Source organism: Pseudopipra pipra, chromosome 1 (assembly GCF_036250125.1).
Source record: "Pseudopipra pipra isolate bDixPip1 chromosome 1, bDixPip1.hap1, whole genome shotgun sequence".
Taxonomy (NCBI): Eukaryota; Metazoa; Chordata; class Aves; order Passeriformes; family Pipridae; genus Pseudopipra; species Pseudopipra pipra.
This window is the reverse complement of record NC_087549.1, coordinates 139,068,292-139,343,027: the sequence shown is the minus strand read 5'-3', so window position 1 is coordinate 139,343,027 and position 274,736 is coordinate 139,068,292. Positions and strand designations below refer to the sequence as shown.

At 41.4% G+C, this 274,736-nt stretch overlaps 8 protein-coding genes and 1 non-coding gene across 23 annotated transcripts; 4 read left to right on the top strand and 5 right to left on the bottom strand.

Moving 5' to 3' along the window:
* Positions 1-45,716: 45,716 nt before the first annotated feature.
* TRNAN-GUU (transfer RNA asparagine (anticodon GUU)) lies at positions 45,717-45,790 on the top strand. Its single transcript has one exon. It is a non-coding gene; the product is annotated as a tRNA-Asn (tRNA).
* Positions 45,791-48,680: 2,890 nt separating this feature from the next.
* Positions 48,681-65,838, bottom strand: RAB18 (RAB18, member RAS oncogene family). 2 transcript variants are annotated; one of them, XM_064636260.1, is made up of 7 exons: positions 65,682-65,837; positions 63,210-63,265; positions 55,399-55,460; positions 53,414-53,486; positions 51,572-51,690; positions 51,428-51,494; positions 48,681-49,938 (listed from the first exon to the last, which is right to left on the bottom strand). In XM_064636260.1, exons 1-7 carry the CDS (start codon positions 65,747-65,749, stop codon positions 49,760-49,762), a joined length of 624 nt encoding a protein of 207 aa, XP_064492330.1. In that variant the 5' UTR covers positions 65,750-65,837; the 3' UTR covers positions 48,681-49,759. The 2 variants fall into 2 exon arrangements, with proteins under 2 accessions (XP_064492330.1, XP_064492337.1); XM_064636267.1 differs by lacking the exon at positions 51,428-51,494 and having other exon boundaries at positions 65,682-65,838.
* Positions 65,839-105,831: 39,993 nt separating this feature from the next.
* On the bottom strand, positions 105,832-127,454 carry LOC135402686 (uncharacterized). 3 transcript variants are annotated; one of them, XM_064636073.1, is made up of 10 exons: positions 125,847-127,454; positions 123,512-123,634; positions 121,082-123,421; positions 118,950-119,066; positions 117,273-117,341; positions 116,395-116,548; positions 115,338-115,498; positions 112,400-112,603; positions 112,115-112,296; positions 105,832-111,826 (listed from the first exon to the last, which is right to left on the bottom strand). In XM_064636073.1, the coding sequence occupies exons 5-10, from the start codon at positions 117,331-117,333 to the stop codon at positions 106,271-106,273; spliced, it is 6,318 nt and encodes a 2,105-aa protein (XP_064492143.1). In that variant the 5' UTR covers positions 117,334-117,341; positions 118,950-119,066; positions 121,082-123,421; positions 123,512-123,634; positions 125,847-127,454; the 3' UTR covers positions 105,832-106,270. The 3 variants fall into 3 exon arrangements, with proteins under 3 accessions (XP_064492143.1, XP_064492135.1, XP_064492151.1); XM_064636065.1 differs by having other exon boundaries at positions 121,082-121,164; XM_064636081.1 differs by having other exon boundaries at positions 121,082-123,634; positions 125,847-125,929; positions 127,258-127,454.
* An 80-nt stretch (positions 127,455-127,534) lies between these two features.
* On the top strand, positions 127,535-132,505 carry LOC135402744 (patched domain-containing protein 3-like). The gene is made up of 4 exons (XM_064636197.1): positions 127,535-128,382; positions 128,619-128,740; positions 129,736-129,881; positions 130,593-132,505. The coding sequence occupies exons 1-4, from the start codon at positions 127,651-127,653 to the stop codon at positions 132,221-132,223; spliced, it is 2,631 nt and encodes an 876-aa protein (XP_064492267.1). The 5' UTR covers positions 127,535-127,650; the 3' UTR covers positions 132,224-132,505.
* On the bottom strand, positions 131,052-268,931 carry ACBD5 (acyl-CoA binding domain containing 5). 4 transcript variants are annotated; one of them, XM_064636229.1, is made up of 13 exons: positions 268,684-268,928; positions 267,353-267,473; positions 265,808-265,880; positions 261,975-262,086; positions 261,814-261,846; positions 245,910-246,047; positions 244,953-245,153; positions 244,127-244,233; positions 241,846-242,122; positions 240,397-240,596; positions 238,771-238,821; positions 238,379-238,488; positions 233,160-235,153 (listed from the first exon to the last, which is right to left on the bottom strand). In XM_064636229.1, the coding sequence occupies exons 1-13, from the start codon at positions 268,757-268,759 to the stop codon at positions 235,141-235,143; spliced, it is 1,512 nt and encodes a 503-aa protein (XP_064492299.1). In that variant the 5' UTR covers positions 268,760-268,928; the 3' UTR covers positions 233,160-235,140. The 4 variants fall into 4 exon arrangements, with proteins under 4 accessions (XP_064492322.1, XP_064492314.1, XP_064492299.1 ...); XM_064636236.1 differs by lacking the exon at positions 261,814-261,846 and having other exon boundaries at positions 268,684-268,925; XM_064636252.1 differs by lacking the exons at positions 233,160-235,153; positions 238,379-238,488; positions 238,771-238,821 and adding an exon at positions 131,052-131,088 and having other exon boundaries at positions 240,389-240,596; positions 268,684-268,931.
* LOC135402704 (uncharacterized) lies at positions 146,640-183,037 on the bottom strand. Of its 4 annotated transcripts, none has more exons than XM_064636111.1 (12): positions 182,938-183,037; positions 178,677-178,852; positions 177,346-177,479; positions 176,167-176,240; positions 172,825-175,144; positions 159,357-159,463; positions 157,738-157,806; positions 157,091-157,244; positions 156,033-156,193; positions 153,402-153,605; positions 153,117-153,298; positions 146,640-152,824 (listed from the first exon to the last, which is right to left on the bottom strand). In XM_064636111.1, the coding sequence occupies exons 7-12, from the start codon at positions 157,796-157,798 to the stop codon at positions 147,269-147,271; spliced, it is 6,318 nt and encodes a 2,105-aa protein (XP_064492181.1). In that variant the 5' UTR covers positions 157,799-157,806; positions 159,357-159,463; positions 172,825-175,144; positions 176,167-176,240; positions 177,346-177,479; positions 178,677-178,852; positions 182,938-183,037; the 3' UTR covers positions 146,640-147,268. The 4 variants fall into 4 exon arrangements, with proteins under 4 accessions (XP_064492181.1, XP_064492173.1, XP_064492164.1 ...); XM_064636103.1 differs by having other exon boundaries at positions 172,825-172,955; positions 174,889-175,144; positions 178,677-183,016; XM_064636094.1 differs by having other exon boundaries at positions 178,677-183,016.
* Positions 183,258-188,633, top strand: LOC135402717 (patched domain-containing protein 3-like). The gene is made up of 5 exons (XM_064636137.1): positions 183,258-183,466; positions 183,585-184,398; positions 184,635-184,756; positions 185,754-185,899; positions 186,611-188,633. Exons 1-5 carry the CDS (start codon positions 183,273-183,275, stop codon positions 188,209-188,211), a joined length of 2,877 nt encoding a protein of 958 aa, XP_064492207.1. The 5' UTR covers positions 183,258-183,272; the 3' UTR covers positions 188,212-188,633.
* On the bottom strand, positions 193,853-212,482 carry YME1L1 (YME1 like 1 ATPase). 2 transcript variants are annotated; one of them, XM_064636216.1, is made up of 19 exons: positions 212,368-212,482; positions 210,042-210,173; positions 209,062-209,227; positions 208,049-208,147; positions 206,883-206,992; positions 205,735-205,885; positions 205,533-205,640; positions 204,646-204,728; positions 203,734-203,824; positions 202,824-202,976; positions 201,363-201,495; positions 200,837-200,899; positions 200,252-200,364; positions 199,750-199,905; positions 198,500-198,651; positions 197,474-197,600; positions 197,301-197,374; positions 196,751-196,837; positions 193,853-195,638 (listed from the first exon to the last, which is right to left on the bottom strand). In XM_064636216.1, the coding sequence occupies exons 1-19, from the start codon at positions 212,380-212,382 to the stop codon at positions 195,495-195,497; spliced, it is 2,157 nt and encodes a 718-aa protein (XP_064492286.1). In that variant the 5' UTR covers positions 212,383-212,482; the 3' UTR covers positions 193,853-195,494. The 2 variants fall into 2 exon arrangements, with proteins under 2 accessions (XP_064492286.1, XP_064492278.1); XM_064636208.1 differs by lacking the exon at positions 212,368-212,482 and adding an exon at positions 211,685-211,851.
* MASTL (microtubule associated serine/threonine kinase like) lies at positions 213,983-232,203 on the top strand. 5 transcript variants are annotated; one of them, XM_064636161.1, is made up of 13 exons: positions 213,984-214,197; positions 216,109-216,246; positions 217,690-217,829; positions 218,535-218,623; positions 219,958-220,064; positions 220,402-220,534; positions 221,097-221,263; positions 222,410-223,639; positions 224,447-224,585; positions 225,041-225,055; positions 226,862-226,975; positions 227,066-227,167; positions 229,485-232,203. In XM_064636161.1, exons 1-13 carry the CDS (start codon positions 214,015-214,017, stop codon positions 229,640-229,642), a joined length of 2,715 nt encoding a protein of 904 aa, XP_064492231.1. In that variant the 5' UTR covers positions 213,984-214,014; the 3' UTR covers positions 229,643-232,203. The 5 variants fall into 5 exon arrangements, with proteins under 5 accessions (XP_064492256.1, XP_064492231.1, XP_064492222.1 ...); XM_064636152.1 differs by having other exon boundaries at positions 221,097-221,269; XM_064636169.1 differs by lacking the exon at positions 225,041-225,055 and having other exon boundaries at positions 213,985-214,197; positions 221,097-221,269.
* Positions 268,932-274,736: the final 5,805 nt, after the last annotated feature.

The window sequence follows — 274,736 nt, the reverse complement described above, 5'->3', positions numbered from 1 at the left end:
CATGAACCAGCCCAGAGCTGGATGAGCATCTCCTGCTGAGAGCAGATTCTGCTGAGCCCTGCAGATGTGATTCAGTTCAAGACGTAAAATCTGTGAGTAAAGATGCAGGTTTTTGTGTGAACCAGGCAGCTAAACTCCATTGATGTGATGGAGATCTCACCAAAATTGCCAGCAGAGCCCACAGAGAGATTCTACCCCCTCTAAAGCAAAATTTCCTTGTCAAACTGCTTACACCTCCCCTTTACCTCAGACATTTCTGGACATCTACCTTCAGAAAACCCCACTTAGTTGTCAGTCACCAGTAAAACCCTGCCCCTAGAGATGCATAACAGGTAAAGCACAGCAGCACTGGACCATTTCCAACACCTCTGTTATCACAGCTGTTAGCTGGCTGCTCTGCTCAGACCTCTGCTGTTGCTTGGATGGGACATGCCCATCACACTGTGGTAGCGAATTGCCACCACTGCCCAGCTCTATCTGACAAGCAGAAGTCCTCTGAGTGCTGCTGGATGCAGAAGCAAGGGATAATATTAACACCCAGGGCAGGGCAGGAAGAAGCAGTCAGCCTTCCTCCTGGTACTAGCACACCTTCCTCAAAATTTTTGTTCAGAGCTACAAAGTGTTTTCAGTTCAGCCATTTCAGGTCACCCTGGCTGAGAAATAAGTTAAGAAGATGCATCATAATCCATATTTAGTGGTTGTGCCCAGAGATTGTCTTTAGGTTATAGCTTGAGGTATGTTGCAGAGAGAGAGAAGGGGAAAGATGTGCAGACCTATTTTGGCTTTGATCTTAAAGGTGTGTGAGGGACAAATGCAAGGCACCCGCACAGAGGTGCAGTAAGTGGAAAGTTAAGGAGGGCAGCACAGCTCCTCTCATCAGTGCTCACAGTCTCCAAATCCAGCATTTGTCTTTGTCTGTGCATCATTAAATGTTGACCACTGCCGTGGTTTATAAACAAATATAGACCATGCATCGATCCCTACAAAAATGAATCACAAATGTGAAACCCAGAAGAGGCTATGGCCCCCAGCTACTTAAGCTCTGAGTCCATCTGAAACGGCTTATGTTGGCACGTACCCCAGGCAATGAGAAAATCTGCGTGGCTGGTACCCAAACACTGGTGGCTTTCTAGTTTTCAGTGGAGATTTCAGCATCCTCTCCAGCCTGCCTGATCCTGGGGAGTGCCAGAGTATGAACACACAGGGCAGAGAGAGGCAGCAAAGAGTGGAGAGGAGTCAGTGAGAGGTGACCACTGACAACGCCCAGAGATGTCAGAAGTTCTGGGGTATGTGATACCCTATGGATCCCTAAGGTCTTGCACCTGGGTCAAGGCAATCCCAAGCACAAATACAGGCTGAGCAGAGAATGGGGAGAGGACTTGGGGGTGCCAGTGAATGAGAGGCTGGACTGAGCTGTCAGTGGGTGTTTGCAGCCCAGAAAGTTGTTCGTGTCCTGGGCTGCATCAAAACAATCACAGCTAACAGGTCGAGGGAGGTGATTCTGCCACTCTACACCACTCTTGTGAGACCCCACCTGGAGTGCCTTATCCAGCTCTGGGGCCCCTGATGTAAGATGGACCTGGACCTGTTGGAACGAGTCCAGAGGAGGTGATTAGAGGGATGGAACACCTCTCCTATGAGGAAAGGCTGAGAGATTTGGATTTGTTCGGTCTGGAGAAGAAAAGGCTGTGGGGAGACTTTATAGCAGCCTTCTAGTACCTAAAGGGGGTCCTGCAAGAAGGGCATAGAGGGACTTTTTACAAGGTCATGTAGTGATAAGACAAGGGAGAATGTCCTTAAGCTGAAGGAGAATAGGTTTAGATTAGGTATTAAGAAGAAATTCTTTACTATGAGGGTAGTGAGGCACTGGAACAGGTTGCCCAGAGAAGCTGAGGATGCCCCATCCCTGGAAGTGTCCAAGGCCAAGCTGGATGGAGCATTGAGCAACCTGGTCTAGTGGAAGGTGTTCCTGACCATGGCAGGAGGCTTCAAGCTAAATGAACTTTAAGGTCCCTTCCAACCCAAACCATTCTATGATTCTGTGAAACCCTGGACACTGTTGCTGTGATGCAAGAACTGAGCCACAAGAGAGCCATGGCCAAGGACAATCTGCTGTCTTTGTCCCTCCACATGGAAGTAGAAGACCTAACACAGCAGTGCTGGTGTGTGTTCTTTATACAGTTTATTTGACTGTGTAAATACTTAACCCTTTCCTAAGACTCTACTCCGTTGACCACTCACCTGTCTGCAACCCTGTAAGAAGAACAGAATTAGGACTTAATTCTGCAATTATTTGCTGTCTCCAAGAAAGAGCAATCATTGCTGGGAAAGGGCTTTTGAGTCTCTCCCATGACAGTCTGCTGGAGGCAGTAGATAATCACAGAAGCAAACCCCAGTTCTTGCTGTGCTGGAGGACAGGAAGCAGTCCTTTCCGAGCAAGAGGAAAGACCTGGCTTCAGCCACTGCTTCTTAATTAGCTGCTGCAGGTGGAGAGCTGTGCAAGTTCTTCACATTGCTTTTATAACTATCACATCTTTATGTGGCTGAACTGGTTTTTTCCGCTGTAACTTGGACATTTTTGGAAAAGAAATATTTTGGGTCACATTATCAATTTTCCCCCCATGGAAAGCTTATGAAAATGAATCTATAAGCAAATTGATGTGAGGAAAAAGTTAGCAGAGATGTTTTCAAATGGGTAACTTTCAAAAGATTTGAGCTCATTCAGTTTGAATTACAAAGTCAGAGCTTTGATCCAGCCACTCTTTGGTTCTCTACCCCTCTTTCCCCCTCCATGCTACTTTGCATCACACTTGAACAGGTCTCCAGTGAGTACATTTTGCTAGTGATTGAATTTATCATTGGCAGAAGTACCTTGACAGACTGGTCTTGAGGTTGAAGGTACCATTTGCTGCCTACAGCAGGCACAAGAAGTCTCTGAGCTGCCTTTTGGATGGTGATATGCTAGTCCATCTCAGACAGGCAGAGGAGAATACTCCTTCTCCAAGACCTACACATTATTGTGACTTTTTGTTAATGGTCCCAAAACAGTTCTCAGCTAGGGCAGAAGTTTGTCTGCAGACAGCAAACTGACTGGGCTAGGCTAAGGCCACCATGAAAACACCTGACTGTGCAGTAATCTTGTGCCCTTTTAATTAGTGATAAAGCAAATTAGTGACACTGAGGCTAAATGGCTGTAATCTACAATAACACAAACCTAACTAACCCTGCTGTTTCTTTAAAGTGAGATGCCAATTGCACAGCCAGGCAAGCACTGAGATTATCCTCATGGGAGTCAAGGGGGCCTGTAGGAGCCACCACTACCTTGGGATAAATACAAGAGACAAAAGCCTTCAAGATGCTTTGTGTAATCACAAAAAGCAAAGTGGCCTCGATGCAGAGACATGCATTCTTGCAAAAATAATATAAAGAAATAACATCTACTTACAAGTGTCTCGTATCTCACTAGTTATTAGTTTTGTGTGTCTATGGAAAAGAAGGCAGAGCAGTTGAGAGAAGCTAAGGACACAGCCTAAAGAGACATCAAGATTATGGCTTCAAGAACAGAGGCAGGGTGGGGGAAGAGAGAGATTTTGGCTAAACTGATTAAAAGACAATTGTAACCTGAAAAAAGCAGCTCCTAATTCCTCCCACACCTGGGGACACTGCACACTGCACATTCCTTGTAGTCAGAGTATCATAATAAAAGAAGCCTGATTCTAATCATCACCTCCACCTCCTAAGCAACACAGCCTATAGCACTATGAATTTTGGTGAGCGACCTGGGGTGCGAAGCATTACTGTGCATATCAGGAGCAAGACTCAGGCTCCAGGAAGAGAAACTGAGAGGTATGTGCACAGGCTCAAGAGAGAGAGGGCAATGGAGACGCCTTCAAAATCAGCCATGGCAGAAGCAAATCTGAAAGCCAAGTGGGAATCATGGGGCTCACAGGCTACATCTGGTCTGCACCTGCATCCTGCAGAGTCTGAGGGCAACCAAAGTCCTTGCTCTACCTCTGTCCCTCCATCTCACCCTCCATGGTGTTTCCACCTCCTCCTCTCCCCAGTGCTCTTCTCTCCCTCCACTCTTATGGCAGTGAGACAGAGATGTTGCGTGTCAGCATGTCATTGTTACCTGTGTTGCTGGCATGGTGCTGGGAAAGGACTGGGACAACCCTCAGCATGTTTGAACTCATTCAACTTCCCCCAGGAAAAAGGACTCCATTGACCTGCAGCCAGCAGCATGAGGCATTTGTAATGGAGAATGCATCACATAAAAAAGGAAGAAGCATCCAGAAATCTCTTGATAACAGTGGAGAGATGACTTGTAGGTAAAGATGGAATTGCTTTTGGAGCAACAACTGCACAGTGTCTAGCCAGACTGGGAAGCCCCATAGCTGGAAGCAGAGACCTGTCTGCTCTGAATGAGGAGGATTTCCACAGAGCCAGGGAGACTCAAGGGTGCCTTGACAACCCAAAACCTGCTAATAGACATGAGCAGCAGTAAGGAATGACAGATCTCAGAAAGTGTGTCGAGAAAGCAATGAAAGAGGCAGAGGTTGGAGCAGACCTCACTCAGCCACCTGGCTGCACAAGTGGGTTAGCCAAATGGCCTCAGTAAAACTATTTTCTACTCCATTTGTAACCCTCAAAGGCCAATCAGGAAGAAGAGAGATTGTCCAGTTCGAATAATGCAAAAGCTGATTTCTTTGAGAGAAAACTTCTTAACAGGCTTCTTGGCTCTGCTCAGTGTCTCACCCAAGTGAGTGGCTAGCAGGAGGAATGGGAGAAGTTTCCAGCAGGCAGCCTGCACAAGCCAGCTCTGTCTGTCCTACAGAGCAGCCCACGACAGACAACCAAGTGCTCCAAGTTTGCAGGAGCTGTTGAGATGTGGTGCACAGACAGCCATCAGACAGAAAGAGCCAGATAAAAAATTAGCATCAAGGGCAAAGCTGAATCCTCTGGCCTGGCTGAGGACCAGACAAGACCTGTTCTTGGCATAATCTGGTGCAAGCAAGGACTCCCAGGATAAATGGGCAGTGGAACAACTTATACACATTTAGCTAGACTTCGACTTGCAGGGCCAGATCAGCAAAAGGAAATCAGACACCCCAAGGACTTGGGGAATTTGCCCCATCATTTGAGTTTTTCTGTGCAGCAGCCAATCAGGAAAGGAAGCAGCTGCTAGCAAGATGGACGTTAATTGCCAGGAACCCCACAAGCACAGATATGTCACATGGAAAAGGTGACTCTAGTCTGGTCTGTGGCATTTTGGAACAATTAGAAAAAGTGATAGATTTGGTTTGTAAAACAAGAGAAGTTGGCAATAATGCAAAAACTAAAGAGAGCAGTTAAGTGCTGGTACAGTGAAAAAGTTTGCTATAAAATGTCAACTTGTTATAACAGGAGTCTGGGCCAGAACAAAACATTACCAGAGCCTAGTAAAAAGCCTCTTTCCCAGTTGTAGAGTTGTGAGGACACCCCATTATGTCGCTGAAGCCCAGAGGTACACAAACGAGGCCCCAGGTTTTTGTTCAGATCCTACAGCTCAACAACAGAAGAAGGAGACTGGTTACAAATCATCTGCTGGTATCTGTGAAATGCATGGAAAAAGTGGACACTGCCTAAAGGATAACCATTAATAGACCAGACATGCTAAAAACAGTAAGGGGTAGACTGTCCAAAAGTGAACCAACTAATTGGTCTCAAATGGAGACAGTGGCAGGGAAACATGCATTTGCCCAACAGTTGGGAAATTTGGGTTTGCAAATTGGACATCTGGAATTTGAGCTATGTTTCTGGGTAATCAGGATAGTGGATGAGCTAATAAACAGTTTGGATTTCATTATGCCTAATAGCTGAGTAAGTGCCAGGAAACCATGTCTTACAAACCTTGCTTGTGAAAATTCTTTCAAAATATGGGTCACAGGTGAGTAAAATGACATGTAGACAACTGGTTTGCAGAGAGCAGAGAATGGCACCATTATAAGTGACATACCATGGGAGCTTTTCAGACAAAGAAATAACTTCCCACAGGCTGAAACTGGTTTTGAGACCTAGGATCTCAAAGGGATTTTACCTGCTCAAGTGTTGATATATGGGAATCAGGAATCTGTTCCCCCTTGTGTGCTAGACATTTCTGATGAGGAGCAAATAAAAGAGGGAAAGAAGAATGAGGGCCAGGTAGCACAACAAAGTAAAGAGATGTAGCAAATATATAGATGAAAACTAGCAGGGAAAGAAGAGTGGAGACAAAGGCAGGGAGCTTGGTGTTTGGTGCTGGGGATGGTATACAAACCTCTGTTACTAAGGCTTCTGAAGTTGTCCTTCCCCTCACTGCCAAAGCAGCACGGAACTAAAGTATAGAGAGGTGGCCACAGAGCCACTTCTTAACTGAAGCCAAGTACAAGAGATATTCTGGGCAACTGGGAATTTCAGGAAGGTGAGACTGAGTTCTCACATCACCTTGGGCATCACTGATCGTTCAGAGGAAGAAGGGCAGCCCCACATCCTGTTAAAGGCTGCAAGGACCTCTGCAGCCTAGTTTTCCTCTCTGGATCTGATAAACAGCTGTGGACCTCAGTAGAAAGCTCTGTTTCACAGTGGCAGAATGAAGCCCTCAGTGGCTACTAAATGAGGCTGCTTCACTGCTGTCATGGGGCAAGGGGTTATGCCTTGAGCACAGCCCTGCAGAGACACAGTCAAACTGCTTTTAAGCATCTCAATATGACAGCGGTGCATTGGTCTTGTGGTGATGTGCCCTGAGGGAACTGTCCCCCCCTCCCCCGACTCCTTGGTGGGGCAGTTCTGCTGCACACATCAAAAGCCATGGTCTCTACCTGGTGGCTTTACAGATGGCCTGAGACCAGTCTAAGTCTATCAGGCTGCAATAAAACTCCCAGGAAAGGGAGTATTTCCTGATGAAGAAGCAGTTTGTTTGGGGCAATTGGTAGTGAAGGAGGAGTTTCTGCTGGCACAGTGACAGTGGAGCTGTCCTGAAACAGCTGCTCCTCCTAGATGTCCAGGATCAGGAAGGACTTTGGTTCCTAACAAGAAGTTTACTTTTAAGCTTGCAGATACTGCACAACATCAGATAGCTTTGGTGACATTGAGGCAGAAAACCATTGCAATTCTCACCAGAACATAATTTAGCATTTGTGGAGTTACAAAGGCCCTTATGACCATTCACAGTTTGCTTTTCTGGATTTTAAAATGCTTTCCACAGAGGAAAGAGATGTTAAGAGATACTGAACTTCTAGTTTAGAGACAGTATTGCTACAGCAATGTAAGGGATCTGAAAGTTTCCTTATTGCAACAAAAGTTTCAGGCCTCTGAGATGATTTATTGTATTATGGAAGCACTCGGTGGGGTAAAAGTTTTATTTGTATATTTTCAAGTCTGCTTGGATGGGAATAAAATAACTGTGGAAGAGCAAAATGAAAATACTCTGAAAAGAGGGAATTTCATAATTATGTAATAATTCAGTATTTAATTATACTTAAAATATGATTGTGGTAGATGCCATTTTTCTGTATGTGTAGGAATTACACTTTAGACTACCACCATTTTAGCAGACATTCTCATGATGGTGAGAATGATGCCAAGGTGCTTTTAATGGATTAAATATAGCTAATATAACTGCTGCCTTTTAACCGGCAGGAACTGTGTTTTCATAGAACTCAACTTCAACAGCCTCAATACGAACCATGAACAACACTACACATGTGTCTATGGAAAGATGTGTCTCTCTTGGTCTTATTTTGTAAAACTTGAGTGTCTGAAGTAGGGACAGCATATAGCAGAAGAACAAGAAATTCAGTATCTTGACTCAAAAAGCTTGGTGGAAAGCTCAAAAATAGACAAATTCTTCGACCAAATGTCCTGCAAAAAGGACAAGGAACTAAGAGCAGAATGATGACCCCTTGCTGTTTAATTCTTCCTGTGTTGAGGAGAAAAAACTTTGGATGATCAGTATGAATAAAGAGGCTGTAGCCTAAATCCCATATTATTTAGTGAGCAATTTCTCTTCCTAACAAATCACACCTGCAGGACTGTGAGTTGCAACCACTCAGATTAAAAATTAATAGTCCTATTTTTTTCTTAAAACTTTTGAGAGTATCATTAACATACATGAACCTTGCATGTAAGTATTCAGCAGACTTATGTATAACATTGTCTTTAAAAGATGCTCTTCACCTATATAACTCAATGTCAAATTCCCTCAAACCAATTAATCTCTGTTATACAATGAACTGGTTGCTGACAGAACTACCACTCTTTTTTTTTTTCCCATCAAAAAGAACTGCCAAACCCTGTTTTTCTGTAGCACTAACAGACACAAGGCAGGAACCTGTCCTTGTCCAAAAGGAGTTGATGCACATCTGTGTGCTAGCAGTAACTGTGTTATCTAGAAATTCTTTCAAGCCACTGAAATTCTTTCAGTAAGCTCTTTTATTTCCAGCTTCACCTCTCTTCCCCTGTAACAAAACACCATGTCAGATTTGCTTTTAAAAAATCAAATACAAACTTACATATTACCTTTGTGCCTCTGAGAACTATTGTGTGCTGTAAGATGTGGCAAGCTCATGCTAAAACAAAAGGATACTCTCTCCATGGCATATTCATTATTCTCCCCTACTGAGTAACTGTATCACCTGCCCTCTACAGATTCTTTATGCTTCAACAGAGATGACATTTCTGGCCAGAGCAGCTTCAATATAGAGTCTTAGCTTCCATGGATGTGTAATCATTTACACCTGTGCAAAGTAGATGTAAACTCATTTTGCACTCACTCTACACAGGTGCAAATGACTGCACAAGGTGAGAAGGAGTGGAGAATAAAGCCCATAATGACTGCAAAGTGCTTAAGCAGGATATGATGGAGACCAGCAGAGGTACATGGGATACAGTGAGATCAGTAGGCAACAGCAGTTTTGGGAGTCTATTCTCCCTCATAGTGCCAGCAGTGTCTGTTATTTGCAGTGGAAGTCGTGTGTGTGCCCAGCAGATAATAAATTAGCTGCTGTGTGAATACCACAGGCTTGCCTGCTCCAGCTCCCTCTGGCACTGCTGTTAGGCCCTGGCTGCAGCAGGAAACCTGTGCTGCCACCCGGGTTGGAAGATGCCGGGTGGCTGTCTGGTTGTGTGATCAGTTTACATGGAGAATCAGGCTAAGCCTAGGGACTTTGGCTTGGTTTAGGGCATGTTTCTGGTTGTGAGTTAAACAGCTTATCCAAAAACCTTTCTCAATCACTGCTCGCAGCCCTTTTTATTATATTGCCTCCTAAAGCTGCCTGAGAGCTGGGGAGTGCAAGAGTTTTCAAAGGAAATTTTACTTTTTATGAGCTGTTGGATAGGACAGAGTAGACAGATCTAAAATTAATCTGCTGCCCAGTGTCAGAGCTCTCTGACCATAAGGCTAAAGACAGTAATTATCACACTGGGCTATTTGGGAGATATTGGAGGAGAAGGGAGAGAAATTTTTTTGTGCTGCCTGTTTTAGCCTGAAGATTAGGGTTTATATATCAACTTTGCTTGGTAGTCTGAAAAAGACTTTCTGAAATGTGTTCCTCTTAACCTTACACCTGCCAGCTTTCTTCACTCTTCTTTCCCTAGCCTACTAATAGTGATGGTAAATGCATCCAGAGAAATACGGTTGCTATAAAGTACCAAAGTTTCTGTGTAGCATGACATTAAATTACTGAGTCTGAAATAAAGTATGTGTGTCATTTTTCCAATGGACTTTTAAAGTGTGCCTCTGGATATATGTCAAAATATAAAATACTGCTCACAAAAAATTAAAGCAGAAAGCATACGTTCGTGAAGGAAAAGTACTTCATTTGTTTCAGGTATCTTTTCAAGGCAAAGTAGTCACACCCTGTGCATGGCAGGCTGGAAATCTACGTGTCCCCACTGATTTTGCTATGTTTGCAGCACCTGGTGTGAGAGAGGGCTGGCCATCCGTGCAGAAGTGTTTTCTCATGGCTACAAAGTTCTGCAGAGCTGGCACTGCCGTCAAGCCCAACATTCACTCACATCCCATGACAGTCAGGCTAAATGGTTCACAAGCAAGATGATGACAGCTAGGACAAGGGATCATTTTTAGTTCTAAAACAAGCAATTTTGAGCACGTGATTGTGGCAAATAATCCAAACAGTTTCTTATTTAATGAAAGCACTTACCAATGACAGCATCAAAGATGTGGTGTCAAGGGAGGGTGGGTAAAGGGAGGGTGCTGACCCATGACAGGCCCCTATGGGCTGGGAAAACCAGACTCTAGAAAGAGAAGGCTGTTTCAATACTTACATTAACAATAGAATGAAAGAAGTCTTTATTTTCAGGAACAGGCTTGAGAAAAGGACTTTTACCCTCTATTCCTGTTTTTCTAATAAGTTATGGAAGGTTTATTTACCCCACATCAGGTACCCCCAGTGACTTCCTTTGTAATCGACTTCCAGGTGTCTTTTCAGCATGAGCTAAAATTAACAGAAAGAACATGTTCTCTTTAGGTAGAGCGGGAGCATAAGGGCTGTTCTGGGACCTCCTTCCCTCGAGTGACAGCAGTGCCAAGCAGTGCTGCCTGAGCTGGTTTTCCAATGAGGTAGCACACATGGATCCAAAAGCAAGCCCTGACCCTGCCCTGGTACTGGGGTCCCAGAGCCTGCCAGCAGCACCCCACCACGTTACCTCACCCACGGGAGTTGCACATGCTGCAGCCAAAGTCACAGATAGGCCGCAGCTCTGGGAGGATGGAGGGGAGCAGACTCAGCTCCTCATGGCTGTATCACTGTGCTATGGGATGTGGCTGGAACCTGTGGTACAGTGCAAGGCCACCACTCAAGGGTAAAAGCAGCTGCTCAGAAAGGAGCTGCAAGGGCCTGAGGTTCTTTCAGCCACTCTACTCGCTTCATCTTTTCCTGCAGTCGCAGAAGAAGCACATTAAAAGTTGCTAAAAACATGTGGTTCTCTGTAGTATGGGAACAACTCTGAAGCTTCTGTACCTGTTGTGTTGAAATTCCTGGAGGCAGCTGACATAGGATGTGGGCTACTTCACCATACTCGTGCACTTGTTGTAGGATCCTTCCATCACGTTCTTAGCGGCAGTTGGCTTCTGGTACCTACTGCAGTGTCCTACTAGTCATGGTCCATGGTGTGCACAGTTTTCAGCTTCTGTGAAGGACAGTGAAATACCATGACTAGAATCTTGTAGATTTATTTATTTATCTCATAGGTCTACTCAAATGCCATAAATTGTAAAGGTAGGCTGACACCAGCATTATCTTCTACTGCTGATGCTATGAAACTATTTTCTTCTTCTTCTACCCAGCTGCCATTGATATTTGCTGAAGATGTATTTAAGGTATTAAAATATCCTTCCTTTTAAGTGTTTGGTTATTTTTTCACTAAAACACTTACCTAAATCTGTGGTGAATTTTTTTATTACCTTATGATTTTAAAGTCTAAAGCCAAAGAAGATTTAAATAGCTAAGTCTAAAACAGATTATCTTAAAAATGCTTCCTTATTAAGAGGAGACCCCATAATGCCTGTCTCCTCTTCAGTTCCCACACGTTTTTTTTTGGTACTCCAAGGAACATGTGTTTGGAACCAACTTAGGCCAGTCCTATCTTATACATAAAACCACTTGGGATCCTGGATTTGAGTTTTTTCTTTTTCAAGGTCCCCAGAGGATTGAGTTTGCTCACAAAGCATATATGCATCCTAGATAATGCTTTAGTACAAAATCATGAAAATTCCTTTCCTTAAAATGTGTCCTGTGATATGACCCTTAATACTCCTACCTAGTCCAGTGGTTAGAGCATTTTGCTCTAACTAGAGAAACAGACTTCAATGCTCTCACATTCTCTTCTGTGAGTATACAGGCCACCAAGAGTGCTGTGTGGTCACCTTGCTGGGAGGGTTGCTCTGTTCATTTTGCTGAAATGGAACATTTCTTGTGAAAGGGAGGTATGGATGGAGGTCTGTGAAGGAGAGATGCAGGAAGGTAGGAGGGAATTGGAGCAGAAGACAGCGAGCAGCTCTGGGAGAAGAAGGGTCAGGTCCTGTCCCTGGAAGTTCTTTGTAAGGGAAGGGTGGGAGCCCATGTGCCCTTCTCCCAGCAAAGTGTCCCAACCAGTGCTAGTAGCCTGCACCTTCCCTATGGGACAGCAAATGCCTCAGAGAAGATGCTCCAGACTCAGAGCCCCATGCTCTTTCTCATGCCTGGACTGTCTGACAGCCTCTTCAGAGCTCCCCACACCACTGGGAAGCTGCTCACTGCAACTGCCTTCTGCAATGCAACATTGTTATCTACTTTAGCATTCATGCATTTGTGTACATTCCTCAGATTTTAACTATGGAAGCAGAACAAATTGAGCATGTCAACCTTTCTTCCCTCCTTTCTGTCATCCAGTTTGCTTTTACAGGTTTTCTTTCCCCATTCTTGAAGGCTGCTATAGCGTATTAACAGATCTGTCTTCAAGTGTTTCCATTCAGAATTTTTTCCCCGGTTACAGACTATAGGGGAAACATCCAGCATGCCCATAAAGCACATTAAAGTGGAGAGTATTGCTTCTGTGACCAGCTCCTCTGTAAGAACAGATCTACTTAGTTTGGAATCATCAGCTTGCTGCACCCAGCGCACACAGGCTACCACATACCTTTGTTGTCTACATCTGCAAAAATCAAGGGGTGCCTGTCTAAAACTGTGTATTGCTCTGTTGTGCCTCCTGCCTTCCTTCACTCTGCTCTGAGAGTCACTCAGCATGAACAAATGGCCTTTTCTTTCTCGATGGGTTCCTTGTTTCTATGTGCCAATGCCACGTTTTCAGATTACAACTTCTGAAAAGCTTTCATAAACCTGAAGCTGAGCAGATCAAATGAAGACCCTTAAGCTCTAACATGCCTATCAGCCCAAAGAGCACCTCTTTTTTCACCAGTCTCCCAGCTGTCTTAAAATATGTTTTTACAAACGAGTGCATACTCATGTGTGGGTGCAAAGGCAAGAATGCAGCCTGAGACAAACCAGCTCCTCCGGTCCTCAGCTTGGCTGCCCCATCATTTGGTTGCACTTGTACTGCCTGGTTCTGATCCTGTTTGGCTCAGACAGGTCTGAAAATGTTGTCCTTTATGTTTTTTTAATCAAATTCACTGCTAAAGTCCAGCAATCACTGACATCCAGTGGCAGCCGAGGATAATTACAAACGTTTGTTTTCTGAGAGGCTTGTTTGCCACCTGGGGAAAACCCAGTAACAGTGAAGGTTTACTTTGGAGCTCTACAAAAGGAGGACGAGTCAATTGAAATACAATATTGCTTTTGTTAGGTGGGAGAGGGCAGGTACCTGAGAACCAGTTTCGAAAAGCATCTGTGTGTTCCCTTCACAAAGGGGCTCCAAGTCCAGCTGTGCTGCTGTACAGTTTGGGAGTAGCCTCAAATGGCAAATCGAGTTCTGCCTTTCAGAAACTGCAGTGAGACCTGACCTGAAGTTTCCTGCCCCAAGCAGTTTTGAATGGACTAAAATTAAGACTTGAACAACTATATTGGTCTAATAAAAACACTGTGACGCAGGGTGAGCCCTTCAGTCTCTCCTCAGTAAGGCTCAAACATCAATTAAATCCTCTGGTGGGGCATCCTGCCTGAGTAAAACAACATCAGAGTTACAATTCTTGCTTAATTCCATTCAGCACAGATAAGTAACAATTTCCTTACGCTTGCAGGGTGGTGGGAGGGCATCATGTACTTCTTTTATCATGGTACAAATACTACTCGTGCATATATACTCTTATCTTCTTTTTTGTATAAAACTGTATAGGCTATGGGTGGCACAGCCTGTCCTAATTACTACAGGAAATGTCAATTCATCAGTGAAAGCAAAACTATGAAACTGAACTCCTTTACAGGACCTCTTTGATGTGGTTTTGTTTTCTCTTTTTTTTTTGGGGGGGGGGTGGGCAGGGGAATAAAACCAAAAGAATACAGTCATCTTACTTTTATTGTTATTTCTATAATTCTTTCAAGTGTATTGGAGCGGAGGTGAATTTTGACAAGCATAAAATACTTCCAGTGCAGCAAACTTCAATGGTTGCTGACACTACCATAATTTAAACTTGGGCCTTTGTAAACAGTTTGCACAGGATGCCTTGTAAGCAATCTGAGCTCACTGCAAGGGCTCCAGCACTTTCTGAATACACGTCTTCATCTGTCTCTTCCCCTTCAGCCTCCAGTCCTTTCTTTACTGTTTCCATCCTTTCTGATACCCCTTGCAGATAGAATATTCTTACAACTTTTTTGGCAGCCACCACAGGCCCCTTCTCATTGACGTGTATTACAGTAGTGTCTCATGGAGCTTTGGCCATAAACAACACCCCATCACAGGGCATTAGCTTTAAAACAGATGCTCTCTGCTGCAAGGGGTTCAGAGGTGAAGGATGTACTCAAAAAAGGGCTACATTAACTCCGGCTAAGTTCTGGGTGGGATTTGAGTCCACTTTCACTTGTGTGTCCTGCTCTAGGTGAGATGCTGCCCTTAGGAGCAGTAGAGAAAGCTGGGAGGGGAGAAGCAGCAGCACATCTTAAAAGTGACAGGTTCAAATGTAATGAAAAAGGGGAATTTCACTTCCTTCAGTTTCATAGATTCTTTTTTGTACCCTCTGCCCATGTGGGGAGGGAAAGTTTTCTCTCTTGCATTGTATGGAGGGCCAAACTGAAGAGCCATGGATGAAAAAGTGGGAGAAAGGAGTGACGACACCTTTCTTGCAATGCACAAGACCACCTTTCCTGGACCATCTTGGATGGCAGTGCTGGGATGTGAGCAGGGGCTCTCATCTTCCCCTGCTGTGTCTCACTAACAGTGAGAGCTATTTCATGCTCATGGAGAGCATTAACAGAAAACTACAATGATCCAGGACATGCTCAAGAAGCTGAAGGAGCTGAGCTTGCTCCAAGGCTGATACAGGTCTCCACACAGTGTCACTAATGAAGTATTGCTCTGCCCGTAACTGGGGAGAAAGCCAGAATTTCTTTCCTGATACTGAAATAAAGCAGTCCCCTTTCAGACCAGTCAGGAAAGTAATTGTTCATTCCTCAGGTCGAGCCACACATATGCAATCTCTTTGTTAACTAGCTTTCTGAATTTTTGCTCCTTGGCTCTTGCAGTCACAGCCTGTGTGATTGCCAGCCTCGAGCGCCGGCCAGGAAACCCCACTCCCAGCCCAGAAGGGGCTTACAGCACAGACAGAGCTATAAATGGTCCGCTGGTTACAGCCCCTGGAGAAGCAGGGGGGAAAAGTCCATGCTTCCCAAATACAGCTTCTAAAATTCAATACAGGTCCTCTGGTTATAAAGCACACAGAAAACTTAATTCTAAGAGAAGACTACTGAGTGGAAAAGGAAGGGAAGCCTTGGTGGCTGCTGCTGGCAAAGGCAGAGGTGAGATGGACAAGCTGAACACCTTTTCTTACAAAATAACTATCAGCCTCAATGTCATCATTCTTTAGGTATACATGCCCAGGCAGAAAGCCCAGCAGTGAGAAAGAACAGGGTAACTAGTTCAGATATAAGGGAATTAAATTTGTGGCAAGTTAAAACTGAAGCCAGATCTCTTTGCGGTATTGAAATAACTTTGCTACTGCCTTGAACACCAGCCTTCAGAGTGGAGGGGTTGGAATGTGCTGTGGGGGAGACTAGGTGACAGATGTCTTTCAGATAACTGTCCCTATTCTGCATGGCCAGACCTGGAGAGTGGCAGTCTGTTTCTAGGATCTTGAAATGTTGTTTAGGTAACCAAAAATCTGATTCCCATCTAGCTTACAGCTTGCAAAATCACCATATATCTGTGTAGTTTAGATATAAAACACCACCACGCCGGCAAAATGAAATTTTATACAGGCATAAGGGCTTCATGGACTTAGACTGAGAAGAAATGAAGGGTAAGAAGTCCTTCTCCCATATCATTATCAGTGTGTTGAGAGTCCTGGACTGGAAGCAGGCAAACAGCATTGCTCAATTCATTTCCATCAGACATTGAATGTGCTTCCACATTCTTGGACAGCACATGACAGGAGGTATTGGCTCGTAAGGAGCTAGTTTGCAATTTAACCATGACTGGCTGAAGGACTTGGAAATAAGAAGTGTTTTTCCGCATGGGCCCTATTGAAACGTGAGCCTGAAAGCTTGTCCAGCCAACAGCTGGGATTCACACCTTTCTTTCTGTACCTTTATTTCTTGGTCCTGCCAAGGGTGGGTATTATCTGCCTGTTTGATAGCTTTAAGACTGTAGAAAGCCTTGGCTGAGAAGAAGGGATCTGTCTGAAAGCACATGATAGTATCAGGGTTAAGAAACAGGCAAACTTTGTTGCTGGTGCTGTACTCTGCAAGAGTGATCTCACTATTGTGTGCTGAGCATCCCAGGCCAGTGGTTTAGGTACCAGGCTGATAAACATCACATAAGGGACTGGCAGAAGCAGCCAGAGATAACTTTTCTTCTTCCTAACATAATGTGTGACTGGTTCTTGTCTTCTATGGCCACAAAAAGTCCTGTTCAGGTTCCCAGCATCTACTACTTCACAGAGATCTAAAAATGTCTTTCTCAGAATGAGAAAATAGTTATTATACATTTTATAGGGAAACAGAAAAAATGAGCCTGCAAGATGTCTGATGCATAACACCAGTATTGAGGCTCTTTTACCTGCTTTGAGGAAGACATATCTAAGTCCCTGTTCTTTGTCAAACAAAAGGTTCTGAAATCTGCCTCCTTCTACTGAGCAAGAGAATGGTTGCTTGCTGGCTAGTGTCTCTTGTGAACAGATACACAGACAGACACTCATCTTGCAGCTTAGCACTTGGGTTTTCACCCTTACTCTGGTTAATCCTTACACAAAGCAGAACAGCTTTAATTGCAGATGATGAGTATGGGAGTGAGCGAATCCCAGCATTTCTGGCAGCCAAGTACTTGTTTGGGATTTGCCACACAGACAAGCAATCTGAACTTTCCTCCTCCATATGTTCAACAACTATTATGCCCTGCTGGGCTCTTCTGAAATACAGCTGCCTGCCTCTGACAAGAAATTTCCTTGTGGATCTGGGAAGATATCCCATGTGGTGAGTATTTTACTCTTGCTTTGTCCCAGTGCTGCTGCTCTGGGCGAGTGCTTTTAGCACTTGGGACTTGGTAGCAGAGAACATTCCATTCCTGCTGTCCTCACCAGGACTGCAAAACCGGGATGATAATTAAAAAAAGAATTGCTTTGGCTCGGACCTGGAGTTTCAATATTTCTTGAATTTTCAGCAAACCAAGAACCCTACACTGATTGAATGGGTCATCCAAGTTCCCTGTGTGTTTCTTAAGAGAGAACCATTGATTTGCCCACAGATCCACGCACCTTTCACAGTATATGGGATGATATCTCTCCTGCATCAGCCTCCAGAGCAGAAGCCGGGGGATTTGTATGGGGAGGGGAGGGGGATTTTACATCCCCGTGTCTAACTCAGAACAGGGTTTCCAACCAAAGCAGGTCTGTGTGCAGCACACCCTAGCCATGTGCTGTAGGATCAGGGCAGGTAGAACACTTCCAGATTCCCCCCTCTGCTTGTATTTGACATATACCATTACATATCTGTGGAAGGAGGAAGAAGTTGAGTTTGCCATTCCCACGCTCTTGGGTTGTTGTTTGGTGGGACAAACCAGCACACACAAACTAGCTGGCATGTCTCTGATGTTCTCAGTTCCCTCTGAATGAAATTTTCCTTGGAAAGGTTAAAAATTATCTTACCACTTCATATTGCTAGTGCTTTGGGTTGATAAAGACTGCTGTGCTGTTTTTTCTCTCTGTTTTTTTCTTCTTTTTTGTCAAATAAATGAGGTGTGTGGGGGGAATCCTCCAGCCTACTACTTATGACTGTACACACAAGGCTGGGGTAAATTTTGGAGGACAAGCAGTGGGAAAGACCATCTCTACTGACACACATTAATGGAAAAGTGGATACATGTGGCAGAAGGCAAGCTTTCTGTTTTGTTATTTTCCTTCTGACTATACTCAGTGGCTTATACTAAGCTGTGCCTGGAGGGAGGGAAAGAAATCAAAAGGATCCTTCATCTCCTTTGGGTTGGGGATTCTGTGGGCTTGAGCTCTGTGGGATGACTGGGGCAGCATTCAAAAGGTCTTGGTGGCTTTGCATGATCAACTTCCTCAGCATACTAGCTTGCGTCCACTGGCTAGTCTTTATGAAGCATTTAATTCTGTAGTTTTAGAGCTGTTGAAAAAGCAAAGGGAAGATTTATAACAACATTTGCTAACTCTAGGCCAACTGGTTTGGCACAGGAAAGAACTATGTTTTTCAGAACAGCTTTTCAACATTCCACTGTTAGCTAAAACGTATGAAAATTACAGTTTTTAAATGACCAGATGTTTTTGCCGAGAAAGAAATAGATGGCCTGAAAGGGGAAGATGAGGCCTGAACTCAGGCTTCTATGCTACAACTGTCAACTTTTCAGCTAATGGATGACCTACTACCATCTAAAACTACTAAATTTGTGTGATTAATGCTGTTAAATTGCAGACACAGTATATTTATAATTTTCTCTGTCAGCTTGATACCATTTGTGCAGCATCACTATAAAAGGTGAAGGAGAGAAAAGGCAATTAATCTGATGTCCTTGTACAGAACAATATGGCATAGCTCTCCTCAGAGCAGAAGCTTTCAAGTGAATTAAACTAATGGTTTCATCTGTTTCATTTCCAGCTCGATTTTTTTTTTAAATTGAGAGCAGGAGATCCTTTCCATGTCATCTGCTTCTCTAGACAGAAACTGAGACTAGAAATGTTCTTGCTTTCAGCTTCAAATTGCTCACTACATCATGACCATCCAGTATTTTATTCTTGTGACTTATCAAGAGCATGGGGATCTTATTTTGGCCACCCATAATAGTCTAATTGGACTGGCCTGTGTTAAAAATCTGTGTTGGATTGATGGGATTCTTCAAATGCTTTTCTTATTGCTCTGTTGAGCCGTTACCAGCCAAACAAGATTAAGAACAAAGAGACGGACTCTGGAGAGAGATGTGATGGCGTTGGCTTGCGATCCTCCTCCTCTACTTTATAGGCATTGCTTAAGATGCCCAAAAGAAATCCCATAATAGAACAGTTCTTTTCGCCTCTTCTCCTTCAAAGCAGACATTTGTTAAGAGGGGAATTAAATAAAGCTGAAGAAGATGGAGGAATTATTGAAACTACAGTTACTGCTGTGCAATGTCATTCTCCCTTAAAAAGGAGCCAGTTCATTTGCAAGGCCCAGCTGGCTGACTCCATGCCCAATTACCACTTTCTTCTGTTGCTACCACTGCACTACAGGTGAGAGTAAGAGCACCCTGGAACTCCCTTACCAACCCCTGAGAGGTCCTGATCCCACAAGGTGTAGTTCAGTCCATGGCAGGAGAAGCCAGGGGCAGTCAGTACCATAGGGATCAAGCCCAGAAAGCCTCCGATTCTGCTCCTAAAAAAGTATTGTCAGCTGGCTCTGCTCCTCTTCTAAGAGAGTTGACAAAAAACTGTTTAAAAATCTGTTTAAAATTACGTATTCTCTGCTTGAGGGTTTGCTAAGCTTATTATAGAAGTGGAATGAAATTCCACAGCACATTTAACATTTTTCTTGTTCTTATTTTCTGAGCTTTTCCAACCTAATAGAGAATGACTGATCCCACTGGTGATCTGAGAGGGACACAGTGGAGGAATCACAGCAGGCTGAGCACCATAGCAATACTGTGACTACCAGTTTGGCTACTTCATTGTGCAGGCTGATCCAAGGACGGATTAAGAGGATTTTGTTTTCCATTTTTTAAGTTGAATGGGCTGGGATGAAAGCCTTTTACTGCATTTCTGAACAAGTCAGGATATTCAGAAAAGCAGTAACAATGGACTGCACCAGACTTGGACTTTGAGCCATATAAAATCATTTACCATGAGAGACTGACTGTATGAAACCACCCAGCTTCCCTGACTTTGATCCTTTAGTGGTCGCTGATGACCTCCCATCTTTCTCTGTTCCTTAGAGCCTTCTGCAAGGAGCCACCCAGCCACTGTCTGGCAAGTAATGGGAAAAACGCAGCCCTGGAATGTCTGATTGCCAGGATGTATTAAAGTCTGAGGGATGTGTGGTGGTTCAGATCAAATACAAATCAACCATAAGCCATGGATTAAAATTAAGGTGACCTTCACCTTCTGACAGGTTTGAAAATGATTGTCTTTCATTTTTTCCTTCCTACCCCACCCCACACACCCCCACCCTCAATTCCTAATTAAGGACAGAAGAAAAGGGAACAACTAATTAATTGTTGTCCCCAGTTTGGATTTCCAGACTAAGAAACGTAAGTTCAGGGATATGTTGTCCAAATGTTTTGCTAAACTGACCCACAGCCAGGAATTTTCAACACTGCACTCGTTGCTAATCTGTATGCATCAAATCAAGCACATTTTTCTCTTTTAGCACCTACCACTTGTGCCTGAGGACCTTTCTGGTCTTGACAAAAGCTTCTGCTGAAAAGGCATTGTTTGCTTTTTCCACTAGCAAAGGGAGTGCAGGTGAGGAGGGAGTAAGCCTCATGTTTAATGACCAGTACCTCGTTGTGGATTGCTGATTTTTCGTCCTTGCCAGCACAGCCAGCTGCAGACTTTGTTGACATTTTTGCAAAACCGAGGCCTCAGTACCTCAAATATATTAGCTTTTGTGACCCTTTGAAGACTACTGCTATTTAGATAACTTCACCCATATACCTGCTGCTTGATATGTACTTGTATGCAATTAAGAGCTTTGCAGTTACAACACTTAAACTGGGCACAGAATAACAAAGACTGTTACCAAGGATGCACAAATGGCTAAGCAGGTGCTCAGTTCAGCAGATCACAAAGGAAAAATGAGCCCCGTGATTTGGAGCAAGCAAAACAGTGCCAAATTTGTGATTAAACATCTACTGCAACTCCTGGGTAGATGTGGAAGAGAAGGTTCATCATCTGGCTCCCAGAAGGGAGGAGAAGATAGGTTTGTCTTCTTTTCCTCCCTTCCCCTGTCTGTAGACTAGCAATCATCTCAACTTCAAATCTTGACTGTCTGATTTGGAGGGCTCCGGAGGCTTACCTGGAATTTTAGCTTCTCTCACAAGAATACCAGACATCTATACCAAGCAATTATTTTATACAGCTTCCCTTTAGGTCATCTTGCAGCAGGAGGCCCACCCTGGGAATCACTCCAGTCCTAGCACATGGGGACTCTCAACAGGCCAACACACTGAAGCACTATTTCTGGTTTAGGCACTAGCAGCAACAACCTGGGCCAATAAATCTTCAGTCCTTCACAGATGGAAAATAGTCCAGAAAAACCTGAATAAAATCTTATCTCAAAGTAGGTCACCACTAGGTTGATTATCAGATATATTAAAGTCTATTTTTGTGCTTAATTGTACTCATCAAAAATCTACCAGATTAAAAAAAAAATGGAAAGTTCTATTTTAATATGTAGGTGGAAAAGGTGTCAGAAAGACAACTGATACTGCCAGCAATCACATGTAATAGTTTGGAAGCACATTACACCTCTAAATGAAGCATGTCTGTTAGTATTCACACATGTAACAGTCTCTGAGTTTATATTTAAAGATCATAAATAATTACATAGCCAAAGTAATAAAGTACATGCAAGCTACTAACCTAGAGACAGCATGACTATACCAGTCCAAACTGTCAGGTATAGTTTACAACTTTGCAAGATTTTGGAAACAACAACTGTGAAAACAACTATCCACAAGTAGCAGAAATTTCTTCTGCTGACTGAGATCAAGAATAGAGCTGAATCCTATATGTGCATTTGTGTGTGTATCCACACTACAGATACACATGTATGTGTATCTAAGACCACCAATGATATTTTTTAATTTTGATGCTTTCTGAAGTTAATTTAGATTTTTCTCTCACTGAGATAATGAGGTAATGAATAACAAACAAAGTAGTTTAAATCATAGCAGGATAATCCATTACCATTTTGAATAATATTCATAGTTTTAGAACACATTTAGCAAATTATGACTGATACACTTAAACTCAGTTTATTTCTCAGTACATCTGGAAGGTAACATTTATTGATAGTGATATCATACAAATGAATTGAAAAGGAAGACTTAGTGTAGTTGGATTCCTCTGTGTGAATGAGATTATATTTATAAAAACACATACATATATATAGTTAAAAGGCTACATACAAATAAATCTCAATAAATTCTGTCAAAATCTAAATCTTTTTTATGTATTCTTTGGAACAATCCATATAAACTTCAGCTTGATCTCAGCCAATGGAAGAGATTTGTCGATAATATAGGGTAGATATTTTTCACAATTCTCATTTCCAAACTTCTGCAAAGTAATAAATCACACCTGACAATTACTAGTCATTTACTGTATTTCAACATTACTTTGTTTGAAAATCAAATTAAGTTTGTGAAGTGACAACTGCACCTTATCAGTACAGAATATCAGTCCAGATTACAATTTTCAGGTAGGGTATTTCTATTTGAGTATTTTGAGTGATCACTGTTTTTTAATTGTATGTGTAATAAGTAAAATCAACCAGATCCACAACTGACTGTGATTCTTCTGCAGACAGAAGAGCTTTCTCCACCAGCCAGTGGAAGGTCAAGAATATTTCCGGACAGATAGTGTAAAGTTAATTATAATCTTAGAGGTAATTCCCTAACATTTTATTGGTTTGGTTCTGTAAGACATGCAATAATAATGCCTGTTCTGAGTATTAATTTTAACACTTTAGAATATTTTTAAATACATATATGTGTGTTTGCTGTTTTCAGTTTCCCTTGTTTTGTACTTGAAGCCCCCAGCTGACATTTTAAGGGGAAAGAGTAATTCCCATCAGTGACTGTTTTTTTTTTTCTAACAAAAGGACAAATTCCCCATCCCTCTCAAATCACTGATGGTTCAGCTTCTAGGCCAGAATCTCACAAATAGTGTGTTTGATGTTAATAACTTCCTCTGCTGATCTATTTCTGTTGTAGACAAGAGGACAGTCATAAATCAGAGGCTTGCCTGGTGCTGTCCAAGGTAACGGTGCCCTGCCATGCTCGACTGCTCTGGGGGCTGTTCCATGACATACCACAACACGACACAACTGTGTGCTACACTGCTGATACAGCCAGGAAGAGCATTGCTTCATTAGCAAGACCCTTCCATGTTTTGGAGACTTAAATATTAAAGTCATGACTGGAACTTTTTCCTCAGTTCTAAAGGCAAGACAACATGCGTAGATCAAAGTAGCACCTTCTCAACCTTTCTGAATCCTAACAATCCAATCTCAGAACAACCCAAACCAAGCAAAGGTTGAAAAGCCTGTACAATTTTGGCCAATGCCTAATCACAGTAAGTTAAAATACATTCTATACTATTTTAAGTTTCTTTAAACTTCTCAGAAAAGACCTCTTTGCTGCCTCAGTAAATCCTGCAAGTTTGAAAGCAAAGTCAAAATTTCAGGGACACAAAAGTCACATTTTTAACAGAGACTGCATGTAACCACAGAGATCTACTTGGCAGGGAAGGAGAAAAAGAGATCTGTGTGTATACTTACATACACCTTCACTGTTTCAGGCAACATATAATAATTTCCCTTGTGAATAGCTATAAAGTTATTGTAGCATTAAAGCTGGATAGACCTACAGTAATGGTATTTCCTGACATTTCCAAATGTTAAAAGGTCAACAAAAACAGTACGTATGGAAACAATCTCTTGTCATTACATTCTATAGCATGAATTAAATAAACATTTCCTATTTTTTCTCCCTTCTCCTGTCATTGAACGTAAAAACCTAAACTATGCCATCAAAACAGCATGAAGCCAGTAAAAGCTTTAATTAAAGAATTCAATAAAAGCAATCTATTCTGCTTCAGTCAGATCCACTTTTTCTTCACTTACTGAGGAGTTAATGAAATTACAGCAGTAACCGCTGACATAAACATGAATCTGTCCAGAGAAAGTCTTCCTCAAAAGGAAACTTCTAGTAGCAAGAGCCACCCATCCCTAACCAGTACACAGACTGGTGTCCACCAGTGTTTACTGCCTTTGCTTTACACATTGTGCAAGAGTACAGATCCCAGCAAAGCAGTTAAGTTCAGACATTGCCCTGTATGTGCTGACAAGCCCATAACTTTTCAACTGTTTTTGAAATCAGACTAGCTTCCAGCTGCTCCTAATATCAGCCTTAATCTGTATAGGTAACACATTAATAGGCAGCTCAGCGTTGGGATGCTCATTGCATCTGGGCACTGCCCATAAAATCACAGAATCATTAAGGTTAGAAAAGACCTCCAAGATCACCAAGTCCCCCCTTTGATTGAACACTACCTTTTCAACTAAACCATAGCACAAAGTGCCATGTCCAGTCGTTTATTGGACAGTTCCAGTGACTTCCCCACTTCCATGGGTAACCTGTTCCAGAGCTTAACCACCCTTTCAGTGAAGAAATTCTTCCTGATGTCCAACATCCCCTGAAGCAGCTTGAGGTCATTTCCTCTTGTCTCTATTTACCTGGGAGAAAAGGTTGACCCCCACCTTGATACAACCTCCTGTCAGGTAGTTGTAGAGAGCAATAAGGTCACCCTGAGCCTCCTTTTCTCCAGGCTAAACAACCCCAGCTCCCTCAGTTGCTCCTTGTATGCTCCTCATATGACTTACTCTCTAGAACCTTCACCATCCTAGTTACCACTCTCTGGACATGCTCCAGCACCTCAATGTCCTTCCTGAATTGAGGGGCCCAGAACTGGACAGAGTACTTGAGGGGCAGACTCACCAGTGCCAAGTGCACAGGGAGCAATGTCACAGCCTGCTCATCTGGCCCAGGACAGAACTGCAGCTGTTTTTGCAGCCTGGATCTGAGACATCAGCTCTGCACAGCAGTTGCCCTTTCTTAATAGCTTTTTGTATTGCCAGACAGCATGGATAATGTCTTCAGTGTGTTAAGTTCTAAATATTATTTCATGTAAAATCTTGGTGGGCACAGTGATGATCAGCCAGAGCACGACTGGGCTAAACCAGCAAAGTTGTGACTTATCTGACCTGATATTGTGGTTCTCAGTCATCTGGAACAAGATGGAACAAGAACAGTAGGCTGGAACAAGAACAACTAACATGACAGATTCCATGAAGAGCTGTCAATAAAGTTTGAATCAGGCTGCTGGCAGCAAAGCTCATCATAAAAGCAATAGCACTGCAAAGTTCCCTTAAGCTGGGTAAGAAAAGAATTGTTCTGCATCATGAGACTGAAGGACTTTGGACAGAAAACAACCACTTCATCTGCAAGAGGATCGGAGATGTGTACTGACCAGAGAGAATGAGAGACTGACCTGGTGTAACACCCTGGAGACTCTGCTGTGTTCAGAAGCATACAGATATAATGTGCAGCCTGTGTGAAGAACTCCAGTAACTAGAGAGGATGAGGTAGGACATACTTTTATGAAAGCCCCTCATCTTGGGCCACCAATATCACTATTTCTTGTGTTTGCTGAAGTTCGGGGTGTCTTTTTTTGGACTTCTATCAACAGTCCTTTAATATTCTATTTTGGTTGTCCCTATCCCAGTTTTCCATTTTTCACTCTTGTTTGGCCTTGATTCATCTGAAAATGATGACAATATTCAGGCAAATACATCAGGAAAACTTGCATTAAGTGCAGGTACTAAGTCATCTGGATGAGATCACCAACAGAGAAGTGTTTTGTGTTGCAACAGTGGGGCAAGTGTCCTGGGACCAACAATCCCATGTTGCAATGGTACCTGAAGATAACAACCACCCAGAGGGATGTGATTTCCTGACAGAGGCAAAGAGACAAAAACTGAACTTCTGGTCCCAGAATCAGTGCTATGAGAGCCCTAAAAAAGTATGTCTGAGAGAGTAGGCAGTTCTGTCAAAGTCAGTAAGTGAGAGAGAGATGTCTTCTTCTGCCAATTCCCTAAAGAGTTTCATGTGCTTTCTTTGAATTCAAATACATAAATGAATAAATAAAATAAGTTGGTCTGTACCAAGGATTCTCCTCACCCCATTACCAATTACTTTCTTCTGCAGGGAATAACCTGGTGCATCCCAAGTCAAAAGGAAGATTTCTAAAATGGCACCACCACCTCTGTGATGTCCATAGTGTGCCCCCCTCAGGCAGTACAAAGACATCAATAAGTCACATACCCCCCAAAAATAATCAGCTCTGTCTGTTAGGGAATGCCACGTGTTGTTGCTCGGCTCTGATTCTGTTGAGAGGCCAGTTTACTATAGGCATCCTCAGTGCTTTTGGTGCAGCTCACCAGCTACATTCAGAGAACAGCCTATTTAATACTGAAATTCTACTTTGTTCTTGTGTTTCATGTGGGTGTGACAATAACTCCTCTTGTGCCTGTGCTCTTTCACGATTAGTGCTGCTTCTCTTGTCCCACATCTGAAATAAGGCCTGAAAACTTTACTTGCCTTAAAAAAGAGGCTATTTGTCACATTGGCTTTGGCACTTCTTGGCCTTCAGACATCTGCTAAGTTATCTTCAAATGTTTTTCCATAGACAGAAAATGCACAAACACGTACAGTGGTTGCACTCTGCAGTGTTATCTCTTTTGCTCTCTCTATCTTAGGGTAAATTTTTTTTCTAGAGGACAAATTACCCTTGCAAACATCTGGAATAAGGCACTTCTACTATTTAGACCCACAACTTTCAGCTGCACAGTAGCACACACCTAATCTGTGTACAAAGGATGACACTTCTCCACCTTTCACCAGACATGTAGCCTCACTTACAAAATGGAAAAGGGCAAGGGCCTGGTAATGTAACATGCAGAGCATAAACTGCTAGTTAGATCTTCAAACACACCCCATACTCCTCAGTTTAGAGGAAGATGCATGAGGCTCTGAGGACAGATTAGGGTCAACTACAGGAAGTTCCATCCCAAACTTTCTTTCCAGGACCTGGACCAGAATGAATACGGTAGGAAAAGCCTCGCTAATCAGTCAAACTCTTTCTTCTTTCACTAAGTAAACCAAACATTTTTCTAACCTGTATTGTTTCTGGCTCTGCTCACTGCTCAGCCCCTTCTTACAGCTTACTCCAAAATTCCTGACTGGGTGTTTGGCAGAGCGAGTATGATCTATAGCGTGACCTTGCAATTCAGTGCACCGCTGTCATTCCATATAATGCACTGTAAAGCAGAGCTTTTATTGGAAATGAAGCTGCATAAATAAACACTCTTACTTTAATGTGAAGTAAAACATTTTGCATTACCAATGTGCAGATCCAGGTTGGGAGAAATTAGTTACTAGAGAGCAAAAAATCAAGCAGAGATGTGCCTATATCATTTTGATCCTTTAAAGATGTAGCCCAGGTCTAATAATTCTATTTCAGTTTTGTAGTCTTTCATTAGGGAGAAGATTTGTTTGCATACCGTAGAGAGCTGAATGGCAGTAAACCCTTCTCTGTGGCTCTTTTTGCCTTCATGAGCTCCAACCACAGTGTCTGTGGACAGACTCTGATTGCATGAAGCAAATCCAGTTTTGCAAACCTGATCAAAGATGAGTTGAGCTTTAGTTATCTAAGCAGAACCTCTTTGTCTCTACTATAGTAGCTTTACTTTTCTTACATATGCTGGTTGACAGCTTGTTGAAAAACCACCTTGCTAATGCATGCACTCTAACGTGCTTTAATTTTGTGCTTTTTCAGTCCATTATTAGTTAAGCCATCACTATTTGTTCAGAATTTAAGGCTGACTGCGTCCACTGCACTTAAAAAACATATGGGCAAAATTCATAGACATCAGCTTTGCATACCATACAGCATGAGAGGTGACAGTACCAATTATGTGTCTGGGAGGAGGCACCCCAGCCAGGCTACAGACAGTTAGCTAATATTATTCCAATGTGTCATTTTGAGAGGGGATAAACCTGTCCTGGTCATCAGCTATGTAAAGTGTTCATTGGATCATTAGGCTAACTCTGGCAGTATCTTGCTGGTTGGTTTGGTTTTTCAGTAATAATACTCACAGTCAGTCAGTCAGATACTTGTGCCAGAACTTTCACCCACAGAAAATGCTGCTCCTCCTTTATGAGCACATTGGTGCTTCGTTTAACAGGTTGCAGTGACACATCTGACACCCCTTGGAGAGCCAGCACCAGGAATTCAACCTAGCCTCTGCAGCAGCCCATTCCCAGGGAAGTTGTTTGCTCCAGAAAATATACCCCAAAACAAAAAAAAGGGAGAGCGTAATGAAAAACACAGAGCTGCAGGATACAGCTGCTTTTTCCTTCCTCCATTACTTCAAGGCCATCCCTGCAATATGGATTTCATTAATGGCTCAGGGACAACACTACAATTACAAGTTCAAGATGTTATTGGAAAAGCTGCCCCACAACTTTTTATACGGTTTTGTAGGGGGGAGGATTTTTACTTTTTCTTTTTCTTTTTTTTTTTTGTTTTGTTTTTAATATCATTTTTAAAAGCAATTTTTAAAAAAGTGATTTTTTGGTGCGTTGTAACACTGCCAGCAGTTGGGCTGGAAGTGAATAAATGCACACACACATAACCAACAGCAAAGACTTTCTGTGCAATTTTCCTCAAAATAGAAAAAAAAAAGGCATATGTATGAAAGGATCAGGGTCCATCACTTCACCTGTGCTTAGATACAGATAGATGGAGCCTCTATCCTCTATTCATAGCTTTCTACTAAGTCACACAAACAATTATTTCACAGTGGCATCACATTTGAAAGTCAGCTACTGTATAACAACAAAGCATAATGATGTCAGACTGATGTTAGGGAACTATTAAAACATGATCTTTTCATTGAGAAACATATAGATTTCACCTTAAAGTGGGCTTTCAACTTGGCCAGTTATCAAAATTTCAGATATGTAAAACAATTATACGAAACCAGAGTGGAAGCAAGACATTGGAGTTCTGAAACTAGGTCTAAGACACTAATTAGTATTTGAGGCTGCTGTACAGCCAGCCTCAGCACTGGCCTTGCAGCCCAAATAACTGCTGCACTCATTGCAGCTGAGGCTGGCTGTGGTGGCAGCATGGTGGCAGGGCTCAACCCCTTTGATCACCCAGCCTTAGCCATCACTGCGCCCCACCACACACCCAGTGCTCCAGGACAACCAGATCTCCACCATTCAAACAGATGGGTTTTTTTCATGGCTGCCAAAATAGAATAATTTTACAAAGCCTGAATTTGCTAGTCACAAGGAAAACAGCAAATTTAGTTTGCTATTTTGAAGTGGCAGCAAACCTGCTACTCCCCCGTGTGCAGCAGGAAACCATGGCCTCAGCTGGGCACATCCTGCCTCAGCCCAGCCACCTTCAGTCTTGCTGAGGATACCCAGCTTCCCTCATGGAGCATACAGGAAACCACAGTGGGGCTGCCTGCACCTCACAACCCCCTAAAGAGCTGTTCATAGAACAATGGTACTGGACACATGACCTGAAACGGAGAACAAGAAATGTTTCTATTTATGTACTGCACTGCTGCTGTCCAGGACAAATGACATCCCTGCTGAGACAGGAAAGGACCTGTCTGATAAATGTCTAATCTCTTGCATTGCATCTACAAAGCTAAAAACGTCAATTCATAGGCCTCTACTCTAGAGTATATTTATGTATAAATACTCTAGAGTATAATTATGTATAAATACTCTAGACTAGGCATGCTCTATATATACATGCCGTAACAGGTTTTCTTGGGCATTTATGGTGAGCTGTCCTGGTACTACTTATTAAAGAAAATACTGGATATTGAAAGTCTGTTTATGCCTTCTCACACACTACTTGTATTAGAATATTAAATTCATCCCTTCAGTCTTCCATTATGTATTCTTTGCCAGATTATTTTTTAATTGTTTTTGTGAGTGTGCACAAATCCCAAGGCATATGTGCAAATTAGGAGTCCTGTCCAATGCCAGTTTGGGCACGTCTTGTTTACATGCTCATTTAAAAATGTGAGTCTTGTCATTTCAATCTGCTACAGCAATTTAGCTCTAATGTGAAACTGGTCCCATGGGTCTGAAGGGTTATTTTTCCTCTCTGTGGACAAACTGCTATACTGGAGTTTTTACATTCATACTTAATGGCATGAAGCCACTTAAAAGAGTTAACCTGCTCTATAGAAATGTTAACAATAACAATTTTCTGGTAATACCATTGTGTTTAAAATAGAAAATCAACTGCTGCTTTTACAGAAATATGCAGGTATTCCAAACTGTGACATGATGGTAGAGAGTGCTCGCACCTATGTCACAGAAAAAAGCTAGACATGAGCTCTGAAATAACTAGATTGCTCCGGATATGTTTGTAAGTAAAATGAGCTTACTGTTAGCTCCATGTAATTGTCTCTCACAGCATTTCCCATTCTTTTCCCTTTCTGTAGTATCACATAGAGCAACACAGGAATCCAGTATTAAGCACCACGGCTAAAAGAGCATCAGCAGCAGAATTGGAGACAGGTAAACAGCTCTGAGGTCAAAGCAGAGGCCCAAAGCACACCAAAGGGTAAGAAAATGCTGGCAACTGGGTGCCACATCTGGAAGATGTAGGACTTCATCTTGCAGATGCTGAGTGGCCAGAGCAGTTGTCTTCAATTACGGTGAGAGCCAAAGGGTGGAGGGAAACAGAGGGTAATGAGAACTCGATGCTGTTCTGCCAGCTCCTGAAAGATTATATGTTTATTCATTTAGTTAGTTACCAAAACACCAAGCATTTTCAAGAGAAATCTAAACTTTGTATATGTCTGGGTGCAATACAAGTGCACAAACTAATCTGCATCCAAGACAGTAGTCGGCTACAGTGGATGGCAATGATACTGATGTTTATTATTTATAATACCCTCTTGGACAAAATCCAGGAATCTGGCACATTTGCTGAGACATTCTGAAATTCTCAAAAGTTTTCATCATGAGTAACTCAGAGTTTATTATCTGCAGAGCACCCAAGAATGTGCTTTGTAGCACACACTGTCCTTGTCCTAAATGCTAATATTCCTGTTTGAAAAGTCACTTGACAGGAGAGAGGACATTTGGGCAGGGAAGGTTTAAGGTCAGTAACGGTATGGTTTATTGCAGAAAGATCATAACTCTGCTCAGGAGACATTGGCAACTCTTCAGGAAATACTTAGGCGGTGAAAACCTTAACTTTCTTCTTCATGGAACAATTCACTCTAACTGGGTTCTTCATACCAAAACACATTGTATATGAAGCAAATGACAGACAGAGAACATTGACACAGGCGTAGAGGAGACAGCTCATATCCTCACCATCTCCTGATTTCAGCATTGCTTTAAGCCATGCAAAGCATCCTTTTGAGGCACAGGCAGTACAGTTACAAATAAAAAATCAGACCATTTTTAGTTCTGTCCCTGGTAGTCTCCACAGCCAATGCCATTCACAGCTCCCCTTTCTGCACCACCTCAGGTTTAAGTGTAACTTACTCCCAGGACTGTGCCTCTCCCCACTGTTAGATCTTCTGCCACAGGGCCTCATCCCTCCCTTCCTCCTGTCCATTGCCAGGTTTGGGTCAGAGCCACCCTTCCAGGGATGCTCTGCCACCGCTTTCCTCAGTGCAGCATTACCAGATGGCCAGCTGCTGCTCAAGGCATTCCAAGGAGTCAGACCTGAGCAAAGCTCTATCAGCCTGTACAATTTGTCTTACCATGCAAGGACAAGTTCCACTGCTGGCACATGAGCATCTTGTGATTAATGTTTTTCCCTTTACTGTATCAGGTCTGGTTTAAGTTGTAGATGTTAACAGTTGACACTGCTCTTTTACTTATAATGTAAGCCACCTTGAAAACTCTGGGTGGCATTAAATAACAAAGTATGTACAATGAAATAAATGGATTGTATATACTAGTAGGATAACGTTCTTTAAATGGCTGGAATCTCAAATGAAGCATGAATAAGGAGCAGCATAACACCTTTGGAGAGAACAAATCTGAACCAGCCAGGCTATGGTGGTACTTGGCTTTTCAGAGGTAAGAAATCAGGAATTTTATTTGTCATAACCTAGAGTAGGCTTTGAATGTTTTTCTTCTTCTTTGACAAAAAGAATAAATCAAAGAAATTCATGATGTCATATGCAAATAGAGATACTACCAGTTCAAAACAGAGGGAATACAGCTTAAGGCCTGGTTCCCTGAAATCTTAACCTTCTAAATATTAAAAAAAAAAAAAAAAAAAAAAAAAAAAGGACTGGTATGCTTAATTTTGCTACCAGTTTCAGCAAAACATGGACCTAATATATTACAGAGAAGAGAGAACTATGATGCTTATATCTGCATATCCATCAAATAGGTAGCAACAGTGCAAACTGTGCCCATAAGATCCATTCTTCTGGTGGATTGAGGGTCTTTTGTTAAGCCTTCAAAGTTTCAAAACATACTGTCCTGAGCTCCACAGCCTTTTGAATCAATGGTTTGTGAAAATAATTCACCAACACACACAATGGTTCAAACACTATGGTATATAACACAGAGTACTGGCTGTATCAATCATAGCCTTAGTGTTGAGGACACTGTGAGTTTAATACAAATTGTTTGCCAAGGAGAACATTACCTGGAAAGAAGAGAGGTTACATAAAGTTTTTCTTCCAAATCAATGAATGCCTTACTTTTGAAGGTTACGAGTACCACCAAGTTTTTCATATGTGCAGGGCTGTAAAAATTCCACCATTGGAGTTCAAGAGGTATTAAAAAAGCAACAGGCAAAATCCCAGCCAAAGACATATTTTATCTTTGTAGACAGAACTTGGTAAACTAAGATCCACATTTTCCTCAATCAATTTCTGCTCCTGATGGAATACACAGAAGATAAACACATCATGCTGTTTAAAAGACGGCTGTCAAAGATTCTTACTTTTCTGCAAACATAAATATGGCCTGTGATTTAGCAAATGAACACAACTTCTTATGGTCTTGTGGCTAATTTTTCTAACTCCAACCATGATGAAAACCTTGAACAACTAATTCATAATTTGTACGTGCTTCATGTACGGGCAATTTGCTGAACTAGAACTGCTAACTAGAGAAAGTATTTATTTCTCCCTCTAGCTCCATCCTATCCTATTTACAATCTGATAATCTGGTTTAAAACAGTTAGCTTATAGATTTATAGGAGTCATATGTGGTCAAACAAAGAACACACCCTTTAAAATGTATATTTGAAGTATTGTCCCAAAATAATAAGTTATGTTTATTTACCTAAAATCTGTCTCACACATGCAAAGTATCAAGAGTCATTTGAAACTTAAAGATCCATAATAAAGTTCTGAACAAGAAAAATAAAGGCTATGAACATACGCTTACAACCACTCTATAATTATCAACAAGGCTTTCTTTATGAAACTCTTGTTTCTCTTCATTGCTGCTTTAGTTAAATCCACATAGGAACACAGAAAGGGAAACATCTCAGTTCCTGTATAAAATACAATCTTTTCCCTCGATGGCAAGAGGCAAATCATGATGCATAAGAATTCTTTAATATATTTGCCTTTAGAGTTTATTGACTTTACTTCTACTGGTATTCTACCATGTAGGAATAACATTTAGTTACCAAAACTGAATCCTTGCTGGCTTAAAAAACCATCCATTCAACTACATTTTTGAATGAGTTGTATTAATTTTAGCAGCACGAAGCTAGCTGGACAGAGAGCACTGGGTCAACTAATTATATTTTTAATTTTTTTTCTTAAAAGGGGGGAAAAATCAAGCCTAAAAACATGTACCATAAATCAGGATTCAGTGACTGAAAGGTGGAGCAAACATCCCTCTGGGATAATAAATCAAGTTAGTACTTGAATTTGTATCATCTTAGAACATCTTTCAAATTTATTTATTAGGTAGCTGAATGACTTTATCTTATCCATGTGTAGTCATCTAGTTCTGCCTGTATCAAGCTGTTCCAGACAGCATCTCTCTGAGCAGTAGCCTGTACTGTGTTGGAAAGAGGCTACCATTGATGAATATGGTTTTGATTTTGGAAAAGTGAGCTGTCTGTCTTTATCATGGATTAAGGTATCATTCGAAGGTACAGAGTACACTCGGCTCGGAGCGGGCCAAGGTAGTCTCCATCCCCGCCAGCCAAGCTTTCCATCTGGTTCTCATAACACTCCCCAGCTACATTTCAACTTGTAAGCTGAAGAGATGATGCTAGATTAAAAGCAGGCCCAGCAGCGATAGGTTTCAGAAGTTGCGACAGGTATTCTAATTATGTAACACATGTAGTCATTTCTGGTACATAAATTGGCTTCTTACTGGTACGTATTTTATTGGTACCAGTTTCTACAAGAAACAGAATGACATCAGATTGTACCAACCCACAGGGCAAAGAAAACTTCTGTTCCTTTTGCCTCCTTAGTCCACTTTTAGCTATCTTTTAACTAAATAGTAGAAGAGTAGTAAATAGCAACCTGTTTAAACCCTTGCAGCCATAAAAATGTCATTCCCCTGGGCAGGAGATGCTACAAGAGGACTCATGTTTTCTGAACTCCATCTTGTCACTCCATTTTCAACATCACAGCCTCCACTTTGCAACAAAGTTCATCCCGGTGCAGATCCTCAAGCTCACACAAAGCTCCCCAGAGCTCTACGGGATTCAAGGGTTGTGAGCTTCCTAACAAGTAGATCCTATTGCAGCACTGGAGACAATAGTACCAAAAGAATCTGATTTAGAGTTGCCATATTTCAAGAGCAGCATACAAATCCATGTAGCAAGCATTACACTTGCTCAGCGATATCTTTCTGTGTATTGGTTGAAGTTACTTCCATTGTTTTTGAAATAAAAATTATTTATTTAGGCCGATGTTCAGGAAAGTATTCAAGTATAATTTTATATAAAACTAGCTAGAAATAGAAAAAAATAAATCATCTAAAGTACACTGAAATATCTGACATGGAAGTTTTCTGAGCCCTTTTTAGTAGGTTTCTGACATAGTTAAAACAGAGCAGAATTAATGAACATCCTAATGCAAAGAATCACATGGTTTCTCCAGCAAATAAAAGGTAAATAGCCTCTGTGAATTGAATATTGACAATTTTAAAACACAACTTCTCCAAAATCAAAACAAAGTCAGTTTGCTGAGAGTGGTGCAAGCCAGAGATGACTGCATAAGCTATTTCTCTAATGAAACAAGCATCAATCCTTTATGTGTTCCACGGATAATTGGTCTTATCAAGCAAAACACTGAATTTCTATTGGTTTTGCTGTTACACAAGTCAGCACCTAGTGCTGGTGTCCTGTCAGAATCCGGCCACAGGAATAGGTATATTTGTACCAAGTGCCAGCCCTGGCATATGCCACTGCAGGTCAACTTATTTTAAAGCTATTGATCAGCTCCATGACTTTTTTTTCACTCAGCCCATGAATGGCCAGTGAACTAGCAAACTGCTTTGATACACAGCAGGCTTGAAAACTGCCAAAGTTACCTCCATCTAGTAGGAAGATTTTAGTAGATTTATTGGATTTCTCACTCTTACTTAAACCATTGTGCCAATAAACAAAATACCTTCATGCTTAGTATGCATTTTGCATTTTTCCTGGACTGTATTGGAATCCTGAACTTCCATCTGTCTGACATGAAAGAAGCATTTCACGGAATTTACTGTTTAGTGGAATTTACTTCAGTGGATGCCTTTTTTTTCTTATCCCACAGGAGGGGAGGGCTTCAAGACTGTTGAAAAAGTTCAGCAGGTGATAGCACTATACATTCTCTGTGTGCATTGTATCCCTATATTTAAGAACACATTTAGTTACAATTTATATCCATGGCCTGCTTTCTTTTGCAGCAGCCTGTGTAAATTCTTCCAGGATGACATTAAATCACTCAGCTGCACCCATTGTGCTGAATTCAATATAGAATAGACCAAAGAACATATAGGCCAAATGCCACTCTGTCTCCTAGGAATTACATGCTTGCTAGCAGTAAATTATGGTGTATTATAACACAAAAATATTGTCATGAGTTATTTGTGGCTAAACACCAAAACAAAGCAATATGTGGCAACACCTGATACTCCATTGACTGAAAACTATTTGCTCCAAGGAATTAGTTACTAACCAAATTATTGCCACTAACTTGTTCTGGAACAAAACTTTACAGGAAAGAAACTCAAAAGCACTTTATGAGGCCATGGAAAGCCCCATCCTTAGGCTAACACTCAGCTACATGTTGGGCCATCTCTCTCAACCTCATTCACTCCACCTAAACTGAATAAACCAGGCACATCTCACTTTGAACTTGGTCTTCCCCATCCACGCTCCAGCTCTGCATTGATTTGTTCCTGTGCTCAGTGCCACAAGCCAACTCTGCAGTTGTTCCCCATACACTCCAAAGTGCTCTCATTACTTTTCATTTCACCCATTTTTTCTCCCCAGGCCCTCTGGAGCCATCGTGACCGGAGTCTCTGGATGCTATCACAATGCAAATAATTTGAGGTGAAAAAGACTCCATTCTGAAAGTGAAAGAAAGTGGACTATTGGAAAGAATGTGAACCTTTCTAGAATAAATACATTTCAAATATTATTCAAATAACTTGCTTTCATCTGTCTTTTTATTTCTTTAAAGTTAATTGGAAAGAAAGAAAGAAGTCACCAGGACACACATTCCAGGAGTCTCCTTGGTATAAATCAGGCAACGCACACACTGCACACTAGTAACAATGAAATGACCCCTTAAAATACTGCATTTCTTGCCAAGCATAACTTCTTTGAAGACTTGAAACTTAGCCACTGGCCAAAATTTGTGCGCTCAAAGTCCTTCTTTTCCTAGTTCAACTTGGGGCACAGTTCAGAGAAAGAAGAAAAGGCTAAAGCAACTCATCTCAGTTGATGGTTTCAGTAGAAAAGCAGATCCAACAGTTAAGAAAGAGATGATCTTGGCCTCTAAACACCCAAGTTGTCCTCCAGGACTAAAACTATCAGACTCCTGTTGGTAATTTTGGTGTATCTCTTTCCCAGTATGTCTGTGGAAACCACTCACACTTGCTGTGTTTGGTCCATATATTTCCAGACAAGATCCAGCCCTGGGGTCCTCACCAAGCCACAGTACGAACTAGAGGACAGGGGAGCAATGTCAGAACTGGCTCATGTTGGACCCCATTTAGGCTGTATTGCAACACAGTAACACAGAGAAATCAGAATCACTGAACTTCAACAGTTTAATTTAATAATTAATGAAAGGCAAATACCACAGAGTCTTATTCCTTCCACTCTTCAAGTTTACAACTTTGTTACTGTGACTCCTGCACATTTGATAGATTGGATCCTAATGGGCCACAGGAAACCAAAATAGATGACTAACATTAACTAGTAAGTATAAGCACCAGGGAAAGCAAAAACAGGCTGCTTTTCACTCCTCCCATGTTATCCAGCTATTCAGAATATGCACAAACACTGAGAAAATTATTCAAAATTTGCACTTAAACAGAATCTTCTATTAGTGGGTATCACAGCAACTTATGACTGTTAAGTACTTGGTACTAGTGGGATAAGTGTCTGACGCTCATCTGCAGAGAAAAATGCGTGAAAGAACAGGAGGCAGTCAAACTGCACAAATGTATTGCACATACCACTGTGGGTGTCACTGAAAATGTGGAAAACATTTAGAAAGGAAAGTGAAAATAGCTGAAGTAAAAAATCCTTTATGTCATAAGACTTCAGAAAATAGTTCTTCCCAAATGTTTTTCCTTCCACTGTTTTCTGTTAGGGAAAAAAAAAATCTCCCCCTTTCCACAATCTCCTTCTTCAAAAGAAAAACGTGTGCCTGATTCCATTGAAACAGTTCAGTGTCATGAAACTGATCTCCATTTCCTTGAGCTGTTTTTCTACCTCTTCTGTTCACAGAATTCAAGTTGCTTTGGGCAGTTACTAGCAAAATAATTGCACAAAGTGAAACACTTAAAAAACATCAAAATATGTCAAACAACCCTGTCACTCTCCCCACATCCTGCACACTAAACCCTTACAAATGCAGAAGTGTCATTTGATACTAACAACTCCCTTGGTGAGTTTGCCTCTTAGAATCTGTGTCTGCATTTAGAAAAAAAAAAATAACATAAAATCACCACTGCACCAAACAACTGAAAATAGATTTGCACATAGAGTAAGGTTCACAACTGATCTATACTGGGACAATTATAAGGGATGTGGACCAATCAAATAGAGTTAAAGCTTAAGACTGAATGAATGTCTGTTTTGTAGAGCTTCCAGCAGATACCCTTTCACAGCAGTCTCCCATTCCAGTTCACAAAATAAGCTGCTGCCATCTTATGGAAGAGACCTCGAAAAGCACTTTGTCCAAAACCAATTCTGCTCTTCCTCCCTTCCTGCATTTCTTCACCTCCCTTGGTTTACTCTGTGATAAATACCTTTTTTTTAAAGAATTTCCTTGCCTTGCAAAAGTCTGCCTATTGTAGTGAGCTATTCTGTGGAAGTTACTTTTTCACCTATGAGCATATAGTAATTTTCAGAGCATCCTGGAAGTCAGAGAGAGGGAGTAGCATTCTGAGAAAGGGAACAAACCAGGCAGGCTGTTAATCCTGACACTGCCTCAGACAGATGCAACAAAAGCCAGCTGGAACCATTCAGCCACTATAGGATAAAGTCATCATTTTTGCCCAGTTTTAAGGCAGTTATTCAGTGTGCTCCACCTCTGGCCTTCTCTACGTTGCAGCTTGAACCAATTTAATTAAAGGTGTGATTTTTAACATGCTAAGATAAATGAAAATATGCCATCTTAAGCCTGAAGCCAACACACTCACAAAGATTCAATTTTTCCATCTGTAAGGCAAAAAAATAGAGATGTTTGCAGAATGCCAGGGAGTTTTGCTGAGAGATTTTGCTTTTGTTCTGAAAGGGAAATCCTTCCACAAGTTTTCCCACTATGCTTGATAGAAAAGCAAGATTTCAGATAAGGACTGCCTGTGAAAAGAGAACAATCAGCAAGGCCAAGACACTGTATTTGTGTGAACACAGGACTCCTGCAAGTTCACAACTCTTGTCATGACCTAGGACACAATATTTAACTTGAACACCTAAATAATTAGATTTCAAAAATCATAAACATTTTTGGAAGGAGAATGATCAGCACAAGAGAAGCCAAGTGTCCTTCGAGTCCCCCTCACAGCAGCTGACACTGACACTCTACCAGTAAGCCTCAGTGCCCCAGCCCTTCTGGGGCTTGCGCTGAGAGGTAAAATACAATCACTGGTCAAACACTTACTTCCTTTTACCTGACCTGAGCTCTTCTTTTTCCTCCTCCTCATGAAGGAGTTTTCAATCCACTAGTAATGAGGGAGAATGTTAAAAAATTCCTACTAGCAGTGAACAGCTACAATGTTTTAAACCTACATTTTTAAGCTATATATTGAGTTAACTTGCATCCAAGGATCCTACAAGAGTTAGCTGAGTTGATGTCTGGTCATTTGATAGCTATGTCTAATAAATACTGAATTCCACTGAAATTCCACAAAAGAGAGAAGTTATAGTCCTGTATCAGTATTCAAAAAGGAAAGTATAAGATCTGGAGCTATACAGACATTAATCCCAGACAATGCAGTAGAAAGATGATACAATATGCCATTAATAAAGAATGAAAACATATTTTAATCACTGTGCTGATACGAAGCATGAACTGGAAAGCAGAACTATGCCAGGGTCTGAAAGGACCAATGAAGACTTTTATAGCCTCCAGAGTTGCAGGTAACTGCACAAAATGTTTGGGGTGAGGGACAAATGGCAACCTGAGATGAATCAATAGCATAAGTCTTTAAATGAGATTGGCCAGAAGATAGAATAGCTGGCAGAATTAAACATTTTTAAGCACTATTCATTAGAAATGGGTCACATGAGGAAAATCTACCTTCCTTTTTTGGGGCAAACACAAAGTAACTGGAGGGGGAAATGGTGCATAAGCACCACACTCCATGAATTAAACTGACATTGCTTACCACATAAATGTCAGCGAGGAACTCAGACAGTAGCACAACTCTGCAAGATGAGTCCATTGAAAGCACACATACATCCAGCATATGCTCTCTAGATCATTCTTTCCAGGAGCAAAACTGTAACTGAAATCTGCTCTAATCCAGGGGAAGCATTCCCAAAGACAACAGTGCTAGAACAACAGTGCACAGCCAGCCCTGGGTCCACAAACTGATTACTCCTGGGTCAGGCCATAATCCCTATTTCCTCATATGCCCATCTAAATGAAGCTTACGTAGAGCATCAGTGAGCTATCAAAGGGGAGCTACAACCACTGAACTAGGGGGAAAGAGCTGGCTGGCATCAAGGACACTAAGTGGGAACTCAGGTATGTTAGTTCAAGTTCTGTGTCCTTGAGACTTTACACAAATAATTTGTGCCCAAATACTCCAAGGGAGTTTGCCATCTAAATGCTTCCACAGCAATCAAGACCCATCTTGCAGTGCCTCTGCAAGCTGATCACTAAGCACTGTAGAGGGCTAATGAGAACTCACAGGCTATGGTAGCAGACAGCTGCAGGTGCCCAAGACAAATATACTATCTTCTTTCTCTCATATCAGCTTAGGAAGTCTCATTTAGCAGCATTTCTTAGTTATGTCTGAAAAGATCATATTATAATGTTCACATTGGCTTTTAAATAAAAATTCCAGCACGTTCATGGTCCCTTATTAGCTGAGAGATATAAAATTTCAATAACAAGAGAGGTTGTGGTTTCAAGGGTCCACTTAGTCTCTAATCAGAGCATAAAGGAAAGATTTCTTTTAACATATATATAAGATATGAAAAACACATTGCCTTTTTTTTCTTTTCTTTTACTTTTTTACTTTCCAAACAGGCTCCTCCAAACAGCTTAATTTAAAATGGTCTTTCTATAGTGCCCAGTGTTTTCTTTGGCAAATCTGGAGAGCTGGGTTTGGGGATAAAAGTAAATTGCATCGTAAGATGAAAACAGGATTAGGAGATTTGATAGGACTTCATAAAAATCGGTTGTGTACAGGCAAAGGAGGACTTTTTCAATAGGTCATTTAAAAGATAAAAGCTCTGGAGAAAAGAGTTCTGCTCAGTGGCAAACTCATCTAACCCTTGAAAGCCTACAGTAGAGACTGCAAGGGAGGAGGAAGTTACAAAGTATGAGAACACACGCAAACTCACATCTTAAAGTTATTTTACACATGATTAGGTATAATTTGTCATATAATGCACACATGCACTTTAGCAAAGACATAGTGCAGAAGAGGGACCTTTATGTCCATTTGACTTGCAAGCAGCTTGATGGTAGAGGAAGCAAAAAGGATCAGATTCTCCTCTCTTTAACATTCATAGGCCTACTTTTTAATTCCAGAGTCTGTCCCACTCCGAATTTGCTCCCTCACTTCCCCATATTGGTTATGCTGTAAAAATATTTAGAGATCAAAGGGGATGAAAATGCATTCTACTACTTGCAAGGATGGACTTGCAAGACTGTTCCTGCTCTACAGATGTAGGTCAAGCTGCAGAGCACTTTTCCAGTCCCTCTACCATCACTGATAGCTCTGACACTGTGGGATGGATTTCTGCCTCTTCTGTGGGAGAAGATAGCACTCTCCTTCAACATGGTACATGTTTCCTACAGTGTTATTTGAACAGCAAAATATTCAGAAGGTCCATAAGCCCTCACTAGGAGATAGCAACTGCTTTATGCAGTAGAACCCCTAATAGAGATAGCAAAGTAATCCTTGCAATGCAGACAGTGAGGTTTGCAAGTAGTTACAAAATATCATGGTATACTTTAGGGCCAGCTGCTATTAAACTAGGTTGCTGCTAGCACCACGTCTCTTCCCTTCACATTTTCAGCCATGCTCGAAAGACTAAACATCCCTAAATATTTCCAATCTAATCTCCTTTTATTACTAAATTAACATTAGATCCAGAACGTTCCACTCAGTGTAGGGAAACCACACCAATGTTAATCACTTACATGCAGTCACTAGCATTTTAATAATAGCCACTCTGGACGATTTCAACTGCACTGCACTGCACTGCCAGGGCTTAAACACAGCAGGAAAACACACTGGAGACAGCAAATACAAGCCTGGATCAAGACGGAAGTGTAAGCATGGAGCAAATGAGAAAACATGAATTTAAATAACTGAACTGAAACATTATTATGATTACATGACTTAATTAGAGATAGCAAAAACACTCAAACACCATCTGCCAAAAAATTAGGGTCTCTTCAGCATTTGTTTTGCCTTAACATGCTTTCATACACTTCCAAGTCCACTGACTTGATTCCTGTTGCGCTGCAGCAGGGCACAACTGGGGCTGATCATCCGCAAGGATTTTCCTCAGCTCAGAAGCGGCTACTAACAATATCACAGCCTTTTAGGACTCAGCTAGGAGAGAAACTTTCAAGCAGACATTCTGAGATACGTGGACAACCAGAGGGTCATTAAACTAAAATCTCATGTTTTAGTGAACAAAAAAAACCTTGAGGCGTTTTCCTGTATAATAAAATAGAGAGAGACACAGAGCAGCAAAGCTGCTGTCCTCAGAGCCACACCGAGAACTGAGTCTATTACTAGGTTTAAGCTTTTGCTTCTTGGTTCACTTCCACAGACTATGCATTAGAGGTTCAGGCTCAGAGAGAGTCTCTTGCTATATTACTAATTCTGTATTTATTACTCAAAAAGAAAAAAAAATTAATAAATATCACTTGACAACAAGCAGCTATCCTGTTCAATGGGAAATGCAACTGCTTCTTTATTTTCCATCATAAATTAAACCAACTTCAGCTCAGCTCCACTGGGCATGCAGGCACCACCTGGTAAACACAGGCTTCAGTAAAAGCACCAGGTAAGGGAACATGCTCTCATTACAGCAAAGGAATTAAAGGTTAAACAGAAGGACAAGTTTTACATTATTAAGATTCCAAAAACAGTGGAAGAGGTTGGGCAATAAAATCCTCATTGTTGGATTTCTTGTAAGAATGTTTTAAATACATGAATGTTTTGAGCATATTTGATCCTTTCTTAGGGTAGAGAGAACTACTACTGTGGTATCTTAGTCCCTTCTTGCTCTGTTTTCCAAGACTAAATCTACAAACAAAAATGTGTTCAGACTTCAAGTTAGCACGATAAAATGTTCCAATCCGTACACTGTCAATTAATTTTTACTTATCCGGAGGACATGGCACACGCATTTCAATGCTTTTATTACTTCTGACTACCACAGTGAAATATATAGCAAATAATTGCCCCTATGCTGAGAAAACTGCTACTCAGATTTTGAGTGTAAGAGAAAGGAAGCATATCCTTGCACGCCTTCAGGTATCATTGCCATCAATCTGCAACATACAGAGAAAACTTCATTGCACTTCTTTTTCATTGCTGCTGCCTTACACAGTTTGCCTCTCCTTTCTAGACAAAAGGAAATTACAAGATCAACAGATAGCTTTTTCTTACAGTTTAAAGAGAGAAGGAAAGCAGACAGGATATTCCCAGCTCACCTGCTGGCTCAGTCCATAGAAATCTGTTAGCCAGTCCATCATATTTCACCACATTTCCCTGGGAAAAAACAGAAGTTTCCTTCATTCCATTTGCCAGCTAGCACACAATCTTAGGAGAAAGAAATAGCATGGTAGGAACGTGCTCCTGCTCCCAAGAGTAAGGTCAAACAACCAAACCTCACAGTTACAGCAGGTCTATTCCCAAATACACTCTGCAGCATCAAATTCGGAGAAGACCCAGGAAACAGGCTCCTTCCCGGAGGAGTACAGTCAGCCATCAAGATCTGCATTGCCTCAACCAGACTGACACTGGTACCTGACCTGTAACACAGTAACTGCACCACAGTAACAGTCTGTTGATGCTTTCCATGCCCTTCCTCATTTACCACCTTTCTACCCAGACTGGTATACACGTAGAGGGAGGCACAGGCATTCAGATCTGACAAAAAAGTTGCTGTTATATCTTCTGGTTCGCATCAAGAAACAGCAAAATGCTGCAATAGCAGTATTACTGCAGCCATTTCACAGACTTGAAAAAGGATCCTTGTGTCTTAACACTTTTTTAACCACATCTGCTAATTTGGTAAGTCTTCTTTCCCTCTCCTACAAGCCTTTACTCAAACACAGCAAGTTACAGAAATGCCTGTATCAGTAATGGCTGCAGTCCTTAAAACCAACAATTTGTTAATTCAAACATTCTTGACAAAGCTTGAATGCTGTCAGTGCTCCAACAGATCATGGTTGGAAACTTAGAGGCCATTATTAACACTTCACTAAAAAGCTCAAGGTCCAGCACTGAGTGAGTTTGGCTCTGCAACTTTCTGGACTCCTCCCTATGTTCCCTATGACAACGTTTAAAGTTTTCTACTCATGAGGACATTTTAGCTCCCAGGTCCATACAGCCCAGCGACCCTCCAAATTCAGCTCAGGACGAAACCTGGATCTCTACCTTTGCCTCATACCAGGGATCTTGGCAGGACACCAGGATGTGCAGGCCAGACAGCAGCCAAGTACCACCCCATTTAGCTGCTGAGGGAAGCAGCTGGAGGAACAAAACCCCAGTGTGCACTATGGGACAGACCTTCCCCACAGCTTTGAGGCCCATGGCAAATGTTCCCTCACAGTACTGCTTAAAACAGCAGAGGAAAGGAAGCAGCTCACTGTCAAAATCCACACTAGGAGAAGCCACCTGCTGCTGCTACTGGAAGTAAATTTTTCTCCACTTACTAGTTCTTATCTCTCCAAAAGAAAATTGCTCCAGCTCCTTCTAAAGTTCACACATCTTCTACACTTGCACAGCTCAATGACAAGAGCACTTAACCAAAAATGCTGTCAGCAGCACTTCAAAGCACAGCCTTGCAGAGATTAAGTTTCCTAACTTTTAAAAGCAATTTCAAACCAACATTTTGTTCATCCTTCACCAAATGAACAACAACAACAACAAGAAGCTAGGATATTAAAACAGTTTCCTTCTGTCAGGAAACTAGATATCAATCAAGCACAGATTCACTAGCTGAACAGAACTCAGCCCCTGTCATGTATCTCAGTATTTTATATCCTTTGGTTTCCATCAATACACAAGGGCACACAGATCAGAAGGCTCCATCTTTTCCTGGCTGATTAATAACAGTAAAAAATTCATATGCCCTCTACACACTGAAGTTATCAGTGCTTTGTTTGAGGTATGAAACTTACAATAAAAATGCAAGTTTCACTATGAAATCTTCCCTGTTTAAGACCTGTCCAACAGCTCTCTCACCTCTAATCCCCAGTTCCCAGATGCACTAAGAATTCTGTAGTCAGGATCTTGGATGTCTCTCAATCCATATTTTGAAGCATACCTCTGTTTTGCTTTAATTGCATTAACATGCACATGGGTACTGCAGGGCCTTTCTGTACCTTTGGCTAGAGAAACAGTGCTGTTAACCCACCTCAGAACCACTAGCAGACAGCCTAGCACATGACCCCAAGCCCTCCTGTCCCTTGAGAGGTAAGCGGTGAGGCACAGCTACTTCAAACCAAAAGAATCTCCCCCCAGGAGTAACAGCATTTCTTCCCCCTGTATTCTGACGCATCAGGTTTGTTGCAGCTGTGTGCCTGCAGTACCAGTCTCTCGCTGTTCAGCATGTACAGACACCAGCACCAGCAGTTACCACACGGAGTCAGGAATTCAGCTCCTCTGAAAGGTGTTCTGTATCAGTCTCTGTGGCGCAATCGGAGAGCGCGTTCGGCTGTTAACTGAAAGGCTGGTGGTTCGAGCCCACCCAGGGACGGATGAACTCCCTTTTAAGGACCACCAACCAACTCATAAAGCCCAAGGAGGGGAAGTGCCAAGTCCTATCCCTGGGAAGGAATGATGACAGGCACCAGTAGATGCTGGGGCCACCCCACTTGGCAGAAATGGACCTGGGGGTTCTGGCGGACACTGAGGGAACACAAGCCAGTAAAGTGTCCTTGTGAGAGGGCAGACTGACAGCAGGGTAAGGGCACCAATCTTTAGTCTCTGCTCAGCACTGGAGAGGCCACAGCTTGAGTGCTGCGTCCAGTTCAGGGCTCCCCAGTACAAGAGAGACATGGACATAGTGGAGAGGGCCAAAGGAACAGCCACAAAGATGATGGTCTGTGACTGTTCAGCCTGGAGAAGGCTCACAGGGGATCTTATTAATATATATAAATACCTGAATGGAGGGTACAAAGAGGATAGTGCCAAGCTCTTTTCAATGGTGCCCAGTGGAAGGATGGGCAATGGGCATAAACCAGAACAGACAAGGTTCCAGCTGAGGATCAGGAAACACTTTTTCACTGTGAGGCTGACTGAGCACTGGCACTGGTTGCCCAAGGAGGTGGTGGAGTCTCCTCTCCCTCCTTGGAGATACTCAGAAGCTGCCTGGACATGGTCCTGAGTCAGGTGTCCCTACCTGAGCAGGGGGGTTGGACCAGATGACCACCAGAACCCCCCATTCAACCTCAACCACTCCATGTTCAGCATTCTGTTCAGGAGAAAAATAGAAGTCAAATCACATCTAGGCAAATGTAATTGCTGATTTCTGGCACCCTGAGTACCCAATCTACGTAGAACTTCAGCTTCTCATTTCATACCTAGCTCAGGCATTACCAGTATATAAGGCTCAACTCTTCACAGAATATTCTGAGTTGGAAGGGACCCACAAAGATCATCAAGTCCAACTCCTGGCCCCGCACAGGATGAGCCCAAGAATCACACCATGTGCCTGAGAGTATTGTCCAAACACTTCTTGAACTCTGTCAGGCTTGGTGCTGTGACTATTTCCATGGGGAGCCTGTTCCAGTGCCCAACCACCCACTAGGTGAAGAAGAACATTTTTCTAATACCCAACCTAAATCTCCCATGACAACTTCAGGCCATTCCCTCAAGTTCCCTGCATCTTGCTTCCATAAGCATCCTTACTTCTGTCCTCCTGGACAACACCTGCCCACAGGCTTGTTATCTTTCTCATACCTACCCCGAATTAAAACAATTATGTTTAAAGCTGAAATTCAGAGATGATATATAACCTCTAACCAATATAAAATATTTATTCATTACATTTCTATGCTATGCATTTTATTCAAGTATATTAATAAAGTATGTTTGATAGTTAGATATGCTTACTATACTGTGCATTATAATATTTCTATTTTATATTTTGTGCATAAAAGGTATTATCAAAACTGCATTCACAGTCTGGGGGGCTGCTACTGTTCTTCCCAAAACCTAGAGTAGCTAGATCTGGAGATTCTCAATATTGTGTTAAAGAACAAGTTTCATGCTGTCAAGAACATCTGGATAGTCACATTCCTCAGAAATTCCAGCCTGACAAGCATTAAGAACTGGGAACCAAGCACTTCTGTCAAAAGGATCCAAGTAGACGTATTCCCAGAAGTAAATTCAGAGCTGATGAAACACAGAAAACACTAGAAGCGTTTCCTTCCAATCATGATTAGACACTTCTATTTTAAGTCTTCTTCTGAGTTTGGGGTTTTTTTTAGTGTCTAACACAAAGACCTAGAGCCCAGGAGTTCTAGAATTTGACTGCACAGCTTCTTGACAGAGCAATGATGAAAGGAAAAACCATTCCTCAGGGATGTAACCAAACATGCTTAAAAGATGAAGACAGACAAGCTAGTTGAAAGTCAATTAGAAAACATCTGCTTAAAAAAAAAAAATCTAACTGCTCACAGTCACAGTAAATATGCTGTTTCAGAACACTCCTCTCCCCAGAAATATTCTGCAATGGAATAAGGAGTAAATGACTTAATTCTTTTGCAGAACAATACCCACTATTCAGAGTGCCCTGCTGTTCCCTCTCTCTGACAAAAGCTGTCAGATCTGGGAAAGACAGAATTAAAGATGAATCCAGGTCCTGTGATAAAAGGACCTTTTGTGAGAAACTGAAAGTTAAGTCTCTTCTCAACAAAGGGATGCATCCAGACTAGGGGTCAAACAAATATGGAAATAAATTATAGTCATCTGCCAGCACGACAGAATGTGCCAACTATTGATGAGAAAATAAAGTTACTCAGAATTTTAATGCTCCTACCACTTTCCTCTGCTGCTAGCCTACAAAGCCCAAAATTCTTTGACCTCAATGCTAACAAACAAGATTTACTCAGCCCATATATTCTACATGAAATAGTAGTGCAAATCTAGCATTTTAATACAATATTTATGTATATTTAATATTAATTACATTTACATATTTAAATTATCCTATTACATTAACAATACTAGATACAATATTTGGTAAAAACAACTAGCATGGTTAAGTCTTCAAATTCTGGTACTGTTTTCTATCAAGTATAAAACAGAATAGAAAACAAAATCTCCATGTGAATAATGTGTATTTTAACAGAAGCAGCCAAGACCTGTTGCAAAACACAGATCATGTATGCTGACATTCAGACAAAACCTTGCAGTAATTAAAGGTACTGTCATTCACTATATTTACAAGAAACTGCTTAATAGTTCAGTTATCAACTGCACTACAGTGATTATTTAAAAAAACCAAAAGCGCACACAACACAGCATCCTTGTCTTGTCCTTTAGCAATAAGAAATAATTTGTAGGAAAGAAGTGACACTGTTTAAACTACATGTGCTAGAATATATACAACTCCGCAATAGGAAGAGGTTAAAAAAGTCGAATACTGTGGAAAAAAATTTATTAAGTCTATACAAGTCTTCTGAAACAAACCATTGGCTTTGATACAGTAAATTCAAGTGAATACTCATTGCAATAGTATTTTTTCATACAGAGATCAAGAAGCCCTATAGCTTCCCATTTAGTGTCTGTGACAGGAAGTTTTATTTTTGAACAAGTAGCTGCATAAAGCAGACGTGATAGAGATCTCACAGCCACAGTGAGCTACAGTTGAGATAAACTTATATTACAAACATATCAGAAATTAGGAATCCATACTGAGGTGTGGCAAATTGATTCACAATGAAAGAACAAAGACATCACTCAGACCCCTTGCCAATAATGAAGACTTTCTGCAGCGAGTCTAGAGCAGAATGCATCATAAAAAACTAGAATGCAAGAGTACCACAAATTTAGCATATAAATATCACAGGATTAAAACTCCAGTTAAGCCATAAACTGAAGTGATGATTAAAAGGAAAACATGGCGTTCTCCAGCTTTGCAAAGGAAGCTTTCAAAGCATTTCTTCAAGAAGGTGCCAATACCTACGGCCTGTGCCAATTTGTATTTTAGACAGCTCTGCTGAAAGCTTAGCAGGTTTGTCTAAAAACTGTATAATCCTGCTGGTTTCAATACCATAAAAAAAGCATTTACTAGAAGAAATGAAATGTAACATTTATAGCTCACACTGTTTGCAAGATCTGTGCACACTATATAGTTCTATAATTTCAACAGAATTTAAAAATGAGACAAAGAGCAGACAATGCAGTAATGTGTTTGTTAGATGGATTTGTTTAGAATAGTTACACAATTAATGTATACAGTTGTAAAATTTTTAGTGCATTTTTTCTTGCACGTTATTTATGCTACTTATAAAAACCTGAAGATTGCAAATCGGGCATGCTTACCATAACATTTTCAAACTGGGAAAGCTGCAGAACATTTCTCCTACAAGTGTTCACTGCCATGATACAAAACAAATATGTGCAAACTGCAAGGTCCCTAAAAATAGCATTTAATGACTTCATGTACAGAAAGATGTCACTATCTGTTTAAATATGCAAAGAATAAGCTTCCCCAAGTTTATAACATAGAACAATATCCACCACATGCTCCTCCTCCTCCATATCCTTCTTCCTTGTTTGATAACTTTACACCTCTGTTTTGGCTTTCACTCTCCCACAGTCCAGGAGTTTGAATGATTTTTTCAACAAGTTCTTCAAAGGCACACTGTACTCCATCGCATGTTTTTGCACTTGCCTCTGGAAAGGGGACACAAGAAGTCAAGTGTTAGCACAACTTTGTGTAACTTTTTTAGTAGTTCTCTTTCAGTTAAGTCTTAACCTACAACCTACACTTACAACTTTCTACGATATATTCTACAAAAACATAACAGTGCCAAAATTAGCAGGTATCCAGATTTATGTCAGCACATAAGGCAGCACCTCAAAAGAGTTTTTAATAGAAGAGCTTTCAAGCTGAATTTCACCAGAGTATATGGAGGCAGCTATAGCTTAGCTTTATTCTTCTGTGGAAAGCACTCCAGTAAGAAAAAGGAGGGTTCTTGTCTGATGAACCTGGTTGCTGTTCTGTATGTTAGTCAGAACTGCAATACTACCATACCGTAAGAAGCAAGAATCCATACTGTAGGATTCTGGACCAGTCTCTGTCATAAAACCTATCTGACAAAAACCAATAAGGCATCTCATTTCTTCTGCAGTTAGCAGAATTCCAGGTAATTTCATTCAGGAGCCTTACTTGATCAAGCCCAAGAAATCTGCTCACAGGTTATGAGAGCAACAGACACCATTGAAAATCGTTCAGTTCCACTAGGGCTTGCCCTGTTCATCTACACAGCCTTGCAGATACTTAACATATGTACCATGCACACACACACATATACATATATTTATAGTCTAATTTTCATTTTGCTTTTCATCTTTCATGCACTTAACAGCTTGTGCCTCAACTTTGAACTTCTATTTCCACATCTGACACTGTAGCTGAAAAGAAACACAGCAGAGTACTAAACAAAAATATGTCATTAGTCAGAGATGAAGAACATAAGTCTAAGTATAGGACACATCAGTGAACTGCTTTGCTACTGGAATCATCCTATAAAATAATCCCTGCTGATCCTTAAGAGAAACATGGAATAAACACATGCATAAAGAGTCAGTTCATCAACCATTTTTTAATTTATCATTACAAGGCCTTGCCTACAAGACCCATTTCATTTTGCAGCAAGATGAGACCAACTTATCTGCTCCAGTCATAATTACGTCCTTATTCAATCCCACCCACCACTTAAAAGTTAAAGATATACCTAACTATTTTTAACATCTCAGTTCTAATACAGATTTCTGTCAGCTACCAGCTATTTTTCTATACTGAAGGTTGGCTACTAGTGCCAGTTTTCCCTCTTGCATTTTGCTTCTGTTATTATTCAGCAAGTCAGCTGGGAAAAGAAATCAGACAAAACCCCAAAACAGGTTTCGTCAGGCTACGGCACAGCCTGTATTCTGTCCTTAATCCTTATGTATTTCAGCATACTCATTCACAGTTAGAATAGGTACCTGGACATATTCAAGGACAATTTTGAAAAACGGGAATACCCATCATCTTTGTACCTACAGCAGCTGGGAAATATCATTAACTGGACCGTGTGCAAGGACTACAGTCCTACAGAAGAGGTACTTTTCATTATGTAACAAAAATCAAGTGAGATCTCTGCAAATACCTATAACATACCTATGAACAACATGGAATGTTTTCTTGCAAATTTGAGGCCTTCATTTCTGTCAACTTCATGGTTTTCCTATAATAAGACATAGCATTAATATGTATTATTAACAAAATACACCAACTTACTTACTGCAGTTGAATTTGGCTTACCTTATCAATCTTGTTTCCAACTAACATTTTCACTATGTCATTCCTTGTGCAATACGTTTCCAATTCATTTAACCAGTTATCCAGCTTGACAAAAGTATCTCTTCTCGTGACATCATAAACTGAAAGATATTAACAATATTATTTCCACAATATTTTTCCAAGAATGACAGCTTACGTTATAAAAGGAGCAAAATTATGGCTTTTTGAATTAGAAAATTGAAGGAGTCCCAAGGATTCCAATCTACTTTCTACACCAATAACTGGAAAAAGTTGGACATCCATCACCTCAAATCACTGATGCGGAACAACTCTAACATTCAACTACTGAGCTTAGACTAATTTATCTTGAGACACCCCATCTTACAGGCTAGAGACTATCATTCTCCAAAGAATTCTGCACTTGCAGATCCCAGTATACTTACTAACATCACTACACCACAGCTATGCAAAAAGTATGGCATGACCTCCAGCACTGAACTAATTAGTGATAATTAAGACTTGTTTTAACACCCCTGCTATGCTACTGATTTAGCTAAAAAATAAACACATCAGCAAATCCTCACAAATACTGGTGAACTACCGAGTTTTCAGTATTTTACTGTCTTCAATGATTTAGTATTTGTGTGAAATATAAGCAGTAAGCCATGCTAGGAGCAGAAAGGGCAGACAAAAAAAAGCAGACCTAACTCTAAAATCCACTACCCAATAACTAATAGCTAGCATTTCAAGCTATGAAAGTATTTTTCCTTCATCTTCACATCCCATGTGCAGACAGGCATAAACAGTTTGTTTCAATCAAATCTGCAACTCGGCTTGCATTTTTAGGAAGCAATATAACAAAGAAATAGTCGGGAGGTATTTAATAAAATGGGAGGGCAAGTCTCAACAGAAGAACCTTTTGACTCCCACAGTGCTTGATAACTTTCACAGCTTTCAACAGTAAGTGGCAGTTTCAGTGTCAGAAACTAGGTGACTTGACAAGACATGCCTTGACAGGAATGCAATGCAACTCAGACTTGGGAAAAGGCATATACAAAATAAAACCTATCAAGAAGTCACATGACAGAGGTTATTCCAAGTTAAACAATTTAACTGGACACAATGTCTTACCAAAATTCTCTCAAGTCAGGTGCACCTTCAAAAAAATTAAACTTCTCTGCCCTTACTTTAGTCAGCTCCTCACTTCTAGCACTGGAGAAGCAGAACTTCAGAGTTCAGTGCCTACATAACAGGTTTCCATATACAAAGGAAAAGCAAATGAAACTTCACTCTGAAGCTGCAATTATGGGTTTTGCCTGGGTTTGTCCCACACAAATTGGTACTTTCTATATGCTCAGCTAGTCTTTTCTAAGTGATTCTGACTGTGTAACATCACATCAATAGGGAGACAAATAACAAAAAATCCCAGACAGACTCCACAGTGTTTATATAAATTTCATTAGGAAAAAATGAACAGCGAGAAGGAGAAAGCTGTATTACGTACTGATACAGAGAGAATACACTGAGGAGAGTATTTTTTTTTTTACATTGGACTTAGTAAACACAGGTAAAAATAAAAGGAAATAAATAAAAGACAAATTCCTGACAGCACAGGGACCACAGCTCCAAGCTATCCTTTCAAATAGCAGTAGGTTTTAATCTCATGCAAAAATCAGAGGTTCTCACGCTGGTCAGATTAACTACATAAGAAAGAAGTCAGACATCAAGATGCTTTAATATGAACTGTTCCACCCAGATGATTTTTAATACCAATTAGATATTATGTAAAGGTTATATGAGTTTATGTAACTCCCATGCATGAAAAACACAAACATTCAGAACAGCATGCAAGGCTATACTTACCTAGGATAACACCTTGTGCACCTCTGTAGTAACTGGGCGTTAATGTTCTGAACCGCTCCTGACCTGCAGTATCCTAAAAAGCCAATCAGAAAGATCCATTATGCAGAATTTGAGCACCATCTAGTTTAGCTTTCAGGTATTCTGCTTCTAATGAACAAACAAAATAAGACTTAAAAGTGTATTTCACTACCAGATAAGCTGAGTTTATTCCTTCTCCTGCTGTTTTACTACACATTAACTTTATTATGTAATCTACCCTGAGAAACACCTTCTAATTGTTAAATGCAGTAAATAACTGAACTACATGGCAGTAAGATAGCCATTTCTGCAAGGGCATTTGTTCTGCACCTAGTACTGCAGCAACCAGCATGAGCAGCATAGCTGCAGTACTAACTAAGGTTTTGTAACAAGCATCACACCCATGGCACCAAAAACAGTTCCCTCACTTCAATAGCTTGGTCCAATTAAATTTGATTGAGTGCCAGGGTAAATGCATTAACACACTATGACAGAGCAGAAGCAGAAATGTGGTTTCTCTGAGAAACAGGTTTCTCTGGTTTTAAGTAAAGTTGAGTTTACAGCCTCAAATTTAAACTGCCAAAAGCTCTGCAAAAAAACCCTAAATATTACTGTTTTCTTATCTTTTCTTTCATAGATTAAGTTATAGAGCACACTTATTGCAGACTTTATGCACAGAATATTTAATCAATTTACCCAGGTGAGAAGTGACACGTGAAACATGGGATTCCGTGACAAAGAACCTGAATAACAAAACTGGACTTCCAACATTCTACAAACCACTCAGTCAATCCCACCCATCTCAAACTGCTTCTGTGTAATGATGAACATTTACAAGCTTTTCCAGTTTACCTCAGGATTATTTCTTTATATTTACCAATATGAAAAAAAATAAATCCTAAATTAGTTTTATGTACTATTTTCCATCCCATTATCATTCATCATTCTGCTATCAGTCTTGTTTTCCTCCTATGTGTCTTTTTTTTCTGTCAAGCTATTTCAGTTATTTTCCTTGTCAAACTCATTTATTTTAGTGATCATTACTATTGTAACTAAGACATAAATCCTGTTTGTTACTTGAGATATGAACCGCCCACAAAGCAATACAAGTATTGCAATACATATTTCATGTTTCACTACTAATTCCCAAGAAAGGAAAAAGTGCAGCATCTTGCTCATACGAGAAACAAGGTTTTATTCTTGCTACAAGACAACACAACTGGGGCTGAATATTCAAGAGATGCTTCAAGTCACATAAGTCTGCAGGCTTATGGAGAATATTTAAAAAATAGTTTGGAAGTACCTGTTCTTTCTTCATGGCCATAAATGCAGAAATTCTACTTTTAGCTGAAGTAGAAGTTGAATATGCTAAAGCTATGAGTACAAACACTGTCTCTCTTTCAGATGCATCTGCTACAAATAACTCTAACCTTGAGCCTATAAATGTCCTTGTATGAGGGCTATGAGGTTTTATAGAGGTAACATTTGAGCATGCAACAGTAATTCCTAACCTAATACACAACCTAACCGTATAGGCAAAATTTAGTAAAGAAGTTCACCCTTTTAAAATCTGTCAAGTACAGATAAGAGTGATACAGACAGGGATGTCTCAGATTAGTGAGGGCTAGGTCTCTAGACGTTGAACAATTAAAATCATTAAAAACACTTAGGAATGGCAACGTTCACTTTTTTAAAGTTTGACTGATTTAGTACCATTTAATTCCTTCTCTTCTCTACTCCTATCCCAACTAGACCTGGAGTCAGTGTAGCTCACAGGCAACAGAACCACCCCACCAGCCAGCTGTCCCACAGTTCATTCTACCTTTTGAATGGTGCAGTATTAACCTCCCACTTCTCCAAATCACCTTCATATTAATAGAAAAGAATTCTATACAAACTGTACATTATACAAACCATCACTATTACTAAAGCAAAGCAATACATTAAGAACTTCGGGAGAGACTTACCCATATTGCCAGTTTAGCTTTGTTTCCATCAACTGAAATAGTTTTCACCTTGAAGTCCACACCTAGAACAGGAAAAATATTTTAGTTCTTCAAACATACTACAGCTATCTTTGAAAGAGAAAAGAAAAAAAAAATCAAACTTGGAAAACAAGCTGTGTTTTGACATAAGCAGGAAGAGTAAGTTTCATTAGCTATTTATGAACCTTGCTCAAAATGCAACATTCTGTTGCTGACAGGCTTTTGCAAAAGCCTAACGGCCTTTAAGCCATTGACTCAAAATATTTTATGGAAGTAGGGCAACTACTACATTTCCTGTATTAAAGCACAAATTCCAGGAGAAATTTTCAAGTTTGTAATTCAAATGGGTTAACTTTCTATTCATTACTCACAAACATGTTTTCCTTACACCTCTGGCCTTGAAGAACAATATACTTTAAAACTAATGAAGGTAGCTGCATTTAGGTAGCTATTTGCTCTGTTTCACGATCTCAAACCAAGTCTCATCAAGCTTGGCAAACTGACACAGGCAGAGAGTCGTGTAGTACATGACTGCTATCCTATGAGAAATAACATTAGATTACACTAATTTAACAAGTGCCAGATTCTGCACCTGGAACGTGGTGCCCCTGGTTGTGCATACAGACTGGGGAATGAGAAGCTGGTGAGCAGCTGTGGAAAGGGACCTGAGGGTCCTGGTTGACAGCAAGTTGAATATGAGTCAGTGGTGCCAGGAGGGCCAACCGTGTCCGGGGGGCATCAGGCAAAGCATCTCCAGTCAGTCGAGGGAGGGGATTGTCCTGCTCTGCTCTGCACTGGGGTGGCCCCACCTTGAATATTGTGTGCAGTTTTGGGCACCACAATATCAAAAAGACATTAAACCATTAGAGAGCATCCAAAGGAGGGCCATAAGGATGGTGAAGGGTCTGAAGGGGAAGCCTCACGAGGACTGGCCGAGGTCACTTAGTGTGTTCAGCTTGGAGAAGAGGAGACTGAGGGCAGACATCACTGGGATCTTTAACACCCAAGGGGGTGTTAAAGGGAAGAGGAGGGGCAGGTACTGATCTCTCCACTCTCGTGACTGAGAAACTTATTTTGTTAAATTATGTCAACTTCCGGACAATATTTCAACAATTGCAAAAACTTTGGAGACATTTTGTTTTCTCTTTTTAAGTTTTCCTAGCCCTCAGAAAAGGTGCTGAGGAATAACTGGCAAAATTTGGTATTGTCAGTAAAAAAATTAGAGAGTTTGGCAAAAGAAAATAAAACCCCTGGCAAAAACCAGTTTTTGCCAGGAGAAAAGAAAAAAACCCCGCTTGCTAAAGTCTGTCTTTGCAAAGGAAGAGGTAAGGTGTTAGCGGTCACACAGCTTAAGTCGTTTGTTGCTTAGTAACCGGGTGGAGGCCTAACTCACTCCAGACGGAGAACCTATATACCCTGACTCAGCAAGGTTCCGCATGGCTGGGCGGAGGTGGATTCTTTTGTCTTCTGTCCCTGTTCTGGGAGGGACAAGGGTGGTCTGGGATATGTGTATTTATTTGTTTTCTAATATTGTCTAATGCTGAGTGTATTATTAAATAAGCAAAGACTGAAGCACTGCACATCACCGAAAAATGATGCTGTCCATGGATGAAAGTGAAAGAACTACTCCAGTCACTGCAACAGACAAGACTGAGTTCCTGAACTCTCTACCCACATTCTGAATTACATCTCGTTTGCAATATTAAAGAGTGAAGGGGTGGGAGATAATGATTTGCATAGAGTGGATTTTCAATATTGATTGAATGCCTGGGTTGTTTTTTTTTTGCTTAGTAGTATAACAATTGCCCACTGCTTTCCTCTTTCTTCTGTACTTCTTCTGTCAGCTAGGTTCTCCTACTGCTGCTGCTACAAGAAGAAGAAAATCCAATTAAATATGATTCCAGTGGTTGTCCCAACCCAGGGGTGGAATGTGAGATCCTGGATTTGAATCTCACTGAATTATTGATATGGGTCAGAACCAATGCACCGTGTGTGTGTGCATATGGGGAAGGGCTGAGCCTAGACCTGCAGGAACATGGTAAGGCCTGCACACAAGGCCTGTGCTGAGGGCACAGGGCAGAGCCAGAAGGCAAGGCCTGCAGTCCATGCAGAGCTGAAGGCCCTGCCGCCAGACAAGGCAGACCTGCCTGGTAGCCCGCCCACACCACACTCCTGCAGCCTGTGACTGGCCACAGCACAACTCACTCTGGCCTTGAAGGTACTGCCCAGATATCCTGCCTGGGAAGGAAAACTGAACTCTACAAATACACAAGACTCCATGTGGTCTCTCTGTCTCTCTCCTTATGAAGTTGTGTCAGGGGAGGTTTAGGTTGGGTATCAGGAAAAGTTTTTCACCCAGGGGGTGGCTGAGCACTGGAACAAGCTCTCCAGGGAAGTGGTCAGAGCACCAAGCCTGACAGAGTTCAGAAGGGTTCAGACAATACTCTCAGGCATATGGTGTGATTGTTGGGGTGTCCTACATAGGGCCAGGAATTGGACTCAATTATCTTGATGGGTCCCTTCCAACTCAGCACATTCTAAAATTCTATGATTCTATGAAACATGTCAAATAAGCTTTGGATTATTTCAACACTTATTTATTTATTTAAAGAGATATTTATTTACCTCTTACAGGGATTCGAGCAACACCATGAACTCACCAATACCACGCTCAGTGACCAAGAAAAAAACCAAAGTGACAACATGATAACAGTTCTGCTGTTCAGTCATCTACCTCAACATTTAAAAATTCATCCCCTTTCACGTGTCCTCCCCCCACAGGAAGTAGCAGCCTATTACTTGCTCAAGGACAAGTTGCAGAAAACTCAAGCCAAGGAGGACAAGACTTTAGTGACTGTGCAAATTTAAAGGATATAGCAACACACCTCAGTTTGAGAGGCTGAGTACAGTTATGATCCATTATGCTGTAATTCAATCCTTAGGTTACTAGTAGCAAGTAACTAACTGGAAGTATGTTTCAACTATTTTGGAGGGACTTTCACTCCCCACCAGGCAGCAGCCCTGAAGTGAAATAACTGTGGAAAGTTGATACCTTTATAAGAACAACTTTCAAATGCAACAGCAACCTTTTTGCACTCCAAATTAAAATGGCAGCCATCACACTTGCTACAAGAAAAAGAATTTATCTATTCCAGCACAAAATGAGTAGGGCTTCGTGATAAGTGTGCTGCATTTATATTCCCAAGGTCATGCAGATTACAAAAAAGTGCAAACAGCTGCCAAAACATGTTCAACTTAAAGTCACAAAGAGTATATAGGATGACTAAGAAACTGCACATTATAAGCAGATTTAAACTTTAGTTGCACTGGGATGTTGCACTGAAGTCTAAAAGAGCTTTATTTAAAAAAATATAAACACAATTTTTATTCCACTGTTTCACAGTTTCAACTCACTAGTGTTACCAGACGTGTCAGGTGATTTTCAGACAACATTCTGCACTGAAAGAAGCTCATACTCTTTATTTCAAGCAAAATTTTCCCAAAGTACGCTAACTTTTGCAGTAACTGAACAGAACTTTGTTTTTTTCAGGGACTAAGACTCCTAGTCCCTAACTTTGCAGTAATATAATGCTCAGTGGCATGCACAAGAGTTCTAGAGTTATGTTCACAGAAAAGAACAGTTGCTATTAACTTTATTTTAAACACATGTTCTTGGAACTTTACCTAGTTCACAGAAGACTGCTATGCTAGCAATTTGACACAAATTGATCCCAAAGAACATCCTGTCCTGTCCATTTTTCAGCACTCAGCAGGAGCTTTTAGACTAATAGAATCTCTTTCTTCCACTGTAATTGCACAATTCTTCCCCTAAACTGCAAAAATCACCATTGTTCAGTCAGCATGTCCCAGAGTTCACAGTGCATTCTTGTATCCATTAGCCTGGCATCAGAACTTGTAACTGCAGGTATTACAAGTCTATTGGATACTTTACAAAGCAAGGTATGTCAAAGCAGTTTCAAGAAACAAAACTTTTTTCCTTAGGATAAACTTATTAGGTGTATTCTGAAGCCACAGTATCCTTCTCCCATTCGGTAAACAGATTTAGTATCTTGTGCTTGCACAGCTCAGCAATTTTCATTTAATGGAAAATGTATATACATCTTTCTGTTAGCCTTGCTGCTGGCTTAAAATTTACTTTTAATTTTGCATGAGTGATGCAAGTAAAATAAGAAACTAAAATTGCTAATAAACTGGTAATTGAAAGCAAAAGCATGAAAATGAACTAATAGCCCACCAAGATATATCCTCTAAAGTGATCAAGGCATGTCAAATACAATTCTAGCAAACCAAGGAGTTCAACACATACATAAGTCAATGAACAAAAAGAAAACTTTTAAATAACTGTGTTTTTGATTGTCATTCTGCCATAAAAGATGATAGGTAGAAAAAAATAAGGCTCAAGAAAATCTTGTTGAATTGAACAGGGTACTTGTGTTCTCTAAATACATCAGTGAAATACAGACATGTTTGTGACAGGTGTCAGTTCTGAGCTTCCAAGAATGATGTTTCTACCCTTGACAGCAGAAAGCTGACACTGCTTTCCACCATGCCTTGGAAGGCAGCCAGAAACAAGACAGCACTGTATATAGACTGTACTCCTGTGTGTTAACACCTACTGCCTCAGCACTGCACACCAGCATATTATGGACTTCCAGTCCACAAGGAATAGCTTTGTCACTGATACTTCTCTCACACACAGGCCTGTGTGCCATGCTGGATTTACAGGAGTGCAAAATGAGCTAGAGTGTAGTATTTGTGTTACAGGTAAGTGACAAGTTGGACAGCTTAGCGCTAGAGGACTCCAAATGCAAGGAAAGCTAAGAAGTTAAGAGACATCAGATCTGTGCAATACATCACCTCATTTATGAAACAGGGATTCCACTGAACACTTATCTAGAATCTTTCATACCAAGAGCAAGCAAGTAAAGACAAGCATGAGCAGTAAGGAAAACAGAAAACATTGGGATATATATACTCTGGTAAGATCCATGTGATGAAGCCCAATGAACAAGCCATTCCAAGGAATGCAAGGAGGACAGGTAATCTGCTAGGTTGACTGAAACACTGTTAATCCAGCTGAAGCTATCTGCCCAAAGCAGCTTATTCTTCCCAGAATATCATAGGATTTTTACAAAGTTCTGAAGAGAAGCCCACAAAGAACCATCATTCTGGGTTTCATTTAAATTGTACCTAGTAGGTCTGTGCAATGCATGAAGATAAGGTACACCTCAACAGGTCATTTCAAGGGTCCAATTGTACTGCAGTCAAGACTTTCCCTCAGTATTGTGGTTTTGTGTGCAGTTCTTACTATATGTTAAAAAAAAAACTAAGCAAACCAGACATGTCATCACTTCGCTTTCTAATCCAAATAAAAAAATATAGTCCCTTTAACCAGTTCAGCAGTCAGTATGTGGATCACACTGAAAGAAGACATTATTTGTAGTCCTTGGATTTTGTAAAAGCACCATACTTTTCAGTTTCAACAAGAAAGGCTTCAAAACCTCTTCTGTCCCCAAACTCAAAACAAGTAGTGTGTAATTAGCAAAAAAAGAACTCCAAGTTGAGACTCACAAGGTGTTTTGACATTTCACTATCTTGCAAGCACCTGAATTTGGCATCTAGGATCTGTCTTCATTCAGCACAGAACAGTTACCTCTAAGAGCTCACTCCAGTTGCTTTATCTGTATGAACAACAAATCCTACCCCAAATTTAAAGCTGCTATGTTGCTTCTTAGAAATACATTCACCAGAAAAATGGCAATGCCACTGCAGGAAACAAGAAAACAAGTAAGAACCACCTAGATTCTGTCCTCTTCCAGTTAAGTGGAAAAAAAAAATTAATGTGCTGCCCCTAATGAGTGCTCCACACGCCGTGCTATGGGACTTTCACAGTTGGGGTCACAGTAGCTCTACTGCACAACACTATAAACATCAGCTAGAGGGGCCTAACAGGGTGATCTATGCCAGCATTTTGCTCAGTCTCTAGAAACTGATTTTTCCTGCCAAATTATGACATTCATTCCAGATTAATGTATTTGTTTCAGAAATCAAACTCTACCTTTTCCACATCAGAAACAGAGCAGGGTAGGACCTGCCAGCAGTAAACTTTGAATTGTTTGCAATAACCAATGATTAGCTACTACACTTGATCTTGTGCATTTTGGCAAAGAGGAAGAATTACTTCAAGAAATAATTCCTTTGTTTCTCAAATAGTGTATGGATGTCAGTGGTAAAAAATATCATGTGCAAACAGCAGAATGAAAAAAAAACCCCACAGTTAAAAACAAACAAAAAACCCCAACAATACAGATGCCCACACTGAGTCTACTGGTATCCAAAACATCACGAAAGCTGAAGCGGCTATTCTGTACTAACTTCCTGGCCCACATGGTTGACTTACCAAGAAAGTAAGAGGATATGAAGTATACACAGTGTCAAAACTATTAGATTAGAATACAAGATTGTCATCTTCACCACCTGGTCTATAACATTCCTGTTTCCTTCCATGCTATCCTCCCTCATAAACTGAGGTGGGGCTCCTTGCACAACTTCATTTTTTACAAGCAATGGAATGAACAAAAATAGGCCACGTTCCTCCTCTTGGCTGCTCAGTGCTTTATATGAAATAGTATTCCTGTATTTTATTAACATTAATGAAAAACAGATCTATTTATAGAATTCTTAATCAATTAGAGCTGGATTTGTTTACCAACAGCTGAACTCAAAGACAGAACTCTTCCAACAGAGAAAGCCAAAAATGCAACTGAAATGCACTGTGTGAAAAAGTATCTCCCTTTTTTCATTATTTTCAATATATCTGACTATATAGTATTTGAAATATAATATTTAATTGTATTAGATATTATATAATAAAATAGTAATATTTGAAGTATTATATATTTTTAATATAGAATATTCAAAATATAATTTCAATGTTTTCCATTATTTCAGTTATTACTTTGGCACAGAGTTGCATCACATTCTTAAAAGTTTCATATTGCTCCTTTGACAACCAATCTACATAGGGTGTCCTGCATTCTGGGCCACCCTCCTCCAGCACAGTTGACCTACACTTATAGGTATCATACCAGCACAGCAATGACACATCACTGCTTTTTTTCCCAGCAGCTCTAGATTCTTGGCTCTCTTCCACTTTTCTCAGAGCCTAGCTGGGAAGGAGCTGATTACTAAGTAGAAGAGAAAAAGGCACATTGTAATTTCCTCCCTACAGAGGAAAAGCAAAAGGTACACAGAGTGCAGTACACCCTAGTATTGTCAGAAGTTGCAAGAGTTAACATCCCCTATTAAACAGTCTTAAGATAGCTACTAAGTATCACATTACAAGGTCTGGACAGCAACACAACTATTTAAATAACTTTAGAGCTATCCTGCAGAGATAAATCAGTAGGAGACCTAACAGTAGCTCTTACATTTCCATTTTAGCTCAAAATGCTGCAAACGGTGAAGTGCAGGTTACTCCACTGGAGCTTTTCCCTGACCACACCTATGACCTCCATTTGCATGGTGATGGGTGTCACTCATATCTGCTTTTTCAGTCAAGGATAAATTTTGGCATAAAGGGGACAACTACAGGCCAGTATATTCAATTCCCTACACCAATGAGCACAACATACTAAAACTGTGTCCACGTCATCCCTGCATTACAGAAAGGCAGACATGTCTGAACTTCACATCAGGCATGTCTGAATAAACCACAGTTTTCCATTGAAACTGGTATGAATTTTTCTAAGGTAGTATCAGTACATACTTACCAATTGTTGCTGCAAGTTCTGGGTCGAATGTATCATCTGTGAACCGCAGCAGAAGGCTGACAGGGAGGAAGGAAAAATAAAAAATACTATTACTGCAGCATACCCATAGCTTGTTGGAAGCCTACAAATCACAAGTCTGAAAGGAACAGCAAGATCACACAGCTAAACAAAAACACAGCTCATTGTCTCTCGTAGGAGAGAAATTACGGAAAAAAAGAAGGGAACATGGAAAGTATACAGCTGACATACTTTGCTCCCTGAGCCCTCAACTCCTCACTGCATGTGTTACCAAGTGTGCCTCTTTGAAAACAAAGTACTACACAAGGTGTCTAATCAGTTGCCTGAACAGTCACATGATTGGCTTCTCAAAGCATTTTACCTCTACCTTACTCTATTCTTCTTCTTCCAGAATTCAGCACAAAAGTAGTACTTTTTTTGGTTTTTTTGCAATATTGCCTCACAGTATTTCTGTAAGCTTGAGAAAAAAATTCCAAGTCAGCTTTTCATCCCAGAAATAACTCCTTGAACTGGGCACACAGGGGAACAGTAAGGACAACACCCACCAGAAATAAAGACGCAGAAGTTGAAGAGCAGAATTAGCTCACCACTGTTTTATGATTTTGTATCTTTTTGTATATAAGGGCTTCCACACAAACATTTCCCCCTATCCTGATGAGTATGTTTGCTACCAATAGAAAAGCAGTTACAACTAAGATTTAATAGCACATCACACTGTAGTAGTGTAGGGTCCCTTAAAGAAATGCCCATAATGCCACTCTACTTGTGCCAAATGTAAATATTTTTGCAAGAGACAGATTCTCAGTATAGTTTCTAAAATTACCAGACTTAGGCATCTGTGGCAAGCGCGTATTACCACGTGGCAGGCAGCTGTTTGCTATGACCCAGCAGCTTCTACTCATTCCCAGGCTGGAAACAAAACCTTATTTACTTTTTGGTCTTCCCCCCCACCCCTGTTCTTTACTCCTCTCTCCTCTTTTTGCATGTGAATTCAGCAGTCAAGTGCTTTTTAGCATCTGGACACAGTCCTGCATTGACAAAAAAAATGACTACTGAAATTCCTTTATTTCAATGACACTGGGTGGCAACTCTAAAGTTAACCATAAACCATCCTTTTTCCCCCTACTCCTGAACCCCAAACCCAAATGGTAGCTTTATTTACCAAAGAATAATTAAAATAAATCATAGCATATAGGTTTTTACCAGTACCTTCAGATGGTTGTATCAGGATGCTATTTAAAAGCAGCTATTCCTAGTTATAACCAGAACTAGTTTCATTCAAAATAGACAGAATGTGGAAACCTTATACTACTACTAGAATAAAATCATCATTTTACCTGTCCTGCATGCCAAGCACAGCCAACTTCTACCATCCCCATCTTTCTTTCATATGTAGCTATCATCTACAAAGTCCAGCACACTCACAGGGACCAGGTTTAAGACAGAATTTGTTCAGAAGTCAGGACTCCAACCATTTACTACACTGTGCTAGTTACTGGTAGCTAGTTACTACCAGTTTAGCATCTGATCTTCCCTAGTCAAGTAACAGGTAAGGGGCACAAATTCAGGAACAGTTCAATATTAAGTTCCTGTACCTGAACAATCGCAGTGTTGTCTTTTAATAGCAATTTTATTTCCTCTACATAATGCCTCTCTTAACAAGTTTTCCAATGTAAGAAACAAGTATATAAATAGGTAAACAAAACCATTGTGCGTTTTATATGCCTCAGGAAAAATTCTTCCATATGGCCACTCATATATAAGAGATGACCTCAACCACAAGAAATTTGCTCAGATCCTGTCTGTCACTAGAGGCCTACTGTACTAATTATCAACTCAGCAGCTACCTCAAATGAGTAATTGGCAAATTTTTAACAAATACGGGGGCTTTTTCTAATCAGCAACTTCCGTGTAGTTTAGGGTCACGGCAGAAGACCAAGATTATTGCCATAAAAATACCAAATCTAAAATTACCAGTGTGGCACATTCCCAGATGCCCTGCATTTACATCCCTTTTAACCTGTGGCCGAACTACTCTGCTGCCTCCCCGTGCTCCCCCGCACGCATCCAGTGCTGGGTCACTCGTGACTCTGTATGTAAACATTATGGACCAGATATTAACCCCAAAGCGCCATGGAGATGTACAAGGGCACCCATCTCCCCAGGAAACAACGGTGCCCTGGGCACAGGGCGGCCCAGCTGCCCCTGGCCGGACCGGCAGAGCCTCCGCCGCGCCTCTGTTTCCAGCTGGGCCCGGCAGACACCGGGGCCGGCGGCTGCGGAGGAAGCAGGGTTAACCCCTGTCCTGCCGGCGGGCCGGCCGGGAAGGGGCGCGGGCGCTCCCCCCGCGGGCCCCGCGCAGCGCAGGCCGCGCCCAGCCGGCGCCGTCCGACGCGGGGCTTAGGCCGGGCCCGGGCGCTCAGGAGAGGCTGGGTGAGGCGGACGCCCCCTCACCTGGACTTGCCGACGCCGCTCTCGCCGATGATGAGGATCTTGAGGGTGGTCAGCACGTCCTCGTCCATCCCGGCGGCGCCCCCGGACCTGCCCCGACCCTCCGACGCTTCCCTGCGCAGCTGCGGCGGCTCCACTGCGCCTGCGCGGGGCCGCCCGCTGTTTGTTTACAGCGCGCGGGGACGGATCCCGCGGGACGCGCGTGCGCGGGGCCCGGGGCTGGGGAGCGGCCGGGGGCTGCTCAGTGCCCTCGGCGGTGAGGGGAGAGGGGTTCCCGTGGGGTCGGTTGGGGTGTGGGGAGACGGGAGGCCAGATAAAATGCCACAGGGTTATTAGGCATTGCAACGAGCTGCCCAGGGAAGTGGTGGAGTCGGCACCCCTGAAGGTGTTTAAGGAAAGACTGGACGTGGCACTCGGTGCCATGGTCTGGTTGACACGGTGGTGTTCGGTTCATAGGTTGGACTCGATGATCTCAGAGGTCTTTTCCAAGCTAATTGATTCTGTGATTCTGCACGCTGGCGGCCGGCCAGCGCCCTGTGCGGGAACAGAGCCAGCAGCCACCTCCCGAGGAAAGTGGCTGGTCAGGAGCCCCCCACCAAGAAATGGGCTCTGTTGGTCACAAACCAGCAGTGCAGACCAGTTAGTATGCGACACTAAATATTTTTCTGCTAGCAGAATCTTTTGTTGTCCATTAAAAGCCGAAAATGTTCTTCTAAAACTGATTGCTGTGACAAAGTCCCACCAATTCAGCTAACCTGCTGTTACAGCCTGAGACCTACCTCGGGCGACCCTTCTAAAACTAATGAAGTCTGTCACAGGTGTGGGTCTGAGACTGTCCTTGGCCTGTGCTACAGACCTTGGCCCATCTGGGCAGCCCCTGGGCAGGCCAGAGACTGACTCCATCACACACATAAACAAGCTCTGGCTCTTCCACAGTCACACAGAGATCAGGCTATGTCAGCAGTTTGCACCAGGCAGGTGCACTGAGAGGCTGTGGTGGTTCCTGTCAGAATGCTGCCTGCAGAGGGAACAGTTCTTTGTCTGCAGAGTCCTGATTCTGCCGTGCAGTTGCCTTCAGCTGAGTTCCAGGGTCAACACAGGAACCGTTCTCTTGTGTTTTTGTGGTAAACCTCTTTGTTGCCTGTCTCCTTCCACTTACAAGATCTCAGTCAGCTCTCCTGACTCTTACCTTACAAAAATAACTCCCAGGATGAGTACAATAACAGTAATTATCCTATTAAATTATGTAGACATATTCTATAATTAAACATGTGCAAATGGCTGGCTGTGTTTACAACAGGACTGTGCCTGTTTATTAGGAATAATCTGAGATTTGTTGGAAGTGTGACTTGGTTTTTGTAGTTTGGATTGTGCTTTGCAGTCACACAAGAAAGCAGTGTGTCTATACTCTGTAGTTTTTGATGAAGTGTACAAGAGCTGTGGGATCTTAGCATGGAACAGGATGAGGATTTTAATTTGGAAGGTAAATCCCAGCAGCAAAGAATTCTACTAAGGCTACTGAATCCCTTAAAGTCAGAGAGTTCAAGGGAGATTTGACTTTTTCTATTGAAGCCGTAGAATCAAACTATGCAATATGGATATTAGTCCTGATTTAGATCATAATTCTATATCTCACCCAGAATGAAGGGCTGGTCAGGATGGCATTCAGATCTTTTACTTTAATGATAAGCAGTTGCAAGAAAGAAAGCAAAACCTGCCCTAAATGAACAATTCCCTAGCTCATGCTTATAGATGTGGTGGTTTACACTTTCCTAAGCATGCCCTGTGAGAATAGGTATTTCTCCATGTTGTCCCCCTCAGGTGGACCTAGGTAGTCCTCTTACTCTGAGATTGGATCTGACTGCTGCAGTCAACCTGTTTGCTGTCTATATATCTATATGAACTCTGGAAAGCCAGGCCTATTACAGGAGCCAGTGGTAGTGGATAATTAAAGTAGCTCAGACCTAGCTCCTTCGAAACAAGAGTATTACTTTCACTGAAAGATGTAAAATAATTAGAACATCTTTCAACAGAGTTTTTTAGGGTTTCTTCAGTGAAGCTGTCTCTGAATTGGGAGAAATATCTAGCCTGCTGTAATTCGTAGGTGCATGGTTTTTTTCTTGCCTGCCTTTCAGCACTCATCAGGAGTCCTCACTAACTCATGACAACCAACCCAATCCCTTGAAAAAGGCTGGAGGGTTTTTTCTTTTTATCATTTACTATCCCATTTGATCCTGACCTTAGATGTGGGAGCATCAAGCCATAGCAGCTTGCTTAGCCCTCCCTTATAATTAGTCTTCCTAAAAGAATGCTGGAGATTTTTTATTTTATTTTTTTTTTTAATGCTATGCTGTTTCCTCTTGATTTCTTCTCGGTGATCTCTGCATTTCTGACAGGAAGGCACTGAGCAGATCAACTTGACTGCATATGGTATTTGTAAATAATTATGCATATATACTTTCCTTATTCTACATACATTGCTAAGGGAAGCAGTCTGATGGTGGAAAACTAGCATAACTGGTTCCAAGGCAGGTCACTGCTACGTATGGAGAAGTATATGTATACAGAGAGAGAGAGATGAAATTTGCACTTCAGAGTTTCCCTTCGTGCCTTTACAGCCTTGCATGAAGGCTGCATGATTCCTGGTATGATACAGGGCTCAGAGAAGTAGAAAAATGTCAGGTCTATCTCAGCTCAGTGTCCCCGAGTTATTCATTACTTCAGGGATGTGACAAAGAGGCAAAAACATCTTGACAATGATAGCTCCTGTATTCTCACCATTAAAATTCCCTGTCGACTGTATTACAGACTTGGCTATATCCTTAACCATGAAAACAGACCATTGGGACTGAATAACTGTGAATACCTTTCTCAGAAGATGGGAATTTATTTACAGTCACTCCCTTAGGGTTGGGATCTATAATGAAAGGGCCACTGCACTTCATGTATCCTCAAGGGGGCTCTGGACCAGTTGCACAGTGCAGTGCCCTTAGGCAGTCATTGAGAGCAAGTAAAGGCCAGAAGGACTTCCATCCAGTTTGTTCCTGCTGAACCAGCTGCAGTGTAACCTTGGCAACAGAGATGAGTGTGTCAGTAATAATAGGTCAGTAACATGAGAGACAATCTGGAATAAACAACAAAGAGCTCCCTCAGTCTCATTCTGTGTCTGAAAGACACTTGGGAGCCTTTGGTAAACTCACACCATCTACCTTAGCTTCCAGAGCTTAAATGTGGAGATAATGGCATTTCCTATAGAAGACTGAAGAAACAGCAAGGGGTGATAGGCCAAGGGAGCTAAGGGTTTGTGTTTTCCCTGCCAGCACTGCCTAGTTAGCATAAGCTGTGAAATTCTTGATGGGAGAGTGTCTCCTTAACCACATGGCTACCCTCTCTATGCCATCACAAGTAAAATCAGGCCTTGAAATGTTTAGGCTGTTTAGGTACATGAAAGTCTCAAGATTATGCACCTGTCTAGGTGTTAAAGTCCTTAGTTCATTGGTACTTCCAAAGATTTTCTCAGTTATGCCAGCCATGCACAATGTCCAGCAGAAGCTGAGAAGCTCAGCCACTTCAGAGAGAAGTTTACAGCAATCTACAGTCTCCTGTTGCAAAGGCTAATCCTGCTGTCCAATTTCCAGGCTGTGAGGCTGACCCATATGTTGTTGGGGCAGTGAGTCAGGAGTTATGATTCACAGTAAAACAAGCATGATTTCAAAACTCACCAGTCCCTCCCAGCAGAAGTGACACACACAGATACTCATTCTTTTTTGCTGCTTCATGCGATAATTTACAGTGTTTGTAAAAATGACACTACGTGTGTCAGATTAAGGGAGGTTCCTTTTCTGTGTGACATCCTTAAGCACAGTCAGCACATCCATAAGATTTCACATTGAGCAAATAAAAGCGAGAAGTGAAAGTGCTGCAGCAGTCCCAGAACTCGGGGCAGGATTTCTCTGGAGACCACACTGCAGTGTAAATGATCCTGCTGTGGCTGACCCCTCCTTTTCTAAAGAATCCAGCCTATTTTTATGAAGAAACTACATAATAATCTTTTTCTTCTCCCTCCCAACAGCAGCCAGAGCTGAACATTCCCATCTGTTGATCCTCTGAGTGTCTGCTTGGTTTCTGTGAACAGTAAGGGGGATTTAAGACTATAAGCACATTAGCTCTGGGCAATTAAAATACACTGCTTATAGTCAACACAGTTAAAAAAAGTGGATTATACACAGCATTGGGGCTGTAATTAGCTATTTGGGGAAGAACAACAAGAAAAATATTGTTTCAGCCACTCAAAAAGCCATGGTTGTATATGAGAGTGATATACTAGTATTTTTCAGAGAAAACCAACATATATTTGAAGATCATTAACCAAGTCTTGCATAGTAATCATGAGTAGATTCATGATTTTGTGCTAGAATACTGTGATTGCTGAAGATAATATGAAAAACTTAGTTACATGCTTTGAAATTTTATTTTATTATATATGAGATGTAGCTCTCCAGAGGCACATCTTGCTTCTTTGCTGGAAAATGGTGAAAAAGGCTAACCACATTGAATTTTCTTCAGATAAATTGATTAATCATTTAATCCCAACTAATGCAAGCAGTAATCTTGAAAATAACAGCTTATCTTTCTGCATTGTGTCATGAACCTTTAAACCAAGGACAGCTTTTAAGGCTGGATGACCTAAATACTATTTTTTAAATGTCTCAAAAGCAACCACTGAAATCTGTAAACAATAATGATACAGGAGTAGATTAGTCTTTAGGATTGTTAGATTCCTTACAGAACATTAACTGTGTTTTAAATAATAAGAAATATTATATTAAAAAATATCAATAGTCTACTGTACATCAACAATGTGATGTACAAAGGGTGAGGGAACAGATTTCAAGGGATGCAGTAAGAACAACAGTATTTCAATGTTAGAGTTTTCCTGCAGTTGCACTTCACCTGTACTTCACGAACATACTGAACAGTCAGTGCTGAGAATTTCTCTTTTTTTCATAGCAAGTGTAATTGTATCCAGTGCAACACAATATATAATATATTTACCACTGAGATCACAGAATCATGTGAGTTGGAAAAGACCTCTGAGATCATCAAGTCCAACCTTTGATCAACACCTTGTCAACTAGACAATGGCACTAAGTCCAGTTGTTTCTTGAACACCTCTGGGGATGGTGATTCTACCACCTCCCTGGGCAGCCCATTCCAATGTTTAAAAAACCCTTTCTGTTAAGTAATTCCTCTTGATGTCCAACCTAAACCTCCCCTGATGCAGCTTGAGGCTATATCCTCTCACCCTGTTGCTGTTACCTGGGAGAAGAGACCAACCCCCACCTGGCTACAACCTCCTTTCAGGCAGTTCTAGAGAGCAATAAGAGCTCTCTTCTGAACCTCCTTTTCTCCAGGCTAAACAATCCCAGCTCCCTCAGACACTCCTCATAGGACTTACCCTCTAGACCCTTCATCAGCTTTGTTGCCCTTCTCTAGACCCGCTCCTGCCCCTCAATGTCCCTCCTGCACTGAGGGGCCTAGAACTGGACACAGCACTCAAGCTGTGGCCTCACCAGTGCTGAGTACAGGGGGACAATCACTTCCCAGGTCTTGCTGGCCACACTATTGCTGATACAGGCCAGGATGCCATTGGCCTTCCTGGCCACCGGGGTACTCTGCCAGCTCGTGTTCAGCCAGCTGCCAACCAGCATCCCTGGGTCCTTTTCTGCTGGGCCACTTTCCAGCCACTCTTCCCCAAGGCTGGAGTGCTGCACGGGGTTGTTGAGACACAAGGGCAGGATCTAGCACTTGGCCTTTTTAAACCTCAAACCATTGGCCTTGGGCCATTGATCCAGCCTGTCCAGATCCCTCTACAGAGCCTTCCTACCCTTCAGCAGATCAACACTCCCACCCAACCTGGTGTCATCCACAAACAACTTCATCCCCTCATCCTGATCATCGATAAAGATATTAAACAGGACTGGACCCAATACTGTACCCTGGGGAACACCACTTGTGATGGCCCACCAAAAGTTCAGAAGATAGAAAAAAAGTCACAAAAAAAAATCACAAAATTACAAAAACTCCACAAAATATTTGACAGACCATGTTGATATAAGTGTTTCCTCTCGATCTTAACAAAATGAAAAGTAGTAATACAAGCTTACTATTTCCACATTGGTTCCTCAGTTTTTCAAAGGTCAGTTTAGTATTTGCTTTGGACTTCCTATGTGGGAAAGTGGAAGATGTATTTTGTGAATACAGTGAACATGCTAAAGGAGGCACAGTAGGCACAGTAGGCACGCATCTGTGTGTAGTACCTTTCTACTTTAGCAAGGTCTCACAAGGAAGGCAACTCAGATTCCTTCTCAGAAAGCAGGTGTTCTGAAAGAACTCTTCTCATTTTCAAAGAGAGTGTACTTTAAATTATCATTTCAAGGCGGAGGGGGGGAATCTGTAAAGAATTTACTTTGCATTTAATAAAGACCTTATTCATTTCTCCTTCTCCAGTTGCTTTCAGTACTTAATATGGTTAATGTTAAGGGGGAAGGGAAGGAATAACCCCTTCCCTGCTGTGAGACCATCTCATCCATAATCCCCTCTGAAGGGATAACATACCTCATCTAGCATTAGATCACACGTGCCTGCAGGATTAGCCGTTAGAAAGGGACGGAGTGGATTGAGTAACCACTGTCATCACTATCCTGCTCTTTGCACAACACTGTGTGAAGCAATCCTGATAAATCAGAGAATCTAGTGGGCAAGGGACAGAGACATAACATCAAGGCAGATGCCAAGTAAGCCAAACAACAATTTGTATTAAATCTGTAACAATCATTGGAAGAAATGCATGCAGAAATGTAAATTCAAATAGAGGCAAATCAAGGCCTACTATGGCACCAGTTTTATCAGGTCAGAGCAAAGTCCATCTGTCACCAGGGACAGTAGCTTTGGTTAGGCAACAGCATACAGGCAGGACAAGCATGAAATGGCACTTGACCACAATGTTACTGCAGACTTCAGTGGTTTGTGACCCAGGGCCTTTTGAGCCCATCGTGATGGTGGCTTCATATATGATAGCTGTATTTCTCTTAAATAATGGCAGTATTTCTCTTCATAGAAGAGAGTTTCTCATCCATATATTTTTAACCCAAAATAACACATAGAGCCTCCTGTGGCAGAGTTGCACAGAATGATGATTTTTGTTTTATACTTTCTGCCTTTATTTGATTTCCCTTCTCAGATTAGGCACAACTATGAGCAACTGTCTATTTGCTTAGTCTGTGCCACACGTGATTTTGTAGATCTCCAGCATACCCTCCCATAATTCTAATTTTTTCAGCCAGAGGAATCTGTTTAATCATTCCTCATATGGAAGCCATTAAAATTTTAATTATTGTATTTAAACTTTGCTGTACAGTTGCTTTCCTGCTGTATCATCTTTCAGATGAGGGGACAAAACTAAAGAAAGTGCAGAAAAAAATGGGTGCTCTTAGGACTGAGAATGAGGTGTTTTCTGGTTTGTTCTATGAGAATTTTCTAATATTTTCTAACAGTCTATTTGTTTTATTGGTTACTTTTTTTATAGACCTGTACATTATAATGTTTTCTAAATCCCTCCTTTGTCTATTTATTCCTGTCCTTTTACTCCTACAGTTTAAACAGTATTTGTCTGTTTGAAATCCTGCCCTCTCATTCATTGTGGGGTGGTAACAGCCAGGTCAGTGCTCTTCATTACAAATGTACTTTTAGAATATGTTTAAAACGACATCACAGAGCAGAACGAGAGAATTCTTTGCATTTTAATTTGTGGCTCATTTGTGGTTTGTTGCCTCTTGTCACTGGACACTACTGAGAAGATTCTGGCTCTCTTCTTCACTCTGCTCCCATCAGGTGGTTATCCACATTGATAAGATCCACATTGATAACGGTCTCTTCTCCAGGCTAAACAATCCCAGCTCTCTCAGTTTCTGTTCATGTGGCAGTTTCTCCCAGGATGAATTACTTTTCACCTACGTATGCTGAATTTTGTCTAACCATTGTGTCTCCCAGTGTCTCCTTCCAGCTCTTCCTCATTCCTCCTCTTCATTCTTCTGAATGATTCTGCAACAGCAGAATCAAACCGCATTCTCTTCTGTTATCCCCCTTGTTCAGAGAGGTACATGGTGCATCCTAGGCCTCAGTACCATCTTCCTTCTCAGATACCACTTGTGAATCCACACCCCCTTTTACTCCTATCTTTTGCTTTCTATCTTTTAACCAGTTACTTGTTTATACAAAGATTTCTATTTTTCCATGGGAGCTTAGTTTCTTTATAATCTTTAATGATGGCTCTTGTTGAACACCTATTAAATGCAAAGTAGAATGCGTCAACTAGATGTAGCATTGGCTTCTCAAAGAACTCTGATGTGCTTGTGCAGAATCAATTAACTTTACAGAAACCATTATAGTAGCATGAATGTGGCAAATCAAAGCTGTGGAAATGAGGTTCCAACTTTCTGAAGAATCAATGACATTGAAAGGGACCTTTGGAGATCACCTGGTCTAACCTCCCTACTCAAGCAGCATCAGCTAGAGCAGGTTGCCCAGGACTATGTCCAGGCAACTTTTGAGTATCTCCAATGATGGACACTCCGCAATGCCTCTGAACAGCATATTTCAGTGGTTCACTACACTCACAGTAAACCCAGAAGTGTTTCCTTGTGTTCGAATGGAATCTCGTTTGTTTTAGTTTGTGCCTGCTGCCTCTGGTCCTGTCACTGGGCATCACAGAGAGGAGCCTAACTCCTTCTCCTCCATTCCCTCCCATCAGATATTTACATAGATTGATAAGGTCCCCTGAGTCTTTTCTTTCCAGACTTAAAGAGTTCCAGGCCTCCTAATCTCTCCTCATATGAAGGAAGCTGCAGTCCCTTCATCATATTCATGGCCCTTCACTGTACTGGTTTCATTAAGTCAGAATCATTCTGATAAACTGGACCCAACATTCAAGTGTGGCCTCTACCTGAGTAGAGGAGAAGTATCATTTGCCCTGACCTGCTGGCAATGCTTTTCCTAATGCAACCCATGAAGCTATTGGCCTTCATTGCCACAAGGGATGCCATGAGGGATTTTAAAATCTCCTTTATCTTGCTGTTTATCCATGTTGGCCTTTTGAAACATTCAAAAGCTGCTACTGACAGGTGGCTTACAGTTACACTGAACTTCAAGTATGGTGTCTTTAGTAGTCTGCATGTTGCCTGCATTCTATTGTTTAGTCTTCTGTAAAGTGCTCTTCATCTTTTTTTTTTTCTTTTTAGGTGCAGGATTTTCCTCCTTTTGTCTTTTCTTCAAGACAGCTGAATATTATCATTACTGTAAGACTTGTTCATAATTACATTTTTACTGTGAGTCCAGCAGGAGTTTAAGAAGCAAGGAGTCCACTCTGAACCTTGTGACTCCATGGAAGGGTCTCCCTTATCCTTTTTCATCCATGCCCTTTTGCATCTTTGGTCTCCATATAAACCATTCTAAACTGATTCTAATCCAATTTTCCTTAGTATGTTTCAGCCATGTAGTAAATAATAGAGTGAACCTTGCCACTGAACTTTGTTAAGTCGTGCTTTCACAAGTTTATATTAAACCTGCTTTTGCTAATAGCTTTGGTGGGGATTCTTTAAGTGATCTAAACCAGTCATTCCAACAAGTGGAGAAGTTATTTTTCTAAATCCAAGCTTTCATTCCTAGCACCATGTCCAGACATGATATTTTAGAGCTAACTGTAGTTTTCATTATTAATTGATTTTCTTGTCCTCTCTGCCTCTCTGAGAGACTCACCATGGCTGAGAAGCTCATCACCTCATTGTGCCTCGTGATCATCTTGGTCAGGCCATCCATTTCACACTCCTAATCCTACATGGTTGTTGTTTGCATGTTAAGTAATCAGCTTCCAATCAGGAAAAGACTTAATACTAGTAGTAATAATATCCATGTGGCTCAAAGGTTGCTCAAACACACAAGACAGCTGATACAATAGGAACTTGAAAGCCTATGAGAGAAACCATATAAAAATGCCTTTATTTCATCCCTCTATTTCATCCACCAATGTATTTGGCAAAGGACCCTTGTTTCTTTGTCCAACAGAGGGCTTATGCCAAGGATAGTGTAATTTGAATTTTTTTAAGTACGTTCCTCACTAGGTGGCCATGGCAGCATGATAACAAACATTGTGCATCATTAGATCTTCCCTTATAAAAACTGCAGCACATCAGGGCTTGGGAAGGATTTGCAGTAATGTGGTTGCACTTTCATCACATTTCTTTTGCACTTATAATATGCTAATATTATGAAACAGTCTGTTGAGGCATGCTGATAACCTATTGCGACTGCCTTTTAAGAAAAGGTGCAGGTAGCCATTTCTTCTATAAATCAAGTCTATAAAAAAAGATACAGTGGTTATATAATATATTTGTATAATCCCTTTTTCCTGAGTATTATCTGTAAACTTTGTAGAAGGCTCTTTATCATCCACTAAAGTGCAGCTATTTGAGGTAGAAGCCAGAAATTGTGAGATGCGTCAACCCTAAAGACCAGTTTAGAAGAGAAAGCAAGGCAAAATACAATCTCCAGTTGGGACTGAAGACAAAACGTAGATGGAGAGAGTCAAAGTGTAGTGATACTAATAGTACCCTTATACTGTTACAAAAATTGCAATGGGAATCTACAGCTCAAGTTCATAATCTTTTTCCTTACTTCTCATCTTATACAAAACAGTGCCAGTAAATGAGCAAATCTCCTTAATACCAAGCTGAGGTACTGATTTCCTATTATTTCTGTATTTCCACTGCACAAATGCCTGGAGACTTTCATTAGAACAGAGCATAACTGTATTCATTTCTGCAATTCAGGGTTCTGAAACTGTTGAAAGAGAAAACTAGCCCTAGTTATTCAGGCAGGAATTTTCCCTATAACATATTGAGTTTTTCTTGGTGACATCTGTCTTCAAATAGTGATCAGGCTTTATGTCCTGGATAGCAATATAAAGTATTATCTGCCATCATCTCGTGACAACATGTAAGCTAAAACACTTGCAAACAAACCAAAATAATTTCTTCTGGATCAGGAGTTTGAATTAGATGACTGAATTTTCCTGGCATGAAAGGATTATTCCTTGTCTTTCACCTAATCCTCCTCTGTTATACAGTATATATAGTCACACATAGTTTTTGTTTCCCCTGGGTTTGAAAAGATTACTTTTCCACTGGGTTTCCTGCGTCACTCTAATACTTCCCCTTGACTCTCTGGTTTCATCTGCTCCACTCTGTTTATGGATCATCCGGTAACCTGAATGAAGTTACAGCTTTTAGATCTGTCATTTAGTCTTTGGATATACTGCTAGAGGCCTCAAGGTCTTGTATTCAACCTTTAAGATCTTTTGTTCCATCATCTGCCATCCATTGTGTCAAAGCAGTTTTTCCCACAAGCGTTTCAATTACAAATTGATACTTAGTATTTGCTAAGGACTTTAAAGCTTTTGGTTTCCATTTGTCACTTGAGCTTTCCACCTCAGGTCCTAGAAGTACACTGAACTTTGGAAGCAATTTTGCAGATCTCATATATATTTGATCCTTTGATCTTAAGTATCCTTTGCATTCACAGTTGTTTTAATAAGATAATACAGGTTTAAATCACCTCCATTACCATTTGAGCTGGTGAGGCACAGTATGTTCACTCCTGTAAGCGGCAGGAGATTCTGAAGTCCTGTAATATGAGCAATTTCCTGTTTTCTGTGATTTCTGAGTAATATGTGCAACTTCCTTAAACAAAATATTTTTTTCAACATGCAATACCTGTGTCCCTGTCTTGACTAATACTTGACAATGCACAAATACTTATTGCTATTGCATTTCAGCAAACATGTTATTTGGCTTTTCCATAGGCAGTCAGGGTTCTTGACTTCTGTGAAATTTTGAGTTTGTTTGGCTGTTGGTTTTTCCATGAGTTTCATATCCGTAGTGTTATTAGTTATTAGTAGACAACATAGTGGTGCTTTTTCATCTTTATTACTGAATATAAACAGTTCTGATAACTTCATATTTTAGCTTTTTCTCATCTCCTGTTAAGATCAGTGAAATTAGTCTCATCTGCACTGAAATGTCAGCACGACAAGGTTCATACAGAGTTTTTTACTTGCAGATCATTTCTGAGCTTTACAGCCTGTTTCAATACGTTTACATGCAAGTGTAGTTTGTGAAATTGGAGAAATTCTTCATATGGTATTAAGAACTTAGTAGATCCTTTGATGTTAAATTGCCTTCCAGGAACCTAGCAACTTTTTATAGAGCTATTCAACCATGAGCTTTTGTTATTTTGAATCTATATATGTTGTAATATCTGAATGCACACACTGAGAACAAGAAGATGTAAACTGTTAGCAGGCAGTACCAGACCTCTCATTTTCATTCACTACTCACTTATACAGGGTTTGGTCCTGCTCCTGCAGAACTACTAATAAATCTCACACCAATTTCTGTATAAGCAGAACTAAGTCATAGCGGTTTCCTCTCATAAATCACGCCCTCTGCTTCCTTCACATTCTGAAGTGTCTTCTGTTGGTTTTGTCTCTTTCCGTTTTTTGGATCCCAACTGTGATTTCTCAGAGCATCACCTTATGTTGCTTAGTTTTTTTAAGACTCTCTGAACAAGCAATTGCAAGCATATATTTTCAGTAAGTTTTTGTTTATTTAGTCTGATTCAGTGTGTTGTGTTGAAGGGAGAATGTTCAATGTTCTACATAGGGAGATATTTTTACATAATATTTTGCTATTCAGGATGTGTTCATGGACTTATATAGACAGAAACAGCTGGAGATTAATTTATTAATGATAACCAACAGTCAGCATCTTGAGCTATTTGAGATATTCTGGTATTTACCTGTACTCTTCTAGGAAGGATGATGTAATTTATCAGAAAATGTCAACTTCTTAGTACAAAGAAACATGAATGTGGTAAAGAATTAGTGTAGAGCTGTTCTCAGGGAAGTCTTGGCAGAGCTTATCTAGATGAAGGGATCTTGGAAATGGGGACAGCTATGACCTGAGTTCAGGATACAAGAGTGACCATGAAGATTAATTTGTGAAGGAGAGATAAAAGAGAGGAGGCTAGTCAGGAAACCAGAGGATTCTTTTAAGCCACATAGAAGGGTCTGAACAGATCAGAAACTCCTCCTGCCTTGAAATCTATGCAGCAACCTAATTTCTAGCCAAATAAAGAAGCACAGGTTCTATAGTAGTATCTTTTATATACATATGCAAGCCAACAGCTCTTAAATTTGCTTAGAGCTTATTATTTTACCCTTTCTGTTTAAAATAAACAATCTCTCCCTGACTATGGCTACAGGATGTTTCATAATATATGACTTCCCATACAAACAATAGGTGTGCCACTCTGGATGAGTACACGCAGGCAAGGCCCTGTTACGTAGTGGCTGGATCACATCATGGTGATTTGGTGCCCAGGATGCAGTTTTGAGTCAGGTGGTTGGATGACTTATAAAAATATCATTATGTATTTATGTTATTGTCCCCTTCCTTTATTCATCTGTAAATTCAGTACAGGAAAACAAGGTCCTTTACAGAACATTTCTAGCAATGGAAAGCATCATGAAAGAGCTAGATATTGCTATAGAACCTTACTGTGAGGCAGAAACAGCGTGAAACCTTAGCTCTGCATACTGCATTGTGTCTTACAAAGACTACAAAGGCAAAGAAAGTTGCTATTAGAAAACTTCCTTTTGACCTTTAGACACCATAAGCTTTCTGCTTGCAGGGCACATTGGCAGATGGCTACTAGCTGACATGTGAAAGGCAATTCCTGCATTATAGACATAAGCAATACTGGCTACAACTCCATGGCTTCTTTTTATTCTAAAGTTACATTGTCTGCTAAGATCATATTCCAGCCAAATTCAGTCAGATCCTACCTCTTCCTTAATCCGAGATGAAGACATGGTCCTGCTGTGCTGCCTTTGACATCTGAGGAACAGCAAAAGGAGACTGTACATGGTCTCGGTGCTTTGGGAGCAGACAGGGCAGGGGCACAGTCTGCCAGAAGCTATTACTATTGGGGGAACAGGGCAGCCCAGATCTGTCAGCCATTCCCTCACTAATTCCGTGGAGTTGCAATAGATTAGCTGTACAAGCCAATGTAACTCTACAACTGTAGAGCAACATAGAAAAGGTTCATTTTTCCCCCCACAGCTTCCATGGAAAGGCCCTTGCGCCAGGATGAGGGATCAGGCTGAGTAGAGGTTTCAGGGTTTACTCTTTCAAGAAACAAAATTAGAGGAGTTCTTCTTTGTCTCATAAATGTGTGGTAAATGAAGATGTGTGGCTATTAGTAAAAATATCCCATTAATTCAACTAGTATAAACAAAATAAACCTCATCCTGCTTTGTAATTCAGATATTCAGATGTATCATGAAAGGAGCTGACACGTTCTGTCTGGATGTTACAGGGAACTACAGGCTTTAAAGGGTTATAGACTCTTAAGCAAAAACTAAAGCATGGTTTAATTATTAATTTGTACAAGAGATTGAATAGGTCTGGGGCAAAAGTTGAGATTATAACCACCTATATTACAGGAAGCATGCAGTGTTATTATTCTCTCACCTCTCAAAACCAAGGCTTCCTTCCTAATCCATTAATACTCAGTAGTGCTTTTTCAGGAAAGAAATATACTTGTCAATAAAACAAGTGAGTCACGTGATTGAGGGGCTACAATATGAGGAAAAGAGTTTGCATAGCATCTACAATTTTATTTTGACTAAAGCTAAGGGGGTGACTTTATTAGATGCCCAAACAATGTCATATCCTCCACAGCACAGCTCCCAGGGAGCACACACACTACAGAAGCCTCTCTGAAACCACAATGCTGCCAAAAGTGAGGACTTTATTCCCACTCACAGGTGAATGGCCCCACTGCCTCCTGTTTATGAGCAGTAGGAAAGCTCCAATTCGTGATTGAAAACAAACTGTGCAGAAGGAAAGTTCCAGTCAGATCAGCAAGTTGTTCTCACTTCCCTGTGGCTGCACTACATGGGCAGAGCTGGCACAGGTGGAGGGGCAGGACCAAAGGGTGTGAGGGGGTCTCCCCACAGTCTTAGACCCACTTCAGACACTCTTCCAGTTCCCAGTCAGTATGAATTTAGATGATTTCAGGTTATGCAGATAACAGTAAATTGGTCAGTGTGGTGGGTTGACCCTGGCTGGACCCCAGGTACCCACTAAAGCTGCTCTCTCTCTCCCCTCTGCAACTGGACAGAGGAGAGAAAAAAAAAACAGTGAAGGATTCATGAGCTGAGACAAGAGCTGGGACAGCTCACCTACTGATCACCATCACGGGCAAAACAGACTCAAAGTGGGGATATTAATTGAATTTATTACTAATAAATAAATTATTAGTCAGAGCAAAAGGAGTGAGAAGTAAAATAATCTTAAAAACACCTTCCCCCACCCCTCCTTCCTTCCATGTTCTCCCTTCTCCTCCCCAGCTGTGCAGGGGGATGGAGAGTGGGGGTTATGGTCAGTTGTTGTTTCTGTCACTGCTCAGGGAGAGGAGTCCTTCCCCTGCTCCGGTGGGGTCCCTCCCACAGGAGACAGTCCTTGATGGGCCCCTCCAGCGTGAATCCATCCCACAGGCAACAGTTCTTCCCAAACTGCTGTCCTGTAGGTCACTCCTCCATAGGGTGCAGTCCTTCACGAATGAACTGTACCAGCATGGGTCCCCCACAGGGGCCACAAGTCCTACCTGGGAAAAGCTTGCTCCAGCGTGAGCTTCCCTCTCCACGGGCTGCAGGTCCCTGCTCCATCTGGGCCTTTCACAGGGTCACAGCCTCCTTTGGATATCCACCTACTCCAGCAGGGGCTCCTCCATGGGCTGCAGGTGGGTCTCTGCACCCCAATGGTCCTCCATGGGCTGCAGGGACACAGCTGCTCCACCATGGTCTGCACCACGGGCTGCAGGGGCAACAGTCCTGGCACCTGGAGCACCTCCTGCTCCTCCTTCTGCACTGACCTTGGTGTCTGTAGAGTTGTTCCTGTGCTCTCACTCTGCTCTCCCCTGGCTGGAATTTTATTTCTGTGCAACAACCTTGTGTTCTTAAATATGTTATCGCAGAGGTGTTACAATCACTCCTAATTGGCTCGGCCTTGGCCAGCAGCAGGAAGCCCATCCTGGAGCCGGCTGGCATTGGCTCCACTGAACAGGGGAAGCCTCTAGCAGCTTCTAACAGAAGCCACCCCTGTAGCCACCCTGCTACAAAGATCTAGCCACAGAAACCCACTACAGTCAGTAAGAAAATAACCTTCATTTCCACTGCAAGCTACTATTAGAGTAGCTTGCATTTCTCCATCTTATTTATGTAAATGAAGAAGAAAAAAAAGGACTTTTTATCTCTACCAGTTTTCTTCCAGTTTTAGTTTAGCTTTATTTCTTGGAAAATTTGTGCAAATATTTATACAAGCAAATAGGTACCACCAGGATCTGTCTTCATTCATAAACAGAACCTGTAAGTCAGAATTTGTCTTGTAACATGGAGGATAGCCATCTACTTGGAGTACCACTATATTAGATTCTGCAGACAATTGATAAAAACAACCTTTTTTAATGGGAGATATTAATTCAACCACACAAAGGTAATTTCAGTCTAGGAACTCCTCCCACCAACATTATGGAAACAGGATACAAAATTGCAAACATTACATCACCAAAATTATATTGCCTTATAATGCCCTTGTGTGCATGAAACAGGAACTAGCAGCTTCGGGTACTGGTTGACATCTTCTCCAGACATCACATACACTACTGGGCTCATTGCAGTGTCCTGGGAGTTCATAACCATCAGATCATATATCCACAGGTGATACAATCTTCCATTGTTTTTAAATTACTCTGGGGGTATATATAACTCCAAACTTGTTGTCTAGTTTAATTTTTCTTGAGTGGTGGTGTAGAGATTGACACAATCCAAGTCAAAACCAGATTGTTTAAGGAAAGAAAGTAAAGTTTTTCTAAAAAATCTTCAGAGACTGACAAAGTCTGATGACTTGCTGAGAACATAGATACTTCTCACCACTGTGAACTAGATCATTAACTATTGTTTTACTAACAGATGTCAGAAGAAGAATTTTGCATTGAATATTTAAATATTTCAAGTTTAGGAGGCATCCAAAATTCAGAATCTTTGAACTAATAAGCCTCTGTAAAGGATCACAGATTGTTTTCTGATACAGTAGGACTTCAAGAGTATTAAAAGTATAGAAATTGCTTGAACTTTTTGAACTCTTGAGGGGAAAAATGAGAAAAATTGAGGAATGGATAAAAAGTAAAATAAGCATTGTCATCTTCTGGTAGTGTCATGTTTTATTTATTGTTTTTACAGCTTTTAAACTTTGCACTTTTCTTCCAAAGCTGGTTCAACATGCATATTGATCATGCCACAGATGTGATGTCTGAGATGAGACATGGTTTGTATATAAATTCTTAAGTAAGCAATCAAGGACTGGATGGACATTTTGCCATAGTTCCTCTAGTTTTATTACAAATTAAATGCAACACAAAATATTTCAGTAAAAGTACATGGGCTTTTCCTCCTAATTCTGTAAAGTCTGTGATACTTCTTTTTATCAAAAACATTGTAATGTGGCTTTTTCTAACCTATCTTTTAAAACTCTGACTTTCTAGTCCTAGCTAATGAACCTTTCAACCTTTCACTGTATAAACAGTATATTTTATTTTTTTTTTTAATCTGTGCTTTATACATTTGCACATCTGAAATCCAGCTACCTGGCATGTCACCATCCATCACAGCAAGTGGTGTGTAATATGTGCGTTGGTGAAGAAACCTGACCAGGTACTGTCTGTGTACTCAGCATTCAATCTAGTGAAAAGCAGAACATGATAGGTTCATAAATTGTTTCCTGTGACCTAAACTGATCTCTGTTAAGTTGCTTCCTCTCAGCCCTGGCACAAATCTGATCTCCTGACAAGTGTCCTCTCAACAGAGAAACACTAGAGGGTCTTCCACCTTTTGCTCTCAACTTCATGCTGAGCACAGGAGGTTGGAGGAGGCTGCTGAAGGGCAATAAAGAGCCCTTTTTTCTCCCTGATTGTGTCCTGTCCCTGCAGTGCTTCCACTGGCTGGCATCCGGGAAGAATCAGTGTCTCTGCTGCACATCAGAACACACTGGTGCAAATACTGAAATGCAGCTATGTAAGTCTAGTACTGTGTAACTTAGTTTGTCTCCTTTTGTCTGCAAATCAAGCTAGACTCCTGCAGTCATGGCATACTCACAGTGGAAGTACAGATAACTTCTGAACTCATTTGCCAGGATCTGTGTCTGATTTCACATTGGCAGAAGCTTAGAGTCAATTTACTGATGCTAGAGAGTTACTAGCAGCTGAAGAGGTTACTGGGGCAGCCACAGGGCCTGTCTGCTCCTGTGTGGAGGTTACAGTTATCTGCACTGCACTGGGCTTTCCAGACAACCTGTAACACCTGAGTCCAGATGGCTAATTGTCCTCTACTCCAGTCTCAGCCTGTATTTCCATAGATCAAAATTTTTCCCTATGTTAAGCATTCCAAACGTTCTTTTTGCATGTGCTGGGCCCTTTGCCTTATGGAAATTCATGATGTATTATGAAATTACTAGCTGAAACCATCCAGAATCAACAGGAATGGCAGGCAAAACTCACCATTTCCCTTGTTTTAGTACTCTCTTATGATCTCTGCTTACTCTGATAATTACATTACTGTTGATCTCTCACTGGCTAGCATGGAGAAAATACTATTGGAGCTGCCAGTTTCTAGCGATGTATTTGACAGTCTGCCAAAAGTTTTGCAAATAGAGCAAACCTACGAGGTTCTGGGTTTGTAGTGTTGTTCTCAGTGGTACTAGCCCATACCACTCAGTGGCAGGAACATTAGGAAAATAGTAATGATAATACTAGGAAAGAGTACCTTGACTGGACACTAGTATGGAAATAATTTTTAGGTCACTTGCCTTTTCTTCAATCCTGCTTTTGCAGTCCTCAGCTGTAGCAAAGGGCTCTGGTGCTGACCTGGTAGCAGCAGTGTTGCTGCCTGCAGAGCTCACTGATGACAGTGAAGCAGTGGAGCTCAGCAGCAGTGGGTGCCAAGCTCACCTCTGCAGCACCCACTGGGTGTGTCCCCTCACTGCTCAGATAATTCTGGTTACCAGATGAAACTTTGCCAGGTTCTTCTTCCTATAGTACAGAGATGACCAATTTGAGGTGTAGGCACTGACTTTCACCCTGGATTTTCCATCCTGCCATCCTTCTGGAAGCTCAAAAAATCAAATGACAAGGCATAAGCCCTTTTGTAGGATTGGAAATTCAAAGGTCTGTTCCCATGAGTCTCTGTTCTCCAAACTCCATAATCTGGGTGGGAAAGAGCTGCTCACAGCATGTACACTGTGCAGGCTGTAAAGCAAGTGCCATGAATGCGGGAAGGTGCTGTCAGAGATTGTGTTCAGTCAGTATCTCCCATTTCTTTTCTCTGGACCCCAGAGAAGGTCTTTGCTGGGTCAGCTGTGAGATTGGGATAAGGCTTTTTATGCTCAATTCCCTGTCTCTGTTGAGAAGCAGGGACACTAGTTCAAGTATTAAACAAGCAAGATGAAAATATGTCTCATTATCACACCTGATATATTTTCAGTATAGGGTAATATTAGTGAAGTGCACTGTAGAGAGGAAGAATATATGTGCCATTTTATGTCATCCATGGCAAACTGAGAGAGAGACACATGGCTGGGTGACTGAGGACTTTTGCTTTCTTTGAGCAGCAGTGTCTTAAACAGCTCCTTCCACCACAACCTCTCTTGATCAACCTCCCCAGCTACATTTTGATGGTAAGGGTTTATTATGGCTGACAGCTGACAGACAGAAATGAGGAGAGGTCTGTGGAAATGAAAAGCCAGACAGTATTTTCACAAGACTTTTTAAGTATTACCTCCCTCATACACTTTCAACATTGACAAGGCTATTTAGTGGCTCAAATCTACTCAAAACAACAACATCCAGCTAGCACAAAAAAAAAAAAAAAAAAAAAAAAAAAAAAAGGAGTTTTAGCTATAAACAGCAGTCATATCTTATAATATTTACCATCATATATCATCATCATCATCATACATCTTAGGACCTTAGAAATAGGAAAGTCCAGCAGCATCATAGAAATCCTTCTACCACAGTAACAGGAATATTGTTACTAGATGAGTGCTCCACAAGGCTCTACAGACCATCTGCTCCAGTATGTGATACAAGAACAGTACTTACCAGAGGAGGCTTCCCCATCAGGGTGTACAGCTGAGGGTTACAGCTGACTTTTCCTTCTGCTGTAGACTTTGTATCAAAGATGTTCCACTAAGGAATGAGGTCTTGCTGTTATCAATCAGTCTCAATGTCCTTGATAGCTTTGATAGCTCACTGATGGCAGCTTTAAAATGTGGTATAAGGGTGATTCTGCAAATTCTCCAGCCTGTTCCAATATAAACAGGTGGCTTCAAAGCAGCCAGAGATCTGGTTTTACCTTTGACATTCTCATAGCATGAAAGAGCCTTCACATGGCATGAATTTCTGTACCAGCTTTTCCTTTAATGACTTCAGTGGTTCTTCACAAAGGCATCCTGAATATCCACTTTTTCTAGAAGGCACAATGTGCCAGGCCCCTGCACTGCTGTCGACAGAGATAAGTGGCATGGTAGTCCTTAACAGTGCTTACTGAAAGGTTTGAGTGTGCTCTCATACAGCCCTACAGGCACCACTGCAAACAGACTGATCCTAACCATGCACCAGCACTCAAGTAGGGAGTTGTCATCTGGTCAGCCTCACCTCAGTGATCCCTGTGGGTCCCTTCTAACTCAGAATATTCTGTGTGATTCTGTGATCATACCTTGGGGCAGTATGGGGCACAGAGGGTGAGCACATGGGCAGTCCTTGCACGGCACTGGCAGGGTGAAGCAGCAGCTGGAAACGAATCTCCTGAGCCAGGAAAGTTGCAGTGGCCTTAATGTGCTTTGAAAGAGCAACTACTGCCTTGCCAGCTAATGGCATGGTCGTACTACGGGGTTATTTCAACACAGCAAAACTAAGCTCACTAAACCCTCTGCCACCCACGTGGGAGAGATGAGGAGGTTGGGGTTTGAGGTACGTCCTGTAGGAGTTGTAAAAAATTGCATCTGTGGAAAGGTAGAATGGATTTACTGATGATCAACATGTTTTGATGTAGTAACAATTTGCATGAGTTTTCGTATTGTAGCAGACACTAATCAAGCCCTAACGCTCCTGATTTGTTGCAGACTTTGTAATCAGCTTGTAGAACTACCCAACTCTGGAACGTTGGTTTTCCTCAGGCAACAAATGGAATTACAACAAAGAGGGTGTTGCTGATAAAAACCAAGACATTATGAACTTGCAACATCCTATGTAAATGTTTGTAAATAGAAATATATTGATCTGCAGCAGGAAAACTTTGCTTTGTACTACTTAATTATTTTTTTTTAAATAGGAATAAAACCGGGACTGATACAAGGAGGAAAATTGCACTGATATATTTGGAAATATGATGAAATTTAAATCTGGCTTTCCTGGGGCTTGGCTTTGGTTTTGGTTTAGTTTAAAAAAATACTCCATGATTTTTGTCCTTTAAGTAGTTCCTGATATTGAACAAGAGAAGACCAAGACCAAGGGATCAAGCTGTTAAATTAATTCTGTATAGACAGACATTTTTTACCACTGAATATAGTTAGTTTGCTTTTCATAAAAGCTACTTATATCTCTCTTTCAGTTCTTTTCTCACTATTTCAGCTCCCTTATAAATCACCTTCATTTGCCCAGTATAACTGATATTCTGCTAGTTCTGCAGCTGGCCATAGTGTCTTTTCAGAAATAGCAAGACACTGCACAATTCTATTTTGGATGTACAAGTATGCAGAAAAGATCTAAAACCAATAAAATCTTTTTGTATTTTAGTGTCTGGCCCTAGCTCCTGTAGCTATCATAAATTTTTGATCTTACAAGAAACAACTGGTGCAATAACCTTTAACAAAGTTAGAAGGGGAAAATATGGATGCAGATTGACACTTTAAAAAGATGTGAAAATAGTCCTGAAATTGTACACAGTCCTAGGGCAGTTGTTGTTTTCCAAGTGGAAACCATATGTAAGATGCAATAAACATTCTGGCCTCCAATGGAATTTGAATTTTGTCTGTCACAAGTGAACAGACACCTTTCACAATGTCTACAGAAGGAGAATAACTCAATTTTCTGACATTGTAAGACAACATTCACAAACCTTTGTGATCATAGGAAGATATTAGTTTCAAGCCAGACCTTTTACATCCTAGAAGTTCGGAGAGCCTTGAAGAAGAAAGATGTGGGCACCAGAGCAGAATTCGCCCTGTCAGTACAGTCAATTAACCCAGTGTCATAAAAGCTCCTATTTCTTAAAAGTTCCTATAAAAGCTCCTGACTTTAAAGGGTGACTAGCACAAATATAGGCAACTACACCATAGATGTTAAACTAAATGCATCCCCACTGCACTCCCCAAAGCACAGCCGTGTGTTGTGAGCGGTGCTGAACCACCGGCTGTGCCAGCCATTCCCAAGCTGTGGCTGTTACCCGAAGTGGGGCTGCAGCAGCCTTCAAGTGGAGTCACAAGCCTGACAGAAAGGCAGTTCTTCATGTGGATATTTAGTGATTCTGAACCTTACAGTGCAGAGGGACAAGGTGAGTACTGCAGCTCTGGTCCCGGAATGCTCGGTTACCCTCATCAAACACACTTGCTTCAGCTAGAATAGAAATTTCATGGCTATCTCAGGAAACATTAGATTTCATTGTCGTCCACTTTGTTCCTGAATGCTTTTGTGTTTGTGTCTTAAATGGAAAGAAGAAAACAGTGGCACCAAGGTGTGTCAGGAAGCTGCTGTGTAAAGGAAAATGTCTCCTCGCTAAAATATTCACACAAAGAAAGGGAAGGGAGGCATTTGAAAACACCCAGGATACACTGTACGTAGAATAATGGGACATAAATGGAAGAAAGAAAAGCCAAAGCTATTAAATTATGTTTTGTCTGTCCTTGATGTTAAAAATTGTTATTATTCAGCAGAGCCCAGTCCATGTTTGTTTTGTTTTAATGTCTGGAATACTTTGCATTTCACCCTAATAATCCACTCTGTTCTAAATGTTTATACAGCATGATTTACTACAATGTGGATGTGTAATTATAGTGATGATTAGACAAAACATCTTTGACAAGAAAGGAAAACAGTAGTTAATAATGTTTTCCATCTGTTTGGTAAAACCTCACTTAAAAAGAAAGAGCCCCTTAGCATATAGCAGGATCCAAGGCAACACCTATGCGAGTACATGACAGCAGTATAAATGCCTAATGAATTCATTCTGATCATTGCTCACACATTTTTGAAAGCACTACCATCTGTTTTATACATAAATATTACAGTAATTAATGTCAGCACATGTTTATATTATATCATTTCCAGAGTCTTATTTTAGAGTTAAGACCTTTTTCTTTTCAGGCAGAATAACGGCATATTTTAAGCTATTGGCAGGAAATACAATGTTATTAGGATAAAATGAGTGAATTTCAGTAATGGCTTGCTTCTTTATTGGAAAACTTTATAGCATTTAATGCTTCTGTTCTTCGTTAAAGCCTAAATACTGGGTCGGTGCCTACTCATGGAAAGCCCAAAAGAAACTTAAGCACTGCTGAATGAGGTAAAACTATGGGGAAAAATACCATGAAACCTCTGAGCTCCTGAAATTGGTATTTTAAGTCCCTGTGGCAGCCTCCCCATGACTGGGCATTGAGGGTTCATTAATGCCTGGCATTGGGCACTCTGGCTCCAGATTAGCAAATGATCCAGGTATAAATTAAATGGATGGGTTAGCTCTGGTAGGGTTACATCCCTCCAGGGCCCTATTGTTTCTTGCTGTTTATAAGGTTCTGATGTTGTTTTCGTCACTAGCAGTGCAGTTTCCTCATGAGCATTGGAAGAAAGCAAAATATTTTATTAAAAATGTTTTTGCTTCCCCATACAAAATGCTAGGAAAGGTGTCTACAACAGTGGAAGCCAAAAGTATTAATCTGATTCTCATTTACTACTTCTGCTTACATGGTGTGCCAATCACAGACTTGGTCAAAAACCCACTGAAGTCAATTTGAAGACTTCTGTTGAGTTCTTTGGGCTTCAAATGAGGATTTATCTTTACTTGTGCTCCAAGAGAAATATGTTCCAGATGCACAAAAAACGTGGATGGCAGTCCTGAAACATAACTGTTTTCATTATGTTCATTGTATCAATAACTTTTTCTCCTTCTCAGTGAAATAGAGTCACAGCCGAACATTTCTTGTTCTGTTGCCAATACCTCATGCACCTGTACAGGGACCTGCTATTTGAAAATCTTTGCCTAGGGACTGACATTGGTGAAATTTGTTTCTGATATGATTTTAGTCGTATCTCTTGTTCTCTTTCTAGATTCTATGCTGACAGTTTCACCTTTCATTTGAGTATCGATACTACCCTTCAGCATGGTTTATTAGTATCTACCTTCTTTTAACTCTTATCTCTTTTTGTTCTTTTACTTTATTTTATTTTAACAAGAGCTGCAGCAGATGCTGCAGTTGTCAAATCTATTTGAGATTTAAGCATCTCTGGAGAGACTTAAATCTTCTAACACTACTCAGTACAATTTGAGCCGCCAATAGATTTTCCTGGATGTCTTCCATCATGGATTTAACTTAAGCAAGGTTCCTAAGTATCCATCTAAGTTTCCAACCAAGTAATTGCTGCTAAGGATTGCTACTTCTTCTTGCAAAGAAAGCAACTCCATGTTTATTTCCATTAGAAATAAAGAAATAACTGGAAAGAATTGGAGACTAGAAGGGGAATGAGAAATAAATATCTACCTGCAGAATGAAACTGTTTTCCCCTAAATATCAGTTACCTGATAACTAAAACTTCATAGAATCATAGAATATGCTGAGTTGGAAGGGACCCATCAGGATCATTAGGCCAACTCCTGGCCCTGAGCAGGACACCCAAGAATCACATCAGGTGCTTGAGAGCATTGTCCAAATACTTCTTGAACTCTGCCAGATTTGGTGCCGTGACCACTTCCCTGGGGAGCCTGTTCCAGTGCTCTGTTCACCCTCTGCGTGAAAAACTTTTTCCTGATATTCAACCTGAACCTCCCTTGACTTAGCTTTGTGCTGTTTCCTCACGTCCTGTCACTGGGCACAAGAGTGAAGTATTGGTACTTGCCCCTCCACTTCCCCTCCTGAGGACATTGAAGACCACAATGAGGTCTCCCCTCAGTATTCTCCCGGCTGAAGAAAACCAAGTGACCTCAGCCAGTCCTCATGAGGCTTCCCCTCCAGACACCTCACCATCCTTGTGGCCCTCCTTTGGACATTCTCTAATAGTTTATGTCTTTTTGATATTGTGGTGCCTAAAACTGCACACAATATTCAAGGTGGAGCCACCCCAGTGCAGAGCAGAGTGGGACAATCCCCTCCCTCGACCGGCTGGTGATGCTTTGCCTGATGCCCCCCAGGACACAGTTTGGCCCTCCTGGCTGCCAGGGCACTGCTGACTCATTTTCAACTTGCCATCAACCAGGACCCTCAGGTCCCTCCTTATGGTGCTGCTCTCCAGCCTCTCGTTCCCCACTCCATACACACAACAGGGTTGCCCTGTCCCAGGTGCAAAATCTGGCACTCGCCCTTGTTAATCTTCATGTGGTAGGTGATTGCCCATCTCTCTAATTTGTCAAGGTCTCTCTGCAGGGCCTCTCTGCCCTCAAAGGATTCGACAGCTCCTCCCAATTTAGCATCATAAGTAAACTTCCTTAGTATTCCTTTGAGTCCTGTGTCCTGGTAGTTAGTGAAGATGTTGAAAAGAACTGAGCTGAGAATGAAGTCCTGCAGAATCCCACTAGTGACTGGATGCCATCCTGATGTTACTCTATTCACTATAACTCTTTGTGCCTGACCTATGAGCCAGTTGTTCACCCATCACAGAACACGGTTATCCAGCTGTGTGCTGGACATTTTGTCTGGAAGAATTCTGTGAGAGACAGTATCAAAAGCTTTGCTGCAGTCCAAAATCTGGCTTCCCTTGATCAACTAGGTGGGTTACTGTGTCATAGAAGGAAATCAGGTTCAAAAAGCAGGACTTCCCTGTCATGAAGCCATGTTGGCTGCGACCAATGACTGCATTGTCCTCCGGCTGTTTTTCAATACTTCCAGAATAATCTTTTACATTATTTTAATGGGCACTGAAGTGAGACTGACAGGCTGTAGTTTCCAGGGTCCTCCTTCTTGCCTTTCTTGAAAATCTTGGAAACTTCACTACTGCTGGATGCTTGGAGGGGCTTCCTGTGAGATTATGTTTTTCTGGAGGACACAATGTCCAAAGGTTCAGTAAAATATGGTTGAAATACACAGAACTCAATGCACACAATGGGAAAATACCTACAAGAATCCAATCTTCTCTTCCTGAAAAATCCAAACATTTACAATAAGTTAAAAAAAAAGACAAAGAAAACAGGCAGCAATCTGCCAAAGGCCACTGAACTTCCAAAGGGCACTGCTTTCATCCCTCTCACATCCAGTAAGAGAAAATTACCAGCTACCAGCCTTCTGTCCCACTCTTTCTCTTCATTTCCGTAGTGGTGATGCTGACCTTAGAAGAATAAACTCCAGAAAGACTGGAAAGCTACTCTAAGGTTAGGAAGGGCTTTGCTGCAGAGGTACAAAGAAGAAATAAAAACTAAATTGAAGGTAGATTTATAGCCAAGGCAGTGTGTTGTGGTTGCCAGTGATACCAAGGAATAGGATTCTGTGCAAAGTGACCAAACCACAGAATTCACACTCATACCTAGAACTGACCTATTTTATCCTCTGAGGAAAGGGAAGGGGAAATGTCAAAGTTTCAGAAAATTTGCTTGTATCACAACAGTGAGTCTCCTGCAAAGTTCTGCTTGAGATTTAAACTGCTGCTAGCCACGAGAGGCATTCACCTCTGGAGTTACGCAGCAAGCTTTTAAATATACATACATTCATGTACTCCTTCTCCACAGCTTTCTCTGTCTCCTTCTTTCAGAGGATGCTGAAGGATAAAGTATTAAATGTTATATAGTAGCCCCAAGAGTTAGAAGTTCCACTCCAAGAAGGAGCACAGTAGCTTGTTACCAATGAATGATTTTGAATATGAGCTGAGAGTTGGAAGCAGAGAAGGGTCTCATATACCACTGAAACACTGGGGGACTTGAGTAAGTGGAAAGTAATGACATGAGTGGCTCTTGGCCACAATTTTAATGTTGACACTACAAAAGTAGTTTAAGTTCTCTGATGACTACAAGCAGTGAGGGCCTCAGTTTTGCATATTATCTAAAATACAGTGAGCGCCTTCCTCAGAACGAGGCTTCTCAGTATAGAACTGGGATGCTCATTCATTCTGCCCTGGTGGTAGAGCCCAATCTATCAAATCACCTGTGCCATTTCCTAAGCTTGTTCTCTCGAGACTTCCCAGTCATGTAGCAACTTGAATTAATTCTGCCTAGTGAAAGACGAACTACTTAGAGACTGAATGTAAGGTCCCTTGGTTACAAAGGCAGTGTAGTTTGTTGCTGGTATCAAACTGTGTGTATGCAAAACGTATTACAGTGATCAAAGAAAATGTTATTGACATGTTTTGCAAACTTTAATGTGCACAAATGGAACAACTGCTGTAGACTTTGGCACTCCTATGCTACATATATAAAATGTTAAAAAGGCTAGCTTTTCTGACTGTACAATCTTGAGCATCTCTAATACATGAAAAAAAGATGAAAAGCAGACAAAACAGTGAATGTACTCAAATTGTACAGAATAAAGGATTATTTCTATAAGTATATACATACGTAAGTTATATTTCTATAACTACCTACAAACATATTAGCCAAACATAGAGTCTGGAGTAGAAAATCCAACATAACACTTACAGATCCAGGAGAGCTTCCGGTTGTTTTACCTTTCTGCTTCTATTTCAACACACAATTTCTCTCTCTCTCTCTAATAAAGTAAAGATCTGGGATTGGCATTCTAAGTCAAAAAACCCATTTAAGAGAAAAGTCTTAACTATGAAAAACACAAAAGGAGTTGTCATTTTATTTCATTTCTCAAGCTAAAGAATGACAAGAGAATGATCCAGCAATTTCAGGTTAGCATTACTAACTCTCCCTGTATCACAGCTGCTCTCTGTTATTTTCTGAATAGGGTACGACTGTGTGCCTATGACCTGTGCATTTCTTTATAAATCTGTTGATTTCATGTAACACATTGGAAGAATAAGCAGACATATGATAGCAGCTGAAGACTGCAAATCTAAAAGACCACTGATAAAAAGAGTATTCTCTTGTGTGTTTTACCCTTAAGCCACTGCTGAACTCAACTGGAATAGCTTTTGTTCTGAACACAGAAGAAAGAGATCAGCAAATTGATGAACACAGCAAATTCCAAGGACATATGCTGTAAGCAGGTGAGAGACTGTTAACAGCAAGGCAGGCAGGCAGAGCCAGAGGAGGAGAGTGATTTGGAGCAGGGGAACAGCCCATAGTCTTGAAGTCTGCTTGAGATCAGGATGGCAGGTGCCTCCGTATGTGATATAAAGCTCTGCTACGTAAAATCCTTTTATCTTAGGTGTTATCATGCCGCTATTGTCAATACAAAACCATGCTCCAATTAAAGAAAGCTGCCTGCTCCCTCTGTTCCTCACACTTCCTGCCCAACTGAAGGGAAGAAGAGGACTGAAACAAAGGCACTGCACTCTAAACCAAGAGTGAGAGAGGGGCAGAAATCCCTCCAACTGGAGGGTGCAGAATCCCATCACCAGTGGTCTGGAGACAATTAGGAGGCTCTCCAGGCAGGGAAAGGCAGGCACAGAGTAGGGACTGCTTAAGCTTTAACCTGATAGACTGAGTTCAACACTCTTGAACTCTGTAATCTTACACAAACTTACCAAAGGATGTACCCATGAGACCCATGAGACCAAGAAGACAATGGAGTTGCTTCTGAACATGTATAAACATGTTGCACTGATTTCTCAAAAAAAAATCTATGTGCTCTACTAAACTCATGCTGTCCCTGGCTCAGCTATCACTGACCTACTATCCATTGTAAAAGCTGATAAACTTATTCAATCTCTTCAATCTCTTTACTCTCATCTTCCCTGGTGCAAGAGAATATTCAGCACTCAGCAGGAGTTATATGTGTCTAGTATTTAACTGGTCCAAATAGCAACAGCTGTCTCACAACCTACATGTGTGTTTTGTTAGGAGTTTGATAGAAAGAATAAGAAAGCAAAAAACCCCAAACCAAACTAAACAAAAAAAAAATCAAACAACCACAACAACAAAAACACAAAACCAAACAAGCAAACAAACAAACAAAACCCCAAAGCCTTCTTTAGAGCAGGCACAGAGCAGGCATGTCCTAGAGATTGGAATGAGTGTTCCTGGAGCCTGTGTTCTCAGAAGGATGGATAGTAAATCATTTAAGCCATCAAGGGAAGAGCTGAGCCAACTAAGCGAGCCTGGATGGTAATACTCATTACCAAGCAGCCAAGAAACTATAGAAGATTGTGATTAAGCACTTGGTGAGTAATTTTGCCTCCTTCATTGTAAAAACAGGCTTTTGAAATGGTGCTTTTCAAAACTTGTTTTTCTGTTAAATTATTTTTAGACTGCACTCTGTAAATTTTCATACATTTTCAGCTGTTCCTTCTCCATCAGTGGAGATACCTCATCAGCAGAACTCATATTCTCTTAGTTTTCAGAATTAGAGTGTCCAAAAGATTTAGATTGCCAGTATTAGCAGTTGATGTATTTTTTTCCTCTTATACATTTTCCAGTTTTTCATATGAGCAGTTAGCATTCTTCTACTCAGATCTATTTCTTCTGCTAGGAGGATAAGATTTAAGATTAAAGGGCTTAGTATATTTTTATTTTCTGCAAATCACTCCTTGAAAAAGACTTGACTCTGACACATGACTTTAAACTGCACGGAGACATTCAAGTAATTTGTAGGAATTGTAATCAGAAATACACATGAGCTTCGAGGAGAAAACGTGCATTATAAATATGCAGTCTTGGTTCAGTGGTGCTCTGAGCACCCAGAAATAGCAGAGAGAGCTTTGTACCCTGTGAGTTATGCAGACACCGTGTACCTGCTCTGACCTCAGACACAGTATACAATACCCTATTTAAAAAGTGACTAATATTATTTAAAATAAAAATATGACTTTTGAGCAGATTAAGAGCATTAATGCTATCATTTTTTAACTAAGTGGTTGCTTTGTTTGATTTTCCATTATTTTTACAGGCCTCCTGCCAATAAATCTCTAGAAATAAAAAAGAGGCACACTAGAAACTGTACTACTACGCATCTATTTTGCCACTGTGTAGCAAATAGGTATAATCCATCATCTCCAATACCCCTTTCAATAGTATCCTTCATATTATAAATAATTTAATAGTTCAGTGACAGTCTAATTCGTTCCTTTGATAGCCAAGATGTTTTCAAAGGTAAGGTTTTTCCCCGAGTAGCACTTTCTGGATTCTCTACTAAAATAGCCCTTAGATGCAAAATGCCTTCCCTTTTTTTTGGCCAACTTGAGGAATGTTGGAAAGATCTGGAAAAGACATTTTCATTTTTCAGGTCTGTCCCAAAAATCTTCACGATCTTCCTGTCATTTCCTTTTCCAATCCATCTGACACTGGATCCTCATCAAACGTCTGAAAATACTTAGGTAAAATGTTTTGTCAATGGGAACCTCAAGACACAATATTGTGGGCTGAGTCTTCCCTTCCGTCCTGGAAGGTTCCATTAATGGAAAAAGAGTATTTTTACTAGCAATAGGCCATGTGGGGCTTATTTGACGTGGCTGGGTGCTATCATTCTTAGTGGGAAGAGCATGGAATAATCTCAATATATGACTGCATGTTCGAGCAGTGTCAGTACTTCTGTATTGCAAAGTTCTCCCTGCTAGTTTGTACTAATCATGCAAACCCCACTGCTTAGGACTAGGATAAAAAAAGAGGGAAGAGAAAAAATAATTTAACAACAGAGTATAATTTAATCGCTCAATAACACAGTTCATGTCACCACTTCAACTATTTCGTAGATTATGCCCATAAATTGACTTGCTTGAAGCTATCTGAACAGGTCTGTGCCAAGAAGAAAAGCTGACCCTGAATCTGTTGTTTTTAGCCTCTTTTCATAGTGTAGGATGGTTTAATCAAGTGTGTTTGTAATTGTGTCAACAGTACAATAGCTTTGAAATGTTCTATGTGTCTAACACTCATGGTTCAACACTGATACACAGGGGACATATAATGCTAAATACTTGTCATTCTCTGAAGGAAAAGCAGACAAATGCAGTACAGTATGTGCTTCCCATCTGTGCCTTGGAGTGAAGCTGATTTTCTCTATCAGTCATCAGCTTTCCTATACCTGATAAACCAATACATTTTGCTGTTCTTCACTTAGGCATGGTGATGATTGCAGCGAACAAGAATTCAGTAAAAAAGGGAGAGATTCACATTTGCTGCTGTGGCACTTTATGTAGCTTGCCTTTATCTTCGTCGTGCTGCTGTCTAACGGGGATTTCATGTGGCAGGTCTTTCTAAATACTGTACTGGAAAAATCCTATGTATCCTATTCATCAAGACCATTTTCTTTCTGCATCTGTATAGCATCGATGATTCAGCTGCAGCAATTGATGTTGATAGGGCAGCACAATGTATAGTATTTATATAATATTCATTCAGTCCAAGAATCCAGATGCTTCTCACAAAGAGGCAACAAAAGGAAAGCACTGGGAATTGGTTTTGAAGTTACCTAAGTGGTCTGACAAAAACCTTACTGAATAAATAGTCCCTTTCAAGAAGAATGAGCTTGCAGTGCTTCTAGTATCAGAAAGCGAAGCATTCAAGAGGGCAAGAAGTTCAGCAGCACCCGAAAAAAACATTTGAAAAGAAAAACAGGAATGGAAAATATTGCCGGTTACCATGTAGAATAGTATTACTATGAAGACTGACACTTTTTCACCTCTCACTTGTAAGCTGGTAGCTTTACATTTAATCTTAGATTTTCCATTTTGAATTCCATGCTTCCTATAAAGAAAAAACAAAACGAACAAATAAACAAAAAAAACCCAAACGAAACCCCAAACAAACCAAACCCTTCCCTCAGAATAAAACTTTATGCTAGGGGAACTCAGGGTCCTCATAATTCCTCCACAGCTATTATAGTATTCTTGCCTATATTTGTGTGCTATCATCCATTTATTCCTGTCATCACTAACCAGGATCTTAACTATTAAATTAGAGTACACTTTAAAAAATCACTATAAATATGTGTTTTACATTAACTAAGCACTTTACGCATTGCCTGAGCAAGAACTTCACTACAGGATCTGCTGAAGGTTTTATACCACCCCTGGCAAGCAAAAAATTGCTGACCTTCTAACCAGCCATAGCAAGGTTCTCCAGAGCCCTATTGTTTCCCAAAACCCACCCTCAATATCACAGGTGCCTGTGATACAGCCCTTGAAACAGGCTGTATCACAGCTTTCAGTGGTGCAGAATCATGGAATCATTCAGACTGGGAAAGATCAAGTCCAACGTAAACCTGACAGGTCCCCTGAGCGGCAGCAAAACGTGCTCACACCACCATCAGCACTGATTATTATCCTCAGCTTCGTGATGAACATCCTCCTGTGTGCTCGCCCTTCTGCCGCAGCACCTCTAGGCCGGCGCTGCTTCGGAGGGACCGGAGGTGAAAATTCCCAGGAACCGAACGCATCCCGCGCCTCGGCGGCGGGCGGGGTCCCCCTGCTGTTCGCTGCCGGTACTGTGCCGGGATCGCCCCGGGCAGGCGCGCCCGGCTCCAGGGGATGTTATCGGAAAGAGCCTTCCCCCTTTGGAATGGACAAACTTCGCTGTTAAAGGACGCTAGATACAGGATAGTTATATACAACATTTTCATGTCCAGCAGAAGGGCGACGAAGCCGGTGAAGGGTCTGGAACACAAGTCTGGTGAGGAGCGGCCGAGGGAGTTGGGGTGTTCAGCCTGGAAAAAAGGAGGCTCAGCAGGGACCTTATCAGGCAAATGAGAATGGGAACTACAACTTCCTCCTAAAAATCTCAGCCCAGGAAATGAAGTGAAACCTAGTTGGACAAATCTTTTTGCTTTCACAGGTATTTCTTCATTCTTCTCTCCATCTCAGCTCTGCCTCTTGATTTTCAATTCAAAGATGTGATGGTGGCAAGGTTTGAGGTGCCACTATCACCACTCTGTGGGTGGCAAGTGGGTGGCAATGGTACCTTTATCAAGTGAATTAGGAAGTCAGGGTGATGGAGATATCTGAAGCAGAGGGAAGTTCCTATTTTCAGAATTTCAGACTTTTGGATGACACTGATAATTCATTTTCAGCTACCTGAAAATTGCAGTTTTATAATGAAAAAGCACCTTAGACTTTCTGGCTTGTAAATTTTGTGACTAGTATAATCCCAAGAGGTTACTATGCAATTTAGCTAACTGGAGAATGGTAGGGAAAGTTGAGAAAGAAAAAACCTTCTGTTTTGAGAGAAGGCATAAAGTGAGAGCCAAGACTTACGAGAAGAGGATCTGAGGGAGATTGTCTACAGCAGAAAAAGGACATGAAGGTAATCTGAGGAGAAACTACCCTCTAATGTCATCTTCCACAAAAACATGTTTTAAAATGAAAATAAATACCTGACTTTCATCTAGAACTCCAACTAGATGCTACCAAACAACAGATAAGTTTCTTCTGTAAGAGGGACTGGAATAACTTTTCCTCAAACAGCTAAAAGGAAGCCCAGAAAAAATTGTCATTGATAATTTCCTTATGTTTAGTCACTTTAAGATAATCTGTAGTCATTATTTCATTTGGTCTCCTGTTAATTCCTCTTGGAACAGGGACAGTTTTGTTTGGTTTTGAGAGTCTTTCTTTACTATAACCACCAAGGTGACTTTTGCTTCAAGTCAGATAATTTGAGTTTAATTCAAAATTTAGCAAACAGCAAAGGAGGTAGAATGATACATGAAGAGAAATGGGAATGGACAGTTCTCTGCTTTGCTAAATTATAGAACATTTAAAAGATGGCACATGTTTTTCTGTAAGTATTATAACTCTGCTTTTGAAGACATCAGCCAAAGAAACCTTCATATTAATCATGGCAACAAATTATTTATATTTTCCCAGGGGTTAAAGTGAAGGGCCCTCTTTCCATGTTACTATCTTCCCTGCCCCTTCATTGTGTATTACTGCTAATTATTCTTATCAGTGCACAGGCTTGAGAGTGATTCACCCATCAGAGATGAATAGACAGCTTTTCTACCATCTACATCTGAAAATGGCTTGCATTTCCATGTGCATGCATAATGGCAATTTATAAGGGCTGAATTTGTAAGTACAAATCACATGTCTGTTCACATGGTGAATGAACCTGGGAATATCTGCTAGTGTAAATGCCTATGTGAAGAGTATGTTGATTTTTAAATCTGGCCAGAGAAGCTGGCTCCTCAGCCTTCTCTCTCTTTCCTTTGGAGAACAGCAAAGAAAATCTGCTCTTAGTAGATTATTAAATATTAGTTGCTGCATTTTTCCAGAATTTTTTCTATCTTTAGACTAAGAGTTGGATTGTCTTTGTTTCTGTGTAAAAGAGTGACCAGTCAATGGGCTGAGAAAAAACAGCTTTCTGTGTACAGAAGTAAGTAGCAGAGAGAGAAGAATACCTTCCTTCATGTGTCCTTACAGGCACTTTGTAAGCATCACCAATTTGACTTTTATAATTACTTTCTGACGAACTATTACAGCAGGAAGCCAGGCATTGCCATGACTGCTGCCCTGATCCCAGGAAAAAACCCTGCAGATTTGGGCCAAGTGCTGTGGTGGGATTTGTGCTTGAAGTTAAACGAGCCATTTTCTATTTTAATCACAAGCCATGGCGAGCTGTTTATGGATTCTGTTGTCCAATTGTGCTGCTGCCTTGAAGTGCTTCGTTGCGATTGCTGACAAGAAATATATTGAAAAATCCTCAGATTATCAGTTCATAGGAGCATTTCCTCATCACACACACACTGGTACTGAATTGACTACATCTGGTCTAATTTACACTTCCAGCAGTTCTGGTACAAAGCTACGTGAGGGCAAAATTAAGAGGCTTGACTTAATTTAAGGAGATTTATTTTTTTAAGTAACTTTAATTAATTCAAGATAGGAAATTCTTACTCATAAGTGAATGTTCACACATAAACTTAGACTGAAGTATGTGCAGCTGTGAAGCAAAACAGATCCAATTACTCTTGGAAAATAGCTAAAGACAGCATCAGAAGCCCACTTCTTGCTTCTTTGCTAACAATCCCCATGCACCGTCCTTTCCTACTGGGGGAGCATACTGTGGGGACTTCAGGCCCCATGGCATGGTCTGGGAGGAGACATTTGAAGACAGTGAAGCTGAGCTGTTTCTCCAGCTGCTGGTCTCAGCATCCCCCTAGACCCAGCTGAACCTCTCTGTCTGGGCCCTGGGGCTGCCACAGGCACCAGCTCTGTGGGGCCATCAAATCTCGGTGTGGCTCCAATGGTGCCAATTTGCACTGCCTCAGCTGCCGCCTGGAGCTGACGGAAGTTCCTGCACCAAATCAGCTGGAATACCTTTGGGAAACATTTCTTGAGAGACACTGTCCTGCCAGCAGGCTAGATTATCTGAGAAATACCTCCTTAGTTGGCAGGAAAGTGCATATATTTCATCAGCTTAGTGCAATCAGAATCTGTCAGCTTTGAGAGATCTACTCTGTAAATAAATGACTTAGGCACCAGGAATTAAGCAGGAGAAAGCCAGAAGTCATTGTCCCAAAGCATTCATTCTTCTCACTGTAAATCTCACAAAGAATTAAGTGTTCCTGTATGGGAGAGATGGATATGTGTGTGTATTTCTAACGTTGCTCTTGCTGCTTGACTTTGCATGAAAGTAACTCAACAGGATGCTAAAAGATGGATCAACTGAAAGTTTTGCAAGGATGTATCTCCTTGTCTCTTGCCCTTTGGCATGTAGAAGCACAGACAGACACTAAGTGAGGCTGAATGAAGCAAGCATAAGTGCTTTTGCCAATACAAATGTACATCTCTAAGTCAGTTCTGGCTTAGGGCCCCAAGTCACTTTGGCATGACTGAAAACATTACTCAAAGATTTACCACTGTGTTTGGAAAGCTGAGCGTTGTAGCTTTTGAGCGGTATTGGCACAGTGCTTAATAACAGCAGAGCCTTAGCCATGACATGGTCCCTTAACAATATGGTAGGATTAGGACTGACAATAACAAGAAGCAGAAAGAATACTCAGCCCAGAGGCTTATGTGCTGAAAATTTTAAGTAGCAATTGGTTACAAGTGTTGCTTACAAAGTCATTGCAAAGCCTGGAGGACAAGGAAAAAATGGATATTTCCTCCCTGTGTTGAACCCAGCAGCCTCTAGCAGACAGTGGCATGTTCATTCCTGAATGACCTGATGTGGAAAGTCCTCTGATTTCAGTTTAAGTTGGTGGTGATTTAGGTCCTTTCCTTTAAAGAAGAAGCATCAAAGCCACTTATTGCACATTTAAGGTCATGACTCACTCCTCTTTCTATCTGAAACTAGACTTCCATCCTCACCATAGCAATTTCCAGGTATTTCCATGTCCATCAGATAGTAGGATATTTAGAAGTTTTCCATGCATGTCTTCTGTTTTGCTTTTGTGAGCCAACTGCAGGGAAAAGAACCAGCATTCTCTCTTTTTCTCATGTAATGCCAAAGAGAGTGTTTTGCTCTGCTTTTTAGAAAAAGAAGAAATTTTAAAAATTTCACCTTGTCATTGGGGAAAGAAGACATGTCATCTCCCACTTTATCCTTTTTTATTTTTCAGTACAGCAAAAAAATAATTATTTCAGTTGCTTTTGCTCATTGTGCAATAAGTACATTTGCTACTTCTTTGATACATCGGGATGAACATCTGGTTTTGGTGCTCATCAGTCAGCCAAGTCATGAAGCTTTGAATATTTTGCCAAACCATTTACCCAGCCCTGAATTTATAACTAATATCAGGAAAATCACTAGGGGAAAATGTAAGCATGTGCAGACTGTGAAACAGCCAAGGTCAATTCTTAAATTATACTTTTTACTGTATTAATTTTATCAATGTGGTTCACAGACAGCTGCCTCCAGTTCATAGCAGAATATTCATATCAATGAGCAGCTTTAAAAATATGCAACCCAAATAGTTTCATAATGAATGTATATTAGTGAAATAATTTTGGGAAATTGAATGGATTTTGGAACTGAGTCATCAGCAAGTGATAAATATGAAACAAACCAAGTTGCCTCAGAGTTTTAAGAAACCAAACATAGAGCTTCAAAGCTTGAGAAGAGCCACATAAAGAAAGAACCAAAGTATTCCATGAAAACAAACAGAATTACAGCAAAGAGGGAAGTATCAAGAAGCAGTGCAATGCATCAGGAAAAGCTTTCTTTACACTAAGTGTAACAAAGTGCCCAAGGGTGCTGTGTATTTGTCACTGCTGGAATCTTTCAAGGATCAGGCTAAACAAGTGTTTGCCAAGAACGGTTTCAGGAAAATACATCCTGCTTTAGACTATCACTTAGCATCTTTTCTTTGATTTTGTTCAATACAGTGAACAGAAATAAAAATCCTTGAACAAATCTCTCCTATCTTCCTACACACTGTCCAGCTTTCACTTAGAGGTTTCATAGTTGTAAGCCTCTGTCAGGCTCCAGTTTTGTTTTTGCTTCCCTGGTTTTGACATTTCCGATCCCAGCCAGCATTTCAGTATTTACTTTTCATCTGGCTTGTGTGCTCATGACTGTTAGTGCAAACTTGAGCCATTCAGATAAAGCACTGCCAAGACTTCAGTGGCAAATAAACATGGGAATTAAAAACAGAAAATGAGCCTTATGGAAAGAAAAAAGGGAAAAAAGGAAACTGAGCAGGCTGCTGACAGCTGAAATGCTTTCAGGAACTGTGTTTCCTGGAGCCGGCACTCCATCGTCCTCCCACCCACCTGATGGGCTCCCAGACTGGTGCCAGTGCAAGGAAGAAGTGCAGAACCATCGGATTGTGGTAGGAGCCAAGAGAGAAACACGGCAACAATGGTTCACCCAGCCTGGTCTCTGTGGGACGGGACGGGATGGGACGGGACGGGACGGGAAGGGAAGGGAAGGGAAGCATAAAGGCATAAGCGAAGCATAAAAGCATTGTTAAGTGTTCAACAAATGTTATGATAGTGCTCAGATGTCCTGCACCTTTTTTTTCCCTTTAACTGACATACATAGTGATGGAATTTAAGTTGACAAAAATGCCAGGTTTTATTTAGCTTTTGTATTCTTGTCACTGCAGCCTCTGCCTTTGAAGTCCAGAACTAGCAATGAAAGAGCCTTTGACAGTTCCAGACTCAGAACTTCTCAGCAGCAGATATGTCCAGACAGGCCAGGAGTTTCTTGTGATCACATGGGTACTGTGGAATGGGCTCTGGGACACTCAGATAAACAGTTCAGGAAAAGAGCAAATGATGCACAGAGGGGCTGCCAGTCTGGATTACATCCCAGGGCAAACACGCTTCTGATGTCCAGTGTTAGTGAGCGAGGAGTATCCCTTATTTTATGCAAAGTATCTATTCCATATCATGTAATTTTGAAGACATGTTTACTCTCAGTTTTTCTCCTATTTCTGTGCTATTGCTTGCCTAAAAACAACACAGCCTTAGGGTTTTTTTGCATTGTTCAGTGACCTCCTCTGCAGAAGCAGCAATCCCAGGTAGTGATGAATCCACTTCTATTTCTTTAAATTCAGGGGTTTTTTCCATGGTTTCTAGTAGTGGATTCAAACTGTAGAACCCAACTGAGACAAAAGATGAAGACAGATATTTCTTCTGCTGAGTGCTAAAAGCAACTATTTCTGAAAAGCACCAGAAAACTTGACATTTCTATGGGCAGGTAACTTGGCAAGTCTGGAGTGAGCAATTGATTTCCTGCATTCAGCTGCTCAGCTGTGTTTACCATTGACAGCTTGAGGCATCCATTTCCGTAGCAGCCCTACACAATCCCTATTCCGCCATTCCTTTCACATCACACCTTATCTGTGTTTTCTACCTCCAAATCCTTCTCTACCAGAAACTGACTTTCTGCCTGATGTACCTCCAGGATGTCTGCTTTTTTGAGACACATACTAACCTGAGTGAGATACACTTCACAACTGCAGCCCCTGAAGCCACTAGCTGTCACTCTGTACATGAAACTCGTATCATAGCTGCAGGGCTTGGAGCGTCAGTCATGCATAATGAACATAACTTAGACATCTTTACGAGGTTCATTTACGTATACTCAGACCAGCATCTATTTTCCACTGCACTTTGTCTTATATCAGTAAGTTTGGCTCACAGGGAATTAATAAGAGTCCTTGGTTAAAGAGGAAAGTATGGCTCCAGATTATGCATCTCCTTCAAACAGTCTCTGAACCATACTGACGTTCCTGAAACAGCTTGTTTGAGATTACCTGCAACAGTGTTCTGCAGGTTGAAATTCACAGTCTCTTCCACATTTTGTCTCCCAGACTGCAGTCTGACATAAGACATTGGGGGAGTCCATGTCAGGGAAATACACGATTGATGTGTGCTGCAAATGATGCGAATGAGAAATTACTGACCTCAAAGACTTTCTAAAGTGCAGCTTTTCAAATTAATTTCATGTTTTTTTCTGGGATACGGTTTATTTTTCTTCTTTTTTTTTTTTTTTTTTTTTTTGCACTGAGGATGTCACCTTTTGCTAAGTCCAGCCATGAAAATGACACAAGAACAAGTCAGCCTCTTGAGTGTATGGGGACAAAAAAATAAGATGATGCACTTTAGGTTTTGCTTTTTAAACTCTTTTACTATTCTTGTACCTTTTTGCTTTCATAAAAATGGTTAATTAATAAAGAAAAACAGTTGCTTTACTGCATGTTTTGCACCTGGTAAATTTTTAATATTTTTACAAACATAAGGAAAAATATCAAGCTTTATTATTTGAGAAGAAATCTTGAAATTCCCAATATCTAAAAGACTTTCAAAAAGATACCACTATTGACACAAAATTCACAATGAAATTAATTTGATAATGAAATTAACTTGAAAATATTTTTAAAAAGGAAAAATACAAAAAGACTATAATAATTACAAAAATAGTCATGCTGCTTTACATGTATATTCATAATTTAGAGGTGCAAACACTAACAAGTAAAACTATTGACTGAGATTAATACAGCTAATGCAAAGACAGAAGAACCTGGTGTGGGGTCTTGCGGGTCATTGCAGAAGAGTACATTCAGCATCACCAGATGTTCTACCCCATCTGCAACGACATATTCTGAGATGCTACAAAGGTCTGGGTATCTTCAAAGTTACACAATTCCTGGAGGACAAGATTCCTACAGCCGGCTCTCATTTTCTACACTTTCGATCGCACCGTTCTTCTTCTCAACTACTCCATTTGCATTGCTTGTTTCTTCTAAAACTACCACTAAACTTGATAGAGTTGTGTGAGGATCAAGCAGCTTCAGAAGAGGTATGTCCACCTTTCTCTCTTGAAACACACGGTTCTGAATTGTCATAGCTAACATAGAGTCTATGCCCAAAGATGAAAGTGGTGTATTCATGGTTAGTTCCTCGGGGTTCAGTCCAGTGAGGTCACTCACCAGGGAGGTGATGTAGTCTTCCGATTTGAGAAAGGCAGTATCTGGGACTTGAGTCTCCTCAGGGGTTTCAAGCTTGTTACTGAAATGTTCTGACATAAGTGATATGAAGCGAGTTTTGAGTGAACTTATCTGAGTAAAAACATGATGATATAAAGTTTGAAAGTTCAATTTGACAACAGCTTGCTGTGGGTTATTCGTAAGTAAGCTTTTCCTGAGATACTCATGAATTTCATGCACTTGCAGAATGTCTATGCCCTTGGATCTCAGAATGCTCTGGATGTGGTTTTGATTGAGCAGAATGCCAAGGTTCAAAGCACCCCAGTTAATGGATTGGCCTGAAAGCCCACGGTTCCTCCTGTAGAGGCAGAAGAGATCCAGGAAAGAGTTTGCAGCTGCATAGTTTGTCTGGGTGGCATTGCCCAGAAAGGAAGCAACAGAGGAGTAGCACACAAAGTAGTCAAGCTCCTGGCCTCTGGTAGCCCAATGAAGATTTAGAGTCCCTGCTACTTTTGGACTCAGCACTTTCTGAAAGTCAGCCAAGGTCAGAACTTCAAGGTGGCCATCGTGTAAAGCGACAGCACCTTGAAATACACCTTTGATCGGACTCCCCACAAAGGTGTTTGCAATGGACTTGAAAGCTTTCTCAACATCACCGGTCAAAGTCACGTCACACTGCACAAACACTACTTTGCTCCCTTTGTACTGCTGCTGCAAAGCCTTCATCTCTTCTTGCTTCTCATTGCTCAGAATTCTCCTGGAGAGTATTGCAATACACCCTCCTCCATTCTCGGCTATGAATTTCACCGTTTCAAAGCCGAGTCCAGTGAGCCCTCCCACTACTACATAAACAGCATTCTGCTTAAACAGCTGCTTCTGGGGTTCGTACAACGGTATGTCTGATAGCATGCTGATGTCCTTCTGCCTTCTCAGTACAGCAAGGGGGACAGAAGTGCACGTGAAATAGGACATCACAGAGTTTAGCCTTTCAAAGTTCTCCGTCTGCTGAAAAACAGAACCTGAGAGACGTCTAAACTGTTTCATATCCATGGAACTGACCCAGACATGTACAGTCTTCTGCAATTCCTTTAGAGGTGCTTTCTGGAAAACGCTGGCAAGGGTAAGGATGTGGAAGCTGATGTTTTCATGACCAATTTCACTGACATTCTGCATACATTCAGACTGTCGATTGCCACACACGATCACCACATCTTTAAGAAAGTACATGTGGGCCAGATCCTCCCAAGACAGTCTGTTGACAGGAGGAAGAACAACAAGGGCATTGCATGACTTTATATACTGGAACTTATCAGGAGTGGGCCTCGCAAGGACTGTTCTCCAACCCATCTCTTCTGCTGCTGCACAAAGAACATGGCACAAAACCGATAATGGCTCTGTAGTAATAATCCCCAATGTTCTGCCATGTTTCCCCTTGGGTAATCTCTGAGTGAAGATTTCCCAGGCAATGATGAAGTAGGACACACAAGGGACATTCTGGAAGAATGGGAATTTCTTTACATTGAAACAAACTATTCCTGGAATCTGAACCCTGGATGATGCAGCAGTGGGATAACATGAAACCACGTGATCTCCCACTTTCACTTTTTTCACATCAGTTCCTGTTGCTGTTACTGTGCCACTGAAATCAAGAGCTAAAAGTCTGTGTTTGTCTCCTGTTTGCGAGTTCCAATACAGTGTATTACCAAAGTTGCAACTAGAAACACTAATGGGAAAATAATCTTCTGAGTGAACACAAATTTTATCCACTTGAATTTCAACACTCTGTTTGTCAAGCTGAGTAGCAGTGCTGGTGGATAGTTCACCAGACAAGTCTTTCGCCGTGTACGGATCAGACGTGTACAAAGTGAACGTCTGTGACTTCTGGAGAGATCTTACAGGTTGGATGTAATCTGCATCTATAAAAGGTGTGTGTCTGATTTCAGACACATAAATTCTTCCTTGGCTGATGCAAACTTCTGGATAATCCCCACCTCTGCATTTGACAAGAACATCTGCTAGCACTGAGATGTCCAGGGAACTGCAAGAGCTGAGGTCAATCAACTGAAATGTGATTTCTGGAACTTCAACAACGCAAGTTCTGGTCATGCCATACAGTACAAACCCACAGTTAACATGGTCTACGTATCTTTCTGTTGTTCTGTAAGTGATCACTCTGACTGAACAGCGGGGCATTTTCTCTCTTAATGCCACCACTACTTGGCGATAGGCTTCACAACACTTTGCCAACTGATCTACCACTTTGCTTGGGAAATCTTCATTTAACTTTTGAATTCCCCACAGGAAGAGAATTTCATCATAATCCTCAACCTCTGCTCTCATTTTATTCATTGTGCAGCCTTCCAAGAGGGCTTCCCAATCTTCATACATAACATATCTTGAAGCAGGATGCAAGTACTTTTTGAGCTGCTCGGCTATCCCAAATTTGTCTGCAAACACTAGGACTCTGGGCTTAACCCCCAGATGTCCAATTGTCTGTGAAAGAGAGACTTCCTTCCATTTGTTTTCAAACAGGAACTCGTTGTCTCTGGAAGATGCTTCTTTCATGAAAGTGATGGCAACGCGCTTGAGCTCAGCCAAAACAGAGCCACGTTTGTCCAGAAAGCATCCACAGACCTCTAGGCAGTTCCCAGTGGACTTGCTTGTTCTCATATATATCATCATTTCTTCCTCCAGCGGCCGGAGCACCACCAGGCTGCCTATCCCTGAAGGAAAACCTGCTCTGGACTGGAATGTCCTTGAGGTCAAGACAGCAGTCATCTGCAGAAAACAGTCCAGCAGCACTGGGTGGATACAGTAGCTGTACATCTCTCTGACGGTCTCCTTGTTCACCTTTATGCTTGTTATAGCTTCCTTTAGTTCCTGGCAATAATGCACATCACTGAGCTGCCTAAATATGGAGCCATACTGAAAGCCAACCTGAGACAGTGCTTCATAAACCTCCTCTCTGCTAATCACTGATCTGCACCTTTGATAGATGTCTTGGAAGGAGATGGTGCTTTCTTCCACCACAGCTTCAGGCCCCTTTGCCACTTGGCCGGCAGCATAAACCGCATTGGAGGAAGAGAGGATCTCAAAGGCTGTCACATCTTTTTGCAGACTCAGCTTGATACTCAACACTTGGGAACTCTGAGTGAGAACACAGGGTGCAGAAAAAACAATACTCAACTGGCAAGTACTCAGAGGTACTTTAGGCCTTGAGCTGCTCATCACAGAGGCCAGACCAAGCTCTGCATAAAAAGCACCGGGGACTAAGGCCACCCCATTGTTCTTGTGCTCGTACAAGTATGGTGTTGTGTCCTGAGACAGCAGGCAGCCAAACTCCATGTTGTCACTGTTTATGCCATAAATCAAAGGATGACTGGCGCTGACACCTCTTTGGTTTGCTTGTTGACGGAAATCCAGATAAGCCATGAGTTTTTGGCGATCAAATTGATAGCGTGGAATGGCCACCGGAACACTTTGATACCCATTATAGAAGTGCTGCCACTTGGGATTATATCCCAGTTCAAACAGATTTCCTACCAGGGTGAGGAGTGTCTGATATTCTGCATCAGTTTCCAAAGAGGAGAACACCTTTGTGCCTTTTCCTAGAGTTTCCTTTATGCTTCGCTGCAATGCTCGGTGAGGACTTATTTCCACAAACACCACGTTTTCCCTGTCTCTAGCTGCACTTTGGATGGCTTGACTGAAAGCAACAGGCTCACGAGTATGCCGGGCCCAGAATTTGCCACGAGCAAAGTCATTTTCAGATGCAGACACCCCTGTCAGCGTTGAAATCACTTCAATTTCCCCCTTCTGCTTTCCTAAAGGCTCTATCTTCTCCTCCAGCTCCTCAAGTATCATATCCATGCTGGGGCTGTGGTAGGCAGCTGGGACATTTAAAACATGAAGGAAGATGTTTCTCTGTCTGAAAGCTTGAGCTAACTCTCTCTGGACAGTTTCCACTGAGTCTACATTCCCAGACAAGGTGCAGGAAACTGGGCTGTTGAAAGCAGCAATGCAGACCTTTCCCGAGTAGGGATGCAGACGTTCAACAATCTCTTGAACGGGGATGTTTCCAACCACCAACATTCTGCCACTGGCAGTCTTTGCCTGCAGCCTGCTCCGGTGATAAATCACTTGGACTGCATCTGCCAGGGAAAGGTAGCCAGCAATATGCGCAGCGGCAACTTCCCCCACCGAGTGGCCAACAACAGCAACAGGCTTAATGCCCCAGTACTTCAGGAGGGAAGCTACGGCAACCTGCAGGGTAAAAAGCAAGGGCTGGGAGAGCTCTGGATTCAACAAATCCTGTGGGCTATGATCCCTTGCTGGCAGGACGCTGACAGCAGTGTGTTGCCAAAAAAGGTCTTCTATTTCCTTACACTTGTCTCTGAACACTGGCTCTGAGCTCAGCAGAGCCTCGCTGAACTCCTTCAATGTTACGCCGTTGCCACAGAACACGAACACCAGCTGTGGTTCCACCTTGGACATGGCAGGTTCAGTGCTGGCTGACTTAAGCTCTTGCTGCAAGTGTTGGAGGGAATTTGTGACAAACGCTTTCCGGTACCTGTAGTTGGCATGGCTTCTTCTGCAGGCAGAGGTATAGGCCAGGCTTGGGAGAGTCACAGAGTTTCTTGTGCTCAGCTGCTCAGCTGTGTCAGCCATTGTCATCTGAAGGGACTTACTTGATGCTGCTGACACCAGAAATAATTCAAGGGGCCTCTTAAAGGCAGGAAGAGGCTCCGGCTGCTTGACCTGCCTGACTACAATGTGAGCATTGGTTCCTCCAAACCCAAAGCAGTTGATGCCAGCTACTCTTCCATACTCACTGGATTCTTCCCAGGGCTCTACAGCTGTGGCAACAGCAAAGTTTAGTTTCTCTGTATCGATGCTGCTCATCTCCTTTGAGTAATACAGGGATGGAACAATCTTTCCATGATGCATCATCAGAAGCACTTTGATTAACCCGGCTGCTCCGGCAGCTGATTCGGTGTGCCCAATATTTCCTTTCACTGAACCAATTTTCAGAATGGAAGCTCGCGAAGACCTGTTTTTACCAATGACACTACCTAAGCTTTCAGCCTCAATAGGATCTCCAGCAGCAGTTCCTGTACCGTGCGCTTCAATGTACTGCACAACTGAGGGATCGACACGACTTCCGTAAATGCTGCGCAGTAACTTCTCTTGCTCTGTTGGAGACGGTCTTGTGATCGGAGTCGTGGACCTACCGTTCTGATTTACTGCACTGATGTTTATCACACCCCAGATTTTGCTGTAGTCCTCCTTTGCCTGTTTCATAAAAATTAAATTATTTTTTATTAACTCATGCTCTCTCTGTAGAGGACAGAACAAAACACCACAACAAAGCCAAGAACAGACAGAGTATGATGCTAACTTCTAATTGTGTGACCCCTGTCCCATTGTAGGGGAAGAACATATTTAATGCTCAAGAAACCCTTCATTAGTCTTAAACATGAATTGGAAAATCTTCTCTGGAAAAGTAATTATTAGAGCTGAAGATACAAGATACAGGCAAGCAACCAGTCTTATTTTAGGCTGCTTCACAAGAAAGCTTACCTTTTTCAGTGGTTTGAGGAAAACAACACCGCAGCCTTCTCCCCTTCCATAGCCATCTGCTTTTTTGGAGAAGGGTTTGCTTATTCCATCTGGAGAGATCATCTTTGCTTTACTGAGAGATACAAAGGTGCGGGGATCCATTATACAGTTCACCCCACCACAGACTGCTGCCTCACAGTCTCCTGCAGTAAAACAGAAACATACTCATGTTGAGATGGCCCAGGTGATAGACAGAAACAGTAGCAATCCTAATTTCATTGTCCAGCATCTCTTCAGACCCAGTACCTGATTTAATGGCTCGCAAGGCGTAGTGCAGAGCAAAAAGAAAAGATGAACAGGCAGTGTCAATAGTCAGGGACGGTCCAGTCAGATTAAATGTGAATGACACCCTGTTAGCAGCAATGCTCATGGCTGTTCCTGTACCATCATAATGATTTATTGCACTCACTGCTCTGCTTGTTACGATTTCATAGTCTCGATTCATAAGTCCTGTAAAATATAAGATATGTGTCAAGTTAACCCAGGCCAACAATAGGGATGTACAGCTCTAAACCTGATGGTGTGTTTTGGTTTTCAGTTTTAATAGTAAACCATGTGGCATCAGTGCTCCTGTGATGAACCTTTGCTTCAACATGAGTCAAAGGCAAAACTCCCAGCAATTTCCCTGGGGCCCACCTTACACAAACATACCTAACACTTGAAATTCCTACCTGTCTAGTACATGACAGGCCTTTCTTGATGCCTCAGCTCACTGTGTGATGCAGCTAAGCTCTCTGTAGCCTGCTTAGACCCCTGTATCTCAGTTGGAGAGCGGTTGTTTTGGTTTAGCTACAGGAATATATATCAAGTTACAAAGAGGGTAGCTGGCACATAAATGTACAGGACGTTACCTTCAGTTCCTCAGATGTACCAAGTTACAGATCACAGCACAACCTACACCCAGAGCTTGTTTTTTAATTGTGGGGTTTTTTTCACTCTGTGAACCAGTAAGACAGAAATAGAAAAGAAGAGCGGGGCCTATGAGAGCAGTTGTGTCCTCTTTCTGTGAACACATATGCTCGAAGTACCTTGGATCCCCAAATGCATGGGCATTTGTGGAAAATGCAGTACCTCTATTCAGAGAGCAAGGAATAGTATCCTCTGTGGAGAAGTGCATGTCTCAGATTAAAAGGTAAACTAAAGAGTTTGTCCCTATAGGTACATCAGCCTAACTCCCCCAGAAAACTCCTCTTTAAAGACACACAGATTACAGTAGCAATAATGTGCTGTTACTTTAGCATTGTTTTGTAAAATGTCCTTCCACAGGATCATCTCCTCCATAACTTTTCCTGGTACTGAGGTAAGCAGTTGGACAAGTGCACCATGGTACCATTCTAATGCCTACAGGAGGATTCCCACTGGTTTAAAAGGATCTTAACCCCCACAACACATTAACCAAGATTATACTGGAAAACAGTGTACTGGAAAAAAGTGTAGGCCTGTGCAGAAGCCCAGAAGATAAGGGGCTAATGTGTTCATCTCAAACACCGATAGCCAGAAAGCCATGGAGCCAAACAGGGACAGCTGGTAACCAAGAACTGTCGAAAGAACAAGATGTGACTGGAGAAGGGGGCCAGAAGGGGGCAGAGGTAGAGCAGCACTTTTCTGGGATAAACATCCTTGTTCTAGTCTGTTGAGACACAGTCCCAGAATCACAAAATCACTGAATCAATTAGGTTGGAAAAGACCTCTGAGATCATCAAGTCCAGCCTATGACTGAATACCACCACGTCAACTAGACTGTAGCACTTAAGTGCCATGTCCAGCCTTTCCTTAAACATCTCCAGGGATGATGACTCCACCACCTCTCCAGCCCATTCCAATATCCAATCACCTTTTTTGTGAAGAATTTCTTCTTAATGTCCAACCTAAACTTCCCCTGGTGCAGCTTAAGACTATGTCCTCTTGTTCTGTCTCTAGTTGCCTGGGAGAAGAGACCAACCCCCACCAGGCTATACCCTCCTTTCAGGTAGTTGTAGAGAGCGATAAGATCACCCCTGAACCTCCTCTTCTCGAGACTAAACAACCTCAGCTCCCTCAGCCTCTCCTCATAGGACTTGCCCTCAAGACCCTTCACCAGCTTTGTTGCCCATCTCTGGATCTGCCTCAATGTACTTCCTGAATTGAGGGGCCCAGAACTGGACACAGTACTCAAGGTGTGGCCTCACAGTGCCAAATTACAGGAGAAGAATCACCTTCCTAGTCCTGCTGGCCACACTATTGTTGATACAGGCCAGGATACCATTGGCCTTCTTGGTCACCTGGACACAGCTGCTTCATGTTCAACAACTTTGACCAGCACCTCCAGGTTCTTTTCCACTGGGCCACTTTCCAACCACTCTGTCCCCATCAACAAACAAAAGACAGCATCAGCACAGAAGCGGGCAGGAACTGTCGACCAAAGGTCAATCTAGTGCAGGGGGGGATCAAGACCACCCAAGACTCACAAACCCTCCAATCCATTTCCAGAAAGGTCTCAAAGAACGGACTGCTCATGATAACTACTTCACACGGAAAGCAAGAAACCTGTCTTCAGGGTGGGGAAACCTGTCTATAAAAAGGTACCCCCACCAAGCCTGGGGGGCACCCCCAGGACCCTGGATGCTGGAACCACAACTGGTGATCTCTTCATCTTTTCTTTTCTTTCTTTCTTCCTTTCTTTTTTTCTTTCTTTTCCTCTCTTTCTCTCTCTCTTTCTCTCATCCCCTCTTTAACTCATCTCTTCCTTTCTCTCTTCACTTTCACCCTACCCCTTTAACCAAAACCACTGCCATGTGCTTATATAGTAGGTCAGGGACTGACATACCAATTGCCATGCCAACTTTGTAATTTACTAATAAAACTGTGGTTTTTTGCAGACTGGAGCATTTATGAATCTTGGGTGTTCCCTTCCCCTTAAGGGTGGGACATCACAGCCTGGCTTGGGAGTATCATTCTCGGGAAGGGTTGGGGAGGCAGTTTAATTGTTTCCTGCTTCCACTTCAGTACGTGAAGACGGGAAGAGGAGCACCTAAAAGAGATACAGGAATTGTATCATGAACTTCTATCTAAAGATAAGCAGGAGTACCATAGCACAGTAGCCTTAGATCTCCAGTGCTGGACATATCTGGAAAGTTTATGAAGGTGTGCTCCAGTCTTTGGGAGGTTCCAACACACTTTCTTGGACATGAAATTTTCATCTTACCAACAAAAACACCTGTTTTGGTGCCACTGACAGCTTCTACAGGGACTCCTGCATCCTCCAGGGCTTTGTATGTGCATTCTATCAGTAACTTCTGCTGAGGATCCATGCGTTCAGCTTCCATGTTATTAATCCCAAACAGGTGGTTGTCAAAGGAATTAAATCTAAAAGGCACAGACCAGAAAAGAGTACAATATATATTTCCTTCTAGACTCACAGTACACATTTTTCGCAATTTCACAAAAAGCAAAGCAACAACTGTTGTTTAGGCCACAATCCCCATTTATGAAATTTAGGAAAAAATGTGTCTAGGCCAAGGGTGTTTGATGTCCCACCACAGAAGATGTGTTTTTATCAATGATTATGCATTGCAGAGGTAAGAGCCCACTCCTAGACATTTTTATTTGCATGGTTATTCCACTAGTACCAACAGGACTCCTCAGATTATGAAATGTGCAGAATGAGTCTCCCTCTCCTGTAATGTGGTCTTAGCCAAGGAGTTATAAACAAATATTGTCTTCTACCTTATTTTAAGCCAATACAGACCCATGCTTTACAGTTTACAACCAATAGCTAGAGCATCAGCTCAAGTGTTTCCAAGAGATACCCCTACTTCTCTAACAACAAATTCCAAATACTTTGTGTGTGTGTGTTTCTTTACAAACATCTTCAGAGTAGGCCCACGCTTACAAAAGACCAAGTCCAACCTTAATCTTGTACCCCAAGATCACATTTGTGTGGCCTTCTATCATCCCTTGATTTCAGTGCAGAATTCAATATCTAACATGGGACTAATCACTGAAGTAATTCTGTGCCCTACAATTCAACCCTACCGAGTGTTAACCCCAGGAGCCAATAAGATTTTTTTTGTGCAGGTCAACTTCTCATTTCATTAAAGGTCTGCAGCCTGAGCATTTAAGGTGAATGTAGAATTCTTTATTTGACAAATCTGTTGACCATAATAATTTGCTATTCTTCACATCAGTCACAGCCTCTGAACAGCTGTACCCATAGTCTAAGTACAACAAAAATCAGTGGCACAGGGCAGCAGCAGACTCACTCATCGAGAAGAGCAGCTCGCGTTGTACATATTTTTCCTGGCTTGTTATCATCTGGATCATACCACTCTTTGGCATTAAATCTCTCAGGGGGGATTTCCACTGTGCAGTTTTTGCCTTCCTCCAGCACTTTCCAGAAACTGTCAATTCCATCTCCTGTTGTACAAAGTTTTCAAAATAGATTAAATTATGGGCTCCCCCTCCCCTCGCAGACTCAGAAAGGCACAATCAGCTACAAGGAACTCCCACAGGTAAATCCAGGTTGCTTACATAGAATTGCCAGAGAAAGAACAGATCATTCTTTAGTGAGAGGAAATTGAAAAGCATGACTGGTCCCTTCACTGTTTGTCTAAAAGTGAAGGAACCCCACAAAATCCTTAACCACCTTCTCTCCCCATTTCCCTACTGTCTCACTGCACCCACAGTACATACTGCTACAAAGCAGGAAGTTTTCTTTTAGGAAAACCCAACCTATCCATATTACAGGCACAGCTGGTGATACTGTCCAGCCCTCAATCTGTCCTGTCCCTATGGATGCAGAGTCCTGCACCAATGCACAGGCCCCCAGACAGTGCCTCTGCAGAAAGTTCAAATCATCCCAGACCCATCCAGTTCATTTGTAGGAGTTTTGTGTGCAGCTCAATGCCCCGCCCACTGCCAGCACTGCAGATCGGTCGGTCGGTCTGTCTGTCTGTCAGCAGACTAATTTGAACCAACTAGTTTCCACCACAGCATGACCTTTTAAAAAGATCCTACAAGTAGCAAAGCAACACATTCTACTAAGGGAGGAACATGTTGTTTTCCTCCATTTCAACACTAATTAATTACTCTGCTTTTCCATGTTCACTCACAGCCAGCTTTGCTTTTACCCCAAACTTACCTCCAGGAAAGTTACATCCTATTCCAACAATAGCAACTTCGTCTGCAGTCTCAATCTCCATCTTCTGGGCTGCACAATATAGGTGCAGTGTCAGTCAGATCAAACAATTATGCATTTCCCATTACATAAATCTTAGCTTAAAAGGTGAACTTCTCACAAACACACATACCACTTACACTTGTTCAAAGCTTCATTCATCCTGAATGAGCTATTGTTGGTTGTGATGACAATGACACTCCCCACGGGCAACCAGAGCTGTGCTGTATTTTTCTTGCTGTCCCTCCCTTCAGAGGAAAATCCTCGTTTAATTCCCCAAACTCCCTCATTCACAGACACTTCCTTTTTACTGTTTAACCTCTGCTACTCCTGCCAGTTGATCTGCTCTTGAGCCTTTCCTTAGATTAGTTCTGCGTTTCTTCTTCTCTACAGAAGTGGACAGTGCATTGGCCAAGTCAGACTTTCAGCTCTATTGTCTCTATCCTATTCACAAAGCACATCTCCCACACAGACTCTGCAAATTACCACTTTAAACCAAACCATGTAAACAGGCAACCAACGCCAAGCTGCTGAAGGAACAAAAGGTGCATCTTCCACGCTCCAGAAAAGTGCCTGGAAAGCAACACCTCATTCCCTGGATCCCAAGGCTGCCTAGCTTTTGTCTAAAGCAGCTTCATCTGCAGGCACAGGTTGACCCCCACAGACCATGCTGAGAGCCACATGATCTCACTGTTCCTGACAATGCACAGTCTCCAGGTAGCCCCACTACAGCCGTACAGGTAACTGGCTTTCAGCTCATTTGCAGCTCCACAGAGAAAGATTTTTGTTGCAAAACGACTCACAATAATACTTGAATTTTTTCAACCAATTAGATGGCAAAAAAAAAATAATTCTTTGGGATCAAATTAAATACCTCAGTGTAGAATTGACAGATGATTATTTTTCCTTAATTCTGGGAAAGGAACTTGTCAGATAAAAATCAGCTCAAATGAACCAATTAGAACTCACTAGGATGCCCACTTCAGAGGATACAAGTTTTCCTGGAGTTGCTTCAACCCACAAAGAGGAGAAGATGCCTTTTGAAAGGTTTTGGGAGGGATTCTTGGCAGTGGGATAGATTCTCATCTCAGTCATACCACAGAACATCTCAAAGAGCCCTTCTCAGTCACTGACTGACAGCAATCAAGCAAAGATGAGGCTCTTTGACAGCCCCACATATTATTCAGTTATCATTTCTTAGAGGTTTGTTTTGAAAGGTGAAATTAAGAATAACTGCTCAGATTCACACTTTGAAAAATTTACTTCCCGGATCCATTAACTAAGACTGAAAAAGATAAAAAGACACCTAGCAAGAATAAGGAGATCAGAATCTGGCTCTCTAGGAGTAAATTCTATTTTACCAATAATACAAATTCTGAAATGCTATAACAGTTGTTTCCTTTTAGTTCTTTCAAAATTGTCTATGATTTTTATGATTCTATTATTTCTTATTTTAATGTAATTGATAAGCTAAAGCTGCAAAGCCCAACAAAGATGCTTTTATCACAAAGGTACTTTTAAGCACTGTTCTTAAGTTAGCACTCAAATAGCAAATAATAGAAAAATAAGGACTTTCCAATCATAACATAAAACATGTCTTTGGCATCTAGAGAGTTATCCAGTGAGCCATGTAGCTCTTACCTTATAACATCCCAGCAGGGTGGAGTAATAGGCTGAGTCTCTGGAAGTAGTTTATATAGGATTCTGTGCGGTTTCTTATCCAAACATACATGCTAAATCATGACGAAATGCTAACGCCTTTTAAAGAAATGAAAGCAAATGCGACTAGTCAGTGACCCTGACTAACGTTCAAAACTACTTCCCTGAAGCAGTAAATTTGTAGGTTATCAGGTTTACACGAGGTCAAGAGTAATATCTCTGTCTTATCTAATGTACAGTTAGTGCAACAATTACTTTGAGATACCTTGTTATGAACTATAGAATCACAGAACGGTTTGCGACGGTTTCCGTTGGAAAGAATCTTAAATATCCTTTAACTCCAAACCCTCTGCCATGGGTGAGGCACATTCCACTAGACCAGTTTGCTCAAAGCCCCATGCAGCCTGACCTTGAACGCTTCCAGGGATAGGGCATCCACAGCTTCTCTGGGCAACTTGTAAAGAATTTCTTCTTAATACCTAATCTAAACCTACTCTCTTTCTGTTTAAAGCCATTGCCTCTTGTCCTATCACCCATGACCTTCCGAGAATTCCCTCTCCAGCTTTCTTTTATGCCTCCTTAGGTACTGGCAGGCTGCTATAAGATCTCTCCAGAGCCTTCTTTGTCCAGGCTGAATACCCACAGATTTCTCAGCCAGTCTTCACAGGAGAGGTCCTCCAGCCCTCTGATCATCATCAAATAGCCCAGTAAAATTTTATGATCTTAAGAATATGATTTAAAAACTCTGTCTTTAAAATAACAACCAATATGGTTTGCTCTTAATATCAACAAATCTGAACTAATGTTTAAAGTTCATCTATTTGTTGGAGGCATCGTTTCTGAAAATTGAGCACAAACTCTCTTACAACCTGAGTTTCATGTTTGATTCTACAGCTGTATTCTTTCATCAGGCAGGAGCATTTAAGTGTGCAAGCACAAAAAGCCTTGTCAAAAGACAAAAAGTCCCCAAAACATTTCTGACTACATCAGGACATTAAAAGCAATATTGAGCTTTCTTCCTAAAAATTGCCATCTTCTTAAAGGCCAGAGAAACAGTGGAATATCCAAAAGTAACCTCTGAAAGGATCAAGTCCAGTAGTCTGTACTAGATGCCTTTTTCACTCTCCCTCATCTGATGTCACCTCAAACTCACCAAACTCATCTTTCCCTTCTTCTGACTTTGTAATGGAAACACAGTGTTGCATTCATATATGGTTAACGTTTTCCCTGGAGAGTGGCTTAGCAATAACATCTCCCAGCTCCCTCAGCACCCCTGAGTGCATCCCATCAGGGCTCATGGATTTACGGGTGTTAAGTCTGTCTAGCCAATCTCTAACCCAACCCTCTATGACCAAGGGGAAGTCTTACTTTCTCCAGCTGTCCTGGTTCCGGCCCAGATCAGCAGGAGGGGACATGGTAAAACACTGTGTTATTCTATACCATCTTATGCCATCACCAGGGGTGGGGGAAAGGGACTCTCTCTTCTGAGTGGGGAGCGTGGCAGGCATAGGATCTGTCTGCCACTGTTTTTCATTGTCCCAGGCTTGGTGAACTTTCCACATATAAACAACCCTCCCTTTGTACACTTTTGTTATTAATATTGTTGATGTTACTATTCATTTTCTTATTTCATTGCTGTTTTCAGTAAGTTTTCCTTATGTCAACCTGTGATTTTCACCTTTTGTGCCTCCAATTCTCAACTCCATCTCCCGGGCAGGGAGGAGGAGGGAAAGAGGGGCGAAGCAAGTGTGTGGTTTGGGAGGATCTTGGTGTGTCAAATTTTATTTCCTGCCCTTGTTGAGCTTAAAGAAGTTAATAACCCTTAATGAGAAGCCAGGAACCCTTTATTGCTGTGAAAGCTTTTAACTGGACACCGTCTCTTCATGTTTGCTGCCATGTCAGTGAATCATCCACAAAATGATCCACTGCCAGGCTATCCTACAAGTCTTCTTGCTATGTGTGGCCATGGGGATAGGGGTGCCTCTATACTTTATTCCCAGACACAGGTCTATTCTTCTCTGCAATTATCTCTAGGTAAGAGAGGCTATCTTTTCCAGCTGGGTAACTCTTTGACACTAATACATCAAAGGTCTACATGGCATCAAGTAACTTACCCCCTTTTTTCTGTTGACAGATTCCTCCTCTGTGAACAGCTCTTATTCTAACACGGTGCCAATCCATTCGAGGAAACTGAGACCTGAGCATGGGAGAATCTATTACTTTGGAGTCACACTAATTAAAACGTAGGTTTCAACAACTTAGAAGCTACAGGAAATAGCTTCTAAGGGCCCATCTCCCACACAGAAACTCAGAACTGACATACCTGTCGCAGAACACCTGTGCATGGAAAAGGGACTCACCAGGATCCAACCTGCCCTAAATGCTAAGCACAGTAGGAGACATAGAACACTGCTCAGAGCCTGGCTGGCTGCTTTATGCCCACAGCTGCCAAGCTTATCTGCTCAGGTTGTGAGAGAAGAAATACCTACAACTTTTCTTTACAAGTACTGGCAGGGAAGGAGAAAGTTGCTTCTTTCAAAGAAAGGCAAGGAGAAGAAGGGCCTGCCTGGGACATATTAGCTCGCTGGCTGGACACCTCTCCAGCACTGCCACATCTGAGCTTAATGTTCTTCTTCTCAGCCAGAAGCCACTCAAATCACTGTCACTTACCAGTGTCAAGTTCAAGTGAAATGGCATTTTGTTACACCCGGTGTCAAGGAAAATTAACCTACAAGGAATCATAATCTAATCTTTGACACATGCATATTTTTCTGCATGATCTAAAAAAACACCAACAAAAAACCCAAGGGGAATCAGAACAACCCCTTAGAACCTTCAAAATCACAGAGAAAATCCCATTCAGAGACAGATATCATGCTGCTTCAAAAGAAAGCACAAAGAAGATGAGACACACTTGACGCAATATGCTCCTAAGGGAGAATTACCTCACTTATCCTTCAGCAGGGCACTCTCCACCATGGTTATGATATCTCACATGACAAGAACTCTCTGAGAGGGGAATCACAAAACAGAGAAAGGGAGACAGGTAATTACAGATGTTCAAGAAGACTTTGTGATAGAAACAGCAATATACTGCTGTAAACGTCTTCTGCACAGAGTTGGTCTGCCTGCCTTTTGAGGTTCTGTTCCACATCAAATAAGTCCTCACTGTTCACGAAGAATGGGTTGGTTTGTTGTTCTTCTGCTTATTGACTCTTTTTTTTTTCAAACTTTGCCCATTCACAATAATACATGATACATCAAAGGGACTTGAAATAGTTCTTGTCAATTTGTTTCTCCCTAAAAACTTGTCCCTATAATCCTGTAACCTTAGAATGAGCCAGAAGAATCTGGACAGCTGAACTTTTGCTTTACTGTCAGAGAAGTCCCTTAGAACACAGTATTCTTTTAAACAGACTTTATGGAAATGGCACACAGGCATGTGAACCACGAGAAGGGAGTTTGCTGTAGATTTAAGTACTAAATCTAGCATGCATAAATTGAAACCCCTTCAACTAGAACTGCCCACCCACACTAGATGGTGACAGTATAAGCATTTGCTTCTGTGGCAGATGAGTGTCTAAGATCCTTTAACAGTTTAGGAACAGATAGGGCCAGACAAGCAGACTTACATGTTTGCAGCAGCAACAGAAGATAATACTCTGATAGGTACATCCATAATAAACATAGATAAATGCCAGGAGAGCCTAGATTTCCTAAGAAGGAGATAACTTTTCTGATATCTTGTTGGCACAGAAACACCGGAATAGATGGGCAATGATTACATGATTTGGAAGAAAATGTCCCTCTCAAGGAAGTATAAAACTTACCTTCCAGTAAATTAAGTTAAAGGAAATTTCAAAGGTCATCCCTTCCATAGATAACTGAATAAATGCTTGCATTAATCCCTGCAAGATCCTTCTTGTGTATTTGAGCTCTAACAAATCAAAGTTCAGTTTGTGCTCAGATCAGTATTCTCTGACATGTAAATATTCAAAACAATAAGGTAGTGTTTAAAATAAAAACTAAAAAAAAACTATGAACAAAGCTCAAAACAGACATTGGCTGATCAAAGCAGGAGTGAGAGACAGATACTGTAGTTTTACTCTGTGGTTTTTCTCCATAAATAACGTGCACTTACAGTTCCTGAAGATTGTCGAGACCTGACTGACCAATTTATGAGGCAGCTTATAAACATGTACAGAGGAAATAAGCAGCCTATAAAGATAACAGACTCTCTATTAATATCACACTGATTAAAGAGGTAAACCTTTTGGGGTTCTATGGAAGTCAGTGGGGAAATCATTTATGTACCTTAAAGAAAGTGAAATATTATGGACACTTTGGAAGGATGTACAAGTACAAAACTGATTAGGTTCTCCAGCAGCTTCACATTACATCAGAATCATTGCATTCCAGGGTATTATGTAGTCCTCATGGAAAACCTCATGGTTCTGAAATCACGGTGGAGACAGGAATTTTTCTTTACATCAGCTTGGAAAGAAATATTCCTGGAGCTAATGTAACAAAAACTGTCAGCTCACCTTGCCTCTCTACACGTATCCTACACTGATAAGATGAAACTCTGTCCATCGCAGTAATGTACAGCCAGTTTCTATCCACAGTATCACCCAGACAGTGAAAAGACTTGGGCAACTTCATTCTTCCTAAAAATGAAAAAAATGAAAAATCAAATGAACACAGACACCAGTCTCATCATGCAGCAGAGGAGCAGCAGCCACTCATCCTGCCAGCACTGAGAAGGTGGCAGTTTCAGTGCCACTGTGTGCTCCCAAAGAGAAGGAAAAGCAGGCCCTCAACATGAATAAACATCTGCTAGTTCCGGGTCCTGGTGCCAGAACAACTTCTGGGTTTTCTTTAGAATCTTATATTCTAAACAGACAAGTCAACCTAGAGGAAACCAGGAATTCACCTCCCACTGAGCTGCCCTCATCACCACCTCACCCTCATTATTCCTTTGTGGACATTTTCCTGAAGGCCCCAGGTAACGTGACTCTTTCTTGCACACCTGTTAGTGAAGGCACAGAGGGCACATATCTCCCACCTGATAGCCCCCAGCTTGACAATTAGACTGCTCTCTTTGCATTCAAGGGTTTGAGGCACTGCATCTGCCAAGTCATCTGCAGTCAGGGAACCTCAGGGCCACAGGCTGTCACTGCCTCACACAGGTAACAAGGTCCCATTGTTTCAGCAAGGCATGCAAACACAGGCAGTAGCTAAGCAACCCACAGAGTACTCCTGCCTCATCCAAATACGGGAAAGAATAGGGTAGGATAGGATAGGATAGGATCAGAGACAACTTCCCTATCATTGTCAGGTTCTACGATGGGCACTGTAAAGATCAGGTTAGTCAAATTTCCTTCAGACATGGCACAGGTATACCCAATGCTCCATTGTGGTGGAAAAAATGGGATAAAAGATTTCTTGATGCCACATTTTTTTTTATTCCAGGGTCCACTGCATCTCACACAATTGACATAGCACTTTCCATGGGCAACCTGGATACAGAAATGCCCCTCTGTCCTGGCATTCCAAAGAGTGAGGCAGAAATAAGCCATCTTAGCTCTGACCGAGAATTTGAAAGTGCAAATATCCTTGTCCTGGGAAAGGATAAGGACCAACTGTCACAAATTGTAGCAAGAGAAATTCCAGGAAGATGCTAACGCAGACAAAACTTGTTTAGTCCTTCAGAGAATTTCCATGACTTTAATTTATTTGCCAATTAACAATCTCTTAGTTACAGATTCTGGTATCGAGGGAGACTGAAAAAACCAACCAACCCTCAAGAAAAAAACCCTACTTCCCTTCGGACACCTCTTCCCCCCACTGACCTTTTTGCTCCTCAGTCCCCTCACCCCCAGGCCATGCTCAGCCCCTTTGCTGAGGTGGTGGCCAGTGCAAGAGACTGGGGACAGCACACGAGTGCTGGTTCCTTCACTGACAGCAGCTCCTCCAGGCTGCATCTCTCAGTTCCTGCTCCAGCAGCACCTTGGCTCCAGCCCCTGCCCAGGTGTTCCCTTCTCTCTGCTCTCCTTCTGCTCCAGTGTGCACTTTTCCCATCCTTCTCTTCCCACCCTGGCCTTGTTTCTCCTTTTTCTTGGTGTTTACCACCCTCACTGCTTTATGTGGGCTTGAGTTGGACAGTGTACTTGTGCTAGACATGTTCTGACACCACCTAGAGATGAGGCCACTGGGGATATTAGAAATTAATTGATTGTATTGCTGGGTCCCCACACAGCTTGCAAAGATGCAAGTACAACCTATTAGCTATCCCTCGCAGCTCTCTTCTAGGCATGTCAGGTATATACCAGCTTTTCTTGTCACCATTTCTTTAGCATTGGGAAACACAAAATGTGGCACTCAACCTAAAGGCATTGACCTGTCTCCCATGTATTGAGTACCCCGACTGGGTAGCTCCTGCCTCTAGGCCAGTTTTTGCCTGCTGACTATTACCAGAGCTTGTCTCCAGCTCCAGAGGAGCCAGAAAGAAACTGGATAGGACAAGTGGTCAGATTTTACTTCCTGCTCTTGCTGAGCCTAAAGAAGTTAATAACCCTTTATGAGAAGCCAGGAACCCTTTATTGCTGTTTTTAACAGTGAAAGCTTTTAATGGGACACCATCTCTTCATGTCTGCTGCCATGTCAGTGAATCATCCACAACATGATCCACTGCCAGGTTATCCTACAAGTCTTCTTGCTATGTGTGGCTATGGGGATAGGGGTGCCTCTATACTTTATTCCCAGACACAGGTCTATTCTTCTCTGCAATTATCTCTAGGTAAGAGAGGCTATCTTTTCCAGCTGGGTAAATCCTTGACACTAATACATCAAAGGTCTACATGGCATCAAGTAACTTACCCCCTTTTTTCTGTTGACAGATTCCTCCTCTGTGAACAGCTCTTACTCTAACACGGTGCCAATCCATTCGAGGAAACTGAGACCTGAGCATGGGAGAATCTATTACTTTGGAGTCACACTAATTAAAACTGAAGTTTCAACAACTTAGAAGCTACAGGAAATAGCTTCTAAGGGCCCATCTCCCACACAGAAACTCAGAACTGACATACCTGTCGCAGAACACCTGTGCATGGAAAAGGGACTCACCAGGATCCAAGTTGCCCTAAATGCTGAGCACAGTAGGAGACATAGAACGCTGCTCAGAGCCTGGCTGGCTGCTTTATGCCCACAGCTGCCAAGCTTATCTGCTCAGGTTGTGAGAGAAGAAATACCTACAACTTTTCTTTACAAGTACTGGCAGGGAAGGAGAAAGTTGCTTCTTTCAAAGAAAGGCAAGGAGAAGAAGGGCCTGCCTGGGATGTATTAGCTCACTGGCTGGACACCTCTCCAGCACTGCCACATTTGAGCTTAATGTTCTTCTTCTCAGCCAGAAGCCACTCAAATCACTGTCACTTACCAGTGTCAAGAACACCAGGCTGCAGAGTATTTTTTGGACTTGGAAGTATCCTTTCTATCATTGCTACTGCACAAAGCTCTGATGTATCACACCAGTGATATTCTTGTGACTTGCCAATGGCAATCACTAACCCTTGTTTCAAAGTCTTTTAGTCCTTCAGCTCTCACTTCCCTGTTTTGTAAACCTGTTTACCAAGAGAGCAAACATGGCATGATGTACATCATCAATGTCTGTGTTTTGCTCTTTGATGGAAGAACAGTCCTTAGTGGTGAAGTAATGACTGAAGGAGATTCGGGGGAGACAAGAAACAGAAGCCTAGGTTTTCTGATTGCTGGTACCACATGGGAGCTGCCTTGCAGGCTCCTCTGGTACCATAGGCTGGCTGAGGCTATCCTGTGGGCACAGACCGGTGTGAGGGCCACGCTGGGCACACAGCACAGCACACCTTCACTGCCATGTGATCTCCTTAACTCTTCGATGTGCAATGGTCTCCTGCTCAGGATCACTACCTACACCTCATCTCTCACCTTTTAATTCTGCAGCCTGTTTCTTACGAAGCTAGTTCTGTACTTAATAGAGTAACATCAGTCTAATTAATTCCATTATATACTGTGGAAGTCCCTTCCCTAGGCCTGTTATCTGTTCATATACCCAAGGATCACATTAATCCTGTTTATTATAGGGAGTTCAAGGCACTAGATCCCAACCAGTAGCTCCAAATTGACTTGTAATCCTAGCTCTCCACTACTTGTGAGCTTTCATGAGACAACCGTGCATGACACAGCCTTGATGCCAGCTGTGTTCTATCCTCCTGCTGTAACTCACTCTTCCCCTTGCAATAAGCTCAACACTCACCTGACTCCCCAGAGTTTGTTCAGCTCATTATACACAGAAAATCACTTTCTTTTTGCAAGATTACAGTGTTATGGCAAACGAGGGGCCAGGAGACGGGAGGACATGGGTACCCGAGACCGGGCGGAGCGCGGCGCGTCCGGAGAAGCCTGGTCGGCCCACCTGCCCGTCCCGTCATGACGAGGGAGGGCTGCGGCCGCGCCCTTAACGGAAAACCGCGCGTTGCTTCCGCGGCTCGGGGGTGCAGAGGGCGGCTCTCCAGTCCTCTTTTTTTCCTCTCCCACTCGCTCCCTCTCTTCTCCTCCGGCGCCGGCAGAGCCCACACCAGCAGCCCCCGGCGTGGGACGCGCCCGCGGTGAGGAGCTGCCGCCGGCAGCCCGTGCCCCCGCCTCGCCCATGGAGGGTCCGCGGGACCCCGCGGAGCGCTGCTCCTGCCGCAACACCGACTGCCTGGAGCGGCCGCTGCGGCGGCTCTTCGAAGGGCTGGCGAGCGGCGTGGCCGCCTGCCCCTGGCCCTTCGTGCTGGTGCCGCTGCTGCTGTCGGGCGGGCTGGGCGCCGGCTTCCTCTTCCTGCCGCAGCGGCAGGCGAACGACATCGAGGAGCAGTTCACGCCGACGGGGGGGCCCGCCAAGGCCGAGCGCGACTTGGTGCGGCGGCACTTCCCCACCAACGACTCGCAGCGCTTCTCCGCCCCCCGCCTGCCCACCGAGGGCGCCTACGCCGCCCTCATCGCCGTGGCGACCAACGGCACCTCGGTGCTGGACCCGACGGCGTGGGAAGAGGTGCTGCGGCTGGACAAGACCGTGCGCGACCCCGACTACGAGCGGCTCTGCGCCCGCAGCGACGGCAGCTGCGCCAGCCCCAACCCGCTGCTGTCGCCGAGGGGCGATGAGCGACCGCCCGTCTCGGGGAGCCTCCAGTTCCCCGTCAACGGCAGCGTCTTCCTGGGGGCCGCGCTGGGCGGCGTGGACGCGGACGGCGGGCGGCTGCTGTCGGCGCGGGCCCTGAAGCTGGTGTATTACCTGCGGGAGGACGGCCCCGAGGCGGAGGACAGCCGGCAGTGGCTGCACAGCTTCCTGCGGAACATCTCGTCGAAGCTGAGGGAGTTGCACCTCAGCTCCATTCAGGTAACGCAGGGGCGGGTACGGCCGTGCGGAGCCGCCGAGCCCCGAAATGTCCGGGCAGCCCCGTCGTGGAAAGGAAAGGAGACGGTGCGGGGAGAAGGCGGGTGGCCTGCGGCTTGCGAGGGCCACGGCAATGCTCTAGTGCCAACGTGATGTTTAGCCTTGCCTGTGCGTGTGTACAAAGACCAAAGAGAAAAAAATGTGCTTCATCGTTTCTTTCCTTGTTCTTTTAATGGCAGGTGACTTACTTTACGTCGCTGTCCAGACAACAGGAGTTTGAAGGAAATACCAAGAGCGTGATCCCGCTCTTCTCCGTAACGTATTTCTTGACAATAAACTTTGCAATCTTCTCTTGCTTAAGGTAAAATGCCTTCTAAGCTATGGCTCAATGAGCAGTGACTTCTGCTCTTCTTTACCTGCCTCGGTTTCTGCTCTGGTTTCTGCTTCTGGTCGAGTGAAAGCGTTCTTGAAGCTGCAGACTGTGACATTTCATAACAGGCAAAATGTATTTCTTTGCTCTTTCTTGTCTACCTGGGCATGTTTCCCAACTGCTTAGATGGGGTTCATGATAAGTAGCAGATGAAGACCTGAACAAGCATTCAGAGCTTAGTTAAGGTTCAAGGTGGATGAGCACTAGCCTCACAGATTACTGCAAATCCGGGTACAGCTCTAAGTGTTCTCCTTGATAGTAGAGTCAGAGCCTTATCTGCTGTCCACAGAGAACTTCACCTGCCCTTTCTCTGTGGTGTTGGAAGGTGAGCTGTACAGCAGTGTTTCTGTACTGTATTGAGAAAAAAATGTTCTGCTTGCAGGGTGGGCTGCAAGCACTTGCATCAAGTGCTTGCATCAAGCCTCATGCCCATTAGAACATTTCTTGGGGAATCCTTGAGCCAGCCCTCAGGGGTGTCTCGGCAAAAAGCTGGTAGCCAATCTGCCTGCAGAGAAAGTTTTTCTGTGTGGCATTACTGCCTGGGAGGTGCTTCTGTATTACACTGATGTGATACACCAAGAACCCACATAAAAGCAAAGAGCTTCTAAAAATTCATCATTTTTTTGGGTCACCCTAAGTCTAGCCTCACTGGTAGAACTAATGTATCTTCATTTTGCATCTCTGTTATTGATGCAAAGATCAGTACACATCTTTACTCTTCTGAATATAGCTGGCCAGTGGTAACAATGCGTATAGCACCTCCTAGAGAAATTAACCTCCAATGCTGACACCTGGGAGCCCTCCTAGCAACTTTCGTAAGGAGTTCTCTTCAGACAGGGTATCACTGGTACCTTTGCACTTGTCATGCCAAACACCTTGGTGAAATATTTGACATGTAATGAAGATATTCCTTGAAATATTTTCAGACTGAGCTGTATAAGAAATAACGTGTGGCTTGCCTGCTGTGGAGTGGTTTCTGCCGGCTTAGCTGTGTTAAGCAGCTTTGGATTGATGCTCTTCTGTGGAGCGCCGTTTGTGGTCACTGTAGCAAACGCACCATTCCTGATTCTGGGTAAGTAGAAAAGTGAGTCTGAATCAAAGACTAAAGCAAAGTTAAAACAACCTAATGGTGTCAATCTCTTTCTGGCAGAGTTTAGGAGGATTTTGGTGGGTAATATTTGTGAGTGGATCAGTATAAATGTGAAGATAAATTAATAATGAATTGTGCATAAGTGCTGAAAGATAAACTGGAGAGAAGTAGAGGGCAGAGAGCATAAAAAAGTGAGCCACTGGAAAACAGGGATCGCAACTGTTCTCCCTTTGTGCTGGTGGCAGAGCAAGAAATTATTGGTCTAAGTTGCTGCAGTGATGAAGGAGATTCCAGGGATAATGGAGGACACTTCCAGTGGTAAGGACAGTTGAGCTTCAGAATACATAATGCTTTGGAATGTGTGTTGTCTGCATCAGTGGACATGTGGACAGCAGATACAAGAACTTTTCAGAGGTGGAGTAGGTGTGCTCAGACTTTCAGCAGAGAAGGGTAAGGGATCAACAACCCATCAGGTCACCAGGAGTTTCTGAAAGGTACTACATTTAGCTACACACACAGGATCTGTTTTCCTGATTCTCTTGTAACTTGTATCACCACTAAAGCAATATTAATAGCCCAACTTTCTTTTTCAAAATTTTGTGCAGACTTAGATGTGATTAATGTTGTAATTTTGTTGGGTGTTAGTGGAAGCTTCCATTTGCAATGCAGAGTTAACCTTTTCTCCTCTTGCAGGGGTTGGCGTTGATGACATGTTCATCATGATTGCTTCCTGGGAACAAAGTTCAAGGAAAAAAGAGAAATCCAATGTTAAATCTCTGCTGGCTGAGACTTACTCAGAGGCAGCACTTTCTGTGACCATCACCACTCTCACGGATGTTTTGGCCTTCTTCATTGGCACCTGGACTGCTTTTCCCTCCGTGAGAGCTTTCTGCCTCTATACAGGCACTGCTTTTGTCTTCTGCTATGTATATACCCTGACCTTCTTTGGGGCAGTTCTTGTATTAAATCATAAAAGGGAGCAAGGAAACCGACACTGGCTGACTTGTATGCGTGTGGGAGTAGATAAAGATCAGGCTGAGAACTCCTGCTTGTACAACGCTTGCTGTGTCGGCAGCTGTTCCAGGCAGTCCTCTGAGCCAGAAGGGGAACATCCAATGAGCATATTCTTTAAAGAGTATTACGGGCCTTTTTTTACAAATAAATGGGTCAAGCTACTTGTGGTGTTGCTGTACGGAGCGTATTTGGGTGGCAGTGTTTATGGGTGTACTCAGATCAGGGAAGGCATCGATCTTCGAAATCTGGCTAATGATGACTCTTATGTTATTCCATACTATGATGATGATGATACATTCTTCTCGACGTATGGACCCAGGGTCATGGTTGTCATTCCTGAGAGGGTAGATTACTGGAATGAGGCGGTTCGTCATGGCATTGAGAGCTGTGCACAGAATTTGGAGAACATTTCCTACGTTGATAAGAACCTCTCAGAGTCCTGGCTGAGAGTATACACAGTACTCGCTGAAAGCAGTTCGATAAATATAAACGATAAGACTCAGTTCTTTAATAACTTACCTGTACTGTTCAGCATTCGTTCCAGTTTTGCGTGGGACTTAAACAAGACTCAGGATGAAATAGAAGCTTCACGTTTCTTCCTCCAGACAGTGAACGTGACCTCAGCCGTTGATGAGAAGAATCTTCTCAATCAGTTAAGAGAGACAGCCAGGCAGTGCAGTATTCCACTGAAGGTGTATCACCCGGCGTTCATCTACTACGACCAGTACCTGGTAATAGTGCAGAACACCGTTCAGAACGTTGCCGTTGCTGCCGGGGCAATGCTCGTTGTCTCCCTTCTGCTCATTCCCAACCCGTTGTGCTGCCTGTGGGTGACTTTTGCAATAGCTTCTGTTATAGTTGGTGTGGCGGGTTTCATGTCGTTCTGGAACGTCAATCTCGATTCCATATCCATGATCAACCTGGTCATTTGTATAGGGTTTTCGGTAGATTTTTCTGCTCATATTTCCTATGCCTTTGTTACGAGTGGAGAGTCATCAGCCAATAAAAGGGCAATCGAAGCGCTGTCCCTGCTCGGTTACCCGGTATTACAAGGTGCAGTTTCTACTATATTAGGAGTTGTTGTCCTGGCTGCAGCAAAAACCTACATCTTTAGGACCTTTTTCAAGATCATGTTTCTTGTCATTTTGTTTGGCGCTCTTCATGGTCTTGTTTTCATTCCAGTGTTTTTAACATTTTTTGGAAAATTTGGCACATCACCTCACAATACCAAATCCAACAACAGATCACCTCACAATACCATGTCTGAAAAGCTAGAGAATAGGTTTAGAAATGATAAAGACTGTCCGTGAATAAATTAGACATAAAATATTATATATTTATTATATGCAAGTTCAAATGCAGTGACTGTTAGGGAATATATGACATGAAGAAAATAAAGGAGAGAAAAATAAATACATGAGGGGAAAAAAAGGCTTCAGAAAAGCCAGGCAAGAAAAGTAACAGAACAAAACGCACAGGATGGATTTGCATTTTCTTATCTTTGTGTGCTCTTGACTACCGCCTTAATGTTGTTAATTTTCTTTTTTGTGTTACTTGTTTACTGAATATATTAAAATTATTATAAACACTGACCACTGCATCAGCTTAATGGACTACATTACATGTTTGTCAGGATATGTTGACAGCAGGGAAGAGTAACTCCCACTGGTTTTCATTGCCTGTCTGTTTCCCTTGAGGCTGTAACTCAGCCCAACACTGAACCAGAAGACAATTTTTGCCCGAGAGGCTCAAATCTGGATGAATTCCAGCAAAATTACAAGAGGTCACAACTGTCTCAGACTGCAGTGATCCCTAAGCCTTCAGGAGACAAAATCTGCTTAGGCTCCTAATGCAGTACAAGAAACCCTTGGGGAAGACAAACTGGCTCACATTTTCTGTTCAAAGCCTTCTTTCCTTGGTGTCCTGTTTTCTAGCTAAGATTGAACATCTGGTACCTTTAAGAAGATTGTGTGTAGCTTCTGTTGGCTGCAGTTTGCAAAGGGATGTGCTGTAGGTTATTGAAGTTGTGTGGATCTCCTGAGTAACCACCATGGAAGATGCTGTGCCATGGCATGATTCACTAGGGAGAATCATGTCCTGATTGAGAGCTCTGACCCCAGTATGAACCCTTGAGGGACACCACTTATCACCATGGATGCAACCAATTCCTCATCCACCTAGTAGTCCACACATCAAACCCATCTCTCTGTAATTTAGAGAGAAGGATGCTTTGGGGGACAATGTCAAAGGCCTTATAGAAGTCCAGATGATATCTGTAGCCCTTCCCATGTCCACTGATGTCATCACTCCATTGTAGAAGACCTCTAGGTTGGTCAGGCAGGACTTGCCCTTGGTGAAGCTGTGCTGGCTATCCCAAATCACCTCCCTGACCTCCATAGGAGGATCCTCCTCTAGGAGGATCAGCTCCTTGATATCTCAGGCACAGAGGTGAGGCTGACAGGTCGGTACTTCCCAGGGTCCTCCTTTCCACCCTTTTTAAAGATGGGGTGCAACGTTTTTCCGGCCACTTGGGACTTCACCTGACTGCCATGACTTTTCAAATGGCTGGAGAGTGGCTTGGCAACTACATCAACCAATTTCTTCAGGACTCTGGGATGTATCTCATCAGGTCCCATAGACAAATGTATGCTCAAGTTCCTCCGGTGGTCGTGAACCTGTTCTTCTCATACTGTGGGAGGGACTTGGCTCCCACAGTCCCCATCTTGCAGTCCACCCACTCAGGAGGTATGGGAAAAGAGGTTTCCATTGAAGACCAAGGCAAAAAGGTAGTTGAGTACCTCAGCCTTCTCATTGTCTATTGTTACCAGTTTGCCAGCCTTGCTTATCAGGGCAGGTACAGTTTTTTTGACCTTCCTTTTCTGGCTAAGATACCTGTAGAAGTCCTTCTTGTTATTCTTTGCATTCCTTGCCAAGTTCAGCTCCAGCTGTGCTTTCACTTTTCTGAACCCATCCCTACACAACCAGACTGCATCCCTATACTCTTCCCAGGATACCTGTCACTGCTTCCACTGCATTTGCTTCTTGCCCTTTATTTTGACCAGCAAGTCCCAACTCAGCCATGCCAGTCTCTTGCCTTCCTTGCCTGATTTCTTTCACCTGGGGATCACTAGCTTTTGCAGGTATGATAGACATCCTTAAAGACCTGTCATCTCTGTTCTTCTCCCTTGTCCCTGAGGGCAGTTTCCTGGGAGGTCCTATTGACTAACTCCTTGTAGAGTTTGCTTTCCTGAAGTTCAGGGTCCTGACTTTACTCTTTGCCTGACTGATATCCCTCAGGACTGCAAACTCCACCAATGCATGATCACTGCAGCCCAGGTTGCTTATTACCTCACTTGGATTGGTAACCATCAGATCCAGTATTGCATCCCCTCTGATAGAGCTATCTATTGGCTGGCTCAAGAGATTATTCTCTATGCATTCCAGGAGTCTCCTGGATTGCTTACAGATCACCGTGCTACTTTCCCGTCAGACGTAGGGGTGGTCGAAGTGTCCCAGCAGAACAAGAGCCTGTGAGCACAATGCCTCCCGTAGCTGGAGCAAGAAGGTTTTTTTCATAGGCTCCCCTTGATCAAGTGGCCTGGAGTAGGCACCAGCCAGGAGGTTCCTTTTGTTACCTCAGTCTCTGAGTCTTGTCCACAGACTTTCAACCTGCTCATGGCTGTTTTTCAGAGACAGCTCTTCACACTCAATCCAACTCTTGATGCTGCGGGCAACCCCTTCACCCCTCCTTCCTCTCCTGTCCCTTCTGAACAGCCTGTAGCCATCGAAAGCTGCACTCTAGTCGTAGGATTTGGCCCACCATGTTTCAATAATGGCAACTGGGTTGCTGCTTTCTAGCAGCACAGTGGCTGCCAGCTCCTCCTGTCAGTTGCCCACGCTGCGTGCAGTAGTCTAGAGGCACTTCATCTGGGCTGTTGGCCATGTCACCTTCTCAGAGGAGCACCCCTTAATTCCTTTGAGATACTTCCCTGGTGGCATCTATTACCTCGGGAGCCCCTGGTTCATCTCCGTAAGATTTCAAGTGTGCTCCAGTGCGGTCAGCGCATCTCAGAGCCACCGCAGAGCTCCCTCACTAGCATCCCGTCCCTCTAGCCTGGGCACATCATCCCACAGCTTGTCCAAGGGCAAGCCTGACATCGTCCCCTTCTGGTTTAGAGCTCCATCCATGAGGTCCCGAGCGGGGAACGCGGCGGGGTCCGCCCGGCCCGGCCCCGGCCTCTGCTGGCCCTGCGCCGCCACTGCCCCACGGGGACCCAGCGGGACCCCCGCAACCCACCACCCGCAGCGGCGAGGGCTGCGCGGGGTCCTGGAGAGGGGATGGGGCTAAGGGCACCTGGGGAAGGGGATGAGGAATGAAGGAGTCTTGGGAAAAAACACGAGTGAAAGATAACACGGAAAGCTGAAGGAAGACAGAGACTTCTGGCCATGCAGCTGAGACACCAGCGCACAGATCTTTCCAGGCAATTGGGCTGGTAGTCGGAAATGGCTTTAGCTGTGTTTAACGTGGCTCACAGTGCAAGCTGCTCTACTCATCTGTCTCTCTCCTCCTTTCTCACAGACCTGCCCTTCTATTGCATTCTGAACATTTCATTCTGCGAGGTTTGTCCTTTACAAAGAAAAGTCAGCTGAATACATTTTAGACAGATAACCAACAGATTAAGGCTTCAGATGCAAATCAGGTTTTAAGAATTTGCTTTTCCTTACATGACAGTCCAGAACCATGCAGGAAGTAAAATCTTGCTGTGCCACAGGGAATATGTGAGTTCCAGGGCTTCCAGAGACATTTTTCCTGGGGTTTTATGGGTGGTTCTACTGAGGACAGCTCAGCAGAAAATAGTTCACCAGCTGGTGTTCAGGAGAACAGCAAAAGCCTACAGAATTTCCCAGAGGTGGAAGGGAAAATGTGCATGGTTGAGCGCATCACATATGCTCCTTTTATATTCAGTGAAAAGAAAGAAGAGTTTTCGTTTCAAGTCCTCTGCCTATCTGTGTGCTTGGACTGGACTTTATGTGTGGGTGGTTGTTGTAGAAGTTGTTATCCCTCCCATGCCCTGAAGGGAATCTGGAAGCTTGTTCCAGATGCAGTTCTTGGTCAAATGAGCCCATCAGGCCCACGCAAAGCTTACTTTCGAGTGAGAACAATGGAGAGTAGGGAGGGGAGGGGGCACACAGGCTTTGGCTTAGAAACTTGTAAGGCAAGAAGCTTGGAAGAACTGCTGGCTGTGGTCGTGTCATGGACTCGAGTCGTGTCACTGTGCATGACTGCCTTTGTCAGACTGGCCTGTAGAAACCCTGAAGGGTTTCTTTATTACTTGTCACCAAGTAGTGAGTTAAGAATTAAGCTGCATGACTAAACAAGTTTATCTGAGGAGTTTGTCTTTGTCTCCTGCAGCCCATTGCTCAGCTCCCATGGAGAAAGAAAGAAAGAACAGCTGGGAAGAGTTAGGGGACAGGGTAAGCTTGAGGGCACTCATGGGGCCAAGACTGAAGACTTTGAGGGTTCGAAGACTTTGAGCCACTGCAGTACTGCATGGACCTCCTGTGGTCAATGGAAACAAGACACTGTGCCCAGCCCTGGAGACAGGGCAGGATGGGCAGAGGGCTTCCTGCAGTGCTTGGTCCTGCCCAGCTGCCCAGCACAGGGGTGTCAGCCTTGGGTCCGGGAGGTACCATTTCTGAGAAATGGCTCTGATACTGGGGGCTCCCCACTGAAAGGAATGAGGAAGCTTGATGCCTTTAGAGTACAAGCAAAACCACTTCCTTGTCCCACCCTTCTATAGAAATGTCACAAATAAAGATACAGTTCACAGCTTGTTGTATGAACTGGAAGAGAAGTGATACTTCTACTGCTTTCAGCTTTGGTCCTGCATACAACCCTATGCCATGACCAGCAAAGCTGGTCCCTCACAGTGCAAACCCTGGCACATGAAGTTAGCCCTTGGCCTAACTGGTTTGATTCTTGTCAGCCCTTTTTCATATTGTCATGTTTATCTGGTCTAGTTGCATTGTTATGTGAACACTATAAAAATTACAGGGGGAAATAAAATTTTCAAGAGACAAATGTAGGTGATGCTACAATTACTGGCAGTAGGCACTGCTTTCAGGTTTCTGCTCTGTTCCATAAAAGCATCTCTAACTGTTTAATAAGTTTTATTTCAATGCTCAGCAGTTGGGCTGCTTTTGGCTTGGATAGAGTTCATTTTCTTCACAGTAGCTGCACCTGTTTTTTCTCTTTGTTTGACAAATATAGTAATGGAATTTAAGTTGAGAAAAATGCCAGGTTTTATTTAGCTTTTGTATTCTTGTCGCTGCAGCCTCTGCCTTTGAAGTCCAGAACTAGCAATGAAAGAGCCTTTGACAATTCCAGATTCAGAACTTCTCAGCAGCAGATATGTCCAGACAGGCCATGAGTTTCTTGTGATCACATGGGTACTGTGGAACGGGCTCTGGGACACTCAGATAAACAGTTCAGGGAAAGAGCAAATGATGCACAGAGGGGCTGCCAGTCTGGATTACATCCCAGGTCAGACAGGCTTGTGATATCCAGTGTTAGTGTGCCAAGTGTCTACATATCACTTAACCTCTCTTTGAGGACCTGTTTCTACAAATTCTTGGGGGTTTTTTGCCATTTCTGTGCTATTTCTTGCCTAAAAACACACAGCCTCAAGTTTATTGTCCATTGCTCATTGGTCTCCACAGAAGCAGCAATCCCAGGCAGTGTTGAATCCACTTCTGTTGGTTTAAATTCAATACTATTTTTTCTTTGGTTTCTACCAGTGGATTCAAGCTGTGAAACACAACTGGGACATTTAAAAGATGAAGATAGACATTCCTTCTTTTGCGTGCTGGTCCTGGTTTTGGCTGAGATAGAGGTAATTTTCTTCTTAGTAGCTGGTACAGTTTTGGATGTGGTATGAGAATAAAGTTGGTAACAAACTGATGGTTTTGTTGTTGCTTCTGGTCCTTACTCTAAATCAAGGGCTTGTCAGTTCCCCATGCTCTGCCAGTGAGCAGGTGCACAAGAAGATCATGGCCAGGAGAGCTGACCTGAAATAGTCAAAAGATTGTTCCATACCCTAGAACATGATGCTCAGTGTACAAACTGGGAGGATTGGGCTGGAGCTACTGATTGCTGCTCAGGGATGGGACAGGTCAGAGAGTGGTGAGGAACTGTACTGTGTGTGACTTGCTTTTCTTGGGTTTTATTCCTCTCTCTCTCTCTCCTCTTTTCATTACTATTAATTATATTATTATTACTATTACTATATTTTACTGTATTTCAATTATTAAACTGTTTTTATCTCAACCCATGAGTTTTACCTTTTTCTGACTCTCATCCTCATCCCACCAAGGAAGTGGGGAGGATTTAGCAAGTGGCTATCTGGTAGTGGCCAGCTGGAGTTAAACCATGACAGTGCTAAAATCAATCATTTCTGAAAAGCGCCAGCAAAGTTGACATTTCATGGGCAGATAACGTGGCAAGTCCAGAGGGAGCAACTGACTTCTTTTATTCAGCTGCTCAGCTGTGTTTTCTATGGACAATTTGAGGTATTCATTTCAAGTGGAGAAAAGAGGTGTAATTCCAGTCCTCCTCTACAGGGAGGAGCAGTCTGTATTTGCATAAGTCATTAGAGACCTTGTTTCTCATAAACCTATCCCTTCTCTGCCCCATATGTTCCCAAATTCACCAGCTGCTTCTCATTTGCATAGAGATGATAAAAACAGGAGGTTTCATTTCTTCATAATTCTGCATATATTTAAGGAGCACAGATATCAAACAGTCTCTTTGCTGATGTGATGTAAACATCCTCTGAAGCAAATTTAATTAACCCCAATTGATTTTTAACCAAGTCAGTCTTCTGAGTAAGCACTCGTGAAGACTGCTCAACTGATGAATGATCAGCTTGGTAAATAGAGCAAAAAACTGAGCTGGGTTTGCAACTAAAGTATGGACTATCTGTTCTGATTTACCACACTAGTATTTATAGCATATAATCTATGAAATGTAGCCATAGTACTCACTCATAAATGTCAACAAGAGTTATCAAAACTGTTCCTATCATGGTACCTTTAACTCTAGTGTTTGGTAACTCTAGTGTTTCCATGTATTTTAAGTCCTTCTGTATACCTTAGGAGATACATGTCTCAAGTTATGACAAACCACTGTCCCTCACCCTGAGACTACTGACTTTATGACCCCCAAAATATTTGGATATGTGTGTTCTGCCCCCATGTCACGAATTCCAAATGTCTTGTGGCTACATGAGAAAAATACATGACTTCCACAGTATCTTCTTCCCACCAGAGAGTGCCCTGGGAATTGCTGCATATTCATTTCTAGTCTAAACACCAGTTAATGAGGAGCTTACCATTAAGCTCCTCCCCTTTGAAATCCCTCTTTTAAATCCCCTTTTTAAAAACATAACCTCATGTTTGAAGACCTGAGCTATTTTATTTGCTGTTGTGCTGCTGTGAAAAAAATACCTTCTTGCTAATCACAGGCCATCTCTTGTGTTTTTAAACCTTGGGAGCTGTCCAGGGGAGTTTTCAGTCACACCATTAGCTGTGAGTAAAAATCTTAGCTTCAGCAGGTCTAACCAGTTTAATTAAGGCCTTCAATTTGCTGGAATGCAGCTTCAGGCAGCAAATTGTAAACAGGTTTTTCTCTAAATAACATTTAAGGCAAGTGAAGTCCTTATTCATTGAAATTGTTGGGAACAAATTTTTTGGCAAAAAATATTTCTCATACACGTACTAGTCCTATCTTGAAAACTTGTCTTTTCTCAAATAGGTCTCCCTTAAAACCATGCTGACACAGCAACTATGGTGCTGCTTAGTGGGTAGTGTCTTCATCTGGAAGTTCCACGTGGATTTGAGCAGTTTCCAAAGAAGCAGATTCATTCTGCTGAATTTGCTCAGTGTGATCTTGGCTACAAAGAGATTCCACACTGTCCCCATAGCCACATCCAGCCTCAGCAGCCACTGCAGGAGATGAAGGCACGGATAATGTTGCCCTGTACCCTTCTGCCTTTGTAGCAGAGCCTTTTATCAAGTAACAGCTGACAGCTAAAGAACTGCTAATCCGAAAATGACAGTAAAAATAGATGAGGAAAGTTTCTACATGCAAACTTTACACGTGATTACATGGAAATATAATCTAGTCATCACCACTGCTACCTATGGCACTTCCAGGATATAGAGCCAAGAAGCTTTACCAGCCAAAACATGGGGTAAATTCCTGGAAACGAAAGGAACAACTGCATGCTCACTGGGCAGGCTTCCACAACTTACGAAAACCAATGTTATTTACTTCATGGAGAACAGGATTAGAATCTCCATGCTAGAAGTTTGATTTAAAGTTTCAGATTTTGCAGTAACATACTTACTCAACAGAAAGACAGCTCAGACTGTGCACCTTTTTCCCTGTATACATAATATTTTTTATATCAAATCTTTCCAATAGTGTTTCCATCATATTAATTTTGTTCCCAGAAATTATCAGTTCCACCACCTATTGGCTTCATTACTTAAAAAACAGAAAAAACAGCTATTTCCTCTTCACTTCACCTATGGAAATAAAGGTACATTATGTCAATATGAAACATTGCATTCTCTGGCTTTCCTAATGGTTTGGCAATAAATTGTATCAATAACAAGAAATTGCATTTCTGCCCAGGAGCCTCTTCTTCATGTTCTGAGTATTGAAAAGAAACCCATCACCTGGATGAAGTCCTCCTTTACTCTTGTATTAAAGATGCAAGGGTGTGTTTCTAAACCATCACTGTGGCTCAGGTGGTTTCTTCAGTTGTCATCTGTGGCACAAGCATAGACAAGCTACTCTTCTGCTGTGGCCTGATACTTATAGACTTGACGTAACACCATAATGAATTTTGTCTGACATTTCCCATACTCAGCCCTGTGTCCTGTGGCACAGACATCTGCCAAATACAGGCCAGAAGGATACAAATTTTCCATCCATGCCTATGCAGGTTGAATTTCTGTGAATATTCAACAAAATCAGTTTGGTTGTCGCCAAGAGGGCATGATGTGAGCCAACTACCCTGGATTCCTCCTGCTGCCAGTGGTAAAGCAGGTATTTTAGAGAGGGGAGTCATCAGACCTCATTGAAATTTATTGAATCTTTGTTTCTTGGATGGGATTTTTTGGTGTGTATGTGTGTATGTGTGTAGTGTGTGTGATTAACTTTGCATCGAGGATGTCACACTGTACTAAATCCGTCCTTGAAAATGATAGAAGAACAAGTCAACTGCTTTTTTACTGTTTCACATGCTGTTATCAAAATAGTAAAACTAACACTGCAGCTGTAAAAAGCAGCCTGTCTGCTCTGTGAGGTATATCAGCTATTGTCATCTCTGCTAGGGATCTAATATAAAGTACTATTCTCACCCTAGACTAATCTATAATGATTTAATCTGAGCTGAAGAAACTACCTGAAGAGGGTCTGTGTTTGAAGTAGTAAAAAAGACAGTCATCTCCTAATGAAATCCAGGTGGTATATAAAGTCACAGGTAATGACTGCATGCATGGAAACTGTGTTCTGTGTTTGACTGATGCAGAGGATTCACTTTAAGTTTACAATAGAAAATGCTTTCTTAAAAGTATAAAATGATGTCTTACACTCAGATGTGAAACTGAATATGATGTTCTCACTTTTAACCAAGATACTTTTAAAAGTACTCTGGAATTTCCAGAATTGGCTTTCTTATACATAAGTATCATTAAATTTGTCTCTCTGGGCACTTCTGTCAAAAGTCTGGGGTAGGTCTTCCCTTAGAGCATAAAGGGTGGTCAAAAGGAGTGTAAAGGGGAAAGATCTGAACTGATCTTTTTTTTTTTCCCAAGGCTCTATGCAATGTGGTGGTGTCAAACGTTGTCCAAGATTTGAACTGATGGAAATGGTCAAATCCATCTGCCAGTGGATCTCACAGAATCACAGCAGGCTGGGAGATACCTCCAGGGGGCATCTGGACTAACTCCCTGCACAATCCAGGACACTGAGAATCTGTTGCCCAGGACCATGTCCAAAGGGCTTTTGAATATCTCCAAGGATGGAGACTCCACAACCTCCCAGGGCAAACTGTGCCAATGCTTGGTCAGCCTTATGATAAGGAAGTCTTTCCTGGCATTCAGAGGGAACCTCCCATGTTTCAGGCTGTGCCTGTTACCTCTGGTTTTGTCAATAGGCATCATAGAAAAGAGACTGGATCTGCCCCCTTTGCACCCTCCCCTCATGTATTTATATCCATTAATAAGATACCCCTGAGCCTTCTCTTCTCCAGGCTGAACAGTTCCCAGCTGCCTCAGCTTTCCTCATATGTGAGGTGCTCCAACCCCTTCATCATCCAAACAGCCTGAGGAGTCTGAAGAATGTTGCTGTAGCTTCCCAAGGATCCTGCAAAATGTATGTCTTGTTTTGTTATTAATGTCACCATTTCTTATAACTGCCTCTGAGATCACAGATGCAAACACTAAGCAGCAGAGTCAGGACTAAATTCCACCAACACCATGGGAATACCCTATTAAGATGTGTCTTAATCTGTTGACCACAGTAATTAAAACATTTACATGGATCCATTTAAGATACAGCATTTTTACTTTGCAGTGAAAATAAATGTTTATAAGGTATGACTGAGGGAAGCCTTTATCAGCAACATTGACACTATCAACTGAAACCTACTTCTCTGGGATATTATCTAAAGAAGAAGAAAACAACTGTTGTCTTCATAGGATCCTGCGGTTTGGCTGACTGGGCTCAAGACCAAGGTAACTCAGCTGGGACCATGGGGAGAGACTCCCAGAGGCACTGCAGGGAGGCCATGGCCACAGCCAGCCCTGGTCTCGGGGAAATCACCTGGCCCCTGCCAGAGCTACGGCCACCACCATGTCATGGTCCAGCCGCAGGCTGCCTTTGGCCTCTGACTCGGGTGCAGAACACACCTGAGGGCAGACGTGGATGTTATCAGGCATTATATGATCCAGGCAAAACAAGAAACAGGCATTGGTTTACTTGCAGGAAAGTGAATTTATTAGTTCAGCCTACAAGCTTTTATTATGCAACAGGAGGATGTTTTCATGAAGTGCCTGAGGAAAAAATCCATCCATGAGCACATTTTGCAAACAAACATTACAGCTCTTTGCCATTAATTCTGTATTTATGTTGCTTCTGTTTGGAACATATCTGACTAATTGCATTTATGATTGTACTCAGAGAAGAAGAGACAGGTGTTTTAGCAGTTTGTCTAAATGTTATATCACTTCAGGCTCTGACTGGAAAAATTAATAGTTTTCCAAGTCCTGTGCCAGAGTCATGACTATCTGATTAGTGGATATGCATCCTGCTAATGGGATGCTTCCTCTGATAACAGTATTGAGAATTTGGAGCCTGAGGGCACAGAATCATTAAAAATATCCCTGTGTAGTTAACTATCTAAGATTAATTGCAAAGACCAAACATTGTCACTAAAAGCCTTCTGTGAAACACAGATATGGATTTTTTTTTTACAAGTAATTTATCTAATTACAATTCAGATTTTGAGCAGAACATCATTTTTCAGAAGGCAATGACAGCTACAGCTCTCTTCAATCATGTTTGATAGCAGCTGATGAAGGAAGAAACACTTTTAAAACCACTTAAAGTAAACTGGCTGAACACCAGATCCCAGAGGGTTGCATTCAGTGGCACAGGGTATAGTTGGAGGCCTGTCACTAGTGGTGTTCTCCAGGGTTCAATATAGGGCCCACTATTTTTTAACTTATTCATCAATGACTTGGATGAAAGGGGCAGAGGCCTCCTCAGCAAGTTCTCTGAGGACACAAAGCTGGGAGGAGTGGCTGGTACCCCAGAGTGCTGTGCAGTCCTTCAGAAGGACCCTGACAGGTTGGAGAGACGGGCAGAGAAGAACAGTCTGAAATTCAACAAGAGCAAATGCAGGGTCCTGCACCTGGGGAGGAATCACCCCATGCACTAGGACAGGCTGAGGGCCAACCTGCTGGAAAACTTTGTGGAAAAGGACCTGGGGGTCCTGGTAGACAACAAGCTATCCAGGAGTCATCTGTATGCCCTTGTGGCCAGGAAGGCCAACGGAATCCTGGGGAACATTAGGAGGAGCATTGCCAGCAGTTTGAGGGAGATGATCCTGCTCCCCTACTGAGCCCTGGTGAGGCCACGTCTGGAGTGCTGTCCAGTTCCTGGCTCCACAATACAAGAGTGACATGGAGCTCCTGGAGCAGGTCCAGCAGAGAGTGACAAAGATGATTAAGGGACTGGAGCATCCCTTACAAGGAAAGGCTGAGGGAACTGGGCTGTTCAGCCTCAAGAAGAGTGAGAGGGGCCCTCATCAATGTCTATATGTATCTGAAGGTGGGGTGCCAAGAGGATGGAACCAGGCTCTTCTCAGTAGTGCCAAACAATAGGACAAGAGATAATGGGCAGAAACTGATGCACAGGAAGTTCCACCTGAACATGAGGAAGAACTCTACTGTGTAGGTGATGAAAAACTGGAACAGGTTGCCCAGAGAGGTTGTGGACTCTCCCTCACTGGAGAGATTCAAGAACCATCTGGACACAATCCTGTGCCATGTGCTCTAGGATGACCCTGCTTGGGCAGGGAGGTTGGACCAGATGACCTACTGTGGCCCCTTCCAACCTGACCCATTCTGTGAGTCTGTGAAATCAGAGGCATAAGTAAGAACTGCAAGGTCCTGTTTATCTGTTCCATTTATGATGTTTGGTAGTACAGAATGGCATTCAGGACTTTGTCACTGCTCCTACAGCACTACATGTTGCTTCTATGTTTTTGCAGTCCATTCTGTTGCTTATGGGTAACTTTGCCTTCTCCTGCTGGTTGCTGCTTTCAGGATGTCAAGCATATCTCTGAGCTATTGTGTCATCTGTGTATATTTTCCAGGCTATTTTTCTGGTCATATCTCCCATGTGTTTGTCAGACACAAATGAAAGAGTAGTCAGTGCTTTGCCTTACCCTGCATTACAAACTACTGCTGTCAGAACAGTCAATTCTAATTGCCTTTGGTGTAGATGAAAATCACTTTGCAGAGCATTTTTGAAGATCAGGCTTCTCACTATATTTCTGGGGAATGGCAATGATCCTGGTTTTGTTCAAAGATTCTGACCTTTGGAACATTTATGGCAGATTCACAGAAGCAGTCCAAAGCAAAACACATAGAAGAGATAAGGTCCTTCAGCAATACCTCAGAATACAAGTGGTTTCACAGTACTGGCTGAACAGGGATTGCTTTGGTAAGAGAAAGCCAAAAAGCAGCACTGGCTGCAGCCAGCCAAAATTGGTGCTTCAGTCTCACAGAATCAGACCCGTCTTTATCAAGACTAAAATCAATAGGTTCAGTCACTGCTGCGCAGTGTGGAGATGTATGAGAGATTGTCATGCATGTAACATACATCTAACATACCTTTAATCTACTCCTGCTGTGCAAAGCAGCCCCATTATGCTACTGCTTTCCCCTTGACATCAGTGCTGCAAAGTTCCTGTGTTTTTGAACAGGGAACAGCACAGGCAACAAGGACAACAAATGTTGTGTTTCTCTGCTTTGTGATTTGCCTGGCTATTGGTCAGGTTCTGCCACACCAGAACCACTCTGGATTTAAAATCCTCCCTGTACCTTTCCACATATGTATGTATGTATGTGTGTATATGTATACATACACTGCTGCTTCTCACTTCATTACCACGCTTTCCTCCAAAATGTTTAGGCAAGGTCACAAGGATCTCTGCCCATACAAAACCATAAACTCAGAACAACTCAGGTAGTTGGGGACATGACTGAAGAAGTGGTTGGGGACCACCAGCATGGACTTTGCACAGACATATGCTGCCTGACCAGCCTGATTACTTTGAAGAATGAAAAGACTGAGACAAGAAAAAGAGAATTGTTATGCACCTTTATTCCATCAAGGCTTTCAGCACAGTGTCCCAGTGCATCATTGTAGCCAAATTGAAGCTACATAGATTGAAAAAGAGGACTATAAATTGAGTGAAGTATTCATGGGACTGAGAGGCCTAAAGGGTAATATTGGCAGTGCAAGTCCTTCTGGCAGCAAGTCACTAGAAGCATCCCACAAGCTTTTTATTAACAGTCTAGCCAACATCAGGTTAGGTGAGAGCATTTGACACATTGAAAGGGAGGGCCACTATTTGGAGCGACTCTACAGAATCTTCATTGTTTTCAACCACGGTGAATGCAAGGCCTAGCACCTGGGGTGGATTAGCCCCCACACTTGTTTGGCACATGAGACAGACTAAGCCCCAGCATTACAGGCTGGGGAATGACTAGTTGCAGGGCAGCCTGGATGAAAAAGACAGGGGGGTCCTGATGAGCAGTGTACTAAGCACGAGTTGACCGTGCACGCTGACCACGATGAAGGGTCACAGCCAGCTGGGCTGTGTCGGGAGGAGCATAGCCCATAGATTGAAGGAACTCGTTGCATGTCTCTGGTGTAAGGTAAATCACCAGTACACACACCTTATTCCCATATTAAGAAAATATAAACAAAATTTCCTTCAGTGTGAGGAAAAGTCTCCATTTTCTCACTGGAGCAAAAGCAGGGCAGATATTAGGGTTAGGAAAATTTAAACTAGGACAGAATATGAGGGACCGAAAATTAAAATAAGATAAAGACACACTTTAGGTTTGGATTTTTAAATTTTTTTAATATTCTTTTTTATTTGGGCTTTAATAAAAATCAGTTAATTCATAAAGAAAAACATTTGCTTTACTGTATGCTTTGCAACTGGTAAATTGTTAATATTTTTGAAGACTTGAAGAAAACATTAGGTTTTTGAAACTCATAACATCATAAGTCTTTCAAAAACACACTGTATTTATAAACATTTGATAATACTAAAAAAAGTGATAAATTAAGAACACAGAATGACAAAAATGTTGACAATTTTATGCTGTTTTACTTGTATAGTCACCACTTAGAGATACAAACATACAAATACAATCATAATTTGAATAGTTTAAAAAATGCAATGTGCATTAAACACACAAATTCACCAAATGAAAATGTGTGTAGCTATTACTCGACTTATTTCCAGCTAAAACTATTGAAAATCAAGGTAAAAAAAATACTAAACGTAACAAGGCAAACAATTGACTGAGATTAATACAGCTAATGCAATGACAGAAGAACCTGGTGTGGAGTCTCCTGAATCATTGTAAAAGAGTACATTCAGCATCACCAGATGTTCTACCCCATCTGCAACGACGTATTCTGAGATGCTACAAAGGTCTGGGTATCTTCAAAGTTACACAATTCCTGGAGCACAAGATTCCTACAGCCGGCTCTCATTTTCTACACTTTCGATCGCACCGTTCTTCTTCTCAACTACTCCATTTGCATTGCTTGTTTCTTCTAAAACTACCACTAAACTTGATAGAGTTGTGTGAGGATCAAGCAGCTTCAGAAGAGGTATGTCCACCTTTCTCTCTTGAAACACACGGTTCTGAATTGTCATAGCTAACATAGAGTCTATGCCCAAAGATGAAAGTGGTGTATTCATGGTTAGTTCCTCGGGGTTCAGTCCAGTGAGGTCACTCACCAGGGAGGTGATGTAGTCTTCCGATTTGAGATAGGCAGTATCTGGGACTTGAGTTTCCTCAGGGGTTTCAAGCTTGTTCCTGAAATCTTCTGACATAAGTGATATGAAGCGAGTTTTGAGTGAACTTATTTGAGTAAAAACATGATGATATAAAGCTTGAAAGTTCAATTTGACAACAGCTTGCTGTGGGTTATTTGTAAGTAAGCTTTTCCTGAGATACTCATGAATTTCATGCACTTGCAGAATGTCTATGCCCTTGGATCTCAGAATGCTCTGGATGTGGTTTTGATTGAGCAGAATGCCAAGGTTCAAAGCACCCCAGTTAATGGATTGGCCTGAAAGCCCACGGTTCCTCCTGTAGAGGCAGAAGAGATCCAGGAAAGAGTTTGCAGCTGCATAGTTTGTCTGGGTGGCATTGCCCAGAAAGGAAGCAACAGAGGAGTAGCACACAAAGTAGTCAAGCTCCTGGCCTCTGGTAGCCCAATGAAGATTTAGAGTCCCTGCTACTTTTGGACTCAGCACTTTCTGAAAGTCAGCCAAAGTCAGAACTTCAAGGTGGCCATCGTGTAAAGCAACAGCACCTTGAAATACACCTTTGATCGGACTCCCCACAAAGGTGTTTGCAATGGACTTGAAAGCTTTCTCAACATCACCGGTCAAAGTCACGTCACACTGCACAAACACTACTTTGCTCCCTTTGTACTGCTGCTGCAAAGCCTTCATCTCTTCTTGCTTCTCATTGCTCAGAATTCTCCTGGAGAGTATTGCAATACACCCTCCTCCATTCTCGGCTATGAATTTCACCGTTTCAAAGCCGAGTCCAGTGAGCCCTCCCACTACTACATAAACAGCATTCTGCTTAAACAGCTGCTTCTGGGGTTCGTACAACGGTATGTCTGATAGCATGCTGATGTCCTTCTGCCTTCTCAGTACAGCAAGGGGGACAGAAGTGCACGTGAAATAGGATATCACAGAGTTTAGCCTTTCAAAGTTCTCCGTCTGCTGAAAAACGGAACCTGAGAGACGTCTAAACCGTTTCATATCCACGGAACTGACCCAGACATGTACAGTCTTCTGCAATTCCTTTAGAGGTGCTTTCTGGAAAACGCTGGCAAGGGTAAGGATGTGGAAGCTGATGTTTTCATGACCAATTTCACTGACATTCTGCATACATTCAGACTGTCGATTGCCACACACGATCACCACATCTTTAAGAAAGTACATGTGGGCCAGATCCTCCCAAGACAGTCTGTTGACAGGAGGAAGAACAACAAGAGCATTGCACAGGTTTATATACTGGAACTTATCAGGAGTGGGCCTCGCAAGGACTGTTCTCCAACCCATCTCTTCTGCTGCTGCACAAAGAACATGGCACAAAACCGATAATGGCTCTGTAGTAATAATCCCCAATGTTCTGCCATGTTTCCCCTTGGGTAATCTCTGAGTGAAGATTTCCCAGGCAATGATGAAGTAGGACACACAAGGGACATTCTGGAAGAATGGGAATTTCTTTACATTGAAACAAACTATTCCTGGAATCTGAACCCTGGATGATGCAGCAGTGGGATAACATGAAACCACGTGATCTCCCACTTTCACTTTTTTCACATCAGTTCCTGTTGCTGTTACTGTGCCACTGAAATCAAGAGCTAAAAGTCTGTGTTTGTCTCCTGTTTGCGAGTTCCAATACAGTGTATTACCAAAGTTGCAACTAGAAACACTAATGGGAAAATAATCTTCTGAGTGAACACAAATTTTATCCACTTGAATTTCAACACTCTGTTTGTCAAGCTGAGTAGCAGTGCTGGTGGATAGTTCACCAGACAAGTCTTTCGCTGTGTACGGATCAGACGTGTACAAAGTGAACGTCTGTGACTTCTGGAGAGATCTTACAGGTTGGATGTAATCTGCATCTATAAAAGGTGTGTGTCTGATTTCAGACACATAAATTCTTCCTTGGCTGATGCAAACTTCTGGATAATCCCCACCTCTGCATTTGACAAGAACATCTGCTAGCACTGAGATGTCCAGGGAACTGCAAGAGCTGAGGTCAATCAACTGAAATGTGATTTCTGGAACTTCAACAACGCAAGTTCTGGTCATGCCATACAGTACAAACCCACAGTTAACATGGTCTACGTATCTTTCTGTTGTTCTGTAGGTGATCACTCTGACTGAACAGCGGGACATTTTCTCTCTTAATGCCACCACTACTTGGCGATAGGCTTCACAACACTTTGCCAAGTGATCTACCACTTTGCTTGGGAAATCTTCATTTAACTTTTGAATTCCCCACAGGAAGAGAATTTCATCATAATCCTCAACCTCTGCTCTCATTTTATTCATTGTGCAGCCTTCCAAGAGGGCTTCCCAATCTTCATACATAACATATCTTGAAGCAGGATGCAAGTACTTTTTGAGCTGCTCAGCTATCCCAAATTTGTCTGCAAACACTAGGACTCTGGGCTTAACCCCCAGATGTCCAATTGTCCGTGAAAGAGAGACTTCCTTCCATTTGTTTTCAAACAGGAACTCGTTGTCTCTGGAAGATGCTTCTTTCATGAAAGTGATGGCAACGTGCTTGAGCTCAGCCAAAACAGAGCCATGTTTGTCCAAAAAGCATCCACAGACCTCTAGGCAGTTCCCAGTGGACTTGCTTGTTCTCATATATATCATCATTTCTTCCTCCAGCGGCCGGAGCACCACCAGGCTGCCTATCCCTGAAGGAAAACCTGCTCTGGACTGGAATGTCCTTGAGGTCAAGACAGCAGTCATCTGCAGAAAACAGTCCAGCAGCACTGGGTGGATACAGTAGCTGTACATCTCTCTGACGGTCTCCTTGTTCACCTTTATGCTTGTTATAGCTTCCTTTAGTTCCTGGCAATAATGCACATCACTGAGCTGCCTAAATATGGAGCCATACTGAAAGCCAACCTGAGACAGTGCTTCATAAACCTCCTCTCTGCTAATCACTGATCTGCACCTTTGATAGATGTCTTGGAAGGAGATGGTGCTTTCTTCCACCACAGCTTCAGGCCCCTTTGCCACTTGGCCGGCAGCATAAACCGCATTGGAGGAAGAGAGGATCTCAAAGGCTGTCACATCTTTTTGCAGACTCAGCTTGATACTCAACACTTGGGAACTCTGAGTGAGAACACAGGGTGCAGAAAAAACAATACTCAGCTGGCAAGTACTCAGAGGTACTTTAGGCCTTGAGCTGCTCATCACAGAAGCCAGACCAAGCTCTGCATAAAAAGCACCGGGGACTAAGGCCACCCCATTGTTCTTGTGCTCGTATAAATATGGTGTTGTGTCCTGAGACAGCAGGCAGCCAAACTCCATGTTGTCACTGTTTATGCCATAAATCAAAGGATGACTGGCACTGACACCCCTTTGGTTTGCTTGTTGATGGGCATTCAGAAAAGCCATGAGTTTTTGGTGATCAAATTGATAGCGTGGAATGGCCACCGGAACACTTTGATACCCATTATAGAAGTGCTGCCACCTGGGATTATATCCCAGTTCAAACAGATTTCCTACCAGTGTAAGGAGTGTCTGATATTCTGCATCAGTTTCCAAAGAGGAGAACACCTTTGTGCCTTTTCCTAGAGTTTCCTTTATGCTTCGCTGCAATGCTCGGTGAGGACTTATTTCCACAAACACCACGTTTTCCCTGTCTCTAGCTGCACTTTGGATGGCTTGACTGAAAGCAACAGGCTCACGAGTATGCCGGGCCCAGAATTTGCCACGAGCAAAGTCATTTTCAGATGCAGCCACCCCCGTCAGCGTTGAAATCACTTCAATTTCCCCCTTCTGCTTTCCTAAAGGCTCTATCTTCTCCTCCAGCTCCTCAAGTATCACATCCATGCTGGGGCTGTGGTACGCAGCTGGGACATTTAAAACATGAAGGAAGATATTTCTCTGTCTGAAAGCTTGAGCTAACTCTCTCTGGACAGTTTCCACTGAGTCTACATTCCCAGACAAGGTGCAGGAAACTGGGCTGTTGAAAGCAGCAATGCAGACCTTTCCCGAGTAGGGATGCAGACGTTCAGCAATCTCTTGAACGGGGATGTTTCCAACCACCAACATTCTGCCACTGGCAGTCTTTGCCTGCAGCCTGCTCCGGTGATAAATCACTTGGACTGCATCTGCCAGGGAAAGGTACCCAGCAATATGCGCAGCGGCAACTTCCCCCACCGAGTGGCCAACAACAGCAACAGGCTTAATGCCCCAGTACTTCAGGAGGGAAGCTACGGCAACCTGCAGGGTAAAAAGCAAGGGCTGGGAGAGCTCTGGATTCAACAAGTCCTGTGGGCTATGATCCCTTGCTGGCAGGACGCTGACGGCAGTGTGTTGCAGAAAAAGGTCTTCTATTTCCTTACACTTGTCTCTGAACACTGGCTCTGAGCTCAGCAGAACCTCGCTGAACTCCTTTAGCGTTATACCGTTGCCACAGAACACGAACACCAGCTGTGGTTCCACCTTGGACATGGCAGGGTCAGTGCTGGCTGACTTAAGCTCTTGCTGCAAGTGTTGGAGGGAATTTGTGACAAACGCTTTCCGGTACCTGTAGTTGGCATGGCTTCTTCTGCAGGCAGAGGTATAGGCCAGGCTTGGGAGAGTCACAGAGTTTCTTGTGCTCAGCTGCTCAGCTGTGTCAGCCATTGTCATCTGAAGGGACTTACTTGATGCTGCTGACAGCAGAAATAATTCAAGGGGCCTCTTAAAGGCAGGAAGAGGCTCTGGCTGCTTGACCTGCCTCACTACAATATGAGCATTGGTTCCTCCAAACCCAAAGCAGTTGATGCCAGCTACTCTTCCATACTCACTGGATTCTTCCCAGGGCTCTACAGCTGTGGCAACAGCAAGGTTTAATTTCTCTGTATCGATGCTGCTCATCTCCTTTGAGTAATGCAAGGATGGAACAATCTTTCCATGATGCATCATCAGAAGCACTTTGATTAACCCGGCTGCTCCGGCAGCTGATTCGGTGTGCCCAATATTTCCTTTCACTGAACCAATTTTCAGAATGGAAGCTCGCGAAGACCTGTTTTTACCAATGACACTACCTAAGCTTTCAGCCTCAATAGGATCTCCAGCAGCAGTTCCTGTACCGTGCGCTTCAATGTACTGCACAACTGAGGGATCGACACGACTTCCGTAAATGCTGCGCAGTAACTTCTCTTGCTCTGTTGGAGACGGTCTTGTGATCGGAGTCGTGGACCTACCGTTCTGATTTACTGCACTGATGTTTATCACACCCCAGATTTTGCTGTAGTCTTCCTTTGCCTGTTTCATAAAAATTAAATTATTTTTAATTAACTCATGCTCTCTCTGTAGAGGACAGAACAAAACAACACAACAAAGCCAAGAACAGACAGAGTATGATGCTAACTTCTAACTGTGTGACCCCTGTCCCATGGTAGGGGAAGAACATAAATATTTAATGCTCAAGAAACCCTTCATTAATCTTAAACATGAATTGGAAAATCTTCTCTGGAAAAGTAATTATTAGAGCTGAAGATACAAGATACAGGCAAGCAACCAGTCTTATTTTAGGCTGCTTCACAAGAAAGCTTACCTTTTTCAGTGGTTTGAGGAAAACAACACCGCAGCCTTCTCCCCTTCCATAGCCGTCTGCTTTTTTGGAGAAGGGTTTGCTTATTCCATCTGGAGAGATCATCTTTGCTTTACTGAGAGATACGAAGGTGCGGGGATCTATTATGCAGTTCACCCCACCACAGATTGCTGCCTCACAGTCTCCTGCAGTAAAACAGAAACATACTCATGTTGAGATGGCCCAGGTGATAGACAGAAACAGTAGCAATCCTAATTTCATTGTCCAGCATCTCTTCAGACCCAGTACCTGATTTAATGGCTCGCAAGGCGTAGTGCAGAGCAAAAAGAAAAGATGAACAGGCAGTGTCAATAGTCAGGGACGGTCCAGTCAGATTAAATGTGAATGACACCCTGTTAGCAGCAATGCTCATGGCTGTTCCTGTACCATCATAATGATTTATTGCACTCACTGCTCTGCTTGTTACGACTTCATAGTCTCGATTCATAAGTCCTGTAAAATATAAGATATGTGTCAAGTTAACCCAGGCCAACAACAGGGATGTACAGCTCTAAACCTGATGGTGTGTTTTGGTTTTCAGTTTTAATAGTAAACCATGTGGCATCAGTGCTCCTGTGATGAACCTTTGCTTCAACACAAGTCAATGGCAAAATTATACTGGAAAACAGTGTACTGGAAAAAAGTGTAGGCCTGCGCAGAAGCCCAGAAGATAAGGAGCTAATGTGTTCGTCTCAAACACTGATAGCCAGAAAGCCATGGAGCCAAACAGGGACTGCTGGTAACCAAGAACTGTCGAAAGAACAAGATGTGACTGGAGAAGGGGGCCAGAAGGGGGCAGAGGTAGAGCAGCACTTTTCTGGGATAAACATCCTTGTTCTAGTCTGTTGAGACACAGTCACAGAATCACAAAATCACTGAATCAATTAGGTTGCGAAAGACCTCTGAGATCATCAAGTCCAGCCTATGACCGAATACCACCACATCAACTAGACCACAGCACTTAAGTGCCATGTCCAGCCTTTCCTTAAACATCTCCAGGGATGGTAACTCCACCACCTCTCCAGCCCATTCCAATATCCAATCACCTTTTTTGTGAAGAATTTCTTCTTCATGTCCAACCTAAACTTCCCCTGGTGCAGCTTAAGACTATGTCCTCTTGTTCTGTCTCTAGTTGCCTGGGAGAAGAGACCAACCCCCACCAGGCTATACCCTCCTTTCAGGTAGTTGTAGAGAGCGATAAGATCACCCCTGAACCTCCTCTTCTCGAGACTAAACAACGCCAGCTCCCTCAGCCTCTCCTCATAGGACATGCCCTCGAGACCCTTCACCAGCTTCATTGCCCTTCTCTGGATCTGCCTCAATGTACTTCCTGAATTGAGGGGCCCAGAACTGGACACAGTACTCAAGGTGTGGCCTCACCAGTGCCAAATTATAGGAGAAGAATCACTTTCCTAGTCCTGCTGGCCACACTATTGTTGATACAGGCCAGGATACCATTGGCCTTCTTGGTCACCTGGACACAGCTGCTTCATGTTCAGCAACTTTGACCAGCACCTCCAGGGCTTTTCCACTGGGCCACTTTCCAAACACTCTGTCCCCATCAACAAACAAAAGACAGCATCAGCACAGAAGCAGGCCTGAACTGTCGACCAAACGTCAATCTAGTGCAGGGGGGGATCAAGACCACCCAAGACTCACAAACCCTCCAACCCATTTCCAGAAAGATCTCAAAGAACGGACTGCTCATGATAACTACTTCACATGGAAAGCAAGAAACCTGTCTTCAGGGTGGGGAAACCTGTCTATAAAAAGGTACCCCCACCAAGCCTGGGGGGCACCCCCGGGACCCTGGATGCTGGAACCACAACTGGTGATCTCTTCATCTTTTCTTTTCTCCTTTTCTTTTCTTTTCTTTTCTTTTCTTTTCTTTTCTTTTCTTTTCTTTTCTTTTCTTTTCTTTTCTTTTCTTTTCTTTTCTTTTCTTTTCTTTTCTTTTCTTTTCTTTTCTTTTCTTTTCTTTTCTTTTCTTTTCTTTTCTTTTCTTTTCTTTTCTTTTCTTTTCTTTTCTTTTCTTTTCTTCTCTTCTCTTCTCTTCGCTTCGCTTCGCTTCGCTTCGCTTCGCTTCGCTTCGCTTCGCTTCGCTTCGCTTCGCTTCTCTCTTTTTTCTTTTTTCTTTTCTTTTCTTTTCTTTTCTTTTCTTTTCTTTTCTTTTCTTTTCTTTTCTTTTCTTTTCTTTTCTTTTCTTTTCTTTTCTTTTCTTTTCTTTTCTTTTCTTTTCTCTTCTTTTCTTTTCTTTCTCGCTCTCTTTCTTTCTTTCTCTCTATCTCTCTTTCTTTCTTTCTTTCTTTCTTTCTTTCTTTCTTTCTTTCTTTCTGTCTTTCTTTCTTTCTTTTCCTCTCTTTCTCTCTCTCTTTCTCTCTTCCCCTCTTTAACTCATCTCTTCCTTTCTCTCTTCACTTTCACCCTACCCCTTTAACCAAAACCACTGCCATGTGCTTGTATAGTAGCTCAGGGACTGACATACCAATTGCCATGCCACCTTTGTAATTCACTAATAAAACTGTGATTTTTTTGCAGACTGGAGCATTTATGAATCTTGGGTGTTCCCTTCCCCTTAAGGGTGGGACATCACAGCCTGGCTTGGGAGTATCATTCTCGGGAAGGGTTGGGGAGGCAGTTTAATTGTTTCCTGCTTCCACTTCAGTACATGAAGACAGGAAGAGGAGCACCTAAAAGAGATACAGGAATTGTATCATGAACTTCTAGAGCCTAGTAATTCTCTCTAAAGATAACCAGGAGTACCATAGCACAGTAGCCTTAGATCTCCAGTGCTGGACATATCTGGAAAGTTTATGAAGGAGTGCTCCAGTCTTTGGGAGGTTCCAACACACTTTCTTGGACATGAAATTTTCATCTTACCAACAAAAACACCTGTTTTGGTGCCACTGACAGCTTCTACAGGGACTCCTGCATCCTCCAGGGCTTTGTATGTGCATTCTATCAGTAACTTCTGCTGAGGATCCATGCGTTCAGCTTCCATGTTATTAATCCCAAACAGGTGGTTGTCAAAGGAATTAAATCTAAAAGGCACAGACCAGAAAAGAGTACAATATATATTTCCTTCTAGACTCACAGTACACATTTTTCGCAATTTCACAAAAAGCAAAGCAACAACTGTTGTTTAGGCCACAATCCCCATTTATGAAATTTAGGAAAAAATGTGTCTAGGCCAAGGATGTTTGATGTCCCACCACAGAAGATACGTTTTTATCAATGATTATGCATTGCAGAGGTAAGAGCCCACTCCTAGACATTTTTATTTGCATGGTTATTCCACTAGTACCAACAGGACTCCTCAGATTATGAAATGTGCAGAATGAGTCTCCCTCTCCTGTAATGTGGTCTTAGCCAAGGAGTTATAAACAAATATTGTCTTCTACCTTATTTTAAGCCAATACAGACCCATGCTTTACAGTTTACAATCAATAACTAGAGCATCAGCTCAAGTGTTTCCAAGAGATACCCCTACTTCTTTAACAGCAAATTCCAAATACTTTGTGTTTGTGTGTTTCTTTACAAACATCTTCAGAGTTGGCCCACGCTTACAAAAGACCAAGTCCAACCTTAATCTTGTACCCCAAGATCACATTTGTGTGGCCTTCTATCATCCCTTGATTTCAGTGCAGAATTCAATATCTAACATGGGACTAATCACTGAAGTAGTTCTGTGCCCTACAATTCAACCCTACTGAGTGTTAATCCCAGGAGCCAATAAGATTTTTTTTGTGCAGGTCAACTTCTCATTTCATTAAAGGTCTGCAGCCTGAGCATTTAAGGTGAATGTAGAATTCAAATAAAAGACAAATCTGTTGACCATAATAATTTGCTATTCTTCACATCAGTCACAGCCTCTGAACAGCTGTACCCATAGTCTAAGTACAACAAAAATCAGTGGCACAGGGCAGCAGCAGACTCACTCATCGAGAAGAGCAGCTCGCGTTGTACATATTTTTCCTGGCTTGTTATCATCTGGATCATACCACTCTTTGGCATTAAATCTCTCAGGGGGGATTTCCACTGTGCAGTTTTTGCCTTCCTCCAGCACTTTCCAGAAACTGTCAATTCCATCTCCTGTTGTACAAAGTTTTCAAAATAGATTAAATTATGGGCTCCCCCTCCCCTCGGAGACTCAGAAATGCACAATCAGCTACAAGGAACTCCCACAGGTAAATCCAGGTAGCTGACATAGAATTGCCAGAGAAAGAACAGATCATTCTTTAGTGAGAGGAAATTGAAAAGCATGACTGGTCCCTTCACTGTTTGTCTAAAAGTGAAGGAACCCCACAAAATCCTTAACCACCTTCTCTCCCCATTTCCCTACTGTCTCACTGCACCCACAGTACATACTACAACAAAGCAGGAAGTTTTCTTTTAGGAAAACCCAACCTATCCATATTACAGGCACAGCTGGTGATACTGTCCAGCCCTCGATCTGTCCTGTCCCAATGGATGCAGAGTCCTGTACCAATGCACAGGCCCCCAGACAGTGCCCCTGCAGAAAGTTCAAATCATCCCAGACCCATCCAGTTCGTTTGTAGGAGTTTTGCTTTTACCCCAAACTTACCTCCAGGAAAGTTACATCCTATTCCAACAATAGCAACTTCGTCTGCAGTCTCAATCTCCATCTTCTGGGCTGCACAATATAGGTGCAGTGTCAGTCAGATCAAACAATTATGCATTTCCTATTACATAAATCTTAGCTTAAAAGGTGAACTTCTCACAAACACACATACCACTTACACTTGTTCAAAGCTTCATTCATCTTGAATGAGCTATTGTTGGTTGTGATGACAATGACACTCCCCACAGGGGACCAGAGCTGTGCTGTATTTTTCTTGCTGTCCCTCCCCTCAGAGGAAAATCCTCATTTAATTCCCCAAACTCCCTTATTCACAGACACTTCCTTTTTACTGTTTAACCTCTGCTACTCCTGCCAGTTGATCTGCTCTTGAGCCTTTCCTTAGATTAGTTCTGCGTTTCTTCTTCTCTACAGAAGTGGACAGTGCATTGGCCAAGTCAGACTTTCAGCTCTATTGTCTCTATCCTATTCACAAAGCACATCTCCCACACAGACTCTGCAAATTAGCACTTTAAACCAAACCATGTAAACAGGCAACCAATGACCAAGCTGCTGAAGGAACAAAAGGTGCATCTTCCACGCTCCAGAAAAGTGCCTGGAAAGCAACACCTCATTCCCTGGATCCCAAGGCTGCCTAGCTTTTGTCTAAAGCAGCTTCATCTGCAGGCACAGGTTGACCCCCACAGACCACACTGAGAGTCACATGATCTCACTGTTCCTGACAATGCACAGTCTCCAGGTAGCCCCACTACAGCCGTACAAGTAACTGGCTTTCAGCTCATTTGCAGCTCCACAGGGAAAGATTTTTGTTGCAAAACGACTCACAATAATATATTTTTTTCAATCAATTAGAAAAAAAAAAAGGACTTGAGATCAAATTAAATACCTCACTATATAATTGAAAAGTGATTTTTTTCCTTAATTATGGGAAAGGAATTTGTCAGATAAAAATCAGCTCAACTGAACCCATTAGAACACACTAGGATGCCCACCTCCTCCTGGCATTCAACCCACAAAGAGGAGAAGATGCCTTTTGAAAGGTTTTGGGAGGGATTCTTGGCAGTGGGATAGATTCTCATCTCAGTCATACCACAGAACATCCCAAAGAGCCCTTCTCAGTCACTGACTGACAGCCCCACATATTATTCAGTTATCATTTCTTGGAGATTTGTTTTGAAAGGTGAAATTAAGAATAACTGCTCAGATTCACACTTTGAAAAGTTTACTTCCCAGATCCATTAACTAAGACTGAAAAAGGTAAAAAGACACCTAGCAAGAATAAGGAGATCAGAATCTGGCTCTCTAGGAGTAAATTCTATTTTACCAATAATACAAATTCTGAAATGCTATAACAATTATTTCCTTTTGGTTCTTTCAAAATTGTCTATGATTTCTATGATTCTATTATTTCTTATTTTAATGTAATTGATAAGCTAAAGCTGCAAAGCCCAACAGAGATGCTTTTATCACAAAGGTACTTTTAAGCACTGTTCTTAAGTTAGCACTCAAATAGCAAATAGTAGAAAAATAAGGACCTCCTGACTATAACATAAACCACGTCTTTGGCATCTAGAGAGTTATCCAGTGAGCCATATAACTCTTACCTTAAAACTTCCCCGTAGGGTGGAGTAATTGGCTGGGTCTGTGGAAGAAGTTTATATAGGATTCTGTCCAGTTTCTCATTCAAATATGCATGCTAAAATGTTAACGCCTTTCAGAGGAAAAGCAAATGAGTAATGTGGTTAGTCAGTGACCCCTACTAAAGTTCAAAACTACTTCTCTGAAGTAGTCATCTGGTCATCTGGTCTCACACTAGAACAAGTGTAAAATTTCTGTCTTATTTAACTTTTTACCATCAGCAAAACAATTAATTGGAGATATCTTGCCATGAAATAGCCCATAAAAATTACTGCTTTAAGGATATGATTTAAAAGACTCTGTCTTTAAATTAACAACTCAATTTGGTTTGTTCTTAATATCAAGAAATATGAACTAGTGTTTAAAGACCCGTCCATTTATTGAAGGCATCATTTGTGAATACAAAGCACAAACTCTTTATAAACTTGTCCAGTAGTCTCTGCTAGATGCCTTTTTCACTATCCCTCATCTGATTTTACCCCAATCACCCAAACTCATCTTTCTCCTCTTCTGAGTTTGTAATGGAATCACAGGGTTGTATTCATATATGGTTAACATTTTTCCTGGTTGTGGGACCCAGCTCTTTCCAAAAAGACTGAAAAAAAACATTGTGCTGAGAATAAACAGTTTATTCTGACACTGAATAACTTCATAACCTGCTCTGAAAAACTGAAATTCTTCTCTGCATTTCATAGCTGAAAATCTCAGTCACTCACTTTTCTGTATTCTGAGGGTTTTGGGAGTTATTCAATGATTTCTTAATTTAATTAACCCACTTCTCTGATATCATTATGAGGCTTATTCACAAGATGGCTAGTTTGGTACTGACTTGATAATCTCCATGTTTTACACTGGTTTAAAGAACACCCTTGTTAGTACTGGCACCGTTAACATCCCCTGGCAGAACAGAATGTGGGTTCATCAGGTGAACTAGGAATGCACCATGGAACCTCCATTATAGTTTCACTATTAGCATCTGGAAACAATAGATGCTAAGCCATATTTTGAGGTATTGCTTAGGTATTGGTATAATATTGAAATGAATCCTGCATATCTATGGCCATTAACTTCAATGCAAGCTAAACCAATCTGAACACGAGTGACCCAAACACAATATGAACAATGCAAACACTAGTGCAGGACAAAGAAAGTGGTGTTAATGTCATTGGTTCAGAAGGTAAGACTTGTTTATATTTACCAGTGCGTTGCCTGAGTGCTGATGACTTGCGCTAGTCTCATCATAGCTGGAGTATATTAATAAACCCAAATGATTGCTCAATCCTTCTGAGCAACACCAGAAAGAGAAATAGGAACTAAGTATGGAAGCACATGTAGCAATAACAGATTAAGTCTGTTACTAATGTAGGAAGCCTATTTATAACTGAATTTTAAGTTGGTTCGTCATCAAGTTTCATCATATTTCCTCTAAGCTTTAAAGTAAAAAGTTCAAAAGGGAAACAAAGACCTGTCATACTGCAGGCACTACATTTGTTTTCCCTTTAATGTCATTACAGTATCCACCTCTGAACCAAACCTTTGGTTTGTTCTATCTGTATCTATGTCTGATAATTCCAAAAGGACAAATAAAATATGTACATATTTCCCCCAGTTTTCAAACCAGCTGCCAAGACTTAGATATAGGAAAATATCTATTTATTTGCCTAGAGTTCATTATTTCAATCAAGTTTTTCCTCTCTTCTCATGGGAAAATATGCATGAGTGAAGTATCTGTGGGACTGGATTTCTTTCAGAGATAACACAGAGAAAAAGGGGGGGAAAAAGTCTTTTGGAAGGTTTTTAGTTAAAGTAGATATTAAGACTAAAATACTTGTAGGTTCCCTGTTTCCATCAGGACACAAGAAGGATTACTACACAAATCACTAGAAGTTATTTCTTCACTGAAGCAGTGCTCTGACAAGCTAGGAGGTGGTAACACAAATATCTCATTCTGCATTATCATGAAAACCTAATAAGAAAAGGCACTGTCTCCTGGGCAAAACAATTTTCAATCAGTCAAATCTGAAAAATTAGCTTTGTACATAATTACAGTTAACAGATATTTGTGTGGTATTGAATGAGGGAGCATTATTTACCTTTTTCATTTTGCAGCTATGAAGTTTTCCAGTACACTGTTATTATCCCTGGTTTTGTTATTGTTATAGCAATGATAATGACACCAAGCATGGCAGGATTCTGCTATGCCAGGAGCTATACTAATCCATAGGGAGAAAAAGGTGCCACCACAAAGAGTAATATGTGTGACAAACCCAAGTTCTTTTCATTACTTTCCAGTGCTCTGCACTATGGGACTAGACAGGAGGAACAGAAGGAAAGGGAAGAGCAGCTCCTGATCTCTACATTATTTTTCTTGGATTTTTTCCCCACTTTAGTACAAATCCCATGTATGATTGCAAAAATAAGCCTTTTATATGACAGTAAATGATTCAAAGCTATCTGCATGAATTTGCTGAGAGCCTGAAACAATAAAGTGTCCAGGCCCTGCCCCATTCAGTCTAACTGTGGAGAGTTTGGTGCCATTGCTCACAGTCTGAACATGGACAAAAGCAACCATTTTTCTGATGATCAACAGGTAGAAGAGAAGACATGACATAATAGTATGAAGATCTCTGCCAAATTTTCCAAAAATCTGAATGATAAAGAAAGGACAGAGCACAAGAGGATTCGTCTTAACTTCTTAGAGGCGGAATCTGGAAGCTATATGCCTTGCACAAAGTCTGAACATTGCTGGCCCATGAATAGGGTTCATCTCATTTAGCCTGAGCCACCTATTGTTAGGCACATCATCTGTGCTAGCCATATAGCTTTCTTCTCCAAAGACATTAGAGAAAAAGCCTGCAGTGGGAAAATCAGGTCAATTCAGATGGTTAAAGTTATATAAAACCACTTTCACTGGCAAGAACAGTAGAACAATAATTTCCCTGTACATACTCAGTATTCCTTTTCATGTATGCAAGGATGCCATTAATTCTTTTTACCATACACTTAATCTGAGATGTGAAATAGGATGGTTATCTAACAAGACTTTCAGTTTCCTTTTCTGAATTACAGCTTCTCATAAAGAAATACCACATCCTGTGAAATCCCCACTTTCTCTATTCCTGATTCATGACGTTGCATTGAGCTATTTAAAAATGTTTCCCTGACAATTCCACTATTGAGTAACTGCCTCTGGTATCAAGGCTTAAACTGAGGTGTTTAAGCTGTTATTTTTTTTAAAAAATGGAACATACCTGTGCATAAATAGGTATACTTAAAAAAAAGGTAAAACTAGCCTTGAACAATTGGAAAAAGCCATGTGTAGCCTTTACAGTAAATATAAGAAGCATTTTCATAGAATTATAGAATATCAGGTTGGAAGGGACCATCTGGTCCAATCTTTCTTCGCAAAAGCACTGTCTAGACCAGATGGCACAGCACCCTGTCCATCTGAATCTTAAAAATGTCCAAAATTGGGAAATTCCCGACTTCCCTGGGGAGATTATTCCAATGGTTGGTTGTTCTCACTGGGATAAATGTTCATCTTGTGTCCAGTCAGAATCATCCCAGGAGTAATTTGTACCCATTACCTCTTGTCTTTTCCACTTGACTGTAAAAATCAAGTCTCTGTCTTCTTTGTAGCCACCCTTTAAACACCGGAACATGGTGAAAAGGTCTCCCCTAAGCCTTCTTTTCTCAAGGCTGAACAAACCCAGTTCTTTCAGCCTTTCCTCACATGGCAGGCTTCCCAGTCCTTGGATCATCTTTGTGGCCCTTCTCTAGACCCTCTGCAGCCTGTCCACATCTTTTTTGTGTAATAGGGACAAAAACTGAACACAAAATTCCAGGTGTTACCTGGCAAGTGCTGAGTAGAGTGGAATAATCACATCAATGACATCTTTATCATGGCTGCTGATGCCCTTGTTGATGCAGACCAGGATCCTGCTGGCTTTCTTTGCTGCAGCAGACTGTGCATAACATTGAACTGCTTGTCCACCTGGACCCCCAGGTCCCTTCCCCCAGAGTTTCTCCTCAACAGATGGGTAAATCCCAACCTGTGTTGCACTTCTGGATTATGCTTTCCCAGGTGCAAGACCTTACACTTGTCTTCGTTAACTTCATAAGGTTCTCAGTAGCTCACTCTTCCAGCCTGTCCAGGTCTTCCTGCAGGGTGGCTCTCCATTCCAAAGTGTCCACTTCTCCACTCAGTTTGGGGGAAGCAATCTTCATCAGGGTACACTTGATCCCATCATCCAGATCACTTATGAAGATATCAAACAGTGTTGGGCCAATATTGATCCCTGGGAGACTCCACCGTGACACGTTCCCAGTTTGAAAATGAGCTATTTGCCACCCACCTCTGGGTGTAGTCTGTCAGTCAGTTCCCATCCACAACATGGACTCCTCCTCTAGGCATCAGTCTCTCTACAAGGAGGCTGTAGGAAACTATTGAAAGTCTTGGAGAAATCCAGGTAGACAATGTCTACCACTTGTCCCACATCAACTGAACAGGTTACTTTGTTGTAGAAGGTGATCAGGTTTGTCAAGCACAATTTGCCCTTGGTGAACCCGTGCTGGCTTTTCCTAATGATGTGCTTCATCTGATAGCATTCGTTCCATAACTTTCCCGGGGACTGAAGTAAGACTGATGGGCCTATGATTTCCTGGAGCCTCCTCTAAGCCCTTCTTGTAGATGCAGATGACACTAGCCTTCTTTCAGCCTTCTGGGTTGCCCCCAGTCTCCACAACTTCTCAAAGCTTGTGGAGAGTGGCCTCTCAATGACATCAGCCAGCTCTCTTAACACCCTTGGGTGGATATTGGCAGGGCCCACTGATTTGGACGGGTCAAGGTAATAGTTCACACACCAGCTCTTCATTCACTGGTGGTGGGTCTGTGTTCTCATCAACCTGGATTTTTGTTCCCAAGGCCTGAGGCCCAACAGTGCTGGTAAAGACGGAGCACTGAGAGCATTGAGAGCATTGAGAACCTCTGCCTTTTCAGCATTGTTGGTGTCTAATTCACCTCTCCTCGCCAATATTTTCCTTCTGTTTCTGCTTGTTGTTTACATACCTGAAGAACCCTTTCCTGTGTTTTTTGGCATCTCTGGCCAATTTCAATTTAACTGAGCTTTTGCTTTTCTAACTGCATCTCTGCACACCCTGGCAATGCTCTTGTAGTCCTCAGTGGGTATTCATTCACTTTTCCATCTCTGGTATGCATCTCCTTTGGTTTTGAGCAAATGCAGAAGCTCTCAGTTAAGCCAAGGGGGTCTCTCATTGCACCTACTTCACTTTCCTTTAGAGGGAATGAACTGTTTTTGTGCTTCCAGGACAGCATTCTTGAAAAACTCCTAGCACTCACTAGCTTCTTTTTCCTCCATGGAAGCTTCCTACATAATCCCTCTCAAGTGAGTTCTGGGTGAGCTAAAGTTTGCTCTTCTAAAATCTAAACCTTTTATCTTAGTACTAACCCTCAGCATGCATAACATGATCCCAAACTCCACAATATTGGGATCACTGTAACCAAGGCTATCACTAACATTGCAATATAACAATAAAACATTACAAGGAATTACAAAGAAGATTTTCTTGGTTTGTGAGTAGCAAGTCCAGCAGTGCCTCATTTCTGGTTGGCACATATAACACTTGTATAAGGAAGGAGTCCTCTATGCATTCCAGGTACATGATGGATAACGTGAGCTACTGTATTGTCCTTCCAACAAATCTCTGGGTAGTTGAAGTCCCCCAAAAGAACCAGGTTCCTTCGACCTGAAACTTGCTTAAGTGACTCAAATATTGCATCAGCCTTATCATCCTGGTTTGGAGGTTGGTAGCAGATGCCAACCACAAGATCCTCCTTGGAGATGAGCCCTCTGATCTTGATCCAGAGGTATGCTATAGGACTTCAATGGTCAATGTTGTTGACTTCTGTATATTCAGGTTCTCCTTATCATAAAGCATGACTCCTCTTCCTCTTCTTCTCTTCCTGTCTTTACGAAACAGTCGATAGCCATCTGTCATAATACTCCAGTCATGTGAATTGTCCCACCATGTTTCACTTATTCCTACGATATCATAACTTTCTGACTGATGCACGGAGTTCCAGTTCCTCATGGTTGTTCCCCAGGCAGCATGCATTGGTAAACACACACTTGAGGGGTGAGGTGGCTGTCTTCTGGTTCTCATCTGGGCAGTTAGATAAAGAAAATTTGTCACTGCTCTGGCTGGCCTGACTTATTACCCAGTTGGTTGCAATGGCATGAGTGTTGCCACTTTGGACCCCACACTCATAGTCCTCCAGTTTAAAGTCAACCTCACCACGTTGTCCAGCCTCCTACCAAAGATTGTTTTGCCTCTTCTAGACAGGGCAACCCTAATCCTAACCCTAACCCTTCCTGAGCTGTCTACAGTCACCAAAGAATGTCCTGTTGTCAGACCAGCAGATAGGTGCCTCAATGCCCCTTAACAGAGCATCACCCACTTCAAGCACTCTTCATTTCTTTTTGTGGTATCCACTGTGTGCTGTTGGTACAGTTTCTCCTTGCAGATCTTGCTCATGGGTATCTACAGCTGTTAAAGCTTCATATGTGGTTTTGGTTGTAATGCTGCAGGGTGGGGAATGAAGCAGAGTCCAACTTTTGTGGGTCACCAGGGCCAAAGACGCCTCATTCTCTGTGTCTGTGAGAGGTGTATGGTTCTGAAACCACTTATCTATCTCTGTCTCAGCCCCTCTAATACTGTGCAGCCTTTTAACTGTTTCCTGCACCTCAGCCACCTAATGCAACATGCCTGTATTTGCAGGTACTTATCTTTAGTCTGGGAGAGGGGTTTGGGAACTCATTGCAACCTACTGTCTGTACTGAAGTCTCCTTCCTTACCAGCTCCATCCGCATGGAAGCATCAGACATCTCAGGGGGTTTCTCTGTAGAAACCCGGGTTTTATATCTGAGGCAAGGGCCCACCATTATGGCAGAGACCTAGAGCAGTTCCCTGGGCTGTGGGCTTACAAGCAGGGTGCACAGCCCTTCTCACGTGCCCTTCCGTGCAAGCTGCTGCACTCAATCCCTGTGCTGTGGCCTCTAAATCCCTGTTTGCCCACTCAATCCCCATCTGCCCATCCTGGTCACAGCACTCCCCAGAGCCATTTCAATCCCCCACAGTTGCTCCTGGCAAGGCCTGAGCTGCATAAGCCTTTCTCACCAGAGCTGCCATCTGCAGGCAGGAGCTCTCTGCCCTGCCTTGTGTCCCCAGCACCAGGAACCCCCTGTACCCTTTGATCAACCCTCAGCCACGGGACTTACCATTGCTGCTGCTGCACGCCTCACCGACTTTCCTTAATATTCAAGAGCAGATCATTTATACTTTCCCCAGCATTAAATTATTGAACAATTAAGATTTCTAATGCAAAAATAAATTGTGTACATTTTAATCTAGCCTGCAACCAAAACAGTAATAAGCAAAACAGAAGCTCTCTATTTGACAGCTAACAAATTGTAGCCTGAGGCTTCGACTAACAGCTCAATAAAGTCAACTCTGTTTCTTTAAGAAAAGCTGTTTTTCTTCCCAGTCCCTATAAACCTGTTAGCAGCCCTCAGCTGCAGATTGGCCAGCTGTTACAGGATAACAGACAGCAAACAAGATTTCACAGAAATTGCATCTTCTGGCAATTCGCAAGGGTCTTACGCAAGTGGCGAGACAACCATATAACTCTGTTTAAATATACACATATCATTATCATGGCTAGGCTTCACGAACAAAGATTTGGGGAGGGCTCTGCCCACATTTGCTACAAGCACGCTGGTGGCTAAAAAGGCCAATACGAGATAGACAAGTCCGGTTGCAAAAGGCACAGCAGAAAGACTCCTTAGGTGGTATCGGCAAGACATGGTTCTTTCTGCGTTGTCTTTTCTCCTCAAGAGTGGTTCTGCCTGTGTTCTTAATATACACATGTATTACTGAAGGGAGTCTCTAAGTAGCCAAATGTGCAGGTTGTTTTGTCAGTCTTGTAGGCAGCATTAACACATTGACCTGTTTTAAGAAATTTCACATACATTCACACACAGAAGAATGCACACACACGCCAAAGATACATGAGATCAGGAATGGCAAATGGCTAATGTTAGCCAAAACAGAGATAACTAAACTCAAAGAATTAAATAATCCTTGCTAAAGACAAACAAATTAAATAATCCTTGCAGGATCTCAGATACATCAAGTACACACATTCATATTTTCAGTTAAAAAAAGCAATCAGTCAACATATAAATGCCTATGTAGATAAGCACTGCACAGTAGAGATACCTCTGGGACTAAGAAGTGGGCAGACTAAGAGACAGAGCTTCTCACTAACAAAAGAATTACTAAGACGTACTATGCATTATAGGCTTCTAGCAAAGTAAACTAAGATCCACATCAGACTTTTGCAGTTCAGGGTACAGTTTCAGTATTTATTTGTAATTTTTAACAGCACTATCTCCAACACACAGAACAACAGCCCAGAAGAAAGACTCTTCCGCCCATCAGGTCTTGCCTCCCTGACTTCTTGCTTCCCTGCAAGCATTACTAATTGGCATGTCAACAAAAGTTGTGGGAAATGCAAGTTTTCATAGAATCACAGAATGGTTCATGTTGGGAGGGATCTCTGCAGAAGATGTGGTTCAACTCCCCTGCTCAAGCAGGAACACCTAAACTTAAAGCTTGTCAACAGAGTTCTGTGAAAACTAGAAAGTTGAAGTGAGGCTCCAAAACACATTAGTAACAGGAGTAGAAAAAATTACTAAATAAGTAATTCCAAGGTGTAGATACCAGCGTGCAATGACTCTTATTTTCTGTACTCTGTGCTGCACTTCAACAAAGATTAATTTTGTTTTCTGATTAAAAATATCATACAAAGCATGTGTTCGTGTACCATTATCAATAGGAAGGCAACACAGACTACATCCAGATAAGGATTTCAAGGTATAAAACAGGATTTCAATGAATGTTTGGGACTTAACAGATAAATTTAATTAAAAAAAAAAAACAAACCAACAAACAAAAAAATCCAAACTTGCTCACCCAGCAGCCTGGAAGGTGAACTGACAAGATACCTTTATCTGCAACTTAAAAAATCCCTGAGTTACTATTGTTGCCATCCTGTTCACAACCAAAAGTAAGACGAAAAAGTAAGCATCACATTCTAGCAAGCCTATGAGGTTCTAGAAAGACACACTAGACACTCCCATGAATTCAATCTGTTTAAACAGGCCCAGAGCACAGACACATGTGGATTATTTCAAAACACAGAACTGATAACATTCATTTAGTTTAACTTTGCAGGCACAGAAGATGGCGACACATATTTTCAGCCATTAGCTGGAGCTAATAAATTGCTCATCACAATGAGGGTCCAAGTCATCTGACACATCTAGGCATCAGGGCATCACTAGGAAGAGTTTGTACCATCTACATTGAGTTATTTTGCTATTGGAGTCCTTAGTTGTTTCTTGATTCAGAACCAGAATAAATCATTTTCACCTCCTAAATTAACACCCTAGCTGCTAGGCTGCAGAGCCAAGCTCCTTTGTGCTTGCCCTCTTGACAGCGTCTTTGATATTCTTATGCAGCCACTCAGCTGAAGGGACTCATGCCCGTGCTCTACCCTTCCTGGACAGGGGCTGTAAGCAAGAAGAGGTCATTGAAGAAGTTGGCACCTTTTTACCCAGTTGCTGTTCACTTCTTTTTAACTCCAGGTACACAGAAGTACCCACCTGCAGCCTGCAAAACATGCGAGGATTGATGCCACCCAGCTTTGTCATTTCCTCTTGTTTACTGGTAGGTAGGACTTCTTCCCATTCCTTAATCTCTGCATGTGTTGTTTAGCCATCTGAAGCTCCCATTTCCTCACGCCACTGGGGGACTATAGCCACCTAGCTCTAGCTTCTGGATTCCCTGCTGAAGTCTGTAAACTCATCAGCTAGGTGTCTACCATCAAAGTCCTAAAGTGCACTTACCCACCAAATGACAGTTTATCCCTCTTTCTGGCTACAGTCTTCCTTACAAATCCACAGTTCTCCCTAGCAAGCAAGTTCAAAATGTCAGGTCCCAAAGTTTTCTATTTACCCTTTCCTTTTCCCTGTAGACTCCCTGGGAGTCTACCAACAGAATTCTTACACTGCTGGGAATATTTGGAAATTTCTGCTGTGCCAGGGGAAAAATGTCTGCTGTGCTAGAGCCCAAAGAAAAAGGTGTGATTATATTTGTTCCCTCTACATAAAGAAGCTGGACGCAAAGGGATAGAAGGTTCTGATCAAGGCAGAAGTTGCTCCAAAAATTCCGAGTTCAGTGTAATGGTTTTTGCTGGGACAGAGTTAAATTTCTTCATAGTATGAAGAAATGTATGGTGCTGTGTTTCGAATTTGTGCTAAAAATAATGCTGATAACCCACTGACGCTTTAGTTACTGCTGAGCAGAGCTTACACAGCATCAGGGTGTTCTCTGCCCCTCACACTGCTGTGCCAGTGAGCAGGCTGCAAGTGCACAAAAAGTTGGGAGGGGACACATCTGGAACAGCTAACCCTACCTAACCAAAGGGATATCCCATGCTATAAGACATCATGCACAACAATAAAAACTGGGGGGAGGCTGGTGACAGGGGCTACTGCTCAGGGACTGGCTGGGCATTGGTCTGTTGATGGTGAGCAATTGTTTTCATTTGCAATGGTTGTTTTTCTTGGATTTTATTTTCCTCTCTCTGTTGGTTTACTCTTTTTCTTTCCCTTAAAATTTTTTAAATGTCTTTCTAATTATTAAGCCGTCTTTATCTCACCCAAAAGTTTCTTTGTCACTTTTGCCCTTCCTATTCTCCCCACCATCCCACCAGCAGGAAGTGAGCTGGCAGCTGTGTGGTGCTTAGTTGCCAGCTGGGGTTAAACTACGACATTCACATGGGAGAGAACCCAAAAAGGAAGTGCCCATCTCCTCACATAAGTCTTAAGAAAAGGCTAGTAGTAGTAACTTCTGATTTCTTCAGTAATGGTATAGACACAGTTCATCCTAACCTGTGGCAGAGGAATGAACTACTGACCAATGTCCTTTCTAATCCTATGATGGTCTGACAATGGTCAAACTCAATGCTTTTCAGGAGTAGACAACAATAAAGAAATATCTTTCTGTGCCAGATTTGCAGAGAAGGCAATAGAACAGAAATGGCCCAGCTGTGTCCACCATAATCTGAAATTACAGAGATAATTCCTTCTGCCAAGCAAACCTAGACTAATTTTTCTTTAAGATTGGTAAGACTCACAATACAGCCTGACAGTGACATGCACCAGCACTCTCCAGAGGTCTGCCACAGAGCATAAGGACTTCAGGACAGAAGCAAGATGAGTAAGTAAAAGCCTGCATGCAGCTTTGAGATAAATAGTGAAGGGGAAGGTCCAGGTGCCTCCCTTTCGTTCATGTAGCTCAGCAGTCACCCTGAAGAAAGTGGTCAAGGGGTCTCATGCAAAAGATGCGGCAATTCTGCAAGTTTGACTTTTGGCATTGCTTGTAACCATGAATCCTCTTACAGCTCAGATGTCATCTGATACCTGTACACTGGTTTTACTATACAACACACTACATAAAACAAAGAGCCTATGGCTTCCCACAGTGTCAAAAGTTCACTGGCTATTTTCCCTCCCAGTCTGTGGAGGAGGCTTTTTCTGGAGCAAGGCATGTTCATGAGTGTGACAGAGATTGGGCTGAGGACTGAGGACAAGGACTCCCCCTGCTGCATTCAAAAATCACTAAGAAATTACATCATGCTGCCTTGAAGAACTGGGTCTGTCCTATGGGGGGAAAACAGTTTCTCTTTGAAGATAAAATAAAAACATTCATAACATTCAGTGTTGATACAGTTAAAGTGCAAAATGTCATAACCTTGTAATTGCCTACAACCAAAACTACAGACTTTAGACTGAAGTCACAGCTTCCAAAAAAGTTATTTTCCCTTATTATACCAAAATATTGAGCAAAGTTCAAATTATTTAGGATTTCTTCTGAGAGCTGTAGAAAAGCTTCAAGGTGTCAAGTGAAAGGGCATTTCTAACTAATAATAATCTCCCACATATTTTCCAGAATGACCAAAAAAACCCAACCGAAAATCAAGAGATGAATCAAAAAGCCCCTTTGAACTTTCAAAATCACAGAGAAGATCCCATTCAGAGACAGATATTATGCTCTAAATGAAAGCATAAATAATATGATGCACACTTGAACCAATTTTCCTGTAAAGGAGAATTACCCTGCTTATCCCTCACCAGGGCTATGTTCTCTTGCATATCTTGTGCAACAAGAACTTTCTGAGAGGGCAATCACAAAACTGAGAAAGAAAGACAGGTAATTAGAGATGTTCAAGGAGTCTTTAGGAGAGGAACAACAGCGCACTGCTGTGCCAAAAATAATTGCTCCTTTGGTCTGCCTGTCTTTTGAGGTCCTGTTCCACATTAATTAACAGTCCTCCCAATAAGGAAGAATCGGTTGGTTTCTTGGTCTTTTGTTTATTGATTTTTTAACTCAAGCCATTCCCTTTAAGCATGAGATCTCAAAGCGATTTGAAATAGAACAGTCTGGGTTGGAAGGGACCTTTAAAGGTCATCTAGTCCAAGCCCTCTGCAATGACCAGAGACATCTACAACATGATCTGTCTGCTCAGAACCACGTTCAACCTGATCTTTATTGTTTCCACAGCTGGGGCATCTAACACCCCTCTGGCAACCTGTTGCCATGTTTCAACACTCTCATTGTAAAAAATTTCTTTCTTATATCTAGTATGAAGGTACTCTCTTTTAGTTTAAAACCATTACGTCTTGTCCTATTGCTACAGACCCTAATAAAAAGTCTGTCCCCATCTTTCTTGTAAGACTCCTTAAGTATTGAAAGGCCACAACAAGGTCTTCCCAGAACAGTCTCTTCTCCAGGCTGAACAAGCCCAGCTTCCTCAGTCTTTCCTCACAGAAGAGTTGTTCCATCACTTTGATCTTTTTTGTGGGCCTCCTCTGGACTCACTCCAACAGGTTTGTGTCTCAACTGTGCTGAGACTCCAGGGCTGAGTGCAGTATTCCAGGAGGGTATGACAGATTAAGTGATGCACTTCGCTCATAAGAGAGAAGTACCAGTATATTTATTGATATAAACCAGGAATTTAACAAAGCCTGATACTAAAAGTGACAATGATGTAACAAGATTTAATGGCAAGTTACACATAATTTTTTACTGCATAGAGGACAAAACTGTCAGACCCACCCTCCTGTTGAGCCATGAGGTTCAGAAAGGATCCCCTTGCTTTCTAAACTCCCTTCTGACTTAGTTCCAGACTTGGTCAATGGTTTATGTCTAGAAGATTATCTGTGCACAATCAATCCTTTATATCACTTAGCTATGATTTCAAAGTTTAGCATGCTATTAATCACTTACCAAGAATCTGTTGCAGCAAGGAATCTCTCAGCCACAAGGAGTAACCTTGGGAAGTGTTTCCTATTCAAGGGAAGATCCTGGTATGCAGTCTGCTGCCATGCAGGACAGTTCAATGGGCCCTGGGCTGTCTGCTGTTCATAGAATAAGATCGTTGACTTATAGTCATACTTACATGCCAGCCGTATTTTGTGTTGTTGCATGCTCAACTACCCCTGAGCTGTTAAGCAAGACTTACTGCCCTTAGCCATTGAGCAAGATTTAGGGCCCTTAACTATTCTGTTGTTATCTGTAAGACAGACAAAGGCATCACTATTGCTCAAGCAAACAAAGGCAGGGTGGGGAGCACACCATCACAGTGGTGCCTCACAAGAGCAGAGTAGAGGAGTAGAGTCACCTCTCTTGATCTGCTGGCCACACTTGATATCTCTTCTTTTTATGCAGCTCAGGATACAGTTGTCTTTCTGGGCTGCAAGCACACATTGCTGGTTTGTGTTAGTTTCCATCCACCAGCACCCCAAGACCTTGTCGGCAGGGCTGCTCTCAATCCCTTCCCCCCTCAGCCTGCATTGGTACCGGGGTTTGCCGCATCCCAGATACTTACCCCACTCCATCTTGCACTTGGCCTTGTTGAACCTCATGAGACTCCCATGAGATCACTTCCCAATCTTGTCCAGCTTCCTCTGAACGACATCCAGTCTTTAAGGACTGTCAACTGCACCACTCAGCTTGGGTTACCTGCAAATTTGCTGAAGGTGCACTCGCCCCCACTGTCTATGCCACTGATAAAGGTATTAAACAGTACTGGTCCCAATTTGGAACACTGACTGACACCACTCATCACTAGTCTCCATTTGTACATTGAACCATTCACCACTACTCTTCCGATGTGGAAATTTGGTTTTTCCTAAGAACTTGTTTCTGTAATGCTGTAGCTTCAGAATGAGCCAGGAGAAACCGAACAACTGAACTTTTGCTTTACTGGCAGAACAGTCCTTTAGAAGACAGTATTCTTCTAAACAGACTTTATGGAAACAGCAGACAGTCATGTGAACCATGAAGATGAGTCTACTGCAGATTTAAATACTAAATCTGGCACATATAAATTGAAGCCCCTTTACCTAGAACTGCCCACCCACTCTAGATGGTGACAGTATAAGCTTCTGCTTCCATGGGAGATTAGTGTCTAAGTGTCTTTTACAGTTTGTGGAGGTCTGGTGTGCTGGTTTTGGCTTGGGCAGAGTTAACTTTCTTCACAGTGGCTGGTATGGGACTCTGTTCTGGATTGTGCTGAACACAGGGTTGATAATATAGGGATTTTTTTGTTCCTGCTGAGCAGGGCTTTTCTGCTTTTCTTACTGCCATGCTGGCACGGAAGTTTTGGGTGCATGGGAGGTTGGGAGGAGATACAGCCAGGACAGGTGACCCAAACTGATATTCCACAGATATTCCACACCATATGACATTCTTGCTCAGTACATAAAACACAGGGAAGAAGGAGAAAGGGACATCTGTAGTGATGGCACTTGTCTTTCCAAGTAACCATCATGCATGATGGGGCCCTGTTCTCCTGGAGATGGCTGAACATGTGCCTGCCCGTGGGAAGCAGTGAATTAATTCCTTGTTTTGCTTTCCTTGTTTGTGCAGCCTTTGCTTTCCCTATCAAACTGTCTTTATCTCAACTCTGAGTTTTCCAGCTCTTACCCTTCCAATTCTCTCCCTGATCCTGCTGGTGGGGAAATGAGCAAGTGGCTGCCTGGGGCTTGATTTCTGGATGGGGTTAAATCACAAGTCTTTTTTGGCACCCAACATGGGGCCCAAAGGGTTTGAGATAATGACAGATCTGACTGGGATGTGCTAGATTGAATTTATATCTGTCAGTGTTGTTTAGCTAGTAATGAGCAGGCTCCTGTACTTGCCATAGGGCTCGCTTTCCTGTCTGTATATTAGAGTCTAGTGCTTGTTAGTGGCTGCTTTTTGCCTTCACTGCTTTTTGTAGTGCTATACAGCTTATCACCTCACTGAATTGTGCCTGGGAACGTTTTGATAACAGCCATGGTGATGCACCTGGGCTGGCAGGTGGCTAGTGTGTTGTTGCTGTTTCTTTTCTGCCGTATTGGACAGCCTGGAACTTCACTCTGCACTTGAGCTGAAGTTCAGAGTGAGCGAGCAGCTGCGTGGTGCTTGGTTGCTGGCTGGGGTTAAACCACGACATCTGGTCAACAAAGGCAATGGAGCACTGCAGAGAGCTGACCACTGGACCCCTGCAGGTGGTCACTTCACTCCCACTCCAAGTGAAAGCAATGAACATTTGAGGAATGGCCTGGGAAAGGAAGGAAAAAGACTTTCAGTTAGAGGATAATTCCTATCCAAGAAAGTGAAATGGAAAGGAAGGCAGCCAGGATTACATTTGTGTTTTACAATTAGTAATCTCAGAGTATTGCTGACTGAACGGGAGTGATTTCCCTGCACAATATTCCAGCAGGTGACCAGTGAGGAAAATGGAAAGGGTGAAGAAAGATGAAGGTACCAGAGGAAGACCAAAGTCGGATCAGGATGCACTCTGGTTCATTTATGAGGAGCAATATCTAACGTGGCTGTCAATACTCAGGGATCAACAAGGTCTTTTCCCAAGGACATGCAATCTCTGTGTCAGCCTTCTAGGAAATGCACTCCCAAGATGACAGGAATCCAAGAAACTGAAATTCTCTACAGGTTACCCAGGTACTGACATCTCTGCAAACATTCTGGCTCCCCCAAAAAAGGTTGAAAGACACACATTGATAAAAATACATAGGCACAGATAGGGCCAGACAAGCAGACTTACATGTTTGCAGCAGCAAAAGAAGAAGATATTACTCTGATATGCAAACCCATAATAAACATAGATCAATGCCAGGATAGCCTGGATTTCCAAAGAAGCAGATAACTTCTCTAATATCCTGTTGGCACAGAAACACTGGAGCAGATGGGCAATGATTATGTTAGTTTTGTGGCTGGCAGAAATTTCGCTCACAAGAAAGTATGAAATTACCTTCCAGTAAACGAAATGGGGAGGGTTTTGAAAGGTCATACCCTCCATGCATAACAGAATAAATGCTGGCATTAGTCCCTGCAAGATCTTTCTTGTGTATTTGTGCTCTAATGAATCAAAGTTCAGTTTGTGCTCAGAGCAGTATTCTCTGACATGTAAATATTCAAAACAATAAGGTAGTGTTTAAAATAAAAACTAAAAAAACCACTATGAACAAAGCTCAAACGGACATTGGCTGATTAAAGCAGGAGTAAGAAACAGACACTGTAGTTTTACTCTGTGGTTTTTCTCCAGAAATAATGTACACTTACAGTTCCTGAAGATTGTCGAGACTTGGCTGACCACTTCATGAGGAAGCTTCTAAACATGTACGGAGTAAATAAGCCTACAAAGATAACAGACTCCCTATTAATATCACTTTGATTAAAGAGGCAAACCTTTTGCAGTTCTCATGGAAGCAAGTTGGGAAATCACTTATGTATTTTAAGGAAAGTGAAATGTTGTGGATGAAATGTATAAGGATGTACAAGTACAAAATTGACTAGGTCCTCCAGTAGCTTCACATTACATCAAAATATCTGCATTCCAGGGTTTTAAAAGTATAACATAGAATCATATAATCATAGAATCAGCTGGTTTTGAAGGGACCTCCGAGATCAAGTCCAACCCTTGATTCAACACTGCGGTGGTTACTAGACCATGGCACTAAGTGCCACATCCAGCCTCATCTTAAAAACCTCCAGGGTTTTTTAAAATCTCCACTTCCCTGGGCAGCCCATTCCAATGCCTGATTACCCTCTCTGTAAATAATTTCTTCCTAATATCCAACCTAAACCTCCCCTGGCACAGCTTAAGACCATGCCCTCTTGTCTTACTGATAGTTGCCTGGGAGAAGAGACCAACCCCCACCTGGCTACAACCTCCTGTCAGGTAATTGTAGAGAGTGATGAGGTCTCCCCTGAGTCTCCTCTTCCCCAGGCTGAACAACTCCAGTTCCCTCAGCCTCTCCTCATAGGACTTGTGTTCAAGTCCCTTCATCAGCCTTGTTGCTCTTCTCTGGACCTGCTTCAGCACCTCAATACCCTTCCTGAACTGAGGGGCCCTATATTATCAACCCTGTTAGTGAAGGCACAGAGGGCACATATCTCCCACCTGATAGCCCCCAGCTTGACAATTAGACTGCTCTCTTTGCACTCAGGGGTTTGAGGCGCTGCATCTGCCAAGTCATCTGCAGTCAGGTAACCTCAGGGCCACGGGCTATCACTGCCTCGCACAGGTAACAAAGTCCTATTGTTTCAGCCAGGCATGCAAACACAGGTGGTAGCTAAGCAGCCCACAGAGTACTCCTGCCTCATCCAAATGCAGGGAAAGAATAGGGTAAGATAGGATAGGATAGGACAGTATAGTATAGGTTCGGAGACAACTTCTCTACAGTGGGCACTATAAAGATCAGGTTAGCCAAATTTCCTTCAGAAATGGCACAGGCATACCTGATGCTGCATTTTTGTGGAAGAAATATGATGAGAGACTTCTTGATGTCACTTTTTTTATGCCAGGGTCCACTGCATCTCACACAAGCACTTTCCAAGGGCTGCCTGGATGCACTTGGAAATGACCCGCTGTCCTGGCATTCCAAAGAGAGGGGCAGAAATAAGCCATCTCATCTCTGATTGAGAATTTGAAATTACAAACTTCAATTCCTGGTATAAGAACACAGCTCTGCATATTGAAATTAAAATACACAGTGCTTTCTGAGACTTGGTTGTGTCCTGCTTAACCACAGAGCAGGAGTCTGCCCCTGAGCTCAAAGACTTTATGATAATACACAAACAAGAGGAATTCAGTCCATGGCTTCTTGAGAGCCAATCTGGGCCATACCGTCATTCACGGGAGATTTTACAACTTTTCTAGACTACCTCTATAGTTGTAAGAATCTAATTAACACTTTTTTACACTTAGGGTTCTCAAGTACTGGAATAGGTTGTCCAGACAGCTTGTGGAGTATCCACCTCTGAAGATGTTCCAAACTGGACGGAATAATGTCCTGAGCAACTTGCAGTAGTTTTCCATTCAGCAGGGCAGGGTGGACTAGATCTCCAGACAGCTCTCTAACCTGAACTATTCTGTGAAATTTTTTTTTGCTTTGCGATTAATTACAGCATTCCAATTTCCCAATTTTTTATGAAAGCAGACAGCTGAGAAATGAAAAGTAGTTAAAGAAAATAATTAATATAAAATAAATCACAGGAAAATTGTCATTTCTCATTTGTAAACTAAACATTTCAAACAACAGAACATATAAGCTAGAATTTCTGAAAATGTTTTCAAGAAATTTGGAAAAATTACATTAAATGCTATCTCATGGCATTCTATTTCAAATAACATGATTGTAAAATCATCTTTGCAGTTGTATATGGAAATTTCTTTAGGCTACAGGAATTTATTGAAAGGGCAGAAATCAGAGAGATATTTTCCACATATGAAATACAGAACAGATAGGGATTTTCATGAATGCATGCTTGGAAATAATTACTCATGGAGTTCAGAATTTAAAGAGTGCTAAGTTTGTTGGCACCTCATCCACCTTATTTCATAAGAATTTACATGTCAATTTTATTTTAAGTCTATATTGACCACCCAGACAACTAAGCATGAGTTAGCAGTATGTGAACATGAGTCAACACCACGACCTTGTGGTGGACACGGCCAAACACAAAGGGGGCAGCACTTCAAGGGAAGTGATTATATTCTTCCATTCAGCATAAGATCTCGTCATGTGCTCAGGGCTAGGCTCTCCAGTACAGGAGAGATATCAGCTTACTTCAGTGAGACCAGTGAAGGGGCACCATGATGGCTGGGTCCTGGGGCACCCAATGTACCAGGGGCAAGGGAGCTACATCTAGTCTGAAGACCAAGGGTGGGGAGCATCTTCTTGATGTCTTCAGACATGTGATGGGAAGGTACAGGGAAGACAGCCGGGCTGCTCTCAGAGATGTCCTGGGAAAGGAAAAGAATCAACTGTCACAAATTGTATCAGAGAAATTCCAGTAAGATATTGTCACAGACAAAAAATGTTTACTCCTTCAGGGAATTTTCATGAATTTATTTGACAATTAACAGCCTATTAGTTACAGATTCTGGTATCGAGGGAGACTGAAAAAACCAACCAACCCTCACGAAAAACTCTGCTTCCCTTCTGACACCTCTTCCCCCCAGTGACCTTTTTGCTCCTCAGTCCCCTCACCCCCAGGCCATGCTCAGCCCCTTTGCTGAGGCGGTGGCCAGTGCAAGAGACTGGGGACAGCACACGAGTGCTGGTTCCTTCACTGACAGCAGCTCCTCCAGGCTGCATCTCTCAGCTCCTGCTCCAGCAGCACCTTGGCTCCAGCCCCCACTCAGATGTCCCCTTCTCTCTTCTCTCCTCCTGCTCCAGTGTTGATTTCCCCCCCTTCTCCTCTCTCCTCTTACCCTGGCCTTGTTTCTCCTTTTGCTTACCGCCTTCACTTTAAGATACTTTCCCAGAGGTGCCATAGACTCCCCTGAGGATGGGCCCAGACGTGTCCTGTGTTGGGTCCTTTGGATCTGGACGGCACATTCTGTGACTGGCTCAGGGCAGCCCCAGCCTCTCCTCACAGAGGCCACCCCTGCAGCCCCTCTACCAAAATGTTGACAATGACGAGGGGACAAATCACTGTGAAGCAGTCAAACACTAGAGCAGGTTGCCCAAAGGCTCTGGAATCCACACCCTTGGAGGCAATTCCAAACTCAGCTGGGCAAAGCCCTAAGTGACCTGGCCCAACACCCACAGCAGACCTTCTCTGAGCAGGGCACAGGTGACACAAGTGCCAGAGGATCTTTCCAACCTGAGTTATTCCATGATTCTACAAAACAGTTGGAATCACTTCCAGGCTCAGTAAAGGTTTGGAAGACACAAGAACACAGAGACCAACCAGAAGATGCTTGTGTCTGCATTACTGAGGAGATCTTTCCCTTTCAAAATAAATAAATATTACCATAAAGTGAGCAGGGATGACAGGGAGGCATGTCCAGAGCAGGAGACTGACCCTGTTCTGTTCCAAGTAGGCAGAAATGGAGGCTGAGGGGACAAAATGAAAAAGAGCTTTCCAACAAAAAGACTGTGAAGTAGGGAGTCTTACCAGCTAGGCACATGATTTTTCTTAATTTTAAACACTATACAAAAGGTCACACGTGCAAGAAGCTGCATTTGCTCTCCCTGCCCTGGTGTTTCTTCAGCTCAGCCCTGGAGTTATTGTAACATTCAGGCCACAACCAATGTCGTGTCTGCATCTGCAAGCCCTCCTGGGCTGTGTCTGAGAGAGACCCTGGGCAGGGCACAAATGCCCCAGTGTTGGTCAGTGGGCCCTGCTGTGGAAGAGAGGAGGTTCTGGCACTCACCCCCAGAAACACTCCTGTCCCCCAGAATCCTTGGGCCTCTGCCTCAGATGACATGCTTTAATCACCACCCCTCAGGGACACTCTTCGCACATATTCAGTTTCTGATTCCCACAAAACTCTGCTATACTTTTCCTGGAACTTTGAAATCTCGGTTGCCGTATACAGCACCATTTTAGTAGCAGTTTGCAGACCCTGACCATCGTCTATGGTTTCAGCTTTAATTAGGGGTCATAATGTTACTTCCTCGTCAACAGATTAAAATGCAAACGTAACATGTCACTTTTTGTCAGGATAATAGTTTTACTCATTCACTGGATACAAAAAGGCAGAGTTGTGAGATAGTATTTCTGTAAATGGTCCAGATGCTAAATCATGCAATCCTTCCCATAAGATTTTACTCTCTTATATGGATCCCAAAGCTCCACCTGAAGCGTCCTAGTATGATCATGCTTGGCAGCAAGCAATGCCTCCTCCTGCAGCCTCTTTTCCTTTTCCCAACTGTGCTCAGCAAGAAATGCCTCTGCCTGCACCTTACTCTCCCCTTCACGATCATGCTGAGCTGCAAACAGGCCCTCTGCCCGCAGCCTACACTCCCTTTCACAATCGCACTTAGCAGCAAGCAACACTTGTTCCCAAAGCCTGTTTCCTCTCTCCTCACTTAACTGATCCTGCAATCCTTTCACCAAATCCTGCAGAGATCCAAACATTTCTCCTTCTTCCCATTTGTTGGCATACCTCTCCTTTTGAGCAGCACTTTAAGCTACTCCCAAAATTGCACACAAAACTGCTTTACCTTTCCCCTTTCGTACCTTTTGTTCACTTAACACCACATTTATTGATTTAACCACTGCTTCCGGCCTATACAAATCTCCATTTGCCCATTCCATGCCCGAGGGAGTCAGGCACACATTATATTCTCTCAACTTTTCCAAAATCAGGGAACAGTCAAGCACTGATATTTCCTACGCAGTCTTGGTTTACAGCTGCTCAGATGCCTCCTGGCTCTTAACAGGATCACATCCCAGCACTCCCTGCCCAGAACTCAAGGGTAGAGTGATGACATCCTGAACGGACCCCTTCAACCATGGCATCCTGTCCATGATACCAAAAATGTGCCGTCCCTCCCTTAAGGGCCGGGAGCACCCAAGATTTGTAAATGCTCGTGGTCGAAAGGAACAACAAATGTCAGAGAGTCTGCAAAAAATCACAAAGTTTTAAGAGTAAATTACACACTTGGCACAGAAATTGGTATATTAGTCCCTGACCTACTATATAAACACATGGCAATGGGTTTTGAATGAAGGGGTAGGGTGAAAGGGAAGATAGAAAGGAAGAGATGAATTAAAGAGGGGGATAGAGAAAAAGAGGAGAGAAAGAGACAAAGAAAGAAAGAGGAAGAGAGGAAGGAGGGAGAGAGGGAGGGAGGAAGGAAGGAAGGTAGGTAGGTAGGTCCTGGGGGTACCCCTCTACAGTCCATGCCCACCTCTTGGCCTCATTCCTGTGCTTGTGCAGTACTGTGTTTGCTTATCTCCAGGAACTAAAACAAGGATGTTTGTCTCAGAAAAGTGCTGCCCTACCTCTGCATGGCCCTCTTCTGCAGCCACGTTTTTCTTTCTCACAGCATGTTATTATCAACAATCCTTGTTTATTGCCAACAATCCTTGGTTATTACCAACAATCCTTGGTTGCCTCCACAGCCACCTGGCTATCGGTGTTTGAGACATACACATCAGCCTCATATATTCTGGGCTTCTGCACAGCTTTCCTCATCACCATTTCTTTAGCACTGGGAAACACACAGTGTGGCACTGTGAGTATCTATTTACGGGGCAATATGTCCAAACAGTAATTCACTGGAATCCCACTTTGAAACTTCCAGAAAATGCAACGTAACAATCAGGACAGAGGTTGTGCCTTCATTCAAAAACTACCAGAAAGCTTGACTCGCTGGAAGTCATGTGACCAGCTCCTGGCCCTGCCCCAAGAAGAATTTCAGATTTCATCTTATTAGAAATTAATATGCATGAATAGGCCAGGGAACAAGGACAAGAATCCAGATTCTGGGAGAAGACTGGTACATACTACTTGCTTGAAGTCCATTCTGAATTGAGAGTTGGTGAAGCCATCTTCCCCATGCCCTAGATCAGATCCCCAAGCCTTGGAGTTAAACCTAAAGGCACTGACTTATGCCCAGTGTACTGAGTACCCTGACTGGGTAGCTCCTGCCACCAGGACAGTTCCTAGATTTTGAGAAGTTAGAAGCTACAGGAAATAGCTTCTAAGGGCCCATCTCCCACACAGAAACTCAGAACTGACGTACCTGTCGCAGAACACCTGTGCATGGAAAAGGGACTCACCAGGATCCAACTTGCCCTAAATGCTGAACACAGTAGGAGACATATAACACTGCTCAGAGCCTGGCTGGCTGCTTTATCCTCGCAGGTGCCAAGCCTGTCTGCTCAGATTGCGAGAGAAGAAATACCTACAACTTTTCTTTACAAGTACTGGCAGGGAAGGAGAAAGTTGCTTTTTTCAAAGAAAGGCAAGGAGAAGAAGGGCCTCCCTGGGACATATTAGCTCACTGGCTGGACACCTCTCCAGCACTGCCACATCTGAGCTTAATCATCACATCTCAGCCAGAAGCCACTCAAATCACTGTCACTTACCAGTGTCAAGAACACCAGGCTGCAGAGTATTTTTTGGACTTGGAAGTATCCTTTCTGTCATTGCTACTGCACAAAGCTCTGATGTATCACACCAAGTAATATTCTTGTGACTTGCCAATGGCAATCACTAACCCTTGTTTCAAAGTCTTTTAGTCCCTCAGCTCTCATTCCCCTGTTTTGTAAACCTGTTTACCGAGGGAGCAAACACGGCAAGATATACATCACCAATGTCTGCGTTTTGCTCTCAGATGGAAGAACAGTCCTTAGTGGTTAACTAACGACTGCAGCAGCCTCAGGGAAAACAGTAAAAACGTCTGTGAGGTGAGGTCTAGCGGATGACACGCAGAAGCGGGGCCGTGCCGGGCGTCCGCGCGGCGACAGAGCCGGGCTCCAAGTCGCGCTCAGCCCGCGGGGGAGCCGGGACCCGGCGGGATCCGAGACGGGGCGGGGCACGTCGGGGGCAGCCGGGACTGCGCGGCCCCCCGGCCTGCCCGTCCTGGGGAGGCGGCGGAAGCCCCGCTGAGTCACGGTGAGGGCGGGTCCGCCCGCTGAAATACCGCTTGTTCCATCCGCGGCCCCGGCGGACAGAGGGCCGCTCCCCATTTATCTCCACTCGTCTCCCGCTCCTCTCCCTCTCCTCTCCTCAGAGAGCCCACACCGGCAGCCCTCGGCGTGGGACGCGCCCGCGGCGAGGAGCTGCCGCCGGCAGCCCGTGCCCCCGCCTCGCCCATGGAGGGTCCGCGGGACCCCGCGGAGCGCTGCTCCTGCCGCAACACTGACTGCCTGGAGCGGCCGCTGCGGCGGCTCTTCGAAGGGCTGGCGAGCGGCGTGGCCGCCTGCCCCTGGCCCTTCGTGCTGGTGCCGCTGCTGCTGTCGGGCGGGCTGGGCGCCGGCTTCCTCTTCCTGCCGCAGCGGCAGGCGAACGACATCGAGGAGCAGTTCACGCCGACGGGGGGGCCCGCCAAGGCCGAGCGCGACTTGGTGCGGCGGCACTTCCCCACCAACGACTCGCAGCGCTTCTCCGCCCCCCGCCTGCCCACCGAGGGCGCCTACGCCGCCCTCATCGCCGTGGCGACCAACGGCACCTCGGTGCTGGACCCGACGGCGTGGGAAGAGGTGCTGCGGCTGGACAAGACCGTGCGCGACCCCGACTACGAGCGGCTCTGCGCCCGCAGCGACGGCAGCTGCGCCAGCCCCAACCCGCTGCTGTCGCCGAGGGGCGATGAGCGACCGCCCGTCTCGGGGAGCCTCCAGTTCCCCGTCAACGGCAGCGTCTTCCTGGGGGCCGCGCTGGGCGGCGTGGACGCGGACGGCGGGCGGCTGCTGTCGGCGCGGGCCCTGAAGCTGGTGTATTACCTGCGGGAGGACGGCCCCGAGGCGGAGGACAGCCGGCAGTGGCTGCACAGCTTCCTGCGGAACATCTCGTCGAAGCTGAGGGAGTTGCACCTCAGCTCCATTCAGGTAACGCAGGGGCGGGTACGGCCGTGCGGAGCCGCCGAGCCCCGAAATGTCCGGGCAGCCCCGTCGTGGAAAGGAAAGGAGACGGTGCGGGGAGAAGGCGGGTGGCCTGCGGCTTGCGAGGGCCACGGCAATGCTTTAGTGCCAACGTGATGTTTAGCCTTGCCTGTGCGCGTGTACAAAGACCAAAGAGAAAAAAATGTGCTTCATCGTTTCTTTCCTTGTTCTTTTAATGGCAGGTGACTTACTTTACGTCGCTGTCCAGACAACAGGAGTTTGAAGGAAATACCAAGAGCGTGATCCCGCTCTTCTCCGTAACGTATTTCTTGACAATAAACTTTGCAATCTTCTCTTGCTTAAGGTAAAATGCCTTCTAAGCTATGGCTCAATGAGCAGTGACTTCTGCTCTTCTTTACCTGCCTCGGTTTCTGCTCTGGTTTCTGCTTCTGGTCGAGTGAAAGCGTTCTTGAAGCTGCAGACTGTGACATTTCATAACAGGCAAAATGTATTTCTTTGCTCTTTCTTGTCTACCTGGGCATGTTTCCCAACTGCTTCGATGGGGTTCATGATAAGTAGCAGATGAAGACCTGAACAAGCATTCAGAGCTTAGTTAAGGTTCAGGTGGATGAGCACTAGCCTCACAGATTACTGCAAATCTGGGTACAGCTCTAAGTGTTCTCCTTGATAGTAGAGTCAGAGCCTTATCTGCTGTCCACAGAGAACTTCACCTGCCCTTTCTCTGTGGTGTTGGAAGGTGAGCTGTACAGCAGTGTTTCTGTACTGTATTGAGAAAAAAATGTTCTGCTTGCAGGGTGGGCTGCAAGCACTTGCATCAAGTGCTTGCATCAAGCCTCATGCCCATTAGAACATTTCTTGGGGAATCCTTGAGCCAGCCCTCAGGGGTGTCTTGGCAAAAAGCTGGTAGCCAATCTGCCTGCAGAGAAAGTTTTTCTGTGTGGCATTACTGCCTGGGAGGTGCTTCTGTATTACACTGATGTGATACACCAAGAACCCACATAAAAGCAAAGAGCTTCTAAAAATTCATCATTTTTTTGGGTCACCCTAAGTCTAGCCTCACTGGTAGAACTAATGTATCTTTGTTTTGCATCTCTGTTGTTATTGATGCAAAGATCAGTACACATCTTTACTCTTCTGAATATAGCTGGCCAGTGGTAACAATGCGTATAGCACCTCCTAGAGAAATTAACCTCCAATGCTGACACCTGGGAGCCCTCCTAGCAACTTTCGTAAGGAGTTCTCTTCAGACAGGGTATCACTGGTACCTGTGCACTTGTCTTGCCAAACACCTTGGTGAAATATTTGACATGTAATGAAGATATTCTTTGAAATATTTTCAGACTGAGCTGCATAAGAAATAATGTGTGGCTTGCCTGCTGTGGAGTGGTTTCTGCCGGCTTAGCTGTGTTAAGCAGCTTTGGATTGATGCTCTTCTGTGGAGCGCCGTTTGTGGTCACTGTAGCAAACGCACCATTCCTGATTCTGGGTAAGTAGAAAAGTGAGTCTGAATCAAAGACTAAAGCAAAGTTAAAACAACCTAATGGTGTCAATCTCTTTCTGGCAGAGTTTAGGAGGATTTTGGTGGGTAATATTTGTGAGTGGATCAGTATAAATGTGAAGATAAATTAATAATGAATTGTGCATAAGTGCTGAAAGATAAACTGGAGAGAAGTAGAGGGCAAAGAGCATAAAAAAGTGAGCCACTGGAAAACAGGGATCGCAACTGTTCTCCCTTTGTGCTGATGGCAGAGCAAGAAATTATTGGTCTAAGTTGCTGCAGTGATGAAGGAGATTCCAGGGATAATGGAGGACACTTCCAGTGGTAAGGACAGTTGAGCTTCAGAATACATAATGCTTTGGAATGTGTGTTGTCTGCATCAGTGGACATGTGGACAGCAGATACAAGAACTTTTCAGAGGTGGAGTAGGTGTGCTCAGACTTTCAGCAGAGAAGGGTAAGGGATCAACAACCCATCAGGTCACCAGGAGTTTCTGAAAGGTACTACATTTAGCTACACACACAGGATCTGTTTTCCTGATTCTCTTGTAACTTGTATCACCACTAAAGCAATATTAATAGCCCAACTTTCTTTTTCAAAATTTTGTGCAGACTTAGATGTGATTAATGTTGTAATTTTGTTGGGTGTTAGTGGAAGCTGCCATTTGCAATGCAGAGTTAACCTTTTCTCCTCTTGCAGGGGTTGGCGTTGATGACATGTTCATCATGATTGCTTCCTGGGAACAAAGTTCAAGGAAAAAAGAGAAATCCAATGTTAAATCTCTGCTGGCTGAGACTTACTCAGAGGCAGCACTTTCTGTGACCATCACCACTCTCACGGATGTTTTGGCCTTCTTCATTGGCACCTGGACTGCTTTTCCCTCCGTGAGAGCTTTCTGCCTCTATACAGGCACTGCTTTTGTCTTCTGCTATGTATATACCCTGACCTTCTTTGGGGCAGTTCTTGTATTAAATCATAAAAGGGAGCAAGGAAACCGACACTGGCTGACTTGTATGCGTGTGGGAGTAGATAAAGATCAGGCTGAGAACTCCTGCTTGTACAACGCTTGCTGTGTCGGCAGCTGTTCCAGGCAGTCCTCTGAGCCAGAAGGGGAACATCCAATGAGCATATTCTTTAAAGAGTATTACGGGCCTTTTTTTACAAATAAATGGGTCAAGCTACTCGTGGTGTTGCTGTACGGAGCATATTTGGGTGGCAGTGTTTATGGGTGTACTCAGATCAGGGAAGGCATCGATCTTCGAAATCTGGCTAATGATGACTCTTACGTTATTCCATACTATGATGATGATGATACATTCTTCTCGACGTATGGACCCAGGGTCATGGTTGTCATTCCTGAAAGGGTAGATTACTGGAATGAGGCGGTTCGTCGTGGCATTGAGAGCTGTGCACAGAATTTGGAGAACATTTCCTACGTTGATAAGAACCTCTCAGAGTCCTGGCTGAGAGTATACACAGTACTCGCTGAAAGCAGTTCGATAAATATAAACGATAAGACTCAGTTCTTTAATAACTTACCTGTACTGTTCAGCATTCGTTCCAGTTTTGCGTGGGACTTAAACAAGACTCAGGATGAAATAGAAGCTTCACGTTTCTTCCTCCAGACAGTGAACGTGACCTCAGCCGTTGATGAGAAGAATCTTCTCAATCAGTTAAGAGAGACAGCCAGGCAGTGCAGTATTCCACTGAAGGTGTATCACCCGGCATTCATCTACTACGACCAGTACCTGGTAATAGTGCAGAACACCGTTCAGAACGTTGCCGTTGCTGCCGGGGCAATGCTCGTTGTCTCCCTTCTGCTCATTCCCAACCCGTTGTGCTGCCTGTGGGTGACTTTTGCAATAGCTTCTGTTATAGTTGGTGTGGCGGGTTTCATGTCGTTCTGGAACGTCAATCTCGATTCCATATCCATGATCAACCTGGTCATTTGTATAGGGTTTTCGGTAGATTTTTCTGCTCATATTTCCTATGCCTTTGTTACGAGTGGAGAGTCATCAGCCAATAAAAGGGCAATCGAAGCGCTGTCCCTGCTCGGTTACCCGGTATTACAAGGTGCAGTTTCTACTATATTAGGAGTTGTTGTCCTGGCTGCAGCAAAAACCTACATCTTTAGGACCTTTTTCAAGATCATGTTTCTTGTCATTTTGTTTGGCGCTCTTCATGGTCTTGTTTTCATTCCAGTGTTTTTAACATTTTTTGGAAAATTTGGCACATCACCCCACAATACCAAATCTGAAAAGCCAGAGCTTAGCTTAAGAAATTATAAAGATAGCTCATGACTACATTAAATGTATTCTATTTTATATATATTATATATTGATTGAAATGCAGTGACTTTCAGGGAATGTAAGAAATGAAAAAAATGAAGGACAGAAAAATAAATACATCAGGAAGGAAGGCTTCAAAAAAGCCATGCAAGAAAAACAACAGAAGAAATGAAAAGAAAACTTAGAGAGTGCATTTGCATTTCTCATTTTTGTGTGTGCTTGATTCAACATCTTAATGTTGTTAAATATTTTTTGTGTTTACTGAATGTATTAAAATGACTCCTAAGCCTGCAGGAGACAATGTCTGCTTAGGCTCCTAATGCAGCACAAGAAACCGTTGGTGAAGACAAATGGACTCACATTTTCTGTTCAAAGCCTTATTGTCTTGGTGATGTGTTTTCTAGCTAAGATTAAACATTTGGTACCTTTAAGAAGATTGTGTGTATCTTCTGTTGGCTGCAGTTTGCAAAGGGATATGCTGTAGGTTATTGAAGTTGTGTGGACCTCCTGAGTAACCACCATGGAAGATGCCGTGCCATGGCACGACAGGACAAGGATTCACTAGGGAGAATCATGTCCTGATTGAGAGCAAAGTGGAAAAACAACTCAAGTTTGAGCAGGTCAGTCCTAAAACTGTAAACCTGTAAATTCCACTGTGTTCACCAGTGACAGCCCATCCTTTGACATGTCAGTAGAGCAGAGGAGCTCCCACCGAATAAGAGCTAAGAATATATGAGGTCGTCTTCTGACCTGTAGGGACAAGACAGTGGGTAAGAAGTCAATTCATAATTTGTTGCCAATATAAGGAGCAACCCATTGGAAATCAAATGATGGTAATTGATGTTTGTAATTTTGGAAAAACTGGTGTAGGACTTACCATTCAGTCCAAATCTGCTGCTGTGGAGGGTTTCTGCTGAGAGATCAAGCAAGTGTGACAAAGCCAGGGTCTGCCTCTGTCCCCTGTGGATTTCTGGCCGGTTGTATGAGACCCAGTAAACAAGGCAGAATCCTATTTCTTTCATGATATCCTGTTTATGGGGACCACAGGCTTGAAATCCAGTCATTCACAAACAGGACAAACAGGAAGTACTGATACTAATTTTCAGAGCAGTGAATCATAATCTACAGGTATTTCCATTTTGAGTCGCTATGAAAGCTACATAACAAAGCTGAAGATAAATCACTGACAGCCAAGAAAAAATTGTGGGACCAGTTACTCAATATTCACTCTGGATCCCTTTCCCCCCATGGCATGGGGCGGCCCAGTTCTAGTTCCATTTCCATCTGAGGAACCATTTCCGAGGGCTTGAGGGGGACGTGGGGGGGGGGACTCCAGCGCCAGGGGTTTCTTCAGGTCCTGAGCCTGGAGGGGAGAGGTGCTCTCCCCTCCTCCCCCCGCCACGTGGTCCCATGGCAGGCACAGAGACAGCACACCCGGCTGGAGAGGAGGCAAGAGAGAGTTTATTGTTGGAGGGGGTTACATTTATAGGGTTAGGAAGATTCACAGAGTAACCAATTACAGGTTGCAGGAAGGGGTTAACAACCAATAGGAAGGGGTTAAAAAGGGGCCAATGAGAACACCTCAGGATATCTTCTCAGGACATTCCTGCATGGGATAACACTTGTCGTGGGGGGTGTTGGGAAGAAGAAGCATGTGTTTGCAAAGAGACCACAAAAAGTCATTTTAAGACATGTTTAAACAACAGTTTTCCCATATAATGCAGGTTTACTGCGACAATTCACTAAATCTGGAATGCAACATGAAAGCATACTGGCAACTTTGTGTCCAAAAACCATTATTAACCATTAAGTTCCTATAGAAAAGGAAACTAAAAATCAAATACCCACCACCTCCTCAAAATTTTTTGATCCTGTGCACACCTTCTCAAATTGGAAAAAAGTGCAGAGACCACATGAAGTTTACTTGAAACTAATTTTATGTTAGTTGCTCAAATTTAGAGAGATACTGGTGAGGCCACACCTCAAATCCTGTGTTTGGTCTTGGACCCCTCACTGCAAAAAAGACATTGAAGTGCTGGAGCATGTCCAAAGAGCAGTGAACCCAGTGAAGGGATTAGATCAAAAATCTTATGAGAAGCAGCTGAGGGAGCTGAGGCTGTTTAGCCTGGAGAAAAGGAGGCTCAGGGAAGACCTTATTGCTCTCTACAACTGCCTGAAAGGAGGTTGTAGGGAGGTGGGAGTCAGTCTCTTCTCCCAAGGAACAAGTGACACGACAAGAGGAAACGACCTCAAGCTGTGCCAGTGAAAGTTAGGTTGGATATTAGGAAAAATTTCTTCACTGAAAGGTGGTCAAGCATTGGAATAGGCTGCCCAAGGAAGTGGTAGAATCACCATCCCTGGAGATGTTAAAAAAAACAAACATGTGGATGTGGCACTTAGGAATGTGGGTTAGTGGTGAACATGGGGATGCCGGGTTAATGGTTGGACTTGATGCTCTTGGAGGCTTTTTCCAACCTTAATAATTCTATGGCCTGAAGAGTAATGATTACACTTATCATTAAGACATGTCCTAGATCACTTTCTAAAAGCAAAAATAAATTAAGCACAAAGCAGTTTTTTGGAGGAGTACTTAACATGCATGAAACCAGAAGTGCATTTCAGCTGATGCATCTTTCCAGGTCTACCTTTATCCCTAGGTGCTAGAGCTTTTTGGAGATTGATTTGGCTTTTTTGCTTTTTGGAAATTGAAACAAATAAAACCACCAATCGCCCTACCACATCTCCCCTCTGACAGCCTGAGAATTTTTATACTACATTCTTTATAAAAGGTATCCTGAACTTTCCTGCAAATTATGTTAAGTTTCCTTCTAATTTCAGTTTTTCTGTGATCTTTCTATCTGGAAAGATAAACCAAATTTGGGGGTGTAGTTTCATCACTAAGGCAGTTGAATATTCTGCAGAAGTAGCTCTGTAATAATGAATAAATGTTTATTAAAAAAAGTTGGTCTTGCAATGCTGTGGAGCTAAAGAGGAAGTTTTGTTCCTAGAAGGAGAAACAATTCTTGAAATCGTAGTCAAAGATTGAACACTTGTATTAATCTTAGAAGTTAGCTGCTGAGTTCAAAGTCAAAACCCAGTGCAACTACAGCCCATATGGTACATCACTAAATTTCAGAATTACAGCCAGCAGCATTAAATTTCCAGGACAGGGCACTAACCACAAAGCTAGATCTGGGAAAAAACAAACCAAAACCAAATCTTAACCGCATGCACCAGAGTCCCCTCTTCTCCCATGAAATGTTTCATTGTCCATATTAGTGCTTTTATTATGGCATGCAGTACAGCCATTTCTGCACTGATGATGCTGTGGAAGGAGCAGAGGATGCACTCACATTGGCCAACACCAGAGTCGAGCTCTTGGAAAAAGAGAATGGAAATCTACCTCTGAGAGAAGTAGAAAGAGTGACCTATTTAAAGTTAGTACTCTCACCTCTCATCCTGTTGTTTGGCCGTGTTTTAGAACATGCTTTACAAATAGCTCTCCTTGCTTCTAGCAGAGGATTCCAAGCAGATCAAGATCAAGCTACTAGTGCCTTGACTGCTTTAATTTCAGTTTAAGGGATCAAGATTTAGAAAACTGTTCTGACATTTCAGCTGACTCAGGTCATCACTGAGTAGGAAGCAGCCAGAAAGAGCAGGCCACATCTTTCTCTGAAAATTTGTGTTTTCTTTGTATTAAGCTTGATGGAAAAATTCTGGCATGCCAGCCTCAGAAATGGAGAAAATTCAGAATCATGTCCAAGTGTGAATTTCTTATTTTATATGCCACTGTGCTTGTGACCAGTTTAAGGGTATTTAAAAAGCTAACAGTCCATCTGAGCACCTAGCTGTGCCCCGTTTTCAACAGCAGGAGGCTGTGTACTTAAAGGGAACTGAGGTTATTCTCACCCTCTGACTGACATCTGGAAGCTGCCTTTGTGGGTTGACTTGGACTCTAGGAACACACCAAAGCTGCTCTATCACTCCCCTCCTCAGCTAGGCAGGGGAGAGAAGATACCAAAAAGACTCATGGGTTGAGATAAGGGCAGGGAGAGATCACCAGTTACTGTCATGGACAAAACAGACTTGACTTGGGGAAATTAGTTTATTGCCAATCAAATCAGAAATAGAACCAAATATTAAAAACACCTTCCCTTCCCCCTCCCCCCCTTTTTTCCTGGTTTAAACTTCACTGCCACTTTTCTTTACCTTCCCCCTACAGTGGCAAGGGGAGGGGGTAGGACAGGAAATGGGTGCAGTCAGTTCATCACACATCTCTGCCACTCTTCCTTCCTCAGGGGGAGGAGGACTCACTCCTCTTCTGCTTCAGTATGGGGTCCCTCCCATGGGAGACAGTCCTCCACAAAATTCTCCAATGTGGATCCTTCCTACAGGCAGCAGGTCTTCACAAACTGCTCCAGCATGGGTCCCTTCCACAGGGTGCAGTCCTTCAGGAACAGCCTGCTCCAGCATGGGTCACAAGTCCTGGCAAGCGAACCTGCTCCAGTGGGCTACTCTCCAGTGGTCCACAGGTCCTGCCAGGAGCCTGCTCCAGTGCACAGCCTCCTTTGGGCATCCACCTGCTCTGGTGTGGGGCCCTCCACAGGCTCCAGGTGGAGCTCCATGGGCTGCAAGGGGAGAGCTGCCTCACCATGGTGTTCACTACCAGCTGCAGGGGAATCTCTGCTCCAGTGCCTGGAGCTTCTTCTCCTCCCCCTCCTTCTTCACAGACCTTGGTGGCTGCAGAGTTGTTTTTCTCTCATGTTCTCACTTTTCTCTCCTCTGGCTGCAATTGCTCTTGCACATTAACTTCTTCCCCTTCTTAAGTGTGTTATCCCAAAGGCATTACCACTGTGGCTGATGGGCTCAGCCTTGGCCAGTCGTGGGTCCCTCTTGGAGCCTCTGGCTGGGCTCTATCAAACATAGGGAAGCTTCTGGCATCTTCTCACAGATGCCCTCCATGTAGCATCCTCACTACAAAAACCCTGCCACACAAACCCAATGCAGTGGTCTCCTACCTCTGCCCAATGATTACGTGAGGAGAAATTCCAGCTCCTAGATGCACCCAAAGAACACCAGAGGTCAAACCCAATGCCTAAACAGGTAAGTTTCTTTGAAACTCCACAGATGTCACATGCACACAACCAACCAAGAACGACAATAAACTCTTTAGTTATATCTGTGCTGTTAAGTTGGCCAGAAAGCAAAAGATCTCTTTCACACTTTATGGCTAATCTTGTAAAAATCTTTCATGATCCAATGAAATATCCCTTCTCTACTTCCATGCATATAGCAAGAAGCTTTTGAATGAGAAGAAGATAAGATGGACTTAAAGGACTTAACTCTCAAACAAGATCACTGAATATAGATTTTAGTGACTTCAAAAAAAAGTTTTTTTGCTTTTATTTCTAAGTGCAGATTCACATTGTTTAGCAGGAAAAGTTCCCTTTCAAGTCCCACTACAGAAGCAGTAAAGAGGTCTGAATTTCTAGGGAGAACATTCCCTAGAAATCTCATTAGAGAGAGTGCAATTTTGCCATAATTCTCAAAATTTATTTACAACTTTAAATGTTATATACACCTCAATTTACATAGTAGGGAACTTGGTATTACATTTTATAGCAATTTACAATGAATAAAAAGAAAACCAATATGCATAATTAAAATTAACCTTTATTACTCCAAAAACAGATGCCAAATATGCAGTATATTTCTGTTTCTGTTGGCATATTTCTAAAATACATGTACAACTCTAACTAGTCAGCCTAGACATTTTGTATACTGTTTTATAACATTTGGAAGTTCTCCCACACGGAGTGGGATGTCACTATAGTAAGCTGACAAAAACAGGCAAAAAGAAAGTTACTCTGGTTTGGAAAGGAAAAAAAAATGCATGTGCTCCTACTAAAAAACTAAGTTATAATCAAGCATTACTCAGAAAATTCTAAAATACTGTTACTTATAGTTTTAGGTGTAGCTACCAGTTTCCACTCACACTTATTGGCACCAGCCCAACTATTTTAATGTCCAAGTACGATAACCTTCAACATCAATATGCTAAAACAGGCCCTCTCTGCAACACAAGCTTATAGTCCCACAAGGCTACAACTGATTGTGCAGAAAGATTATTATCAAGATGTCTTATTCATAAAAGCCAGTTCCATGAGATCAAAAGATTACTGGCATTTAATTGCTAGCAATCACTTCCACTTGATTGGAAACTGCTTTTGTTTTTGAAACTTTTTTCTTATTTTCTTAGAATTTCCAGAGGTTTCTGTACGGATTGAAAGAAAAGGTTTTATTTCTTTACTTCTACTGTACAACAGAACTGGGAATGTTATTTGAAACAACACATGCTTCAAACATTTTCTGAACTACTCTTTAGTAAGCAACATTGCCCTCTTTGAAGAAATTATCTGTTGGATTATCAAACACCCATACATAGTATTAGTAGAAACTAATTCTGTAGCATCTTCAGCACTGTAAAAGCACTGTCATCAAAGCACTGTCATCCATTTACTACAGTTATAAAAATTTTAAGAATCTTGTCAGCAGCACATCAGAGATCACAGGTATTTCTCTTATCCCTGCTATGGTTCTGCCCCAAACATCGTCCAAAGAGGCTTAGACACGTTTAGCCTGTTGGTTTTGCATTAAAGTTTCTCTCCCAGCCATACACGTGTGTATTTTAATCCCAAGAGTACTGGAAACATGACCACTGATGTTTTTGCCAAACATGGAGCTCCCACAATGTAGCTACTTCATTCGTAGAGATGTCTTGTTACATTTCTAAATAAGAAGTCTTTAATAGTGGTCTCTAGCCTCAAATAGAGTATGAGCATTAGTTACACTACACACTACTGTTTTACATCTCTGTCACTCTGCATAACACATTCCATAGCACACACTGTGAGGTATCACTTCAAATGCACACATAGCAGCATGGCCCAGGATGCTGTGCTGTACCAGTGTATCTGCACACTTTTCTTCTCAGCTTCAACACATTTGATTGAACCAAAATGCTGAATTCAACCCTGAGATTTCGCCGCCTGAATAACTTCTTGTGCGAAGAGTATAGGGAACAGAGGATGAGAAACTAGCTTTATTTTGTGTCTTTTTCTGATGAGACACAACAAATAGATGAGTTAACAGAAGCTCACAAAGAGACAGACTAATATCAAGTGACACTAATGCCATACACACATCAGGAAGAGAAAAAAAGGCTATGCTGCGTAAGACTACTGCATTGCTAGATGTACATTCTTCAAATTATCAGTTACATATCCCAGAAGTTATCATCTTACTTCTAGTTTTTTCCCCTCTAGAACAATTTGGATTTCTTTGGCATCCAAAGTCTCATATTTCAATAAAGCTTCTGCTAAATTCTTGTGTTCTTTTGCATGAGTCTTCAGGATGTTCTTTGCTCGCTCATATGAGTCCTAATATTAAAAACAGGTAGAAGGAGATTTTAAGATTTTAGAACAAAAACAACAGCAAGATGGCACTTTAAAAACTGTTTCCAGGAAATACAGCTTGAAACAAACATTTGAAGTTGTGCCTTATATTTCATAGCTAGCACAGCTCCTGACTCATGAAGATTTAAAACTCAGCTGGCATAATTTTAATGAAAAACAACCAAACACTTTATGTCACCTTTATTTTGCATAAGTAGGACTAAAAATAAAATCCTGAGACAAACCTTAGTATTTTTATATATGACTTAGAAAAGACTTATTATAAAAGTTGAAAATTTCCTGATTTTTATAACAAGTATATTTAGTTTTGCATTATGAGTAGAGCTACAGCATTCACAGATTATTCCTTAAAGGCTAATAAAACTCCATTATTATGCATTTTTAAAAAGCTGAAAGCTACCAGTTGCTGCAGTAGATGCACATTGCCAGCATTACCAGCTTCAACCTGTAGTCCTGCATCGGTAGTTCTCACATGACCAAGTCAGTTCAAAAACAACTACAGCAGAAGTTTGATCATTTAAATGTTACGATATAAGTAATTTTCCTGCCTGTACCAAACTATTTCAGACTACCACAGCCAGTGATTGCAAAGTTCAGTGATTATCAAATGTTACAGATTTCCCTAAGCATCTGACACTGATCCCTGTGAGGAACAGGATACTGAAGGCAACTCTTTGATCTGGTATGGCCTTTCCTGTGATTCTATACAAAATTATAGTTATGAAAAATGAAAGTAACATAAAACATTCACATCTGTTCTAAAACAATTTATAGCCATACTTTTTTCCCTATTAATTGAATAGGCAAAATACAAATCCTGACCAAATGTAAGAGGAAGTGTTAAGGAGTGTACTAAAGGACCCAACACCACCAACTCGATTCACACTACTTGTGCATGGCAATCACCAAGTTTTGACATGCACAGATTCAACGTTGCAGCTACATTAAATACTTTGGAATACTTTCATCCACCTGTATCTTTTCACCAGTATGCATCATAAAAATGAACAATCGAGCAAGCAGATATTCAGCACATCTCAAACTAAACGTATCAGAGTGGAGGGGGAGAGACTTACCCGTAGAAGCGTCCTTACTTCCTGTTCAATTGCAGACTGGGTTTCAGGGCTGACTTTCCCTGTATCAGTGTAGGTCATAACACCAAGCTAAACAAAACAAACACATCTTTATCTTGCCACTGTTGCAAGATCCCGATTAAGTATTTTCTTCCAGAAAAACCAAACCAAAATCCCTAGACTACTAACACTTGATGGGTAATAAACATGACTAAAGGAGCTTCTAAAGAAAATTCAGTGTTGTTACCGTCCTCACCCTCCCAAACCCAAGATTACCCTCAATTCCAAAATGTTTGGCTTTATAACTATTTCCTGAAGACATTAGTAACTTTCAAGGCCATTTTGAGGTGAAAATCCTGTAAGGTAATTTTTAAACTGTCAAGTACATCAGTTTTCTAGTTGAGCTTTCTAGTTTGAGCAGGTCAAAAGGTTTACTCTTTTTGTCAAAACTACTTACACTAGTTTCAGTGATCACTGACACCCACCTAAGCTTTAATTACAGAACAAAACTTGTCTTTGTTCCATATAAATATTAAAGGATTGATAACACTACCTTCTCACTCATTCCGAATCTAGTCACCATCAGTTTTGCAATTTTAGTAGCGTTGTCAAAATCACTGGAAGCACCTAAAGAGCAAACAGATCTAAGTCACATTACTGAAACCAACTTAAACATGCCAATTCACACCCTTGATCCAAAAGCTTTTTAAATACCGATCAGCTGACCTGTCGTGATGTGATCAGTTCCAAATATGAGCTCTTCTGCTACTCTTCCTCCCATACAGACATCCATCTGTGCAAGCAACTGGGATCTAGTTTCACTCCATCTGTCATTTTCCGGGAGCAAAGACACCTGTAAGATACAGAACTGTGGTCAGGTAACAAAAAACCCTGAAGAAATACTGAAATAACCTCAAAAATATTCTTGTTTATATCCAAAGGCTTTTACGCAACACTTTAAATGCTCTGGGCCTCCTCCATGTCTGTGCACTCATCAGGTTTGCTTGGAGGTTTTTAGTTTAACCACTGAAATAACTTCCAGCAGACCATGAGCACCACATCAAATTGAGCAACTTACACCTATCACCAAAAAAACCCAGAACAATCCGTTCTCCTTATTCCCTACACTGAGCACAAATCAGCTTGCCCAGAGGATTCAGGCCAATGGTTTTCGTTAACTGAACACATCAACTTGGAAAAAGTTCAACAGAAATAGATACAATAGAAATATTTTTCTGTACAAATGCTTGGCAGCTAAGGGCAAAATAGAAAAACTTAGGGTTCTATGCTAGAAACAAGACAAGGTAACCAGTTAAGTTTAGAAAAGCCACACTGGACAAAGAGCAACTTGATAAAGGATGTTTGTGTTAGAAGTAAAGTTCAGCTGTGCTTCTACTTACCAGTCCTTTAGACATTCTTCAAAGTTTTGCTGTTGGGTGCTATTTTAACTACAGCAGAATCAAACTTATATTTCTTTCCTTGTACGTTTGAGTTGTTATACTAGTGTACACCAATTTACTTTTAAATGAAGGAAGAAAGCTTTCTGTCACACAGAAAAGATGACCAGTGGGTTTTCCAAGAAATTGCTCATAACTGAGTATTTCAACAGATTACAATATACAATAACATAAACACAACAAACAGCATTGTTGGCAAATTCCTCAACGCCACCAAAACAACAGAAAAATAAAACTAAAGAAATACTAATAAATAAAATAAATACTAATAGAACTAGATAGATTAAACACTCACGTGTCCCAGTGTTGTTCCTCGTGTCATGATTGTGGCCTTGTTGATTGGCATTGCATCCTTAGTATAATATGCAATGATGGCATGTCCAGACTCATGGTAAGCAGTGATGGTTTTGTTTTTCTCATCAATCTCTACACTTCTACGTTCGGGTCCTTAAACAGAGGAAAATTAAATTAACTTTTTTGTACAGCTGAACCACCACAATCCACCCATTGCATATACTCAAACAGAACCCAAAGCAGCTGAGGAACAGCATGCAAACAAAGGGAACTGACACTCATTAACTGCAAAATATTTACGAGTCAGATTTTAAAGTCTAAAAATGGACCTGAACATACTCTACAAACAAGCTGCTTTTAAAGGAATAGATTGAAGAGGCAATCTAAGTAACTGAAAAAATTCCATGTCTTTTCTCAAGCAGGAACAGATCAGATTGTTAGTGTTTATGTCTCATATGTTTAAGCTTTGTGCTATCACAGGACAAGCTAGTTAAACAGAAGTTCCAGGTTTCTGGTAATTTATTTGCTCCTTTCCTTTATGAGTAAGTAGGGGAAGGATAAGAAAAATCAAGCCTGTTCCTCCCTCTGAGTTGAAGTACAAGATGCATTTTTGATTTTAAAAAGAGCATCAAGTTTTAAAGAGTTCTACGTATTGCTCTCTGGTCCCAAAAGCTTCTATACAGAAGTAACTAATAAGGGACTTATTTGTTAAAAAAACACAAAAAACCAAAACCAACAACAACAAAACAAAAACAAAAGAAAACAAAAAACAAACAAACAAACAAAAAGAAAGAACAAAACAAAAACAAAAGAAAAAACAAAAAACAAAACAAAAAACAAAACAAAAAAAAAGAAAAAAAAACCAAAAAAACCAAAAAATAAAATACAAAACAAAAGAAAAACAAAAAAGAAAAAACAAAACAAAAAATAAAAGAAGAAACAAAAGAAAAAAACAAAAGAAAAAAAAAGAAAAACAAAAGAAAAAAACAAAAGAAAAAACCAAAAAACCAAACAAAAACAAAACAAACACAAAAAAACAAAACAAAAAAACCACAAAGTAAACCCCGAAAAACAAAGCAACCTAATGCAAAAAGAAAGAAAGCAACCAAAAAAAAACCCCGCAAAAAAATCAATCCAACAATCCAAAAAACAACAGCAAAAAATTTCTCTCTTTCCCTATAAAAGTCTTAATCACACAAGAAAACCTCTGTGTACTGTAATATACATGTGTGTCTTTTGTATAAATCCTACCCATTAGAATTTTGTCCTTGGAGAATTCTAGTTCCTTCATGGTTACCATATCTTTTCCATCAACAGCTGCCTTCAGGGCAGCTTGATTTACAAGATTTTCAAGCTCTGCTCCTGAAAATCCTACTGTGCCTCGTGCAATTATTTCTGGATCAACAGCTGTGGGGGAAAAAAAAAACCCAAACAAATTTGTCATTAAGAGTCCATATTGCTCCCGCAACTGCAAGCAAGAATCATGTTCTATTAAAACATATGCATTAAACAAAGAATTTTCAGTATTAGAAGAAATGAAGCCTAATTGTCAAGACACTCTGAACTGTTAGGGACTAGAAAGAAACACTGCCTCAGAAAATCGTTACAACACTACATATTAGGCAATTTTTGTGTTCTTTATTAAAGACACATGGTAAAGCCATAATTGCCAATATAATAAAGGGCAAACACATGAGGGGGCTGATACAGTATAAAAACCGTTACATGAAAAGATACTATAGTATTTACTTACATGGATCATACTTGATTTTATTAAGGTACCACTTCAGAATTTCTGTACGACCTCTCACATCAGGCTTGGGAACAGTAACTTGCATATCAAAGCGACCAGGACGTATTAGAGCACTAAAGGAAATGGCAATTTAGCACACTGACTGAAAAATGCTGCAGTAAACTTACTAACATATCAAGGAAGAAAAATTCATTGCTATTTCTAAAAACACCTACAAAGATTATGTCTCATGCACAGATGCAAAGAATATGTTTTTCTTATCTGCTTATAAAAAGACCGATGAAAGATGTTTATTGACAACGTGTTTTAAAGGGCTTTTTGCATTTGAAAATTTTGCATTGTGAACAAGGAATTCAGCCAGTCAAATTTTAAATGCTAAGAAGCACATTACTTATTTCTTCAGTAACTCTGCAACATATTAAATACCAAAAACTGGTCATACACATTCTTTTTAAGAGGGAAAAACCCGAGCTGTAACACTGTAATACCTGAAGATTATCACAAGCAACTTTGTTGTTGTTGCAGGTGTTTTTTGTTTGCTTTTTAATATATGCTCTGTAAAAATGATCAATGCATTATACTCACTTATCTAATGCTTCAGGGAAGTTTGTTGCACCAATAATAACAACACCTTCATTCGGTTTAAATCTGTGTGGATAAAAGGTGAGAATTTTTTTTTGGACACAGAAATTACAATTTTGTCCATAAATACTTCTGTTACTTAGTTCAGTGACTTCACTGTCAAGTCAAAAACGACATTGAATCCAACAACTGTTTAAAAACATGCTCTGATCTGACTTGAACTTCATCCTTTAGATATATAATCAGGCTAAAAAAATTGTAGCTACTGTGTGACTACAACTCAGAACCTTCTATAATCTTTACAACAAGGCCATTAATGCAACTGCTGGCAGTACTAGAAAGTACTGCCATAAAAGCATATTAAATTTATATCCTTTTTATACATAAAAGCATATTAAATTGATATCCTTAAAATCGTTACAAAAACTTACGTAAAACTTCAAAGCTGTCAAGGAGAAAAAGTTCATCCAAACGTCCAGAATACCAGTTAGTCAAACACCTTCTTTGCCCTCAGAATCCATACACTTACCCATCCATTTCAGCGAGAAGTTGATTAATGGTCTGTCTTGAATAGGGGTGCATTGGAGATTCAATTCTCTTCCCACCAACAGAGTCCAATTCATCAATAAATATAACGCAAGGTGCATTTGCTTTTGCTTCCCCTGACAAAAGGAAAATAGCAGAAGGGCGTTGAACCACACAAAGGAGCAAACAGTGTATCATGTAATTTAAGATTCTATTTTTCTATTACTCTTGGGTTATAAAGTGTTCTATTAAAAATCATCAGAATTGTCTTGATTTTAGCTTAAAAAAAAGGAAATGTATTTCTGAAATGGAGAGACACAAAGAGAAGCAAGGTTTTTAATCTCTTCATCAGTTATTCTTATCATGCTACAAGAAATCACCAGTAAAATAGATTAGGAAATTGTTGTATTTTGTATGAACGCCCTACAACAGTTTCTTCCATAGGCTTGGGTAGAGAACATTTGCCTATTAAATAAAAACAATATGATATGTGATGATTCTCAACACTAACTTATTTTAATAGAACCTGCTTGTTATTTAACTGTGAAGGGCTCACACTCAAGTTTACAGGTATTAAAAACACAAAATAAAATTGCAGCCATAAACTTGGAAACCACTGGTTGGTACATGCATGCCAAGATGCAACTTATTCACCCAGCCAGACATATCTGTAATGCTATCAATGTACAAGTCAGTCATCTAAACTTCTAAAGTCAACAGAAGGAAATGCATTTTTAAGGTACTACACATATTACATTTTGCATCCCTTCCACATGAAGCAAGTCATGTTTCTTCTACAAATGCAAACTACTTTGTACATTGCACATATTTGACACTACCAATTATCCATTTAAGTGAGAACCTGGATATCCCCCTCCCCAATAATATTTGCATACTTAAAACAGAAAGCCTCTTTTGTGAAAGCTATAAATCTAATCATTAATTTTGAAAGTTTCATTATAATGCCCTTTATTTTGAGCCTATTGATGGGTGTGAGAAAGGAAATGTCAGCTTATTGCTATGCTGTGATACCATAAAGCTCTAATTCAGATTAACAAAAAATAAAAATATGAGGGAAGTAATTAAGAAGGTTAACACTATTTTTAACCTTAAATTTACAATTCAAAATTTACAACAATTTATGTGTGACTAAGTTTATAATTTCAAATATTTCATTTAGTTTATAGGACATTTCATTTCTAATTAAATTACTTTTTCTTTCTTGGACTGTTACAACACCAGTTATAATCTCTGCTATAATTTCATCTGATGACTAGGAAGATTCTCCAGTTAAACAATGCTCACAGAATTCTAACATTTACCTACAGAAGTAAAGCTTTATTTATTAGCCTCGTGCACTTTTACTTCCAGTAACCAGAACTGGAACTAATCAAACCATATAAACACCACTGAATACTTAATCTCCCACATGAAAAGATTTCAAACCCACAAATATTTAACTTACTGAACAGGCTTCGGATGCGACTCGCTCCTACACCAACAAACATCTCATCAAACTCTGATCCAGATGCATAATAAAATGGAACATCAGCTTCACCAGCTACAGCTCGTGCAAGAAGCGTTTTACCGGTACCAGGTGGTCCAACTAACAGAATACCTAAAAGACAAACAAAAAACCCAAACAACAAACACACCAAATCCACACAGTCTTATTATATGGGTAGTTTCTTTCGTAGATTAGAAGAAATAATTTACACTTGGCTTCAAAAATCTATTAACATCCCATTTCAGATACTGCTCATTACGTGCAGCCTGAAGGAGCTTCCTGTAACAAATCTAGATACAATCTGATGCACATTTAACCGACACAAACAGAAACAGAAATCTAAAGTATTCTACAAAATTACTGCTGAGTTTAGCAGCTGAATCCCTAAGTGTTTTCTTCAAATTGACATTTTCCTGGCTGTTTCTGGGGAACTTTTTTTTTTAATTAAATCATTCCAAGTAATTGTCTTTAAACAGGATAGAGCACTAACGAGAAACAGACTTATCAGGTTTATGTATTTCAGATTCACTTAGGACTTCCACTATGATCAATCTTAATCATCCTTTTAAATGAAAACATTTGTTTCTGAGCTGTCTAAGCAGTTAACGAGCACTAAAGGTGCTGCAAGCCATAAGGAGGAAATAAAGGCCTTTTAAGAGTTCAGTTACATAAATCCCCAGGGCACTGTTTATTAGTTTAATAAATAAAGAAGGCACAGTAAATTTTGTCTAACTCCAAAATTTTCATTTGCATAATACATGAAAAAAACCAGTAAGAAACTAGGCTGTAAATAAGTCACTCAGTATAGAACAAGCTACACAGCCATGGCTAAATAGGTCTTTCACTTCTGCTGAGCAATGGTTCTTACCTTTTGGAAGTTTACCTCCTAAAACAGTAAATTTATGTGGGTTTTTCAGAAATTCCACAACTTCTTGCAATTCCTGTTTTGCTTCTTCAACCTACACATTAAAAACATGACACAAATATAACTAAGCATTTATAAAATACTGCATGTTTTCTGTATATGAGTTTTGTAGTAGAGATTAAGTCCCTAATTGCGTATTGATCAAAAATACAAACAGAAAACAATAAAAGTGTACCACAAGATTTGTCTGGATACCAACTGCCCATGCATTTAATTCAACCTATCCCAGAACTGCTCACAGGAATAAGTAAACATTAAACTTAGTAACAATGAAGGAAAAACCCAACAGTTCAAGACCAGATCTGAACAACAACATAAATACAAAATCAAAGTTCTACATCAAGATATTAGTCTAATTAATTCATAAGATATTAATTCTATTAGTCCGAGGAGAAGGAAAGGGGAGGTCCTCATTTTGCCACTAACAGTCAAAGAACAACTGAACAGAAAAAATAAAGCTATCCCATAAGCAGTGACATGCCCACTTTTTTCCTGTCCTAATATCAGAAAGAGATGGCACTAAGAGGGAAACAATCCAATGGCCTTATCATCTTCTTGTACCTATCAACTTCTGCATATAATAGATTAACATGGCTATTTATGGCCTGCCTTTTGCTATTCTAGCCTTTAAAAATGTCACTCAACAAGTAGAGAGTGCACCTTTTATAAGCTATTAAATGCCACAAAAATATAGAGTAGAACAAGAGTGGTTTAAGCCTTCCTTCATCTTGGAGTGGCCAACATATACAAAGCTTCAGTTCATACAAAGAAATTTCCTGAACAGAGTAAGACATTCTTCAGACTCACAATCATTAGTTAAACAAGAACTTGCAGACATTTTACTTTTGATCTTACCCCTTTTACATGTTCGAAGGTGACATTTTTCAACTGGATTGGATCAACTGCTGCATCAAAGATACTTGATGTTCGAAAGCGTACTAAGAGCAAACAGCAGATGACGAACAACAAATTTACACATAAAGTCACTTCATTCCAAGACTGGATTTTGCACCTGAACTCATAACACTAAGACACCGACTTGACACCCGCCCTTTTAAAAGGGCACATGTCCATTTACAAGTGTCCAGCAAGAATAACATTAATTTTTAAAAAAATTCCTTAAAATATTGGCAATTCATTCAGTGATGTGCTTTTTAGACATGTGTAGTACAGAAAACTCTGCATTCAGAAGCATGTACACAGCCAAAGCTTCTCCCCTCAGTGTTTCTGCATATACTCTGACTTTCTTAACACCCAGGCGATACCTTAGCATCAAGCTGAATATCTCCAGTTAAACTAGCTCAGCCTTTGATCGTTCCACTGTTTCCAATGGATTTCTTGAGATGACAATTTGACAATGCAAGTTCCTAGTTGCTATAAACTAGGCTGTGATTGCAAATTCAAAAATAAAACCATTTTGCCTATAGCTGATCCAGGTAACACCATCTAAACTGAAAGACAAATACATAATTGGTAAACAGGCTGACTTCTCAGGTTCCATATAACTGCTTCACCAAAAAAAATAAAGCAATTATACTAACACACAACTTTTTTGTCTTCATAAACGCTTTGTCACATTGCCATCTGAAAGGCTGTAGCCAGAAGCAATAAATAACTCTTTCATTAGTACACTGAAACATTATCCTAAAACAATTATAATGTCAAAATATATTTCATTTATGCTAAACCTGCTGGAAGAAACAACACAAGTGCAACAGCATGGAAAAAAAATGTTAACTAACCAGCATCGGAAAAGGAACCTTTCCCAGGTAAAAATGATGAGTATATAGCAAGATAAAAACAAAGAACGAAGAGAAAGAAAGAAAGCAAACGTGATCTTCTTAAGGAATCTGTAAAAGAAAAAAAAAACCACATATTTAACCTGGGCTGAAATAAACTACTTGTTGATTGCAAAGACAAAATACGAGAACTAAAACAACTTACCAAGTGTTTTTTGTAGGAATACCTGGGCTTTCAAAAAGCCTTCTGCAAAACCAGTTTTAAAAGCATCCTGGTGTGCCTCTGGGATGTTTTTTGTTTTCATTAGCGCATCTAAGTTTTCAACATCAATTCGTCGCTTTCTCAGGATAAAGCTCTGAAATATTTTCCAAAGCACTGTTACTATACACTAAGCTTTGAGATATAGTTAACTTACCACGTAGCTAGCATGGGGGATGAGGAAAAGAATAAATCACAAAAGCAAATAATTCAGGTGCTATAGGGTTAGTTAGATGATACAGAGCAGTCACTCGAGTGTGGAATCCCCATGGTTCGAGCAGGGGCACCCTCATTTTTGCTGAGCAAATCAGTTTCAGAGTTCTCTCAGATCCCGGTTCCAAACAGAAAACAGCCTAAGCAGATCTGTACACAACCAGATTTGTTCATTGGATTTAGTGGGAGTTATTAGCTTAAGCTTTTTGCTTTATTTCCAATTGCAAAGTATCTTTGTAAGTTTAGTTTTGATGGAGCTTAAACAAATATATTTCACATGCCCTATCAAATTTACAAGCAGCACTGCACGGAGCTAGCTCTGGTTTATCGTCATCCACAACATATCTAGTCCGCAGATGAAATAAGCCACATGTGCCAAAAAGAAGGGAAGAGTTCAAAGATAATTTACACATGCAATAAGATCAAAGGCCTTAATTGGTCTGACTTCCGCACAACCAATCAGAAGCAAAGAGTACCTCGGTTAATTTGGTTTCATTATCTGCTGACTTGAAAACATACATTCTGGTATGTCAAACTAGCTGTACTTCTGTTCAAAGAAGTACTTAATTTGAGTCAAAGCTATTTTTAACAAAGGCACAGAAACAGAATACAGAAAGTTTTATTTCTAGAGTTTAAAACCATATTTATACTCTGAAACTATTCAACTAAATATCCAAATAATCTTTGTATTGGTGATATATGAAGCAAATACGTGTATTAATGAGAAAAAAACCAGATTGCAATTAGCTCAAGTTTTTGAATTAAAAAATTCTTTCATACTAATGAAAGAAAATACCCCTGGAAAATTATGAAGGCTCATTCAAGAGAAAGAGGTGGTCTGAATAAGCCCAAAAGAACTTCATAATGTTACTCATATTTACCTTCAAAAGTGAAGAAAGTGAACTTTTTGTTTCTGTGAATTGTTCAGATGTTGACTGTAGGCGTCGTGCTCTTGATCTCAAAGTCTTAAAGTTCCGTGACTGTATGTACACTTTAAGTAGTAAAAATAAATAAAAGTTAAAAATTACTCATTATTATCACTATTAAAAAAATAGTCTAAGAAATTTCAGAAACTCTTACATGAAAGAATACAGAATACAATCTTCCCAACATGTCCACTGCACTGTAAATGGATACTTTGGTAACCACAAACCATATTTGTAATCTGAACTTGCACACTAGCTGCTCACTGTTTCACATAAAATTTTATGTTAAAATGATCAGGAGCTCATGTTGTGAATTACAGATTGGCCAACTCAGGGAATAGGAGACATGCAGCTGAATTAAATTCAGGCAGGCTGATAAACATGAAGCATTCAGAAGCAAATCCAGAAGGATGAGAATAAAGCCTTCTCTACAAGCCCAGATGATAAGGTGCCCTGAGGAGATCTGGAAGGGCTTAAGTGTGCTGTTACCTTAGGAACTGACAAAAGAAACCATTTAATCACAGTGATCTTATAGCACTATAAGAAAACCTTGTGATGGAGATTTTACCACATAAATCTCAGAAGCCAAGAATATTTATCTTTTTTCACTATCTTTTAAAATAAACACCAATGCCAGTCAATTATATAGTTTTCACTAACTTTTTTGTTATACTATAACAGCACCAGATAAAAAGAACTTCTGCAGCTGATCTTTGAACCCTGCTCAAAAAAAGTCTAAATTCAACATTTGATCAGGCAGCTCTGCAGTACTTTAAAGCAACCACCAAAGCCCTCAGAAAGCTTAACTGGATGAGTGCCGGATTCAACATATTTATTGATTCAAAAATAGTCACTTCATCTATGATCTTTAAGAATATGATCCACAAATACTGACATCTTGAAACAAGATTCTATGGCAACATGATGTTTACTAACTTAATCTTGAAACGTACTACTCAAATGCAAAAATAACTTCATGACCGAAAGTGTCAACATCACATAAAGTTCCTCCTGGAGCTTACTGTATTTCCTGAGTGATGCCTTTAAAACAAATGTAAAAACCTTCCCAGCCTAGAAAAATACTATAGAGATTAAAAACAATGTAGTTTATTGCTTTATACCTGGCCAACATCGAACACCTGAACAGAAATTTTGGAGGGGATTGGGATGTTGTCTGTACAAACAAGATGAGCGTAAAACACTGAAAACATCCACAAAACCTGTAAAAAGATGCAGCAAAGTGTAAATACATCCTATTTTAAATGGCAACTCAATATTACTTCTAGCACAGTTTGGGTTTTTTTTCCTTTCTTAAACAATAGAGTCCTTCAGGCATCTTTAATTAAACAAATTACCAGAACATCTATCAAAGCTTTGAAGCATTTGCAACTATTTTGTTCAGGCAATTGTCTCTAGGCTATTTTTTTTTTTAATATCTCATATCACAATGCAATTTAATAATTTTTCTCAAATAGCAGCCCTAGGGTATTACTCATAATACTCCTTCTCCCTATTGCTATACACTGTAGGCAGTATCTCAAATGTCAGCTCTATGCTTCTTTTTCTAATACTTTCTTCAGCATATATTAGCATTCTACAATGGCCTTACTTCCTGCATTTTAGACTAATTCCAACAAAAAAATCTTTAACTGTAAGGAACCATTCTTGGTTCATTTCAGACACAAAACACTCTACATGGACTGTTAGCAGTTTACCACATGGATTCCTTTCTAATTAATGTCTTTGCATAATGTTGCTTCAAGAAAAAGGGAACAACAATGTAAACTGGAGATGTTTGTGATCGTGCTACATTAGTAGATTAGCAAAATCTAATGTCTTGGTGAAACAAACTGGTGGAAAAATTCGCAGCTCAGGTCTGTCATTAAGACAAATGAACTTGTACTACCAGCTGAGTTCAGACAAGTTTAACAGCAGACAATTTCAAATCTGAAGCTGAATTCCCAAGTTTCAAAAACACCACTCTAGAGACAATCCATATACAATTAAAAATACATTAAATATGCTTTTTAACTATGAATTATCTACAGCACAAGAGATTAAACTAAAGAATAACTGTATTCACCTTAATAATTTAACTCTCACCAATTCTCATAAGCACTTCACTCAAACATACCATGCTTATTTTCAAAGAAGGACTGAGCAGAGACGTACGACGTGTGCCACTGTGAGGAGGCTTTGTTTTCTGCACAGTAGCCAGGAAGTAACCTGTTCACCAACTCTTTGAACTGGTTAGGTTTCAAATCAGACAATCCCAGGTCTCTTAAATTTTTAACTAAAGACTGAAAAATAGAAATAAACGTTCAAAATTCCTTTAAGACTACCTTAGGGAAAAAAACTCCCAGTAGCACCAGAAGCAAATACAGATTCATACACAGACAAAGAAAAAAACCAAAGAAACAACAATGGAATCACAACACGGCAATGAATAGTACAATTCATGCTGACTTCCAAAATTCTGCAGTTAATGAGAGATTCAGTGTTTTTCCTCCAAAAATTTTCTTCGTTTTAAAACTTGTTGAAAGAAATTAGTTAAAAGAGAAGCGGCAAGATCTGATACTACTTTGCACTTCCTGTGTTTTAATTTTTAATGTCAAGAACAAGGAATACCTAATAATAATAATAAATGACATTTTAATAGAAAAATAAAAAAACCATGCAAATATGCTATTTAATCTATCAAAAACCTTCAACGTATCTTAAATTACAGTCAATTTTCTCACAAGTAATAATGAAAAACCTTGTTAGAACTTAGAGTGAAAAGACAACATGTGGTTTGTTAAAAGTTATTGTTACTTTAGAGAAAAAACCTTAAGTTGAAAGTGAAAACAAATCCTCTCCTCATTTGCAAATTACTGAGACAAATACCAGCTTTGTTTCTTAATGAAATACTGCAATTTTTGTAAATTCCTGACTGATGAAGCACCGACTGACTGCAGTTCTGTCAAAAAGTTACATTCTACATGGTAACATTCTGTTTTAGCCACATTACACTATTTTATAAACCAGGTGAGTATTAAATTCACTTAAACTGGTATTATTCAGATTTAATTTAGTTCAAAGCAAAACATCACTTTTTCTAAAGCTTTTTAGTACCTCAGTCTTCTGAGCCTCGTGCTCTGGGGAGGTGTCCCTCTGGACAGGCTGTATGGATGCTTTGCTGGCAGTAGTAGTGGAACTTTTTGGTGAATGAAAGGCATTGATAAGGTGACTCAGAGGAACAGTAGCCTGGGGAAAAAAAAAAAGCAGATAATGATTTAACCTTGTTTAAACTATTTAAACATATTTCTATTCCAAACCCTGACTTATAATTGTGTATCTTGTACATTGCCTTTCAATTAAAGACTTCAGCTTCAACACCACAGTGTTAGCTGATACCTCTATTTAAAGGGGGGGGGGAAAGAAACTTTAAGTGCACACAACAGATTAGAAGCTCACAAAGCTAGGAAGAGGAAAGAAAAAACAAAATGGGCTGTATTTTCATCTATAAAGTAATACTTCTATAGCTTGAAATATCTGTACTTTTCCTGCATTATACAAGTTATTCCCAAAAGCTGCCTTTATGTTTTCTTCCTTGGGAGTTCACTTTAGCAACACACCTAACATACACATAGACAGTCAAATCAGCAGTTCAGCAGCTTTCAGCTGACTCCACCTCATGAATCAGAACAGAAGCCCAGGTGCACCACTTATCAGGGCTCCTCCTCTAGCACATGACCACATCTCTTATGAATATATGGTACAAATAATTCCAACACTTCCAAAGTCTCAGCACACATCACTAAAATGAGCTGAGGTGCAACTCTGGCTGCTGGAGTGATATCTGACTGAAGCATAATCAGGTATGCCTGTGAATATTCTTCTGCAAGAACTTCCATCTCTGTGTTGACTAGAGAGACAATGCTGCAAGACATGAAAACTGCCTCATAATTAATTGTCCAAAGTTATAAACAAAGTCTGGGAGTTTACGGTAAAACCATAAAGTGTCCAGAGGTCAGAGCCAACATCCCAACCACTAACTTTCCTCCTGTATTTTCCACTGTGGTGAAATTACACACTGTTAGAAACATACAAATTCTTCCACTTCACTACACTAACAAAAGCTATTAACACATTCCCCACATCTGAAAAGAACAATCAAATCCTACTGTGGAATAAGACCATCACATACTAATCCCTCTAACACAAAACATAAAAGTAAAACCATTGGTTCAGTTCAAAGTCAACAAAACCCACCAGTCCCATCAGACTCACTGTCTAATAACAGATGCCTTCCCGACTGCATTCAGACTGCTCTATATAATAAATTATTGACGGGGTTTTTCTCCACTAACGCTTTTACGTCGTTTCTTTTCGGTTTTCACAACACCTGACAATTATCCGTACCGTTTAACTTTAGCTGTTGTAACACACACCACCACCCTTCGCTTCTAGTGCAGACACTAAAAAGCGCCATCTCCGGTTGTTTCGTCATTTCAGAAGGCTTTTACTATTCACAAGCTTTTACTGTACCTCCCTCTCTCTCCTCCGTTTACTTTTTCCCAGGTGCGGATCCCAGGCCCCCACCCGCTCCTCTCCCCGCTGCTCCCCCCGCACCAAATCCCCCGGAACGTGGCTCCTCCAGCCGAGTCCCGCAGCCCCCGGGCCCTCCGAGCGCCGCCGCCCGGACACGCAACGAGCCCCCGCCCGCCGGAGCGCGGGCCCCGCACTGGGCCGGGGCCGCCCCGCCAGCCCTTCACCTGCGGCTGCACGGTCGAGAAGGAGAACATCGTCCCGGTGGGGACGGCGAGCACCAGCGCCTCTCCCGCCGCCCAGCCGAGCCGCGGGAACCGCCACCGGGAGCAGGAGCGGCCCCGCTGCGGGAAATGTCCGCCCGCGGCCGCGCTGACCGGGCCCGCCCGCCCCGGAAGCGGCGCAGCGGGAACAGCTTCCGGGCCGCCGCTCGAAAGACGTCCCTCACGGGCCCTGCTCAGCGTGCCTGCCTCAGCGTGTCAACTTTCTAACCTAACAAACTGGTTAAGAGTTTGTTTCCCATTTTTTCAGTGACAACATCAGTAACCCCAATACTGTTACTTGCATTCAGTTAACATGGACCTACATGTTAGGCAGAATTTGGTCTTTAATATTTATCCTTTTTCTATGCCTTGTGCATTTTTTTTCCATGTGCTGTCCAATTATTTCGAGGGTTTATAACCATTTTGTTTCTTTCACCTGACCACTGTTCCTCACTGGAAGTGCTATCCCGCACCAGCTTACATTGATCTGGATGAGCACAGCCACAGTGCTGCTTCCCTCTGCCTTCCTGTACATCTCTGTTTTCCACTACCACCCTTGTGATCACAATCACGTGGCTCAGCTCGCTGATTTGGCAGAAACCTCACCTGGCAACAGCAAAAAACCCTAAAAGTTGATGAACATTTACCTGGATCCACCCCATGAAGTAGTTTGTCACATAGCTGTGCAATGAGTCGTGGTGCCTTGAGGGAAAGGAGAGAAGGCGTAGGCCCTCTTTCCGAGGAGCTCAGGCTGTACCAGAGTATGCGCTGCCTGATGCAGTTTCACAGTTGGCATAACCTGCTATTGGCACAGGATACCAGCACAAGGAGTAATCCCTCCTGCTCTCAGCTGGGCTTCTCTGCTGGCATCAGGGGCAGTGAGACACAGCTAAACTAACATTAAATGAAAACACAGACAATGATAGATTGTAGTTAATACCATTACAAAAAGCTAATTGAAAACATTTTCTACATTTGCTCATTAAATTGCATGTACTGCTGGAATCTGTGGGATAGCAGCTCTCCTTCACAAGTACATGGCCTCCCTGTGCAGTATCAGATTATAGGTGATGTGTCTTAGAGCAAAACAAGGGCCTGATGACTAATCTACTGTGTTAATAAAGACCCCCAGTTCTGCACTGACCTCTGCAGCTGCTGCACAGACTGCAACAGAACAATTAAGATCAGTGTGAATGAAACATGAATGGCAATGTATATGTGAAAGCAATATAAAGGCAGTAAGGCAAGAGTTAAAAAAATGACCAAGAACAGAACTGAGTGCAGTAAAACTGGTAAACACCTAGGGCTGTGCTGTGTAAACAGAACAGGCGGTCTGTGCTCTGATAAAGCGCTATCACAGATGGTTTGTCAGAAGGCCTACGCTCTGGCAACAGGGGAATGGCAACAAGGTCAGAGCACACTGTAAATGCCATCCCTGCCCCTGCTGTCACAACAGGGAGGCAGAATGGTAGCCATGGAGATATCCAAAGTAAGGACTCAAAACGCAGAGCAACCTTGCCTAAGATAAATAGCAGCTGAAGTAATCAGGAACTAGAGGGAAGCAACAGAACACATTAATCTAACTCCTGATCACAAAAGACCTGCCCAGAGAGAAGTCTGCCACCACCAACCCAGAGAACACCAGGAGACAAGTAAGGACAGGATGGGTCGAGTTCTCTGACACACAAGCCCTCCTGGTCGTGCCATCTGGACACAGCTTTTGGAGCTATCAAGTATGCAAGTGTGAGAAAATCATAGAATCGTAGAGTATCGTGAATTGGAAGGGACCCAACAGGATTGTTGAGTTTAACTGCTGGCCCTGCGCAGGACACCCCAAGAATCACACCATGTGCCTGAGTGAGTGTTGTGCGAATGCCTCTCGAACTCAGATGTGAGTGAAGCACACGAGAAAATGAGTACGTGGGACCAAATTCAGTTGCTTCTTTCTAAATAAATATTATCTTCCATTTCTTTAATCTCTCACACCAAGTTCTGTTGAATTGCTACACTCTCAAGCTTCCCAGGGAGAGTGGGCAGTCTGCCTGCTCATGGCAAGTGGAGTTTCCAAACTGGAAACCGAGATGACAAACCGAGTAGTTATTAGCCGGATGACAGCTCCGGTCCTTGGTCCCTGTTCTAACCCCCCCGCGGGGCGGGCGCTGTGGGGCCGCTTTCCATCTCCGCGCACAGCAGCGCGGCTCTCGCGAGAGCGCCCGTGGGGCCGTTGGTGACGGCGCGGGCGGGGCGGGGCGGGGCCGCTTTGAATCGCGGCGGGCTTGGGGCCGGGGTGCGCTATGGGGACGGAGCGGCCTGAGGAGCCGGGGGGCGACGCCGCCACCACAGCCGCCGGCCCGAGGCGCGTCGAGGTCCCCCGGCCCCCATCCATCGAGGAGTTCACCATCGTGAAGCCCATCAGCCGCGGCGCCTTCGGGAAGGTGTACCTGGGCCGCAAGGCGGGCCGGCTCTATGCCGTGAAGGTGAGGGGTCGCGGCGTTGCTGGCTCCGCTCACGAGTAACCCCGTGTGGAAAGGGGCGTCCCGGTGGGGCAGGAAGGCTCCGGGCCCTCAGCACGGGCCTCCCGCCTCTCGGGAGGAGCAGACGCCGTGGGAGCCCCCCCGGCTCTCGGGAAGCTGCTCTCGGGCACTGCCCGGTGCCTGGGTTCGCGCCGTCCGCAGGGCTGTACTCAGCCCTCATCGCGGCCCCGGGGCTTCGGTCAGGGGGGCTCTGGTAATGACAGCTACTTTTAGAGGTACCTTAAGAGTCGAAGGAACTGCGCGAAAAGCCCCGCCAAGCGCTTTGCTTCTCCCTTGTGAACAGCTGCCGCAACCGAGCGCCCTCAGCCGCAGCTGCCCGAGGGTGAGAGCACCGCCTCTGAGATGCGTGACGGGAACAAATCATGAAAAACACTGTTGCCGAGTACGCATTAAAAAAACAAACAAACAAAAACCCTGTCGTGTTTTCTACGTTTATACACAAAGGGCTAAGATCTAAGTTTGTCAGCAGTAAAAACTTTACCAGTGATTTGTGCGAGCCTGACTTTGTGAGTAAAAGAATTATGACAAGCTGCGTAGTACACAAAGAAGAGGAAACGTAAAGCTAGTCGTGCAAAATAGATGTTGCTCTTTAGAGCTGTATGTGTCTGTTTACACTATTTCGTTATAAGCATTTTGAGATCAACGCATTTGTGTAAATTCTTTATCATTACTGCAGTGAGGTCTATGACTAGTTCACAACTACAACATTTAACATGTGCTAAATGTTTATTAAGGCCAATAGTTATTAAAAGTGTAATTTCATGCATTCTGTGGATGTCTTGGAATTTTTTTGTTATCATCTTTGATAATAGTGATGATAGCTATGGAAAATAATTTTCTGTGGTTTAGGTGCTGCATACAGAGTGGTTCAGTTGTGTTACTTTAGTATCATACTCTACTTTATTGAAAGTATTGTGACCTAAAAGCTTTATTCAAACTACTGAATTTAATATATGCTAAATATTTTTACACCTAAGGTCAACATTTACATAGAAAGTATCAAATTTGAGCAGACTCAAGTTTTTACAGTTATGTTGCATAGAGAATGGATAAATTAAACTTGCTTTATTATCACCATATATATCTATGAAAAAGATGGTGTGCATGGACAAACTTCTAATGTATATGCCATGCTTGCCTAAATACTTGTCAGCTGTGCTATTGTGCATCTTTTGTTCAGGGTTAATATTGGCTGAACTTATCATAGAGTGGAGTAATTCAAAGCAGGAATTGGAGCCTAAATCACAATTAAGCTTGTTATTTCTTTGTGATAAGTTGCATACCTTCAAGACTTCTTCCCAAAGAAACAAATATTTTTTTGTGTGACTTAAATTTTTTTTTAATTTAAAATTTACGATTTTCTTGCTTTCTCTGCAAAGTTTAGGAATTAGAGGCTGGAATAGTTGCAGTCTTGCATTTGAGGATACCAAGATGGGATGGCTTACTGCTGCACTCTGTTTTCAGTTTCTGGTCTTATATCTCAGCTTCTGAAGAAAGACTTGGTCAGCAAGTGCCGATCTAAGTGTTGAACAGTTTCATGGTTCTGAGTTGTGTGCTGTGGATAAGAGGGTTAATTCAGTGCAGCCTAATTTCACATGCAGCCTAAACACTTATTTTCCAGTGTATGCAATTGCAGTAAATCTTGGTAGTGTCATTTCCATTCAGGACTGAGTTAGGAGAGCAGTGGAAATGGTTGTCTAATAACCTGTTGTTTAAAATTCTCTCCGTATATGAAGTCACAGGTCTGTTTCATATATGCAAGTTTTAAGTATATAGATAAATTAATTTGCTGAAGAACTGCAGGTTGAGCAAATAAAAGAATGTTTGTCTACTTGATTTTGTTTTGTTTTTCAGGTGATGAAAAAAGCAGACATGATCAACAAAAACATGGTTCACCAGGTCCAGGCAGAGAGGGATGCACTGGCTCTCAGTAAAAGTCCTTTCATTGTGCACTTATACTACTCACTTCAGTCAGCTAATAACATCTACTTAGTGAGTAAAAAAATTTCTGTGGTCTTTTATGATTGTCTTGAAAATGGAGTGTGAACTGTAGTGATATCTAGAAACATATTTTTATGGTAACAAGTGGGTATTCCTTAGTCACTTTTACTTTCTTCTTTCTCAGAATGGTTCAACAAGTAAAATATTTTTCTTCCCCTGATACCTTTTCACCCACATTCCCCTTTTTTACAGGAGAAGCTTTTCTAATAGCTAGTATGTCTTAGAAATATGTAGAAATCTTAGGGAAAACAAGAAACCGTTCTGTTCAAGCAGAATCCAAATGACTGAAAGACTCTCCATGGCTCACTTAAAGGAAATCTGTTTTATGTGTTACCTGTGCTCAAAATTCATTATGGTAGTTGGCCTACATGACAAGAGGATGACTGAGTGGCAAAACCGAGTACCAGTCTACATGGAGCACTGTGGAGCACAGTAGGACTTGTGTATGATGACCTCCACGTAAGGTCCTATGGATTCAGGCTGTCTGCAAAGGGTCTGGCATAATTTGTCTCGATTGCTGTAAGCACACCCAGCCAACAGTTTGATGATATTCTGAGGGGAGGTTGCTATGCACTCCTCCTACAATGCATTTGGAGTGTAAACAAAGGCTTCTTTTTCTGGAATCTCTGAACTGCTTCATGCAGTAGAGGGCTTCAGGGTGAAGGACTTGTGAAGGAAATGCTAGTCATGTCTGTGACTGTGTGTATGTATATATATAAATATATGGTAGAGTATTGTATATTGGAATCTAAGGACTGGTGAGATTTCCCAACCAAAACCCCATAAATGCATTCTTATCTTCAAAGAGTGAGTTTTTGAAGCCCTGCTGTCTTTTATCTTGAATATGACCTGGGCCATAATAATGTCTCTGCATAATGTTTTTTGGATGTGTGTGTTCTTTTTAGACACTGTCTTAAATGCACAGTAGCTATCACTGTATACATTTCTGGCAATTTGTACTTATTTTGCAAGGCTCAGGTCTGTATTTAGTATTGTGTATAAATACTTGCAAAATCAAATATTGAGATACTTTGATTTGTATAGAACAGGTTGTCAGTGGTCTTTGGCTTCAGGCCTTGAGTTTCACAGGAGTGCTCTGCATTTCATTTTCTATAATATAGAACTCTTTCTGTAGTCAACTCTCAAATAACTACTGTAGTCAGCTTTTAAATTAACTTCTGAGAGTAGCCTAGGCAAGTAAAATAAGCAAATGATCTATTAAAAGAAAATGTTTCATGTTCTGTCATTTGAAGCCTTAATTATTTCATCCAAGTGAAAAGTATTGTGTGGGTAATCAAGTTTGCACAAGCCAGCTTCTATCAGCTTCTGCTCCTTAAAATAATATTTTTGTATGGGTGAAAGCTATCTTGTATTTCGATACTTGCAAATTTGAAATATATTTTAAATTTTAAATTTAAAATGGTTGAATGGCAGGTGATGGAGTACCTTATCGGTGGAGATGTCAAATCTCTTCTCCATATTTATGGATATTTTGATGAAGAAATGGCTGTTAAGTATATTTCTGAAGCAGCATTGGCCCTTGACTATCTTCACAGGCATGGGATAATCCACAGGTAAAATTGTTTTTTCCCCTTACAAATAAGTATTTGGTAGTTTGTGGTTTTAATTTCTTCGCTCTATCACATAACCAATCCCCACTGTATTGTAACAGCTACCACAGCTGCCTCATTTGCATGTGTGTGCTGCAGCAATGTCATGAAACAACTCCTAAAATAAAATCTGTCTGTATGTGCTGAGCAGACAAATACACACTGCTCTCCCCTGCCAGTCCAGAGGTGTATCAGCAGCTGTGTTAGTTCAGGAAACCTCTGGGTACTGCAAACATGTAACAAAGGGACGCTGACTACTCAAACGCTCCCCCTGTAGTGAGAGTTCTTTTTGCATTCAGCAGTGGTATGGAGAACACACCTGAAAACTGTCACTAGAGGTTTGCTTGTCACTTGTAGGAGCTCCACATTAGTAAGTTACGATAGGGGTACTCAGGAAAAACATTTGTTAAACCTGCTGAAACACAAATGTGCAGCTCTTGGTGACATGCATAGAGGTTTTACAAAGCCTGAGATGTTCATACCGTGTTTAGTGCTAGATATGTTTAGTTGTTTTGGCGTATTCCTCTAATTGGAATCTTCTGCTGGGTAAGAGATGTTATTGAGGAACAGCTATAACCAATGTTTTGTATTGAGTGTTTCTGGTCACTTGACTTTCTTAATGTTGCTCAGTGGTCTTTTTGCTGACTTCAACTATATTCATGTTTTCAGGGATCTGAAGCCAGACAACATGCTCATTTCTAATCAGGGCCATATAAAGTTGACAGACTTTGGGCTTTCCAGAGTTACTCTGAACAGAGGTAAGAGTTGTCTGTATACTTTTGGTTGATTAGAATGTATTTTTGGGTCACATTTCTGTATTCTTGAATGTTTGCATCCCTGTAGAGGGCAGCTTTCAATAATAAGTGCAAATTTTGCACAAATATCTCACTTCTAGCAGGCAAGTACCAATAAGCTACGTGCTAGTAAAGGGTCTGCTCTATACATTGCACTTCAGAAGATAAATAATTTATTCTTTGCAACAAGTTTGTATGAAATATAATCTAGAGCCATTTCTCTTGAGGGGTATGGATTTCAAAGTTTTCTGCAGTTCACAGAGAGAAATCAGTGGGTAAATGAATAACTGGCTTTTTCTTGGTGTTTCTCTGACTGCTTTTGTCCTTCAGTTTGTGTTTCTCAGTCCTTGTATATATGAATTTCCAATAAATTAGCTGAGGCATTGCAGACATTAGTGTGAGGGACAGGGGTCCATAACAGAAGATTAAATCAGTGCTTTGACATGCTCCTTTCAAGTAGCAGTAAATATAGTTGAATAGTCAAATGACTGCCTGGCACAGGTGATAGACTTCAGGTCTTTAATGTGAATAGCTGGTTTCTGAACTAGTTTGTAACTCCAACCCCTTGGCCAGATTGTCCAAACTTACGCTGCACAGCACCAGCTCTGTTTTTTTTGAGACAGTTGCTGGTGGGTACATCCTTTTTAAATATTTAAAGGAATGCCAAAATTTGGAGTTGTCTATGGTGTTTCTCATTCATTGTTTTAAGAATATGAAGGAAAATCCTAAGTATGATGTATTTTCTATAATGTACTGCTTTAAGTGATGTTCTGATGGCAGAGATTATTGTGTCTAATTGAACATGATATGGAATCCATAAGCCTACTTACTGCTAGTGAGCAAAAAAAAAAGGTTCTAAAGTTGAATTTTCACCTATGAAAAATTCTTGTGTAGCTTTTTTGAGATGTCTTTTGGAGAGATGGCAGGTTTTGAATCAAATTTACCATCTTAATCTGTGGGGTGTAGGCTGGAACTGATGCCTAAAAACCAAAGCTGGTATCAAGTTAGAAAATGTAACACTTCTAGCATAGTCAATTGGAAAATAATTTGGACTTTTACAATTTCTCTATGTATAAACTATAACTTTATGATGGATGTACAGGAAGAAACAGCTTGTGTTGAGTAAGAATGCATAGGTACATCTTCAGTTGGGTTTGGTGTCTTCTTTTGTATATTTGTTGTACATATGACTTTTTTTCTTTTCCTCTTGATAAAACTTAAGGAAATGTCTGCAACTTTGCTGGTTTTTAATAGCAAAATGAAAACCTGACCTGTTTGGGGTTGTTTTTTGTCTGTAGAGATAAATATGATAGATATCCTTACTACACCATCAATGGCAAAGCCAAAGCAGGACTATTCGCGTACTCCAGGACAATTGTTGTCTCTTATCAGTTCTCTGGGCTTTGTAAGTAATTGTCACTGTCTTTGAAGTACTTAATTCTTTTAATTTACTTACTATCTTAAATTTAATAATCGGCATGATAAGGCTATTTTTGCATCTCTTCTGCCAGGTGGTAGAATGACTTATTATACATTTCTAGTACTTTAAAGTTCTGAAGTGATTACATTGGTCTGTATTTTGAGTTGCTGACTATCAGTTGTGCTTCAAGGTCTGGTAAATGGGCATGGCCAAGCTCCAATGCAAACATCATAATGACTGTGTGAAGTTACATTCTCAGCTCTGGATTGAGTGTTTGTTCAGACTCCATTTATTTTTAACTATGTTTCTTCCTGCTTGTTAGTATTCTCCTGTTGGAATGAAAATGCCAGCGCACAATTCAAGTCAATCATCTGACAGTTTGCATGGAGTGGTTTCTCCCTTACCTATGGTCCAGAAGGAAAATACCCCTCTTTCAACTAAATTATTCAAAACATGTGAGTATACCAAGCCTTGTGCTGAGGGAATACTCTGGCTCTAAGGTTGTAGTCTTTTAATTTTATGTTAGTAGTTTGGACCCACTTCATAAAAGGTGTGTTACTATCAGTGTCTACCATTCCTCCAGTGCTTTTCTTCTGACATGTTTTCACCTACACTACTTATGCCATCTTCTGATGGTTTTTTGTGGTTTTTTTTTCAAATCACAACCACTGAATTCAATACCACCACAGAAAGTGTCAGTTCTTGACATACTTTCATTGAAAATTATTTAATATAGCAATGAGTGCTTTCCTTTAAATTGTCTTTTCTTGCTGCTTTCTCATTTATAACCTGAAATGAGAAAGAAGATGACTATGCTGATAATATTGCTTTTACGTTCTTGGCAAGTCCCTAATTCAAAAAAAGGTGTAAATTGACTATGTGGGAAAGATGACAAGAGAAATTATGTTGTCATGGAAAGCTTTCCATAACTTCCTTGGATGTGAAAGCTTGACATAGTGTGAAGCCGGTCAATTTGTATCAAATTTTATCAACATTTGAATTTTTTTTTCCTTCAAGATCTTGATAATTCTCAATTAACACCTGTGATGCCAGCAAGAAGTTTGACTCCTACTCTGCTTCAGTCAAGAAAGAGGTTTGGTCCTTGCAGTGTTAGTAGTGAGTCACACACACACCTGTCCAGTGTGGAATCAGAATGCTGCAGCAGCCCCAGGCAGGAGAAAGATGTAGAGGTCAGGACTGTTTCATCTTCCCACTAAAAATTAAAGTTAGTTTGTACTTGTGTATGCAAATCTCCTCTACTTACTAACACTTATTTCGAGCATAGAGAAAGGAGCAGGGGTTGTAATTCCTGTTGAGTAGGATTTTGGATCAAAGTGATACAATTTTTTCTTCAAACAAATATTAGTCCTGTGTAACATAATAGGAAAAGCAGATGTTAGAGCCTGCTGCAAAGCAGTGAAAGGGAAAGCTTCTACTGGCCATCACTGGTTTGTGCCCTGCACGGGTGGGTGATGCTGGGAGCAGTGGCTCATTTGGAAGTTGATCTTATCCCTAGAGCTTTATTTGCTCAGCATACAGACAAAATCACTTCTTTAAAACACAGAACTTGGGAAAATAACAAAAAAATACACTTCAAACTTCTACTAGCTGTTAAAACAAAAGAGTTTAAAGTTTTTTATTACTGAAGAGTTTTGTATCAACTAACCTAACAGCAGTAATTGTAGCTGATACGAAATACTTTCTCCTATTTTAAACTGTTAATGAAATTCTGTACAAATACAGAAAAGAAAATGCTGCTTTGCTAGGTAGTCTTTTGCCATAATTCTTATTTAGATCATACAGAAAAACTTAGATTTAAAACAATATATAATTCTTTATCTGTCTGTTTCTCAAGGCCTTGGTTTTATTATTGTGTTATCAAAATATTAGTGATATCAGATTTTCCTTTTGTCATCTCTGAAGTGTAATATGCCACAGGGCAGTATGATGGAGTTCTTTGCTTTGGGCTTTCTTGGAAACTGAAAACGTCTGTAGCTTAACTTCTTAACGTAAAATGACAAATACAACTTCAATTGCTGTATTTTTTTCATCCTTAGGCATTTAAAAATACTGCATTTACTACTATATTCTAGCAAGCTTATTTTATGTTCTTAAGAAAAGTCCAATTATCAAGTTATCCTTAATTTGGTTTTAACTTTTTTATTTTTAAATGTTATGTCATGTTTGTCACTAGTAGTGGTTAGAATAAGTAATGCTTGCAAATCTACATTTTGTTATGGAAGTGAAAATCAAGAATTTCAAAGACATATTTCTATAGTGCTGTAATCCTATTTTTCTTGATTCTTAAAGCTTAATATGCTCATTTGCAGCACAGTGAAGATGAACCTAGTTCTGCAACGTGCAAAACAAATAACAGTGGGTCAGCTCTCCCTTCGAATGTTGAGTTAACAAATAGCAAAAGTATTGAAGTTTTAAAGAAAAAAGAACTTGAGTCTGCTGTTTCTCCCATTGTCAGAAATGATTCTGGCTGTAGGCAGAAGTTGGGAAGTGAACATTCGAATATAACAGATACATTTTCTTACTGTGCCTTTCACACCCGGTGTGGTTATGGGAGTATTTCTGAAAAGACTTGGGAAGAAAACGTCTGTGTAAATAAAAGAAAGATAACTGATGAAACAGCAGAAACTTCCAATCCACAACAGTCATCTTCAAGGCAGAATGAGCCTTTCAAAGAGGAAGAAATTTTTGAAAAGCCAGGTGTTAAAAGAGGCTTTGAATTAGTTGATACCAGTCCTTGTCAGGAACTTAACTATGTTAAAAAAAGCAATGCAGAATATAAGCGTGGCTGTCATATCTCAGAATTTTCAGCAAACAATAGGACAGGTTTGACAACAGAAATTCAGTCCTTAGTGCTCTGTAATGATGGATGCCCACGTGACACCTGTAAAAGTGAGGAGGAAGTTAAGTGTTCTATTAGCAACCAGCAAACAGAAAGATCGCTTACTCCAACTATAGCCAAGAATCTTATGTGTGATCTGGATGCAGACTACAGAAAGGATGATGAAAAGGAGTACATGAACTCAAGTTTTTTAGACACTGACGATGAAAAACCTTTAGGAATCCTCAGTGCAGATTCTGATGTATTTACCGACGTGTCTGTTACAGAAAGCCATTTAGAAAAGCAGCTTTTAGATTTGGACAAAAGTGTTAAAGACCTCTCCTTTGAGGAGCCAAAACCTGAAGGTGCGCTGATAACATCACCAAAGTCCCAAGATGCCTCACGAAGTGGAGAGGAAGCACATACAGTCCAGGACTGCAAGCTGTTACATCATGAGAAGGATAATGACCAGAAACAAAGGGAAGGAGCTTACCTTAACACAGTATCTCCTCCTTCAGAAAAGATGATGGAAGCACTGAGTCTCTTAAAAAAAAGTGCTGTTGTTTTTCGAAGTTATAATAGTCCAATTAATATGTCCAATGTATCTGAGCCGTGTAGCATGGCTTCTTTAGATATAATGGATCTTTCACCTGCTTGTAGTGGCTCTTACCCAACGGCTATCACTCCGTCACAGAAAGGAAGGCCATATCAGACCTATCAGGTAGGTAAGGAGACATGTGGAAACTTCGTGCATGCGTTATAACATTAGCAACCTGAAATTATTTCAGTTGTAAATTTAGGGAAAACTCAAGTAGTTTGAGATAGCCTGTCAACAAAAGTCACTTTGACAGACTTTCTCTTACTGCACTTACATGGCCAAATTTATAATTTCTGTAAGAGTTTAGTAATAACTATTCATTGGTTTGCCTGTGGCTCAAAATGCGTTGACTGTTGACCTCTTTGAGAAATCCATTGCTGTTACAGTGAACTGATAAAAAAAGCCTGTGTTATTTTTATCTCATTCTACTTTTAGTACAGTGTGGTATTTCCTTTGAGCAGTTACAGGTTTTCTGATGTAATGGGAAGTCTTTGATTATTTTTTTTTTTCTTTTTCAATCCTGCACCCCTCCCAAGACAGTTTGTAAATGCTGTTCAGCTGCTAGTAGCTGCCACTCTGCCCACTATTTTCCTTTTTTTTGTCTTGGTAAAAGTGATGGTGTAATGTATACTGTCAAGTGCCAGTTACAAGCCTATTACAAAAATTGATATAAAGAGTAATAGCTGCTGTGGACTTACACTGGAGGAAGAACTTAGGGATAAGTTTCTTGAAGAATAGGCATTTTAACTTTATGCTTCAAAGATTTAAAGCAATGGAAGCACATTTTACATGTACTTTTCAGGGAATATTTTGTGACATGTTCTTGACTTAAACTTGAGTAACAACTACTATATCCATTACTAAACCTGGAGATGGGAGTTTCTCAGCTGGTTTTGTTTGGCATCTGAAATCTTTGTTGCATCTTTTAAGACACCTCGTCAGGGGGATGCTGGCACACCATATCGGACTCCGAAGAGTGTCAGAAGAGGAGCTGCCCCAGTAGAAGGTGAACGCATCCTAGGGACCCCAGACTACCTGGCACCGGAGCTGCTTTTGACAAAGCCTCATGGTAAGAGAAACCAGCCATTTGTCAGTACTTGAAAGGTGACATATTTACATTCCTGAGTGTCTCTAGAACTGAAAACCCTTCAAGTAATAACATAGTGAATTTTTCAAAAATAGTTAGTGCTTAGCTTTTGCCATTACCCATTACCTTCTGTGAAGCTACGGTTTTCTGGCTTTGGAACTTCAAATTTTCCCTCACTAAACACTTCCTGTGTTGTTGAGTTGCTTGTAAATGTAGTTTTAATCCTAAATTAATAATGTTACAGAATTATTTTATTTCTGTTTCTAACTTAGATTTAACATTGCCATCTTCCTGTATTGTGGAGTTACTACCTTGAGAAAAAACCTGCATTCCAATGCTTTCAGAGAATCATACATGATATTTGATGTTTATATTTGTTAGATTTTTTTTTTTGTAACAATTATAATATTCTTACTTCGTTGTCTTTTCATATGCAGGGACTGTGATCTCTGGTGAGTTTTCTATATTCTGTGCAGGAATGAAGTGTTCAGCATAACTGAACAGTCAAAGTATAATTAGATCACAATTTCCAAGAACATTGTTTGGGTGAACAATGTTCTTATATAGAAAGATATGTCCAATATGCACTCCACATAAAAATGTGTGATGCTCCCACACAGATTCAGGAAACATCAGTGTCAGTGTGACTAAGCTATCAGAAATCATACATGTAAGCGTATACTTCAGAAGGAAAGTCAGCATTCTTAAAGAAATTGTGGAGGCAAGACAGAGACACTTTTCCTTGTTCTTTTAGGTTATGTAGTCAGTCTGATTTACTTTATCTATGGGTGAAGAAGGCTCAGATGCTCAAGACCTCATATTTCTACTTCTTGCTTCAAATCGTAGAATATCCTGAGTTGGAAAGGACCCAAAAGGATCACCAAGTCCAACTCCTGGTCCTGCACAGGACACCCCAAGAATCACACCTTGTGCCTGAAAGCGTTGTCCAAACACTTCTTGAACTCTGTCTTGAACTTGGTGCTGTGACCACTTCCCTGGGGAGACTCTTCCAGTGCCCAACCACCCTCTGGGTGAAAAACTTTTTCCTAATATCCCATCTAAACCTCCCCTGACATAACTTCATGCTGTTCCTTGCATCACGTTTAGCAGGGATATGGTGGTAGTAAATCTAATCTTAGTTAAACTTCATGTAGAAAAAAATCCCTGCTGAAACCTGTGTTACTACACTGTTCAGAGTTGTGATCTTATTAGACTTTGACTGGAGCTGGGAGTGTTTTAACTGAACATCCAAGTAGTCTAACAAGTGTGAGTGTGATCTCACTGCTGCGATGTGCTTGGCTTGGTGGGCCACTCTTACTGCTGTTACAAGTTGCAAAAAGTGCATTAGATTACTAGTTAAACATTTTGCTTTTCAGCATCTCGAAACTTAACAGTAGTCCTCGTGAAATGGCTCAAAACATTTGTTTTCTGAACTTAGAGGTGTCTTAATGTTTTTTTATATGCAAAAAAATCCAAGAGCAATTAGACTTACTGCCTTTCAAAGCTGATGTTTTACAGCATCTATTCTGGCATCTGTTCTTTATACAGTGGAGCGGGCATGGCTCAAAGATGCAGAAGGCTTAGAATGCATGCAGCGGTGCCTGGGATTGCTTTGCCGGGTTGTGGTTGTGTGGATTATTAAAATGGGATTGACAAAAAAAACCTCCCTGCAATGTGGAAAACCAAAACTATTTCATAACAAAAAAGAGATAGCTAGGAACTACACATTACCCTAAGCAATTCAATTCAATGAAAAGCAATTCCAGCATCTTGTGTGCTGCCTCATCTCTGTAAGTTGTCTTCAAGATATTCACATAAATTTAGGAAAATAAAAATTTATGTTCAATAGTTTGAATTCTTGGAATCTTCTCAAAGAACTGAGAGGAAGATACAGGCTACAACATGGAGCCAGGTCTAGAGCAGTCATTAGGCAGCTGTTTCTTGTCACAAAACAATCTCTTGGAGAAGTCAGCTCCTGGATTCTGACAGGAGTTCATAATTAGATTGTTAATAAGAGTCCCCTAGCTTTTATCAGTAAACCCAGTGTTATCTATAATGAATTAAGAAGCAGAGTGGCTTTAAAAAAACCTTTAATGTATTTTTAATCTGCATGAATATTAAATACAACTTATTTTGTCTTTTCCTTCATTTTCAAGAAATTTGTAGAATTTAAACACTCTTCAATCTGCCATGGCTAATCTTCAAGTCTTTGCAAATACTATTTGTGTAAGTGTAATGAGCTGGGTTTCTCTTATCAGGTTCTGCTGTAGACTGGTGGGCCCTCGGAGTTTGTCTGTTTGAGTTTCTAACTGGAATTCCACCTTTTAATGATGAAACACCAGCACAGGTTTTCCAAAATATTTTGAAAAGAGGTAATCTGTTTCAGTAATCAGGGTAACTATGTTTTTCCAATATTTGTTTTATAGTTTGAGTTACCAACTCATCTGCATCTTTGTCTGTAGATATTCCCTGGCCTGAGGGTGAAGAAAAGCTGTCTGATAATGCCCAAAATGCAATAGATATTCTTCTAACAATTGACACTACTAAAAGAGCTGGACTGAAAGGTTAGTATTAAAATTGTGTTCTTTGCAACTAATTGCAAATTGCAAAGTGGTGATGTCCTCCTCCTGAAACTTAGACTAATAAACTTCAATGCCTAATTAGGTTTAGTGCATGTTTAGTGTTTGACATCTGACGTACCAAAGTTCTCTCTTATCTAACTCTAACTTGGAGTTCTTAACTTAAATGATTTTGGGAACCTTGATTAAAAGCTTGTTTTGGCTCCAGTTTGGGAGAGGATCCTCCTACAACAGTTAATTCAAAGAAGTTTTTACTTAGGAATCAGCCCGTCTTTGAATGCATAGAGAAGTTGGACAATATATACTATACAAAGTCTACATATATTTTTCTTTTTCCCCTTTTAGAAGTACTTGAATGTTTATCGTTGTTAACAGTGACTATGTTATATAAAAAAACCTGATAACATGAAGGAAGCTTAGAGTGAGATGTTTTGGAAATAGATGAAGAAATCTTATGAGAGAACCGTGCAAGAAATCACTAGAGAAGGAAATGACTATGGAAATTCTTACTCATAAAGAGATTAAAATGCTAGAAGCTAAAACCAGGCCAGATCAAATTAGAGGAGGCACATGAGTGTAAATGAAGGTCATGATGTCAGCAGAAAATTCTGTGGCTTTAATGTCTCCCAAAAGGCAGTTTGAAGGTGTTATAGTCAAACACAAGTTATTGCCTTTATTCCTGGATTTTGGAGTGAAATCCAATTGCCTGTCAAGGAAAGAAATTTAAACTAAGTCACATAATGGTTTCTTCCAATCTGAAATTCTTGGAAATTCATTCTTTGTCAAGCCTTATAACTGGATTTGATCTCTTTGTCCAGTTTATAGGCCACTGACGTGAAGTTGGCTGAGTAGTTTTCAGGACAGCCATTAAGTTTTTCCCATTGTACCTAAGTTTCCATTGCTGTCATCTTCTCTCCCCTCCCCAAAACACATGCTCTCCCTTTTTATTGCTATAGCATGAAGGCTTACTTGCTGAGAAACCCCAGTTATGTCATGTCCTACTGCTATGCTTCTATGAGTTCAATCTCTCCAGATAAGCAGCTTTAAAGCAGGTTTTGGTAGACAACACTGATATCTGGTGTTGGTTTGGTTTTTGCTCCTCTCTTCAGTCTTGTGAGCAGAAGTTGAGTGCCAGCTGTGGTACACATGAATATCTTGGGAAGAGACAAAGAAGTTTGGTTTTAACTTCTTGGCCAAAGGCAGCTTCTGGTGCATGAGAACTTTAAGAGCAGAACTACGTACAGTTCTGAGATAGTGGATCTGTGCAATGCCCTGCTGCTTGTGTGGCTGCTGAAGCCATTAGAAGGAGATAAAAGACTCACTCTGCCTTTTGTCTAAAATAAACTTTTAATGTTATGTTGTTGTATTTGTTCAGGAAATGCAGAAATAATAAATGTTAATGTCTTACTGTCTATCAGCTAAAAGCCTGTGGTATGTGCTTAGATGTAACATTTGTAATGAGTGTCTTGGTCAAACTGCCACCTCGTTCAAATGTGATTTTTTTTTTTTTAAATTTTTTTCACCTGTCCTATTTCTGCTATTTGCTTTTGATTTTTGTGGTGCAGGTGATAAAAACATGGCTTTGTATCCCAGTTAGATTAAAAGGTGTTTTATTGGATTTAATCAAAGTAGCGAAGTCATTTTGATAAGGGACTGGTATTTCCATGTTATGCAGAATTCATATCAGAACCTGCGTGCCAGAAGGTCACCTTGTGGTCAGAAGGGACAGGGCAGGGGAGTTCTCCTTGAGTCAGAAAGTCTGGCAGCTTGGTTAGTTATCCCATCTTTGGGCTGAGAAAGTGAAGTCTGGTGGTCTGTGGTAACTTCACCATAAGGGCATTTAGACTTCTGTGTCTGGTGTTTGGCCAAAGGGGACTGTGCAAAGCAGAGGAGGTAATGAAATCCATGAGATAGCAAAAGAAAGAGGACCTGGAGTGGTGACGGGTGGGAGTGACTCCCACATGTCTACTCAGCACAGAACTTTGGTAAAATTATAAACAGACTTTGAAGTGATGCTTAGAAATTGTCTGGTGCCCCAGCATGAGAAATGTCTCTGGGACATCTCTGATCTGCTCTGTGTGGAACAGGTTCCCTGGATAGGGGAAGGCAGCTAGTTGGCAGGACAACAGTTTGATGCCACTGAAGTTGGGGGTAATCAAAGCCCAATTGCAATTTGCACTTGTATGAATTTCTAAAAAGGAATATAAAGCAAATCTAGTGACAGTTATGCATAAGGGAACAAAGTGCCTATGGGGGTTGGCCATGAGGAAGTTTATAATGCTTATGTGAACTTCTGTTCCAGAGCTGAAACATCACCCCCTCTTTCACAGTGTGGACTGGGATAATCTGCAGAATCAAACCATGCCGTTTATACCTCAGCCGGATGATGAAACTGATACCTCTTACTTTGAAGCAAGGAATAATGCTCAGCACCTGACTGTGTCTGGATTTAGCTTGTAGCATCAAGATAAGTGAACATTCTCCATGGTTTTGCACACTTACAGGTTATCTGGTAACACTAGCTTGGTCTTAACTAAGTTTCCTTGCCAAATTTAGTGTGTTTTACATGACCAGTCTTTTTATTATAGTCTCCTTTATTCTGAAGTGAAACTATTGTATGTAACTGGTATCAAGTGCCTTTTGTGGGCTCACTGCACCTTACTAAGAAGCCAGAACATTGAATGTCTTGGAGCTGGTAACTCTTGACAATGATGGGGCTTTTGCATAGCAATGAGTAATTCTAGTTAGGAGGTGTGATGTTATTTCCCAGCTAAACATAATATGGAAAGGACAAAAATGCATACTAACTGTATCTATTGGCAGTTTGCTGTGATGACAGGCTGGGTTGGAAGCATTCCTTTAACTCTGTTAAATAAATTCTCTGCTCAAATTGTTGCATTGTAACCACTTGGGCTGTACGAAGCTGGACTCAACATACATTTTAGCAGTTACTAGTTTTACCTAGAAAACGCCCAGTGTGTGTGTGTGCTCACTGGTGTCAGATGTCAGCTAACAGGTGATTTTGGTTTTTAACAAGTGAAGCAGTATTCATACTGAAGCTGCTATATACTGAAGACTCTTATGTACTGCAAACTCACAGATTGTTCTGCAAACTCACAACGAGAGCTTAGATTTTTACTAGAACGGAAGATAGAAGTGTATATTCAGTATTATAAATCTGAATTAGATTAAAGTATACTTATCCCTATCTTTAAATGCAACACAAAACTTGTATCTGCTAGGTTTCAGAGGTTTATTTTTAGATAATGCTGTTTAAATAATCTTCAGTATTTTTGTTGCATAGGTATCTTTCTCTGCTAACTGAATGAAGATTTTAATTTTTCAGGTTTGTACTTGTTAGATAAAGATCACTGGCGCTAAATAATGATGCTAGCCAAGGGCCATGTGCCAGCTGAGCATTTTACTACTGATTTTTGCCAAGTGGCAAAAGTAGTTTCATGCACTGACCCCTTTTGTAGCAGTAGCAAGTTGTCCTTTCATTACCCTGCTTCCTGGAAGACAGGATTTATTGATGCAATTCTGAGCAAACAGTGTCTGCTAGGCTTCCTGCTGTCCCCTCAGGTTGCTGGGAAAGGAATGGGAAAGGTGAAGAAAATGGAAGTTTCCTAGAAAAACCTAAAGAGAAGCGATTGTTAAGAGCTCAAAATGACCAATCCCAGCTCTAGGTATGATAATTCGAACATGTTGTAAAACATGCAGTGAGTCTCACTCCTTTTGCTATATAAACTGGGGTAGGAGGGATACCTTAGGTTATGCAATCACTGGTGTTTTATTTATAAATTTATTCTTCCATTTCTAGTAATCTGATTTAAGAAAGTGAGTCTTACAAGAATGGACTATGATTACATGTTGAGTAAATAATATAAACTGAACACCACACCAGCTCTTTATCTTCAGTGCTTTACAAATGGTTACACCTGTTCCCATTTTGCAGTATAACATGTTCCCATCAAGGTGGAAAAACTTGTTGCAGTGGTATGGTCTTTTAAAGAAAACCTCTAACCCCTTGAAACAGTTCTGAATCAGTCACAAAGGTCAAGTAAGCTTCTGTAAAAACCTTATTCTAAAAGAAAATTGTTAAGTTTTCTACCTGTTGATTAATGCAATACAAAAAACATAGATTCTGTAAGAACAGTAAACAGACCAACAGACAAATCCAAATATTTAGTATAAAGTTACCACTACAGTGGTGTCCAAAGCTTAAATTCTGCACCATCAGCACTGAAGATGTGCAATACCCCATTCTCTTCAGTATCTTGCATTTATCTTGGTCATAGCAAACATGGAGTTGAGTGTAACATGTTGATTGTTGGGGTTTGTGGTGTGGTTTTGTTGGTGGTTGGTGGTTTTTTAGCTTTGTTGTTCAACATGGAATTCCTTGTCAACTCTTAACTCTTAGTTTTGCCCCACTTGTTGCATCACTTGAAATACTACAGGTAAAAGTGCAAAAAGCTATAATGTGGTAGCTGGAAGAGATTAAAGGTTCATTCTCATTAGTAATTATTTACAAATAATTAAGTAAGCTGGCAAAAGTTTCTGATCCTTAGAAGCTGTGGAACATATCACTTTGCAAGTACTCCAGCTGTTACATGGTGCTTCCTGAAGGCCTAAACTTGATGTGCATGACCTACACATAAACTGTAGCTTCCAGTTTATCTTGGGAGACAGTTTACCTGCCATTAGCACAGGCTTGTCCATCTAAGAACTACTGCAGAGATCAGTGTCACACTTTGTTATACAGAAATAGCAGTCTTGGACAGTTACTCCTACCCCTTACTTGCTGTGGGGCTCCCCTGTACAGTGCAATGTTCGGGGGCCAAGATGCTGAATGCCCTGTGTTATTGAGTTAGGAGATTCCAATTTCAGCATGATCTGGTTTACCTATGGTTACTCTTGCAATGAAATGCATTCTTTTCCTCTCAAAAAAATTTACTTTGCACGTTTTGTGTAAATATATTAAAAAAAATGTTGTATTAAATAAAATATTGTTGTTCTTTAAACTGGTATACTTTTGACCCTGCTGGGAATGTGGGAAGTGGATTTCACACAAGGAAACTCCATTCCTACTACCTCAGCAAGGAGTGATTTTGTGTAGGGAAATAACAAATACTTTCTAGTACAGGTGTGTACGGCCTTCAGTTCATAACTTGCTAACCTCTGTCTGCAGTCTTTAGTAGAGGCTATATTTGTGTACTTAATGGCAGGAGAGCAAAGTCCTAAGCTGGCCTGTAATGCCTTCTGGGACCCTCCTCCTCCTCTGTGGTGACTAGAATGATTCAAAAAAAAAGATGGTCATCTCCTCAGCACTTGCTGTGCTGCCACAGGAGCAGAGGAGGAGAAGAAACAAGGCCCTGAGCATGGAACAGCTGCACCATGCACACACATCTGGCTCTGTTTTGGTTCTATTATCAACATTTAGTGGGTGGAATGTCTCCAATCTGGTTTTATACAGAGCTAACCTCTGCTTTTTAAATGAAGCTTGACTCACTGCAGGAAACCAGCTTGACATTTGCTTCAGAAGTGCAATTTTGAGCTGGGCGAAGCTGTTTCAGTGCTGTGCAGAACTGCTTTGACTGCCAGCCCTCCTGAGGAGAGCACAGGCTTGAACAATATATACCAGTTCTGAGCTCCAGAGATCTGCTTGTGCCACTTCCTCCACAGTAAAGCTGTCTCTTTATACCTGGAGAGGTGATTTAAAAAAAAAAAAAAAAACCCACACAAGTTTTCCTTACCAGTTAACTAGGAATCTGTTCCAGTCTCAGTGAGTTTGAGATAACCCTAGAGGCTGAGGCCCAGTTCTGAGTTACAAGTAAATTGTTATAAAAGTGATGTTGTTTTGTATTACAACTTTTAAGGTTGAGACCGATTCTTCATGACACAGCCAGCAGGCTCTTCTGTACAGTCCCAGCATCCAACGTACACCATTTAGTAAACATTAAGAAAGTTCAAGATAAAATACAAAATATTAAGGGATTGATTTATTGAAACATGAATAAATAACAAGGATAGTACAAGCCCACATTTATTTCAGTGGGAAGTTAAGGATTAAGTACCTTTGGGAATGTTTGTCCCATCTCTAAGAGCTTGATATCTATGTGTAACATGGCTCTGAGCCAGGGAGGCTCTCCAGGGTGCTTTGTCCTGGCAGAAGACAGGACAGGGGGGTTATTTTTCACATGACCTTCAAGCTAGACTATCCTTCCTGTATGATTTATATCTTTTGTGGTAAAAAGTCAATCACTCTAGAAACTTTAAGCTTGGGCACAAGGGCTTCAGGTCACAGCAGCACTTCCCTTCCAGGATAAGCTTTGTTCAAACCTGAGTTTTCAGGGTATCTCATGCCAAAAACTCATCTCTGGCACACAAAACCATCTAATTGTTACAGCAGTCTTCAAAGAGATTACAACCATTTTATTTAATTTTTAATGCAGCTTTACAGTAAGAAAATCAGAAGAGGGGAAATGTAACTAAAAAAACCCTGCGTGTAACTAAAAAGATTAAAATTTCTCTGGTAAAACAAACATTAAATTCTCTGATTACATTTTTATACAGTATAGCTTGTATGAAAAATGTTTTCCAAACTATAAAAGATTTTCAGGAAGGACAAAAAAACTTTCCTTAAAAATTATTTGTAATATGTAGTCCAGGTGGAGAATGAAAGTTCATCAATAATCATGAAGTTTCTGAAGATTCAGAGCTTAACCATGGATTATGTTGTGGTATAATTCTTTATAGCAATTATTAAGTTCTCTGTCAAATCTAATTTTAGTGCATTTGCCTTTTCCAGAGATTTAGGCAACTTATATATTAATTTATTTTAAAATCAAGTGTAAAGCATGCTTTAGTCAAGCAAACTTGACAGAACTGTAACTCTTATCTTTATATTGGTTAATAAATACTCGGGGAGGGGGGGAATATCAGCACCAAAATTAGCTGAAAAGTTTTGTTTTGAAAGCAGAGTAGAAGGATAAGAGAGAAATACCAGAATTGGTATTTTTCAAGATGTGACTTGAGAAAAGTTCACAATGGATTAAATCTTACTTCAGTTTAACACAACCTGACAACAGAAAACTTAGAGTGCACTGAGTTTTTTAAAAGCTTAGAGATAGACTTACAGAGCTAGTTTTCATCTCATTTTAAAGCACCTTGTGCCTAAACTATGTATTTCAGTTAAAATAAGCTGTTGTCAACAAGAGTACAATTATCAAAGTTAAAAAGATAAGGTGCAGCCTCCTCTTTACATGGATCCCTTGTACCACACAGTTTCCAGACTTGTATTTGACAGTTGCCTGTTATTAATGGCTCTAACTTTCAGAACATATACAAATTCCCAAATTGCCTTTACAATTTTACAGGATAAGTAAAGGATTCAACTTCATTTATGACCAATTTACGTGGAAATTTGCCCCACACTTGTTTAGCAGCAAAAAATAACCAGTAGATTCCTCAGAGCTATATTGTATATTTCCAACAGCTTGCAACGTATTGAATTCATACTTTATTAGAGCTTTCACCTGGTATTATGTTACCCTGTGGAAAAACAGGCAGGGAAGATGGGATTGTAAAATCATTTCTATGTTAAAGTGATAGTTTTACATATTTTTAACTTATTCTTTTACAGAGATGTTATTCTCTTCCTCAGCTGACATCAGCAAGGCCAGCAATTACTGAAGGCCCATCCACAAGCACATTCCAAAATAATTAATGTTCGTATGGTTTTGAGGATGGAATTATTAAATTTATTTGCAACCTAGGAGCTGTGAATCATTCAAGTTTCAATAATATTAGTCCTTAAATGTTTAGCTCAAAGGTAGTACAAATTATTACTGTAACATAAGGAATATCATCCCAGATTCTGAGATTCTATGAGAATTCAGAATTCCTTTGCTTTCCAGGGCCATCTTCTCCTAGAAGTCCTTATGCAAAGCCATGAATTCTCAGTTCAGTTTTCTAGAAGAGGAACCAAATAGTTTAATGTACCTTCACATAGGAGACAATTTTTCATTTGTCTAAACAAACAAATTAACTGAAGTTACATGTAAATTATTTCTAATCAGATAAAACATTACCTGGCTTCAAGTACAAAATTCACTAAGAACTCTGAACTGAAGATGTAATTCCTCGGAACAGTCCCTGACCACATCAGTCAGTGGCGCGCTGGCTCACAGCACAGCAACACTTTAGAGCTGTTTTGCCAGTGACTCCAGAAAACATACAATTAGAGAGTTCTAAAACCATGAGTTGAATTAAAAATATATTTCTATCTGTGATCTGGTTTTCAAGCCTTCTTCAGTGAAGGCTCCAATACAAGTACCCAAATTTTCAGCATTAAGTTCCCCATAAAGGAGCAGGAGACAGGTTAAGAGGTGCTGGGAGAGAGCTGAGCTACCCCTGCCCAGGGACATGAGCTAACCACAAAGCTGTTGGTTACAGAAAGCCATCCCTCCACCAATTCCATAGAATTTGCTCCACTGTGCGAAAGAGTTCAGGAGTTATGGCTCCACAGCTGCAGGATGAAAAAACCTCAGCTCAGACTCCCAGCTTCTGCTCCAGGACAGTTTATGTACTTTAAAACCAAAAGTACACAGACATGATCAATACAGGCACAATACAGGTGTTGCCTAAGAGCTTGCACACCTTAACAGAGTACAAGCTGAAACTGGCAATGGGACAACAAAGAAGGACTTGTTTTTGCAATTCCACTTTCTCACTGAGTGTACTTGATCAACTTCCCACACATTGCTAAAGGAGATGGAACTCCAGACGGAGAAGTGATGAAGAAGCAGATAGTCCTTAAATTCTGGCTATGGGCAGACTGTCAGAAACGGGGAGAAAAGCTGAAGAACACAGAAAATTCTTTCGTTTCTGTTCTTGAAGTTCATCTCAGTACAATCCATGAATGAGTAAACAAAACGTGGGGCTGTGCTATATCTCTGTCTCACACTGTGGTACACAATGTGGTACGAATCCTGAACTCAAAAAGAATGTTGAAAAACTGAAACATTTGGGTAAGGGCCACGAGAATCATCCCAAGACTGGAAAACAAACTGAGATTCCAGTTGCTCCATTTGTTTTAAGAAAGAGACCACAAGATGACTTGGTGATAGCAATAAAGTACTCATAGAAAACACACTGTGGGCTCTTTGTCCCATAGATAAAGACCTAGGAAAATCCAATGAATGAAAACTGAAGCTAGACAAATCCAAACTAAAAGTAATGTACCGATTTTTTACTCATCTAAGCTCTGAATCACTAGGACAATATATTAGAAAAATTGCTGGTAAGGGTGCTTTTCTAACAACTGATTTCTCACTAAACCTGTGAATGGATTGAGGGTGCTACAGAGGTGAGAACAGATATCAAAAAAGGTTTGCAAGAACAGCAACTGTTCAAAGAGAGAGCAAGAGAACATGGCCATGCAAGAGCAATTAGCAAAACATCATAAGAGTTTCACATAAGATACTAAAAAAAACTGTGTTGATTTAAAAAAAACAACTTTGTCCTTGCTGATGAAATGGAAATCTCCATTTAACAAGTAGAGAAAATGAGCAAAATGTGTGTAACTGCCTGAAAGCCTTAGTAGTGCAATCTCTTTCATCAGACAGAGCAGTAACACCAACGCTCCCAATGACAGCTCTGAGCCAAACTCCCTGGCAGACTTGCAGCCTTTGTGGGTGGTGTATTGTTTACAGTTCCATGGGCTGGGCCCAAAGAGTGATGATCAGTGACAGGAGTCTAACTGGAGGTCAGTAATTAGCGGTGATGCCAGGGGTTTGTGCTGGGGCCAGTCCTGTGAAACACCTTTAGCAATGGTCTGGATGATGGGGCAGAGTGCACCCTCAGCAATCTCTACATTACACACAATTGGGAGTGGCTGATATGCCAGAGGGTGGTGCTGCCATCCAGAGGGACCACAATTGGCTGGAAAAACAGGCTGACAAGAACCTCATGAAGTACAACAAGGGGAAATGCCAAGTCCAGCACCTGGGGAGAAACAATCCCAGCCACCAGTACATGCTGGGGCCTGCCCAGCTGGGAAGCAGCTTGGCATCCAAGGGGACACCAAGTTAAACATAAGCTGGCAACCTGCCCTTGCAGCAAAGGCCAGTGGTATTGTGGGCTGCATTATCCTCCCAGCAGGTTGAGGGAGGTGATCCTTCCTCTCTACTGAGCATTGGAGAGGCCACACCTGGAGTGCTGTGTCCACTTCTGGGTACAAGAGAGTCATGGACAAACTGGAGAGAGTCCAACAAAGGGCCATGAAGATGATTAAAGGACTGGAGCACCACTGAGGAGAGATAAACACTAGCACAGGTTGCCCAGGGAGGTGGTGGCGTCTCTCTCCCTGGAGATATTCAAAAACTGCCTGTACACAGTCCTGGACAACTAGCTCCATCCAGGTGTCCCTAGTAGAGTAGGGGGAGTTGGACCAGATGGGCTGCAGAGCCCCCTTTCAACCTCAACCACTCTGTGTTTCTGTGATTTACTGTGTGAGAGAAAACTATACCATGAAAACTATCAAACATCAAAAAGCTAAACCAATTTTAGCTAATTCTCCTATGATCTACACACATACAAACTGTCTGCAGACTGACAGAAGAAAAAAACATAAAAGGTAAGAGCATATTGAGCCAACAAAGTCAGGTGTGAGGCTGAAGTAGACAGCCACTAGAGAACACTTGATCTTCTGATGCTTGGAGAGTTGAGAGAAAAGGCAAGATGAGAGTACAACTGTCCTTCAGCTGAAGGAAATCAAAGTAGATGATATAAAAATATCACAGTAAGGTACTGGTAGATGTTAAATAAGAAATAGGTGACAGGTGGCACTCCACAAAGGTTGTGATAGGGAAAAAACTTCTCATGGCACAAGGGGACTGGAAAGTCTAGAAACAGTGAAAATGGCTCAAGAGGATATCAGGAGTAAGGGGATCAAAGAATGTCATGGAGATGTTTCCAAGCTGTCCAGCCTCACCCACTTGTGTATGCTTGCTGAAATTATTTGCCCTGCATCACATTTCACAGATTTAGCCTAAGTTGCCACATGTAAAGCCTACCACATATAAAGTCAAATTAACCAATACTTTCAAGGCCCTGTCTAAGTAACACAGAATACTATATGTTGGTTTAAAACAGGTGAAACACAGTATATGGGTCCTATTGAATGCACATCTTTACCTTCGCTTTCTTTGAAGATACACATGTACCAACCACTGGGCAATAAACGGCCATACAATAGCAAAAGCTAAAATACCAGGAGAAATTTCAAAGGGCCACCATGATGGTTTCTAAGGAAAACAGAAAAAAATTCCAGTCAGCAATCTGTGTGCACATATTGAATACCACCTGTATAATAATTCTAAATCACTTTAAATGCTACAGTACCAAAGTAGAAAATAATACCAGAAGAAAAGATTATCAAGTAATTTCTTCAGACAGATTATTTTTTATTTCCTAGTCAAGAAGAGACAATACAAAAAGCACATACCAAGAGCTAGAGATAAAATATTCAGCTCATCTTTTTTCACAGTTCACAATGCTTTTTACAAATAGTAAAACCAGTATTTTACCTTGACAGAGGAGGCGGGCTGGTAATTTGACTGCGGTGTTGCAGATTTTGCCTTTAAATACAAACAAAGGCTGGTAAGTATAAAAAAGGAAACTTCAATTAAAATTTTTCTGCTTCACAAAACAAGAATATGAGGGTTTTCATCTTATGAAGGCTTTGCAATCTGTATATATCACAGTTTAATGCACAGAACGACTCCTATCCAACACCCCTTTCACCACATACCTCTGATGTTTCCACTACTCTTTACAGCATTTTTATCACATCTCTTGTGTCTTAGAAAATGAGTCAGTGCACTTACTGGACCTCTTTGCAGTTTGTGAAGGCCCCCTTGTTCAACCTGTCATTGCAACTTCCTCAAATCTGGTCCAGTCCCAGTTCTGACCCAGAGCAGAAATCCCACCAGCTTAATTTGCATGATGACATGTTTCAACACTACTCTATACTGAGGTCAAAGCACTGTTTTAGTCTGCCCTGAGCTACAGCTACAGCCTTGTCTAACACCATAAAGGAAAGAGAATACTCTGTTCCATATCTTCCATACAATCCTGAAAATGAAAGTACCAGAAACTTTTCAAGACTATTCCCATACACTACTGTGGTGCTTCCACAAAAACAAAGCAGCTGGTTTTCTAGGTCTTTCCTAACTTATGTAAGTGTGAAACAGAAGCTGCTGTTTCTCCTTAGGTATGGGTAGCAAGCACAGCATGAACTGCTGGAGAACAATCTTTTACTATTTCTTCATATATTGCTCAGGCAAAAAAAGAAAATCAATCTGTATTCAAAACATTAGATTCTGGAATAGCTGTGATGCAGCAAAATCATGGTTTTAATAAATCCTTTTCCCTAGCTGCCTTAGATTTGGAATATGTGCATCCCACAGGATACTGCTTGTACAGCTCTCTCATTCTCAGGTAGATCAGAATGTATCAGCAAGTCAAACAAAACCAAACATTTCCAGGTTTCTGAATCAACTATATTCACAACATGTTCTAGTCTCCTGAAGACACAGTATTTCCATTGAAACAGAAGGAAAAAGAAACACTACATCACTAAATATCTACAATTACTTAAGACTTCCTTTGCCTGTCTTATGTACATAATGTGAAATTCCAAGAAAGCTGGATTATTCATGAGGAAAGACAGCTGTGAAGAATCAGTCTTGCTAACTGAAAAATGGAATCAGAAGTTCTGCCTGCAAACATTCACCAGTCTGAAAGATTAAGATAATTTCTCACTTCCTTTGAAAATGCTTTGAGATCTAGTGATGAAGAAATTCTCTGGGATCATGTATTACTAACATTAACTATGGAATCTCCATATATAGCGACTGTGTAATGTGTATCAATAACTATGGCTACGATTAGTCTGATCAGAGATCAGTAAAATAATATATGGTTAATTTCTAAGTTGAAATACATGTTCTTGCTCACATGTAAAAGAGTCCTGAATTGTGTTCCTGAGAGTAGGTACCAATAGGAAATTTTAAGTTGGACTAAACTACAGAATGTAACTGACATGTCTTCACAGTTTAAGAAAATATCATCTGAAATTTCCATCTGAAAAAGCACACAAATGTCCAAGGACATTTCATAAAAAGTAATTGAATAACTACAAAGAACAGTACCTGTGATGCTGTAACTGCCTCCAGCATATGCAGCCTCTGGAGGACATTCTGCATGTCTTCTTGCAACCGCATCAGCACCACTGCAATCTGCTCATTGAGGCTTCCCCGGGGTCCCCTGTCGGATCCCCAGCGCTCGCCGTCCCCTCCACTGCCCATCTGGCCACCCTGGGAACCGTCTCCCAAAGGCTGAAGTCTATGCCCTGTTTTGAGGGAGAAAAAAACCAGAAACATAAAACACAGAATGGGCTACCAACTCTATTGAAAATGTTTAAACAGTTCACTTTCCTCCCTCAGTTTCCACCCAGGAGTGTGGTAATCCTCATCAGAGGTTGTATTCAGACAGTTCAGAAGCACTGGGAGGTCACTGAAATGTCATGAGATGTTTCCCTACAGCCTCAGTGTGACAGTATCATTCAAGTTCCTAGAACTGCAAAAATATTTAGGAAAAAACTATTAATTCACATCCAGACAAGTTCAGCAGTAAATTCTGCCCTAGTGAAAAGAAAATAAGATCTGTCTTATTATCAAGCGTAGGTCTGTTCTAAATTTGGCAGTCTTCAGCTGGAAAACAAAGATCACTAGAATACAGTGACAGGAAAGGTAATTATTTGAAACCTACAATACTCCCTTAAACTAGATACAACTACAACTAGCATATCATGTTTCTGCCTGCAAGTAACAAACTTCAGTAAAACAACAAAAGAGAGGAGATAGTTAAACTGTAGTATGTTCTTCATAACAGTTTTAAACATAAATGTTCTACTTGGATTTTCTTTTGAATTTTTGCATCTGATTACATATAGGTGCCATACAAAAGGCATGCTATATACAAATAAAATACTTTTTGCCTTTTTTTGTTTTGTACAAGAAAAATTAATTTTATCCTTGACTTTACAGATCATATCACTGGAATATGGTGCTGCTCCTAGGTGACGGTATTAGAAGTATTATGGAATTAAAAAGAGCAGAGGTCCAACATAAATTGAACATCTGGGCTATTATGTGATTAAGAATCATTAAGTTTTAAGAATCATAATGGATAGTATCAGGATCACTCAAAGGTGTGGCTAACATTCCAATAATATACAAAACAATGTGTCACTCATACCTTTCCAAGCCATTCCATGGTTTCAAATAAGCCACCACAGAGGTATAAATGCATATATATTTATCAATAAATATGTAACTTCTAAAAAAACTCTTCTTAGGCACAGGCTGGTTTTGATGATTACATTTCTAAAAACCCAGGTGCCACAACAGCAGCTGGAATATAAGGTTACCCACTGTAATTAGCATTTTGTTATCTATTGTTACTGTGAAGGACAGAAGCACTGTATAAATGATTCTCTTATTGGACAGTATTGGGAAGTTCTTGTCAGGCACCAGTAACTTATGGCAGTGAGGAGAGGGGAACACAAACATAGGGGGAACACACAGTGTGCACAGTACCTCTCCCTCTTCTGACACTGTAGAAATCTGCTTTTTCTCCACCTTTTTTCTCCTTGTGAGGGCCCCCATTACCGGCTTTGCCATCTTCTCCTCCACATTTGACTTCACCTTGTTCTTCAGCTATTCCCTCTCCAGTATTTCCAGATTGGAGATTCCCGTAAGTCATGCAAGTGCGCCTTGGAAAATCCATATTTTCTAATAGAAGACTGTGATCTACATCCAAGAAATGGGATGAATGCTTTAAAGATCCTTTAGCTGATGTGATGATCTCCAAGGGCTACAAATTAACATTAGCAAGTAATTAAATTCTGTAAAATATGACAGTTTACCATCAAAAAGGAAGAAACATAATCTCTACTTTCACGTTAAGAAAATATTTTACCCATAATTAAGACTTTTCTATTAAGGGGAACAGTTGTTTTCCCATAGAATGTACTAACTATTGTCTAAATGTAATTTTCAGATTGAAAGGGCCTTTGAAGCAAATACTCTCAGAACAGTGATACCACTGGAATTTCTTTAGATATTTCCGACATACAGTAATACTTAATAATCACTAAATCAGAACATTAAGATCTGAAAATGTTCAGTTTTTCCTTGTAAAATCTGCTTTGCTTCCTAGACAGTGAAACAGTCTCAACTCGAATTTGGGAGCCACACAGTCAAAAGTCACGTGCCATTAGCAACCCTGAGTAGGCACTGTCTGCGCTCACGGCAGAGAGATCCCCTTGCTTATTATCAACCTGTTCAGAACAGCTTGGCTGCACCTGCACCTCTCACCAAACAAAAGGAAGGCAGAGTGTTCTATCGACTTCTCACTCAAAATCAGTGGTACCACAGGAAGACACTAAAAATGGATGACATAGAGCTGTTCAGGCCACAATGACACATTCTGCAACAGCACAGCCTTACAGTGGCTCAAGCAACCCTTTGTTCAGGGCCAGGACAAGCACCTGCACAAGCAAATGTTGAAGCAGACTGGGGACCTCAGCTGAAAAATAACTTCATGGAAAAGCCAAAATAACCAAAAGGAGTGACACAGAAATGGAAACTGCTGCCCAAATTTGTCACACAGCAGTTCAAAAACCTGGATCACCAGAACTGAAGGGCAGAGTGCTTGCTACATCTGTTCCAAGTAAAAGCTGTATTTAATTATTTAAGTGAACCTCTTCTAGTTTGAATTGACTGATCTATAATTCTACTTTATATTTATTTACATATACCTGAACATTTGTTATTTTGTGCAGAACTAGAACTTTTCTCATGCAGGTTGGGAAACTCTGACAAATTATCCACCCACTTCAATTAATGAATCTCAAACAAGCTTGAGCAATAAACAAGATGATTGGGAAATCACCTAGATAAGACAGCTTGCAGTACTTCTATCAAATTACCTTTCTCAACATTCTTCATTACCAGGTAAAATTTGTTAAAAAAAATTTTCTGCTTACTCAGGAAAGAGCTAGACAAGAGAATGATGAAATATTAGAGTGCCTACTGGTCTTTCTGATCCTGTGCATCATCCACAGATTCCTCTCCAGAATCAGGAAACAAGGTGTTTGAGTACAATTTATGAAGTCCACACTTAAACTGGAACTCTGAAGGAGGTCCAAGCCAGTAAGGCAGCTAAGACTGCAGTTTACACAATGAGCAGGAGCACAAATTCAGTCAAAACTATGGCAGCACAGTTGGTGCCCACCTTTTAGATGAAAGAGCTGTATATTATGACTGAAGAGAATACAAGAGAACACAGAAATCCTTGTTATCTCCCACTTCTTTAGACCTAGGCCACTTTTAGGCACTGGCCTACAGGCCACCTGCTAAGGCTTACTCTTTATTTATTCTAAGAAACAAACACAGGATTCATCAGGCCAGAAAAAGAGCAAGCAAAAAGTTCATTGTTACAAAGACACTTCCTGTTTCCTAGAAATAGCTGAATTCTGCTCCCTACATATGTTATGAGATCCTAAATTAATTTGTGGGCACAGATATTAGTTTCTTTGTACTGGTTTGTTTGGGGGTTTTTGACAATTGTTTCTTTGTACTGTTGTTTTTCATCCCTTCCCCTCAAATAAATTCTCTGAGGGCAAAAATTTCAAGGCTTTTACATCAGCAGTAACCAAGTTGTAAAAGATTGACAATAAAAAGAACATAATCCGATATTTCAAACAGAAGGACAGCATTTACCTCTCCATGTCTATGTTCACCTGATAAAGAGGAGCCTATTTAAAAATAAGCATAGCAGTCCCAAAATACACCCAGGGACTACTAAATCCCATACCTCTTCTAGTCCAAGTTGCTCCATAGAGTCACAATAAACTTCACTGTCTGAATCACTGGTTAAGTGCTGAGTTGCTGAGATCTCTTCAGTATTGTCTTCACTTGCACCTGTAGGGAAAGGGGATAGCACACATTCTTTGTAAATGTGAGTCAGTTGAGACAACCCTGGCAAAGAGTAAAGCAATGAGTTAAAATGTGAGCTTCAATTCACAGCCCTTTTATCTATGATTGTCATCCTAAACTTAAATTCTGAATAAAGAGGTCATATTAATATAGGAATTATATTTATTTTTCCATTTACTAGTGGGAAAACTATACCTCATACTGACATTTCTGTATTATAAATTTTAATTTTACCCTGTTCACTCTCCTTCCTTAGTTCAGTAAAAAGCAGTTTTGCCTGAAGTTATGTTAGTTTTAAAACTATATATTTAGACCTCAGTTTCAACAAACTGGCATTTATAACATGTTCAGCCTCTGAGAACGATAAATATGATATTAGTGATTTTTATTTTACTACAGATTCACTCTCAAAGGCCAACAGTATTCACTTCGGTAGCATAATGATATACAAGAAAACAATTCTATTTCTATGGGTTTGGGCCCCTCTGTTTCTCAATTCATCTCTCTTTCTGTAGGAGATCCTAAGAGAAAGCCTTATTTTCAACTGGAATTAATTCTTTTTTTTTTTTGAGTTTTCTGTCTTCAGGTTTCTGCAACTGAGACACCACTGCTAGTCTCTGAATCCCAGGACTGAGCTTTCAAGAAAAGAGTATTTTCCATTAAAAACATGTGCAAATGAAAACATGGTCTTGTAAGGACAATACCTTGGTGAGCACTGTTATTAGCTATTTCTAGGCTTGGCTCCTCTTTATTTGTTTCTTCTTCTGGGTTCAAGCCATTCAAGGCAGATTTGGTCTGGATGCCATTCTGCATATCTGTGATAAAGCTGTCCTTGTAACAGCCATTCCTAACAATACCTTCCAAATCCTTAGCAGCTGCTGATTCGGGTTTCGCATTCTTATAGTCTGTAAAAGAACAAGAGAACTTTGCAAAGAGAAAGCTATGCACCTAATAGCTCAAAATATATTTCTTCAAGTAGCTCACTTTCTAATGGACTGTATGTATAATGTATCTGCAGAACAAAACATGTAAATGCTCCTGGATTCACATTTGTGTGGATTGTTCTGTTCCTGTAAAAACCGTAAATATAAAATTTAGTTTGCATAAAGAGCAGATGATACTTAAAACATAAGTAAGCAAATCCAAAGCAGGTCTCTCTGCTAAACTAAATAATAATCCTAACGTCCTTGGAGGAAAAAATCTGTATAGAATTCTAAATATATAATTTGGTTTTCACTAGATGGTGTTTCCAGCATCAAACTTTTTATGGACCCTCTAAATGAGTCACATTGAGAGTTCTGGTTTATTTTCTCTGAAGAAAAAAAGAAGTCATTTTCAATGCTACACTTACAGGCCATGTAGCCATTCACAGCTCTTACAAAAAGCACTGGCAACAAAACCCAAAACAATAAAGGGTATAGATGTTTATCTAACCTACCGACAGAACTTGCCACACAAGTGAAAAACTGTACAGCATAGCTCACAAATTTGTACTAGTTTTAATTCTTATAACCTAGGCTGAGAGACAGACATTTTTCACACAGGCATCCATGTGTATTTGCACCTAATTCTCTTGAAAAACATTCATGGTTCTTTGGGATTTTTTGCCATTTAGGTGGTTAAGAATAACTTTGGCAGAGACAATGGTCCAGAAAATATACCCTTTCCATTTATCTGCAGTTCTTTTTCTTCCTCTTCACGAAGCCCCTCTTCTTCTGATTCCGCTCCACTGTCGCTACTTTCAGCTTTTCCATTTACAGCCTTTATATTTGAAGTGGAATTCATGACATTACTGAGGTCTAAGAAAAAAATCAAAGAAGAAAAAAAGATGTATTTTAAAAGAAACAAGCATGTAACCACTCCCCCCTCAAACTATCAGCCATAGTTCTACAAAGCTACTTCCATATTAGAAGCTGTACCAAGTAACAGCAGCTCATTTCTGTAAACTCTTTCTTAAGTGATTTAGAGTTTCTCTTTTGTGGCCCATTACTGAGTGCCTGGCTGCTGGTGCAAAGATTCTCAGTGACTCTGAGAAAGCCCCCTGGGAACAGACAGGAGGCCACTTTCACTACCCAGTCTCAGACCAAGACTATTACTGTATTTAGGGTACAGCTGCAGTGACATTTTAGCTGGGACTGATGTGGCCATGTTATTTGAAAACCATAAGTCAGTGTTTTAATAGAAGCTCCCTTCTGGGCTGAAATGCCTCAAAACTGTTCTCAATTCAAAGGCAAATTTTGAAACATTCTATTCAGTTATGTGAACACAATTCTGAGTAAGGTAAAGATGGTGTTTCATGCATCTCTTGCTGTAATCTAGGCAGTCACAAAAAAGGGTAAGACTAAAGTTCATACAGATCTTTATCTAGCAAAGGGCATATGGAAATAAATTCTCTGACTGCAGTGCAAAAGTTGACAAAATTAAGATATACACTGAGCATTTTTTTTATAAATATTTAAAAAAATAAATCTTGAAATAGACAAAGTAACTGCTAAATCCTTGCTTTCCACATTTTTGATCACTCCAAGGATCACAAACAATTTACTCTAACTGTATGAGGAATTGCAAGGTAACAATTCTTTAAAAATATGGAGTATATAAAGGACAATTCTACCACCTCTGGTAAAACACATATGGTCAAACACATCCTGATGATCATTTAAACCCCCTATGTTAGGACAGAGTGATTTAAGGTACAAAGAGGGGGCAGTTTCTGTAAGACACTCGCACAATTTACATGTTGACTCCAAGGCTGAAATCTGACTGTTTTAATTGTCACCACAGTATTCCATTTGCATAATTTCTACATTCCCTTGTCAGAACCTTGAGAGATTAATTCTTACATATAGGCTTAACATTAAACAGCAAAATGATATCCAATTATACTGGAGTTGCCAAACCAGCTTCACTACTTTCTGTGCTGCATGGTAATTTAGAGCTAAGGGGTTTTTCTGCTTTAACCTCCTGTTACGACCCGCCCCAGGAAAAGAGGGGGGGGTAACCCAGGTTTTATCAAAAATTCCTTTGGGGTGGATTAAAGTGAAACGACACTAAATAATCGGTGTATGAAAACATATATTGATAAGATTTATTTTAACAATTTTGAATCAATTGTTAAGTTAACATTTTTGGGTGCTGTCATAATCAATAGGTAAGCTAACATTTTTGGGTGCTGTCATAATCAATAGGTAAGCTAACATTTTTGGGTGCTGTCATAACCTTTCTGGGGAGGAGAAAAATGCATAGGGGAGAGAAAGGCAGGATAAGAGCAAGGGAGAGTAAGGGAAAGAAAAGCTGAGAGTGGACAGATGTCCATAGTCACCGCCCACGGGGTCCAGCGATGAAACTTGATAGTTGCAGCTTCCATGTCTGTCACTTGAAGTGGTGGTCTTGATCTGCTGGGGGTGAAGGAGGGAAGCCCCCACACTCCAAGAAGTTATGAATTATCATATCCATGGTCAGTGTCACGGGCCATGCCTCGAGCCTCCAACCTCTCCCTGGGCCCTGCGCAAGAGCTGCTGTGTCTGGCCTGGCTCCCGCCTTTCAAGTTTAGCAGAGGGAGGGCGGGTCCTGATTGCTCGTCAGATGTATCAATAGTCAAAAGCCTGCAAGGTCAGCTCTTATCTTTCAGGACTTCACACCTCCAGCACCGGAGAGAGGGAGGGCCTTGACTGCCCATCAGATGCATCAATAGTCAAAAGCCTGCAAGGTCAGGACTTCACACCTTCAGCACTGGAGGGAGGGAGGGGCTCGACTGCTCATCAGAGGTATCATGCAAGTCAAAAGCCTGCAAAAGTCTCCTAGAATGCATAAATCATCAACCATTTCAGTCTCTGACACCACCCCGTGATTTATGCATTCAATAATTTTTCTTCTTTTGTCGTTCTCTGTGAATCTTCTTTGTGGGCGGTGCTTTTCGTATAGTGGACAGGGAGACAGAAGAGTGAAGGAAAGGAAGAGATTGCCCTAATGCATTGCAATTCTCCCCCCCTTCAAAAAACAAACTAATTTTATAATAACATAGTAAGCTAATTTGCATTAGTTACTCTCTCCACCCTGTGAGTCGTCATAGGGGATGTAATAGGATCTCAATAGTTACAATCAAATTTCTTAACATTAATGAGGTTACAAACATACATACAAATATTTGAAATTATACATCAAAAAAAAAAAAAAAACCAAAAACACTGAGTTACTTGGGAGCTGGTAAAAGGCTTTCTTATGTTTTCTTTTAGGCCTAAATTTAGTTCTGTTTTGTTAAATTTAACCAAATATGAAATTCAATGCCTTTCAAGGCAGAAGGCTAATGTATATAATGCATATTTATATGACTCTAAATATGCATAAATACTTGTACTAACTCCCAGGTTATATTTGGTTGAGTTTCTCAATCGAGAGGGATATTTAAAAGGACAAAATGAACTTGACAAAAATCAAATTAACAGTACATCTTATACAATTTTACCAGTAAGTTGCTCATATAAAAGAACACATTCAAAAAGCTTTTCCCAAGCTAACCTGCCCCCCAACAAAATAACAAAACAAACTTGGCAAAACTAAACTAGCAGTACATAAAATGGCTCGTCTTACACAATCTTATCAGTGAATTGTTCGTGATAAAAAAAAAAACAAAACCCAAATAAGTCAACAATTATTAATAAACTGATAACACAAGTAATTCTGGGAGTAGAGGGGACACAAACACAATGTTTGTGGCAAAGTTCTACATATTGCAGACTTACTGAGACAAAAATACATACAGGCATGCATATTACAAAGTTGTTAAGATAAAAACATAAATACATGTCAAAGAACAGTATAAGTCTTCAGTCCTGTTGCTATTTCGTTTTCTCATGGGATACTTGTAAGCTGATAATAGAAGCAGTTGTGGGGGCAGTTATCTCTTCTGCCTCTTGCTGCAATTGATGCTCCATTGGTTTCATGCAGCTTGATCTCTTCTGCTGGCACGTTTCTGCAAAAGAACAAATCTGGCCCACTACGGACCGATTGTTAAAAAGAAGGAAGAATCTATTTATCCAACTCCTTTTCTTATCTCGCATAATGTCACTAGGGCAGTAATAATAGAGAAGTTTGGAACATGTTTTCTCCAAAAAACAAATAAACTCAGAGCATGCTGGAGTTCTTTTTTACTTCTCAGCATCTTTATTTGCTCTGGGGTGGCCAAGATGTCAGGGGGAAAACACACTGTTACCTTTTCTGTGGGAATCTGAAGTCTCAGACTTTCTAAGTGGGTGATAGTACTTGTCTGAGTCTGGTCCCCTGTGGTGACATCAGCAATCTGGGCAATCAGTTCAGCTTTGTTATGTACAGCAGCTATTTGTGAGCCAGTGTCAGCATCGAGGTAACTCACTGGCAGCTGCCACTGCCCATTAGGTTTATGGACAGACCATGCTGTCCATGGTGAGTGTATAGGGACAGCTACTCCTTGCTCCTGCAATTCTGCAGTTTCTGGGGTCGGGATTTGCCAAAAGCATCAGTTACCCATATCTTTTTTTTGTCTGGTTTAATGCCACACTGAATAGCAGCTTCAGTTTGGAGTGCTGAGACTTGTGCACCCGTGTCTACCACGAATGTAACCAAAGATTTAAAAGGGCCGAGAGGAAAAGTGATTACCAAATCTCCCTGGTTGTTTTCTGTAAGCTTTCCCTCATAAACCCACTGGCTATTTTTTGGCTTATTTACTGGAGAGCAGTAAGTCCAGTTCCTTGACTCAGAACTGGTCAAACTGGTTAGTCCAGTTTCTGGAGAGGCTGAGGGGATCACAGTGTTGGACTCCTTAGAGGGGCTGCCCTTAGGAGGTGCCTTGTGCTCTTTGATCTTATCCCACTGCTTTATCAAGTATTCTAAATTAGCAGTGGATAATTTATCCATCACTTCTCGAGGAATTCCTTTTGCAACACCTTCTCTCCACAGACTGTATCTCTTTCTCCCGCTAGATGACACATTTTGTTGACAAATACCTGGCGAGGCAGGTTTTTGGACTTTCCCTGCCCTCCTGCAGTGTATTCTCTGGCCACTCGTACCAGAGAGCCCCAGCTGCTGACCAGTAGCTATTAATTCTTGGGCTATTTCCAACCAGGTTAATCCTGATGGAGCACCCCTTCTTCTAGGTCTGGGGGTTGCCTTTATGCGCTCCTGTAATTGTTTAGCATAAACTTTTAGTGCATCAGGCAGGCCTCGAATTAAAACTGGAAATCTCTGTGGATCTGCCTCGAGTTCCATTGGGGAATTTCGTTGTGGGTCTAATAATTTTGTATGCATTAACTGGAGACATGCGGTTTTTTGTACACTTTTTACAATGTGGCCAATTGTGGGTGTTTTAATCGTGTAAGGATCTCCCCTTTCTATAGGGTCTAACCCACCTGCCCAGTAGGCAGCTCTTTGGGTCAGGGACCACGGTGCTCGGTTATCATTTGTGGTCAGGAAGACCCCTGGGCCCCAAAATCCTCTGGCCTCATCTTCACTCAACAAAATCCGATCTCCCCCAGTAAGGGACACCCTCCACACATATTCAGTCTCTGATTCACTGGCCTTACGACTGTATTTTTCCTGAATTTTGGCCAGTGCTTCCCCCGTGTACGGGGTAGTTCGTGTGGTAGTTTGCCTGTCTGTCCCCTGGCCAGTGGTTTCAGTTTTAATGAGGGGACGCATATGTATTACCCCCTCCTCCGGGTAACTTTGCTTCAACTCTTCTAATTCCCCAGAGGGGTACAGGGATTTGTCAACATCTACCGGTTTAGGGTATTTTGAATTAATGTCTCGCAATTCACAATTTTTCATTTCCAGTATTTTTTTAAGCCTTTCATTTTGTTCCTCCTCATCTTCAAGGGCTGACCTAAGCAATGAGTTAATCTCTCTCTCTTTCTCCAGTGCCTGACGTTCAGCAGTTAACTGCAGGCGTTCTTTTCCTAATTGCTCCTGTAATGCCTTCATTGTCTCTTGAAGAGACCTTATCACCTCACCGGTAGATTTTTGAATAGCCTCTTTTTCTAGCTGGTCCTGCAAAGTTCTCATTGACTCTTGGAAAGATTTTATCACTTCACTTACAGATTTCTGAATAGCTGATTTTTGCCTTTGCACTGCTCTAAGGAACACGCCTAAGACAGCACCCACAAAAAACAGTTGTAAACCAAGGATAGCTATCAGGAGGGAATAATCCCCATATAACTCAACCTGGGGTGTCATCATCCCCTTTGCCTCAGTCATTAACCCAGTTTAGGTTAATGTCTTTCTCCCCCTTAACCCTCTGAGGGCTGGTTTGACTCTCTCCTGGAAAACCTTTCAACAGGTCCAGGCACCAGAGAACCTTTCAACAGGTCCAGGTCACACCAGGAAACCTTTCAACAGGTCTGATGTGCCCGGGTCACACCGAGAGGAGAAAAATTCTTACTATAATTTTATTGCGAGGGGACAGTCACCATTTGACTCGCCCTCGGTACCAGTTTTAGACTACACCGATTACTCCACTATATCCAAAGGATCCTGTCCGTGACGCCAAAAATGTTACGACCCGCCCCAGGAAAAGAGGGGGGGGTAACCCAGGTTTTATCAAAAATTCCTTTGGGGTGGATTAAAGTGAAACGACACTAAATAATCGGTGTATGAAAACATATATTGATAAGATTTATTTTAACAATTTTGAATCAATTGTTAAGTTAACATTTTTGGGTGCTGTCATAATCAATAGGTAAGCTAACATTTTTGGGTGCTGTCATAATCAATAGGTAAGCTAACATTTTTGGGTGCTGTCATAACCTTTCTGGGGAGGAGAAAAATGCATAGGGGAGAGAAAGGCAGGATAAGAGCAAGGGAGAGTAAGGGAAAGAAAAGCTGAGAGTGGACAGATGTCCATAGTCACCGCCCACGGGGTCCAGCGATGAAACTTGATAGTTGCAGCTTCCATGTCTGTCACTTGAAGTGGTGGTCTTGATCTGCTGGGGGTGAAGGAGGGAAGCCCCCACACTCCAAGAAGTTATGAATTATCATATCCATGGTCAGTGTCACGGGCCATGCCTCGAGCCTCCAACCTCTCCCTGGGCCCTGCGCAAGAGCTGCTGTGTCTGGCCTGGCTCCCGCCTTTCAAGTTTAGCAGAGGGAGGGCGGGTCCTGATTGCTCGTCAGATGTATCAATAGTCAAAAGCCTGCAAGGTCAGCTCTTATCTTTCAGGACTTCACACCTCCAGCACCGGAGAGAGGGAGGGCCTTGACTGCCCATCAGATGCATCAATAGTCAAAAGCCTGCAAGGTCAGGACTTCACACCTTCAGCACTGGAGGGAGGGAGGGGCTCGACTGCTCATCAGAGGTATCATGCAAGTCAAAAGCCTGCAAAAGTCTCCTAGAATGCATAAATCATCAACCATTTCAGTCTCTGACACCTCCCAGTGAAGAGCCTTCCCACATTCCTCTAGTTTCCAAGCTTATCCACAGCACTTCAAAAAAGTAAAAATGCAAAATAACTTACTGTATAGTAATAATGAATATGTTAAATATTATGTTCACCTTAGTTTTGTTGCAAGGTAAGGTTTCTGTGGACACCTTGCATCACTATTTTAGATTGATGTAATCCAACTCTTATCTGAAGATTAAAAAAACCCACTTCTTTATTATAAAAACAGAATTGGAAAAGCAACTGTCCATCCTCTCAACTACAAGAATATAAGCTATCACCTGCTCATTTTCTCCTCACTGAAGAACACTTGCTTATTTGCAATGAAATGTTTCACAAAATTGAAATCCAAAATATTCCCAGTTTATTTCTCACAATCATGTTTCATTAATTGTGAATCCCAGTTGTTGAGATGTTTTTGTGAGAAGCAGCAACATGAGAAGGATAAGGTAGCAATTCTGTCCTCACAGCATGAGCATTAGGCACAGACACAGCTCCCTTGGCATGGGAGGGCACAAATCACCCTTCCCTTTGAACAACGAGGGGGTGGGGACACAATAATCTGTGTGTCCTACCCAGCCGTGGGAGTAAACAGGAAAGACAAGACTAGGAGGAACACTGGACTGTGAAGAATGGCGAATTAAAACTGCAAAGCTCCTCACCCTACCATAGATACTGTAAAAAACCACAGATATACCATAAGCTTTTTTCTAAGATTTACTTCTTTTCTTTTTGAAGAGAATGTCTTTGAACATTCAAGCATATTCTTTCTTCACTTACTTTCAGTAAGAATATTATTCATTTGAGGAAATTTCTGATACATCACACACATTTAAATAAAGAGGAGGAACTGAATATCAACAGATTTATATCACACCACAGGACACCTGAATAACTGAAATCCATCACGATTTCTTCCACAGAGATATTCTTAGCAACAGTGTTCCTAAAGACCATAAAAAGACACCACTTTGATGCAGGCTCTGAAGAACACATCATTGTACAGAGTTCTGGCTACTGGAAATGCCACACTTAATGGTATGCTTTTCCTCAGAACCCTTGCACTCCTATCCTCATCACATCCATCCCCAATTGCTTTTACTACATTGTAAAACCACAGTTTGCTGCCATCCTCCTTGTTGCTTTGAGCATCTGCTAAGAAACCAGATACGATGACTAATCCCAGGGGTGACAGAGGTAAAGACTAAACAGAGCCAACTAGTAGTGACTTCTACTGGCCCTGTTGGTAGGTTAATGGCTGTTCCCTGAGCAATGTATCTTCTTAACTTGAATGACACAAGTTAAGCAACCTTTTAAAACCTTACTTGGTTTGTGCTAATCCCACTCAGCCAGCCCCTTTATTCCGTTTACTCACTTCATCTGCAGGCAAAATGTTAGTAGTTTTTTCTGTTGCCCTAGTTTAGATACTGTAGAATTCCTCTTGGTTTATTACTTTCATCTCACTGCCTACATCAAACTGTGAGATTTGTGACAGTTTTCTAAATCAAAGCTGTACTGCTCTGTAGCCATAGAAGGAGTTCTCTTCTGTAAAAGCCTGGAGCATGGAGTTTGAGGTTTTTTAATCCTATATACTAAGAGCTGTATAACAGTAACAACATGAAAACAAAAGCAAGAAGGATTTAACAAAAGAAAATGGCAGGATGGAAAGGATATGAAGAACAGACATGCAGCTTCTCTACAAGCTTTCACTAGATGTTTATTTTCTTGTATCAGCTCTATTAAGAGATTTCCTATGAACCATTCTAAATATATTTCTTTAAAGGCAGCACTACAGTTCTTCTGAATAACCTGTATAATGAGGCCAAGTTTCTCAGAAATAAGTATGTGATTTCTAATTCTCCACATATTCAAAGGCAATTTTTGTTACCTAGATGGGAGTTTGGGATCTGTGGATCAGCCCCAGCTTGAAGGTCATTTTATAGAGAAAACCTAGCCTAGCAGGTTTTTCTTAAATGCCTTGTATTTTTCTTTTCTGAACAGGCATAAAATTTTTATACAAAATTAACATGCACTGCTGGAGCTGTACTGATGGTTAGCCCAGTACACCACAGTATCATCTTCACACAAGTTCTACAGCCTCTCACACACTGTGAAAACACCAGTGACCAGGAGCCACACCAGTGACAGCAGATGAAAGACATGATAAAATGTTTAACTAGCTGTGTATGTCTTCAGTGTTTAATAAAAATTATGTGCTTTTGTAAAATATCACAACTTCACTATCTGCTCAATAGCAGCAAAGTCTTAGCCACTGAGACTTTTTCCATGACCTATACTTACATCACCTTATACAGGGATCTCCCTGCACCCCTGTGTTTGTCAAAATTTTTAAGTCTCAAAGAGACCTATGTGCTGTACAAAACTGTTTTGACAATCAGGTAACTGTAATTCTTTTCCTGCCATCACCACCTGGGGTTTCATGCCTGTTACCAATCCAAGTAGGCTCCCTGCTTCAATTCCAGGTTTGCACAACAGTGTTCTGCCCTTTCCAATACACTTGGTTACACAAATCTCCACCTCCTTTTTGAAACTGATGTATCAAAGCAGTGCAAGGAGTGATTGCAGTGAGAGAGGAGGGGCACATGGAAGCATCTGGGAGCAATAAGCTCTTCAGCCAGAACAAGGGTTTCTATAGTCTCATTTCCTTCCATCCTTTTTAATATAGGACACTACAAAGAAAATTTCCAGGGGCTGAGCCTGCTCTGTAACATCTGTTCTACAGTACTCAAACAAGCTGCCATCACAAATAAAAAGAGATTTTAGAAGGGTCTGTCAGAAACAGAGAGAAAAATACTGAGTTCCTTTAACTACTACAGTTTTGTCTTTTTTAATTGCATTAAGTGCAAGTTCTCTGAAAAAATGTACTGCCTAAGCACACAGATCATGGCAGCCAGCTCTTCCTAAGAAAAAGAAGCCTATCCTTCTTTTTATTTTTTTTAATATACTCTAAAAGACTACAGCCTTGTTTTGTCAGCACTCCTCTCTCTGCTTATGTGCTTTTCAAGCTGTTACTCTCGAAGAAATGCCAGTATATTTAATAATACAATTTAATCAACAATACTCATGTCTTTATTTACCATTAATAAACACAAAAACAACAGCTTGTGGGTAAGAACAAACACAGACAACAGCAACTTCTGAGACATTTATATGAACTTGCAATTACAGTATTTAGGATTACTGACTAGTCATCCTAGACCTTGATACTTTTCAGTATCTAAGGAGTTTCTCATCTCCATCCATATCACCAGTACCTTTTCCCTTGAATTTTCAGAATACATTCCATATAAATAAAGTTACCAAGTTTGGGGGTTGACTTGGATACATTTCCTTCCTCCCTGATGATCCTGAGCCTTCTGCCAGTAGAGACAACCTGCCTGGGATTTCCTGACAGAGAAGCCCAGGGAGAAGAGCAGCTGCTCCACAGGCATTCCCAGCACCAGCAGTAGTTCCACGAAGGCCACTGGCTGTCCAGAGTACAGGGCCACCAAGCACACGCAGCTCGGTTACATGGTGCATGTGCAGCAAGACCAATGGATCCAGGCTTTGCCAGCTTAGTGTCAACACCTTAGTCAGCATGTGGGAATGGACATGAAAAACAGCTGCTTCTTAGATATTTATTGTAACTCGCAAGAATAGTAAGATGATTCCAGGATCCAGGATGTCCCCAAGTCTGGTACTACTTCCCTCTGGGAGAACAAGCAGAACTCGCTAAGCTCTCTTCTGTGTGGAAGAGATACAGTCATCATTTGGACCTTTCACTGTGCACGGCAAGTAGAGAGGAGCATTATTAGATTCTTCAGTTTTGTCCCAGAAAATAAAAAACATGAGCACAGTGAACTCGGAACCCCGTAAAGAAAACTGAATTATGCTTGAAAACAACACAAAGCCACACTGATGAGTTACATATTGTAGCCTGAATCAAAAATTGTTTTGCTCTATACAAAAAAAAAAAAAAACCAAACAAAAAGGAAATAAGATTATATTCTCCTGCCATCTGCTTCAAGCCTACTGGCTGAACAGCTTTTACAAAGCCCATACCAAACCCAGCCTCACAGATAACAAAAATGGCTCTTCCATACATCTTAGAGGCTACGATTAATTACTTTTGCTAAACAAAGTTACACATGAAACACCAGCCTGTTTCCACTGGGAACTTTTCTGACAGCAATCACGATACAACTACCCACATCTGTTCTTGCCCCACCTCCCATACCTGAAGCTAGTGCTTCTTTGTAGCTTGTCTTTGTGGAATAGAGCTATGAGAAATCTGCATTTCAGTTCTCTCATCACAAGAGCTTAACTGTGAGACAGCTAAAATAGGCACCAGCATTTTATAGCAAGTGGGTACACATCTTCTAGATTCTCAAAACTTGAAGAGCTTTTGACACTTATTTTCCATTTTGCAGTGAAATCTTGTCTGGCTGGAAGGAAAAAAATCCAAGTTCAACAACCAATTACACACCAAAACTGTTACTGCTGACTCAACTCAGCATGAAATGCAATACAGACAGGCTTTTCTTTTCATGGAAGAAATCTTCTCGTAGCTCCCTCCACTTTGAAAGAAACAATTTTTAGTCTTACATTTTCACATTTGGATATTCTGCTGCTCACCCTGTGGCGACAGATCACTGCATGAGAGAGGAGCTGTTGATATCCCCGGCTTAGAGCTATACTGATGCTCTGCCCTAATTTCGAACACAGTTAGACAGCACTGACATAAAGCCATCAGCTTGAAGTTGAGTCACAAAGTGGGCTCAGATTTGGTGTGTAAAGCCTGAATCAGACATATATTGCAACAGGACAAGCCACAGCTTGTTTGAGACACTGATCCACATCTCATTGATACTCTCCACTGACTGGCACTTGCTGGCCCAGCCCTTAAATCTTATATAACAATCCCATCCTGCAGCAAACACTGAAGAGAATGTTTTAGATGCTTTTGAAGGTTACACTACTGAGATAGTATACTAATATTTTTGTTAATAAGTTTCACTCTAGCCTTCCTGAATATAATCTGTAACCTTGATTATGCCTACTAGCTTACCACTGGAAACTAGAAGAGGAGAAAAAGTTGAAAGGATGGAATTCTAAACACCTCACATACCCATCAGCCCTCCTGCCCCACACTTACCCTGCCTTAATGCACCTCCTGGCTGTAGTGCAGCCACTAACATAACTTACTAATGCACAGCAGTTTAAGAGCAACGGGAATTTTAGCTCTTTTTCCCCTTTTTACAAAGGACTAAGATTCACAGCCACTGAGATCCTTAAAAATCCTACTGAAGAAAGGCAGAAGGAGAGGGAAAGAAATCTGTTTAGCAAGTATCTTTGAAGACAAACGGCCAAAAAAAAGTGAATTTATGAAGCAAAAGGAGGGTGTTTCACAGTAAAGGCTCACACACAAGCAGGAAGAGCATGCCACTAAATGCTCCTTTAGAAAGTAAAGATGCTGAAAATAACCCGAGGTGGTCCTTGAGAAAACAAAACTATTTGAAAAGATAACCTAGTCATATGCAATCTAAAGAAACACAGTTGGAAAATATACTGAATTTAAGAGTAAGAAAAGTATTTCTACCTGGAAAGTAATAATTAAGCTTTTAAAGCTGAACTATGTCCTGTACTAACTACTGCCTTTGAAATACAAATGTTTACATGTATTTGCTTGTTCTAAAAGCACACAGACCTCAGTGAGTATTGTCTTTTAAACCTTGCTCCCATATCCAATGCAGGAAGACACCAACCAAATTGTTAAACAGCTGTAACTGCCTGTAAGCCAGGTCAGCTTCTGCCACTCCCACAAGCTGCTCCTGAAGCAGTGCCCTGTGTGGGCTCCTACCATGAGCAGTCTATACTGCAATCAGCACTGCCCAAAACCAGCATAAGCAGCAATACAAGTCACCTTGCTTCAACAGGCCTTCATCTGGTGCAACTGCAACACAGCTGGGAGCAAAGCTTTCAGAAGAAAAACACTCATTAGGATGACAAAATTTAGGATTATTATAATGCTGAAACTTTCCACAGCCTCTGCAGTGCGTAACTTGTCATTACTTGAGGGAACATTTAGTCTTCACAGAGGCTTACTAACATTGCTACTGCTCAGCACACAGGCAAAGGGTCATCTTTATTAAGCAGGATTTTAAAACAGATTAAATGCCTTGTCACAAAGCAGAAAGAGTACACAGAAAAATTCTACTGAAAACCTTGTGAACAATTTCCAGATATTCTGCTTAGTTGTTCATACACCTTAACTCAGTGTAGGCCTGCCAGGTACAGATTTTCTTGCCCCACTTCGGATTTACTCACATCCAGAAAAAAGAAAACATCCACAAACATTTTCGGGGAAACATTCTGAAGGGTGAGTTGGCTCTGAAACTCTCAACATTTTCACCCACTATCAGGCCACTAGGGTAACAATTCTAGCCCACCTTTGGTTTCCTCAGGTACAGCACAATAAGAAAGCTTAAATGCCCATTCTGAAGATTTCAAATTTACTGAGCAATGGTATTTTAAAGCTTCTTTGCCTTTTTAGCATTGGCTTGGACATCAGATTTCTTGTGCATTTGTTAGCAAGTGCAAAAAGTTGTAAGGTTGCTCTTCCAAAGCACCCATCTGCCTTACAGGACAGTCCCTCTATTCTTCCAGCAGCTGCAATCAAAAGGGTCCCTCTGTAACACTGCAAGAGTTATCTCTTCTTTTCTGCAGTGCTGTGACAGCTAGGGGCCCATTTCTTTGATGTCCAGTATTTCATGTATCTGAAAATAATTTACCAATAATTTTCTCTTTACAGAAGTACTTCATGCCTGTCAGAAAGAGACTACTGACACAACTTTACAGAGAACTCAAGCTCCTCACACAGCTGCAGGATGACATTTCCAAACACCACCCAAGTCACATGCTCTCGAAATAACCCTCAGATTTGTTCAGCCTATTGGAGGGAATTCTCTATTTTCCGTTCTTTACCAACTCATTCAAGTCTGGATCTGGTAAATTTGTCCTTGTTTTCTAGTAGATGTTACAAGTCGCTTTAATTCTGGCACATCAGGCTTTAGTGATCTTTAATAAAGAGGCATGAGCTCTATTGATTCAGGAAGACAGCATTTCAATGGTTTCTATTTAACATTTTCAATGAAACCACAAGGAGTAGAAATTCAATTTTAAAAGGCTACACTTTTCTGTTGAGGCCACTCTGCTAGAGATGATACACATCCATAGCAGATATACACTGAACTTCAAGACAATCTCTTTCACTAATTCAAGAAACTGTTGATTTTGAAGTAGTGGCATGCAATTCTTAAACAATGAGATAATGATCTGCATGCAGATTAAAGTTTGATGGAAGAATGGAAAGCAAACTCAAAACAGAATGGACCAGAAGATGGGGGTGCAATATGAAGCAAGATAGTGAAGAGTCCCAGTTTCCAGACCATACTAATTGGCTGCCTGTGAAAAATCGCCTTCCACAACAGAACTTACAGAGTGCAGGGGCGTGGGAGTAGGGGAAGAAACAGGACTAAAGGAACTCACACAATCAAAACATAACCATGTGTCAATTTTTATCAGTACTGTCACCAGTGTCTACACCATCTCAAATAAAAACTTGGGTACATTGGTTCTATCTTTAGGGTCTATCTGGAAGACTGAAGGTACTCATGCTTCCATACTTCTGTCAAATATTTTTATATCTGTACTGTAAAAAATAATAAGTATTTCCAGCTTCACTTTTAATCAGGGAAGTTGCAGGAGCAACAACGAAATGCAATGGTGCAGTTATAACATACAAAGGACTCTGTGAAAATTCTCTCAATTCATTGTGGCATCATCAGATGTTATTGATTATACTGTTTAAAGCTGCGACGTATCACCAGACTTACTGCAACAATGACTGAACAAGGAAGAGCTGAAATTTGCTATTCTGTTTAACTTACACTGCCTTATATTTAAGCTTCTTCTTTAAAAGACAATCATGTTAGATTTGTTATGGAAATGGGTACAGTTTAACTTCCATGATTCTCTATGTGCCTAGACAAGCCACTTTTTTTAAGATGTGACTTCTGGCACTGTGCCATAGACACCAAGTCTAAGTAAATCCTTATTACACAGATCACTGACCTGAATCTACTGATACTCTTACAATCTGCCCATCAATCCAGCTGTCAGGTAAACTTATTACATCCCACACATGAAATATACACAATTTTAAATCGAGGAAAAAGTTACACCACTTTCAAAATGGCCATTTAAAAACTTCTACCATTACCTTTCCCCCAAAACAATGAAAAACTATTTCTGCTTCTCTGAGACTGGATACCAAAACTATGTTCCTTCAAGGTAGGAGGAAAAAAGCTATGTACAAAAGGCAACTTAACTAGTTGACTCCTACTTCTTAAACACATTAAAATAATTTATTTGTGCAATGGTTTGTTTTTATAAACTGTTTCAAGTTTTACTGTGTTGCAATTCAGTTTTCAAATGTAATTTTAAGCCAAATTTAAACAACTGTAAGCCTTATATGACAACCTTATGAACACATTACCTGTAACATAATAATTATTATAATCAAAACATTCTCACAATGGTATTGCTAAATAAAAATCACCACATTGATTTGTATGCAGTTATGACACCACTAGGTTTGCCACTTGTCAGAATTTAAAATGTTTAAATATTCCCTTCATGAACTTGAGCCTCAGAAAATTTATATATATTTGAAAAGTCATGATTAAAAAAGCATGGGTTTTGATTGTGGATTTCTTTAAATTTTAAATCAGATGACAAAACTTTATTACCAAAACCGCATTTAGTTTGATAATCCATAGCAACATCAGAATGTAGAAGTACACATTATTTGTTTCTTTTATTAATGGAAAGGCAGAAACCAAATTTGGTTGTGTGGTAGAGGGAGTTGTTTTAAATATTCTCCTTTTTTCAGGAAGAGGCTTCCTTCAGCAGCTCAAAAAGCCTGTAGACAAGGACTAAACATGCAGCTTCCTGGGTCTAATCACCTCAAAAGTAAAATAAAACAAAGCCCAGCCTAATGAGATGGCAAGCCCAGAAGTCACAAGTGTTAGCAGGGAGTTACTACAGCACCAAAACAATGGAAATTATGGATTTACACATAATTTATTATTCCTACCTTCCAAATACTTAGAGACTTTCTCCATTTGAACTGCCATGTGGTAAAGCAAATGAACAGAAAGATGCAACATTTAGCTTTAAAATCATTCACAGAAAACAAGCCCCCAAAAACACTGAGTTATGATTATTAGTAGTACAAAGGAAGTTATTTGTCCGAACCTGAGGTTAGGTCAGATCCTCTGTTCTTTTTATCTTCTACTATTTCATAGAATGGGCCTATTACTTGAAGTAATTCTTCAACTTTTTCCGTCATTGGCATACTCTCAAGAATCTGCACAAATCCAAAATATGAAGCATCTTATGAAAAAGCATTTCAATGACTCATTGATTTCAACTGATTCTAGAAACTGCTGGTCATTGTAAAGCTCAGCAAAGTTTCACTAAGTCATTAAACATGTTATTCTGATTTTTTTACCTTTTTTTTAATTAGAGGAAAACAAAAGTAAATTACTAGACAAGAATCTTCTAGTTGTATTAACTTCTTTTAGGTGAAGAAGAGATGACAGAGCAAATGCAATTGCCAACACTAAAAGACAGCCTTGGCACAGTATTTATTAGTAGACGTGGGAATCCATTACTTCAGCAATTTCAAACTAAACCATCTCAAAGTTCAACAGGCTGCTGTTATCTGACATAATTATTTTATAAACAAGTCTTTCCACAGAGAAAATAAAACTTAAGGACTTGTTTTGTCTTAGAGCATTCTTCATATTGTCAAACCCTGACATCTTCAGTGGAATGCAAGGAGCAGATCAAAAGTATGCTACTGGGTCCACCTAAACTCAAACAAAAATGGACACAATACAGCAAAACTGGGACAGGACAAAGAAACACTTAGAGGAAGAACAAACTAAAACCAAGTTCTGCTCTCGAAGTAATTTGGAGCATTTCTTCATTTTAAGTTAATAAAAAATAATACCTTTGATCATCTGATAGGAATGTAAAATCTTAAATCTAAAATAGATTAAACAGAAGAGATTCAATAATTGAATACTATTTTAAAAGCACACAATATTTTTGTCTAGTTTAAGTCCTTTCAACCAAGCTTTTTGTCAATGGCTTTGTTCATCTTTTACCCTCTACTTTTTTGGTTATTATATTTTAAAAGCTTCAATAGCTATAGGAAAAAAACTCATGTTGAAGCAAACTAACAGCTACGGGGCACCTCCTCCTCCAGAGGAGCACCAAGAAAGCAACAGATGAAGGTACAAGTTGCCACAGAACATGCTGCTCAAAAGCACCAAGCACACCACTAAGCAGCAGGAGCAAAAGCTACGGCATTATTCCACAAAGCAGGAGCACCAGCCAGGCAATCATGTAACAAGTCATCACTTGCAAACCAATCAAGAATACCAAGAGACAACAGTCCTACCAAACTGCTGTTTCATTGCCACTTCTCTGATCTATTCAGTGTATATAATTCATTTCATGTTTGTTAGAGAGAAATACTCCAATACAGAGTCGGATATGAAGCAGAGATTGAACAGTTTTGTGATTAATTTTTTTTTACTTCAATAACATTGAGAGAAACCAGAAGCCTATGCTAGAATAAAAGACTTGTGTTTGTTATGTGTTTACTTCTAGAGCCAGCTCTCTAAACTCTTTCACACATGCATTTCTACAATGTCTGCACATAACTGCTCTCCATCTATTCTAAACAGACCTCAATATCCTCTGTGCTACTTGGAGCAGTTCTTAGAATCTTTTCTAACTGATAGCTTTTATGTGAGTATGAAAAGAGCAAGTACTTTCACAAACAAAACCAAATGCTTGCTTATATAGCTACTAGGCATAATAAGCAATCTCAAAATTTGAAAGCGCAAAATAAGTTTTTATGTATCCTGAATTACTGTTTTCTTTCTATATCAGACAACTCATATATAAAGACTCAAGTTTTAAATTAGAAGCACCATATAGTTAATAATTCTTCATGCTAGGATATCACTTATTTCTAATATATAACAAAACAATATATCTGAAGTGTAAATAAGTTAGTTTCAGCAGTATTGCAATATAAAATTTCAGAAATGCTACTTGAAACATAAATTAACCTTGAATCTGAGCTCAGGTGCATTTTGTTTACTTTAGCTAGAAATAAGACATTAGGTCATCTCTCACCAGCACTGCAAAACCTCATCCAGACACACTCCTGAACATCTGCAATTTTCAAGGCTACCACATTAAGTGAGGGGGGGAAAAAAAACAACAAACAAGTTTAGAATAAAAGCCTCTTGTGACAGGGTCATCTGATGTATGTATAGCCCAAACACAATGCTCTAATGCTAGGGACATGCCCTGGGGGCTGGGGGGAATATGGCAATCTTATACACCCTTAAACACAGTCCTGTAACACCAGTGTACAAGTGGTTTTTTGCCCCCCTTAGACATGGATACCTATGCTGCAACAGCAGAGTGCCCACAGTAAGACCACAAGGATTAGTGCAGTATGTGCTGATAGAACAACCCAGTGGATCCATTTGAAATGCACTTCCACTGACATTTCAAGTAGAATCAATTGGGTTGGAAAAGCTGAAGCTAGTATTTCAAATGTGAGAGCTGAAACAGCATCAAAGCAGGGTAAACAGATCCCCCAGTTTAAAAGCTGAGCAAGGCAAGAAGTCATTTGCTCTCCAATCCCTACATGTAAATCATAGAGGCAGAATATTTGTGCTTCATTAGGGCCAAGTAAGCAGATCTCCTCAGAGGAGGCTCACTAGAGGTTTTTTTTAGAACAAACATTGCAGTTTCACTTAGTTTTAGAGTCCTGACCAAAGCAGTTACTACACTGAAAAAAAAAAAAAGGTAGTCTACTGAAGTACTACCACATTTTGAATCCAAGATCTGATATGAAGCACTAAACCTTGTGGCACACATTCAAAAAGTATTATTAAAATTTAGTAAGATCTTTTATCAAACAAACAGCATTTGGCCTTCTGTGTTTTCTGGAGTTGCTTATTTTTCATTTTAAAGCAGATACAGTAATACCAGCAGGAACTAAATTACCAAAATTACGGACAGGAAAAAGATGGGTAAATCAGACTCCAGCTCCTTGCCTAATAAAGGTTTTTGTTGTATCAACCATTAAACAGGTTAAGAGTTCGAGGTAGACATAGTGGCATTGGAAAAAAGCAACTATATTCAGAGCAGAACTTAGATTTCCCCCCCTTGATGCTCATGTCATTATAATAATAGATTAAAATTACACTTTTATCCAGATTGACACCAAATAATCTTTAAATGGGAAAAGCCACCTAGAAAAGCTTCAGTGAACAGACTGCAGTGAAAACAGTTAGTTAATAAGACAAGAAACTTAAACTCTGTTTACTTCAGTTAATGCTGCAATTCCTGCTTAATATAGTAACTATGACTGTTTACAGGTTACACCTCTATTCCAAAACAGAGCACATTACTCAATGCCGACTGTTTGACTGCAACTACAACATACAGGGAATATTTTCATGACAAGTACAGAAAATTCAGGTTCATGAATTCTTTCTGAAAAATCAAAGATAATTAAGTTTATATATTTGATTATAATCATGCCTCCAGTCATGATAGTGAGACTTTTGCTCCTGAAGACCTTCTGGAGAGTTGTTTTAATCTCTTTCAGGATAAGGATATCCCAACTCTAAGAACTGAGGCAGTTTGTAGTACAGCTTTTCTTCTGCTGTACTTTAGGTTTCACTGTTTTCCCCACTGCCTCCTTTACCATAATTTCAATAATTCACTTTCTTCACATCTGTCATTTAAGTTCCATATCAGCTAGAGCTCTCCTGTTTCTCTGAAAACAACACAACTTGTGTAGCTTTAGAATGAACTACATAATTTTCTTCTCCCTATGGGCCAAACAGCACTGTACTGAAATGAACAGTTCACACAGGGGATAACTCATTTGAAGCTTTGACAACAGTAGTCAGCAAGAACCACTTCACATTCCTTAATTTATTTCTGCAACATTTTAGGAGATCCCTTCTACTCATCAGTAAACTTACCTTTTTCATTTCTTCAACATAGGCTATCATGGCTTCTTCTTTGGACATGTTTCCCAAGGCACTCCAAGCATCCCTAGGAAAGAAAGTCACATACACTTTCAGTATCTTCAGGATGTACTGGATTTTTTTCAACCTGGCCTTAAATAGGTCAGTTATGTAATGCCCAAAGTTTCTCTGATACAAATAAAATGCAAGAACAATTCAGAATTTTTTTTAAAGTACAAATATATAAGTTGCTAGGATAGTCACACAGTGGTACATCAATAAAGAAACAAACTGAACAGATTGGGGACCAAAGAGTTCCTCACTGACTAGCTATGATCTTGTACACAGAAAGTTACCAGGCCCAGATATGAGACACACACATTTCCCTTTTGACTGAGTCTAAGACTCTCTGCTGTATAAAAATAACAGGCACAGACACTTCAGCCAGCATTTATAAACAGCTGTTACCAAGTTAGAACAGGCTACAGGAAAAATCTTTCCTTTCTGAGTTTAGCAATTAGGGAAAGACACATCAGCCTAGGAGGCAAATAGTGTAACTACCACCTTCAGTTACCACAGCAGCTACTTACGACCTAAATAAAATCTTCTCCTCTCCAACTCTGCAAGACAGAAAACTGCAACCAAATTTATCAGTATTGCACAAGGAATCTGTCAGAACACAGACTGCAATAAAACATTTCCTCAGTCTTGCATGTGATTTGACATCCCAAAGTAGTTGTCCCACTTACAGAAAAACACCAAGGTTGGTGGCTTATATTCCAGCTGCAACTAGCCAGGTGGGTGGAAGCTTACTACCCTAGTCCTCTGCAAAGATATCCCTGCACCCTAACCTGGGGAGCCCGAGGGGGAAGGAAGGAACAAAAAAGAAAAAAAAGGTCAGAGGAATCATTTCACAGATCCCAAGTCCACCATGACCATAAAGACAGCAATAAGACTTGTTCTTCAGGACAAATCATCATTAAAATATAATAAACAAAACATTCACACTGGCTTTTCAAAAGAGAACTTAGCAATTTGGTGAATCAGAAGTCTTCCCAGGACAAGGAGAATACAGATAGTGGGAAGCCCTGCCACTGAGTGGACAAACCAGAAAGACACATAAATGTAACCTCTCCCCAAGAGCTTGAAGCTGTATCAGTGGCTACCAATGAGCACTTACTTACTTCAGGCTCACACCATACATTAAAACTCGAGAAGGAATAACTCCAGACACTCATCCACATCACTCATTCTGCAGAGCACCTACAATTTCATTTTACACCATGAGATAAACGCTGCTGAGATACCATGATGGTGGTTGCCCGAGAAAAACCTGTCCATCTGCAGAATCCAAGCGATTGTTTCCACCTGCAACTCTGAGAAGTTATAAATTATCTGAGCTAGAAAGTTGGAATACAACAGAAAACTAATTCAAGCATCACATGTTGTAAACGTTCTTTAAGAAAGAAACTAACTAAACTCTTCCTCCAGGTGCCACTCATCTAAACACCTCCACTCCATGCATTAAAAAACCCAAAACAACAACTTATGAAAAGTTACCATTTATATCTACCAATGGGATCCCAAAATCCAGGTCGTGGAATGTTACAGGGTCCTTGGGTTGCTTGCTTATAAAAGCTATAGAACTTGAGCATCATTTCATTCGTTGGCTGGAATGAACCTAGTGAAAGCATTTTAAAACACAATTAAATTGCCATCAAGAATATTAACAAGTATTTTACAAGCTTAGTATTTCTGTGAGGAAACAGCCTGCAGTTTGTTACAGCCTGATTCACAGCAGTACAATTTAAGTCAACACAGAACAGCTTCACCTCATCTACCATGAACCAGCACCACTGAAAATATTTACTTCACAAAGAGGGAGTTTCAGACTGAGTTTAAGGGACTATAACCTTTACTACTCCTAAGGTCAGACTCCATGATTAGAATAAAAAAAATAGATAATAAGTAACTTAAAGTAGTGTCCTTTCACTCAGTTTAAAAGGACAGTTTGCCGTTACAAACTTATTGAGAAACTCAGGAACTTAAAATAAAAAATAGTAAAAAAAATAACCAAACCAAACACAATGAACCCAAAACACACCCTTCCGTAGCGTTTTTGTTTACTTTGGATATTTGACAGTACTTTCAGTAACAGTTTCACCATACCTCCTGACTTTGTTTTCTTTTCTTCCTCTGCGAGCACACTTTTTTAGAGGTAGAAAATGTAAATATAAAACTCTAACAGCTGGCAGGGAAAATTCTTAACCAATCCATCAAATACTTTGAGGTTCTATTCTAATCACTAGGAGAAGTTTACAGTGGCCTTTATCTTAGTACCTAAAAAAAAATCCAGTTTTACTTACACCATAATGATGTATGTAATAACCAACTTTTTTTTTTTAATTATTATCACTACTCATAAGAAAGATATGTTATGGGTTGGGGGGGGTTGGTGTTGGTTTTGTTTGTTTGTTTGGGGCTTGTGTTTTTGTTTGTTTGTTGTTTTTTTGTTTGTTGTTTTTTTTTTGCTTTTCCGTTCTGTTAACTCTTTCAGCAGAGGAAACTCACGGTAACAGCTTCGTCAAACCAACTTCAGGATGTCAGGAGGGCTGAAATCGCGGAGAGCTGACAGACATCGTCGTCCATGCACCCAGCTGAGGAGCTCGGAAGCCCGAGCCGGCGTGTCCCCGGCAGAGGCGGAGCACGGCACTAACGCCGAGGTTTCCAGCGGTTCTCCAGTCGCCGGCTCTGGCACCGCCCAGCCCGGCGCCCCGCAGGCCGCGGGCACAGCGGGGCCTCGCTCGCCGCCCCCCGGGCCCTGCCCGATCCCGGTGCCCGCCCGGCCCCGATGGCGCCGCTGTCGCCGGGCCCCCCCCCGCCGCACTCACCATTTTTGGGCAGGCTCTGGATCACCTTCACGGCCGCCTCGAACCTGGTGGCGTGCACGGAGCTGGTCTCCGCCATGGCCCCGGCCCCCCCGCCGCCTCCTGCTCGGCTGCCGGGCCGCGTCCAGCGGGGCGGGCTCAGCTCAGCTCCTTCGCCGCAGCCGCCTGCACGGGAGCGGTGCCGGGAGCCGCCAGGTCGTAGCCACCCGGCCCTGGCTCCGATCCCCGCCCCCTCCCCTCCGGCGGGGCCGGCACAGCCCGCCCAGCTCCTCGGACCGGCCTCACCTCGCCCCGCACCCCCGTCCGGCCCCGCGCACAACCCGCCCTACGCCCGCCCCGACCTCAGGCGCCCATGTTATGTCTCCCACAGCGGCTCCCTGCCCTGCCCTCCTCCCGCACCGCCCCGGGGCCGCGGGGGTACGCCGGGAAACGTAGTTTCTTTGTCTCTAACTCTTCTTCCTCTTCCTCCCCGTTCTCCCTTGTGCTTCTGTAGCCACAAGACATGAGAATTTCAATTCATGCCATATCCCAGCCGTTTTACGGACCTCAGTTATCCTCAGGAGATCCACTGCCCACCACCCTGTCAGTTTGCTATGCTGCTGCCTCCCCTCTTCACAGCCGTCCTCATACCCACACCTATTCACACAATTCACCTAAATTACCGCTATTTTTAAAATCGTTTTAATGACTCCCATTTAAATTAAAATTTTAGGCATGAGAGCTTAAAAGCCTAGAACCCAGGGAGCACCTATTTCCATGGTATCCAGAGAAGGGGGTGAATACCAGCTCAGTACCACCAGCTAGCTCGGCAGCTAAATAAATGAATGGCCTTATTCAAAAGTGCTGCCCATCCAGCACTCTGCAAAGTCAAACAAAAGTGTGCTAAACCAACTGCTTTTGTAGCAAGTGGAATAATTTACCCAGTGAGCAACAGGATGAATTAATAGCCCCATTGAATGGAATCGAGTACAAAATCTTGGCATTCAAGTCAGTTCATTTATCTAGTACACAATATATATTTTAAATTCCTCTGCAGGCATTTGTGTGCTCACAGGGTATGCCCTCTGGTGGGACAGAAAAGCTCCAGAGAGAGGGAATTAGAGCAGATCAGCCCTGGCTCTGCTGAGCTAGTACATTCCATAAGGTCAGCAGCCAGCTGGCCTGGGGAGAGCTTTGCTAGAGAGAAGCTGACGCTTCCATAGGTGTTCAAGTAGGATTCCCCACACTGGGCAAATGATGAACCCACGTTATGAGCACAGCTCAACTCATGAATGTTACAGAATCATTTATCTGCATTTTTTGATTCAAGTGCTAGATTTCTAAAGTTCTTGTGAGCTTCATACTAAGATCTATCATTTTTTTTATCCATGAAGGTAGGAATGACAGAAACCCAGATCAAAGGGAAGTGGGCTTTTTGAAGATAAATGGGTATCTGTATTCTTTGAGCATGCAAGGGGTTAATTTCAAAAAAGTAATACAAAGATTAGGGGCCTTTTGTGAGGCTAGCTGATGTGTAAATTCTATTTACCTGAGATAATCTATAATGATGTTTGCCCTTTTACTTGATTTAAGAGAAATGCAGTCTGCATTTTTGTAATGAATGTTCCCAGACTTTCACTGGAAGTAGGCTTTAAAAGAGATGCAAAAGGGAACCTATTTAATGGTTGTGTGCAGAAACAGAAGCTGCCCTTTGAACTGAAGATGTGCGAGAGTGTAAGATCTGCAGGTCCAGAATGAGGCACTTGAAGTAACCCAAAATAATCAGTACCATCATGCTCTGAGACAAGGATGAAATACTAAATGAGAGGCAAATTTTCACCACTGGTGAACATATTATGAGAACGTATCACAAATGACTAGTTGATTTTAATGCTCTTATATAATACGAATTTGCATTGTTATTAGATGTCCTTATGTATGTTTTGCATTCTCATTGCAGTGACTTCTATGAAGAGTTAAAAATAACCAAATGTTGAGAACAGGTAATAAAGGAGACCTTCTCATCTCTTGTAGACAGCCAGGAGTGGATCTGCAGCTTTATCTCAAGGAGATAAAGGCTGTGTTTCCATTGTTCCACAAGAGCAGTCTCCAAAACAACCATATGACTTGCTCTTATTCTTTTTTGTGATCCAGCATATAAGGAGCCAAACTTCAGGAACGGTGATACAAAGACTGAGCGGTGATGCCCATCAGCTGATATGTGAGAGAGGACAGACCATGAAACTCTGCTACCAGTGAGATTTGGCAGTGAGCATCACGTGTGACACTTCATATGTCTGAGTGATTTGCTGTCCTCACACTTCCCTTCACTCTGTGTTTCACAAACTACTTATGGAGAGCCTGCAAATCACTGAAATGGGCATTCCTGGCAGCATTGAGACAAAAACCTTGTATAGATTTGCTGCTGTAGTTGCTGAAGAAGTATACTTAGGGTATGTCTGAGGAAAAGGCATGATCCTGAGTGTAACCTTGGACCTATCCTTCACAGATGGATTAGGGATTGTTACTGAGTTCAGTGGTATTACAGCGCAGGATAGTTTATCAAAGTCTGATGTGTGGAGCTACCTTACAATCCTCATTTTGTGCTGTGTGTAAGCTGCCACAGTCCATTCAAATTGTTCTCATTTGTATCCCAGGTCTCCCTTAGTTTTCTAGCAGTTGCTTCCAGTACCGAGCTACTCCCCAGCTCAGCTTGAAGAGCACCTTCATTTTACTTGAGGGACAAAGGAGTCAGTTAAATTATGCAAGTGAAAAGCTGAAACTGGAACCAATTACGCCTAATGCTCCCTCAAGGGTCTAAAGCATAGCAATATATTTTACAGAATATTTTTAAACGGTTCTTAAGAAAGTGGACCATAGTCTCATATGCATTATGAGCAAGTTCTGTAAGCTACCAGATCCAAGAGCATGTAATTTTAGCAAAGCTTACTTTTTGAAGTATATAATCCAGCAGGGAAGAAGGAATGAATTATTTAAAACCTAGTAGTCATAACTGTGAAGAACTAAATTAGCATTACAATTTCTAAGTCAAATCTACATACTGATGAAGAATGAAAAGATGTTGTCTAAGAACGGAGGAACTTTTTATAAGGAACAGCTTTCTAAATTGTTTACAGTAGAAAGGCTGATGTATCAAATAACATTTAGAGAGTTTTTTAATGAAATCATTAAGGATATTTGTGTCAAAACCAACAGCTCTGAAGAAAGAGAACTATTTGCCTACCATGAATATGGCAAAAACATCAGCTGAAATTTGCTCACTTATATAGGCCAATCCCTGTTCCTCAGGAAAAGCCCTTCGGGCAAAGGACGAGTTTGACACAAACAAGAATGCTTTTGGGGATGGAAGTTTTCTCGCGAGGTTCAGATACACCCCTTAATAACTCAACTAGAAATACCAATTCATTTCACAGTTGGGGATTAAGTAATGGAATTATTTTTAACTGTTTTAACCATTATTAATGGCAGCTTCTTTGCTTAAGGATTAGCCTCCTTGTTGTCAAAGGCATTAAAGGTAATAGATCCCATTTCAAATCTCTTTTGAGATATTCAGTTCGGGGTCTTTCAGTGATCAATATTTCAACCCGCGTTTTTGTTTTCCCCCATTTCTCACATATTTCACAAAAGTAGATGCAGTAACAATGTATAAGCTAAGATCTGTTTCATAAAATGCTCTTTGAAGAACAAAGTATGATCATACTTCCGAAGACATTCAGCACATTTGACTTTGCATTGAACCATACATCACTTATGAAGTCAAAACCCTTTACAGGTTTATATCTTTGTAGGTCTAAAGTATAATGCAGTGCCATATTGTGTCTTAAGCCCCTCTTTTTTTCTCCAGGCCTACTATTCATTTCTTTGATGAAATTTTTAATAAAGTTCAGTTTTCCTTACTGCCTCAAGGTATTATTCTTGTAGAGCCAGCAGATAGTTATAAGAGAGTTGTTCAGATTTTGCATATTGTAGAAAGAACATTTTAAAAATCCTGTTCCATTACAGAGCCATGAACTAAGCTTTGAAAAGTATGTAGTTTCATCATTCAGCAGCAATGACAAACTGTGTCTTATAATAAACAACACCAGCAGACTGCTCATAATAAATACTTATTCCTTTCCCTTCAGTAAAATATACAATATCTGGGGGTCAATTTGTGCTGTCATTTACAGTGGTATAAATTTGGAATTACTTGATCGATTTGGAAATATTTATGGTATTGCACATTTTCATAATGCAAATGAGTAAGAATTTGACTCTGAAAAACCTGGCATATTATTTCTGTTTTGACATTTGTGCTTCTTGTCTTCACAGCTACTGTTGCTAAAGTTTTAGAAGCCTATCCTTGTGTAATTTGCCTCTTGGGAATAGCAAACAAAATACTGTGACTGTATCATATTAATGTGCTTATGCAATGGCATATTTATAGCCAGACAGCTCTTGTGACATTTTTTTTTTCAGTATCTGGAAGGGAAAAAACCAAAACACCCTTAGTTTATGCACGTTCTTTAAAAATTCTAACAAATGAATTTTATTATTCTTTCTAGCAAATCTCAAAAATGACTTTGTGAAAATGTATTCATCAAACACGTTTACCAGTGTGCAAAGCCTGGGATATAACTGGCAACTCAACTGAAACTCAGGCATTTTCAGGCCTATGTTTATCATTTTGGATATTTACCCAGGCAGAAAACATACCACTATGGTTTTGGTCAATGGGTTTCAACAACCTAATCTAACAGATTGGGATTGAATTACTGGAGTGAGTCCTCCAACAAGCTCTCAGAAGGATTTAAGACTGAGTTTAATTGGGTGTCTCAGCACAGGACCACCACTTCAATGCAATCTCCATAAGCACCCAGTTCTGTTGCTGTAGGAGTCATAGTAAAAAATCAGACTTCCATAGAAATCAGTGCCAGCTAGACTCTTTTTCCAGTTATAAACCACAGATTTTTCATTCTCATATTCAGATATAGGACATTATTCAGCAAAGTTTATCTAGGAAGCTTTATTTGGAAAGAAGTTTGAATTCAGGAACTGTTTAAATTTATACTATTAGATAATTTCTGCTCAACTGAAATAAAAAAGTAATCTCTGCTTAAGTTTTGGGGTGACAAGGCCTATCCACTTCACTGAGGTGGGGAAGACAGGTGAACTACAGCAACATACAGCGTCTCAAGATGAGAACCTCATGGGTTTTGCCATTTAAAACAGAGAGTTAATTCTCAGACTGAGTATTCTTAAGTAGAAAAATATTGTATGAATAAATTGGATGGATGAAAAGTTGGAAAATCAAGTATCTTAAGTGGGTTTTTACTTTTCTTTGCGCTAAAATATTCTGGTTATTATAACATATGTTCAGCATGAGAAGCTTAATATCAAAGCTTCTGTAAATGAAGGAAAGGTTAATGAGGAAAGATAGCTGTCAGTTCTTGTTCCCCCAAAAGTAGAAAAAAATAATCAAAGAACCTGCTGAACAGATTTCTGAGCAAATTACTGTTGATTTCTAAAAACCCCAAGAAATTGAGCTGCAAAAAATAAAAATTTTCTTTGAATCCACAGTAAGTCTTTGAATGCACCTAGCAGAGGTATTTAAAGGTCTGCTGCAGATAAAGACAGAAATGCAGCCCTAAAGTAAGTGGGAAGCTGGGCAGCCACGTCACTGTGACAACAGTTACATTGGAATCTGTCACACTGAGTTATCTAACCGAGGGCAGAGAGCAGTTTCAGGAACCATTATAAGTCTTTAACCAAAGATGTACCCATTAAAGAGCCCAAGCCTTCAGTCATACAGATCACTTGAACACATCCTGAAATCAAACGTTAGTACTACATTTTGCCAAGCAAAAGGAACAGAACAGCAAAGTATGCCCTATTTCTTCTATTTGTTTGCCTAGCTTTTATTATCAGTTTTTAATCCTTCTGTAGCTGCATCTCCTAGTTTACAGAGCTCACTATTATCTTCCTGAAGGGTTCTCCAACAATCCTACAAATCTTTGTAGAAATTAAGCAACTCCTGGATTTCTTTTATTTAGAATTTAATTCACTGATGTTTTCAC

Excerpts from the sequence above, each read along its gene's own strand:
- RAB18 (XM_064636260.1), bottom strand. The coding sequence starts at position 65,749 with ATGGACGAGGACGTGCTGACCACCCTCAAGATCCTCATCATCGGCGAG. Across the intron at positions 55,461-63,209 it reads AGAACTTGCAGCAACAATTG|GTGTGGACTTCAAGGTGAAA; the intron begins GTAAGTATGTAC and ends TTCCTGTTCTAG. Across the intron at positions 51,495-51,571 it reads TTGGAAACAAGATTGATAAG|GAAAACCATGAAGTTGACAG; the intron begins GTAAGCCAAATT and ends GTCTTATTATAG.
- LOC135402686 (XM_064636073.1), bottom strand. The coding sequence starts at position 117,333 with ATGGAGATTGAGACTGCAGACGAAGTTGCTATTGTTGGAATAGGATGT. Across the intron at positions 116,549-117,272 it reads AGGATGTAACTTTCCTGGAG|GAGATGGAATTGACAGTTTC; the intron begins GTAAGTTTGGGG and ends TTTGTACAACAG. Across the intron at positions 115,499-116,394 it reads CGAGCTGCTCTTCTCGATGA|ATTTAATTCCTTTGACAACC; the intron begins GTGAGTCTGCTG and ends TGTGCCTTTTAG.
- LOC135402744 (XM_064636197.1), top strand. The coding sequence starts at position 127,651 with ATGGAGGGTCCGCGGGACCCCGCGGAGCGCTGCTCCTGCCGCAACACC. Across the intron at positions 128,383-128,618 it reads TGCACCTCAGCTCCATTCAG|GTGACTTACTTTACGTCGCT; the intron begins GTAACGCAGGGG and ends TTTTAATGGCAG. Across the intron at positions 128,741-129,735 it reads GCAATCTTCTCTTGCTTAAG|ACTGAGCTGTATAAGAAATA; the intron begins GTAAAATGCCTT and ends AAATATTTTCAG.
- LOC135402704 (XM_064636111.1), bottom strand. The coding sequence starts at position 157,798 with ATGGAGATTGAGACTGCAGACGAAGTTGCTATTGTTGGAATAGGATGT. Across the intron at positions 157,245-157,737 it reads AGGATGTAACTTTCCTGGAG|GAGATGGAATTGACAGTTTC; the intron begins GTAAGTTTGGGG and ends TTTGTACAACAG. Across the intron at positions 153,606-156,032 it reads CAAAACAGGTGTTTTTGTTG|GACTTATGAATCGAGACTAT; the intron begins GTAAGATGAAAA and ends TATATTTTACAG.
- LOC135402717 (XM_064636137.1), top strand. The coding sequence starts at position 183,273 with ATGACACGCAGAAGCGGGGCCGTGCCGGGCGTCCGCGCGGCGACAGAG. Across the intron at positions 184,757-185,753 it reads GCAATCTTCTCTTGCTTAAG|ACTGAGCTGCATAAGAAATA; the intron begins GTAAAATGCCTT and ends AAATATTTTCAG. Across the intron at positions 185,900-186,610 it reads CGCACCATTCCTGATTCTGG|GGGTTGGCGTTGATGACATG; the intron begins GTAAGTAGAAAA and ends CTCCTCTTGCAG.
- YME1L1 (XM_064636208.1), bottom strand. The coding sequence starts at position 211,714 with ATGTTCTCCTTCTCGACCGTGCAGCCGCAG. Across the intron at positions 209,228-210,041 it reads ACGAGGCTCAGAAGACTGAG|TCTTTAGTTAAAAATTTAAG; the intron begins GTACTAAAAAGC and ends TCTATTTTTCAG. Across the intron at positions 196,838-197,300 it reads GATTCGGAATGAGTGAGAAG|CTTGGTGTTATGACCTACAC; the intron begins GTAGTGTTATCA and ends TGTTTTGTTTAG.
- MASTL (XM_064636152.1), top strand. The coding sequence starts at position 214,015 with ATGGGGACGGAGCGGCCTGAGGAGCCGGGGGGCGACGCCGCCACCACA. Across the intron at positions 216,247-217,689 it reads CAGCTAATAACATCTACTTA|GTGATGGAGTACCTTATCGG; the intron begins GTGAGTAAAAAA and ends GTTGAATGGCAG. Across the intron at positions 220,535-221,096 it reads AACTAAATTATTCAAAACAT|ATCTTGATAATTCTCAATTA; the intron begins GTGAGTATACCA and ends TTTTCCTTCAAG.
- ACBD5 (XM_064636229.1), bottom strand. The coding sequence starts at position 268,759 with ATGGCGGAGACCAGCTCCGTGCACGCCACCAGGTTCGAGGCGGCCGTG. Across the intron at positions 262,087-265,807 it reads ATGTTGAAGAAATGAAAAAG|ATTCTTGAGAGTATGCCAAT; the intron begins GTAAGTTTACTG and ends GGATTTGTGCAG. Across the intron at positions 245,154-245,909 it reads ACTGCAGATAAATGGAAAGG|ACTATAAGAATGCGAAACCC; the intron begins GTATATTTTCTG and ends GTTCTTTTACAG.